At 38.4% G+C, this 254,059-nt stretch overlaps 1 protein-coding gene and 1 pseudogene across 14 annotated transcripts; one reads left to right on the plus strand and one right to left on the minus strand.

Moving 5' to 3' along the window:
- Window positions 1-90,626: 90,626 nt before the first annotated feature.
- HFM1 (helicase for meiosis 1) lies at window positions 90,627-216,907 on the minus strand. Of its 14 annotated transcripts, none has more exons than XR_013520563.1 (39): window positions 216,837-216,891; window positions 213,102-213,199; window positions 207,832-207,944; window positions 206,558-206,867; window positions 201,755-202,014; window positions 201,376-201,429; window positions 197,358-197,428; window positions 196,333-196,465; window positions 195,316-195,467; window positions 194,657-194,734; window positions 194,284-194,442; window positions 191,805-192,005; window positions 191,637-191,725; window positions 169,107-169,150; window positions 168,902-169,003; window positions 168,047-168,192; window positions 167,733-167,827; window positions 166,947-167,080; window positions 163,633-163,680; window positions 159,642-159,722; window positions 132,781-132,872; window positions 131,187-131,293; window positions 131,047-131,094; window positions 127,473-127,570; window positions 127,258-127,389; window positions 124,908-124,993; window positions 124,619-124,702; window positions 124,332-124,489; window positions 122,255-122,358; window positions 121,644-121,790; window positions 106,860-106,940; window positions 106,521-106,636; window positions 104,990-105,069; window positions 103,966-104,069; window positions 97,769-97,879; window positions 96,080-96,170; window positions 92,613-92,707; window positions 92,346-92,497; window positions 90,627-91,186 (listed from the first exon to the last, which is right to left on the minus strand). XR_013520563.1 is itself a non-coding variant. In XM_017974927.5 (39 exons), the coding sequence occupies exons 2-39, from the start codon at window positions 213,170-213,172 to the stop codon at window positions 91,117-91,119; spliced, it is 4,293 nt and encodes a 1,430-aa protein (XP_017830416.4). In that variant the 5' UTR covers window positions 213,173-213,199; window positions 216,837-216,891; the 3' UTR covers window positions 90,627-91,116. The 14 variants fall into 14 exon arrangements, 12 of the variants coding, with proteins under 12 accessions (XP_017830416.4, XP_035108006.3, XP_008999922.4 ...); XM_017974927.5 differs by having other exon boundaries at window positions 92,605-92,707; window positions 201,376-201,417; XM_035252115.3 differs by having other exon boundaries at window positions 90,627-91,183; window positions 92,605-92,707.
- Window positions 216,908-224,923: 8,016 nt separating this feature from the next.
- LOC118143558 (U2 spliceosomal RNA) lies at window positions 224,924-225,072 on the plus strand (annotated as a pseudogene).
- The last annotated feature ends 28,987 nt before the right edge of the window (window positions 225,073-254,059 follow it).

Below are 254,059 nucleotides of genomic sequence, written 5' to 3' on the forward strand. Positions count from 1 at the left end.
GGCCTTGGCGCGCCTCAGAAACCTTAGCAGCAGACACTCCACTGGGAACTGGACTGGAGAAAACTGCCAGGTACCACATGGCAGCTGAATGGGCTAAAACAGAAGAATATTGAAATAGTGACAGAGCGGGCTCTTACAAGAGACTGGAGGTTCTCCCAACATGCATCGTGGAGTGAAGGCTGAGACCGGCAGATGAGATGATGGAACAGCGCCACATCACATTGGGCCTTGTCAGCTCCAGGCCACAAAGGCACATATGCTGGGGATGTGGGGAGCAGCCCCACCGCTGCCTCACGGGTAAGAGGCTCCTGGACGAGGTAGAAAGAGGCCAGGGAAAGCTGGCCTGGCTACAGGGTGAACTCCCTGAGGTGGGCTGCCAGTCCACAATGCTATGTCTAGAGAGACCTGGAAAATTCAAGCCTGGTTCAAGGGAGCACCGTCATGCAGAGTGGAACATGGCTGTGGACATCCCACAGGGAAGCGGGCAGCCAGGTCAGTCCCAATGCGGGGTTAGGGTTGGGGTTGTGTCGGAGCAACACAGGGAAAGATCCCTGGAGGAGGGGGCCCGCTGGAGCTGGGCAGGTATCAGGCCTGATAATGTCAGGGCCAGGAACAGAAGCCAAAGTCCAGGAAACATCTAAGTCACACTTCAGCAGGCTGAAGCGGGGCTGTAGTGGAGGGAGGTTTTGTGCGGAGAGGTGATGGTGGGCGCTGGCACGAAGCCCAGTCCCAGATGGGGCAATGGCGATAAGGCTTGTTTGGGCGCCACCTGCTGGCAGATCGAGGCTACTACTACTCTTGTCCTGGGCAGGTCCACCCCAAATGGAGGCCAGGAGGGAATTTGTAACAGCATTCATGATGGGATTTTTACTATTACAGTTTTGGTTGAGGCATGAATACAATAGATGCTAAATTCCAAAGGGGCTACTGTGCAGAAATTTCAAAGTAGTATGAAGACCTGAAACATTAGGAAAAGGCAAAGAGGATTTGCAAAGAGAATTTTTAAAGTGAGAAGCTGTTAAATCCCATCTCCCCAAGGGTTGGTGGGCGGGGATCTGCGGCTGCGCCTTGCATGAAGTCTGGAGGAAGGCTCTAAGGAGATACTTGGAGAGCTTGATAAGTGTTTCCTGAATAAAAAGGCACTGGACTAAGATTAGACTTCTGCTTAGAAAATCTGACAGGCAAGAAATGGGCTGGCCGGCTGCCCCAGAAACGGAAGTAAAGGGTAGGTGGCTGCTGCTTCAGGCAGAGTTAGCAGAGACAAATCATGTGCATGCGTGTTTCCAGATATGCTTGTGCAGAGAGAGAGAGAGAGACAGAGAGAGAGAGGATGCTTTTTTTGTGGTTCTCGTTGTTATTACTTTTCAAGGAAATGTCAGGTATTGATGAATATAACCAAGTGTAATAAATAAATGCCACAAGATAGGAAATATTATATTTCCAAAAGTGACTGTCCCTATTTTACTATTTTTTAAAAATAAAACTACCAATCAAACTTCAAACAGCTCAACAATATACATTAGCAGAGGATGATTTTTCCCTTATTGTATTTCCCACGCTGACCTTTAAGGCCTTTTCCAGCATAAGTGCTCTCCATCTACTTTCTAGGACACATTCTGCTTTGCAGCCAGCAGGTGGCAGCGCACCACTGCTTTAGGGGGAGACCAGACAAGTGGATTTGGGAGGCAAGTCCCGCAGAGCAGAGAGCGCTGAAAAATGGTTTTTAATTAAAACAATTTTTAAGTTTTCTAAAACAGTGTCAGGAAAACCTTGTTTTTTTTCCCACCTGTTTAGAGCTGGTCCTTTCCAACCACTGTGCTCTAGATGATTCATTAGGTCCCCTGCGCTCTGAGCTTTTGCAAGCAAGAAAGGTTTAGAAAACAAAAGGGATGTATTGGTTCCTGTGACTGAAAGTTCAGAGGTTTGTTCTGTGGGAAGGGAGACCCCATTTTGATTCAGTCTCACTCCATCATTAGGGCCTCTGCTTTTTTTTTTTTTTTTTTTTTCTGACGGTTTCTGCTTTCCATGGACCAACTTTGTCCTAGACCTGTCTTCCCTCATGATGGCAAATAGCTGCAACAGTTCCTGGCCTCACATCTGCACATTTCACCCTCCAGAGCCCTCAGGAAGATGTGGCCCTGAGTCTCAGTGGCCTGAATGGAACCACTTGACCATTCTTTTTTTTTTTTTTTTTTTTTTTTTGACATAGATTTTTGTTCTTGTCACCAGGCTGGAGTGCAATGGCACAATCTCGGCTCATTGCAACCTCTGCCTCCCGGGTTCAAGAGATTCTCCTGCCTCAGCCTCCTGAGTAGCTGGGATTACAGGCACACACTACTATGCCCAGCTAATTTTTGTATTTTTAGTAGAGATGGGGTTTTGCCATGTTGGCCAGGCCGGTCTTGAACTCCTGACCTCAGGTGCTCCACCAACCTCGGCCTCCCAAAGTGCTGGGATTACAGGCGAGAGCCACCACGCCTGGCCACTTCACCATTCTTAAAGCAAATACTTTGACCAGAGGGGTAGAGTTGTGCTCATTCACTTGAGCCTAAGCCTCATGCCCCATGGGTGCAGTAAAGTGTCCCCCGTGAGTACATGAGCTGTGCTGGGGTGAGGGAATACCCGGATGATTAAGGATAGTTACCACAGGGTGCTGGGTAGATATCTGGTGGCACGTGTGGAATGTCATTGTGAGTCTGTTGCCCTCGGTCTCTAGGAGGCCCTGTTGTTCACTAAGGAAGTGGTGAAACCAAGCCGCACTGAGGGAAGCTGGCTGAACGTCTTCCAGGTCCGCCCACCCCAATCCATCCTCTAGTAGCCAGCCCCCAGGTGACTGCACATTTGCACAGTTCCTCTGCTGAAAACCCTACTTGTGGCTCCCATGATCAAGCTGAAGTCCTGTTCCATTCAGGAACACGAGCCCTGCAAACTGGCTCCTGGTCTCTCTGGCCTTGTCAGCCTCCCCTGTCTCTGGCACCTTAGCCTCCAGCCACACTGATCCTCTCGTTCATTCTCTCCACTCTCACCTGGAGGGTCTTTACATTTTTCCCTCCTAGCGTTACTTCTCTTCCTCCTTTCAAACTTAGCTCGAGTGTCACCAACTCCTGGAGTGCACCTTCCACGCATGACCCGAGGCTGGCTTGGTGCCCTTGCCCTCGGCTTCCCCAGAACCCTGTGAATACGCAAAGCGTGCCGCTAACCACAATGTGTTGAGATGACGTTTGCCGTGCACCTCCCTCTACTAAACTGTGAGGTTCTTAGTGGCACAGGACTGTGATAGGTTGGTAGGTGCTCAGGGAGTGTCATGGCACTGTGGACCACGTCCTCAGTCCTCCCTCCGCAGCACAGGGCTCCATTGTCTGAATTTGGCTCTGGGAGGCAGGTAATGGATTTTGCCTCTCAAGAACAGAGCTCCCTCAGTCAACTGTCTTTGCCCCCGGACCTCACAATCCATTGTCCTGAGTGATGTTGTAGGGTCCTTCCCAGTCTTAAAGTGTATGATGCTTCACTGGCAGTAGCATTGGAGAAGCTGAAGAAGAGAGCAGGTCCCGCTGATCTAAGGCAGTGCATCCCTAACAGCCTTCCTCTAGAGGAAGTCAAATCGGCCCGTCAGGGAATGGCCCCAGTTTTTGGATCTACTGGGTTCCTAGTGAATCATATAAATACCCATGGTGTGTAACCTCTCCCGTCAAAGGACAACATTTTCATTCTTCGGAGATTTCTAATTTTGTTTTCTCCAGGCTTCCTGGTTGACCTGTTGGAGTGGAAAGGACCCAGCGTTCCGTGTGTGTGTGTGTGTGTGTGTGTGTATACACATATATAGAGTATGTGTGTGCACGTGTGTGTGTGCACTTGTATGTGTGTGCCGTGTATTTTTTTTAAGAGACAGGGTTTCACTCTGTTGCCCAGGCTGCTCACAAACTCCTGGCCTCAAGTGATCCTCCCACCTCAGCCTCGTGAGCAGCTGGGATGACAGGCACACACCCCCAAACCCAGCAGACCCAGTATTCTTTGAGTGAGCAGAGAGGTCAATGGACTTGGACCATTTGGAATGGCATGACCATGATTGATAAAGAGAGCTCACAGTTTCTGAGTGCTCACTTTGTTCGGGCACCAATATCATCCCCATTTTACAAACAAGGAAACTCAGATACAGAAAATTTAAGTATCTTACCTGAGGCCATGAAGCTAGTCAGTGACAGGGACAGGATTCAAATGCAGGCCTTCTGGTTTCCACACCCTCAACCACTGACCTTTACTGCCAGTTTTATCCAGGCTGTGGAGGAAGGATGAGGGAGAGAGGCTAGTTTGGAAAGGGGCATCCAACCTCATGGGAGTCATTCTCCATCACCACTGCAACCATTAGCCTCTGAGACCAAACCTGGTTCACTTCTATCCTGGTTCAGTCTTTAATCATAAGTACAATTATGGTATGTAAAATGCTTGCTATTAATGTATCACATTATAGATCTCAGAACACGTCCCAAGCCTTACTTCATTAGAGACTGACGGTGGCTCTGTGACATAGTTGTATTAGCCTCATTTTACAGGAGGAGAGGCCAAGGCGAGGCTAAGTGACCACCCAAGGCCCCGAACAGATAGACAGAGAGCTAGAAATTGCTCCTATGTCACCTGTTTATGGACCCAGGGCCAACATCACACAATCTCCTCCTTTGTAGGTAAGGGCCACTGGATTTCAGGAGTCTCCAGGGAAATGGTTCTAGGGTGCCTCATCCTTACTCTTCCATTTCCCCCCATCCCAGACAACACTCAGATAGTTGCTTCCCCAGTTCTCAGCCTGCTCCGAGGGCAAGGCAGGTCTGAGGATGGAGACAGCTGCCCTCAGGACTGGGGAAGCTTTGTACAGCTATCCAACCCCAGCCCGTGCCCACTCCCATTCTCTCAAACAGACCCTTACCCTTTTGCCTGGAAATGTTTAAAGCTTGATAGTTTATGCCTCCAAAGTCAGTAGCTGGCCTTGACTGGTGGCCAAGACTTCTCCCCATCATCTGCACAGGGCAGAGCTTGCTGCTTTCAAGGGCCGTGGCTCCCTGCACCCTTCAGAGCCCTTCTTGGGTCTGTGGACTTTCAGTGACATTAAAGCCTGAAGCACTGTCCAAAGCCAGATCCAGACATCACCACCTTTTCCAGGGTCCAAAAGGACTCCTTAGAGATGGCATTGGGGTGAAAAGAAGCATGAGGGTCCTGCCTCCAATCTTCCTTTTATAGATCAGACATTGATACTCAGTCATTCAAAGTGCTAAGGGAAGCCCACTCAGAAAAAAAGAAAAAAATCCCTATTTACTTTACCAGAATCCCTGAGGCCCCAGCAAATATTTCCTCTAAGTAAACCCAATAAGTATCACTTTTACACAGACTTGGCTGTAGAAGGAAGTTCAGCGGAGTGGGGCCATTTAGAAAGGCATTATTATGTCTAGGAAGGACAGCTCACATTTTTTGAGAACTTACTTTGTTAGCTAAGATGTATTGAGCTCTTACTAGTGCAAGCTATCATTTTAGCTTTTAGTTTATATAATAGATACATAAACCATTCAATATACCATCCTGTGAGTGAGGCAGCACTATCATTCCCATTTTATAGCCCAAAAGAAAGTAAAGAAAGGGTAAATATCTTGCCTAAGGTTTTGAAGGTAGAAGGTAGTGTGAATAAGAGAAGCCGGTAGCTAACATCAATCCCTGTTCCATCCCCAGGCATCCCAAGCAGGTGGGCACATTCACCCACCTCAAGTGCCTGCTGTGTGCCTGGTAAGTGCCGAATTCAGGTCATGCAAAGACAATAAGGCCTAGGCTGGACATCGCCACCCCTTCCGGGGTCCATTGAAGACTCCTTAGAGATGGCACAGGGGAGGAAGGAAGCGTGATGACCCTGCTTCCAGGCTTCCTTTTAAGGAGCAGACACTGATATTTAGTCATTCAAAGGGCTAAAGGAGGCACCCTCTGTAAGTTCAATGCCCAATAGTGAAGACAGATATGTAAGTTACAGTGCAGTGAAACAAATGCTGAGAGAGAGGCAGGAGGGAAGTGTGTGGGAACAGAATGGGGAGACAGATATGTAAGTTACAGTGCAGTGAAACAACTGCTGAGAGAGGCAGGAGGGAAGTGTGTGGGAACAGAATGGGGAGACAGATATGTAAGTTACAGTGCAGTGAAACAAGTGCTGAGAGAGGCAGGAGGGAAGTGTGTGGGAACAGAATGGGGAGACAGATATGTAAGTTACAGTGCAGTGAAACAAGTGCTGAGAGAGGCAGGAGGGAAGTGTGTGGGAACAGAATGGGGAGACAGATATGTAAGTTACAGTGCAGTGAAACAAGTGCTGAGAGAGAGAAGTAGGAGGGAAGTGTGTGGGAACAGAATGGGGAGACTGATATGTAAGTTACAGTGCAGTGAAACAAGTGCTGAGAGAGAGGCAGGAGGGAAGTGTGTGGGAACAGAATGGGGAGACAGATATGTAAGTTACAGTGCAACGAAACAAGTGCTGAGAGAGAGAAGTAGGAGGGAAGTGTGTGGGAACAGAATGGGGAGACAGATATGTAAGTTACAGTGCAATGAAACAAGTGCTGAGAGAGGTAGGAGGGAAGTGTGTGGGAACAGAATGGGGAGACAGATATGTAAGTTACAGTGCAGTGAAACAAGTGCTGAGAGAGAGGCAGGAGGGAAGTGTGTGGGAACAGAATGGGGAGACAGATATGTAAGTTACAGTGCAGTGAAACAAGTGCTGAGAGAGAGAAGTAGGAGGGAAGTGTGTGGGAACAGAATGGGGAGACTGATATGTAAGTTACAGTGCAGTGAAACAAGTGCTGAGAGAGAGGCAGGAGGGAAGTGTGTGGGAACAGAATGGGGAGACAGATATGTAAGTTACAGTGCAACGAAACAAGTGCTGAGAGAGAGAAGTAGGAGGGAAGTGTGTGGGAACAGAATGGGGAGACAGATATGTAAGTTACAGTGCAATGAAACAAGTGCTGAGAGAGGTAGGAGGGAAGTGTGTGGGAACAGAATGGGGAGACAGATATGTAAGTTACAGTGCAGTGAAACAAGTGCTGAGAGAGAGGCAGGAGGGAAGTGTGTGGGAACAGAATGGGGAGACAGATATGTAAGTTACAGTGCAGTGAAACAAGTGCTGAGAGAGAGAAGTAGGAGGGAAGTGTGTGGGAACAGAATGGGGAGACAGATATGTAAGTTACAGTGCAGTGAAACAAGTGCTGAGAGAGAGAAGTAGGAGGGAAGTGTGTGGGAACAGAATGGGGAGACAGATATGTAAGTTACAGTGCAGTGAAACAAGTGCTGAGAGAGAGGCAGGAGGGAAGTGTGTGGGAACAGAATGGGGAGACAGATATGTAAGTTACAGTGCAATGAAACAAGTGCTGAGAGAGGCAGGAGGGAAGTGTGTGGGAACAGAATGGGGAGACAGATATGTAAGTTACAGTGCAGTGAAACAAGTGCTGAGAGAGGCAGGAGGGAAGTGTGTGGGAACAGAATGGGGAGACAGATATGTAAGTTACAGTGCAATGAAACAAGTGCTGAGAGAGGCAGGAGGGAAGTGTGTGGGAACAGAATGGGGAGTTCACAGACCAAGAAGGTATTTCAGAGTGAGGAGTTGCTTGTACCAAAGTTCAGTGCCCCCTCAGAAAAAGGATGTCCTTCCTGGGGAACCGCTCAGTGATGCATAGACTTGCTGGGCCCCCATAGGCAGGGAGGGCGGCACATTTGCCAGATAGCTGGATCACCCCGACTCCCAGTCACTGGCCAAATATCCAGTCGACCCTTTCTGTGGAGATTCAAGATTGAGTGATGGGAAGAATGGGAAATTGCCAGGGATCTTGTTGACAGCGTAAGCCCAGCTTTCTGGGCTCTCTTAAAATGCATGCCGTGGCTTCTGATATTTTCCATATGTCACAGAATTTACGAGTCTGGTCTCACAGAGCAGCCAGAAAGCTCAGAGGCAATTGATGATGTATGTGGACCTTCTGGCTCCTCTGAGAAAGGATTCAGCTCTGTCTCTCAAAGTGATTTCATCCTAAATCTTAGGCTGGAACAAATAGGAAATGCAAATCTGTCTTCCTTGTTTAAGGATTTTGTATTCTTTGATAGTTTCAAAACAATCATGCAGAGAAAATAGAACATATCTTAACAAATATATCATGTTGGAAAGTGTAGATGCTTTGACAAATTAGAAAGCCAACCAAATCAGATACTTCCTTATCAACTTTTGCTTCCAGCTGGCAAGCATTTAAAATAATATTCCAAGGAGGTTTAACATTCATGATTACATTGTTTGATTATTGCACTTTCTAGATAATGGTTTTTCAAAATTGTATCTTGCAGCTAAAAATTAAATAGCGACTTCTGGGTAGGCATGACATTCTTTAATAAAATGAGACCCAATATAATATTCTCAGAGGCTGAGCAGTAATATAGAAGAGATTTACTGTAGTCCAAATGAGTGAGATCACTGATCCTATAGGATTCATATTATTTTCTCAAGCTAAACTCCAGAGAATGCTGGGAATGGAGCCACAGGCTCCATTCACGTCTAGCAGGATCCTAGATGGGCTTTCCTTTCCTACATGGATATCTAAAGAATTCTTGGGGTCTTTTGGCTGTGTACTAGAAAAATGCCTTTTAGGAGAAAGCTATGGACAAAGTTGTTTATTTGTGTCCGCTGTTGAAATGTGTCTCTCACACTTAGGGAGGTGAAACTATTCTGCATGATACTTAGTGGGGGATACATGTCATTATACATTTGTCCAAGCCGGGACAGTATCCAAATGAGCCTAATGTAAAGTATGGACTTTGAGAGATTGTGATGTGTCAATGTTGGTTCATCAATTGTAACAAATGAACCATTCTGGTGAGGGATGTTGATAATGGCGGCGGGGTGGGGGAGGGGTGGCTTACTACACATGTGGGGTGGGGCAGGGGGTGTATGGGAACCCTCTGTACTTTCTGCTCAGTTTTGCTATGAACCTAAAACTGCTCAAGCCTTCCCTGCCAATGCAGGCAGCCATGGCCCCGCCGGCACTGCATTCTCAGATCAATCGCTCCTTCCTGCTCTACCGCAGTTTCTGCAAACTCTTACCCCTTGATTTTGCTTCCTGCTTCTCTCTTTGGATCAGGATGAAGGATGTTGTTCTTCCTTCCTCAAACCCATGTTTGTGGAGATTCCAATATGTGGCAGCACTGGCTTACATTTGGATTCAAGCTTTGATCTGGCTGCTTTTCAAGGACCTTGGCTTAGACCCAGCCTTAAAACAGTTCACTTTGAGTAGGTCCCAGGTGAGTTTGGGCACAGTAGTAGGTCTGATGGGCTTTTCCATCTGGAATATTTATTCAATAAGAAAATCATTTACAAATGTGCTAGAAAGTGTGAGGCTGGCTAGATTCCCAGAGTGAAACCGCCCTGGGTGGTGCATGCATCCTGTGTTCATGCATCAGAACACAGAGGACAGGGGCACCTGGGGATGGACTCCATGGAGTGTTGGCAGCTGCTGACTCGCTGGGCTTGCCTACCTCCCTCAGTCAGGCGAGGCTGGGCTAAGTGTGGCAAGAAACAACTGCACAATCTTAGTGGCTTAACACAATAAAAGCTATTCTTCATTCACACGAGGTCCAATGTGAATGTCACAGCCTGGGCAACTTTAAGTGATGAGTTTGGGGGTCCAGCTCCTGACATGGCGTATGGCTCTGACTTCTCAGAGTCCTTTGCTGCAGGAACAGAGCTGGCAAAGAGAGGGACCACAAAAGAGCTTGCAGGTCATTCTAGGGGCCAAGACTTGAAATGGCATACACTCTCTGCCCATATCGAATAGAACCCCAGTCATATCACCCCTCCTAACTGCAAGGAGGCTGAGAACAGAGGACCCTGTGGTCTCAGTGAACACCAGCAGTCTCTGCTACACATAGTAGGGAGCCACTTCTTCTGGGGACGACTGTAAAGCTCAAAGATCAATTCTCATACTTTCAGGAGATTTTCTCTTCCACTTACCAGATGTTTTGTTTTCTATGTCCATCATCATGAAATCAGAGCCCCTTTAGCACAGGTGTTCTGAATGATCCACCTCCTGCCCAGAGCCACAGGACAGCCCTGTACAGTAGGATAGGAGCACACTGGGGACAGCCTCTTCATTTCTCAAGAAACGGATACTAATAACGCAAGAAATGCAACAACATATGCTGCAAGAATTCTGTAAAGGGAACTAACTTGTAAGAAAGTCAAAACCACCCTATTATTCTGGGGACCCACACACAAACCCAGAGAATATGGCGTAACCTGAGTTGTGGGTTAATATTAAGTTTTCTGATCACTGTTTATAGTTCTTTGTCACTAAAGATCTGTTGTACTAAGTCATTTTAGAAAAAGTTATAATAGCTGGGTGCGGTGGCTCACGCCTGTAATCCCAACACTTTGGGAGCCCAAGACTGGATGATCTCTTGAGCCCAAGAGTTCAAGACCAGCCTGGGCAACATGATGAAACCCTATTTCCACAAAAACTACAAAAATTAGCAGGGCATAGTGGCACATACCTGTAGTCCCAGCTACTCGGAAGGCTTAAAGTGGGAAGATTGCCTGAGCTGGGGAGGTGGAAGCTGCAGTGAGCTGTGGTCATGGCACGTCTCCCAGCCTTAGTGGCAGAGTGAGACTCTGTCTCAAAAAAAAGAGAGAGAGAGAAAGTTATAATAATAAACTCTGTTAAGCTTAAGGGAAAATACAGATATTCCCCTTTGTTACTTTGGGTCATTACATTTTCATTCAAAAGAATTTTCTCACTATGAATCTCAAAGCAGAGATTACAAAGAGGAAGTGTATGTGTATGTGTTTTCACACTTGTGCATTCGCTGTATACTGGTAACTGGCAAGTCCAACTCCTTCTATAGTTTGAAGTATGCTATGATGACGGTGCCCTTATTTGTGTACTTGGGGCTTTAGTAAGGTACTCCCTCACCTCGCCCTGCGTCCCTGAGAACCAGAAATAAGACGCCCTTTGAGAGCCAAACAACAAGACCAACATCAGAAAGAAGCTGAGTTTCTTGATGAAGGCAAAATGGCTCCAGGGCCTCTAAAACCCCACTAGCAATCCAGGGAAGAGGAAACATAGGTAAAGGAAGAATGTGTCTGTTAGAAGAAAGCTAGTCAGCTTTGGTGGCCTAAAGGGACGAGAGGGTTCAGGGCATGTGCTAGTGGCATAAGCAAAGGGTCTCGAGTGACAGTGCAAAGGAATTGTGACTGGATCCCAGAGGCTGTGGGAAACCAGGGAAGAGAATCCCACCCTACAGAGGTCCCTACTTAATTACTGATTCTTAATTATAAATGGTTATCATATATGCTCAAATATAAGATGAAGATCTTGTTTTTAAGTATCCCTTGGTAAAGAGGAAGTAGCCTTACTTTTAAAACTTCAAAAACGTTTTCACAAGAATGCTCTCTTGATTACTTTATTGTGAATCGCAAAGTGCCATTTGGGGAAGATTCACTTAAAGAAGGTTAAAGGAGATCTAACTCAACAAACTGAGTCACTCCCTCCCATTGGCAAAAGTATCTTTAATGTGACTATGAATGTGGAGGGGTAAGGCCATTTGAGTTCTAGTCTTCTAGTCCCGGTTAGTTCGATTGCCAAATGGAAGCACTAAACGGTAAGAGTTTTATTTCACTAATGTTCAAGTCATCTATGCACTCCCCCAGGAGTCTTCCGATCATGACTTGCGGTGTGCCTCAGGAAAAGAATGTGCTGGTCCTGTAGACTTTGGAGAATGTCAGCCCCTTTGACACTTACTTCTCATTGCTAGTTAGTGTGCTGGCATAGCGCTTTTATCCTTCAATCTCACTGCTTGGCCGGTGGTTCTCTCTCAGAAAAATGGATCTATTCTTGGTATGTTGTGTAAGTTCTGAATCTGCAAGGCTGAAGACCAACCTAGCTCACGGACAATTCACAAGACAGTGAAGTCCCCAGGTCAAGGCTTCCCAGCAGATGGACTGCTGATCTTGTTCTTTAAGAAAACTTTTCGACTGTTGGATGCGTGAAAAGAGAGCAAATTTTTTCTATTGTCATTTAATCGGAAATTTTCCATCTGAAATGGCAAGATTCCAGTTCTCGTCTCTGCACAGCTTCAGGTTGCTTCTTTTTTTGTGCCCTGAAAATGAATTTTGCAAGTAATACTCACAAGGTCTATGTATTTTGGGGGTGACAAATGTGTCAGTTCTCACTAGCCATTCCCAGACATCACAGAACACTCAACATGACGTGTGTATAAGAGCTAAGCTGATGCCAACGCTGCTCTCCAGATCTGAAGACAAAGTCCAAAGGCAATAAGATTGACAAATGATGCTTTCTCATTTTGACTTAAATGCCCCTTGCCAAGCTCCTTAGTGAGTCCATTTCTTGGCAGGCACTTCTTTTCTTTTCTTTTTTTGAGACAGAGTTTCCCTCTGTTACCCAGGCTAGAGTACAGTGGCACGACCTAGGCTCATCGCAACCTCAGCCGCCCGGGTTCAAGCAGTTCTCCTGCCTCAACCTCCCGAGTAGCTGGGACTACAGGTACCTGCCACCATGCCTGGCTAATTTTTGTATTTTTAGTAGAGATGGGGTTTCACCATATTGGTTAGGCTGGTCTTGAACTCTTGATCTTATGATCTGCCTGCCTCGGCCTCCCAGAGTGCTGAGATTACAGGTGTGAGCCACTCACTGCGCCTGGCCCCGAAAGGCACTTCTTAATCTTTAAGGGATGCTTAAGTTAGCACCCAGTTTTTTTGTTGTTGTTTGACAACTATACTCTAGAAATGTTAGTTTGGCTTTCTCTAAGGGAGGCTTGTTTAGAACATGGGTTTTAAATAAAAACTGAAAACATCAGGAGCCACTGACTACAAGAGCTTGGGAAATGGGAAAGCTTCCCTGGAAGTCTTCTAAGACCAGAAAGCAGAGTTCTGCATTTGTAATAGAATGAACTAGGTGGATAGTTCTGGTGGACTGCTTCTAATGCCCTGGAACATGTTCACGTGGTAGCCTGTCCCCTCTTTCATAACTTTTCACCATGGTTGTAGTCAATTATGTAATTATTGGGTTAATGTCTAAATTCCTGCTACTTTTAGGTTTCAAGAAGGTGGTCTTTTTCCCCCTCTGAAAACTCAGAACCTAATGCAGTGTCTTGCACACGGGAGATGTTTAGTAAATATTAGATGAACATATAATATGCCATCCAAGGGCCTAAGTTTTTTATCTTGGGGCCACTAATGCCTTTGAAACAGCAAGGAAGGAAGGAAAGAAGGAAGGAAGGGAGGGAGGGGTCATCTTCATCCCATGGACTCAATATAGTTGAACTTGAGGTTTCCTGATTAATATCATCAAAAGGCAAATCCCCTTCTGTTAGCAAAGGATATGAAAAATAAACAGAATGCCATCTAATTTAATTTGAGCAGCAAAGAAAGTGACTAACGAGGCATTTCTGTATTTGGGTAGGAGGAGAATACTCTAAGTGCTACCTGAAAATGGCTTTAGTTACTTTGGTGACTGTTATAGTCTTGTGAGAATAATCTCCTCTTAATAAGGACAATTACTTAGATTTATTACTCCTCCGTGGTCTTGTTAAAGATCTAAGAGGAATCCTATTTAAATGAAAAGGACAATAGGAGCTGTTTAACAGAGAGCAAGGTTTAATTAAAACTTCAGCATAGGATTGGTACCTCTCTGGCTATGAAGAAAAACTAGGTCAAAAAAGAAAAAGAGGAGTAAATAAACAATGGCACCTACTTCACCTGCTTTTCCTGAGGTGGGGAGAAGCCCATTTTGAATGAAAAGTCTCTAGGGGGAATGTGTTTTCAGGTTACACAAAACATCCCTTTTGTGAGGGTGGCCTTTTGGAACCAAATCCTCCTTCCTTATTCATTGAAAAATCTTTGAGACGAGATAATGAGCTCCCTTACCTGCTGGGAGTCCAATCCAATAGGGAGAATTGGGATGACTGATGGGAATCAGTGGAACAGTATGCAATGGTACTTAAAGAGCGCTTCATAATGTTCCTAGCAAGAAATAGGAACCCAGAATGCTCCCAAGGAAATGCGTTGCTCCGGAGAGTCCCAACCCACAAGTAGAAGTGCAGGATTCTTTCTGTTTGAGGAATCATAACAAGAGCTGTTTAGAAGTCCCAAAAGCTCTGGCCCTGGAGAACTGTCATTAAAAAGAATTAACATTCTATGAACCCCCAACACAAAAACACAGAATGAAAGCAAGCAAGTGGGATCATGCATGGGATGGATGGCTGCTAAGTGAAGGGTGTGCGCTGTGGTGAGAGGCTGGTGTTTCTAAGTTGGAGTGGCGCATGTAAATACAGCTGTCCATTTGTAACATTTTTCTTTTCTAAATAAATAACCAACAACAGCGATACGGATGCTTTTTGGGTGACAATGGCACATGGGAACTCATGGTATCTAACCTAAGCCAGAAATATTTCCGCATTAAATGATATTATTGGAAACAATGCAGGATCAAGCACGGGGTGGGATGCAGTGGGGGGCTCTTGCTTGGCTTGTGGGGTATGTTCTGATTTTATGTCACCCTAGTGGTCAACAAATGTCATACCAAGAACAGATGAGCACTAAATGAATCTCTTCTTGTGATGATTATAACAAGACTGTAAAATGGAAAACAGTAAATATAACTCATCCTTATTAAGACTCACTGGTATTTGTTTCCAGCTAGAGCTCCTAACAAGAGAGTAAACAATACTTGGTCTCCTGTGATTGCTAATTAAAATGCAATAAATTATGGAATCAATTTAAATTCTGAATCAGCTCTACAGAGGGTTCAATAAACCTCCTAAATTTTATTTTCCCCATGGGGTTCCTTTTCCTTGAGGTAGGGAGATGCATGTGCATGGCCTCTCTTTTGTTTGATTTTTAATTGCTGTGGCAGCTTCTTTCAGGGCAAGATGGCCAATTATGGGACAAATCCCAAGATCCTGGCAAACATTTTCCCGGCTCCCGGTTACCCTGGACAAGACCAGGACAAGACTTGGAGTTGCTGCCCAAAGTTGTTCACGGTAGTGGCCTTGGCATCACACTTAGAACAACCAGATAGCCTGGGGTTCCCACAGCCTTGTTGAGAACAATGGGGACCGGTATTCCCTTCCACGTGCTTCGTGTGTGAAGGCAGTGTTTGTCAGTGAGGCCCGTAGGAGGCTGCTGACATGCATGTGTGTATTTGGAGGCTATTTTAGGTCTAGTAGGCCCTACGAGAAAAAAAAATTCTAAGAAATACTCCCTGAGAAAAGCAAAGTTACTCTGGCCAAAGTTACTGTGGCATGGGCTCTCTCAAATTGTCAAAGAGGGGACAGGAACAACTTGCTATAACTCATAGTAATAAGTGGGGTGGGGTTGCCTGAATGGGAGAAGGCTTTCTAAGGAGAAGGCTTTGCCAGCTGCCCCTGACTTGCATCAGCTGGGGGCAGGTAAAGTCTGGGGAGGGGTGTGCGTGTTCTAGCCAGAATATAGGCTGGGCTTGCCCTCTGAGCCAAGCCTGAGACACAGTCCCAGGTAATACTATGACTTACGTCAGAGCTGACGCACAACCCAAGACTGTGTAGAAATGCGTAGTCCCTTGCGCCTCCTTCAGGTGTCAGCAGTTTCACCTTTTGCTACCTGGGAAGCAATGCTTGACAAAGTAGAAATACATGCTGCCCTCCCAGCCATTCCCCAACGTTCCCAACCTCAGTCCATTGGAATGTGTGAAGAGTTCTTAGTCTCAATCTTGGTGATGCCCATCTAGTCAATATTTGATAAACTCTTGGTTATTTGTGAGTATCTTAGTCCATTGGTGCTGCTATAACAAAATATCATCGACTGCGTAACTTATAAACAATAGAAATTTATTCTCAGGGCTCTGGAGGCTCAAGGTGCCGGCAGGATTGGTGTCTGCTGAGAGCTTCTCTTTACTTCCAAGGTAGTCCCTCATTGCTGCATCTTGCAGAGGGAGGAACACTGTCTTCTCACTTGGCAAAAGGGGCAGAACGGCTTCCTTCAACTGTGAGCCCTTCTATAAGGTCACTAATCTCACTTATGAGGGGAGAGCCCTCATGACTTAATCACCTCCCAAAAGTCACATTTCCTAATACGGTTGCCTTGAGGATTAAGTTTTAACATGAATTTTGGTGGGGACCTCATCATTCAAACCATAACAGCAAGGCAAAAGACATTTCACTTTATAGATGGGCCCTCTGGTTGCTTTAAAAGTCGTCATGATGTAGGGGACTAAACAGGAGTATTAGAATAAGAAAGAGTTGCTTTCAAACCTCTGCTTTATCTCTTATTAATGGCATATTTTTTAAAAACATACTTTGCCTTATATATCAAATAAGCTTAATAATGCCTACCCAACTGGGGCTATTAAAGAGCTTGAGCAAGTTATTGTGTATAAAATGCCTAGAACATCCAGCAGACATGCCCAGTAAATATCTAGTAAAAAGCATTTAAAATGTGGTTTTGTCTATTCTATTTATTTTATTTATTCTATTTATTTTCATGTTCATTTATCATTTTATGATTTCCCCCATGCCTACTGCCTCAGACTGTTTCCTTAAAAGAACAACATGACAAGATATATATATGTATGTATACACCTATACATATATTTATACATATATATATTTTTTAATTATACTATAAGTTCCGGGATATATCTGCAGAACGTGAAGGTTTGTTACATAGGTATACATGTGCCTTGGTGGTTTGCTGCACCCATCAACACGTTATTTCTCCTAGTGCTATCCCTCCAGTACCCCCCCACCCCCCCAACAGGCCCTGGTGTGTGATGCTCCCCTCCCTGTGTCCATGTGTTCTCATTGTTCAACTCCCACTTATGAGTGAGAATGTGTGGTGTTTGATTTTCTGTTCCTGTGTTAGTTTGCTGAGAATGATGGTTTCCAGCTTCATCCATGTTCCTGCAAAGGACATGAAAGCATCCTTTTTTATGGCTGCATAGTATTCCATGGTGTATATGTGCCACATTTTCTTTATCCAGTCTATCATTGATGGGCATTTGGGTTGGTTCCAAGTCTTTGCTGTTGTGAACAGTGCTGTAATAAACATGCCTGTGCATGTGTCTTTATAGTAGAATGATTTATAATCCTTAGGGTATATACCCAGTAATGCAATTGCTGGCTCAAATGGAATTTCTGGTTCTAGATCCTTGAGGAATCACTACACTGTCTTCCACAATGGTTGAATTAATTTATACTCTCACCAACAGTGTAAAAGCCTTCCTATTTTTCCACATCCTCTCCAGCATCTGTTGTCTCCTGACTTTTTAATGATCACCATTCTAACTGGTGTGAGATGGTATCTCAATGTGGTTTTGATTTGCATTTCTCTAATGACCAGTGATGATAAGCTTTTTTTTGTATGTTTGTTGGCCTCATGTATGTCTTCTTCTGAGAAGTGTCTATCCATATCCTTTGCCCACTTTTTGAGAGAGTTGTATTTTTTCCTTGTAAATTTGCTTAAGTTTCTTGTAGATTCTGGATATTAAACCACATCAGATGGATAGATAGCAAATTTTTCTCCCATTCTGTAGGTTGCCTTTTCACTCTGATGATAGTTTCTTTTGCTGTACAGAAGCTCTTTAGTTTAATTTGATCCCATTTGTCAATTTTGGCTTTTGTTGTCATTGCTTTTGGTGTTTTAGTCATGAAGTCTTTGCCCATGCCTATGTCCTGAGTGGTTTTGCCTGGGTTTTCTTATGGGGTTTTTATGGTTTTAGATATTACACTTAAGTCTTTAATCTACCTTGAGTTAATTTTTATAAAAGGTGTAAGGAAGGGGTCCAGTTTCAGCTTTCTACATATGGCTAGCCAGTTTTCCCAACACTATTTATGAAATGGTGAATCCTTTCCCCATTGCTTGCTTTTGTCAGGTTTGTCAAAGATCAGATGGTTATTGATGTGTGGTGTTATTTCCGACACCTCTGTTCTCTTCCATTGGTCTATATATCTGGTTTGCTTCCAGTACCATAATGTTTTGGTTACTGTAGCCTTGTAGCATAGTTTGAAGTCAGGTAGTGTGATGCCCCCAGGTTTGTTCTTTTTGCTTAGGATTGTCTTGGCTATATGGGCTCTTTTTTTGGTTCCATATGAAATTTAAAGTAGTTTTTTCTAATTCTGTGAAGAAAGTCAATGGTAGCTTGATGGGGATAACATTGAATCTATAAATTACTTTTGGGAGTATGGCCATTTTCACAATATTAATTCTATGTATAAGCATGGAATGTTTTTCCATTTGTTTGTATCCTCTCTTATTTTCTTGAGCAGTGGTTTGTAGTTCTCCTTGAAGAGGTCCTTCACTTCCCTTGTAAGGTGCATTTATTCTCTTGTTAGCAACTGTGAATGGGAATTCGCTCATGATTTTGCTCTCTGTTTGCCTGTTATTGGTGTATAGAAATGCTTGTGATTTTTGCACATTGATTTTGTATCCTGAGACTTTGCTGAAGTTGCTTGTCGACTTAAAGAGATTTTGGGCTGAGATGATGGGGTTTTCTACATATACAATCATGTCATCTGCAAACAGAGATAATTTGACTTCCTCTCTTCCTGTTTGAATATCCTTTATTTCTTTCTCTTGCCTGATTGCCCTGGCCAGAACTTCCAATAGTATGTTAAATAAGAGTGGTGAAAGAGGACATCCTTGTCTTGTGCTGGTTTTCAAAGGGAGTGCTTCCAGCTTTTGCCCATTCAGTTTGATATGGGCTATGGGTTTGTGATAATTAGCTCTTACTATTTTGAGATATGTTTCATCAATACCTAGTTTATTGAGAGTTTTTAGCATGAAGGGGTGCTGAATTTTATCAAAGGCCTTTTCTGAATCTATTGAGATAATCATGTGGTTTTTGTCATTGGTTCTGCTTATGTGATAGGTTATGTTTATTGATTATGTTGAACCAGCCTTGCATTCTAGGGATGAAGCTGACTGGATCATGGTGGATAAGTTTTTTGATGTGCTGCTGGATTTGGTTTGCCAGTATTTTATTGAGGACTTTTGCATCAATGTTCATCAGAGATATTGGCCTGAAATTTTCTTTTATTGTTGTGTCTCTGCCAGGTTTTGGTATCAGGATGATGCTGACCTCATAAAATGAGTTAGGGAGGAGTCCCTCTTTTTCCATTGTTTAGAATAGTTTCAGAAGGAATGGCACCAGCTCCTCTTTGTACCTCTGGTGGAATTCAGTTGTGAATCCATCTGGTTCTGGGCTTTTTGGTTGGTAGGCTATTAATTACTGCCTCAATTTTAGAATTTGTTATTGGTCTATTCAGGGATTCAACTTCTTCCTGGTTTGGTCTTGGGAAGATGTATGTGTCTAGGAATTTATCTATTTCTTCTAGATTTTCTAGTTTATTTGCATAGAGGTGTTTATAGTATTCTCTGATGGTAATTTTTATTTCTGTGGGATCAGTGGTGATATTGCCTTTATCATGTTTTATTGTGTGTATTTGATTCTTCCCTCTTTTCTTCTTTATTAGTCTGGCTAGCAGTCTATCTATTTTGTTAATCCTTTTAAAAAACTAGCTTCTGGATTCACTGATTTTTTTGAAGGGTCTTTTTGTGTCTCTATCTCCTCCAGTTCTGCTCTGATCTTAGTTATTTCTTGTCTTCTGCTAGCTTTTGAATTTGTTTGCTCTTGCTTTTCTATTTCTTTTCATTGTGATGTTAGGGTGTCAATTTTAGATGTTTCCTGCTTTCTCCTGTGGGCATTGAGTGCCATAAATTTCCCTCTAAACACTGCTTTAGCTGTGTCCAAGAGATTATGCTATATTTTGTCTTTGTTCTCATTGGTTTCAAAGAACTTATTTATTTCTGTCTTAATTTTGTTATTTACCCAGTAGTCATTCAGGAGCAGGCTGTTCAGTTTCCATGTAGTTGTGCAGTTTTGAGTGAGTTTCTTAATTTTGAGTTCTAATTTGATTGCACTATGATCTGAAAGACTGTTATGATTTCCATTCTTTCACATTTGCTGAGGAGCATTTTAATTCCAATTATGTTGTCAATTTTAGAATCAGTGTGATGTGGTGCTAAGAAGAATGTATATTCTGTTGATTTGCAGTGGAGAGTTCTATAGATGTCTAGTAGGTCCAGTTGGTCTGGAGCTGAGTTTAAGTTCTGAATATCCTTGTTAATTTTCTGCCTCATTGATCTGTCTAATATTTACAGTGAGGTGTTAAAGTCTCCTACTATTATTGTGTGGGCGTCTAAGTCTCTTTTTAGGTTTCTAAGAATTTGCTTTATGAATCTGGGTGCTCCTGTATTGTGTGCATATATACTTAGGATAGTTAGCTCTTCTTGTTGCATTGATCCCTTTACCATTATGTAATGCCCTTTTTTGTCTTTTTAGATCTTTGTTGGTTTAAAGTCTGTTTTATCAGAGACTAGGATTGCAACCCCTGCCTTTGTTTCTTTCCATTTGCTTGGTATATATTCCTCCATCCCTTTATTTTGAGCTTATATGTGTCTTTGCATGAGATGGGTCTCCTAAATATAGCACACCGATGGGTCTTAACTCTTTATCCAGTTATCACTGTGTCTTTTAATTGGGACATTTAGCCCAGTTACATTTAAGGTTAATATTTTTATGTGTGAATTTGATCCTGTCATTATGATGCTAGCTGGATATTTTGCCTGTTAGCTGATGCAGGTTCTTCATAGTGCTGACGATCTTTACCTTTTGGTAAGTTTTTGCAGTGGCTGATACTGGTTTTGCCTTCCCATGTTTAGTGCTTGCTTCAGGAGATCTCCTAAGGCAGGCCTGGTGGTGACAAAATCTCTCAGCTTGTTTGTGTAGTATTTTATTTCTCCTTCCCTTATGAAGCTTAATTCGGCTGGATATAAAATTCTGGGTTGAAAATTCTTTTTTTTAAGAATGTTTAATATTGCCCCCCACTCTCTTTTGGCTTGTAGGATTTCTGCAGAGCAATCTCCTGTTAGTCTGATAGGATTCCCTTTGTGGGTAATCTGATCTTTCTCTCTGGTTTCCCTTAACATTTTTTCCTTCATTTCAACCTTGATGAATCTGATGATATTATGTGTCTTGGGGCTTCTCTTCTCGAGGAGTATCTTTGTGGTGTTCTTTGCATTTCCTGAATTTGAACGTTGGCCTGTCTTGCTAGGTTGAGAAAGTTCTCCTGGATAATATCCTGAAGAGTGTTTTCCTACGTGGTTCCATTCTCCCCATCACTTTCAGGTACACCAATCAAACAGATTTGGTCATTCCACATAGTCCCATATTTCTTGGAGGCTTTGTTCATTCCTTTTCATTATTTTTTCTCTAATCTTGTCTTCGTGCTTTATTTCATTAAGTTGATCTTCAATCTCATATTTTTTCTTCAGTTTGGTCAATTCAACTATTCATACTTGGGTATACTTCATGAAGTTCTCATGCTGTGTTTTTCAGCTCTGTCAGGTCATTTTTATTCTTCTCTAAACTGGTTATTCTAGTCAGCAGTTCCTGTGACCATTTTTCAAGGTTCTTAGCTTCCTTGTATTGGGTTAGAACATGTTCTTTTAGCTTGGAGGAGTTTGTTATTACCCACCTTCTGAAGCCTACTCTGTCAATTCATGAAACTCATTCTCCATTTGGTTTTGTTCCCTTGTTGATGAGGAGTTATGATCCTTTGGAGGAGAAGAGGTGTTCTGGTTTTTAGAATTTTCAGCATTTTTGTGCTGGTTTTTCCTAGTCTTTATGGATTTATCTACCTTTGGTTTTTGATGTTGGTGACCTTCGGATGAGGTTATTGTGTGGACGTCCTTTTTGTTGATGTTGATGCTATTAGTTTCTGTTGGTTAGTTTTCCTTCTAAAAGTCAGGCCCCTCTGCTGCAGGTCTGCTGGAGTTTGCTGGAGGTCCCCGTTTGCCTGGGTATCAACAGCAGAGGCTGCAGAACAGCAAAGATTGCTGCCTGTTCTTCCTCTGGAAGCTTCATCCCAGAGGGGGACCTGCCAGATGCCAGCTGGAGCTCTCCTGTATGAGATGTCTGTCGACCTCTTCTGGGAGCTGTCTCCCAGTCAGGAGGCACAGGCATCAGGGACCCACTTGAGGAGTCAGTCTGTCTTTTAGCAGAGTTTGAGTGCTGTGCTGGGAGATCCATTGCTCTCTTCAGAGCTGGCAGGCAGGTAAGTTTAAATCTGCTGAAGCTGCAGCGATAGCTGCCCCTTCCCCCAGGTGCTCTGTCCCAGGGAGATTGGAGTTTTATGTATAAGTTACTGACTGAGGCTGCTGTCTTTCTTTCAGGGAGGCTCTATCCAGAGAGGAGGAGTCTAGAGAGGCAGTCTGAGTGTAGGGCTTTGCCGAGCTCTGGCAGGCTCCACCCAGTTTGAACTTCCTGGAGGTTTTATTTACACTGTGAGGGGAAAACTGCCTACTCAAGCCTCAGTAATGGTGGACACCCCTCCCCGCACCAAGCTCAAGCATTTAGGGTACACTTCAGGCTGCTGGCAGCGAGAATTTCAAGCCAGTGGATCTTTGCCTTTAGTATTGCTTGAAGACAGATGGGGTTCCTGGAGATCCAGTGCCTAGCTGGTGGTCCAGAAGTGGGGTCCAGAAAATGTGGGCCAAAGGGTAGAAGCCCCAGGCTGGAGAAAGTCTGTGGGTGTACACTGTGCCCAGATAGGAGAAGGCCCTCAGAAAAATACTGTTGGAAATAAATGCTTCAAAGGGCTAGAGGAGCACAAGGGAATCCTTTCATCACAAAAGGCTATCAATCTTATAGTTTTTTTTTAATAAGGTGCCCAGGTGTGGTGGCTCACACCTGCAATCCCAGCACTTTGGGAGGCCAAAGTGGGTGGATTGCTTGAGGCTAGGAATTTGAGGCCCACCTGGCAACGTGGCAAAAACCCATTTCTATAAAAAAAAATTAAAAAATTAGCTGGGTGTGGTGGTGTGTACCTGTAGTCCCGGTTACTCTGAAGATTGAAGTGAAAGGATCCCTTGAGCCCAGGAGGCCGACAGTGCAGTGAGCTGTGATCACATCACTGCACTCCAGCCTGGGTGACAGGAGACCCCGTGTCTAAATAAATAAATATTATAAATAAAGAAATAAAAAGGAAAAAAAAGGTTGGGGGAGAGCCCAGAAGGAAGAAGACAGTTGACTTTTATTTTAAAAATTAAAAGCAAGGAATGCAAAATATTGGCTTTAAAAAGTCTGGTTTCATTTATGGCTGGTTAAGGAAGTGCCTGTGAGGAAAAGGAAACAGACGTAATGGCGTTGGGAACATGTGACAGCTTGTGAAGGATGAGCTCAGTTTGGGCACACACTGGGCAATCCCTTGTGTCCCAAACACATCTTTACTTTCAGGACCTCGAAGAAGGCGAGTGCAGCGCCTACATGAAGCAGAGGGATCTTTGCAGGGGTGATGTTTCAGAGCAGTGCAAAGGAAAGAAGACCCTGGCTCAGGACCGAAGCCTGCGAGCCTGCAGTCAACCAGTCAGAAGGAAAGTGCCCTGCGTGGAGGCTGAGATGGAATGGAGAAAACCAGTGTAGCCCAAGGCCAAGGCTGGATAGGTAACTCTGCAAGGGCGACCTCTGAGGTCCAGTGGGAGCGCTCCTGCCCCAGGCCCACCCTTACCCCATGCTCCTGCACATTCACCCCCTCTTCACCTCCATGGTCTTGGGACTTAGAGGTCCAGCCTCCTTATGCCTTTATCCCTCTTTACTTCCGTCTCCATGACAGGCCCCAAACTCAGAGACCACTCCTCATCCTCTGTCCTCTTATGCACACATGTTCTATTCAGTGTCTCACATTTTCCAGCCCCATATTCTCTTCTCCCCTGCTTCTCTTGAAACATCTATGCTCTCTTGAATTCACTGCCAGTCATCAGCAAAATCCTCATCTCCACCACTTCTTCCCTGAATGTTCCCTTTCCCTTGCTGAAACTTGCTCTGCTGAGGACAAGCAATGGCTTGTTCAGTGGCTCAGTATGGTAGTGGCTCTCCCCACCCTCCACCCCCACCTCTAATAATCCTTTTCTGCTTTTGCTATCCTTCAAGCTCCTTATCTTCTCCTTTCCCAGCCTAAAGTCCATGGTCAGTCATAATGACTTCCAAATCTACATCTCAAGCTTGGAATTCTCTCCTGAGCTAGAACCAGGTATCCAGTTGCCTACTTGACATCTCCACCTGGACGTCTGACAGGCTCCTCAAACTTCAGCATGTCCAAAGTCAAGCTCACGATCTTCCCCATCTGCACTTATTGCAGTCTCCCTGGTTTACTAATTGCTCAGGTCAAGACACTTGATGTCATCTTTAGGTCTTTTATATCTCACAATCTATCAACACATCCCACTGGCCCTACCTTAAAATATATCCTGGATTTTACCACATCTCCCACTCCACTGTCACACTTTGGTCCACGCTACCAAAATCTCTTGCCTGGATCCCATAGTAGCCTCCTGCTCCTTCATGCTATTGCCACAGCAGCCAGCCACCTGTTAAACTAAGACATGCCACGTTGCCTCTCTGCTTAAAACCCACCCATGACTTCCCGCATCACTCAGAGGAGAAGCCGGGTTCTTCCTCTTCCTGCAAGGACCTACCTGGTCTGCTTTCCAGCTCCACCCCGCTCTGGGCTCAGCTCCCGCTCTTTCCCCCTGCACTCTGCTGCAGCCACACTGTCCCCCTACTCTTGCTTGTGAGATCAAGAGTGGACCTCCACCCCTGGTTTTTGGGCTTGCTTTTCCTACTGCTGGGACCCTTTCTTCAGTCCTTCCTGTCTTAAACCTTCTGAAAGACACCTGGCCTGGCTGGACCATGCAAACCCCACCCCAGACTCCTTCTCTTCTCCTCTGCTCTGTTGTTTCTCTTTCTTACTGCCCCACATGCTGTATCTTGGCTACATCTCATCCTAGTTATTGTTTCTCCTCACACTATAAGAAGGCAGGGATTTTAAGCGATTCCGTTTACTGCTGAGTCCCCATTGCCCTGAATAGGGCCTGGCAGACAGTTGTTGAATAAATGAATGAATACCTGAGGCTCTGGGAGGGTCGTTGGTGAAAGTGCAGAAGAGGAAAGTGGAAGAGTCATGTAAATGTGACAGGACCAGCCTTCAGGGGAGTGGGGACACAGAGGAGAGCCGGGAAACCCTGCTGCTTGAGACCAGGACCAACCTTCTGGTTGTCATTGTATCCCCAGCATCTGGCACACAGCTGGGCCCCAGCAGCCACTTGGAAATATCTATTCAATAGACGAACATATTTTCTTCAGATTGGAGATACCTGAACAAGGATGAAGGCAAAATTAGTGTTGTTGATTCCATAACCCTCCTATAACCTGAGGTTACGCAGAAGTTTCTCACCTGGGTGTCCCCTTTATATGTCATCTTATTATTTACTATTTACTCCTGTATAAACTTAATTCATGTCCGCTGGGCACAGTAGTTCATGCTTGTAATCCCAGTGCTTTGGAAGGCGGAGGTAGAAGGATCACTTGAGGCCAGGAGTTCAAGACCAACCTGGGCAATATAGTGAGACCCCCATCTCTACAAAAAATTTAAAAATGAGTCGCCAATGGGGGCACATGACTGTAGTTTAGCTACTCAGGAGGCTGAGGCTGGAGGGTTGCTTGAGCCCAGGAGTTTGAGGCTTCAGGGAGTTCCAGCTTACCCACCCCCAAATCTCAGTAAATCCCTGAGGCCTCAGTTCTCTGAGTGACCTCTCTCACTAAGTTCTCAGGCCTGCTAACTCTGTGCCTGACATGCGCTGAAATGGTCTTGGGGCTGCTTTCATCCTGTGGAGACCACTGTACCCTGTCAGTACAGAGCACAGCAGGCTCATCCTGAAGTTGGGGATTTCATCACAGAACAAGATGTCAACACATTTATGTGGAAAATTCATTATTCCTCTTCCTAAAAGTCCCTTGGCCACCCCTCCTCTATCCCCCAGGATTTCGAACTGCCCACTTCTCTCCTCAGGCCATGCATAGACAGGCCTGGCCCACAGCTATAGCTCTCCACTTTGGGTCTGGTGAGAAGTTCCCTGGGATGCCTTTATTTACCTGCAGTGTCGTTAAGGTAAAGACATTGAATGAAAGGAATTGAAATCTACTGCATATACTGTATGGTGAAATCTGTTCAATCTTTCACATGATGGAAAAACAATTCAAAAACTTAATTGTGCTTATATACAAAGACACAGAAAGGCACTGAGAAGATGCTGGATGGCACTGCTTTAAATCCCAGGGCGCTGGACCATTGTGGCAATGGTCTGTCCATGTCTTTAGGGGTGAGGTGCTGGCAAGCTTAGCCCTCTAACACCCAGCAAAGGATATGCAAGTACATAACAATAAAATGAGCCTTTGCAAAGCTCCAGGGCTTTTTCTTAGAACCTATTTACTTTTAGTTGTACTTTACAGAAGCTGAGGAGCTGATGTCTCAGACCCCAGAAGTCTCTGTGCCTGATTCTATGCTAACATCACTTTGTCTCACAATCCTGTGGGTTGGTGTAGGTATTTCTTCTCCACTTTATACATGAGAAAACTGACAACACTTTTTGTATTTTTATTTACTTATTTTTTGAGACAGAATATTCCTCTGTCACCCAGCTGGAGTGCAGTGGCGCAGTCTCGGCTCACTGCAACCTCTGCCGCCCAGGTTCAAGCAATTTTCTTGCCTCAGCCTCCTGAGTAGCTGGGATTACAGGCACATGCCACCACGCCCAGCTAATTTTTGTATTTTCAGTGGAGATGGGGTTTCATAATGTTGGCCAGGCCGGTCTTGAACTCCTGACCTCAGGTGATCTGCCTGCCTTGGCCTCTCAGAGTGCTGGGATTACAGACATGAGCCACCACGCCAGTTATATTTTTATCTTTTAGAGACAGGGTCTCACTCTGTCACACAGGCTGGAGTGCAATAGCATGATCATAGTTCATTGTAACCTTGAACTCCTAGGCTCAAGCCATCCTCCTGCCTCAGCCTCCTGAGTAGCTGGAATTACAGGCATGCACCACCTCGACTGGCTCATTAAAACATTTTTTTTGTAGAGACAGGGTCTCGCTATGTTGCCCAGGCTGGTATTGAACTCCTGGCCTCAAATTATCCTCCTCCATCTGCCTTCCAAAGTATTGGGATTATAGGCGTGAGCCACCATACCCAGTAGGTATTAATTAAATTCATGCAGGCATTAGTGGTGGAGCTGAAATTCACTCCAGATGTGTCAAAGTCCCAAACTCCTGCTCTAGCCTGTTATACTCCACCTCCCTCTGATGAGACAAGGTAAGTAGGATTTACAGATAAACACACGGGAAGCAGGGGAAGATGCAAAGGCAAAGAAGGGGCCTGAACGCCACCATCAAAGACTCTTAGGCACCTCAGTAGCCCTGGAAGCCTAGGCGGTAACTGGTGACAATAATTCATTTTTACAAAGAAAAAGTTATATTTACTTAACATCAAAAGATAGGGAAGTATGCAATTGTTTTAGAAAAGCTAAAATGTAACATGGTTACACTGAATGCAGTAAAAGAAAAATATAGTTATTTGGAAAATTCACTTTTATGGAAAACAACTCATTAACTGATGGTGTTAGATAAATGAGGTATTATTGCAATACACTTTTACTGAAGTGCATGGTAAGTTTTTTTGAAGATTATGTTTAGTGTTAAATTCTGGACAGCTGAATCATGTATCCATTCACGTATTTCACCCCATGAACCCAAGAGAGGATGGAGGCAGCTCAAAGCACTTCTTCTGCAGTCTGAGCAGTCAGCATCCTCCCAGGAGTGCACTTTACACTGGAAAGTTTATCCAGGGCCAAGTAAATGTAAGCAACATGTTATCTACTATTATTGCATTAATAAACATCTTCAACAAACTTACCAATCTTCTTGAAAAAGGATCTAATTCTTTTTCCCTGGTAATAAAGGAATAACTTATGGAAAATATTGCTCTGTAATACACAGAATGATGCAGTGATAAGCAATATTCAAACTGGTGATTAATTAGTATTTGGTCTCCTGCTATTTCAAACACATTTATTAGTTCTTCCCCTGCAAAGTGGGCTGCGGTGTTCCATATGAAACACGAGAAGTCAGCAGCATTCCAGTTCCAAAGTAGGAAGAAACATTAATTATTCCTTTGAATTCTATTGTGTAAAGTGTGTTTTTTTTTCTTCCCTTCCCCAAACACAGCAGGAGAATTATTTCCTAATAAAACTTGTTACTAGGGCAGACAGTGTTAATGGAACATAATTTTTAATATGCAGTGTCCTGGAATCTGACAGATATTGGCAGAGTGGGTGCCCCTGTTTTAAAAAGCTGAACGTGGCTGACAGTAGTATCACTGCTTCCTTACGCCTGTTGTAGTCTGTGCAAGGTTAGACAAATACATTCCCACCAGCACAAAACAGCAACCTTCCAAAATGTATGTCAGTGGTGTATTTACAGCCAAATCCAGAAGGAGCTGGTACTTCTTATGCTGCTCCCATTAATGAGACAAATGTCAGCATCCATAAGCTATATTTTTGTTCCTGCTTATCAAATCTTTCAAAAAATTGATAACTAGTCTTTATAGATTGTGAAAGTCAGATATAACTCTGAATGTATGACTCTACTGGACCCCTTGGGGTAAACTTATCACCTGGAAACCATTTTACACGGACGATTTGACTTTCATGTGGAGTGTCATAATGCACCCTAGATGGAAATCTGAAATAAAATATCTGGACTACAACCTTCCTCTTGGTGGAATTTATGATTCCCTCAGTACAATAATTTTGAAAATTGTATCCCTTAAGCTACAAGGCTTGATATATTATTAACTGCTTGAATTGAAGAAGCTTTCCAATAGGCTTATGTGCTGTCTAGAGGCACGAATTAATTTCTATGGAACCACAAGCTTATCTCAAACTGTTTTTCAGCAACCTAAACTGCCAGCTTCATCTTCTTTCTAGGACAGAACGGAGTGTCCATTTCATCTCTGGCAGCTCTGGGATGTGCGGCTTTTAGCCAAGCTCTTCCCAGGGATGATGGCTATTGATCCACTAGAGAATTGCTTGTGTGCAGTCAGTCACACCCGAGAGAGAACGGCATCCACTTGGGGCACTCATCTTTCTATTTCTCCCGGCTTTTCTGGTTTTAATTCTACTTTGGCCAAACTGAACTGTTGTACAGAGAACGCTGGTAGGAGGGAGTCTGGAGGGCATTGTTTTCATGAAGTTAGAGGAGAGCTTTAATAAAAAAAAATCTTTAAGAAGCTTGTGCTGCCAGAGGGAAACTGTGTTCAACTATCTTCTACTGCTTTTCACAACCTCTCTTCCCTTATCACAGATCTGATGCCTTGAAAGTCAGCAATAATCAGGCATAAAGAACCATTAAATTACCCAAAGGCAGAAAGGGTTGGAAATCTTTTAGCAGGGCCCACTCTTAGAGTCTTTCCTGCCTGCCCCTGTTGCAAAGTTGAGTTGGGAGTACATTAATTCGGGAATATATTTAGTTTTGTGTTTCACAGTCACATCCTAATACAGGGACAGCTTCCAGAAACACTGCCTCCTGCATCCAGGGACACAAAAGTACACGAGAGCACATTATAGAAAACAATGTGCCCAAGGTCCCAGGTGCTAGGAAAATGTGGCACTATTTAGGATTAGGCATAAAGTAAAAACATCCAACATTCCCACAGATTTTACAGCTCACACATAAAAGAAATAAAGGTTTTACCAAATCTTACATTTCTAAAACTTACATGAAATTACATATAGCAAGTTGTGGAGGTGAAATAATTTTTTCTAAACTCCCAACACTAAAAACCAAGTTTTTGTCCACTGTATTGAAGAGACAGTCAGTTGTAAGGAGAAAAATGTTATAGAGGCATGTCAGCCAGTTAATGATTTCTGTGAGATTTATAATTTGTTGTAATTTTTCTTTTTTTTTAAATTTACAACTTGTTGTTTTTCTCATTCTAAATAAATGTTTAATTTGGTACTCAATATTGTGTCAGTAATTTTCTATTCTTTTTCTTAAAGAGAGCTCTCCAAATTTTATAAGCTTCAGGCCTTGCAATACCTGGATCTACTCCTGAGTGGTCTAAATCACCCTTCTCATATCCTGGACAATGTAATCATTTTCTGCATGTATAATTTGATCAATTATTAAGACTGATCTTTTTACAATTTATAGTTTTGAAATCGTTGCTAACCCTAAATCACCACAGGTATTGCCATAAGTCATTTTAAGAGAACATATAGAACACCTCAGCAAACTGACATTCAGATCCTTTTCCAAGTTAGCATTACAGAGTTCTCTAATGGCTTTGAAGCTTTCTATAAATGTTTCTCTAAAAAACATGTTTATGGTGACTTTCTAAATTTTCCTTTTTCCCTGCTAGCTATGTAATGATTTATCAGCCATCTTTAATATCTTTTTAAGAGTGTGTGTATACTAAGGACTTTATTCATCCAGTAAATGTTAATACATAGTTTAAAAAATGTTGAAAATTAATGACCTCTGACTTAATTAATAAATAATTCAGTGATAAAGGTTGAATTGATATGAGTAGAATCTATTACTTAACGGAACATAAGATGCTGATTTTCAAAGTGAAGATCTAAAGTTATCATGCAAATAATCATCATTTATGGGGAAACTTTCTTTCTAAGGGAATTGTGGACTGACTGGCAAGGTTAAGGTAGTGTTCCATAATATATTACCATGCCTTCCCAGCAGCTAAAAAGAAAGAAAGAAAGAAAAATATCCTTTGGCCAGGCATGGTGGTTCATGTCTATAATCCCAGCACTTTGGGACCCCAAGCAAGGCAGGTCGCTTGAGTTGAGGGATTCAAGACCAGCCTGGGTAGCATGATGAAACCCTGTCTCTACAAAAAAATTGCAAAACTTAGTGGGGCATGTTGGTGCATGCCAGTGGTTGCAGCTACTTGGGAGGCTGAGGTGGGAGGATCACTCGAGCCCAGAAGGAGTTTGAGGCTGCAGTGAGCCACAATCGTGTCACTCCACTCCAGCCTGGGTGACAGAGTGAGACCCTGTCTCAAAAAAAAAAATCTATGTTGCCGGTTGGGAAGAAGCCAATAAGCACCTGATCTGATGCAGGACCAGAATCCGAGGCAGATTACTTCCTCCAATCAGCAGAGAGGATTGGTGCTTGAAATCAGTGTGGGGATTCCAGAAGCTGTTTTGTGCCAGTGGTGAACCTCAGCACAGGCCATGGGGCAAGGAAACAATGGTGGGTCCGTAGCAAACTTGTGGACATTTCTGGGCTATAATAATTTGCCCCCTAATCTTTGAGCCAGCTTTTGGAGAACTTCTTAGAATATGGAAACTGAAACTTCCTTCGTCCTCCAAAAAAAAAGTTGACCCTGCCATAGAGGGAGCGAAATGAGAGAAAGCTCTGTGGTCTCTTCTCCAGGAGACACCTGAGCACGCATCCCTCCTTGTTAACTGTGAAGGAGACCAAGTTTGTAGTTGGTAACTTTGCTTGTCCCAGAGCCCATGTATTTGTAGATCATTTAGCTTATTGACCTGAATGTTCTCATCTTTAGGGGAAAAAGAGTAGTTTAATTAATTCACAATAAAAATCCTCCATTTCATAGAATACTGATATAACCCAGACAGAATCGAATGTGTGATGTGATGCCGTCATCAGCGTGCAGCAGCCTTAAAAATTACAATATCTGACCTTAATATGTGGGAATCTATCAGGATTCCATTGTCGACATGTATATTTTTCAATATTCTTCTCTGAGCTGAAATCATGTCATTTATATGCAAATGACCACATCTTCAGCAGCTGCTGCTTCTCCGTTGAAGCCCAGGGACTTATTTGCACTTAATAAAGCCTCATAAATAGGTTTTTCCTCTAAATGGGTGGGGGAGCAGGAAACCCATCACAGCCTTTTACAGTTACAAGCTTCTTTTTGTTTTGAAAGCGAGAGCGGCCACCTCTAACAGGATGGTTCTCAGTTGTTGGAGAAATGCAGTTCCTCATCCAGCCGCTCTCCCCTTTCCCTCCTTAGAAAAAGATGCCCTTTTCCTCAATTGTGCCTTCTTTCCCATTGCAGTTTTAAGTATAGTACAGTCTCTGGTCTGGGTTGGAGTTTAATCCAGACTTCATTACAAGGAGAGGTGTCCTCTAAGTACAGTCTCTTGGCAGGTGGTAAGAGCAGGTGTTCAGCTGGGAAAGACACCCCAGCTCCCTTCAGGCTGCCCTGTCTGGGAAGGAGGAGGGGTAACTCCTGGGCAGGCGGAGAAGAATTTTTCCTTTTATGAGTTATAAGATTCTCTTTTAAAACACTCTATATAGGGAAGGGACAATGTATGGGGATTATTTGTACACTCTGATTGCCCAATCAAACAACCATAAGAGAGCATTGAGAACTCACCTTAAGTCCTGTGATAATCACATAGTACTTTTCCTTCTGCTCCATCCCCACCATCACCCCACCCCCATTTTCCTCGCTGGTCGTTCTTTTTCAAGAGAGCTGGATGGAAAAGGAAAAGATTGTATGTACTTGGTGCGCACATATCATGAATTCTACCCATTTTCTGTTAATGCTCTTATAAAAATCACCCATGCTTCTACCATGGGGTCAATAGAAAATTCAATTTACTATTTAAGACATGTTTTTAAAAAGCAGAAAAATATTACAGGATAATTGTCTCCTGCTGTTAGATGCAAGACAAACCTGAGGCACTTATGAAAAATAAATAATGATGGGAAGCAGGATCGTTTATTTTTAAAGCACTGGCTCACTGGCTGCTGATTTGGTAATAATGACCTCTTATCCTTGTCAGAGCAATAGACTGTTTCTGGAGCTTCATTTCTGGTGTGTGAGCAACTGGCATAGTAGAGATGATTACACTGCCTGATAAATGTACATAATCAGTGAAGACACTGGTTGACAATACTATCATTAAATTGTCACCAGCTTGGTAAAGAGACAAACATCTCTGCCATGCCAACCTATCAGAGATGTTCATAACTGCAAAAACCTCCAAGCACAATATTAATCTAGAAAACTGAAAACACACACATACTCATGTCCGCCTCAGAATTCAGACAGTGGAAGCAAAGTGCTGCAATGGGTGATTTGGAGAAGAATGAAATCTGGCCCTATAGGTCAGGAATCTTGGGGTCTAGTCTCATTTCTCTGAGCCTCAGTTTCCTTAATTTTAAAAATCATTTCTGTACCCTAAGTTATTTATATGCCTATATATATATATATATATATATACACACACACACACTTCATACATACATGTACAGTGATACCTAAGGAGTTTTTAAATTTATAGATGTGTATATAAATTACACAGCTTCTTAGTTTTGTATATATACTTAGAAAACATCTTAGATACATCACTCAGTCTTCCTTTCTTTTGTTTTGGAGACAGGGTTTTACTCTGTCATTCACACTGGATTGCAGTGGTGTGATCATAGCTTACTGCAGCCTCCAGCTCGTGGGCTTAAAGGAGCGTCCTGTGTCAGCCTCCCAAACTGCTGGGATTATAGGCATGAGCCACCATACCTGACTCAATCAGTCTTAATCTAGAGGGTAAGAATCACTGGAAAGCTTTAAAAGCATGCAGGTACTCCACCCTCACCCCCAGAGATTTTAATTTACTTGTTCTTAATCAGGCACAGGTGTCAGTATTCTTAAGGGTCCCCAGGTGATTCTGTTGCTTGTAGTATGATGAGCTCTGCTAAACTTTATCCATCTATTGCTATTTAAAATCTGTTACTTGCTTGCTTATCAAACTGTGGTTTGGGGTCATCATTATCATCGTCATCTGAGAGATTAGAAATTCAGAATATCTGGCTTAAACCCAGACCTGCCAAATTAGTATCTGCATTTTATTTATTTATTTATTTTGAGACAGAGTCTCACTCTGTCTCCCAGGCTGCAATGCGAGCTCGGCTCACTGCAACCTCTGCCTCCCAGGTTCAAGTGATTCTCCTGGCTCAACCTCCCAAGTAGCTGAGAGTACAGGCGTGCACCACCACGCCTGGCTAATTTTTCTATTTTTAGTAGAGGTGGGGTTTCACTACATTGGCCAGGCTGGTCTCAAATTCCTGACCCCAGGTGAACCACCCACCTTGGCCTCCCAACGTGATAGGATTATGGCATGACCCACTGCATCAGGCCAGAATTTGCACTTTTAAAGAGATCTCCAGGTAATGAATCTGAGCATTAAAATTTGAGAAGGGCTTATCAGTAGAGACAGGAAAAAATTGGTCAGCAGATAGTACTCCTTTTCAAATATCTGCACAGTAGTCAGTAATGTGAACCAGTCTCCGTTTGAAACAGTCAAGGAAGAGAAAGTGAATCTCAGCCCTCATGTGAATGGATGGCAGCTCAAGTCAACTCAGTTCTGTTTCACAGGGAACGGCAGCTAAGCTTGGTAGCTGTCGCCTTTCCTGTGGTACCATTGCTGGCAGTACTGTGGTCAGTCCCTGCCCAATCCATATCCAACATCAGCCTCCAAATTGGGCACAGGTGGGTCCACCCGCCCACTCCCCACCGTGCCGCAGGACAGTGAGAGTGTGCATTACGGCTGGGATGCTTACAACAGTCAGCCCTGTCACCGCACCAGCTATAATCAGCAACATGGAAAATTCCACTTCTGAACTTTAGGCCTCTCTTTAAAACATTTCCCCATCTTCATTGCAGTGGGACTCTGCTGAACCACCTCTTAGATCCTTGGGCCATGTTTTAGTTGTAGGACAAAGAACACACAGGATCTAATGAATGACTGATTCTAGGATCTCAATGTTGATCTAGTCCAGGCTTCCATCTGCAGAGTGAAATCCCCCGCCAAAAAGTCCTGTCAGGTGGTGGTTTTCTCTGTGCTTGAACATTTCTAGGGATGAAAGCAATGACTTATACTGAATGACAGAGAGAAAAAAACACCCTTTTATCTGAGGAATGTGAGACCCTTTAAATGATCAGGCCCAGAGAGGCATTTAAAATGTAACACCCAAGGCCAGGCGCAGTGGCTCACACCTGTAATCTTAGCACTTTGGGAGGATGAGGCGGGTGGATCACAAGGTCAGGAGATCAAGACAATCCTGGCCAACGTGGTGAAACCCTGTCTCTACTACAAATACAAAAAAAATTAGCTGAGTGTGGCAGCACACGCCTGTCATCCCAGCTACTCGGGAGGCTGAGGCAGGAGAATTGCTTGAACCTGGAAGGTGGAGGCTGCAGTGAGCTGAGATTGCACCACTGTACTCCTGCCTGGGCAACAGAGTGAGACTCTGTCTAAAAAATAAATAAATTAAATGTAACATTAGTCACACCTCACTCATCCTTGAGCTAAATAATTACCTCTTGAAGCCCCTTGCTATGTGAGCTCTAGACTAGCTGATGCCAAGTAACCATAAAATGCCATCCACCCTGTGTTAGTCAATATATGTTGCTATCAAGGAATATCTGAGACTGGGTAATTGATAAAGAAAAGCAGTTTCTTTTGATTAAAGGTTGTGCAGACTGTAGAGAAAGCATGGTGCCAGCATCTGCTCCTGGTGAGGCCTCAGGAAGCTTCCAATCATGATGAAGGTAAAGGGGGAGCAGGCATGTCTCATAGCAAGAGAGGGAGCAAGTAGGAAGGGAGGTGCCACTCTTTTCAAACAACCAGATCTCATATGAACTCAGAGCAAGAACTCATACATTACCATGAAGAGGACACCAAGCCATTCATGCAGGATTTGCCCCCATGATGCAAACACCTCCCATCGGACCCCACCTCCAACTCTGGGGATCAGATTTCAACATGAAATTGGAGAACACAAACATTCAAACTATATCATATCCTGTAGTTTAATAATATATAACCAGTAACTACCAATGTTATTTCTGTAAACTAATGAGAATTCCTGATGAACAATTTTTGTAATCACCCTCTCTCCTGATTTGTCCTTTTTTCTTTTAAAATCTTGAGCCTCTCTTTTGTTCTCTGGAACACTCCCCAAGGCAACTTGGAGTATGTCCTTAGCTGTAGTACTCAATCTTTGTTCTTGAATAAACACTCTTTAAACAACCTTCTAATTATCTGTACACTCAGCTGAAAAAAAGCCAGCCAAAGAATAAAGCAAAATAACTGGGAGATCTATTCTTTTTTATTTTTTAGATGGGGTCTTATTCTGTCATCCAGGCTGGAGTGCAGTGGTGCAATCTCAGCTCACTGCAGCCTCTACCTCCCAGGCTCAAGAGATTCTCCTGTCTCAGCTTCCTGAGTAGCTGGAGACTACAAACATGCACCACCATGCCCAGCTAATTTTGTTTGTTTTTGAGATGGAGTCTCGCTCTGTTGCCCAGGCTGGAGTGCAGTGGCATGATCTCAGCTCACTGCAACCCCCACCTCCCCAGTTCAAGTGATTCTCCTGTCTCAGCCTCCTGAATAGCCAGGATGACAGGCATCTGTCACCATGCCTGGCTAATTTTTTGTATTTTTAGTAGATACAGGTTTTTACCATGTTATCTGGGCTGGTTTCAAACTCCTAACCTCAGGTGATCCACCCACCTCACCTAAAATGCTAGGATTACAGGCATGAGCCACCACACCTGGCCAACTTTTGTATTTTTTGTAGAGACAGGGTTTCCCCATGCTGCCCAAGCCAGTCTTGATTTCCTAAGCTTAAGCACACTACCTGCCTTGGCCTCCCAAAGTTGTAGGTTTACAGGTGTGAGCCACCACACCTGGCCAGGGAGATATGTTTCAACATACTTAGAAGCTTCTAAGAAAGGTTTTAATAAAATCACTTATTCACAAGAGGAAAACAAGATTGTCTAAAACAATTTCTTTTTTTTTTCACCAAAGGCACTAGACTGGATATAACAATTTCTAAATTGAAAAATACTGACAACGTTGATTTTCAATTAGGTTTCCTACAAAGAACACGTTTTCCTCGTTTCCCTCAGCCCCCATCCATCTGATAGGCGGATACTTTTTATAATTATATAATACCCACATTTCTTCCTCTTAAAAGAGGGGTAATCACTCTGTGGTTTACCCTCCATGTGCACATTGAAAAATGTGCATTCTATTTCTCCTATTAATTTCCTTTTGTGAGTTGAGTTTTCAGTGAAACTTCAGAGGGTGAAGAGGAAGTTTTCCCTTAGCCCATACAGTTTTGGTGCTGTGAAAAGGGTACCTGACAAGCCAGAAAAGAGGTAAGAACTTTTAACCGGCCTTGTAGTCTCTCTGTCTATGAAATCTGATTTGAGGCAAGAAAATAGGATCTGATCCCAGCACTTTGGGAGGATGAGGCAGGTGGATCACGAGGTCAAGAGATCGAGACCATCCTGGTCAACATGGTGAAACCCCGTCTCTACTGAAAATACAAAAAAAAAATTAGCTGGGCATGGTGGCACGTGCCTGTAATCCCAGCTACTCAGGAGGCTGAGGCAGGAGAATTGCCCGAACCTAGGAGGCGGAGGTTGCGGTGAGCTGAGATCATGCCATTGTACTCCAGCCTGGGTAACAAGAGTGAAACTCCGTCTCAAAAAAAAAAAAAAAAAAAAAAAGAAAAAGAAAAAGAAAAGAAAATAGGATCTGGAGGAAGGTGTTAGAAGCAAATTTTCAGTGCTGAAAAAGAAATAGCACTTGAACATAAATTTTCTCAGCAAGGCAATTTTACTTCCATTGAAGGGTACATCTCATTGATGAAGCAATGGCAAGAGCACACCTGAACAGGGGAGGGGAAGAGAAGCAGATAGCCCCTACTGTTGTGTCATTCCCCTATTGGCTAGGGTTGGACCACACAGTCTAAGATAATTCTGATTGGCTGTTTTAAAGAGAGCAAGGGTAGGAGCCAGAGTGGCAGAGTAAGCAATTTTGGAGGAAAAGACAGTTATAGAACAGGTAACTAAAGGTGACTCAGGTCAGAGCAGGTGACCAGGAGTGACTCAGGATGGAGAAAGTGACCAGGATGAGTCAGGATTCTAAATATGTGAGTGCAAGTGGGATGTGTGGTTTTGGCAAGAGAAATAGGTGCAGGTAACCAGGGGAACAGATGTGAACTACTGATTACAGCTGGCCAGGAGGTTGTTTACTGAAACTAGGGGAGAGGGAACAAAGAGAACCAGGAAGTTAAACTTTAAAATGGAGAACAAAGAATAAGAGAGGTGAACATACTGACATACTGATTCTTTAAAGAGAAACTTGGAACTCACTGTATTTAACACAGGGAACATCAGACTGATTCACACTTCAGCTATGACAGGAAATATCTTCTCCATAGGCCAAGTAAATGACCTTGAAACTTTATTTCATCCTCTTCATTTACATAGGGTATACTCCCAGTAACCAGTGGAATCCTCTAGTTGGTATTTAAACTCCCAAATATTCTGTAATAGGGCCTTTGAGCCCTTGTGCTCAGGCCTGCTCCCACATTGTGGAGAATACTTTCATTTTAAATAAATCCCTTCATTCCTTCCTTGCTTTGTTTATGTGTTTTATCCAATTCTTTGTTCATGACGCCAAGAACCTGGACACCCTCCACTGTTAACATATTTTGCTGATCCAGCCCAGAGGAAGAGGTAAAAAAGTTGTGGATCTATTCTTCTCCTTTCTCCTTTTTCTTTCTGCTCTGTAGAGGGAAATCTCTTTCTTTCCAACCCAAGATGCTTTGTGGGCAGCACCTGAACATGGAAGCAACTGCAGGTCACTGGCCATGGCAAGTGAGACTAAGGGGTTTCCATGTGGAGAAGCCTGACCGCCACGGCTGGTTTGCTTAAGGACCCTGGGTCTTTTTCATATTTTTCCTCTTTCTTTTTCAGTCTTTGAGTGGCTGTTTTCTAGTACCTCTTTGGAAATTTAGGGCAATTGGCTGGGGTCACTTCTTAGTATTGCCCAAAGGCATAGGAATGAATAAGAATAATCGCCCTGACCTGAACGGGAAAGGACTTTTTAAAAAATATTTTCTGCGGATGGTCCTTGATTCCATGTGCAGCACAGCTTGGAGCAAACTCGTACATGTTTCAGGTGACTTAAATCTTGTATTATGCTAAATACTTCCCTTCTTCTATTCAACTGGCTAAGGGCAAAGGAAACCCACCCAGCCCCCAGTTCCTAACATTAAAGTTCATGGAACAGGAGGCATGGGAAAGCATGACCTTATCCAATTATAAGAATGTCAAAAGTTGAGGAGTACACCCAGGTACCAAAGGAAAGCTCGTAGTAGGCTCTGGGGGGCTGCATGCAAAGTGGCGCTGGTGCCCACCTAAGTAAGCCCAAAGGTGTCTGGAACTCTAAGACTGGACTCCACAGAATGCCATGGGGGATCCTTTAGACCTCAGACTCTCCAAAGAGGACGCTCTTGGTAGAGGTTCTGAGATCTAGTGTTAAGCTCTTCTTAGAATTTTCTCTCAAAGTTGCAATGCTGCTTGGCTCCAAAATTGTTTAGGATCTGAAGTATACTATTTAATGGGAAAGTGGGATGGTGTTGCATGTATCCAGGCTTTTGTGCTGCTGTTCCAAGAAGGGGGCCTGGTTAACATGTGACACCCTTCTGTGGTACATTTGACCCCCATGCTCCTTGCAGTCTGGGAAGGTTTAGCCCTAAAAATCAAACTGCCATGGAGACTGATTTACCCAAAATTTTGGTTCATAGCCTTCCTTGACTTATCTGTTGGGGCAAAGTGAAACTGGCAAGCTTGTATTGTTATCTCATGGCTAAGGTTCCAAGCTATTGGATCTTCGTTTATGTGTGTGTATACATGTCTAGATATGTTTATTTGTATGTGCACTTACTATTATATGTTGTGTCTACCAAATTGGCTTGTAAGTAAAAGAGCGTTCATAAATTAAGTAAATAAGCCTAAGCAATTTTCAAGTTCACGTGACTTAAGTATAACTTTACTAAACAAGCTAGCTTTAAAATTATTGGTGGAATAAAATTAAAAAGGCCTTCAGAATTGTCAGCATACATTTTGTCTGAATTTTATGTTTGTCTTTGCTACATATTTTTAAATGTCAGTGTTAATTCAAGCGGGGAGCTGCTGAGGGTGAGCCTTCCTCCCATTCTCTTCAGAGTCTCACTGAGGTAAATGTGTATCTGAGTGCTTCCTTTGGAAAGTGTAATCAGAAACTCGAAAGAATGCAACAGTTTGTCTCCCACCTGTGATCTGAAAGCCTTCAAGCCCCCTCCTGGCCTAGAGTTGTCCTGCCTTTCTGGGCCAAACCAGTATTTGTTTTACATGTGTTGATTTTTTTTGATGTCTCAGGTCTCCCTTGTTAAAAGTATAAATTAAGTACAAAGTATAGGATAATCGTTTTAGTTAAACTTTTAGTGTAAATTAAAATAAAATTATTTTCTTTTTTTTTTTTTTTTGAGTCGGAGTCTCGCTCTTGTTACCCAGGCTGGAGTGCAATGGCGCGATCGCGGCTCACCGCAACCTCGCCTCCTGGGTTCAGGCAATTCTCCTGCCTCAGCCTCCTGAGTAGCTGGGATTACAGGCACGCGCCACCATGCCCAGCTAATTTTTTTTTTTTTTGTATTTTCAGTAGAGTTTCAGGTTTCACCATGTTGACCAGGATGGTCTCCATCTCTTGACTTCGTGATCCACCCGCCTCGGCCTCCCAAAGTGCTGGGATTACAGGCTTGAGCCACCGCGCCCGGCCCAATAAAATTATTTTCAATGCTCATTTGATATCTGGGTCATTTCCTGTTACAAAAGAGTTGTAATGTGGAGGAATATTTCTAAAATTGTGGAACTGTTCTTACCTATAAATATCCATATCTAATAGTTCAGGATTTCTTGAGTTTTAGGGTTTCACTAAAATTTCAGTTTACTAAGGATAAAATTCTAGTTAACATGTAATTCTGTATAAAAATGTGCCAGAAAGGGTTACGTTATTAGTGGAAAAATAATAATTTTGTCTAATTCAGAAGTTACCTAAAAGTTAGTTCAAATGACAGATTTGAAAAGGTTATTTATGAAACAATGTAGTAAGGAATTAAGTAGGGAAGAAAGGAGTGGAAAAAGTTTAAATAATAAAATATTCTTTAAAACCTGATAAAGAATTGGAAACATTTGGCTAATTAACATTTCATAATTAAAGCTCTTAGTCTTGATTAAAGTAAGAAGTATTGCAAAAATGCATTGGCAGCTTGGCAATTCTTTTTTAATATAGTTAAGCATGAAGCTGGATTTAGTGTGAAGACAAATTTCACATACATGCTTGCATTGCTTCACACTCTGTTTACTGTTTTGCGTGGATAGTGCTAAAGTACTTATTGGTCATATGGCTAAAGTGAATTTCTTTATTACACAGAATGTATAGTGATATTGGCGAACTTAAGGATACTGAATTGCATACTAGAAGTAAAATATTCAATATGTGGGGTTTTGGGGGCCCTAGGTAACACTGTAGCCTCCAGGGTAAGTTGAGGATGAAAGTTTAGGGTTGGTTTTTGTTTATTTATTTTTGCTTCTAGTATTCGTTTGTTTGCTGTTTATTCTCCTCTGGCTTTGCTTCTGTATCCATATAAATAAACATGCTAGTGGAAAGCTGTTGTTTGGTTCTGTGAATAGTTATTTTGTTTCCTATGCATTTCTAGCAAGTTGTCATTCATTACTTCTGTCTAGATTCCTCGGCTACTTTTGTCAGGCTGCAGAAATTAATGGAGCACACCAGCTTGTTATCCTTAAGCTAACTTTTCAGATTTTAGGCTTCCTGATACTTTAAGTATGTTGAGTATACCCTTACAAATAGAATTTCAGTCATATTTCTCTCTCTGCCTAGTTTCTCCAAAATTTATAAACTATCTGTGAATATTATTAATTCATGGCAATGTGTTTGTTTGCATACAGTCAAAACAGGGTCACCAGGGCCACTCAGGGAGAGAGAACCAGAAACCTGGCAAACTGGCAAGAGGGAAACAATATCTTACCAGTCAGTCTCTGACTGCTTTTGCTCTGTGCAAACTGGTTAATCTCCTCTGTGAAGTTTTAAGTTAATTGGTTTAATAATAATAATAACAAATATTTTGTCAGAAAAGTAGAAAGTGTAATGCTTTTTAGTTCATATGACTTTGCCAATCTTTGGGAAATAAAGACAGTTTTAAAGATTCTTGGTAAAATACAATTGCCTTCCAAATGTAAACATGTGTTCTAAATTATGTTCAAACATTAGGTTTGCTAAATGCTTTAAGGTCATAAACTGCTTCTTCAGCTTTTGGAAATGGTTCAACTCGACTGCTTTCTGGCTATTTAAGACACCTGGGAACATGCATGTGGAGTTGGCCATGCTCTACCTATGCTGGAAACAGTCAAACCTTATCAGAACATAACTTACTAGGTTTTACGTTAGAGTTAAAATTTCCAGGAGTCACCATTGGAACATGCAATTAAGACTATTAGAAACAGTTTTACATGCAAGGTGTGTAAGAACAGTAGAGTGTGTGTGTGTGTGTGTGTGTTCTTTGTCTGTTTGTGTGTTTCAGAGATGGGGTCTCACTCGGTCATCCAGGCTGGAGTGCAGTGGTGCAATCTTGGCTCACTGCAACTTCTGCCTCCTAGGTTCAAGCAATTCTTCTACCTCTGCCTACCGAGTAGCTGGGACCACAGGCACACACCACCATGCCCAGCCAATTTCTTTGTATTGTAGTAGAGGTGGGCTGGTCTCAAACCTCAGAGCTCAATCTGCTCGCCTCGGCCTCCCAAAGTGCTAGGATTACAGGCGTGAGCCACCGTGCCTGGCCATGTGTGTGTTTTTTAAGGTTATAAAAAGTTTTTGCTTCTTTAAAATTTCTGTCATGAGTTTGGTAAAATAAATAATTAATGGTAATCTGGAATTCCAAAATCAAACTTCAGTTTCAAAATTGTCTTTCCTAATGCCTGGCTTTCTGGATGGATCAGAGGGCCCCTGAAAACATCCAGAAAAGAAGGAAACAGGATTATTTGATGTGTTTAGGTACATGGGATTTTTCTTTAGGTTATATTTTTGTGGATAATACTAATACATATTCCAAAATTGTATGGGATTTCTAGAATTCTAATATCTAAGTATATGCTACCAATCACAATTATAGTTATTATGTTAAGTTACTGTAAACCACCAACTTTCCTTGTATAAAGCTACTAACCAGAATAAAACAAAAAATTAATTGAATATCAAGAAATATTTTCATGTTAAACCAGCTAATACTTAAATTGTTTGAAATAGTTTATAACTAATGCTTGATCCCATATTCCTGGGAAAACAAAGCTTCAGGTACACTTGGTCACCTGGTGGGCCATTTAAACATTTTATAAAGGGATTTCATTCAATTGTTATTTTCAGTGCATGTTTCCTGGTTGTATAAAAGCTCTCCCATGCAAGAGGGCTGATGTTATAACAGTAGATTATTATGCTACAGCATATTTTTCACCAGGTAAAAGCTAGCTTTTTATGGTTTGAATCTTCTGGAAACATCAGAGAAAGGCTGTTCCTGCCATCCACACTACTACAACACTTTGGGACTTTGGGTTCATGGTCTCTCAACTGAGAAGCGTCCCTCCACACTTTCAAAACTGTGCACCCACTGGAACCCTTGAAGTAAAGTTAACCAGGAAATTTCTCCCAAGAAGAAGATGCCATCCTTGATGAGAACAGCTTTTCCCAAGTTCCCGACTTCTACTGTCAGGAAACTCTTATCTTTGAATGTTTTTTCTCTCTCATGTCTCTATGAACAGTAGAAGTGGAAAAGGGGTCTGTTATGTACACTAATGGCGTGTACTTTTATTTGTGAAGGAGTTTGCAGCAAGCCTTATACATGGATTACCTTATACTTTGACAGATAAAGGATGAAGGTCCAATGTAGGTAAGAAGCTTTAATGGTACATATGTTACCTCAGAATCTGTCAAAAACAAAACATTGGTTCTCTCCTCTTGACCCACACCATGGGTAAGAGCATTGCCGGGAGGCCTTCACTCTTCTAAAAGGGCATCATTTGTTAAGTCCTTTTTCCATGGTTTAAAGTAAAAGAAGCAATGATTAGAAATGTATCCTGCACAATATACTCTACAGCAAATTCTACTAAAAAGGCTACAGTTACACAACAGACTTTAAATTGTCTTGTGAAAGTCATGCTAAATAACAGAATTAGCTAAACAGAAGAGTACCTACGTAGCTGCTGGCACTTGAGGCCTATTCAGAAGTACATCTAATGAAGAGTATAGAAATTTAGTGATAAGGGATTGACAAAGAAATTACTTGGTTAACTGAGTAAACTTTAGCTCATTCTTTGATCTATTTGATTTTAGGAGGTTGGTTTATGGGGACCTTAGGGAGGAGCATACTTCAAACTCGGTATTATCCTCCCAATAGTCATAATAATAGTCTCCCTGGTGCACTGTATTCTCTCAAAGGTTTGAAATGCTTGCATGCAGCCATCTCTAGAATGTCATACGGTCTCTCTTCAACTGAAATAACAGGAGCTGAAAGAAATGTGCAACTGTGAGGAAACCTATAAATGATGTGCTGAGACCAGAAACTCAAAATGATGGTAACTGAGAGTGGCATTAAGGCCCTAAGTTTTGATCACACTCTTACCTAAGTGAGAACCTGACCAAAAAGGGGGAATTTTTTTAAATAAAATTATGGGAGGCCATTGTTTTGGGCTAAGCTCATGCACTAGGCAAACCCAAACCCAACAAACAAACCCAAACCAAAATGGAGTTGCTCACGCTAAAGCTTTAAGGAAACACATAGATTCTAGAACCAGGTTTTGGTTTTTTTCTCCCGCAAATCTCTATAACAAACATTTCTGACAGTATAGGTATCCACTCCCTGAAGTTGCCATTAAATTTTTTAAATCAAATTCATTCCCTGTCACCTAGAGACCATCAAGCTTCAGAGGATCATGCAACAAAGGTTCCATTCAGTTCCAGATGAAGACACCACCCCTGGCCATCAAGGAGCTACCCTACCTCCACCAGACTGAGCCGGGCAAGAGTTCTGTGATCCCACATAGGTAGGGACTACGCCCCAAGCCAGCATGAAGCAGTTACAGAAAAAAAAAAGACAGTTGGTCCCTCTGCCTCCCTTAAAGATTTATGGGGCTCATATCTCTCAGGGGGAATTTGAGGCAGGAAAATAGGGTCTGGAGGCAAAGAACATAAGGCCGATTCCTACTTCAGCTATGACAGAAAATATTCTCTCCATAGGACATAGGTCAAGTGAATGACTTTGTAACTTTACTTCATCCCTCCATTTACATAGGGCATACCCCAAGTAACCAATGGAATCCTCTAGGGTGTATTTAAACTCCCAAAAACTCTGTAATGAGGACTTCGAGCCCCCAAGCTCAGGCCCGCTCTCACACTGTGGAGCATACTTTCATGTTCAATAAATTATTTCATTTTTTTCCTTAGTTTGTTTGTGCTTTTTGTCCAATTCTTTGTTCAAGACACCGAGAACCTGGGCACCCTCCACCGTTAACAGACTGAGTGGATGTTACCATCCAAAATCTTTGTTTGCCTCTGTTTCCTCTGCAAAATGTTGATTAATGAGAGAAAAGGATTTGTGTGACTAGTCTCGGGTATAAGGACTCTGGTATAATTTTTGCTATAATAATTGGATTTTCTTACTATTGGAATAAGTACACCACTGGAAATACTAATCATTGGTAGTTAAAAGATGGATCCTTTAAATTAGAATAACTCCTAAATTTAAAAAAAAAACCTCTCATTCTAAGCAATTGCCTACTTGTACTTTTAGAAGATCAGAAAAAAAATTTTTTTTTTGAGACGGAGTTTCGCTCTTGTTACCCAGGCTGGAGTGCAATGGCGCGATCTCTGCTCACCGCAATCTCCGCCTCCTGGGTTCAGGCAATTCTCCTGCCTAAGCCTCCCGAGCAGCTGGGATTACAGGCGCGCACCACCACGCCCAGCTAATTTTTTGTAATTCTAGTAGAGACGGGGTTTCACCATGTTGACCAAGATGGTCTCGATCTGTTGACCTCGTGATCCACCCGCCTCGGCCTCCCAAAGTGCTGGGATTATAGGCTTGAGCCACCGCGCCCGGCCAAAAAAATTTTTTAAGACAAATAATAGTATCATGGTTAGCCTTAGAAATTCTCTCATTGGCTGGGCATGGTGGCTCACGCCTGTGATCCCAGCACTTTGGGAGGCTGAGGCAGGCGGATCACGAGGTCAAGAGATCGAGACCATCCTGGGCAACATGGTGAAACCCCATCTCTACTAAAAATATAAAAATTATCTGGGTGTGAGTGAGACTCTCTCTCAAAAAAAAAAGAAAAAAGAAATTCTCTCGGCAAGATTAAAGAGCCAGAATCTGACCTAAAACAAAGCTCAAGTTCTTCCTAAGTTCAAACAGCCTACTTTAGAGCTGCTGTGGGCCTCAATGAAGGCTGCTCCGCCATGTAGTCTGGTAGTTAAAATTCTGTGCTTTCACTGCCACGGCCTGGTTCAATTCCCAGACAGGGAACCAGTTCCCATGGTTTGATATTTGTGTGACTTTTGACGTTTTGGAGCACCCATTTGTTGTCGATCCTTTCCCCTTCTATGAACAACTTTTGATTTCCTGTCTTCTTCCATCTCTAGGGGCAAACAGCTTTTGGTCCTTGTGTATAAATAACCAGCTAAGAAGCTGAGACCTTGAAAAACATGGCCCGATCAACGCGCGTTGTTTTCCTGTTGTGGCTAGCAAAACCATCTTTTCTTTGAACCATTTTTAGGGTGGTTCTGGATCTTGTAAGGACTGCTTTGCACCTCACTGGAGATGCCCCATGTGTCCTTGGTGAAGGTATGATGGTTAAAGTTTATTGGTTTAGTGAGTCACTTGGAGGGTAGCTTCGGTTAAAAAAAAGTTCAAAAACCTGGGATTTCAGCTGTTTTTCCTGGCTAAAATCTGACATAAGGTATTTAAAAGAATTTTTTAAAAGGTGTTCTATGGTCCGAGGTCAGCTTAGTTAAAAGCTAATATTCAAGCTCTTCCTTCCTATTTGCTGTCTTCAGTGTTACACGAAGAACTCTAGGCCAGGTGTGGTGGCTCACGTCTGTGATCCCACACTTTGGGAGGTCAAGGCAAGTGGATCACTTGAGGTCAGGAGTTCAAGACCAGCCTGACAAACATATTGAAACCTTGTCTCTACTAAAAACAAAAAATTAGCTGGGCCTGGTGGTGCATGCCTGTAATCCCTGCTACTTGGGAGGCTGAGACAGGAGAATCGCTTGAACCTGAGAGGTGGAGATTTCAGTAAGCCGAGATCTCGTCATTGCACTCCAGCCTGGGCAACAGGAGCAAAACTCCATCTCAAAAAAAAAAAGAACTCTAGAGGGAACTTCTAATGACTCAGACCCCTTAAGTGACACAGAAAGAGTCACCACTCTTCTGCTTTTTAAGGCCTTAGTCTGAAGAGTCACAGACACGTTCCTCTCAGGTCTAAAGCTCTACTGTCTTTTATATCAATTACCCGATCTCTTTGGCTTTTAGAGGTACCAGAGATTATTGGTGAACCATGAGACAATCTGGTTTTGTATGTAGGATGACTGGTGGATCACTGGTGAGAGCTGCATTCTCGGCAGGGGGGCGGGGTGGCTGACAGTTGTTGTGAAATCGCCTTTGCAAAAATCATAACTGAGAAAATAATTTTGTCATGAAAGAGATCACACCTAACCAACCCCATCTTCCTTCTAACCTCTAAACTGTCTTTGTTCATTCCTGGATGTAGGCTGAACTAGCCTTGGGAAGGAATTTAGTTTATAGTTTAAATTCTGAAACAAAATGGGTAATAGCCCTTTCCCCCAAAAAAACCCTTCTTGCCTGGGAACCAGTCTGCCTTGGTAGGACTAACAAAATATCTACAAAATTAGACATCACGGTGTAGGGGCCATGCAGCCTCTGGCTGTAAGAGTCTGAACCTCCCCAAATTGCTCCTGGGAATAACATCACTGTTGTAAAATCTAAGATCAGTGCTTGAAATATTTTGCAGGCCCTGTATTCCGATGCAGCAGATGACACCACCCAGACTGATTATCTGGCTCAGACAGTTTTGGGATCCCACTCAGGAAGGGAAGTCAACAAGAACTCACTTCCACCCCTTGTAATCTCATCTTCAACCCACCCAATCAGCACTCCCTACTTACTGAGCCTATACACACCAAATTATCCTTAAAAACTCTGATCCCCAAATGGTCCAGAGGACTGATTTGAGTAATAATAAAACTCCATTCACCCCACACATCCAGCTCTGTGTCAATTACTCTTTCACCATAGCAATTTTCCTGCCTTGATAAGCCCATTGTGTCTAAGCAGCTGGGAAGGTGAACCATTCGGTGATTACAGTTGCAATGAATGGTAGTTACTACAAGGAAATACTCGTTTCCTTGTGTGTTTATCATTTTTTTATTTAGTCTTTTTTTACATTTTAATTTAATTTAATTTTAAATTCCAGAGTACATGTGCAGGATGTGCAGGTTTGTTCCAAAGTAACAAACCAGTATGTGTGCCATACTGGTTAAGTAACCGCTCAAGGGGTTCAGCTTGCAGTGCTGCCTAGACAGAACCAATTTATCAAGACAGGGTAATTGCAATAGAGAAAGAGTAATTAATGCAGAGCTGGCTGTGCAGGAAACCAGAGTATTTTTTTGGTTTGTTTTTGTTTTTGTTTGAGACAGGGTCTCACTCTGTTGCCAGGCTGGAGTACAGTGGCACAATCTCGGCTCACTGAAACCTCTGCTTCCTAGATTCAGGTGATTCTCCTTCCTCAGCCTCCTGAGCATCTGGGATTACAGGCACCTGCCACTGTGCCCAGCTAATTTTTGTATTTTTAGTAGAGATAAGATTTCACCATTTTGGCCAGGCTGATCTCAAACTCCTGACCTCAGATCATCTGCCCACCTTGACCTCCCAAAGTGCTGGGATTACAAAAGTGAGCCACTGTGCCTTGCCCCAGTTTTATTATTAATCAAATCAGTCTTCTTGAGTATTCAGGGATCAGAGTTTCTGGTGGGTAGGGGGTAAGGAAGTGGAAAGTGCTGATTGGTCAGGTTGGAGATGGAATCATAAGGGGTCCAAGTGAGTTTTTCATGCTGTTTTCTGTTCCTGGGTGAGTTGGCAGATCTGGTTGAGCCAGATTACGGGTCTGTGTGCTATCAGCTGATCCATCAGTAAAGGGTCTGCAAAATATCTGAAGCACTGGTCTTAGATTTTACAATACTGATGTTATCTCCAGGAGCAATTTGGGGAGGTTCAGACATTTGAAGCCAGAGGCTGCATGACCCCTAAAGCGTAATTTTGTTTCAGAGTCAAACCACGAGCTAATTTCCTTCCCAAAGTTATTTTGGCCTATGCTGAAGAATGAACAAGAACAGCTTAAAGGTTAGAAGCAAGATGGAGTCAGTTAGGTCTGATTTCTTTCACTGTCATAATTTCCTCAGTTATAATTTTGCAAAGGCAGTTTTAGTTTGCTCCACCTATCAACCAATCACCTAGATATTAAGCCCCACATGCATTAGCTATCCTGATGGTCTCTCTCCCCTCACCCGCTCCCAACAGGCCCCAGGGTGTCCATGTGCTCTCATTGTTCAGCTCTCACTTATCATCGAGAACATGTGGTGTTTGGTTTTCTGTTCCTGTGTTAGTTTGCTGAGGATAATGGCTTCTGGCTCCATCCATGTCCCTGGAAAGGACATTATCTTGTTCCTTTTTATGGCTGCATAGTGTTTTGTGATGTATATGTACCACATTACCACATTTTCTTTATCCAGTCTATCATTGATAGGCTTCTGGGTTGATTACATGTCTTTGCTATTGTGAATAGTGCTGCAATGAACATACATGTGCATATATCTTTATAATAGTATGATTTATATTCCTTTGGGTATATACCTAGTAATTGGGTTGCTGGATCAAATGGTATTTCTGCCTCTAGGTCTTTGAGGAATCACCACACCCTCTACCACAATGATTGAACTAATTTACATTACCACCAACAGTATAAAAATATTCCTATTTCTCCACAACTTCCCTAGCATCTGTTGTTTCTTGACTTTTTAATAACCACCATTCTGACTGGCATCAGATGATACCTCATTGTGGTTTTGATTTGTATTTCTCTAATGATCAGTGATGCTGAGCTTTTTTCATATTTGTTGGCCACATGTACGTCTTCTTTTGAGAAGTGTCTGTTCATGTTCTTTGCTTACTTTTTAATGGGGTTGTTTGTTTTTTTCTTGTAAATTTGGTTAAGCTCCTTGTAGATTCTGGATATTAGATCTTTGTAAGATGGATAGCTTGCAAAAATTTCCTCCCATTCTCTAGGTGGTCTGTTCACCCTGATGATAGTATCTTTTGCTGTGCAGGGCTCTTTAGTTTAATTCCATTTCATTTGCCAATTTTTGCTTTTGTTATAATTGCTTTTGATGTTTTCATCATGAAATCTTTGCCAGTGTCTATGTCCTTAAATGTCCTAAATGTTCTAGATGTAGATGGCCATACTGCCCAAAATAACATATAGATTCAATGATTTTTTTTTTTTGAGATGGAGTTTTGCTCTTGCTTCCCAGGCTGCAGTGCAATGGCGCAATCTTGGCTCACTGCAATCTCCACCTTATGGGTTCAAGCAAGTCTCCTGCCTCAGCCTCCAGAGTAGCTGGGATTAGAGGCATGCACCACCACACCCAGCTAATTTTGTATTTTTACTAGAGATGAGGTTTCGCCATGTTGGTCAGGCTGGTCTTGAACTCCTGACCTCAGGTGATCTGCCCACCTTGGGCTCCCAAAGTGCTAGGATTACAGGCATGAGCCACTGCACCCAGCCTTATAGATTCAATGCTATTCCCATTAAACTATCATTGATATTCTTCATAGATTTAGAAAAAAACTACTTTAATATTCATATGGGACCAAAAAAGAGCTCATATAGCCAAGACAATTCTAGCAAAAAGAACAAAGCTGGAGGTATAATGTTGCCTGACTTCAAACTATACTATGAGGATACAGTAACCAAAACAGCATGGTACTGGTTGCTTGTACAAAACAGACACATGGACCAATGGAACAGAATAGAGATATCAGAAATAAGACCACACCTCTACAACCACCTGATCTTCAACAAATCTGACAAAAACAAGCAATGGGGAAAGGATTCCCTATTTAATATACGGTGTTCAGAAAACTGGTTAGCCATATGCAGAAAATCAAAACCAGACCCCTTCCTTACACCTTATATAAAAATTAACTTGGGGGGAGGACTCAAGATGGCGCTGTGAGAACAACCCAGGATTGGAGCTCTCGTTGAATCCGCAAATGGTGAGTCGGAGCTGCATTTCCAGACTGATCTTTGTTGCCCACAGAACGGGGAAACTCCCAAGTATAAAAAACACACGGGACGCCAGGTAGACCTACTGCCTGGAGAAGCCGGCAGCCGGGGTGGAGGCGGCCGGCCCTACCCAACAATCCCCACAGGGCGCGCTTGTCCGGGTGCCCTGTTGAACCGGCAACCTGAGACTTGAGAGGGCTGGACTTGAGACTGAACGAGACTTGGACAGTGGTCCAGCCCAGGGGATTGCAGGGACAGATCGTTTGGGACACCCAGTGGGACGAACAAAACCGCGATTTCAAACTATCCCGAGCAGACGGTCCAAGACGCTCTGTGGGGGAGGGGCGTCCACCACTACTGAGGCAACCCGCCCCAACTGAGATACACGCCCACTGCTGACGCAGCCAGCCATTGCCGAGGCAACCCGTCCCTACTGAGATACACGCCCACTGCTGACGCAGCCTGCCGTTGCCGAGGCAACACGCTACAATGAAGAGGCTCCACTGCAGGGCGTGGCGGAGACCACAGCAGAGCCTGCAGGAACAGGGCGAATCACACAACAGCAGGGCGGAGCCTCGGCAGCCAAACAGTGGCTAGTCTGCCTTCTAGCTAGGCAGGACACCTCATCGGACATCGAAAAATAAAGCCCGAACCCCCCAACACAGAGCATTTGAGAAAAAAAGGGTTTTTTTAATGAGCTCTGTTGCAGCAGAATCAAACATAGCAGCCTAACAGCCCTGAATGAACAACAGAGCTCACAGCTCAGCAATTGAGCTCCAAAAAAGTACAGACTGTCTCCTCAAGCAGCTCCCTGACCCCTCTATATCCAAAAGACTGACATTTGGCAGGCATCATCCTGGGACAAAGATAGCAGAAAAAGAAACGGGTAGCATCCCTCACTGTGCCACAGCTGCTAGAGGTGCACCCCAGACAAGCAGGGCCTGGAGTGGACCTCAGCAGTCATACAGCGAAGGGGCTAGGCTGGTAGAAGGAAAACCAAGTAACAGAAATACCTCATCATCAACAATCTGGGTGTCCACTCAGAGACCCAATCGAAAAGTCAGCAACTACGCAGACGACAAGCGGATAAACCCACAAAGATGGGAAGAAACCAGCGAAAAAAGGAGGAAAACACCCGAAACCAGAACACTTCGCCTCCTAGAAAGGACCAAAACTCCTCACCAGCAAGGGAGCAAAGCTGGACGGAGAATGACTGTGACAAAATGACGGAATTAGACTTCAGAAGGTGGATAATGAGAAACTTTTGTGAGCTAAAAGAACATGTATTAAATCAATGCAAAGAAACTAAGGAACTTAAAAAAAGATATGAGGAAATGATAACAAGAATGGATAACTTAGAGAGGAATATGAATGAATTAAAGGAGCTGAAAAACACAATACGAGAACTTTGCAAAGCATGCACAAGTTTCAATAGCCGAATTGACCAAGCAGAAGAAAGAATATCTGAAGTCAAAGACCAATTCAATGAAATAAAACGAGAAACCAAGATTAGAAAAAAAAGCGCAAAAAGGAATGAACAAAGTCTCCAAGAAATGTGGGACTATGTCAAAAGACCTAATCTACGTTTGATAGGTGTACCAGAAGGAGACGAAGAGAATGAATCCAAGCTGGAAAATACTCTTCAGGACATCATCCAGGAAAACTTCCCCCACCTAGCAAGACAGGCCAACACTCAAATGCAGGAAATACAGAGAACACCACAAAGATATTCTGCAAGAAGAGCAACCCCAAGGCACATAATCATCAGATTCAACAAGGCTGAAATAAAGGAGAAAATATTAAGGGCAGCCAGAGAGAAAGGTTGAGTTACCCACAAAGGGAAGCCCATCAGACTCACAGCAGATCTCTCGGCAGAAACACTACAAGCCAGAAGAGAGTGGGGGCCAATATTCAACATTCTTAAAGAAAAGAACTTTCAACCCAGAATTTCATATCCAGCCAAACTGAGCTTCAGAAGTGAAGGAAAAATAAAATCCTTTGTGAACAAGCAAGTACTCAGAGATTTTGTCACCACCAGGCCTGCTTTACAAGAGCTCCTAAAAGAGGCACTACACATAGAAAGGAACAACCAGTACCGGCCATTCAAGAATCACACTAAAAGTTAAAGAGCATCAACATAATGAAGATTCTACAACAACTAACAGGCAAAACAGCCACTTAGCATCAAAATGGCAGTATCAAATTCACACATAACAATACTAACCCTAAATGTAAATGGACTAAATGCACCAATCAAAAGACACAGACTGGCAAATTGGATAAAAATCCAAAACCCATCAGTGTGCTGTATCCAGGAAACCCATCTCACATGCAAGGATACACAAAGGCTCAAAATAAAGGGATGGAGGAAGATTTACCAAGCAAATGGAGAGCAAAAAAAAGCAGGAGTTGCAATTCTCATCTCTGATAAAATAGACTTTAAAGCAACAAAGATCAAAAGAGACAAAGAAGGCCATTATATACTGGTAAAAGGATCAATAAAACAAGAAGAGCTAACAATCCTAAACATATATGGACCCAATGCAGGAGCACCCAGATACATAAGGCAAGTTCTTAATGACTTACAAAGAGACTTAGACTCCCACACAATAATAGTGGGAGACTTTAACACTCCACTGTCAATATTAGACAGATCAACCAGACAGAAAATCAACAAGGATATCCAGGGCTTGAACTCAGACCTGGAGCAAGCAAACCTGATAGATATTTACAGAACTCTACACCCCAAATCCACAGAATATACATTCTTCAAAGCACCACATCACACCTACTCAAAAATTGACCACATAATTGGAAGTAAAGCACTGCTCAACAAATGCAAAACAACTGAAATCATAACAAACAGCCTCTCAGACCATAGTGCAATCAAGTTAGAACTCAGAATACAGAAACCGACCCAGAACCACACAGCTTCATGGAAGCTGAACAACTGGCTCTTGAATGTTGACTGGGTAAACAATGAAATGAAGGCAGAAATAAAGAAGTTCTTCGAAACCAATGAGAATGAAGACACAACATGCCAGAACCTCTGGGACACATTTAAAGCAGTCTCTAGAGGAAAGTATATAGCAATAAGTGCCCATATGAGGAGAATGGAGAGATCCAAAATTGACACCCTGTTGTCAAAATTGAAAGAGCTAGAGGAGCAAGATCAAAAAAACTCAAAACCCAGCAGAAGACAAGAAATAACTAAGATCAGAGCTGAACTGAAGGAGATTGAGACACGAAAAACCCTTCAAAAAATCAATAAATCCAAGAGCTGGTTTTTTGAAAAGATCAACAAAATAGACAGACCACTAGCCAGATTGATTAAAAATAAAAGAGAGAACAACCAAATAGATGCAATAAAAAATGATAAAGGGGAAATCGCCACAGATTCCACAGAAATTCAAACCATCATCAGAGAATATTACAAACAACTCTATGCACATAAACTAGTAAACCTGGAAGAAATGGATAAATTCCTGGACTCCTGTGTCCTCCCAAGCCTAAACCAGGAGGAAGCTGAAACTATGAATAGACCAATAACAAGGTCAGAAGTCGAGGCAGCAATTAAGAGCCTACCACACAAAAAAAGCCCAGGTCCAGACGGGTTCACAGCTGAATTCTACCAGACACACAAAGAGGAGCTGGTACCATTCCTTCTAAAACTATTTCAAACAATCCAAAAAGAGGGAATCCTTCCCAAATCATTTTACGAGACCAACATCATCCTGATACCAAAACCTGGCAGAGACTCAACAAGAAAAGAAAACTTCAGGCCAATATCCATGATAAACATAGATGCAAAAATCTTCAATAAAATATTGGCAAGCCGAATGCAACAGCAAATCAAAAAACTTATTCACCATGATCAAGTAGGATTCATCCCGGGGATGCAAGGCTGGTTCAACATACGCAAGTCTATAAACGTAATTCACCGCATAAACAGAACCAAAAACAAAAACCACATGATTATCTCAATTGACGCAGAGAAGGCATTTGACAAAATTCAACAGCCCTTTATGCTAAAAACCCTCAATAAACTCGGTATCGATGGAACGTATCTCAAAGTAATAAAAGCTATTTATGACAAACCAACAGCCAATATCATACTGAATGGGCAAAAACTGGAAGCATTCCCTTTGAAATCTGGCACTAGACAAGGATGCCCTCTCTCACCACTCCTATTCAATATAGTACTGGAAGTTCTAGCCAGAGCAATCAGGCAAGAAAAAGAAATAAAGGGTATGCAAATAGGAAAGGTGGAAGCCAAATTGTCTCTATTTGCAGACGACATGATAGTATACCTAGAAGACCCCATCACCTCAGACCAAAAACTCCTGAAACTGATAAGCAACTTCAGCAAAGTCTCAGGATATAAAATCAATGTGCAAAAATCACAAGCATTCGTCTACACCAATAACAGACTTAAAGAAAGCCAAATCAAGAACGAACTGCCATTCACAATTGCTACAAAAAGAATAAAATACCTAGGAATACAACTCACAAGGAACGTAAGGGACCTCTTCAAGGAGAACTACAAACCACTGCTCAACGAAATCAGAGAGGACACAAACAGATGGAGAAACATTCCACGTTCATGGTTAGGAAGAATTAATATTGTGAAAATGGCTATACTGCCCAAAGTAATTTACAGAATCAACGCTATCCCCATCAAGCTACCATTGACTTTCTTCACAGAACTGGAAAAAACCACCATGAACTTCATATGGAACCAAAAGAGAGCCCGCATAGCCAAGTCAATTCTAAGCAAAAAGAACACAGCGGGGGGCATCACACTACCGGATTTCAAACTATACTACAAGGCTACAGTAATCAAAACAGCATGGTACTGGTACCAAAACAGAGATATAGACCAATGGAACAAAACAGAGGCACCGGAGGCAACACAACATATCTACAACTATACAATCTTTGATAAACCTGACAAAAACAAGCAAGGGAAAGGATTCCCTGTTTAACAAATGGTGTTGGGAAAACTGGCTAGCCATGTGCAGAAAGCAGAAACTGGACCCCTTCCTGACACCTTACACTAAAATTAACTCCAGATGGATTAAAGACTTAAACATAAGACCTGGCACCATAAAAACCCTAGAAGGAAATCTAGGCAAAACTATCCAGGACATAGGAGTAGGCAAGGACTTTATGAACAAAACACCAAAAGCATTGGCAACAAAAGCAAAAATAGACAAATGGGACCTAATGAAACTCCACAGCTTCTGCACGGCAAAAGAAACAGTCACTAGAGTGGATCGGCAACCAACAGAATGGGAAAAAATTTTTGCAGTTTACCCATCTGACAAAGGGCTGATATCCAGAATTTACAAAGAACTCAAACAGATTTACAGGAAAAAAATAAACAAGCCCATTCAAAATTGGGCAAAGGATATGAACAGACACTTTACGAGAGAAGACATATATGAGGCCAACAATCATATGAAAAAATGCTTATTGTCACTGGTCATCAGAGAGATGCAAATCAAAACCACATTGAGATACCATCTCACGCCAGTTAGAATGGCGATCATTAAAAAATCTGGAGACAACAGATGCTGGAGAGGATGTGGAGAAAAAGGAACACTTTTACACTGTTGGTGGGAATGTAAATTAGTTCAACCATTGTGGAAGACAGTGTGGCGATTCCTCAAGGCCTTAGAAATAGAAATTCCATTTGACCCAGCAATCCCATTACTGGGTACATATCCAAAAGACTATAAATCGTTCTACTATAAGGACACATGTACACAAATGTTCATTGCAGCACTGTTTACAATAGCAAAGACCTGGAATCAACCAAAATACCCATTGATAATAGACTGGATTGGAAAAATGTGGCACATATACACCATGGAATATTATGCAGCAATCAGAAATGATGAGTTTGTGTCATTTGTAGGGACATGGATGAATCTGGAGTACGTTATCCTCAGCAAACTGACACAAGAACAGAAAATGAAACACTGCATATTCTTACTCATAGGTGGGTGATGAAAAATGAGAACACATGGACACAGAAAGGGGAGTACTAAACACTGGGGTCTATTGGGGGGAAAAGGGGAGGGCCAGTGGGAGGGGGAGGTGGGGAGGGATAGCCTGGGGAGAAATGCCAAATGTGGGTGAAGGGGAGAAGGAAAGAAAAGCACACTGCCATGTGTGTTCCTACGCAACTGTCTTACATGCTCTGCTCATGTACCCCAAAACCTAAAATCCAATAAAAAATAAAAAAGAAAAAAAAAGAAAAAAAGTGGAAAAAAAAATTTAGTAGCTATAAATATATAAATAATATTTTAATAAATTTTCCACAACTACCTCTATTTTAATGGCAGTGATTTAAGAGTTACAAATAGTAACCAGAACTCTTATCACTCATATCTGCATTCTACCATAGTATCTACCCTAAACAACATATAATGAGAAAGAATACCATCTATCTGGAAGTGTATAACTAGTAAATACTAGTTAAGAACCATAGTTTTTCTCTATTTTGAGAATAGTTGAGTTTGATCTCTCTTAGACCAATGTCAATTAGTTTTATAACCAATTTTATTGCCAGAGAGATGGCTCCATCTTCTTGAATATTTGAAGTGAAAAATGACCACCATTGAAACAAACAGATTATGTAAATGTATTCATATCCTGCAAAAGAATTTTTTTCTAAATTCCTCTTATAGCTTTCAAAAAAATGAAAGTGTAAGCGATACTATATGCTAAAGGAACCCTTTTTGCCTCCTACTATGTCATATGGTAAAAATATGACTAATTGTATTAATAAGCAACATCTGTTTAAATAAACTTTATACCTGAAGCAACATTGTTATATTAAACTGCATATACTAAGAGAATCTGAGATGTCACTAACTTTAAAGAGGGCTCTAACTTAGCTGAACTTCAACTGTCCATTTATATATACAAATACAAGAAGTAATAACATAATTATATTAGTAAATTTAGTTACCAGTTTTTGAAAAATACTTATTAGATAATTGACCTTTACTGAAGACATCTTAATTAAAATTAATTTAAATTTTACCACTAAAAATAAATGACTTATTTGCTGTAATGATTTTCACTTACAGATAATATATATTCCCTTATTTCAATGCCCATTTTGTACCTATTTAAACATAAAGGTATTTGTTCAGGCCAGGCACGGTGACTCCCGCGCGTAATTCCAGCACTTATGGGAGGCCGAGGCGGGTGGATCACGTGGTCAAGAGATCAAGACCATCCTGGCCAACATGGTGAAACCCCTTCTCTACTAAAAATACAAAAATTAGCTAGGCATGGTGGCGCATGCCTGTAGTCCCAGCTACTCTGGAGGCTGAGGCAGGAGAATTGCCTGAACCTGGGAGGCAGAGGTTGCAGTGAGCTGAAATGGCTCCATTGCACTCCAGCCTGGTGCCACTCTGTCTCAAAAAAAAAAAAAGGTATTAGTTGCCCTCTGAAAGGAAATAGATCATAATGACCACAGGGTCTGCATTTGTAGAGAGCATCGACTGTCAAATATCTAGGCTCTCATCAGCAGATTTGCATGCACATCCAGAGACAGTGATGTTTGTTCCGAGATCTGCTTATACCAGTTACGCTTTTGATAATAATTATGTAAATTTTAAAATTAGCACATAATCCATGAATTATGAGAACAAAAAGAGAGCTGTTTCTAATAAAACTGAATGTATTGGAAAGAAGACATTTAAAAAATGTTTATTTGGTGTGGATGAGACCATTCTGAAAGTTTGGAGAAAAAAATATGAAAAACAAAAAACACTCTTCCAAGTTCAGGTTATTTGAAATCATTTAGCTGGTTATTTATCTTTAAAAAAAATGGAGATTGGAAATCATAGAATTTAGTTGCATAATAGAGAATCCTAAGTCACTACAAAAAGATGATGGAGATCTAAAATCTGCTTAATCTAAATAATGGTTGTGGCTATGCATCCCAGAATTGTAATAACTTTCTATATATAAAATTAAAATAAAATGTTTAAGGTGTAAAAAAAAAAAAATTAATTCAAGACATATTAAAGACTTAAATGTAAAACTCAAAACTATGAAAATCCCTGGAGCCTGGGCATGGTGGCTCATGCCTGTAATCCCAGCACTTTGGGAGGCTGAGGTAGGTGGATCATTTGAGGACAGGAGTTCAAGACCAGCCTGACCAACATGGTGAAACCCCATCTCTACTAAAAACACAAAAAAATGAGCCAAGCATGGTGGTACATGCCTATAGTCCCAGCTACTCAGTAGGCTGAGGCAGGAGAATTGCCTGAACCCAGGAGGCAGAGGTTGTAGCAAGCCGAGATCACACCACTGCACTCCAGCCTAGGCAACAGAGCAAGACTCTATCTCAAAAAAAAAAAAAAAAGATCCTTGTGCATTTAAATAAAAGTGAAGGTATGCACACTTGGAGTCATGAGAGTGCTCACCACCAAGGGATAAAACTCTTATGGGGGATGGGCTGTTCACAGAGGGGGCTGGTTGACAGTGGGTTACCTACCAGCCAAGAGAATGTCTTTGTAGCAAGGTACACTGGGGAAGCCTGTGTGACCTGGTGTCATGGTGTTTCTTTACTTCTTTTTGGGGGAGCCAGGATTCAGTACAAAAGTAAGATCCTTGATTTTTAAAGATTTAGATGTGTTGTCCTCCAGTTGTGTCTGCTTTTTACATATTTAAATATTAGGCCCTGGAAGCTGCAAATTTCTTCTTTGCCCTATTCATTAAAGGGCTCCACCTGAAATAGTAATATGTTTTTTTCAGAGTCAAACTTTTTTTTTTTGAGCTATTTATAGCTTATAGCAATTTGGGCAAAGTATACTCTTTTTTTTGTTGAAACAAGGTCTCGCTCTGCCACCAGGCTAGAGTGCAGTGGCACAATCAGCCCACTGCAACCTCCACCTCCTAGGTGCAAGTGATTCTCATGTCTCACCCTCCATAGTAGCTGGGATTACATGTGTGTGTCACCACACCCAGCTAATTTTTGTATTTTTAGTAGAGATGAGGTTTCACCATGTTGACCAGGCTAATCTCAAACTCCTGGCTTCAAATAATCCACCTGCCTCAGCCTACCAAAGTGCTGGGATTATGGACGTGAGCCACCATGCCCAGCCAAGCATATTTTTGTGAACAAAAATGGTGCCTTTCTCTCTACCTGATTCCTTCAGAATTCAGAAACTGTTTGTGAGTATTCTTATTTTATAGCAATAAAGGAATTTATATAAGTTCAATAAAAATCTGTTTTCTTTTACAACAGGACATAATTGGAGACACTGGTAATTTTCCCATGGCTTTGAGTGGAATGGCATCTTTTCAGATATGACCAGACTGCTTTGAGGAATTAACTTGACTTTACAGAACTAGCCTGGTACCTTGTCTACGTGGTTCTCTTACAAGGTTCCTGACCTTGAGGTAAGTAAAAAATATTGCTTTCAGATAGGGCCAGGAACCTCCAGATATTTGGGGACCTCAAAAAAAGAGGAATTCACCCAATTCATACAGGTATTAAAGGCACAGTCTGATGCTGAGCTTTTGGCTTGGCTTTATAACTTCAAGAAGCTTTTAAAAGTCTAATCTGCAATTCCTTATGATCAAGTTCCAGCAAAACCAACTTAAAAAGGAGCCTTGTTAACAGCCTGTAAAGACAGAAAAAGTAAATAAAAAATAAAAAAGGAAGCCTATATAGCCAATCACTATTCTTGTTATATTTTATGAAAATAATCAGGCCAAATATAATACTAAAGTTTATTTAGTATTGGTCTTAGGTAAATTGGTCCTACAAAAGATTTATCTATCTTTGGTAGAAATGGGAAACTGGAGAGGGAAATTAAGTTTCAGAGAAAACTACAGCACATGTGTTATTAGAGTCTAGCTGTGGCCATTGTTTTTGAGTTTTATTATTTTCCTACTATTTGGACTAAATCCTGAATTATTTCATGGCTAAAATAAGTTTCAAAAGAAGAACCTGGATTTAATTTCTTCATGATGCTTTTAATTGGCTTTCTAAAGGAACAGGTTTGGGTGTTTTTGTTTTCGTTTTTCCATTCTGGCATACCAATTCTCTTTTGTTATAATCCTTATGTGTTACTTCTGAGAAAACTAAAATCAAGGTATTTATGTTTCAACAGGCAACAGCAGCTACATAAATCAATGGCTTGACTGAGTTCTCACTTCCGCCACTCTGTGATGCCATCCCAAATCAGTTTTGGGACACTCTTTAAAAAAATCCTCACTGAGATCACCTCTCTTTCCCCCTTTGACATGGGACAGGACTATCTGGAAATGAGCCTTCCCAGTGACAAGGGACACTTTGACAGTCAGATTTTGATCATAAGTGCTTTCAAGAAGAAAGATTTTCATCAAAAGGGGGGAATAAAAAAGAAAAAACCCTTTTATCTGAGGAATGTGAGTCCCTTTAAATTATCAGGCCCAGAAAGACATTTAAAATGTAACACCAGGAGGGAGGACTCAAGATGGCGCAGTGAGAACAACCCAGGATTGAAGCTCTCGGTGAATGCGCGGAGAGGGTGAGTCAGGGCCACATTTCCACACGGATCTTTGTTGCCCACAGAATGGAGAAATTCCCAGGTATAAAAGAGACGCAGGATGCCAGGCAGAGGTTTTGGCTGGTGCAGCCGGCAGCCGGTGCGGCCGGTGGCCGGCACTGTAGCGCAGTGGTGCTCCACAGCACTCCACACAAAGTGCACTGGTCCGGGTGCCCTGTTGAACTGGCAATCTGAGACTTGAGAGGGCTGAACTTGAGACTGAATGGGACTTGGACAGTGAGCCAGCCCAGGAGATTCCAGGAAAACAGTGTTTGGGGTAGCACAGAGGGACAAACAAAATGGAGATTCCAAACGCTCCCGGTGGAGAGGTTCCCTTAGGGCACAGCTGAACCCAGTACGGTGCAGCTCCATGGGGGAGGGTTGTCTGCCATTACCGAGGCAATCCGCCCCTACTGAGGTACACGCCCATTGCTGACGCAGCCTGCTGTTGCTGAGGCAACCTGCTACAACAGAGAGACTCCGCCGCAGGGCGTAGCCCGTGGCAGCAGGGTGGAGACCGCAGCAGAAGGGCAGAGCCTGCAGCAACAGGGCGAACCTCACACCAGCAAGGCGGAGCCTCAGCAGGCAAATAGTGACTAGACTGCCTTCTAGCTGGGCAGGACAGTGCGGCGGACACTCACAAGGAAAGCCCCAACCCCCCCAGACAGAGCATCTGAGAAAAAAAGGGTTTTTTTTTATGAGTTCTGTTGCAGCAGAATTAAATGTAGCAGCCTAACAGCCCTGAATGAACAACAGAGCTCACAGCTCAGCAATTGAGCTCCTATAAAGTACAGACTGTCTCCTCAAGCAGCTCCCTGACCCCTCTATATCCAGAAGACTGACATTTGGCAGGCATCATTCTGGGACAAAGATAGCAGAAAAAGAAACTGGTAGCATCCCTCACTGTTCCGCAGCTGCTATAGGTGCACCCCAGACAAGCAGGGCCTGGAGTGGACTTCAGCAGTCGTACAGTGGAGGGGCTAGACTGGTAGAAGGAAAACCAAGTAACACAAATACTTCATCATCAACAATCTGGGAGTCCACTGAGAGACCCAATTGAAAAGTCCGCAACTACACAGATGACAGGTGGATAAATCCACAAAGATGGGAAGAAACCAGCGCAAAAAGGAGGAAAACACCCGAAACCAGTACACCTCACCTCCTAGAAAGGACCAAAACTCCTCACCAGCAAGGGAACAAAGCTGGACGGAGAATGACTGTGACAAAATGACGGAATTAGACTTCAGAAGGTGGATAAAGAGAAACTTTTGTGAGCTAAAAGAACATGTTTTAAATCAATGCAAAGAAACTAAGAACCTAGAAAAAAGATTTGAAAAAAGATTTGAGGAAATGATAACAATAATGGATACCTTAGAGAGGAATATGAATGAATTAAAGGAGCTGAAAAACACAATACGAGAACTTTGCAAAACATGCATAAGTTTCAACAGCCGAACTGACCAAGCAGAAGAAAGAATATCAGAAGTCAAAGATCAATTCAATGAAATAAAACGAGAAACCAAGATCAGAGAAAAGAGCGCAGAAAGGAATGAACAAAGTCTCCAAGAAATGTGGGACTATGTGAAGAGACCAAACTTACATTTGATAGGTGTACCAGAATGTGACGAAGAGAATGAATCCAAGCTGGAAAATACTCTTCAGGACATTATCCAGGAAAATTTCCCCCACCTAGCAAGACAGGCCAACACTCAAATGCAGGAAATGCAGAGAACACCACAAAGATATTCTGCAAGAAGAGCAACCCCAAGGCACATAATCGTCAGATTCAACAGGGTTGAAATAAAGGAGAAAATACTAAGGGCAGCCAAAGAGAAAGGTCAGGTCACCCACAAAGGGTAGCCCATCAGACTCACAGCAGATCTCTCGACAGAAACACTACAAGCCAGAAGAGAGTGGGGGCCAATATTCAACATCCTTAAAGAAAAGAACTTTCAACCCAGAATTTCATATCCAGCCAAACTGAGCTTCAGAAGTGAAGGAAAAATAAAATCCTTTGTGAACAAGCAAGTACTCAGAGATTTTGTCACCACCAGGCCTGCTTTACAAGAGCTCCTGAAAGAGGCACTACACATAGAAAGGAACAACCAGTACCGGCCATTCCAAAACCACACTAAATGCTAAAGAGCGTCAACATAATGAAGAATCTACAACAACTAACGGGCAAAACAGCCAGCTAGCATCAAAGTGGCAGTATCAAATTCACACATAACAATATTAACCCTAAACGTAAATGGACTAAATGCACCAATCAAAAGACACAGACTGGCAAATTGGATAAAAATCCAAAACCCATCAGTGTGCTGTATCCAGGAAACCCATCTCACATGCAAGGATACACAAAGGCTCAAAATAAAGGGATGGAGGAAGATTTACCAAGCAAATGGAGAGCAAAAAAAAGCAGGAGTTGCAGTTCTCATCTCTGATAAAATAGACTTTAAAGCAACAAAGATCAAAAGAGACAAAGAAGGCCATTACATACTGGTAAAAGGATCGATACAACAAGAAGAGCTAACGATCCTAAACATATATGGACCCAATACAGGAGCACCCAGATACATAAGGCAAGTTCTTAATGACTTACAAAGAGACTTAGACTCCCACACAATAATAGTGGGAGACTTTAACACTCCACTGTCAATATTAGACAGATCAACCAGACAGAAAATCAACAAGGATATCCAGGGCTTGAACTCAGACCTGGAGCAAGCAAACCTGATAGACATTTACAGAACTCTCCACCCCAAATCCACAGAATATACATTCTTCTCAGCACCACATCACACCTACTCAAAAATTGACCACATAATTGGAGGTAAAGCACTCCTCAGCAAATGCAAAACAACTGAAATCATAACAAACAGCCTCTCAGACCATAGTGCAATCAAGTTAGAACTCAGAATTCAGAAACCAACCCAGAACCACACAGCTTCATGGAAACTGAACAACTGGCTCTTGAATGTTGACTGGATAAACAATGAAATGAAGGCAGAAATAAAGAAGTTCTTTGAAACCAATGAGAACGAAGACACAACATGCGAGAACCTCTGGGACACATTTAAAGCAGTCTCTAGAGGAAAGTATATAGCAATAAGTGCCCATATGAGGAGAATGGAGAGATCCAAAATTGACACCCTATCATCAAAATAGAAAGAGCTAGAGGAGAAAGATCAAAAAAACTCAAAACCCAGCAGAAGACAAGAAATAAGATCAGAGCTGAACTGAAGGAGCTAGAGACACGAAAAACCCTTCAAAAAATCAATAAATCCAAGAGCTGGTTTTTTTGAAAAGATCAACAAAATAGACAGACCACTAGCCAGACTGATTAAAAAGAAAACAGAGAACAACCAAATAGATGCAATAAAAAATGACAAAGGGGAAATCACAACAGATTCCACGGAAATTCAAACCATCATCAGAGAATATTACAAACAACTCTATGCACATAAACTAGTAAACCTGGAAGAAATGGATAAATTCCTGGACTCCTGTGTCCTCCCAAGCCTAAACCAGGAGGAAGCAGAAACTATGAATAGACCAATAACAAGGTCAGAAGTCGAGGCAGCAATTAAGAGCCTACCATACAAAAAAAGCCCAGGTCCAGATGGGTTCAGAGCCGAATTCTAACAGACACACAAAGAGGAGCTGGTACCATTCCTTCTGAAACTATTCCAAATAATCCAAAAAGAGGGAATCCTTCCCAAATCATTTTATGAGACCAATATCATCCTGATACCAAAACCCGGCAGAGACCCAACAAGAAAAGAAAACTTCAGGACAATATCCATGATGAACATAGACGCAAAAATCTTCAATAAAATATTGCAACCGATTGCAACAGCAAATCAAAAAACTTATCTATCATGATCAAGTAGGATTCATCCCGGGGATGCAAGGCTGGTTCAACATACGCAAGTCTATAAACGTAATTCACCACATAAACAGAACCAAAAACAAAAACCACATGATTATCTCAATTGACGCAGAGAAGGCATTTGACAAAATTCAACAGCCCTTTATGCTAAAAACGCTCAATAAACTCGGTATCGATGGAACGTATCTCAAAGTAATAAAAGCTATTTATGACAAACCAACAGCCAATATCATACTGAATGGGCAAAAACTGGAAGCATTCCCTTTGAAATCTGGCACTAGACAAGGATGCCCTCTTTCACCACTCCTATTCAATATAGTTCTGGAAGTTCTAGCCAGAGCAATCAGGCAAGAAAAAGAAATAAAGGGTATTCAAATAGGAAAGGTGGAAGCCAAATTGTCTCTATTTGCAGACGACATAATAGTATACCTAGAAGACCTCATCGCCTCAGCCCAAAAACTCCTGAAACTGATAAGCAACTTCAGCAAAGTCTCAGCATATAAAATCAATGTGCAAAAATCACAAGCATTCGTCTACACCAATAACAGACTTAAAGAAAGCCAAATCAAGAACGAACTGCCATTCACAATTGTTACAAAAAGAATAAAATACCTAGGAATACAACTCACAAGGAACGTAAGGGACCTCTTCAAGGAAAACTACAAACCACTGCTCAATGAAATCAGAGAGGACACAAACAGATGGAGAAACATTCCATGTTTATGGTTAGGAAGAATTAATATCGTGAAAATGGCTATACTGCCCAAAGTAATTTACAGAATCAATGCTATCCCCATCAAGCTACCATTGACTTTCTTCACAGAACTGGAAAAAACCACCATGAACTTCATATGGAACCAAAAGAGAGCGCGCATAGCCAAGTCAATTCTAAGCAAAAAGAACACAGCGGGGGGCATCACACTACCAGATTTCAAACTATACTACAAGGCCACAGTAATCAAAACAGCATGGTACTGGTACCAAAACAGAGACATAGACCAATGGAACAGAACAGAGGCATCGGAGGCAACACAACATATCTACAACTATACAATCTTTGATAAACTTGACAAAAACAAGCAAGGGGGAAAGGATTCCCTGTTTAACAAATGGTGTTGGGAAAACTGGCTAGCCATGTGCAGAAAGCAGAAACTGGACCCCTTCCTGACACCTTACACTAAAATTAACTCCAGATGGATTAAAGACTTAAACATAAGACCTGGCACCATAAAAACCCTAGAAGGAAATCTAGGCAAAACCATCCAGGACATAGGAGTGGGTAAGGACTTCATGACCAAAACACCAAAAGCATTGGCAACAAAAGCAAAAATAGACAAATGGGACCTAATGAAACTCCACAGCTTCTGCACGGCAAAAGAAACAGTCACTAGAGTGGATCGGCAACCAACAGAATGGGAAAAAATTTTTGCAGTTTACCCATCTGACAAAGGGCTGATATCCAGAATTTACAAAGAACTCAAACAGATTTACATAAAAAAAAAGCCCATTCAAAATTGGGCAAAGGATATGAACAGACACTTTACAAAAGAAGACATATATGAGGCCAACAATCATGAAAAAATGCTCATCATCACTGGTCATCAGAGAGATGCAAATCAAAACTACATTGAGATACCATCTCACGCCAGTTAGAATGGCGATCATTAAAAAATCTGGAGACAACAGATGCTGGAGAGGATGTGGAGAAAAAGGAACACTTTTACACTGTTGGTGGGAATGTAAATTAGTTCAACCATTGTGGAAGACAGTGTGGCGATTCCTCAAGGCCTTAGAAATAGAAATTCCATTTGACCCAGCAATCCCATTACTGGGTATATATCCAAAGGACTATAAATTGTTCTACTATAAGGACACATGCACATGAATGTTCATTGCAGCACTGTTTACAATAGCAAAGACCTGGAATCAACCCAAATGCCCATTAATGATAGACTGAATTGGGAAAATGTGGCACATATACACCATGGAATATTATGCAGCAATCAGAAACGATGAGTTTGTGTCGTTTGTAGGGATATGGATGAATCTGGAGAACATCATTCTCAGCAAACTGACACAAGAACAGAAAATGAAATACCGCATATTCTCACTCATAGGCGGGTGATGAAAAATGAGAACACATGGACACAGGGAGGGGAGTACTAAACACTGGGGTCTATTGGGGGGAAAAGGGGAGGGCCAGCGGGAGGGGGAGCTGGGGAGGGATAGCCTGGGGAGAAATGCCAAATGTGGGTGAAGGGGAGAAAGGAAGCAAAACACTGCCATGTGTGTACCTATGCAACTGTCTTGCATGTTCTGCACATGTACCCCCAACCTAAAATGCAATAAAAAATTAAAAAAATAAAATGTAACACCAGTCATGTCTCACTCCCCCTTGAGCGAAATAACTACCTCTTGAAGCCACTTGTTATGTGGGCCATAGACCATCTTGATGCCAAATAGCCACAAAATTCCATTTAGCAATGTATAGTCAATCGCCACCCAGTGTTACTTTTTTAACCAATGAGAATTACTGACAAATAACTTCGGTAATCAACCCTTCTCCTGATTTGTTCTTTTTTTTCTTTAAAACCTTGAGCCACTCTTTTGTTCTCCAGAGCAAGTCCCAAGGCAACCTGAAAGTGTGTCCTAGGATGTAGCCCTCAACCTTTGTGCTTGAATAAATTCTCTTTAAACTATATTCTGACTTCTAAAAAAATTATTATTTTAGGTTGAACTTCAAGGTCTTGCTCTTGAATAAAACCTTTAAATAATACAAAGCTTCTAAGACATGTAATGTACCCCATCCTCTGCTTGATATTGAACTAAAGTAAAAGACTAGACTAGTTTTGTAAACAAACTTCTTAGTGTTAGACTTGGTCTGTTGTTTCAGCCATTTCAAAATATTCTGAATTTGAATTTTGTAACTCAACATCATTTCATTGATCAGCATCCTGCAGATGTCAGCATTGCAGTCATTAGTGAAACTGCTGAAAAATTTAGGGCTGAGGGATCACCCTCTAAGTTATTCCTCCTAATATATATTTTTTTTATTTGGAATATTTCTTAACTAGCACCATTTCGGTTTTTCAGCAAGTTAAAAATCCTCCTCTCTGTCACAAGCAGCCCACAGTTGTTTCATAAGACTCTTTGAAAAGAGATTCTTGGTCATGCTGAAATCCTAATACTCTGTACATAAAATTCTTTTGATTTCCAGTAAGTAGCCCTTTAAAAAAAGGAAAATGCACTTAGGTTTGCATGGTTTATTCTAACTGAACTCATACTATTCCTAGGATCCTACTTACTTTATAAATTAGAAAAACTATTTTTAAAATTATTAGTTCTAGTCGTATTGACTGTTCATATTTATTCTTTTTGCAGAATTTCTTAAAGATTACTGATGTCATTTCAATTAGTCAGTGAAAATACCAAATGATAAAATGAATAACTATCATGTGTTTATTATGTCCCAAATACTATGTTAAAGTGCTTTACACTGAATTATCACCCTAGCTCTGTGAGGTAGTTACTACTGAAATTTATTGCTGTCAAACCGTTTGCCAGGAGAGCACGGTAGATACTACATCTGACTCCACCAAAACTTGTTTTCTCAATCAATATGATATTACCATCCCTTGGGATACAGTGATTTAGATGTGGAATCTTAAACAAGTTGAGCCTCCAATTCCTTATTATTTCTATCCTTTTCACTCAACTCTGATGGGCCATTTCTTTGCCCAGGGGGGAAAAGGTAGTAAAACAGGAGTAGAGAAGTTCTACTTCTTCATTGTTGTATGTTAACCTACCATCATTTTTAAGCTGTGGCCTTTTTCTTCCCAGAAAAAACTCTTTCTGATCTGAATTTAATGTTTAGCTTTTCTTTTTTTTTAAGGAGATGGTCTCATTCTGTTGCCCAAGTTGGATGCAGTGGCTCAACTGTAGCTTACTGCAGCTTTGACCTCCTAGGCTAAGTAATCCTCCTCCCACCTCAGCCTCTCAAGTAGCTGGGACTATAGACACACACCACCATGCCTGACCAATTTTTAATTTTTTTTTTTTTTTGTAGAGACATGGTCTGCTATATTGCCCAGGCTGATTCCAAACTCCATGCCCAGCCATTCTTTAGCATGTTTATCTTGTTCAAAGCATTAGTCTTCATTCCCAGTGTTCTTGCTGAGTTACTCCAACACCTTGGGGGTGTCATCCTGTCTACCTTTCATCCATGCTCATCAGAAAGCTTGTTATTTATCCTAATTGGTCTCATTGAATTCCTTTAGCTTTTCTTCCTCAGTGGAACGACTGCAATGATTGGAATCAAAATGTGCAAAATATTTATTTTCATTGTCTACCTTACTTCTAATGAAGTCACCATTGTGGCATCAGTTAGCAAGCTTTTCCACTGGGCCAATAAGAACTAGTGCACTTCAGAGAAAGCCAAGCTTGACCTGCATTGTCTAGCCATTCTCTACTACCTGCATTTGGGAATAGGACTTTGCTTGATGAGAACGTGTTTCCTCTAGTAAACTCTTCTTGCATTCTCAGGAATTTTCCTGGGTAGGCAGCACACTCATAAAATCAAGAAAATGAGCCCACCATGACTGCATCACATAGATGCAGTTGTTTCCAAGTTGTTAGGTTCTGATGTGGAGAAGAGAAAGGACATAGAATAGAGGTAACAACACAGGTGTACAGTGAATCCACCATATGTAAGGTGGAAATAGTGCCATTTCTTAAGTTTTAATTTCCTCAAATGAAAAAAGGGATAAGTATGGGACAATGAGATAATGCATATGTTCATTACTGTGATTCAAGTGCTCCTTAGCACAGTAGATGTCAATATTATCATTATTCAACTCCTTGGCCCCATGTGAAATTTTGATCAGCTGCCCAACTGCATATCCACAGCTTGTGACTTCTGGTGAAGACACTTACCCACCTTCTAAAGGTTTTGTGAACTTTCTCCTCATCCTCCAAGTGGTTCACTCTTGTTTACTTTTGAGCAAAAAACAGAAGCCAAATGATTAAAAGGCACTGTTTATAGTTGTAAATATGTTTTGACACACTGTCTTCGAGTTTTAAAACCTGCAAGAGAGGAATTAACTCATGAAAGGACTGGTTTCTTCCCACACTTACGAACCTTCACTAGCACTCAATTTCTCAAAAAGCATGAAAATACATAGGAACAAAGAAGTGAAGTGAGTTTATGCTGAAAATAAAAAAGCAAAGCCAGATCTTCTGCTGTAGGGTCTCCCTGATTTGTGGTCATAGTCCTGTCTTGGATTATCACACAGTTTGGGAAAGTCAGTTCAACCCAACTAAAATGATATGAAGGTAGCTCTGTGTCACAAATCCAAAAACATAGTATTAGTTTCTGTTACTGCTTTAACAAATTAATTACCACAATTCTTAGCAGCTTTAAATAACACACATTTATACCTTACAATGCAAATTTATGTTTTGGTGGCCAGAAGTCCAAAAAATCAGTGTCCCTGAGTGAAAAATGAAGGCTGGTGCTCGATTTCAAAATCCCAGGACTGCATTCTTTCTGTAACTTAGGGCCCTTCTTCCATTTTCCAGGCCAGCGATGTAGCATCTTCAAATCTAGCTCCCTCTTGCATTCTCTCTCTGACCTCTGCTCCATCGTCACATCTCCTTCTCTGACTCTGACTCTCCTGCCTCCCTCCTTGGGATTACATTGATGACCCTTGGGATTACACTGAACCCATTCAGATAATCCAGGATAGTCTCATCTCAAGATCCTTAATTTCCCATGTGCACAGTCCCTTCTGCCATTGTCAGGTAACATATTTATGGAATTTCTGGGATTAGAATGTGTGGACATCTTCAGGATCCATTATTTTGTCTACCATAGGTGTGGATTATATGTTCTTTCCATAGTCATAGGACCCAGATATTATCAGACCCAGTTTATATTTTGCAGTCAAGACTCCTAATGGGACAAGTTGGCATTCAGAGAAGCTGAAGTTAATCAAATAAAAAGCAGGAATCAGCATGCACTTTATCACATCACCAAAAGAATCAAAACAGTATGATAGTAAATTTGACTTCTTATCATGTTGAATTCTTCTCTCAGTGGTATGTTATCAGAAAGAGGCAGTATTGTTATAATGTAATTTATATAGTGCCTTCCCCTGAGTGATGAGCAGAATATTCCTTAGTATCCTCAGAGAATTTAGTCTCTATCTCTTTTTATCCCCGCTCAGGCACTCCAGCAATATAATATCCAGCAATATAATATCTGTGTGCAAGAAATAAACCAGAGTCACTAAATTTAAGGAGGTTCATTTAAAGAAATTCCTCTTGGAGTTTTTTTTTAAAATATCATTTGAAAATGCTCTTCTTTGGGTATGATAGAGCTGCTGACCCACATTAGATTAATTAGGTCAATTAGCCTTTACATAGTAATTACCACTCAGATAGCTTTGAATAATATTCTTTTAATGCACATGTGCCTTGAAAAGAGATTTTCAACTTAAATTCCTGCCACATAGTAGCATTAAGAAAATATGCACCTAGCAATTATTTCTGCAATGTGGCTTTGGGTATAGCAATGATATTGGGTAGATAAAGCTTAAGGACTTTGCCGTGATTAGTTGATTATTCACATTTGCACTTTGTTAAAAGCTACATGGGTGTTTTCCATTTGGAGAGGCTGTTGGTAACCCAGAGTGCCAGGCATCATTGAGAGTAACTCCCTTTCTTCCTCTAACCTGTCACTATCAATTCCCACATTTTAGATTCATACTGGTCCCAGTACCTAACCATGGACTCCTACCAGCTACTAGGACTATTTGAAGTTTTTCGCCATGTGGTTCTCTCCAACAACATCCCTATATTTTATCTTAATAATGGCAATAGCTACCACTTACTGATATTTGCTAGGTTCTAGGCATTTCTCATTCATCACTCCTGTTACTAGGAGTAACAATAGAACAATAATTGTAACAATAGTAACAATTAACAATGTTAATTATTATTCCTAATAGTTAACTTACTAACAAATATTTGTTGAGATACTTTCTCTAAATACTAGAGAGAGACAAGTGAGTATCCTTATCTTCATGAAATAGTTCAAGAAAGTGAGACTTAGGGGAATTAAGTGGCTAGCCCAAGGTCCTGCAGTGCATGGGTATAGGCAAAGCTCAGAGTCTGCCAGGCTCAACAGCGTGGCTCAGCCCACCCCAGCAAGCCACTCCAGCTGTGGCACTGGAACTGCTGTCTGATTTGGTTGCTATATTTGAAAACCCATTCAACTATTTAGGGCATAGGGTTATCATTGATGTCAAAACCATCAAGGAAAATTAGGATTTTTTTTTTTTTAGAAATGAGGCTGAGAAGTAGAAAACACAATTTCTCAGAGCACAGGTCCAGGTCCCACTATTAGAAATGAAAGACTTTAATTTTTTTTTTTTTTTTGAGATAGGGTCTTACTCTGTTGCCCAGGTTGGAGTGCAGTGGTGCAATCTTGGCTCACTGCAACCTGCACTTCCTAGGTTTAAGCGATTCTCCTGCCTCAGCCTCCAGAGTAGCTGGGATTACAGTAGGCGTGCCGCTGGGATTACAGGCGTGCCACCACACTAAATTTTTTGTATTTTAGTAGAGATGGGGTTTCACCATGTTGGTCAGGCTGGTCTCAAACTCCTGACCTCAAGTGATCTATCTACCCACCTCAGTCTCCCAAAGTGTTTGGATTACAGGCGTGAGCCACCACACCCAGCAAAAGGCTTTAATTTATTTTTAACTTCAGGATTCTGATGCACATACAAAACTTAGCACAAGAAAGTTGATGTACTACTGAAGTGAATACATATAAATGAGAGGCAGTTCTAGGTGTATCCCTTCTGCTTTCTCTCAGTCCCTGATGCTTAGATCAGACAAAGACAATGCTAAATTGTAAGTTGTGCACTGACATTAGAGTGTTTCATAGTCTTTCATCTCACGTAACACTGAACAGAAAAAACTGTGAGTAAATTTGGGCTATGGCTGAGAGCTGGACATTTGGATGGTCTGGAATATGGAGATAATTTTGTTTTTGTTTTTTTCAAGGTTTAAAGCTTCATATTGGGAATATAAAAGTGGTACATTTCTGGAGAGCAATTTGATAACATGTTTCAGTATTTTTTTCTTGACAGTGTTTCTCTGTGTCACATAGGCTGGAGTGCAGTGGAGGAATCATGGCTCACCACAGCCTCAATCTCCCGGACTCAAGTGATTGTCCCACCTCAGCCTCCCAAGCACCTAGGGTACAGGGATGCACCACCAAGCCCTGCCAATTTTGGCATTTTTTGTAGAGACGGAGTTGCACCACGTTGCCCAGGCTGGTCTTGAACGCCTAGGCTCAAGCGATCTGCCTGCCTCAGCCTCCCAAAGTGCGGGGATTACAGGTGTGAGCCACTGGGCCCAGCTTGTTTCACTAATTTAAATGCGAATTTCTAACAAAAAGCAAATAGACAAAGCTGTAGGTATAAGAATGCTTGGTTATAATATTGGTTATAAAAAGCAAATAGATAAAGCTGTAGGTACAAGAATGCTTGGTTATAACTTTGGTTATAACCAAAAACTGCAAATAATCTAAATATATATCAAAAAGGTGGTCATTAAATAAGTTATGCACATCCATGAATGTACTACATCAATAATTATATATAAATACATTTATATTGTATTATTGTTAAAAATAAAGATTGTAAAACAGATTATAATTCTACTTTAAAATGTGCTGGTGTTATCTGGATGGCCATATGTCAAAATATGTTAACTGTGATCATCACCAAGTATTGGGATTGAGGATGATTTTAACTTCTTTGCACATTTCTTTATTATCTGAAATTTCTTTTTTTATTCTCTTTTATCTCCATTTCCCATGTAGATCACCCAATACCTCCTCCCCCATCACACACACATTCTTGTAATGTATTTTATATAAATCTTTTAGTTTGTATGTATTTCTACAAAGCATATTTTTGTATTTTGTGTATTTAGACTTACTTAGATAGTATGATATCCTGTTCCTTACATTTTTACATAATACTATAATTTTTAGATCTATGTTGCTATGTATATACCTAGTCTACTGCATACAACTGCTAAACTGTTTTATAATATAGGTATTATGAACTCTAAACGTGCTACCATCACAATTAGATAAAAATAAAATAAAGCTATTTTTATTGTGGGGAAAAAGAAAGAAAACTACGCTTCTTCAAGCCTAAAAGCATACATAAAGTTGCAAATTATTGCACACAATTTTGTCAATAGAATTATCCAAATGAAGAAATATTCATTACACTGGAGATTCTGTTTTACCAAGCATCTCTACATTTAAAAAGTATTTGGATACATAGAACTCTTTTCCATAAATACAGAAAATTCAGAGATGAGAGAATATTCATTTCTATGTAGACTCTAAAACGCTTGACTTAATTTAGAAGGCAAAAATTTTAAAAGACAAAGTTATTTTGAAAGCTAAAAGAAGTGAAAGAAATTATTACAGTGTGTTCTCACTATATATTAAAAATGAAATTAAAATCATTTAAAATAAAAGAAATATGATATTATAATACAAACAGAAATTAAGGAAAACCCCAAAAGGATAGGAAACAGTTGATGGACAGCACAGGAATATGAAAAGACAGAGGAAAGCAATAAAGCCTATTGGGAAAAACTGAAATTTATATATTGAAAGTTCATAATTTTTAACATAAAAATTTAATAATAACTGCTAATCCCTTACCTTTCTTTAAACTTTAATTTAAGGATAAAAATAGAACTTCAAGAGTAACTTTATTCAGTCATATTTTTTATAACAAAGATATCAAATACTCTCAGTAAAGATTTGTGTTTAACTTTCAAACTTTTCTTCAAAACAATATATTCCTAGGCGAGAGGTATGAAAGAAAATTGCATATGACTATATACTATAAGGGGAAATGGCAAGATGAGAGTCATATTTCAAAACAGATGTTACTGAAGTATTGCAAGTCAAGTAAATGTCAGAAAACCTTTCTTTTCTTTCTTATTTAGGCTAGTTTTTACTAGTTGAGAAAGTTTCTAACACAGCATTAGAAGACAAAACCAAATTACTCTTACTAAGAGTATTTTGTTGAAAACCAGGCCTCCTTTTTCTACCACTTTCCTGAATATTGGGTTTCAGAATGAAGTAATTGACCTAGGAAAAATAAACAAATAGTTTTCAGGGACCCAGAGCCAGGTCAGAAAAACAAATTAAAGTACAGAAGCTTAAGTGTGAAAACAACACATAAAATAGTGATTTGGGAAGTGGAAAGAATTGAGGGGAAAGGCCCAGCACAACGACCAGATTATCTAGGGAAACGGTCACAGCAGTCTTGATTTCTCTGGAAACTCGAGTTAAACAGAAGCTAAGACTATATAGGATGTGTCTTGAGTAAGAGGCCTCTTGAATTTACTTTAGACTTTCTAACACTAAAACACTAACGATTAGGAAAATCATGGATTTTTATGAGTTGATGTAACTTTAAAGATGCAGTCAGCATTTCATTCATTTTTAGGCATAATGGCATAATAGTTATGCTAAAGATTCTTGAATCTCACAAAGTTCAAACTTTGTAAACTTTGGCAATTTATTTAGCTTCCTCACCTCACAGGATTATTAATAGGATTAAACAAAATAGGCCTTCTAAATGGCTTAGGACAAGTTCTGGCACATAAGACGTATTTAGTAAACGTTAGCTAGTGCTGGTAGAATTACCATTTGAGCATCTATCTGTCTGGGACCGAGATCTGAATTTATATACCAATTAAAATTGTTATACTGTAATGTTTTTGATAGATCATATTGAATCTAAAGAAGACTTTATTTACTAATATTAAGACATGAAACTTGCACAGATCTATCACTATTGACAATAGAAGGTAGAATCTTAGTCCACAAACTCAGGTATACAAGAAATGTTGTTTCAAGTTCTGTTTCAAGCCCCCATTACAATAGATGCTGGAAAAGTAATCTCAGTCAACTCAAGTTTCCCTCTCCCAAACCCAGTTACATTGGGATTACATATATGTTCTGGGGGCTATCATCCGTTGTTAGTTGTTAACACCTGACCATCCTACTATGTGCTGAGACATATGTTCTGGTTGCCAGTCCACAAAGCTGACAGTTGTGTCCTCCTTGTATTGGACACTAGTTTCTGTAACTTTCGGGAGAGTGATAAAATTAATGAGACACTAAAAGTCCCTACTCCATCCCTCTATTGCCCTCTGGCTTATGGGAAATGATCTGCTGCTCCTCCAACCATTACACTGGGCCACAAAGGTAGGCTGTGAGGTTATTTGAGTCCCCCTTTGTAAGTCTAATATACCATACTGCCATCTTTACTATATTGTTCCTGGGCTAGCATAGGGTGAACTCTAGTATAGGGTGAACATAGGTGAACTCCAGATTAAATAGGAAAAAAATGATGTTCCTTCTGTTCTTGAATTCCCCAAAATTATGCAGAGGGCGATGTTCTATTACCCCTTAAACTTATACCCCACCCTCCTTCAGAATGAATTCAAGAGAAAGCCAGGCACAGGTCCTTTTTTAAGTACCCAGCATCCAGGCTCTTTTCTTTTCCTCTGACTTCTCTCCTCTCCCATAGGTATAGAGAATCTTCAATCTTGGGGACAGGAAAAACTGGCTTTCACCTGTCAGCTGTTTTTCTAATTTTTTTGTCTCAAGGCTGGATCTTGGCTTTTAAAATTAAAAAAAAATCAAAGATTTGAAAACTCTTCCAAAAGGAATGTCTAGTTCATAGTCTAGCTGCCTCAATGAGTAAAGTCATAGGCAAACAAACAAACAAACAAACAAACATACTGATATCTCAAAATACATCAAAATAGGGAGGGATATCCATTTTTTCCTTTTTATCTAAAACAACATTTTAAATACATATAAGTAAAATACTTTGGTTTTCAAAAAGTCTTCCAATTAAAATATTTTCTTTTAGTTAAAAACATGAATTTCTTCATATATTATTGAAAAGTGCTGGATTTTATAATTTCCTTTCAGCCCAAATTGCAAATATCAACTATACCTTTTAAATGTGTGCAGATGGTTTTAACCTCAGCTTGCCAGGGAGGATTTCTCAGTGTTTTCAGTTCCTATCCTTGCCTCTTTATCTCCTTCTACCATCTCTGGTTGATCTGTTCCTCAGTAACTTCTTGTTATTCTCCAAATTTACTCCATCCTCTTTTTATAATCTACAATCCAAAAGAATGTGTACCTTTCCTTTATATAAAATTTGATAATGTCTGCATGTTTTCTCCTTAAGAAGTTCAGACACAATAAATCTTCTGAGGAGTCTAGAGGAAACAATGTTTTCAAATGTTGCTTGAAAACAGCAACATTTGGTAATATAATTTGATGGTGGTAATATTAATTTTTAAAGCTCTTGATAATTTCAAAGACCCATATATTTGTATGGCATTTTGATCACTGTTACCTAGGTCATCAATGAGCCCCTGTGAAATACAATATGGTCATATTCATCTTTCTAGGACTTCTTCATGATAGAATGGGTAATAGAGAGCAGCTCTTCAATCACCATTAAGTAAAAGAACAATAAGATAGTTGGCTGTTTTCAAACAGTAATGCATATTAAGACCATTCTGCTTTGCCACATACCATACACTATATGTCCACTATATAACAAAAGTATAAGTATAGCAACAATTATGGGTAAAAATATGTTTAGAATTGAATTATTATAAGTTCACAGCAGAAAAGAGCTCCTTAACACATTTAAGGAAGAAGACAGTGAAGTACATTTTATATTTCTGAAAAAAAGATAAGTTTTTAAAAAGATAGCATGGAGGTATAACCCTCAACATTAGGAATTGAAGTAGGAAAAGCAATAAACCAACCTAGGTTCCAGTTCTGGTTCTACAAGTTACTTGCTGAGAAACTACGGGCAAGGCATTTAATATTCTGGGGGGCTATGTTTTCCCTTTTATAAGTTGAAATTTTGAAATAGAATCTCTAAGGTTCTTTCATTGTACCATTCAATTATTTCCCTTGTTTAAAAATAGTCAGGTAACAGAAAGAACAAAATTAAAGAAATTTTTAAAAATGCAGAGTAAATCAGTCATGTAAAAAATTGTGGTAAAACCATTTTAACTTTAAAACTATTTTTCTAGTTTCTAAACGGTAAAAAAAAGTTTCCAAACTGATGATAAATATAGAAACTTAAAAAAAAAAGACTATTATGTATATAATTTCTAAAGAATTGAAGCCATCTACTGTCATAAGGAGGTACCTCAGGCAAAATGCTGTTGGCTTAATTTTAATTCCTTTTTAAAGTACAAATTTTATAGTTACAACACATAATTTACAAGTGCAGGTTTATGCATATTTTTCTAAATCTTTCAGAATAGAATATTATCAGCATTTTTTGTTTGTTTCCATTTTGTTTTGCTAAAGCGTGTAGGAATTTTTAAGGCATATGTTAGTTTATGAAAAGGTTTTCAAATTGAAACAAAGATTATCTTTTGAATTATCTGCTTTTATTATGTTAATTAAAACAAAACTTTATAGAGCGTCTAAGTGCCTCTCAAGCTACATAAAAGAAAAATACCCAATTGATGCATGGGAATTATAAAGATAATTTACACAGTTGGTGAAGGAAACACCCTACACTGAAAGGCAATTAAACAAGAGCTATATACTTTATATTTAAAATAGGAAATATATGTGCAGAAAACCAAGTAATTATCATTACTCATATTTGTCTCCTGGAATGAATTCTCTTAAAATTCTGATAGTGCCTCCTTTCCTTTTCCTTTCCTTTCCTTTCCTTTCCAACTTAAACAAGTGCTTCTTACACTTTGGTATGTACATCATCACCTGGGGATCTTGTTAAAATGCAGATTCTTACTCAGAAACCCTGGGGTGTGGCCTGAGATGCTAAGCTTCTAACCAGCTCCCAGGGGTTTCCCATGTTACTAGTCTTCAGATTGAGTGGCAAGGCCCTTAACTATGGGCAGCCAGGAGTTGAAATGACAAAAGATAAGAAGTGCCAGGGTTTTCCTTTCAGTTTTGTTCTACTACTTACTCAAAACCCCAACTGCAATTCTTAGCTTACTTACTTAGCTTAATTCTTAGCTTAATTTCCATGCTTTCACTTTCTCCTTACTGGTGCCTACTCTATTCCCACAAAAGAAAAGTTCTTAAATACACACCCCTGTTACTATCTAGCATGCCATAGGTAATATTATCCATGCGACCCATAGGCCAAGGGTCCTCAAAGATTGGTTCCCTACTGTGCTTGATGAGAATGGTTTCTAGAAATAGGATCATGGTAAAGAGACTCTGAATGAAATGACTCTACTAATGGGTAAATTGTGCCAAAACTGAGGACAGCGAATAATTCTGCAATCATTTCAATTTGGCTTTAGAATGTATTATAATAGAATTTGCAGGAGGTTTATTTACTAATTACATTTTTTAAGGTAAATAAAATATATTTGTATGCTCTGACCATACACCAACTAACAGTGCTAGTGAGGAGGAGCTAAGGAGAGGGGAGTCTGCTTGAAAGCATGAGGAAGTGTATGTAGGAGAGTAGTCTGGGATAGATTGTTTTTATGCATAATACATCTGTGGAAAGTCAAGATTTCATCTGTCAAGCTCTTATGCAACTCAATGCAACTGAAATAATACAAATGGACATTGTATTATTTTCCCCCTTCTCAATGGATTAAAGTGCTATTAAGGATGTTTTGGGGGTACAAACATCTACCATGTATTGAACACATACTATGTATCTACATCTAAACTAAGAAATCTCTAGGCAGTGGCTTAGTAAGTTCTATGTATCTATGTGGTAGGTGCCATTATCCCAATAAGAAAATATAGCCTATTGAGGAACTTTTTAATTGGGAAGTCTTTTGAAAAAACTTAACCCAACAGAGAGGTTTATGAAAAGCTCCATTGTATGGTTTATCCTATATTAATAAATAAATCCAATATATGTAAAACAACATATGAATAGGAAAACTTAGGGTTATTATTCATTTCATGAAAAGAATAGCCAGTGATTGGACTTAAGTGGTTAATATATGTAACAGGGTTTTTTTTTTTTTGAGTTACATATATTTAATGTACACATAATTTTCCATGTAAACACTTGCAAAAAGTTTAGCATGTCTACAATAACACTGTTGATTTTCTTTTCATTTTGATTATTTAGGAGATTGTCTTAGTCTGTTTTCTGCTGCTATATTATAATATCTGTGGCTGAGTAATTTATAAAGGAAAGAGGTTTATTGTAGCTCATGATTCTGGAGGCTGGGTGGTCCAAGATAAGGTAACCACATCTGGCTGGCTTCTGGTAAGGGCCTCATGCTTCATCATAAAATGCCAAAGAAGCAGAAGGGGAAGCAGGCAAGTGCAAGGAGACCAAACATGAGAGGCAGCCTCACTTTATATAACCACCTGGCCTCGCAGTAACTAACTAGTCCTACAGAGTTAGAACTCACTCCTTTGAGAATGGCATTAATTCCTCTTAACAACCTAATCACCTAACTTTTCCATGCTTTTACTTCCTGCTCAACACCACCACATTGGGGACCAAACTTCAACATGAGTTTTGGGGGTAAGAAACCACAACATTCTGCCCCTCACTCCCCAAACTTGTGTCCTTGTTACCATGTAAAATACAATCATCCCATCCCCCAAATCCCCAAAATCTTGTCTTGTACCAACTTAAAAGCCCAAAGCCCAATGTCTCATCTGGGAAACTGTGAAATCAAAACAAGTTATCTACTTCCAAGATATAATGGTGGGACAGGCATAGGGTATACATTGCTATTCCAAAAGGGTGAAACAGGCAAGAAGGGAGTAACAGGCCCAAAACAAGTTCAAAACGCAGCAGGGTAGACATTAAGTTTTAAAGTTGGAGAATAATCTCCCTAAATTCCATGCACACTAGGGTTGGAGGTAGAGCCCCCAAGACATCAGACAGCGCTGCCCCTATGGCTTTGCTGGTGCAGCCCACATGGCTGCTCTCATGGGTTAGAGTCTGGTGCCTAGAGGCAGGCATTACCCTCTGCTAGTGACTACAATTCTGGGGTCTCAAGTGGCCCAGCCCCTGTGGCTCTACTAAGCATTACCCTAGTAAGAGAATTCAGCAGTGGTTGCACCCTGTGACAAATCACTACCTGGGCTCCCAGGCTTTTCAATCATCCTCAGATAAAGTGGACGAAGCCACACCTCCATAGTCCTTACATTCTGCACATGGAACTGCCAAGGCTTACAGCTTGCATCTTCTGCACTTTGAGCATGAGCCACATCTGGGCCTGTTTGAATCATGATGTGGTGCTGCCAAGGTTTACAGCTTGTACCGTTTGGAGCAACAGATTGAGCTGTACCTGAGGTCAGTTAAGTCACAGCTGGCTGAGGACTGCTGTTCCAGAATGCAGAGAGCAGAGAGACCCTAGGGCTCAAATAGCAAGCCCTTGCTGCCCTCAATATCCTAACATTCTCAGACAGTGAGCGGAGGAGCAGCCTCAAAGATTTCTGAAATGCCTTCAGGGTCTTTCTTCCATTGTCCTGATGATTAGTACCAGGTTCCCTTCTAGCCACATTAATCTCTTTAGCAAATAGTCTTTGGGTGTTGCTGTGATGTATTCTATAATTTATTATTACTTTATTATGTATCTTGACTTCTCTACCAGTATGTAAACTAAGCTCCACAAGAAAAGAGTTTTCATCCTTTACAGTACCAAGTACAGTATTTTTCACTTAGCATATCACAATAAGTCATGCTGAATTAAATTGCTATTTCTTTAGTGTCAACATCTACTTATGTAAAATGAGCAGACTGTAGTGCACCAATTTTTCATTTTAATGGTGTTTAAGAACCTTTAAAGGTTGTAGCATGACTGATTCAGATGCACAAACACACCAATTTTAAAGAGGACAAAAATAAAGAGACCTATTGCCCTTATTTTTCAACACAGGGGCAAAGACTTAGTTTTGTTCTAAGATTTTTTTTTTTTTTTTTGAGATGGAGTCTTGCTCTGTCACCCAGGCTGGAGTACGGTGGCATGTTCTTGGCTCACTGCAACCTCTGCCTCCTGGGTCAAGCAATTCTCCTGCCTCAGCCTCCAGAATAGCTGGGATTACAGGCACACACCACCACATCCAGCTAATTTTTGTATTTTTAATAGAGACGGGGTTTCATCATGTTGGTCAGGCTGATCTTGAACTCCTGACCTTGTAATCTGCCCGCCTCGGCCTCCCAAAGTGCTGGGATTACAGGCATGAGCCACCGTGCCTGGCCTAGTTCTAAGCTTTTTATCTAAGTTTAATTCATATGATGCCTCATAAATGTTTGCCAATAATAACAATAACAATTTCATGTGGAAGTCTCTCCTCTTTACTTCTCTTATCCCAAGGTTTTTATGCTTAAAGAAAAAAATACTGATATGGGGTTGTCCAAGATGACTGAATAGAAGCAGCTAGTGTATGCCACTCTCATGAAGAGAAATGGAATGGGCGAATAAATACAGCACCTTCAACAGAAACATCCAAGTACATGCATTGGAACTCATCAAGGAAACAATGTGATGCATGGAAAATGGAGAAAAGCAAGGCAGGATGACTGCCCACCGAGGAGTGACATGGAGCCAGGAGAGCCTCTCTGGCCCAGGGAAGTGGTGAGTGAGTGACCCCTGGTACCCACACTTCGCCCACGAATCTTTGCAACCCTCAGGTCAGGAGATCCTCTCATGGATCCACTCCACCAGAGCTTGAGGGATACACCTTAGTTTACAGCACACCACAGGCACCATATGGAACAAAAACCTGCCTCTCTCCTTGATGAGCCCCCAATCCCCTGCTCCTCAACAAGCAGCACCCCAAATTCATGCCAGCAGTGCAGCTATCCCACCCCACTGGCTGAACACTCTAGTCACAGTAGCTCTACATTTCTTGGAGGCAGAGCCCCCAAGGGCAACCCAAAGCCACTCTGCCATTGTCTCTGCGGTGGTACTACCCCTGCTACTCTCAGACTAATGAAGACCCTAAGTGACTTATCCACACCTCCAACAAGCTACAGTCAATTGAAGGAGAAGAGGCCAGTCTGTCTCCTATGGGTCCCACCCACATCCTCTGCTAATCACCAGGTAGGAAACCCTTGACTTGGGCCCATAGCACAGAATCCCCCAACCCAAAACCATCCTGGGCTGACTGCACTCAGCAGTTGCTGACCTGCATCTCTCTGGGGGTGGAGCCCACAGGAAACAAGCAAAAGATCCTTGGTCACAACCACTATGAAGGTCCTTTCCTCTGTTACTTCCAAGTTGAGGAGGAATCATAAACCCTGAGATCACCTCAGAGCTGTGGTGGGCAGCCTGGCAGAGGGCCAAGTCACAATCTATAGCCAGTATTCAAGTGGGAGAGGAACCCACACTTTCAGAGCATTGAGGAGGAGCACAGCTGTAGCTGTGGAAATATAAGGGAGCCACATAACCGAGTAAGAGACTACCTACCAACTGACCAGTACCCCTAAGCACCACCTGCTGGATTACACCCCAAAGCTTCAACACCAAAAATACTTTGCTAACATACCCACTGGGAAACCAAGACAAGAAGTCAGCTACAAATATAAAGACCCTGCACAAAGCCTTGGTCCTGTGAAAACATCTGGAAAACTCAATCTACACCACAATTAATAAAACACCCACACACAAAGTTGAGAAAGAAGCAACGCAAGCATTCTAGCATCTCAAACTCAGAGTATCTATGTCCTTCAAATGACCATACTAGTTCTCCAACAAGGATTCTTAAGCAGGGTGAGTTGGCTGAAATGAAAGAAGCAGAATTCAGAATATGGATAGGAATGAAGATCACTGAGATTCAGGAGAATGGCAAAACCCAATCCAAGGAAACTAAGAATCACTATAAAAGGATACAGGAGCTGACAGATGAAATAGCTCCTATAAAAAAAGAACCTAACATCTGATAGAACTGAAGAACATCACACAAGAATTTCACAATGCAATAACAAGTAATAACAGCAGAAAAGACCAAGCTGAAGAAAGAATCTCAGAACTTGAAGACTGGCTTTCCAAAATAAGACAGTCACACAAGGCCAGGCATGGTGGCTCATGCCTGTAATCCCAGCACTTTAGGAGGACGAGGTGGGTGGATCACCTGAGGTCGGGAGTTTGAGACCAGCCTAACCAACGTGGAGAAACCCTGTCTCTACTAAAAATACAAAATTAGCTGGATGTGGTGGCATACATCTGTAATCCCCGCTACTTGGGAGGCTGAGGCAGGGGAATCTCTTGAACCTGGGAGGCAGAGGTTGCAGTAAGCCAAGATCGCACCATTGCACTCCAGCCTGGGCAACAAGAGTGAAACTCCATCTCGAAAACAAAACAAAAAGTCAGACAAAAATAAAGAAAAAGTATGAAAAGGAATGAACAAGACTGCCAAGAAATATGAGACTATGAAAAGAGGCCAAATCTACAAATCACTGGCATCTCTCAAAGGGACAGGGAGAAAGAAATGACTGGAAAATATATTTCAGGATATCATCCATGAAAATTCCCCAACCTTGCTAGAGAAGCCAACAGTCAAATATAGATAATACAGAGAATCCCTGCAAGATTCTGCACAAGAAAATAATCCCCAAGACACATAATCATCAGACTTCCCAAGGTCAAAATGAAACAAAGAATGTCAAAGGCAGCTAGAGAGAAAGGGCAAACCACCTAAAAGGGAAAACCATCAGACTAACAGCAGACCACTCAGCTGAAACCCTACAAGCCAGAAGAGATTGGGGGCCTATATTCAACATTCTTTGTTTTTATTTTTGAGATTGAGTGTCACGCTTGTTGCCCAGGCTGGCATGGAATGGCTTGATCTTGGCTCACTGCAGACTCTGCCTCCCAGGTTCAAGAGCTGGGATTACAGGCATGTGCCTCCCAGCCTCCCAAGTAGCTGGGATTACAGACATGTGCCACCACGCCTGGCTAATTTTGCATTTTTAGTAGAGACAGGGTTTCTCTATGTTGGTCAGGCTGGTCTCGAATTCTCGACCTCAGATGATCTGCCCACCTTAGCCTCCCAAAACGCTGGGATTACAGGCATGAGCCACTGTGCCTGGCCCCTCGACGTTCTTATAGAAAAAAATCTTCAACTAAGAAGTTCATATCCAGCCAAACTAAGCTTCCTAAGCAAAGGTGAAGTAAAAATCCTTTTCAAATAAGCAAACGCTGAAGGAGTTCATTACCAACAGACCTACCTTACAAGAGATCTTGAAAGAAGCACTAAATATGGAAAGGAAAAACCATTACCAGCCAATACAAAAACACGCCTAAGTACACAGACTATTGTGACATTATAAAGCAACCACACAAACAAGCTGGCATAATAACCAGCTAACAATAAAATTACAGGATTGAATTCACAGGTATCAACACTAACGTTTAGTGCAAATAGGCTAGATGCCCCCATTTAAAGGCAAAGAGTCTGGGAATAGTGGCTCATGCCTGTAATCCCAACATTTTGAGAGGCTGAGGTGGCAGATCACTAAAGCCAGAAGTTTGAGACCAGCTTGGTCAACATAGTGAAGCCCTATCTCTACTAAAAATACGAACAATTAGCTGGGCATGGTGGCACATGTCTGTAATCCTAGCTACTTGAGAGCCTGAGGCATAAGAATCACTTACAACTGGGAGGTGGGGGTTGCAGTAAGCTAAGATTGTGCCACTGTACTCCAGCCTGAGCAACAGAGTGAGAATATGTCTCGAACTAACAAACAAACAAAGGCAGAGTGGCAAGCTAGATAAAAAAACAAGACCTACTGGTATGCTGTCTTGAAGAGACCCATCTCTCACACAGTGACACCCATAGGTTCAAAATAAAGGGATGGAGGAAAATCACCATGCTAATGGAAATAAGAAAAAAGCAGAGGTTATAACCCTAATTTCAGACAAAACATACTTTAAATCAACAAAGATTTAAAAAGACAAAGAAGGGTGTTACATAATGGTAAAGGGTTCAATCCAACAAGAAGACCTAACTATTCTAAATATATATGCACCCAACACAGGAGCACCCATATTCAAAAAGCATGTTCTTAGAGACCTACAAACAGATTTAGACTCCCACACAGTAACAGTGGGAAACTTCAACACTCCACTGACAGTATTAGACAGATCAGCAAGGCAGAAAATTAACAAAGATCTTCAGGACCTGAACTCAACATTGGACCAAATAGATCTAATAAACCTCTACAGAACTTTCCACCCCAAAACAACAGACTGTACATTCTTTTTATTGCCACATGGCACATACTTTAAAATTGACCACACAATTGGATATAAAACGATCCTCAGCAAATGCAAAAGAACTGAAATCATACGAAACACACTCTTGGAATACAGTGCAATAAAAATAGAAGCCAAGACTAAAATAATCACTCAAAACTATGCAATTACATGGGAATTAAATCACCTGCTCCTGAATAATTCAGAAGGCAGAAGTTAAGAAGTTCTTTGAAACTAATAAGAACAAAGATACCCAATAAAGGGAGAAGTTAAGAAGTTCTTTGAAACTAATGAGAACAAAGATAAAAATAGAAGAATCTCTGGGACACAGTTAAAGCTATGTTAAGAGGGAAATATATAGCACTAAATGACTACATTAATAAGTTAGATCTCAAATTAACAACCTAACATCATAACTGAAAAAAATTAGAGAAGCAAGAGCAAACTAAAAACCATTCAAAAGATCAATGAACCTAGGAGTTGGTTATTTAAAAAATTAATAAGATAGTCTGCTAGCTAGACTAATAAAGAAAAAAGAAAGACAATTCACATAAACACAATCAGAAATTACAAAGGAGATGTTACCACTGACTCGACAGAAATAAAAATAACCATCAGAAACTACTATGAACACCTCTAAGTACACAAACTAGAAAACCTTGAAGAGATGGATAAATCCCTGGACACATATACCCTCTCAAGACGGAACCAGGAAGAAATTGATTCCCTGAAAAGATCAGTAATGAGCTCTAAACTTGAATCAGTAATAAAAAGCCCACAACTAAAAAAATCCCAGGACCACACAGATTCACAGCCAAATTCTACCAGATGTACAAAGAGGAGCAGGTACCATTCCTACTGAAACTATTCCAAAAAATTGAGAAAGAGGGACTCCTCCTCAACTCATTCTATGAAGCCAGTATCATCCTGATTCCAAAACCTGGAAGAGACAACAAAAAAGGAAACTTCAGGCCAATATCCTTGATGAACATCGATACAAAAATCCTCAACAAAATACTTGCAAACCAAATCCAGCAGCACATCAAAAAGTTGGTACACCATGATCAAGTAGGCTTCATTCCTGGATGCAAGGCTGGTTCAACATACACAAATCAATAAATGTGATTCATCACATAAGCAGAATAAGGACAAAAACCACAATATTTTTCTCAACAGATCAAGAAAACACTTTTGATAAAATTCAATATTCATTCATGTTAAAAAAAAACTCTCAACAAACTAGGTACTGAAAGAATATACCTTAAAATATTAAGAGCCATCTATATAACAAACCCAATTTCCTTTGAAAACCAGCACAAGATAAGGATGCCTTCTCTCTCCACTCCTATTCAACATAGTATTGGAAGTCCCGGCCAGAGCAATCAGGCAAGAGAAAGAAATAAAGGGCATTCAAATAAGAAGAGAGAAAGTCTAACTATCCCTGTTTGCAGATTACTTGATCCTCTATTTAGAAAACTCCAGTCTTGGCCCAAAAGCCCCTTCAGCTGATAAACAACTTCAGCAAAGTTTCAGGATACAAAATCAATCTACAACAATAACTAGTATTTCTACACACCAATAACAGCCAAGTCAAGGGCCAAATCAGGAACATAATCCCATTCACGGTTGCTACAAAAAGAATAAAATACCTAGGAATACAGCTAACCAAGTAGGTAAAAGATATCTACAAAGAGAATTACAAAACACTGTTCAAAGAAATCAGAAATGACACAAACAAATGGAAAAACATTTCATCCTCAGGGATAAGAATAATCAACATCATTAAAATGGCCATACCACCCAAAGCAATTTATACATTCAATACTACTCCTAACAAAGTATGAATGACATTCTTCATAGAACTAGAAAAAACTATTTGAAAATTCATATAGAACCAAAAAAGAGCCCAAATAGCCAAGACAATCCTAAACAAAAAGAACAAAGCTGGAAGTATCACATTACCCAACTAAACTGTACTTAGGGCAACAAAAACTAAAACAGCATGGTGTGGGTACAAAAACAGACACACAGACCAATGGAACAGAATCAGGAGCCCAGAAATAAGGCTGCACATCTACAACTGTCTGATCTTTCACAAAGCTGTCAAAAACAAACAATGAGGAAAGGACTCCCTCCCTAGTCAATAAATGGTGCTGGGATAACTGGCAAGCTGTATGCAGAAGACTGAAACTGGCCCTTTCTTACACCATATACAAAAATCAATTCAAGATGGATTAAAGACTTAAATGTAAATTGTGAAAATATAAAAACCCTGGAATACAACGTAGGCAATTTGGGACACAGGAATGGGCAAAGGTTTCATGACAAGGATGCCAAAAGCAATGTCAACAAAAGGAAAATCTGACAAATGGGATCTAATTAAACTTAAAAACTTCTGCACAGCAAAAGAAATTATCAACAGACTGAAAAACAACCTACAGAATGGGAAAAAATTGTACACTACGCATCTGACAAAGGTTCAATATCCAGCATCTTAAGGAACTTGGATTTACAAGAAAAAAAAAACCATTAAAACGTGGGCAAAGGACATGAACAAACATGTTTCAAAAGGATACATACATGAGGCCAATAAGCGTATGAAACAAAAGCTCAGTATCACTGATCATTAGAGAAATGCAAATCAAAACCACAGTGAGATACCATCTCACACCAGTAAGAATGGCTGTTATTAAAAAGTTAAAAAATAATAGATGCTGGCAAGGTTGCAGAGAAAAGGGAACATATACACTGTTAGTGGGAGTGTAAATTAGTTCAACTATTGTGGAAAGCAGTGTGGTGATTCCTCAAAGAGCTAAAAACAGAACCACCATTTGACTCAGCAATCTCATCACAGAATTATACAGCCAAAGGAATCAAAATTATTCTACCATAAAGATACATGCACACTTATGGTCATCACAGCACTATTCACAATAACAAAGACATGGAATCCACCTAAATGCCTATCAACGGTAGACTGGATAAAGAAAATATTTTACATATACACCATGCTTTACATATGTGGCCATAAAAAAGAACAAGATCATGTCTTTTGCGGGAACATGGATGGAGTTGGAAGCCTTAGCAAATTAACAAAAGAACAGAAAACCAAATATTCTATGTTCTCACTTATAATAGTAGCTAAATTATGAGAATTCATGGACACAAAGAAGTAAACAACACACACTGGGGCCTACCTAAGGGTGGACGGTGAAAGGAGGAAGAAGATGAGGAAAAATAACTATTGGGTACTAGGCCTAGTACCTGGGTCATGAAATAATCGATAAAACAAATCCCCATGATATGAATTTATCTATATAACAAACCTGCACAGATAACCCTAAACCTAAAATAAAAGTTTTTAAAAAAAGGAAAAAATATTTTCTAAAAGTTCTTAAGCAGCTTTAACTTCTCATGGTTCCTATAAATAAATTTGATAATAAACATTGCTTAGGGTACCTATATAATACTTATCAATAATGAATTTGAAATATAATTCATTGGAAAAATATAAAATATCTGTTTACTACAGTAAAAGTTTATATAACAGAATTTTAGAATTCACAACACTGAAAAACAAGCTAAATGAAAACAACAATCTATACTGATTAATATTTCATTTATTATTGCTCAAAGTTAGATAAGAGTAGGTTCAAATAGCCATTGGATTCTTAAAAATCTTTAGTAAAATGAAATACATGAGAATAATATTAATAATTAATCCATACAATAAGCAGATTCATTAAATTAGCATTATTTTGCTTTCATAGAATATTTTTCTTCTTAAGAAAACATAAAAATAAAATTTTACATTGGTTCTTGTCAAAATCTAATTAACAACCAAATAATTATTTCAAAGTACAATTTAATTATGGGCTTACTGAAACAAAGCCACTGTAAAAGAGCTTTCTGAGAAGTTACAATATAATGGGAAAATAAATTAGTCCATATATTTTGTTGCAAAAAGTGAACAAAGCTAATCGAATTCAGGAGAAAAAAATCTGAACAATTAAGAACTACTTTTTCAAAATAAAAAGTGTGATTAGGTGTCTTTATTCTTTCTCTTACTAATATAAAAAGTATTTGTTTGTTTTAGAAAATACCATCAAATATTCCCAGTAAAGACTTCATTTCATCAGTTTCACCATCAGGATGATACCTACTGGGAGAGAGAAGCAAAAGTAAAAATAACTATTTTTGTAAAACAATTTATTTTAAAATAAACAATAAATAATGTAATACTAAATACAGAAAAATAAACTTGAAGATTGCTGTGAAGTTAATGTATCAAACTTCAGTATGCATAACTTTGTAGGAAGTCTGTTGGAGAAAATCAGACTTTATAAACTGCAAATGGTAGGAACTGTAAAGGTATTTCTTTAAACATATTGAAAAGTTATGTCATTTAATAAAACTGTGAATAGCTTGGTCCAAGGGAAGTGGTGTTTACAACTAATGATCATAACCAGTTACAGATTTCTTTGTATCTTCTGCACACCCACTGCTTCACTTGACTAGTCTTAATCAAATAAAAACAAAACAGTGTGAACAGGTCCCAAATGTTTTGACACTTCAAGGAGAGAGAAACTGCAATAGAGTTTCCTTTTCTAAAATGGCCAGCAGTAGGGGAACCGATGAGATTTAATCTGACATTTTCATTGAACCTGTTGATTGTGAAATAACTGGTTGGCTAAAATACAACTTCAACTTTTGAAAAATTAGCTTATTTCTTTTTCTTTTCTTTTTTTTTTTTTTAATTGAGACGGAGTTTCGCCCTTGTTACCCAGGCTGGAGTGCAATGGCGTGATCTCGGCTCACCGCAACCTGCCTCAGCCTTGAGTAGCTGAGATTACAGGCATGCACCACCATGCCCAGCTAATTTTTAGTATTTTTAGTAGAGGTGGGGTTTCACCATGTTGACCAGGATGGTCTCGATCTCTTGACCTCATGATCCACCCGCCTCAGCCTCCCAAAGTGCTGGGATAACAGGCATGAGCCACCGCGCCCGGCCTGGAGTTTTCAAGTGGCTTTACACTTTACAAAATTAACATTCTGTATTCAAATCAATAAAAATAAGTTTATCAACTCAATATAATGTTTGAATAAACAGCATCAAACATATGGGGTTTCAAAATGATGTTTGATGTTTGAAACATCTTTAGGAGCTTAGCTCACTAAGGCTTGAAAATTTTCATGTTTTTAAATAAATAAAATGTTTAGGCTCAGATCTTTAAAATGAACCAAGGATAAGGGAATGTTGAATTTCTTTGTGAAAAAAATTTTATTGATATAATCTTAAAGTGTCTTTAAAAGGTTCTTACTTGAAATCAACTTCCTTTTTACATTCACTATTTCTAATAAAAAAATCCACTTTTTTATAATTTGAAGAATTTGGTTTTTTTTCAGAGCAAGTAAAGCATAGCCTCTCAATCTCTGGTGATAGATTTTGTTGTTTTCTTTCTTGAAAATGTACCTATATATGAGATAAGAAATAACAATCACTGAACGTTTAAGCATTTGGGCAAAATTTTTAAAAATAACAAAGAAGTGTTTCTTCTTACAATAACTGCATTTCCGTACCTTCGTACCTTGTTGAGGTAATTTTGTCATGGAGGATGCACTGAACTTGGGCATAGCAGAATTTGATAAAGAAATATCTGACATCTCATGTGATGAAACAAAACTAAAAATTAAAATTAATTATTTGTAAAATATGACAGACAAGGAAAACAAACCATTTTAATTTGGATCATAATGATTTTGGGAAATATGCAAAGTTTATACCACATTTATCATAAAATGTAATGCACTGTTTCTAATACTCATGAACTTGATATATTTCCTTTCCTTTAGACCAAACCATAATTTATATATCCCAAATTAGGAAAAAATACTATTTTTAAGGGACTATAGAAATAATTATTCAACAATTTTCTTTAAAATTGAGTCTTAAGCTTAATTGTCCATTACATCGAGCCCTATAAATCTTTTTGAAATTCTACTTGCTTAACTTTTAATCTCTTTTCTTTATTCTGGTCGCACTGTAGATAGACATCTCTAGTTATCTTCTTATATATAACTGTATTCAAGAATTCACTCTGAACTTTTTGTATTAACTCATTCACTAAAACACATTTATTATTCACTACGATTGCCAGATATTGTACTAGAAGCTGGGTATAAAGTGATAAATACAACCTCAGGGAGTTACCATCAAGCAGACAATGAATACAAACAAATATAACCCTGAAATTATAAAAAGAAAATGAACTGGGCAATATCATAAGAAATAACAGTGTGGAGGCATACACCTATTTTTAAAACATGATCATCAATGCATCTCTGGTGAGGTAACCATTTAAGCTGGTATCTGAAGGCTAAAATATGACAGTCACGTAAGGAGCAATGAGCAATGTGGGTGGGGACAGGGAAGAACCACATATACTGATAGGATTAAATCATTCTGTCTCCGACTAATAAACATGGCAAGGAATTAAAATAGTAAAAAGTGTATAAAAGAAAAAGGCCAGGCACAGTGGCTCACATCTGTGATCCCAGCATTTTGGGAGGCTGAGATGGGAGGACAGCTTGAGTCCAGGAGTTTGAGACCAGCTTAGTCAACATAGCAAGACCCCCCCACCTCTAGAAAAAAAAATACATTTTTAAATTAGTGAGGAATGGTGGCATGTATGTACCTGTAGTCCCAGCTACTTGGGAGGCTGATGTGGAAGGATCTCTTGAGCGTGGTTGAGGCTGCAGTGAGCCATGATTATGCTCCTGTACTCTAGCTTAAATAAATAAAAAAGCAAATCTCCTTTCCACCCCAAATCCTCAGGTCTCACAGGCCTTTTTCCCAGCAGCAACTTCTACACCAGGTTCTCAGTGGGTTCTTGTTAGAGTCCATTTTTAAACCCACAAATCTGCTGGTCACTTCTAAACTCTTACAGAATTATTTGTTGCTTTTTAAAGGTGTGGTGCATAAAATTGTTCATGTGCCTTGTTATCTTCCTCCTTATGATTTATCAACTTTTTGCTTCTCCACACCTATAGCTTTGTCTCACTTGGATGCTTATATCCATTTATTCTATGTGACTCAGAGTTATAACCAATGAAATGAAGTGATAAAAATACATATTTTAAGCAAATATTTTTAAAAGCTATTCAATGATTTGAGAAATCCTAACATGGAACAAGGGTGAATAAGCTCCTGGTCACTGGAACTGTCTTGGTAGAGGTGGCATGATTACTTGCCGAGGATGTTGAATGGTGATTCAAGGATCCAGCGAGTGGGAGGCTAAACAATACTTAAGCCCCGCTTAGCTCTGGAATTCTATGAGAACTGAGTCTATGATGCTGATGCTATGATCGGTAATGGCTAAATAGCAAAAATTCCATGAGATACCACAAATTTAGTAGTTTTTTAAAACACAGAAATAAATAATCCTTAAGTAGAAAATCAGACCCTGAAAAAAATGTTAGTATTTCTTCAGTTTTGGACATTTTGACTTTGGCCAAAATTTCTCTACCTTGACTTCTAATCAAGTCCAATATTTCCCAATGCATTTTGTATGTTTTGTAAAGATACTTCAAATTGAACATTTATCAAATTATGTTTTCCATTCAAAATCTCTTATGTTTCCTGTATCTGCAAATAACATCTACCTAGGTGCCATTTATTCTTCCCTCTTCCTCAACTGTCATATCCTACCAATTGCCACACTGAATCTGCTCTATTTCTGAAATGTTTTTAAAATCCAACCCTGGGCCAGGTGCGGTGGCTAACGTCTGTAATCCCTGCACTTTGGGAGGCTGAGGCAGGCAGATCATGAGGAGTTCGAGACCAGCATGGCCAACATGGTGAAACTCCGTCTCTACTACAAATACAAAATTAGCCCAAGTGTGGTGGTAAACGCCTGTAATCCCAGCTACTTGGGAGGCTGAGGCAGGAGAATCGCTTGAAACTGTTAGGCAGAGGTTGTAGTGAGCCAAAATCGGTCACTGCACTACAGACTGGGCAACAAGAGCAAAACTCTGTCTCAAAAAAAAAAAGATCAAATCCTACCTCTCTGTTCCCATCATCTCTGCCCTAGTTTAGGCCTCATTATAGTCTGTCTTTCATTGGTCCCCATGCCTCTGGCAGTCCCACTCCCTACAATTCACTCTGCAAACTACTACTAGAATGATTTTTTTAAATCAAATTGTTTTTCCTGTGCTTCAATATTTTGGATGGCTCCTCAATGCCTACCATACACGTAAAAACTAGAGGGTCTTAGGATACACTGACCTATAGATATTATTATTGCTATTTGGAGGGGAGTGCCATAGAGTATATCACATTTTTTAAATTAGTTGTCAAAATTTAAAAATCATAAGATACCACATAAAATTTCAGATTCCTAGCTTTTCTTGAAAAATCAGCACATTTTATAACACAACTCACATTGCCTGCAGAGCAACAACTATTTGGAGCTGAGCATTGGCTGCTCCCTTTGGATGAGACACTCCACAGTTGGCCTTGGCCCACCAAATCTTGAAGGCATTTGGGTTTGTGACTCCTGACTGTCTGAGTACAGGGCAGGTGTCGAAGCACAGCACTCAAAGCCCTTACAACAAGACCTCAGCAATCTCAGTCTTTATCCTGTGGCCACATGTCCACACTTTACTGATCTTTGAGCACAGGATGCCTTTTCAAGCCTTATCCCTTCACAGAAGCTTCCTTAAACCTGGAATGCCTATCCATCTCTGTTCTAGTTGTAAAACTCCTATTCAGTTTTCAAGTCTCATTAAAAATGAAGGTTCCTGGGCTCTGGTCCCAGAGACAAAAATTCAGTAGGTCTAATGTGGGGCTCAAGAATGTACATTTTTAATATGCACCCCAAAGTGATTTTGATGCAGGTGGTTTGACAACAGCACTTTGAGAAACACACCTCTAAGATTAAGAGGATTTAGGTTGGCTAATACCTTTTAGCATCTCTAATAACTTGATCCCATCTCCAATTATGTGTCAAGAGGATATAAAGTTGTAAGTGTTACAAACCAAAGTTCTAAAACTTGCCTGTTTGCCATTTCTCTTTGGAATCTGTCCTTTGACTCTTGAAGGGGTAGCTTACTTCCCCTGGTACTTGAACTCAAAGTGTTTCCAAATCCTATGTGAAGAGATAACATTTTGAAACAAAATGCCCAGTAACAGCTGAATGAAGCTTTTCACAAGTTCTACAAGGGCTCTCCCCAACAGATATGATCTGGTTAAGGAAGGAATGAATAATTCTCAACAACAAAATTTAATTTGCATAGAAAATTAGGGGCAGAAAGCTAAGGGAGTAAAGCTATAAAACACACAGTTTGGCTTATTATTAACTATATTAAAAGGTCCTCAAGCCACCTGTGCTGTTGCAAAATAAATATTTGGTCTTTGACTCCTGTTTCTAACTCCACTGGCTTGGAGGACACCCAGCTGGTATTCACTGCAGAACTGATAGCTTGCTTGGTGTGTGGGAAAAAACCCACAAACCTTTGGTCACAGATGTCTTCTGGGGTGATTATGGTGTGAGAGCGAGGAAAAATGATTTGTTTTTCCACTCACCCTTATTATTTATATACTTACATTTCAGTTCACATAAATGATGAAGTTAAAGTTCACTATTTTCAATGCTCATAATCATTTAAAGTGCTCTATACATGGGTGAAAATGGCGTTTATTGAAACTGATTGTCCCAGTGACAAGACTATGCCCTCATAGTACTAGACTACCTCAAAGGATCAGTACACATTACCTATTAACTTGCAGTACCCGATGACATTTAAGCTTGAGGTAGGGAACAGTAGTTGTCCACTGATATACAAAACTGTGCCTAATGACTCCACCTCTTGGAGATTGTCCTGGCCTATTCTGTGAAGGTTGTCAAATCTTGTTCTTTTCAGAAGCAGTATTAGTTCTCTAGGTAACTGTACGGGCCTCAACACAGTAACATTTCAACTTCTAAATGCTTCCCTTTGAAATACTTTTTTAAAAACATGAGGTGGGGTATAGTAAGAGGTAACTATAATTGTGGGAATACCAGTCTGCAGTGAGAAGGCTGAGGGACTAATATCTGTCTGTCAGCCCTAATGGGAGACAGTATCTCCATTGCTATCTTGTCATATACTTGACAAATTTTCAATTTTCTGTTTTGTAAAATAGAGTAAATTTGCCTTCCACTTAAAGAGCTAATATGTCTCATTATTTTGGCATTGTATATGATTTAAATAGAATTTCTAATACAGGAGAAACTAATCATTTCTTTCTTATTTACCTATTTATTTAGGTATAGCTGGAAAGTCCATATTTTAACTAGAAACGAAAGTTATTTTCTTTGCAAGCAGATGAATCGTTTTAAAAATGAATTTTTTGTCCTTTGCAAATATTAGACCATTTGTGATCTTACAATGGAGAATAAAATAGTCTGTTTCATGAGAGAAAATTGAATAAACAATTTGAATTTAAATTTTACAAGATAGGAGAAACAGAATAGAAAATGCTCATTGCTACATTATCATCATGGAATAACCTTGATTTTTGTCCTTAGGGGGGCAAATGTTCTTTGCACAAGTGTCGCGTTTTCAGTTTTACTAAAAATTATAATCTCAACAAACCAAATTTAACTAACCAAGCACACACAAAAAAGGCAAAGAAACTTCATTCCAGGAGCGGAAAAATATTCCAAGAATTTTTAATGAAATGATTCCATGCTAAGTACGATTTTACCTGATATTTTTGTCTTCTCAGTATCAGTCGAAAAGCTAGTCACTTTTAAGTTTTCATCATCAAAATCATCCCAAACTTCATTTCCCAATTCAAAGTTCACATTCAACACTTCTGAAAATGGAAAATTGCTTTTATCTGCATCTGTCAAATCTTGGTTTCCAGATATATTAAGATTTCTGTTGAAGAACACTGTTTAAGGTACTTTCTCATTTGAAGTTGTAGAATAGTTTTATCTGGAAAAATCTGTTATGTGTATGTATAAAAGACTATAGGTACTTTTTAAACCACAAGCATCATAGTCTATTGATATATCAAACACATTTTTCAACTACTAAACAGAATTCTTGAGTAGTAGTTTTCAAAAGCATTGAGTCAAGCATTGTTGAATATGGTATTCAGCCAATTCTGTTAACTGTGTTGCATGTGCTGACAGCTGCACTAAACTTAATTTTCAAAAAAAAATTTTAGGCAATTAATTTTTCCTCTTATTTCTGATATTAGAATAACTCTACTTCAAGATTGGATTATAATAGTTTCCGAAATGGTCTTCCTCCTCCAGATCTTCTCCCTACAGTTAATTTTCAATATTGCTATAAAATGTATTTGTCCAAAATAAAGAATATTTATTATTCTCCTGCTAAAAAATCCTCAGTGTTATTGACTGTTTACAGCCTGGATTTAGAGCCGAACTACCTACGTGAAAATTCCACCTCTCTCATTTATTGGTTGTATGGTTGTAGACAAGTAATTCAAACTTCCTGATTCTGCAAAATAAGACAACAACAGTATCTACCTCAAAAGATTGTTACGGGGAGCTAAATGCCTTTAGTTGTACAGTTTTACATAGTATTGTGTTAATAAATACTAAATAACTATCTCTACAAAAAGCATATGCATATTAATACATATGTTTATTATAAACTTTACTGATGTAAAGGCTATACAGCACATAATTTACAAATAACAATGCATATATGGTATGCTCAAATGTAAATTCCACATATCTAATTGAGTCTCATTGAATATTTTCATTAAGTTTTGCCACTCTTCTATCCGTTGTCAACCTGTGGTTGCAAGTAATGAATGTAGCTCTCATGTGAATGTTGTTTGACAGTTTTGTTGACTCTAGCAAGTAAAATGAAAGTATTAATAAATGACAAAGACATCTCTTGGGATCTTACTCATTCATCACCGACTTGAGTAACTTCTTTCCTGAATTAGATAGTAATTTTCAAATACTAGAAGAACATTCTCTCAATTTTTTGTGTTATTCACAATGTAATGGCTACAGTAACAACACACAGTTGTTACTATCAGCAGAAGGATACAGAGGAAATAACAAATATGAGAGATGTGCAGGAGGCAAAATAATTAAGATTTGGTTATTATTTACATGTGGGGTGAGCTATTTAGGAGGATGCTTTTTCTGCCTTTAGCAGCTTAACAAAGAAAAGAGTTCATTCACTGAGCTAAGGAAAAAAGAGAAGGTGCAGAGTGAGGTACAAAGAAGACAGAGTTTAGATGCTGACATGTCTGATATGTTAACTTTTAGGTGGATATGTCCAGGAAGGAGATTATATAGATGGATTTGGAGTTAGGAAGAAAGATCTACATGGGTGATACAGATTTAGAAATTATCAAGACACAGTAATTAAAGACATGGATTTGGGTGATATTGTCTAGGAAAAGTTTTTGAAGTGAGAATAAAAAAGAAAGAAAAAAGAATCATTTTGCAACATCAACAGGAAGAAAAGCCCATGCGGTCTAAGAAGTAACAGGAAACCAGTATAATGGTTTAATTGAAACCAAAGGAGAGATTTCCAAAAGAAAGGAAAGACCAGAAGTATCAAATATTACAGAGGTCAAAGAGTAACAGTTGAAAACAATTCACTGAATTCAGAACTTAGAAAGTCACTAAACGGCCTGAACAAAAGCAGTTCAAAGGAGTGATGCAGAGAAAACCCACATTTTAATAAATAAAGAGTAACTAGAGTTTAATGAAGTGAGCATATTGAGTGTCAATTGCTCTTCTTTAAAAAAATAATTTAAGTTCTGGGGTACATGTGCAGATCTTGCAGGATTGTTACATAGGTATATATGTGCCATGGTGGTTTGCTGCCTCCATCCCATCACCTACATTAGGTATTTCTTCTAATGTTATCCCTCCCTGAGCCCCCCACCCCACAACAGACCCCAGTGTGTGATGTTCCTCTCCCTGTGTCCAATGGTTCTCATTGTTCAAACCCACTTATGAGTGAGAACATGCAGGGTTTGGTTTTCTGTTCTTATGTCAGTTTGCTGAGAATAATGATTTCCAGATTCATACATGCCCCTGCAAAGTACATGAACTCAGCCTTTTTTATGACTGCATTGTATCCCATGGTGTATATGTGCCACATTTTCATTATCCAGTATATTTCTGATGGGCATTTGGGTTGGTTCCAAGTCTTTGCTATTGTTAACAATGCCACAATTAACATATGTGTGCATGTGTCTTTATAATAGATCGATTTATAATCCTTGGGGTATATACCCAGTAATGGGATTGCTGAGTCAAATGGTATTTCTATTTCTAGATCCTTGAGGAATTGCCACACTGTCTTCCACAATGGTTGAACTAATTTACACTCCTACCAACAATATAAAAGCGTTCCTATTTCTCCACATCCTCGCCAGCATCTGTTTGTTGTCTCCTGATTTTTTAATGATTGCCATTCTAACTGTTGTAAGATGATATCTCAACGTGGTTTTGATTTGCATTTCTCTAATAATGAGTGATGATGAGCATTTTTTCATATGTTTGTTAGCCACATAAATATCTTCTTTTGAAAAGTGTCTGTTCATATCTTTCGTCCACTTTTTGATGGGGTTTTTTTTTCTTGTATATTTTTTTAGTTCTTCATAGATTTTTTTTTTCTTGAGATGGAGTCTTGCTCTATTGCCCAGGCTGGAGTACAGTGGCATGATCTGAGCTCACTGCAAACTTCATCCCCAGGTTCAAGCGATCCTCCCACCTCAGCCTCCTGAGTAGCTGAGACTACAGGCATGCACCTCTACGCCTGGCTTTTTTGTATTTTTAGTAGAGATGACGTTTCACTAAGTCATCCAGGATGGTCTCGATTTCCTGACCTCATGATCTGCCTGCCTCAGCCTCCCAAAGTGCTGGGATTACAGGCATGAGCCATCATGCTTGGCCTTTTTTTTTTTGAGATGGAGTCTCGCTCTGTTGTCAGGCTGGAGTGCAGTGGCACAATCTCAGCTCATTGAAACCTCCACCTCCCTGGTTCAAGCAATTCTCCTGCCTCAGTCTCTTAAGTAGATGGGACTACAGGCCGGTGCTACTATGCCCGGCTAATTTTTGTATTTTTAGTAGAGACAGAGTTTCTCTATGTTGGCCATGATGGTGCTCTTTCAATTAATTATTATTTTGATAAGAAAGCAAGAGATAGAGGGTACAGGGACTCGAGAATTACGGTTTTTGTCTGCCTGGTATGCTTTCCCTTCTTTTAGTGGGAGTACCCTCCCTTTCCTTTGGGGAAACTCTTTCTACAATTCCATGTGGTCCTTGTAAAGGCTTCACAGTACTGTGCCTTCCCTGGGGCCACAGTTACATAATGACCCAATACTCAGGTTACAGAGATTGATCAAGGGTTAAACACATGACTCAAATGAGGCCAGTTTGAATGAGCTCTAGTCTGCCAAAACTAACAGGGAAGACTACCTTTTTCCACTGAGGCTGCTAAACTGGTAAGATATAAGTTAGGGGCTATTAACTTATGCCGTGTGAGAAATCCTATTTAAAAAGTAAAGCCAATTAGCAACAGGCATAGCTAAAAGATTGAGAGAAAGCCAGAAGCATGAGTTCCTTGATTTAGTCAGAATTAAGCCAGATACTTTTCAGTTTACATGAGACAATTTTTTCCCTTTCTTGTGCTTAAGTCATTTTGAGTAGAATTTTATCATTTATAATAAAAAAAAAGTCATGACCAGCCAGATGAGGACATGATGTTGAAGAAGGAAGAGTCTTCAGCATATTGTTATGCTAAAGGGAAAGACATAGTGGTGGGGAAAGAATGAAAATACAGAAAAAAGGAGATGGATAATGATCATTGTCCCAGGGAAAACAGGATTGGATAGAATTAAGATTACAGGAGGAGAGATAAGCCTTGAACTGAAGAAAAGATAATTTTTCTTTTAAGACAAATAGATGGTTAGATGGATGCAGAGACAGGGAAATATATAATTAAGCGGTAGGGTGAAAAGCTGAAATCAAGTTCATATACTACTGGTTCAATTTTCAATTCTCCACTGATAACTAAAAGTCAATTTCATTTTATAGAAATGGCATTGGGCTGGGAATCAAAAGATATGGAATCTATTTCTGGCCTTGCCATTAATTAGATACACAATTTTGGGGCAAGTCATTTAATCTCTTGGAGTCTTGGCTTCTTTCACTGTAAAATGAGAAATTGCATGAAGGTCGCTTCTAATTTAAATCTTATGATTCAACATGCTTTCTCATATAATTTTTTTTAACATTTTTTCTTCTTCCCTTCTTGAAACTGAAATACAGAAGATAAAACTGCCATGCTTTTTTAAAAAAATTTGAATACATTTAAAGTATGTTTTGCTACCAAAGACTAATATGTGAAAAATACAACAAATATACCTAATTACTAACAGTACCAGAAACTATAACAGCTTTATGTACATTATCTCATTTAATCCTAAAATATAACCAGATGAGAAATTTACACAAAGTGGTTAAAGACTATGAAAGGTTACACTAAAAGTCAGAGCTAGGACTTGGACAGATTGTTTCCAGATCCTGTGAACTTAACTACTATACTATACAGCTCTTTAAAAAAAAAAAAAAAAAAGTGGCCCACTCAATAAAATAGGGATACAATTATTATTGGGAGTTAAAGTATCTAGATGAGGCTTTAATATCATAATATAAATTAGATTTGGAATAGTGAGTGGGAAAGAAAAGTAGGAAAATCATATAAATATAACACAAAAGTAAGCAGAAGGAAAGATAAACTCCTGTGTGCAAAAGGACAGGTAATAGTGCAGTAGTATAAGGAAGAAATAAGTTAGAGGGCTGCATATTGAACAGAGATAAACATAAGAGGTGTGACAATTTTATACTTCCTATCTACTTTGCAATGATATTCAGGCTTTGAATAAGTTGGATAAATGCTCTGATTCTCCAGATAAGATTAGGGAACTTTTCTTGATCTCATATTGAATGTAATGGCTGCCATAGTATCATAAGAGGTAGTGAATACTCCAGCCCTTGCCTCCGTAAAATCTTAAATTATGACTAGAGGAAAAAAAAGTGACAGCATGAAGAAAAGAATGTCAACAGAAGCCAATGCTGAACACATGAAATGATTTTCAGAAATCCCCAAGCTTACCATTTCCACATACAGCCACTTGATGAAATAACTCAATGGCCAGGATTGTCTCATATGTTTTAACAGACTGACTGTTAATAGCATGATCCAGAGAAATTATGCTATATTAACGGCAGGAACCAGAGTAATGATGAACCAGACACAGTGTTGAATTTCTCTCATTAATTTAATAACAGACACAGATAAAATGCATTATCTCATTAATGACAGACAAAAAGCAAATCTAGATTACACACTAGCTACATCCCATAACCTAAGTTATATTCTCATACTAACATAGAAGTTTTAAGAATCATAGGTTTAAGAACTGGAGAGATACTAAAGGTCACCCAGTTCAGTACCTTCATTTTAAAGGTAAGACTAAAGCCCAAAGAGATTAAATAACTTGCCCAAGGTCACACTGATATTTTGTAAAACTGGACTAGTTTTATAAACATAAAACTATTTTAAATAATTTTAAATATATATTAATGTAATCATTCAGCATTTAATACTCTTTATACCCAAGAATCCCTTATTTGCTAAGATTTTCCTCATAGTATCTTTACATTAAAATAGTCAACATTATGTAGGAAAGAGATTTTTTTTTTAAATATGACAAACATAGTAAGACCATCGGAATAACAGACCCAAGAATCTGAAAATAGTTCCGTAATCTAAGAGAAAAATATTGCCAAGTTAATAATTATAATAATTTCAGATGTTGGTGTTTCAATAACATTATTTGTCAATTCAAATAATTTACTCTTTCTCAAGTAAGTATCAATGGTAACTTACCTTTGTCTTGATATTCAGATGGTTCGTGTCTAAATTTTCCACAGATTTCATGCTGATCCCACTGCTCCATTATAGGCAATTCAGATATGTTTAAATATTCTGACCTTTCCATAGATAAAACCATAAAAATGTTAAAGAAAATACAAAAATTGATCTAAGCCTGAAAACTATTTATTCATATAAACAAAAATAATGATTTATCTTTTTAATGCTTCTATAATAAATTGTACCCAGCCTAGGTAGCAAATAAATAGGTGTTTAATGGAAGTGAACAATACTTAGTCATCTTTACACGCCCTTAGTTAGATAACAAAAGCCAGGATCTCTAGAAGTAGTGCTGGAATCTATTCTGATGAGTCAGTTCCTGTTCTGTACTAGTTGTTAAATATATTGAATGTCATTACTGCATATAGAATGCCTTTATCTGAAAGGGAAATTACATATATGATTGTCCCATAGGCATCACGATACAGGAATATAACACTGAGTTATCACCTAAGGCCTTCTGCTTGCTAACTAGGAATATGAACTTCAGTTTTTCCATCTATACAATGGGATAAAAAATTTTATGGTTCATCTTATGGGCCATGTTGTTAAGTCAGAAAAGATAATGTGCAAATGTGTAATGTTCAAGTTATAAATCTGAGATATTAATAATATGGACTGAGCCTCTAAATGGAAATTCAGACTTTGTACACCAACATGATTTCCATTTTTAAAGTATACTCTTGTCACTTAATTTATATTCCCTATAAAGAGAAAACCTAAGGGAATGACATAGGATAGGAAGTTTCCTAGGAAAGAGAGGATTTAATGAATGTTATTCCCTAACTATGGAGTTCTAAATAAATTTAGGGTAGCAAAGAAAATGAAACCATTATGATGTTATTGCTTCATTATGGAATTAAATGATAACTGTGATTTGATGGTAGCCAGTGACTATCTTTCCTTGAATAAGTAGTTACCTGCAGGAACAGAGTTTATGATAAATATTTTACCTTAGATATTAACATTATATTTGTACCTTGATATAGTAGGAAGGGAAGGTTTTGGAGTAAAACCAAACTCTTTAAGGTCCACTCTTTGAGATTTATTCATCTGCATCTATTAATGAAACAAAAGTAAGTTCAACTCTCAGTTTCACATCAAGAAGTTTTAACACATGAGCCAAACAACAAAATTCCTGCTGGTACATAAAGTCCCCAAATCAATGAACTAGGAGAAACTCAGGCTAGTTCCTAACTCGAATATTTCACTCAGGCCCTTCTTAAATGTCGGCATTCTTCATGGTTCTTTACTAGATCTCTTCTTACACTACACCTTCTCAATCAAAGATCTAATTTATTCCTGTGGCTTCAATTATCATCTACGTGTGAACGACTCTCGAATCTCTATTTCTAGCTTAGCTCTCTCTCCTGATTTTTAAACAGTTATATCCAACTGGTCTGTAGGACATCTTTATCTAGACATCTTGCAGGCCCTCTAAATTCAATGTTTCCCAAATTGAACTTACCCTGTTCCAGCAAACTTGCTTTTCCTTCAGAATACCTACCAGAATGAGGCTAAGCTTTTCTTCCAGTTGCTAATACCAGAAAGCTGGGCATCATTTTTAACTCCTTCTATTTTGTCTTTTATAACCAATGAAGTAGCAAGGAAGTGACTCTACCTCTGAAAAATATTTTAACCCAGTCACTTCTCTCCATTGCTATTGCCACTACCCTAAACTAAGCCATTACTTTGCCGAGATTATTGTAAAAACCACCTAATGAGTCCCTTTGTTCCTATTCTGTCATCTTCTAATCCCTTTACTACATTGCAGCCAGACCGACCTTTCTAAAATACAATTTTGATCATGTCGCTAGTTAAAACTTTTCATTGGCTTCCCAGTACTTTCATGATAAAGTCTAATTCCTTAAAATAGCAAAAAGGTCTGCATGATCTAGCTCCTACTTACCTCATCTCTCTCTACTCCTTTACTTGTAATTGAATTCTAGACACACTGTATTACTGAGAAAGAGTTTCTTTAAAGATCTCCCTCGCTCTCTTTCTTTATTACCTCTGGCCCTTTGTATAATCTCTATGCCTGGAATATTTAGCTATCCCTTCCTACTATCATTCTGGTGCCTGACCATCCATCCTTGGTTTATCCTTCAGGTCTCAATCACATCTATTAGGAATCCTTCCATCAAATGTGGATTGAGTACATTTTCTATCTAAACTTAAGTGTGTTATACTTCTGTCACAGAATCAGTCATCACACTATATTTAAAAAGCATGTTTACTTATTTGTATCTCTCACTCAACTACAAATTCTATGACTGGGAATAAGACTGTCATTCATCACTGCATCTTAGCACTTTGGCAGACTCTTGATGCTCAATGAAGATAGAAGGAAAGAAGAAAGATTTAGAAGAAAAAAGGAAAGAAGAAAAAAAGTCAAGCCCACAAGTAATTCTAAAGTACACTGTGGATACCTACCTAATTGATACACAGAACAAAGAATATTTATATACATTTAATTACAGAACAAAGGGAAAAATGCTATTAAAACTAACCTTCAGACGTTTAACTGGAGGAACGGATGAAACAGCATTCCTGTTTCTTAAATCAGATAAATACGAAGAAATTGTTGACTCTTTAATTTCTGACTTCCGTGAAACTCCAATTTTACCTATGAAAAGAAACTTCAGATCTTATTCATATAAAGTCAAATTTCTTTAAAATTTCAAATCTAGTATTTACTTTTTTCATGTTGCCCACAAAAGAAAGAAAATTATTTGAGTTATAAGTTGCATAATATAAAAATCATACACAGATAATAAGGATGTCATTACTATCCACCAAAGACCTTTTAATTTTGAACACTTGAAATAAACTTGTTTTAAGGAACTCACAGCAGTCATGTCCACATGTATGTTTATTTTTACAGGGATGATTGCATTCTCGGTTCCCAGGTTTTTTGCTGGCAGTCATTCCTAAATTAATATAAGAAAAACAAACCTCTTTGTCATTACATTTATTATTTTTAATTTAATATAATTTTTATCCAGTTTCCTTCATTTCAGATAATACAAAATATTGATTTTTACACTTCTTCAAATGTTTTGTAATCCATGTAATTTTTTTTTTCAAATAAAGAGATGGGGTTTTGCTACGTTGTCTAAGCCTGGAGTGCCGTGGCTATTCACAGGCACAATAATTAGTACTGCAGTCTCAATCTTTTGGGTTCAAGAGATCCTCCTGTTTCAGCCTCCTATGTAGCTAGGACTATAGGCACTTACCACCATGCCTGGTAATTTTTAAAATATATTGTCAATAAGTTACTCCCTGCCTCACTATTAGTCCGAACTTGAAACATCTAGCCACCTACAAGCTTCTCTCAACCTCCATATATATATATATACATAAAACTTAATACTCTCAACCTCCCTGGTATATATTTTATATGTGTGTGTGTGTGTGTGTGTGTGTGTGTCTGTGTCTGTGTCTGTGTATAAAATAGGGCCAAATATGGCCACATATCAGTAACTTTTATACTAAATGAGGTAAGAGTGAGGGTGAAGTTTAAAACCTCTTTTGCTGCTTTGTACTTAAGCTTGAAAATCCTGGAAAGAAGCAAACATCGGCTGGGTGCAGTGGCTTACACCTGTAATCCCAGCACTTTGGGAGGCCAAGGTGGGTGGATCACAAGATCAGGAGATCAAGACCATTCTGGACAACATGGTGAAACCCCATCTCTTTAATAAAAAAATTACACACACACACACACACACACACACACACACACACACACAAAGAAGGAAACCAACGTTGACCTTGACTCTTCTGTGGATCTAGCACCCTGCCACATGCTAAAAAAAAAAAAAAAAGCAGCAGCAAACATCATGACATTTTGATGATACTGCTGACAGAAGTTAGTAAACAGCATATAATACATATTTAATAAATATTAGAATTAAATGCTTTAGGGATCTAGGGAATTTGCTATATGAATTCACAGAAAAGAGAGATTGCTTCCATCTTGACTTCTCTAAGTTAGAATTAATATCTCCAAACATATAATTTATTCCTCATTTATTGTATTTTACATCAGCTTTTTCTTGATTTTAGCTTTCAATAGTAGCATGGGGAAGGAGAGAGATGTCTGAACTGGTCCTTGAAGGACAGACGGAAATATGAACATGAGAATGAGACCAAGGGAAGATATTCCAGGTAGAGGGCATAATACCCAAAGGCAGCAAATCACAGATTGTAGGAGCTGAAATCAGCTTATTTTTGCTTGAGCATAGATTTTAAGTGAACCAGAAATGTTGGAGGTAGTAGAGAGCTTGAAAACCTTTAAGACATTTCTTGGTCCTTTACTCCTCATTTTTGCTCCCATTGTTCAATCGAGCTTTTCCAAATCATGGCACATCTAGACAATGACAATATACATATAGCAGCCTGGGGTGAATGGGTGAGGCTGCTCAACATATGAGGCAACGGCTGGTCCTTAGGGCTGAGCAGATTAATGTATTGGATACTGATAAAGTAAAAAGAAAACACCTGGAGGCTGGAAGCTGACAGCTAAACCACAGCATTCCCAAGTGAACAAACAATTTTGAGAATATAAATACCCAGATAAGGCCACTCTGTAACCACAGTAGAAGACAGAGATAAGACTACCATGTTAATTATTTCTGAAACTAGAGAAAACAACCCTCAGGAACCATAAAAAATAATGAAACATCCCCCTCTTCTGGCTAGCATAGATGACTACCATTTTTTAAATCCTCTCACTTTCGAAATAAAAGGTACCAAAATACCCAATATCTCACTTCTTGATAGCATCAAATCTAGAACTGACTTCTGCTTTCCCTAAACCTTTCCTAAGAGTCACCCAGCACACGCTGAAAGCCTGTAATAAGATTCTGAAATCCTGTAAGAAGAAAATTCTCCCGGCTCCCTGAGATGACCCACAGTTCTGTTATTATGGTGCTCTCCTTTGCTGCAGTACATTAAATAAACCTAAAATTCCTCAAATACAAGTGTGTTCCTATTCCTCACTGACTGAAAGGCTTTGACATTAAACTTCGTAAGGTGTGTCATGACTTACTGCTTCAGGTGTTTTGTCCCAAGTCATGATCCTGTTACCTCTCACTTAAACCAGAACTGGTTTCTTTGAATCCAGTCCTCCATGCTACAATTTATTCTACACATTGTTGCTTATTTAATACTGTAAAAGTGCAATGTTGATCATATCAACTTGCCCACTTAGAAACGTGAGTTATTTCCTACTACCAACAAAAATCAATTCCGTCTTCAAGGTCCTGCACTATCCAATACCAGCTTCCCTTCCTGGAACCCATATTAACCCTGCATCCATCTAAACACATTCAATTGCCATTCTTCAAATAGTCCCATGCCTTCCTATAACTGTAGTTTTGATACTATCTTTTGTCTTAGAAGACCTTCACTTCCTTGCCCACCAGATGCCTACCAACCTTCAAGTCTAACTCAAATGGCACCTCTGGGTTGGAGGTCTATGGTCATCACCTGATCTGATTTCCCTCTCCTTTGGGCCCCTGTGGCATGTTCTTTGTGCCTCTTGCTTATTGTATGCTCCCTTATATTTAATGTATTTACAGGAAAAACATAGTGGTGAAACAGAGGAACACTAAAGTAGAGTTAAAAAAAATGAGCTCTAACATAGACTCTTATTTGGGAAAAAAGATTAAAAATAATATCTGTATATCTCACAGAGATGAAAAGATAGAATGCAATTAAGTAGATAAAAACATTTGAAAATTAAGTGATAAACAAATATGTTAGTGTATACTATTACATCAATTCAAGATTATACAAATAATTTTAAAACTAAAGTTGTTCTGGATGCTGTGAAGGAGAGGTATGCCATGCTATGTGATAACAGGAGAACTGTTCTGGTCAGGAATGTTGGGCTGAGTAGTGAAGAAACAGGGGAAGTTAACAAGGAAAAGAAGGAGAAAGTGGGGTTCAGGCAGAGGGAATAGCATATGCTAAAGCTCTATGACAAGAAAAAGCATGGCACACTGGAGAAACTGAAAGGTCAGTATGACTGATGCTAGCAAATAAGAGAAAGTACATAAGATGAGACCATAGCGGTAGCAAAGGCAGCCTATGTTTGTAGGAGAACAGTTCCATCATGGCATCACAGCAATTGCATGTCTCCACATAGGCCATGTAGGTAAGATTCAACTGTTGGCAGAATGTCCTGTGGTCATCCTTAAACTGGCAAGATAGGCAGTCTTATGAGGAGCTATCAAAAGGCCATTTCACATTTTCTCTATACCTTGCAGAAAACCCCCTATCTTGCAGAAGACTTGCCATGAGGCAGTTTCTCATCTGCCTACCTGATTCTAATGAGGCATGGAACTTTCCACTTTGCCCCTTTCAGATAAAACTGCTTAGCTGCAGCCTAGAGTTCACTTCTCAAGAAGAAAGCAATCCACCATTCATGTCATCAGTCATCTGACCCCTCTAGTTTGGTATCATCCTGTGGAATTGAGGATGTAAGCAGCTAATACCATGCTGTTCTTGCTTTGCCATCTGTGTAAATAATAAACTGTCTAAATCCATTAGGTGTCCTTACCAGCCAAATCTACAGAAGTGAGACAAGACTACATAGCAGCTACCACTACGTTGCTGCTTAGGGACTGGCTGATCATGTGACAACATAGAACCTTTTAGGGGATGCTAGTGATTTAGATTCTAAGAGCTGTGGAAGCCACTAAAGTGTTTTAACCAAACAGGGGGCATAAACAGATTTGTATTTTGAAAAACATCACTATATGGAGTATAATCTGGAGAATGGACTTGAGTTAAGACACAAAGGATGCAAGAAACCAGTTAAAAGGATGCCAAGGAGTCTAAACAAGAAATGATTGTAATTCTAGAGTGGTGGTGTAGTAGAGTTACAGAGAATAGACTGATTTGAGAGATAGAAGGTAAAAATATTTTTCATGCAGAATCAAGTGGAGTGGTTTTCTTTCTTGAGCAGCACATTGCCTCCCCTGAAGTTCTGCAGCCTTCCTTTTAGTATAGCAATATCCACCTTAAGTTTATCTAAGTTCACTCAACAGTTCAAGGGTAAAAGCAAATACATAGAATACCTCACCCATTTATTCTCCCCTCATAGATGCCGCTTTCCTTGAATCCTCTATCTGCCTCCTAATGCAATCTAGACCTGTCCTATAACTGTCATCTTTGAACTTCCTTTCCTTAAGTTCCTGGGCTGAATCTACTAAAAATGGATTCTTGGGCTTTTTCTTTCTTGGTTAACACCTTGTTTTACTGGTGCTCAATTTCAAGCAACTGCCTACGAAAGGATGTGTGAGAGTAAAATTATCTGAATCTTTCTTTGAATGTATTAAGGTATCTTTATGTTACTTTCATACTTAGCAGTTTGGCCAGGCATAGAACATAAGATTGAAAATCATTTTTCCCTTGGAATATTAATTTTTATTATTATAGTTTTGGAGACAGGGTCTCGTTCTGTCACTCAGGTTGGAGTGCAGGTGTGAGATCATAGCTTACCACAGCCTTGAATTCTTGGGCTCAAGCAATCCTGCTGCCTCAGCCTCCCTAGTAGTAGCTGGGATTACAGGCACAAACCACTGCACCTGGCTTCCCCTGGAATTTTAAGTCAATTGACTTTTAGCATCCAACATTGCTCACAAAAAAGACTATTCCAATTTTTAATTTTTTGTTCCTTGTAAGCATTTACAATTTTCTCTTTCTTTACCCACAATGTTCTGAAATATTGCAATTATGCTTTATTTATAGACCTTTCATTCATCCTAACTAGCACTAAGTAAGCCTTTTTAATGCAAAGATTTCTGTCTCACTTCAGTTCTAAAAAGTTTTCTCAAGTTATTTTTTCTGATTTGTTTGTTCTTTCTTTCCTGAACACTTATAAGTTAGATATTAGGCTCTTAAATTGCTTCCTTTTTCTCTTATATTTCCTGTCTCCTTGACTTTTTGCTTTCATTGAGAAAGTACTGATTTTATCTTTAGGCCCTCCAGTTTTCTTTCCAAACATAATTTTTACTTCTCTGTGCTTGCTCTGGTTCCTTTTTTAATAAAATGGCATCCTATTGAGTTCTATGGTTGCAATTTAATATTTAATTTCTTTGAGGTTACTAAAGTTGTATATTAAGTTTTATGACATTCCTGAATTATCCTATTGCTCTTTCATCCATTTTCTATTTACTTACTTTAGACTTTCACACATTATACATTTTCCTCAGTGTCTAGTCACTCTTGGTTGTCTGCCTATAATGTTCCTATTATATCTTAATTTCACATATGAGAAAATTAATTCTGGGAGAGGTTAAGTAAGATGCTCAAGATTATGCTGTTAATAAGTAGCAAATTTGAGATTCTAATTCAATGTAGTCTAATTCCAGAGCCTGATCTCTCAACAATTCTCTCTCTACTTGTACCAGTTGCTTTAGCTCTCCCAAAGGATTCGTTTATAAGCTATTTAGAAAAGGCACCTATTGTTTTGAGGTGGGAGGTCTAGGAGGAAAAGCTTTGCAAACTGTTTTGCAATGAGGAATAGAGTTGCCTTTGTTTCTTCAATACAAGAACTTCTAAAAAGATGCATATCTAAACACTGCCACAAGGTGGTGCACAATGACTATGCACATTTGCTCTCAGTTACAAGAACTAGGATCTGGGAATCTAATTGGAGATACTCTGAGGGCTCCCCAAAATTTCAAGGCAAAGTTGGCAAATCTTGTCAGGAATGAGGACTGTATGAAAGTTTTGCTTGTTTGTTTGAAAATACTAGCATATACATACTACCTGAAAAAATCTTTTTGCTGTATTTTTGTTATGAATGGTACTTAGAAAATAAGTGCTCCCTCTACCCTCCCACCCTCTCTACCTCCTGAGAATTGTCTGAATTTGTCTTATTAGCAAATATAACCTTATAAATATTGATAATTAGAAAGATAAGGTTCTTGGGAAAAAAATTAATCTAAGCTGTACTCTTTTCTTTCGAGAAACGGTCTGGCTCTATCACTCAGGCAGGAGTACAACAGTGGCCTCACTGAAACTTCGGCCTCCCAGGCTCGAGCTATCCTCCCATCTTAGCCTCCTCAGTAGCTGGGACTACAGGCATGCACCACCACACCCAGCTAATTTTTGTATTTTTTGTAGAGACAGAGTTTTTTGTTTTTTTGAGACACAGTCTCGCTTTGTCGCCAGGCGCCAGGCTGGAGTGCACTGGTGCGAGCTTGGCTCACTGCAAACTCCGCCTCCTGGGTTCAAGCAATTCTCCTGCCTCAGCCTCCCCAGTAGCTGGGACTACAAGAGCGGGCCACCACGCCCAGCTAATTTTTGTACTTTTAGTAGATGGGGTTTCACCATGTTGGCCAGGATGGCCTTGATATCTTGACCTCATGATCCTGCCGGCCTCAGCCTCCCAAAGTGCTGGAATTACAGGCATGAGCCACTCTGCCTGGCCATTTTTTGTTATTTTTTGTAGAGACCAGCCATGTTGCCCAGGCTGGTCTCGAACCTGTAAGCTCAAACAATCTACCCGCCTCGGCCTCCAAAGTGCTAAGACAACAGATGTGAGTCACCGCACCGGGCCTAGCTGTACTCTTAGGTATACTCTAAGATAGCATATTCCACATCCCATCACTGAGATGCAAATATTTTCATAGTTTTGCCACATATTATATTAACTTATATGTTATCAAGTCCCCAGTTCCAAGTATTTACAGTAAATTTATTAATAATATCAAATATAAATGTATTGAAAGAAAATACTTAAAATTACTTAAGCAGGGTTATTAACAGCTTGGTGGTGGGGCAAGCAAAGATCACTTCTTTTTAAAAAAAAATTCCAGGCAATAAATAGAAAATAGCAAGAATCTCTCATATGCTTAGTGTAACTTTCTAATTATAAATTTAAATAATTTGGTCTCTGCAGAAACTAGTGGAGTATTTTTTTAATATTACTTTGACTTTTGCAGTTCTCCATTTACGTGAATCATAGCATATGCAACTCATGGTTTTACTTTTTTTTAAACGATGAGAGAATCTCCTTTTCATTTTTCTGCCAAATACTTTACTATCATTTTGTTACTTATTTATGAAGAAAAGGTATACACTGAACTGGAGTCCTTGATTTTGCAACTTAATGCACATATACACCAAAGAATATAAAGAAAAGTAGACTGCTTTTTGACTAATATTTAAATGTACACACAATATGCCTAAGGATTGGCTTTATCCTTGTATTCATTCAGATACATTAATTATTTTTTTTTTTTGAGTAAGAGTTTTGCCCTCTTTGCCCAGGCTGGAGTGCAGTGGCACAATCTCCACTCACTGCAACCTTCACCTCCCAGGTTCAAGCGATTCTCCTGCTTCAGCCTCCCGAATAGCTGGTATTACAGGTGCCTGCCACCATGCCTGGCTAATTTTTGTATTTTTAGTAGAGATGGGGTTTCACCACGTTGGCCAGGCTGGTCTCAAACTCCTGACCACTGGTGATCCACCTGCCTTGGCCTCCCAAAGTGCTGGGATAACAAGCATCAGCCACTGCACCCAGTCCCAAGTACCTTAAATTTTCATACTTAGAATGATACTGCAAATGAAAATAAATTAATGTCAAATTGATTTTCTTCAAATTAAGCAAAGCCTATAATTCTTATTTAGAATATATTTAAAGGAAAAGAAAGTTGAATGCCTAATCTTCATATACTAAGAGCGGGCCTACCAATTTTTGTTTTTACAACTTAAAAATATGTTTCACATTGCCATATCTTAAAAATAACAAAAGCGTTCTTCCTCAAATTTTACAAGAATTTTATCTCCTGGAATTATATGTGAGAAATTGCAGCTAAAAGAATGTTTTTGGATGGGTGCAGTGGCTCACGCCTGTAATCCCAGCACTTTGGGAGGCTGAGGCGGGCAGATCACAAGGTCAGAAGATCAAGACAATCCTAGCTAACATGGTGAAACCCTTTCTCTACTAAAATACAAAAAATTAGCCAGGAATGGTGGCAGGTGCCTGGAGTCACAGCTACTCAGGAGGCTGAGGTAGGAGAATCACTTGAACCCAGGAGGCAGAGGTTGCGTGAGCCTAGATTGTGCCATTGCACTTCACCCTGGAGAGAAAGCAAAACTCCGTCTCCAAAAAAAAAAAAAAAAATGTTTTCAAAAAGTTTGATACGGTTTGGCTGTGTCCTCACAAATCTCTTGATTTGCAGCTCCCATAATCCCCAGGTGTTGTGGAAGGGACCTCGTAGAAGATAACTGAATCATGGGGACATGTTCAGTTTCCCCCATACCATTCAGTAGTGAATCTAAGTCTAACAAGATCTAATCATTTTACAAGGGGTTTCCCCTTTTGCCTGGCTCTCATTCTCTCTTGTCTGCTACCATGTAAGACGTGCCTTTATAGCCTTCTGTCATGATTGTGAGGCCTCCCCAGCCACGTGGAACTGTGAGTCCATCAAACCTCATTTTCTTTATAAATTACCCAGTCTCAGGTATGTCTTTATCAGCAACACGAAGACAGACTAATACAAGATGTAGAAAGCATGAAAAGAATTTTCAATTATTTTATGTTCCCTAAGGTGCATATTTTTCTTTTTATATATACTCCTATAATTTGATGATATACAATGTTGACACATTTGTTTAACTTGAAAGCACATTTGGAAATAGCCATTTTGCAATTATAGTCTCAGAACTAAATATCAGTTTATATCATTTAATAACACCATCTAACAAAGGATTAGAACTGAAATTTGAATTGTTTTAAAAAGGCCCAAATTTAGTGTCGCAACCTTAGTAGGATAATCTATTGTACCTTCATTGTGTAAGTTACTGAGAAATAGTGTATGTATGTTATATTTAAAGATATAATTGTATATCTTTACTTGGGGATATATAAATTTGCATACAAAAATTGAATTGTACAATTGGGATGTGCATAAGTTCCTGAGATTTGGGATGACTACCTACAGTAGCCCCTTTCATCCGTGATTTTGCTTTCCACAGTTTCAGTTACCCAAGGTCAACTCTGGTCCAAAAATAATACATGAAAATTTTCAGAAATAAATAATTCATAAGTTTCAAATTGCACACCATTCTGAGTAGCATGATGGAATCTCATGCTATTCCACTTCATTCTGCCCTGGATGTGACTCATCCCTTTGTCCAGCATATTCAGGCTGTATATGCTACTCATTCCTTAGTCACTTGGTAGCTGTCTCAATTATTAAATCAACGGTCATGGTATCACAGTACTTGTGTTCAAGTAACCCTTATTTTACTTAATAATGGCCCCAAAGCACAAGAGTAGTGATGCTGGCCATTTGGATATGCCAAAGAGAAGCTGTAAAGTGTTTCCTTTAAGTGAAAAGATGAAAGTTCTCAACTTAATAGGGAAATAATATATACAGGGTTCAGTACTACCTGCAACAGAGAAATATTAACACCCCTAGATACCATCTTTGTGTCCTATCCCAGTCAACTTTGTCAAGAGTAACCTTTATCTTGACTTTTAACGGCACAGATTAGTATATTAGTTTGCTAGGGCTGCTATAACAAAATACCACACACTGAGTGGCTTAAAACAACAGAAATGTATTCTCTCACAGTTCTGAAGACTAAATGTCTGAAATAAAGTTGTTTGCAGAGCCATATTCCCTCTTCACCTCATATATTGTATTTTCAATTTAGAAAGCCCGCTTAAATCTCTGTATAGATTTTAATTTTCTGGTAAAACTTTCCATCTTTTCATGCATTTATCTATTTTTTCTATATTTTCTTGAAAATATTGATCATAATTATTTTACACTTTTTTTTTTTTAAAAGAGATGTGGTCTTGCTATGTAGCCCAGGCTGGAGTGCAGTGGCTAATTCACAGACATGATCCCAGTGCCCTACAGCCTCAAACTCCTGGGCTCAAGAAATCCTCCTGCCTTAGTCTCCTGAATATCTAGGACTACAAGTATGTGTCACCATGTCTAGCATGTTTTTTTACACAGTTGATTATCAGTCATATGGTCTTGTCTCTTTGCAGGCCTCATAATTTATCCTATGACAGACATTGTGTCTGTGGTTTCCAGACTGTATTTCACCAGAAGAGGTTTCCCTTTTCCTCTGTCAGGCAAACATGCTGAGTGGCAGATCATGTAAACCCCTTTATAGGGGATGGCCTACCTAGCCTTTTTATTAAGAACTGCTGGGTCCTTGAGTCTTCAGCTCTGCCTGGAATGATTTTCCCCTCACTAGAATTTTAGTTCCTTTACTCCTTATTGCTTCCATAAATCTCTGATGCCCTAAAAATTGTAATTTTTATAAGGTATGAAGGTTTTCATAGTTGTAGCTATGGAAGTACTGGCCTACCACAAAACTATATCCTACACAGAAATGGAAGCTCTTCTGTGTTCTTCAAAAAGGAAGAAGATAGATGCTCATGCGCTCACAGAATAGTTCTAAATGTGCTCTTCCTGCTACTACTCACTGCAGTTACTATTTATCATAATTGCCAGCACTCTTCAGAGAGCATGACTAATCACACTGCAGCTCTCACATTCCTCAGTATCTGTTAATTGCTCCCCTTATGGGTCAAGAGTGAAAATAGGACCAACTGAATAAGAGCTGCAAGGTAGACTGCCTATGCTGCAAGTGTTTACATATTTAGTGCTTGTTTTGTAGATTTAATTACAGAGCTATGTAAATATTTTACATTATTCTAAAACAAAATTAATTTTTGAAAGCTATTCCTAAAAATATAAAATAAAACAAATGAAAGTATATATATTCAGAGTGGCATGGCCACATACAGAGGATCTATTCCAAGTGATTTTAAACACATTAATTTGACTACTGAGATATAATCTAAGGTAGTAAGATACAGTCTAAGAACAAAAATATATGCAAAATAATTCTCAAATGTTAATGATCATATTAAGAGTGATAATCTGGTGTTGTTATTCTCAGACTGTTTGTTGTGTGTAATGTATATAAAGGATAGAAAATTAGTGATATTCTATCATTTTTGGAGCCATCAAGAACCAAGTTTCCCAGCATGATAGAAGGCCTATATAGATAATTGAGTTTAAGGATAAATTCTGTATCTCTGAATTTGATTTGTACATGTAAGTATAAATTCATGATGCATTATATCTTTTAAAACAAAAAAGTTACATAATACTTAACTCTATGCATGAAAAAAATCTAAGACATCATGATCACCCAGTGGCAATAAGCTCCTCTAGGACACAGATTTTGATCTCTAGAAACTACTATCATTAAAAAAAAAAGGCTTCTTGGACAAAGAGTTTATTTATGTATGGGTCTGAAGCTAGACATATATGAGATGAGCCTAGAACAGCATATTACTCTGCATAGCAAAGAAGCTGTCAAAACTACTAGAAACAGCCAAAAGGATCAGGAGTTAATCTGGTATATCTAGATAGATGGCATGAAGATGATAATATATCTACAATATATATGAGATAATTTGAACACTGACTTAATATTGGATGATATTAAATAGATTTTCTCTATAAAAGTAATGTAGTTCAACAAAATCTTTACCATTTAGATAGATATATAATGAAACATTTACAGATGAAATACCATGATATCTAAAATTTGCTTCAAAATATGGATGGAAAAATACTAAAGAGAGGTATAGAAGAAACAGTAGTAGCCATGAGTTGATCACTGTTTAAAGTGGACAATGAATAACTGAACATAAACTACTTTTGTATATATTTGAAAAATTCCCATAATAAAAAATAGTAATTCATTTTCACTCTGATTTGCCTCAACAAATCTGTTGATTCTTGTACATCACTTGCTCTCCCCTGACAATGGCTGTAACAATGGCATTAAGTATGGAAAAGGAAAAACGTATACTGACATGATTTGCCTGTGTCCCCAACAAAATCTCAACTTGAGTTATATCTCCCAGAATTCCCACATGTTGTGGGAGGGATCCAGGGGGAGGTAATTAAATCATGGAGGTCAGTCTTTCCCATGCTATTCTCATGATAGTGAATATGTCTCATGAGATCTGATGGGTTTATCAGGGGTTTCTGCTTTTGCTTCTTCCTCATTTTTTTCTTGCCACCAACATGTAAGAAGTGTCTTTCAATTCCCACCATGATTCTGAGGCCTCCCCAGCCATGTGGAACTCTAAGTCCAATTAAACCTCTTTTTCTTCCCAGTCTAGGGTATGTCTTTATCAGCAATGTGAAAACAGATTAATACAGTAAATTGGTACCAGCAGAGTGGAGTGTTGCTGAAAAGATACCCAAAATGTGGAAGTGACTTTGAAACTGGGTAACAGGCAGAGGTTGGAACAGTTTGCAGAACTCAGAAGAAGACAGGAAAATGTAGGAAAGTTTATAACTTCCTAGAGACTTGTTGAATGGTTTTGCCCAAAATGCTGATAATGATATGGATCATGTGTCCAGGTTGAGGTGGTCACAGATGAAGATTAGGAACTTTTTGGGAACTGAAGCAAAGGTGAATTTTGTTATGTTTTAGCAAAGAGATTGGTGGCATTTTGCCCCTACCCAAGAGATATGTGGAACTTTGAACTTGATGATTTTGGGTATCTGGTGGAAAAATTTCTAAGCAGCAAAGCATTCAAGATGTGACTTGGGTACTGTTAAAGGCATTCTGTTTTAAAAGGGGAACAGAGCATAAAAGTTCAGCACTTTGGAAGGCTGAGACAGGTGGATCACCTGAGGTCAGGAGTTCAAGACCAGCCTGACCAATATGGTGAAACTCCATCTCTACTAAAAATATAAAAATTAGCCAAGTATGGTGGCAGCCTCCTGTAATCCCTGCTACTCATGAGGCTGAGGCAGGATAACTGCTTGAACCAGTGAGGCAGAGGTTGCAGTGAGCCAAGATCGTGCTACTGCACTCCAGCCTGGGTGACAGAGTGAGACTCTGTCTCAAAAAAAAAAAGAAAATTTGCAGCCTATGTATAGAAAAGAAAAACCAATTTTCTAGGGAGAAATTCAAGCTGGCTGCAGAAATTTGTGTAAGTAGCAAGGAATCTAATGTTAATCCTGAAGACCATAGGGAAAATGTTTCCAGGCCATTTCAGAGATCTTCACAGCAGCCCCTTTCATCACAGGCCTGGAGCCCCAGGAGGAAAACGTGGTTTCATGGGCTGGGCCAAGGGTTCCCATGCTGTGTGCAGCCTAGGGATTTGGTGTCCTGTGTCCCAGCTGCTCCAGCTGTGGCTGAAAGCAGTTCAATGTGCAGCTCAGGCTATGGCTTCAAAGGTTGGAAGCCCCAAGCCTTGGCAGCTTCCACAAGGTATTGAGCCTGCAGGTACACAGAAGTCAAGAATTGAGATTTGTGAACCTCTGCCTGGATTTCAGAAGATGTATGGAAATGCCTGGATGCCCAGGCAAAAGTTTGCTACAGGAGTGGGGCCCTCATGGAGAACCTCTGATAAGGCAGTGCAGAAGGGAAATGTGGGGTTGGATCCCCCACATAGAGTCCTTAATGGGGTGCTACCTAGTGGAGCTGTGAGAAGAGGTCCATCATCCTCCAGACCCCAGGAAGGTAGATCCACTGACGGCTTGCACTGTGTATCTGGAAAAGCTGCAGATGCTCAACACCAACCCGTGAAAGCAGCCAGTAGGGAGGCTGTACCCTGCAAAGCCACAGGGATGGATCTGCCCGAGACTATGGAAACCCACCTTTTGCATTAGCATGACCTGAATGTGAGACCTGGAGTCAAAGGAGATCATTTTGGAGCTTTAAAATTTGACTGCCCCACTGGATTTGAGACATGCATGGGGCCTGTAACCCCTTTGTTTTGGCTAATTTTCCCCATTTGGAACGACTGTATTTACCCAACACCTGTACCCCCATTATATCAAAGAAGTAACTAGCTTGTTTTTGATTTTACAGGCTCATAAGCAGAAGAGACTTGCCTTGTCTCAGATGAGATTTTGAACTGTGGACTTTTGGGTTAATGCTGAAATGAGTTAAGACTTTGGGGGACTGTTGGACAGACATCATTCGTTTTGAAATGTGAGGACATGAGATTTGGAGGGGCCATGGGTGGAATGATATGGTTTTGCTGTGTCCCCACCAAAATCTCAACTTGAGTTGTATCTCCCAGATTTCATATGTATTGTGGGAGAGACCTAGGGAAGGTAATTAATCATGGAGGCCGATCTTTCCCGTGCTATTCTCATGATGAATAAGTCTCATGAGATCTGATGGATTTATAAGGATTTTCTGCTTTTGCTTCTTCATCATTTTTCTCTTGCCATCATAATGTAAGAAGTGCCTTTCACCTCCTGCCATGGTTCTGAGGCCTCCCCAGCCATGTGGAACCATAAGTCCAATTAAACCTCTTTTTCTTCCCAGTCTCAGGTATGTTTTTATCAGCAGTGTGAAAATGGACTTATACATATACCAAAAAATGAATCAAAAAATACGTCCCCCAACTATCACCCTAATTTGACAAATACTAACTATAAGAGAGAATTTCTACTATATCTTATCAATGCAATTACTATGAAGCTTAAATATCTTATTCCAGAGTGTCTTCAAACTGAGTGTTGCAGTACTATAATACTGAATACTCCTCCCTAGCCATACCTTTGCTTTAATATAAAATAGGGATTAATAGAGCTATTTACCTTTATTAGGTCCTGCGATGGTAGATCCATTTGAATGCTTAGAATGGGAAATCTGTGTTTCAGATTTTCTTCTCATAGTCATTTGATTTCCAAACCTCTTGGATTCTAAGTAAAAGACTGTAAATTTCTGCTGAATATCAAGCCCAACTGGAAAATGAAAAAAAGTATACAAATGCTTATTTAAGTCACATAAATCCACATGGGAACATTTATTTCTTTTTATCTCTCTTATATATTTATAGCTTCTAGAGCTAAGAGGTCCAGAAAGTTAAAATATTTTTGAAAGGTTAAAAAAATATGACAACTAAAAAATTACATATTTATTGTTACAAAAATAAAACTCAGTCTTCTAACAATAATTGCAATTTAACTATCTAGGAAAATAAAATATCTATAAATGAAAAGATAAACTTTTACAAATGTCATCCTGGTCCATGATATCTTTTATATATGTAAATACATGAAACTTCCTTTAAAGTTTATTCACATTATCTAAATATATTTTTGCATAATACCATTTATACTGCTTTTCTGTACCAACATAAAGGATGCAATTTTTAAATGCAATTATATTATTTACATTCATGTCTTCATTACTTCAATTAACTTACCAAATTCAGAACTTATTAGATTTATGCTAAGATCTTCAGACTTAAGAGCTCTCTTCACAGCAATCTTCTTAGCCCAATTTCCAGCTTTTAGCAAAATAGAATCCCTGAAAATAGTACAGTTTAAGTAGTAATCCAAACACTGAATGAAATATATATTAATCTTCAAGGGTTAATTGTTCTTAAGAAAAATATTTTCTAGTAGTAAACTGAAATAATTTACTGAAAATTGCTTTCCTCAACCTTTCATGAGGGAGAATAAATTATCAATGGAAATCTCTTGACCATAATTTTTTAAAATTAGTTTTCTTTTTTTTGAGACAGGGTCTCACTCTGTTGCCTGAGCTGGAGTACAGTGGTTCAATCATAGCTCACTGCAGCCTCAAACTCCTAGGCTCAGGCAGTCCTCCTGCCTCAGTTTCCTGAGTAGCTGGGACCACAGGCACATTGGACCATGCTCAGATTATTTATTTATTTATTTTTGTAGAAATAGGGTCTCACTTTGTTGTCCAGGTTGGTCTGTAACTCCAGGCTTTAAGTGATCTTCCTGCCTCGGCATCTTAACGCTCTGAGATTACAGGTTTGATCTACCACATCTAGTCCATAATTTTCTTAATTACAGCTGTTTCCAAGTTGCATTTACTCATTTCAGTCCCAATAAGAATATATACTTGCTATCAATAATGCACGATCTTGCCTCTAAATCACTACCATTTAAAACTGGCTATATGTAAGTTATGTGTATTATGAGAACAACTTCAATTGTATTTTTAAATTGATACAAAATATAGTCTGTATCTAATAACATCATAAACAAACCAGCAACCAATTATATGACTGAACTCATTTTAGTCTCATGTAGTCAAAGATTTATTAGTCACAGAGAAAAAAGATTTGTACAATAGCATATTTTCTAGAAGTGTGTCATGGTTAGCGGCAGGAGAGCAGTTACCAGTGAAAGGGTTATGCTGGTCACTGCAGTCCCTTCAGAAACCTTGCATGTGATTTTTGGGAAAGAATCTTCTAGTATATACTGGCAGCAATTAGGAGAATCTCATTTCAGAACCACTGCCATCCCTGAACTTACAAGTACAGTAAGATGGTCAGGAGTCTAGGCTCTGGAGTCAAACTGCTTGGGTTAAAACCTAGACTTTGCTATTAACTAGCTATATGACCATGATTAAGGTTTGATTAATCATAAATCAAACTCATTAAACTCTTTTTGTCTCAATTTCCTCCTCTACAAAATATGGATAGCACCTGTCTCATACAAATATTAAATAATTCAATATTTGGACCCTACTAAGTGTTAAAAAATTAGCTATAGTTATAACCTACTAAGTGTTGAAAAAAATAGCTATAGCTATAACTGATATCCTTAGAGACTGCTTATGACATTCTGGGAGAAAAGAATAGTGTTTGGGAAAATGCTGAAGTAAAAATTATAGAATGGCATGCTATAGAACTAGATATAAGGGAGGGTACCTCCTCTACACATTTGCTCTGATTGCTTGGATCCTACAACAGAGCTGTAGTAATTTGTTAGATTAATTTGAAAGTAGAAGATATATTTTGAGGTCAATAGGAGAAAGACTGCATTCAAACAGTAGTAGGATCAAGAATGACTGGAGAAAAGCAGTGAAATAAGAAAGACCTCCTAGAGGTCATCTACCCACTTGTTTCAGACCATGGTGATAAGACCTTTTTTTAATTTTTTTTTTTTTTTAAATAAAAAGATGGGGTTTTACCATGACAGCCAGGCTGGTCTTGAACTCCTGACCTCAGGTGATCCACCCACCTCGGCCTCCCAAAGTGCTAGGATTACAGGCGTGAGCCACCGCGCCCGGCCAATAGATTTTATACTTTGTTCATCTGAATACTAAATGTCACAGTTTAAACCAACAGACCCAATGTTAATATATTCTTTAAAAGAAAAATAGAGAAACTATCCCATTATTGTGTCAGGAAAATGTAATTTAGTAGATCCCATAATGATCTTGTTACTTTTTTTTCCAGTGGAATTTTTCTTTTACAGTATATGCTTAGAAATAAAATCAAACATCAGAAATTTCACACTTACATAATCTTGTGCAGATAAACGACTTGATTATCTGCATCACCTATGATTAAGGTAACATAGTGAGAATCCGATGCTGTTCTTTTAGTTTGTAGGTGTTCAAAGTTTCTTAATGTAACAGTCACTAATATTTCTGCCGTGGTATCACTATATCTTGAAATCTTCAAAAAAGGACAAGCATAAAAAGTGTTTTAAAAAAATCTTACTTCTCATACTCAGCTGAAGCCTATTTATGGGTAGCTTTATTCCTGAAAAGACAATAAAATATCTAAGAAACAAAAAATATTTACCTGTTCCACTTTAAGTTCATATTTTGGTAGATACATCACAGTTTCTTTTATCTGGGTTCCAAATGGGGGATGTCTATTTAAAATCTAAAAACATTTACATCATTATATTCTTACCACAACACTTGAAATTCTAGTAAAATATTTTTTAGAATAAATAGCTTTAATAATGCTTATCACCCAAAACCTTGGTACGTTAAAATACTTATGATTATGAGAAGGAAAATAACTTTTAATAGAAATAAAAGTAGGCCTCAGAATTCAGGAATTAGGAATCAGTGAATATAAATACCAATTCAAGTTCCCTTGCATCAGTCTCTTCTAATTTTTTAAAGGAAGTCAGACCAGCATTTACGATTGCATTTGACAATGTTATACCTGTGGAAAATCAATCAAACAACAACTTAAAAATAATCAACTTTAAATATATATTTAAATATTTAAAAACTAAATTAGTTTTAAAAAAGTTTAAGATCCAGTCAAATAACTAAGTTAAAGTTTTTGTAAAAAGTTTTTAATTGAATTATTTGGGCTGCGACATTATTCAATTACTGATATTTATTCAGACTGAAATAAAATATGCATTTGCTTTATAAAAGAAAGAGAAACTCTGGTCCACATGATGACTCACCCTTTAGTTTTACTATATGTCATCCATGGGGCAAGCACCAAGAGATAAGTACTTTTGTACTCATGCTTGAAAGAAAGGCAACATTATTCAAGGCTCACGCTTAAATGAAGCAAGGGAACACTGCTTCATGAAGCTATGGCTCTCTGAGCATTTCTGTCTTAGAAATACAGTTCTATGTTTCTGTACCTAAACCAGACTATTTTACTCTACTGCCTTAAACTTCCAATGCTTTTCCACTGCATTTAGAATGAAGTGGTAATTTCCTTACTGGGGCCAAATTTTCTTACCTATATGACTTGACTACAGTCTATCTCTCTAATCTAATTTCCTCTCACTCTCCTGTTGCTGACTACTCTCCAGCCACTCTGGCTTTTATTTTGTTCCTTAAATACATCAAGTTCATTTTCATCTTTGGATCTTTCCTATTTCCTTGTACTTTCAGAAGGCAGAATTTAAAATTCTTATATGCTTATGAATGTATTTATCCAAATCCCAAAATAAAAGACACGGTGAGCAGTATAAAATTCCAAAATATTGTCTAAGGCACATATATTACTGGTGAAGATACGACACGATTTCCTTACTCATATATTTACTTGTTCTTGGGATTTTCTCTTAGTTCTTCTTAAGACACAGTTTCTAGTATTCATAATTCCTAATGTTCATTTCCATTTCCCCTCAAAACGTTTGTCTTTTAACTTTTTAGTTTATAGCCACCATTAACATCAATTTGTATGCATTACTTTTTTTTCAAGATGCTCAGTAACAACTTGGATTTGACTTTTTGTTTGGATTCTCTCACTTTTCTAATATATGATATTTTTCTGGGCAATATTGTTTTTTTTTTGTTCAGCTGTAATGAGTATGTGTGAAAACAGGTTAGTTCAACAATCTGGAAGGGACAGAATGGAATGAATGCCCATATTGATGATACTCTAGAAAGCCAGAAAGACTGGCTTTTTCAGGTATAATGAAACTTATTAGTAATCACTTAGCCTAATTTTAAAATTTTCTAAATGCTGTATGGAACCACTTTTCCAATTGAGAACTTTTGCCTTTATGGGATGGATGTGGTATTTGGTTGCCAGAACTTCTGTAAGAAGGTAAGCCTTTCCATCAGGAATCTCTCCCCTTAACTTTCACCAGCCAACCCCCCTTCACCTCAGCTCCCATGACTTCCTAGTTAGCCCTCTGTCACCTCACTGATTTCAAATTTCACGGATAAAAAAAGTAAGGCCTCATAAAACAGTTGGTAATCTTTGTTCAAATAAGTAACAAGACAATCCCTAAAAATCCATTATTTAATTTGTCGATACCCCCAAGATGTAGACAAAATTGCAAAACTAACAAGGCTATCAGACATGAGATGGCAACTCTCTTTTTAGAATTCTAGCTATCTAAGAAGGAATAGGGTCACAAGGTCACAGGTATCAAACAGGAAAATCCTTTGTAAATGGTACTCCCTACAGTCTCAGAGCACACCCTACACAAGGTCCCTACAGACAAAATAATCAGGCACAATCTTTTGTGTACCATGAAAATCGGTATTAATACTCTACTGTTATTGAAAACCAAAAAAAATTTTAAGACATAAAGAAGTGACATAATTTTCTGTAATTAATTAGGAATGGTTGGGATTGCTAATTCTGTACCTTGTAATTGAGATCAAAACAAAATATTAGTCATAAAAATGGAAGAGAGGGCATCACATAGTTACCTAATTACTAAAACAAAATTTCACTCATGGTATGAGAAAAAATTTCAGATAAGAGCATTAATTTTTATTAGGTTTCTCATGTACTCATGTATCATTCAGTTGATTTCAAATGGAATCCTTTAAGGAGAAGCAAATGAAAATCAGATTTCTGAAAGTAGAGTACAGCACTTATTTAAGCCTACAAATACATATCTTCTTTAAAGGTCTGTAATCATCACAGAATAATTTTACTAACAGTGAATACAAAATAAATGGCAAACACTGACAAACTGCCTGCCTGTATTCAATACTTACCAATTTTTTCCAGTTGTTTGGATACATGCTGAGAGTTTTCCCAAAGTTTACACCTAAAACATTTAGCTAAAATCAAACTATTCAATAGTACAGCAAACTTCTTTTCTTGAGCGGCTACAAAATCTGACAACCCTAAAAAAAAATTTCCAATATTAAATCTAGTGTACCAGTTTATTGGGAAAAAATATTTAAAATCCACTAATTCTGTAACATACATCTTGTAATTCGGGAGCCTTGTCTGAAAATCTTTGCAGTATCTTGTGTCAAAGCAAAATCTTGTATGGGAATACATCCTAGTTGAGCCTGAATAAGACTTGGAGAAAGAAAAAAATATGTTACTCCTTTGTAAGAGTTATCTATCTCACAGTATTTGGTATCACTCACTGAAGTATTCCTTCTTAAAACATTTCTCTGCCTTTATTTCTGCAAGACTACATGATTCTCTATCTTGCATAATTATTATTGCAGGTCAACAATAAAAGTTCATTCCTGTTTTCCCAACTCCTCAAAGTTGTCTTTATTTATTATTTATTGCTCTTTATTCAATCTGTCTCAAAAATCTCATTTCATCTCAAACTTTCATTATAATCTCTAGATTGACAAATTACAGGAGACCTTCGCTTAGACTGTTACTTTAATCTCAACACATCTCAAATTGTTTTCATATTCTCCTCCAAGACAGTTCTGTCTTTTAGCTCTACTATTTCTTTTCAAGGAATTATAGAAAAATAATACCATTTGTTTTATCAACAAATTCTTATTAAATATTATTAAATGCCAAACATAGTATTATGTGCCGATAATTCTGTTCAGTGTATGAAGGTCAGTAGCATATTAGCTGGTTATTCAAAACCAGCAGCTGCTTGGCTCCTAAATTTGAGATGATAGTTGTTATGAGGTGGAAAAAGACATTAGTGCCTATGTGCCTACTACATCCCCGGTTCTCTGCTACCTGTTTTGCCCATAAACTTACCTAATCAGACATTGATATGCAAATCACTGATGGTTCTAACTAAAATTATTATACATATTGTTATCTCCTGAGGGAATCTCTTTTTAAAAAACAAATTTCTTACTAAACTGCTCAACAGAAGGAGGTCTCTTGATAAAACCAAAACAGTCAGCTACACAAAGAAAAAGGACAGAATAGTTATATTTCACGATTTAGATTAGCAGAAGATATGTGAAAATTGAAAGAAGTAATCAACTCACTTCCTAGAATGGATCCATACAGCTGAAATTTAAACTATTAACTTTTTTTGGCTATGGTATATGGTTCTGAAAATTATTTTATATCATCTATTAAGAAATAGTTATAAAGATACACAATTATTAACAAAGAAGGAACTGATGGAAAAATGTGAATGGGGTGCTTTCAAATGCTGGGTAAATAAAACTTGTTAAGCTACCTAGGGATACATAATGTGGAGTACAAAATTGCTGGAGTAAAAATAAGACTTTTGAAGAAATATTTATTTATATTAAAAAGCAATTATTTCTAATAAATAAATAAGAGACTTTTCAACATCACACTTCCCTGTCAGAAATCTTATTTCAAGAAGCAGTAATAAAACAGGGATAGGAGAAAGGACAGAGATTTATGCTAGTAGGTACAGAACCATGGAAGGACTCTTGGTTTCTCTGCACCAGATAAGGCAAGAAGTGATGTCCTGTAATCTTATCCCTGAGCTTGTCCTCAGTAGAAACAGAAGTTCCACAGCCTCAGGTGAGGTGGCACTTCTACCACCTCAACTAACAGGGGCAGAGTTACATGGTAGTTATGACTAACCCAGGGTTAGTATAAGAATTAAATGAGGTAAGGTATTGATTCAGTCAGAATTAGATTAAACCATGACCAGACCATATCAGTCTATACACAAACAGTTTATTCTCAAGTGTAAAAGAAAGCCAGAGTTGGGAAGTCCAGGGCTCATACCCTGTCAGTTCACTGAAAAATACCAGTTAAAAAAACAGAGCTAGTGCTGAAGAGGGAAGACCTAGGAATTAAAACTAGGAAGAATTTTAAAATAGCCTTAAATTAAAAGGGCAGAACCAGGTATGGTGGATCACACCTGTAATCCCAGCACTTTGGAGGCCAAGGCAGGTGGATCACTTTTGAGGTCAGTTCGGGACCAGCCTGGCCAACATGGTGAAATCCCGTCACTATGAAAATTACAAAAATTAGCCAGGTGTGATGGCATGTGCCTGTAATGCCAGCTACAGAAGCTGAGGCAGGAGTATCACTTGAGCCTGGGAGGCAGAGGTTGCAATGAGCCAAGATCATGCCATTGCACTTGAGCCTGGGCCACAGTGTAATACTCTGTCTCAAAAAAAAAAAAAAAAAAAAAAAAAATTAAAAGGGCAGAAACTTGAAGGATAAAATCCTAAAACTAAGAGGATTAACATCTACTTGGAGAAGAACAGATGTGAAGTTCAGCAAAGTAACAGGGATATATGACAAAGCCAAGAAAAAGGTAACTATTAGCCATCGTTGCCTACAAATATAGTATAAATGTTTGATTAAGGCCTTTCCATCCCATATATACACACTCTCTCTTTTCTTGCTTAAGTAAGATGTACAAAAGCAGGAATTGATAATGGGAATCTAAATTATGATATGTATAAAAACAATTATAAAGTATAATAATTAACTTTAAAATCTGACAGCTTCAATCAACATAATATATTACCCAATTTAAGGCAAAGTTAATGGAAGCACTGAAATTGCAAATAAAGTGTTCCCAAGAAAATGAGTGTGGAAAAATACTTGATTTAATTTGACTCAACAATTTATGCAACACGGTATACTCAGGGAAAAATGAGAAAATTAAGAGTTTTAGATAGCAACATAACCTTGGCGAAGTCATAACTTATCTGTGGATCACTTACGTCATTTGTAAAAGGAGAGGACTGGGATATATGATCTCTAAGGTTATATGAATTTATAGAAATAAATATTTGAATATAGAAATACAGCTAAGAAAATAAACATTAACTTCTGTGGTACAAGCTATAAATCTGCCTGATGAGATGTAAAAAACAATGAGAAGATTGCTTTATAGACTTAAAGGTATTTGGAAGATCAAATTTAATGAGATGTCAGGAAGAATCCTAAAGAAAGGATGGCCTCCTCTAGTTATGGAGGAAAAGAAATTATTTGGCTAATTGGTTTTATTGAGCCACATTTAAAAAACCATTTCACCTTAAATTACATAACACTAAGACCTGCATACTCAGAAAACCAAGCAGTTAGCATGGCAGAAGACAGTATCATTGTATTTTTAATTGCAAACTGCTAAGACACAAGTTATGGTGTAGCCTTAATTACTCTTTCAATTACTAATCTCTATATAAACTCCCTATTTATGGCAGAATAGTCATCCACTGTCACATATACACGCCTTTACTCATAATGTTGCTTTTACCCTGTCTCTCCCAGAATGCCACTACCATTCAATAGACATTTATTACACAGGTTTTCATATAGTCCATTATTTTTATATATATTGTTCTCATTCAAGCTAACTTGAAAAATCCTGACAATCAGAAACAGAAGCAGCATGTCTTCCTTCAACCGTCCACCCTGCCTCAACAGAATCTACTCTGAACAAATGTTTAAGAAAAAGTATTCACAAATCATCAATTTTAAAGTCTGAGAGTTCTAAGAAATTAATTTCACTTCTAAATTCTGACTCCTTTTTATGTATATTTTTCTGTATTAAGAAAAACAAATATAAAATGTTTTAAAACCAAAAAAATAGAACATTCATAAGTATGAATCATCTTTACCAATTTACTTTCATTTCTCTTGTTTTAATTCTTCCTTCCATTGGAAATCTATAAATAAAACCACATGGCAAGACAAGTATTATTTACTTTAATTAAATAAAACCTCTTAAAATTATTTAAAACATACGTAATTTCTGTACCTGATAGTTATCCGATTTGGATCTTTGTTCAAAGTATTCAGTGTTTTCTTTTCATTTATTCTTAACTGTATATCTAGAAATTCCTTGCAGCCAGCTATCATTGTAACCTATAACATTTGAGAAGTTGTCCATTTAATGAAGTCTATTTTTTGTTTCTTTCCTCTCATCTTCTTTCTCAAAATTTATTTATTTTTCATACTGCTTTAAACCATCACAGTTTTATCAATTAACATAACAAGATTTAAAAACCTGCTTTATACATTTTGCTTCTTTAAGGATTCATTCATTCACTAAGAAATGCTTACAAACTCCTATTATATACCAGACATTGCATTAGACACCAGGACTATACAAATAAGATTTTAAAAATTAACAAGATACAATTTAAAATATCTAGCCCGGTGCCTACCATATAGTAATAAATAAGTCCTTAATAAACATTGCTTTTGTTGTTATTACTACTACTACTACTACTACTACTACTACTACTCTATTGTTCTATAGTTTGCAAATCATTATCTCGATTGAGGATAGTTTAGTCATAGAAAGAATGTTTTAGATATTAGGAAATTTGGATTCTAGAGCCTACTTCTGCCAAGAAACAAAAAAAGGAGTCTCTGTGCTTTCATTTTCCACATATCTAAAATGGAACTAACACTTGTTTTAATTTTCTTACACACTTGCTAAACTCAAGATCAGATGAGTTAATGTTAATAGTGGGTGTTTTCTACTCTTGATTTCTCCTTAGTTAAGAATGTTTACCTAAAAATACAAACCTTCTATTTTTCATCAATTGTTGTTTATGTGACTCCTCAATCATAACTGGAATCCTAGTGTGCAATTTTTACTATAATCTTACCACAGCAATCAAATTCGATGTTTTAAATAAAAATGAATGGCTTAAATTTGAGAGTAAGTATTTTCTTTTATAAATATTGTTTCATATTCATGTTCTAAGTAAAGGAAGAAAGGACCAATGCAGTTACCATGCACCAATGAGATGCCTACAGTTCTGTTCATTGCTGCAGCTGCAAAGTTGCCCCACTGTTGATATTTTAGCATGACCTGTTATTATTCCCATTTTCTCTACAACCAGTATTTGATCTGGGTCATCACCAATACTGTTCTATTCCCATTGTTCTCACTATTCTGACGCAAAGATTTAAGGAGAGGTTGCAAGTACATGCAACACATGCTGCAACTCACTGTTCTTCACTCATGGCAGACTTTCCTAATATATCACACCACATCATCTTGGAATCTTTCTTACATGTTATTACATTCTATAGCCACTCCCAAGGTAATTAGCATTATCACCTAAGTTGTAAAGTAGTTGCCATACCTACTTTGGTTTTGTACATAAATTTTCTTAGCTCTGATAAGAGTTAAAATAGAAAATATAATATATTCTAAGAAGGACTATTCCATATCTCATGATCAGAAGTATACCAGAGGAAACATATGCATTCTTAGAAATGCTTTCCTTTCTGCTCATTAATTCTTAAATTATATGAGATATACAAATTAGTTGTTTCTCAAATATTATTATATACTACATCATTATGTATTTATTTTCTAGTGAAAATTAATTTACCAGATCTGATAAGGTTTCTTTTCCACTGATTGTATAAAATTTCTTCACTGTCTCAAATGTAATATAATACCAAGCCATCAATCTTCCTGCTTCTGTAAGAAAAGATGGAAAAATGAACAGTCCCCTCACTGACTGAAACAACTTGTATTTTTATGTTTAACAAACATTTCCTGAAGAAAGAAGAAGCAAGATGGTGGAACAGAAGCCTAGATCATTGGTCTCTGCTGCAGGAACACCAAATTTTAACAAGAATCTGCACACAGAAAAGCACTGTCACAAGAATAAAAAATCAGGTACCATCTTGGCCATGGCTGGGCAGAGAAACAAGGAGGTTCTTGGTGTCTCCAAGTCCAGGGCTAGGCTCGTAGACAGCATTTCTGGACCTGCCCTGGGCCAGAGGGGCACCTATTACCCTGAAGGATGAGTCCCAGGCCTGAGAGCATTCACTATACACTGACAGAAGAGCCCTTGGACTTTAAGTGAGTATCAGTGATGACCTGGCCCAACCCCCAAGGATAAGTGAAGGTGGTGGTCACAGGCAGAGACTCTTCTGCCTTTGGAAAGGAGAGGAAAGAGTGAAAAGGAATGTGTATTTTGGTTTGAATGCCAGCTTAGCCACAGTAGAACAGAATATCAGGTAAATTGCTAAGGTTTTTGACTCCAATCCCTGGTTCCCAGACAGCATCTCTGGACATACCCAGGACCTGGGGGAACTCACCATCCTGAAGGGAAAGGCCTTGGGCAAGGCCCAGTGCTGTGCTGGCTTCAGGTCTGACCCAGCACAATCCCAGTGGTGGTGGCCACAAGAGTGCTTGCATCAGCACAGCCCCAATTCCAGGTGGCTCAGCACAGAGAGACAGAGATAGAATCTGTATTTCGGGGAGAAAGTAAGGGGAAAGAACAAGAGTCTTTGCCTGGTAGTCCAGAGAATTCTTCTTTATCTTATCCATGACCACCAAGGTGGTATGTCTATGAATCTGCAAAAACCACAGCATAATTGGGCTTTTGGCCAAAGTCCCTTTGAATACCTGGAAAGTTTTCTCAAAAAGGGCAGACAAAAACAAGCCCAGACTGTGAAGACTAGAATAAATACCTAACTTCTGAATGCCCAGACACCAAAGAACACCTCCAGCAAAACATGACCTCACCAAATGAACTAAACAAGGCACTAGGAACCAATCCTAGAAAAAGAAAGATATATAACCTTTCAGAAAGAGAATTCAAGCTGTTTTGAAGAAACTCAAATAAATTCAAGATAACACAGAGAAGGAATTCAGAATTCTATCAGAAAAATAAAAAGAGATTGAAATAATTAAAGAATTAAGCAGAAATTCTAAAGTTGAAAAAGGCAATGACATGCTGAAGAATGCATCAGAGTCTCTTAGCAGCACTGATCAAGCAGAAGAAAGAAGAAGTGAACTTGAAGACAGGCTATTTGAAAATACACCGTCAGAGGAGACAAAAGAAAAAAATAATTTTAAAAAACAATGAAGCACATCTGTGAGATCTAGAAAATAGCCTCAAAAGGGCAAATCTAAGAGTTATTGGCCTTAAAATAGAGGTACAGAAAGAGATGGGGATAGAAAGTTTATTCAAAGGCATACTATCAGAGAACATCCCAAACACAGAAAAAGATATTAACATTCAAGTTAAAGAAGGTTATAGAATACAAAACAGAATTAACCGAAAGAAGGCTACCTCATGGTATTTAATAATCAAACTCCCAAAGGTCAAGGATAAAGAAAGGATCCTAAAAGCAGAAAGTGAAAAGAAACAAATAACATACAGTGTAGCTCCAATGTGTCTGGCAGCAGACTTTTCAGTTGAAACCTTTACAGGTCATGAGAGAGTGGCATGAAATATTTGAAGTGCTAAAGAAAAAAACCCTTTTACTTGAGAATAGTATGTCTGGTGAAAATATCCTTTAACGATGAAGGAGAAATAAAGACATTCCTAGATAAAAAAAAAAAAAAAGCTAAGGGATTTCATCAACACCATACTTGTCCTCTAAGTAATGCTAACGGGAGATCCTCAATCAGAAAGAAAAGGATATTAATGAACAAGAAGAAAATCATTCGAAGGTACAAAACTCACTGGTTATAGTAAGCACACAGAAAAGCACAGAATATTATAACACTGTAATTGTGGTATGTAAACTTCTCTTGACTTAAATAGACTAAATGAGGAAGCAATCAAAAATAATAGCTACAACAGCTTTTCAGGATATAGAATATAAAATGTAAAGGGAAATAAAAAAAAGGTAAAAAGCATGGGGATGAAGTTAAAGTGTAGAGTGTTTATCAGTTTTCTTTTTGCATTTTGTTTGCTTGTTTAGGCAATCGTGTTAGGTTATCATCAGTGTGAAATAATGGGTTATAAGATAGTATTTACAAATCCCATGGTAACCTCAAATTGAAAAACATACAACAGATACACAAAAAACAAAAAGCAAGGAATTCAAGCATGCCACCAGAGAAAATCACCTGCACTAAAAGGAAGACTTGAAAGACAGAAAGAAGGAAGAGAAGAATGTAAAACAACCAGAAAACAAATAACAAAATGGCAGGAGTAAATTCCTACTTATCAATAATAACATTGAATGTAAACGAACTAAACTCTCTAATAAAAATACATAGAGTGAGGCTGGGCACAGTGGGTCATGCCTAAAATACCAGCAATTTGAAAGGCCAAAGCGGGAGGACTGCCTGAGCTCAGCATTTTGAGACAAGCCTGAGCAACATGGCAAAACTCCATCCCTACTAAAAATACAAAAAAATTAGCCAGGAATGGTGGCGCACACCTGTGGTCCCAGCTGCTTGGTGGGGGCTGAGATAGGAGGGTCACTTGAGCCTGGAAAGTGGAGGTTATAGTGAGGAGCACCCAGATATATAAAGTAAATATTAGAGCTAAAGAGGAAGATAGGCCCTAATATGAGCTGGAGACTTCAACAGCCCACTTTCAGCACTGGACAGATCATCCAGACAGAAAACCAACAATGAAACATTGAATTTAATCTGCACTATAGACCAAATGGAGCTAATAGATAGTTACAAAATATTTCATCCAACAGCTGCAGAATATACATCTTTCTCATGGATCATTCAAGGAAAGACCATATGTTAGGTCACAAAACAGGTCTTAAAACACTTTTAAAAATTGAAATAATATCAAACATCTTCTCTGATCACAGTGGAAACTAGAAATAAATAGCAAAAAGAAATTTGGAAACTATATAAATACATGGAAATTAAACAACATGCTCCTGAACAACAAGTGGGCCAATGAAGAAATTAAGATGAAAATTGAAAAACTTCTTGAAACAAATGATATTGGAAATACAACAAACAAAACTGATGGGACAAAAGTAGCATGAAGAGAAAAGTTTATAGTTACAAGCGACTACATCAAAAAAGAAGAAAAATGTCAAATAGAAAACCTAATGATGCATCCTAACTAAAAAAGCAAACACTAAACAAACACAAATTAGTAGAAAAAAAATAAATCAACATCAGAGCAGAAATAAAATTGAATGAAGAAAACAATACAAAAGATCAATAGAAAAAAAAGTTGGTTTTTTGAAAAGTTTAACAAAACTGACAAACCTTTAGCTAGACTGAGAAGAAAAGGAGATATAATAAATAAAATCAGAGATGAAAAAGGAGACATTACAACCGATACCATAGAAATTCAAAGGATGATTAGTGGCTACTAGGAGCAACTATATGCCAATAAGTTGGAAAATCTCAAAGAAATGAACAAATTTTTAGACACATGCAACCTACTAAGATTGAACCATGAAGAAACCCAAAACCTGAACAGAAAAATAACAAGTAATAAGATAGAAGCCCTGATAAAGTCTCCCAGTAAAGAGAAGCCTGGAACTCAATGGCTTCACTGCTGAATTCTACCAAACATTTAAAGAAAAACTAACACAAATCCTAAACTGTTTCAAAAAACAGAGAATGATGAAACACTTCCAAACTTACTCTATGAGGACAGTATTAACCTGATGCCAAAACCAGAAAAAGACATAACAAAAAAGGGAAACTACAGGCCAATATCTTTGATGAGTATTAATGCAAAAACCCTCAACAAAATACTAGCAAACCAAATTCAACAACACACTAAAAATATTATTCAATATGACCAAAATGGGTTTATCCCAGGGATGTAAGGATAGTTCATTGTATGCAAATCAATCAACATGATACAGCATATTAAGACAATGAAGAACAAAAATCATATGAGGATTTCAACTGATGCCGAAAGCTTCTGATAAAATTCAACATTCAGTCAAAATAAACACCATCAAAAAACTGGGTATAGAAGGAATAAAGCCATATATGACAACCCACAGCTGGTATCATACTGAATGGGGACAAATTGAAAGCCTTTCCTCTCAGATATGAAATATGACAAGGACATCCACTTTCACCACTATTATTCACCATAGTATTGGAAGTCCTAGCTAGAGCAATCAGCTAGGAGAAATAAATAAAGGACATTCAAATTGGAAAGGAAGACGTTAAATCATCCTTGCTTGCAGATGATATAATCTCATATTTGGAAAAACATACAGACTCCACAAGTAAACTGTCAGAAATAATAAACAAATTCAGTAATGTTGGATACACAATCAGCATACAAAATTGAGTAGCATTACTATATGCTAACAGTGAAAAATCTGAAAAAGAAATAAAAAAGAATCCCATTTATTATAGCCACAACTAAAATTAAATATCTAGGAATTAAAGAATAAAGTGAAAGATCTCTGTAATTAAAACTATAAAACACTGTAAAAGGAATTGAGGACACCAAAAAATGAAAAAATAGTCCATGAAAAAAAAAATCTGAAAAAGAAGTGGACTTCTGCCAAGCTGGCTGAATAGAAAAAAATGAGGTACCTGGTTCATTTCAAAGGGACTGGTTGGACAGTGGGCATAGCCCAAAGAGGGCAAACTGAGGAGGGAAGGCTGCTGCTCCACCCAGGAAGTGCATCTGACTGGAAGATCCGGGAATTTCCCCCTCCGGCACCTCGAACCAGTTACTGCGCTTCTCCCAAAGCCTCTGAAACTCACAGACCAGGAGATCTTCGCCAGGCTGAAAGGTACCCGAGAGTTACCTGCAAAGAGTTGAATAGCAGCCCCAGCTGGTGCTGCGGATTATCGGCACACATCTAGGTGGAAGGACGCACTGGCTGGCCAGGAGAGCCTGCGGGACTGAGCTAACAGCCCTCTAGAGAGAAGGGGTGCTACAAAGTAGGGAGACAGGCGATAGGCTAGGTGGGTCCCTCCCTGCACAAAGCCCAGCAGGGTGAAGCCCTCTTGCTTGAGGGTTTTGCAGCCAGCACTTCAGTTCAAGCTGGACCCGAAAGGATCAAGCTCAGTGAGGGGAAGGGCATCCACCATTACAGAGGCAGGCCTAATCTCCCTGTGTAAACAAAAGACACAGGATGCCTACTCAGCAGCCAGACTGAGTTGGTGGCAGCCCAGCAGCAACTCTACAGGCAGACAAGAAACAGACTGCATGATCAAGCGGCTCCATGAAATCAAAGCTAGATAAATCCATGAAGATGGGAAGAAAGCAGCACAAAAAGGATGAAAGCATCAAAGACCAGAATGACTCTCCTCTTCCAAGAAATCGCAACTCCTCACCAGCAAGAAAACAAAACAGATGGAGAATGAGTTTCATGAACTGACAGAAGCAGGCTTCAAAAGGTGGGTAATAACAAACTTCTCTGAACTAAAGGAACATGTACTAACCCAATGCAAAGAAACTAAAAACCTTGAAAAAAGGTTAGATGAAATGCTATCTAGAATAAACGGCTTAGAGAAGAACACAAATGACTTGATGGAGCTGAAAAACACAGCACAAGAACTTCATGAGGCATTCAGAAGTTTCAATAGCAAATCAATCAAGCAGAAGAAAAGATATCAGAGACTGAAGATCAACTCAGTGAAATAATACAAGGCAAGACTAGAGAAAAAAACAGTAAAAAGAAATGAACAAAGCCGCCAAGAAATATAGGATTATGTGAAAAGACCTAATCTACACTTGATTGGTATATCTGAATGTGACAGGGAGAATGAATCTATGCTGTAAAACACTCTCCAGGATATTATCCAGGAAAACTTCCCCAATTTAGCAAGGCAGGCCAACATTAAAATCCCAGAAATATAGAGACCACCACAAAGATACTCCTCAAGAAGAGCAATCCCAAGGCACATAACCATCAGATTCACCAGGTGAAATGCTAAGAGCAGCCAGAGAGAAAGGTGAGGTCACCCACACAGGGAAGCCCATCAGACTCACAGTGGATCTCTTTGCAGAAACTCTACAAGCCAGAAGAGAGTGGGAGCCAATATTCAACATCCTTAAAAAAAGAACTTGCAACCCAGAATCTTATATCCAGCCAAACTAAGCTTCATAAGTGAAGGAGAAATAAAATCCTTTACAGACAAGCAACTACTGACTTTGTCACCACCAGAACTGCCTTACAAGAGCTTCTAAAGGAAGAACCAAACATGAAAAGAATAACCAGTACCAGCCACTACAAAAATGTACCAAATGGTAAAGACCAATGATGCAATGAAACTGCATCAACTAACAGGCAAAACCACCAACCAGTAACAAAATAAAGGAATGGAAGAAGATTTACCAAGCAAATGAAGAGCAAAAAAAAAAAACAGGGGTTGCAATCCTAGTCTCTAATAAAATGAACTTCAAAATTACAAAGGTCAAAAGAGACAAAGACAGATATTACATAATGGTAAAAGGATCAATATAGCAAGAAGAGCTAACTATCCTAAATATATAGGCATGCAATACAGGAGCACCCAGATACATAAAGCAAGTTCTTTTTTTTTTTTTTTGGAGGAAGGGATGAAGGCAGGAAGGGAGGGAAGGAGGAAGGGAGGAAGGCAGGAAGGGAGGGAAGGAGGAAGGGGGAGGGAGGGAGGGAGAAAGGGAGAGAAGGGAAGGGAGGAAATCAAGCAAGCAATGAGAGAGACATTGCCGACCTGGATCTAGAGGTTTACAAGTTGATTTCTTTTTTTTTGAGAGAAGGAAAGAAAAAAAAATGAGTAAAGGAGAGGAAGAAAGAGGAAGAGAAAGAGGGAGGGTGAATGGAAATATTGCTTTATTCTGAAAAAAAATGGGTATTAATAATGGCCAATGTTTCATTTAAACCTATGAGTAGGTGTGATGTGGTATTGACAAGAATGTATATTTTGTGTATTTGAAGTGGAGAGCTCTTTAAATATTTATTAAGTTTACTTGTTCTGGATCTGAGTTCGAGTCCTTGATATCCTTATTAATTTTCTGTCTTACTGAATCTAAGTCTCTATGTATCTGGGTGTTAAGATTGTTAGCTCTTGTTGTTGCATTGATCCTTTTACCACTATATCTTTGTTGCTTTAAAATCTATTTTATCTGATATAGAAATTGCAACTCCTGCTTCTTGTTTATTTATTTATTTATGTATTTTTGCTCTCCATTTGGTTGGCAAATCTTTCTCCATCCCTTTGTTTTGAGTCTTTGTGTATCCTTGCATATGAAATAGGTCTGCATGTAACTTGCCATTGGGTTTTGGCTGTGTCTTTTGATTGGGGGATTTAGTCGATTTAAATTTAGGGTTACTGCCATTTGATGTTAACTGGCTGTTTTATCCATTCGTTGATGTAAATTCTTCTTTATGTTGGTGCTCTTTACTTTTTGATATATTTTTAGAAAGGCTAATACTGGTTGTTTCTTTCTGTGTGTAATGCTTCTTTCAGAAGCTCTTGTAAAGCAGGCCTGGTGGTAATAAAATCTCTGAGTACTTGCTTGTTCATAAAAGTTTTTATTTTTCCTTCAGTTGTGAAGCTTAGTTTGGCTGAATATGAAATTCTGGTCTGAAGGTTCTGTTCTTTGAGGATGTTGAATATTGGCCCCCCACTCTCTTCTGGCTTGTAGGGTTTCTGCTGAGAGATCTGCTGTAAGTCTGATAGACTTGCCTTTGTGGGTAACCTGACCTTTCTGGCTGCCCTTAGGATTTTCTCCTTTGTTTCAACCCTGGAGAAGCTAACGATTATGTGCCTTGGAGTTGCTCTTCTTGAGGAATATCTTTGTGGTGTTCTCTGTATTACCTGGGGTTGAATATTGACCTGCTTTGCTAGTTTAGGAAATTTTTCCTGAATAATATCCTGAAGGGTATTTTCCAGCTTGGATTCATTCTCTCCGTCGCATTCAGGTACACCTATCAAACATAAATTTGGTCTTTTCACATAGTCCCACATTTCTTGGAGACTTTGCTCATTCCTTTTTATCCTTTTTTCTTTAATCTTATCTTCTCGTTTGATTTCATTAAGTTGGACTTCGACCTCTGATATCCTTTCTTCTGCTTGAACAATTTGAGTGTTTAAACCTGTGCATACTTCTCGGAGTTCCTGTATTGTATTCTTCAGTTCCATTAATTCACTTATATTCCTCTTTAAGTTGCCTATTCTCAATAGGATTTTGTCAAACCTTTTTTCAAAGTTCTCAGTTTCTTTATGTTGGGCTACAACATGTTCTTTTAACTCACCGAAGTTTCTTATTATCCATTCCCTGAAGCGTGATTCTGTTATTGGGATGCGCTCGTTCTCCATCAAGCCTTGTTCCATTGTTGATGTGGAACTGTGATCATCTTGAGAGGGAGAGGCGTTCTGATTTTGAGTATTCTCAGCCTTTTTACGCTGGTTTCTTCCCATCATTGTAAATTTATCCTCCTGTCGTCTTTGAAATTACCAACTTTCAGATTAGGTTTCTTGAGTGGACGTCCAAGTTGTTAGTTCCCAGGGCCAGAACAGCATCGTTAAGATTGATGGTGCTTTTCTGCCCAGGATTCTTCTGTCTGGCTTCCTTCTTGTGTCCGAAATAGGCGACTTTGCCTTCCCGGGGCTCCAAACCTCGGTCAGAAGGGAAATCAGTCTCGTTTACTCTGCACCAAGAGCTGCCGCGCCGAGGTGCCGTCACAACTGTTGCGCTGGCCTCTGGAGTCGTGCTGGGGACCCGTGTGGGTCCTCCAAACCTCGGTCAGAAGGGGAGCCAGCCCTGTTTGCTCTGCTCCGAGAGCTGCCGTGCCGAGGTGCCAGCGCAACCGCTGCACTGGCCACCAAGAGTCGCGCTGGTGACCCGTGTGGTTCCTCCACTGGGGATCTTCTGCTCCGTGAGCGATCAGAATTTGTCTGAAAGTATGGCGTCCTCTAGTTCTCTGTGCACTTTCACTGAGAGCTGCAATCCCGAGATGTTAGTGGTTGGCCATCTTGGATCCTTCTCCAAAAGCAAGTTCTTAATGACCTACAAAGAGACTTAGACTCCCACACTATAATAGTGGGAGACTTTTAACACTCCACTGTCAATATTAGATAGATCAATGAGACAGAAGATCAATAAGGATATCCAGGGCTTGAAAGCAGATCTGGACCAAGGGGACCTAACAGACATCTACAGAACTCTCCACCCCAAATCCACAGAATATATATTCTTCTCAGCACCAAATCGCACTTACTCATCAGCAAATGCAAACAAATGGAAATCATATCAAATAGTCTCTCAGATCACAGCACAATCTAATTAGAACTCAGGATTAAGAAACTCACCCAAAACCACACAACTACATGGAAACTGAACAACCGCTCCTGAATGAAAAATAGATAAACAATGAAATGAAGGCTGAAATAAAGATGTTCTTCAAAACCAATGAGAATGAAGATACAATATACCAGAATCTCTGGGACACATTTAAAGTAGTGTCTAGAGGGAAATTTATAGCAATAAATGCCCACATGAGAAGCGAGGAAAGATCTAAAATCAACCCCCTATCATCAAAATTGAAAGAGTTAGAGGAGCAAGATCAAAAGCATTCAAAAGTGAGCAGAAGACAAGAAATAACTAAGATCAGAACAAAACTGAGGAGATAAAGACACAAAAAAACCCTTCAAAAAATCAATAAAACCAAGAGCTGGTTTTTTGAAAAAATCAACAAAATAGACAGTCCACTAGCCAGATTAATAAAAAAGAAAAGAGAGAAGACTTGAATAGATGCAATAAAAAATGACAAAGGGGTTATCACCACTGAAGCCACAGAAATACGAACCACCATCAGAGATTACTACAAACAACTCTACACACATAAACCAGCAAATCCAGAAGAAATGGATAAATTCCTGGATATTTACACTCTCCCAAGACTAAACGAGTTGAATCCCTGAATAGACCAATAACAAGATCTGAAGTTGAGGCAGCAATTAATAGCCTATCAATCAAAAAAAGTCCAGATCCAGGCAGGTTTACAGCCCAATTCTACCAGACGTACAAAGAGGAGCTGGTACCATTCCTTCTGAAATAATTCCAAACAATACAAAAAGAGGAAATCCTCCCTAACTCATTTTATGAGACCAACATCATCCTGCTAACAAATTCTGGTAGAGACACAACTGAAAAAGAAAACTTCAGGCCAATATCCATGATGACTATCGATACAAAAAATCTTCAATAAAATACTGGCACATCAAAATGCTTATCCGTCATGATCAAGTAGGCTTCATCCCGGGGATGCAAGGTTGGTTTAACATATGCAAATCTATAAACATAATCCATCATATAAACAGAGCCAAAGAATAAACCAACATGATCATTTAAATAGATGCAGAGAAGGCTTTTGACAAAATTAAACAGCCCTTTATGCTAAAAACTCTCAATAAACTAGGTACTGATGGAATGTATCTCAACATAATAAAAGCTATTTATGACAAACTCACAGCCAATATCATACTGAATGGGCAAAAACCAGAAGCATTCTCTTTGAAAACTGGCACTAGAAAAGGATGACCTATCTCACCCATTCCTATTCAATATAGTACTGGAAGTTCTAGCCAGAGCAATTAGGCAAGAAAAATAAATAAAGATTATTCAATTAGGAAAAGAGGAAGTCAAATTGTCTCTATTTGCAGACAACATGATTGCATATTTACAAGACCCCATCATGTCAGCCCAAAATCTTCTTAAGCTGATAAGCAACTTCAGCAAAGTCTCCAGATACAAAATCAATGTGCAGAAATCACAACCATTCCTATACACCAATAACAGACAAACAGAGAGCCAAATTATGAGTGAACTCTCATTCATAATTGCTACAAAGAGAATAAAATTCCTAGGAATACAACTAATAAAGGATGTGAAGGACCTCTTCAAAGAGAACTACAAAGAGAACTCAAGGAAATAAGAGAGGACAAAAACAGATGGAGAAACATTCCATGCTCATGGTTAGGAAGAAACAATATTGTGAAAATGGCCGTACTGCCCAAAGTAATTTACAGATTCAATGGTATCCCCATCAAGTTACCATTGACCTTCTTCACAGAACTGGAAAAAACCACTTTAAACTTCATATGGAACCAAAAGAGAGCCCGCATAGCCAAGGCAATCCTAAGCAAAAAGAACAAAGCTGGAGGCATCACGCTACTTGACTTCAAACTATATTACAAGGCTACTGTAATCAAAACAGCATGGTACTTGTACCAAAACAGAGATACAGACCAACAGAACAGAACAGAGGTCCTGGAAGCAATGCCACACATTTAAAACCATTTGATCTTTGAAAAAACTGACAAAAACAAGCAATAAGGAAAGCATCCCCAGTTCAATTAATGGTGTTGGGAGAACTAGCTAGCCGTGTGCAGAAAGCTGAAACTGGACCCCTTTCTTACACCTTACACTAAAATTAACTCCCAGTGCATTAAAAATTTAAACATAAGACCTAACACCATAAAAACTCTAGAAAAAAACCTAGGTAATACCATTCAGGACATGGGCATAGGCAAGGACTTCATGACTAAAACACCAAAAGCAACGGCAACAAAAGCCAAAATAGACAAATGGGGTCTAATTAAACTTAAGAGTTTCTGCACAGTAAAAGAAACAATCATTAGAGTTAACCAGCAACCAACAGAATAGGAAAAAATTTTTGCAATCTACCCATCTGACAAAGGGCTACTATCCAGAATCTACAAAGAACTAAAGCAGATTTACAAGAAAAAAATCACACAACCCCATCAAGAAGTGGGCAAAGGATATAAATAGACACTTTTCTAAAGAAGACATTTATGCGGCCAACAAACATATAAAAAAATGCTCAACATTACTGGTCATTAGAGAAATGCAAATCTAAACCATGTTGAGATACCATCTCATGCCAGTTAGAATGGTGATCATTAAAAATTCTGGAGACAACAGATGCTGGCAAGGAGGTGGAGAAAAAGGAACACTCTTACACTGCTGGTGGGAGTGTAGATTAGTTCAACCATTGTGGAAGACAGGGTGGTGATTCCTCAAGGATTTAGAAACAGAAATTCCATTTGACCCAGCAATCCCACTACTGGGTATATACCCAAAGGATTATAAATCGTTCTACTGTACAGACACATGCACATGTATGTTCACTGCAGCACTGTTTACAGTAGCAAAGACCTGGAACCAATCCAAATGCCCATCAATGATAGACTGAACAAGGAAAATGTGGCACATATACAGCATGGAATACTATGCAGCCATAAAAAACAATGAGTTGGTGTCCTTTGTAGGGACATGGATGAATGCAGAAACCATCATTCTCAGCAAACTGACACAAAAACAGAAAACCAAACACCGCATATTCTTACTCATAGGCGGGTGTTGAACAATGAGAACATGTGGGCATAGGGAGGGGAACATCACACACTAGAGTAGGTTGGGGGATGGGGGCTAGAGGAGGAATAGGAGGGGTGGGGAAGCTGGGGAGGGAAAACACTGGGAGAAATGCCTGATATAGGCGATGGGGGCCCAGAGACTGCAAACCACCATGGCATGTGTGTACCTATGCAACAACCTGCATGATGTGCACATGTGTCCCAGAGCTTAAAGTACAATCAAACAAACAAAACAAAAAAGATTTGCAAGTAAAGACAGGAAATAAAGAAACAATTTGTTATTAATATAGCTACTGAATGATCAATATTTTCACAGGAAATTCAGGATATTTCAAAGAAAGCAACAAAATAGAGTGGTGGGGAGCATGGACCCTTGAGAATATACCTTGCAGACCTCCTACTGCAAGAAGTGTCAGTGACTGATGGACCCAGCTGCTGTACTCTGAATAATCATCATGCTTACACAGAAATTATACTTTCATGAGATGCTCCCAACCAACAACTGAGCATTGCAGGGATGCTAAGGTAGATCTATGAGATTTCCTATAAACTTTTCCAAATGTTCTTAGGATTGCACTGCAGACTAAAACCCCTCTCCCTCCCTCCTTGTGTTTCTCCCCTCCTCCTTCCAGGCTAAGATCCTGCAAGGGCTTTCTCCTGCACCCTTCTCTCGCACCCTTCTTGGAGGCTAAAATCCCTCCTGCCTGCCCCTCCTCCCTCCCTTCTTACAAGTTAAGATCCCTCCCTCCCCTCTTGCCTGCAGGCTAAGATATATCTCTCTCCCTCCCCCACTTCCTTCCAGAGTTACTCGATTCAATTATAAGTTGTCTAAAAACATCCCTCCCACCTTCCCATCCTTCCTTCCTTCTGTACTTTCTCCCTCCCTGCCCCACTATGTTCCCTCCCTCCCTCCCTCCACATTCCTTCTTACCCTCCTCTCCTTTCTCTTCTTCCCTCCATCCCTTCCTTTCCTACTTCCCTCCATCTCTTCTTTTTTCCCTCTATCCCTATCCTTCAAAGAGGTAAAATCTGCATCCCAGTTTAATGACTCTTCCAACCTTTTGCAGTTATCACCTATCTTCAGAAGGTTAATCTTTCTTAAATTCGCATTAGACATTAAACAACAGAGGCCAGCAAGGTTGCGAATTATAAAGAATACTTCTACACTACGGTGGGAGTGTAAATAAGTTCAACCATTGTGGAAGACAGTGTGGCGATTCCTCAAAGACCTAGAAATACCATTTGACCCAGCAATCCCATTACTGGGTATATACCCAAATGAATATAAATCATTCTTTTATAAAGATACATGCATACATATGTTAACTGCAGCACTATTCCCAATATCAAAGACATGGAATCAACCTAAATGCCCATCAGTGATAGACTGGATAAAGAAAATGTGGTACATATATATATATATGGAGTACTATGCAGCCATGAAAAGGAATGAGATCATGTCCTTTGCAGGAACATGGATGGAGCTGGAAGTTCCTATCCTCAGCAAACTAACCCAGGAACAGAAAATCAAGCACTGCATGTTCTCACAAATGGGAGCTGAACAATGAGAACGTGTAGACACACTGAGGGGAACAACACACCCTGGGACCTGTTGGGAGGGCGAGGGGAAGAAGAACATCAGGAATAATAGTTAATGGAGACTGGGCTTGATAACTAGGTGATGGGATGATCTTTGCAGCAAACCACCGTGATACATGTTTACCTGAACATCCTGCACATGTACCAGAACTTAACATAAAAGTTGAGGGCAAAAAAAATGGCCTTTTGAGCCCTTTTCTCAGTACACATTACCTGGCAAAACAGGCAAAAACCTCAATTCAAACATACAGATGAAAATACCTAGATACTTGAGTATTATAATTACAACCTAAAAAGCAAAAACTATATGAAGCAGAATTATAGAAACACACAAACTAAAAACAGATATACAAAAAATAAACTCAAAGAGAAAAAAGAAAGTATTAGCAATATGAAGAAACAAAAAGTCATAAAAATAAATTAATTAGAAATACTATGTAAGAACATTACCTTAGTAACAAGCTAACAAATTAAAAACCCAGAACCATGTAGCATCTTCCACAATTTGGCGGGGACTTTGTGTGCCCACCAAGCTCAGAGACCCATCTCCAGTGTTGTACCCCCTTTTTTCTGGGAGGCCTCAGGTGACTTGGCTGCAGCCTCTGTCATTCTGTGACCTGCAGATACTAGAAGATCCACAGGGAGAACTCTGGAGCACCAGAAAAGCCAAGAAATTAGATGTACAAATAAGAAATCATGTGAGCACACAGCAAGATAGTGACTATGTGCAAAGGAAGATAATTTTCAACAGAATCTGACCCTGTCAGCACACTTAACTCAGACTTCCATCTTCCAAGAACTGAGAAAGAAGGAGGGGAACCAAGATGGCTGACTAGACACAGCCAGAAAGAGCATCTTCCACCAAAAGACCAGACCATCAGGAAGACCCGCACAGATCTTCAGAAGGAAGGCATTGAGGGTGGTTGGAGGGAGGACAAAGACTCTGGGTAGAACCTGGGAACACTGCACTGGGCTGCCAAGCACCGTGACTCATTCCCAGCCCCCAGTGGCTCCTTGGGAAGGGGTGCGTTAAATAGGTGAGGAGTCGCCCATTCTTGCCATTGACCTCTGGATCTTAGCTGCAGAAGACCTCATGACCCCCACAGATATTTAAGTTGGCAAAGAGAACTGCCTGGAAAAGTGGCAGGAAAAGGACTCCACCCTGCATGGAGCCCAAAGAGTTTGGCACAGGAATGGCTACAGTGGAGTAGAGTCGGAACACCAATCTCCCCAAGACCTGCCATGTTCCTCTAAGTGGCTTTGGCCTTCATTGACTGTTGGACCTGGACAGAGCAGGGGAGTCTTGCCCATGTGATGGGGCCAGTTTTATCTGAGTGCCAGCCTCTTCTGAGGTTCCTCCATGGCCAAGCTCACTTGCAGTGTGGCCTCAGATGCCCAACTGGGGCACTTCCTAGTGGCCACCAATACAGCTCCTTGGCCAGCAGATGCCACCTTACCATTAGACGGACGCTGCCAATGTGCACCCACCAATAGCCTTCTCACACTGCTTTGCCAGCGCACACCTGTCTGCACTGCAGCTTCCCCCAACACTCTGCTGGCATGTATTCAACTATGGCTTTCCCACACTGCTTTGCCTAGCATGCACATGGTGCATGGCCTTGGCAAAAGAGCTCCACCCCCATCCCCGCCAGTGAACCACTGGTATATGTGAACCCTACTATGCTGCTGTCTTGCCACTGCCAATACACTGCAAACATGGACCCTGCTGTGCCACCACCACTGGTGCACATGCCCAGATCTCAACATGCTACTACTCAGCCACTGTTGGCATGTACACATGAATGCAAATTCTTCTGCCACTGCCTCATTGAAGTATGGTTGCCAGTGAACTAGGAACACCTCAAACCCTCCAGTGCAGCAGGTGCTAAACCTCAAGAGGCCAGCAACCAAAGCCATGAGTGTGGTCCCAGTCCCCCACAGTTAGAGCATGTAGCCCAGGAGCACTGAGCTGAGTCTGAGCCCTCTGAAATCATCCAGAAACAAAGCCAGTCAACTAAACCCAACTTGTACCACAATAAACCTCAATGGTATCAAGGAATATAAAAGAAAAAGCCCTATTTGAAGGACAGCAACTTCAAATATTAAAGGAACCCAGACAGAGGAAAAACAATTCATCTGTCTGGGCTGATGTTCTTGCTAGTAACCAAGAACTCTGGCAACTCAAAATACCAGAGTGTTGTCTTACTTCCAAACAACCACACAGCTCCCCAGCAATCGTTCTTAACCAGGCTGAAATGACAGACCTAGAATTCAGAACCTGGATGGCAATGAAGATCATCAAGGTGCAGCAGAAAGTTGAAACCCAATCCAAGAAATCTAAGGAATCCAGTAAAATGATCAAAAGGTGAAAGACAAAATACCCATTTTAAGAAAAAACGAAACTGATCTGATAGAGCTGAAAAACTCACTACGAGAATTTAATAATATAATTGGAAGTATTAACAGCAGAATAAACCAAGCTGAGGAAAGAATCTCAGAGCTCAAAACCTAGGTCTTCAAATCTACTCAGTCAGATAAACATACAGAAAAAAATAATAAAAGAGAATGACCAAAACCTCCAAGAAATATAGGATTATGTAAAAAAAAAAAACAAAAAAAAACAAATTTAAAACTCACTGGTAACCCTGAAAGAAAGGGAGAGAGAGAGAGAGAGAGAGAGAGAGAGAGGGAGCAAGAAACTTGGAAAACATAATTAAGGATACTGTCCAAAAAAATTTCTCCAACCTTGCTAGAGGGGTCAACATTTGAATTCAGAAAATTCAGAGAGCCCCAGTGAGATACTATATAGAATAGCCACCCCCCAAGACACAGTTATCAGGTTCTCCAATGTCAACTGGAAAGAAAAAATATTAAGGGCAGCTAGACAGAGGGGCAGGTTACCTACAAAGGGAAACACATAAAGCTAAAAGCAAATCTTTCAGCAAAAATCCTACATTCCAGAGGAGTTTGGAGGCCTGTATTAGGCAGTTTATTTTTTTTTCTTTTTTCCTTTTCTTTCTTTTTTTTTTGAGACAAGGTCTTGCTCTGTCACCCAGGATGGATGGCAGTGGTACAATCTTGGCTCACTGCAACCTTCTCCTCCCAGGCTCAAGTGATCCTGCCACTTCATTATCCTAAGTAGCTGGGACTACAAGCACATGCTGTCAAGCTCACCTAATTCTAAAAAACTTTTTTGCAGGGGCAACGTGTCACTATATTGCTCAGATTGGTCTCAAACTCCTGGGCTCAAGTAATCCTCGTGCCTTGGCCTCCCAAAGTGCTAGGATTACAGGCATAAGCAACCATGCCCAGCCTTCACATTCTTAAAGAAAAGAGAGTGCAACCAAAAATTTCATATCCAGCCAAACTAAGCTTCATCAATGAAGGAGAAACAAAATCCCTTTCAGATAAGCTAGCACCAGACCTGCCTTATGAGAGGTCCTTAAGATAATCCTAAACATAGAAATGAAAGACCATTACTGGCCACCACAGAGACACACTTAAGTATCTAGACCATTAACGCTAAAAAGCAACTACATAATATGTCTACATAACAACACAATGACAAATCTACACATATCAATATTAACCTTGAAGGTAAACAGACTATAATACCCCACTTAAAAGGTGCAGAGTGACAAGTTGGATAAAGAAGCAAAGCCCAACTGTATGTTGTTTTCAAGAGATCCATCTCATATGCAGTGACACCCACAGACTTAGAGTAAAGGGATGGAGAAAAATCTACCAAGCAAATGGGGCAAAAAACCCCAAAAGTTGCTATTCTAATTTCAGACAAGACAGACTTTATACCAAAAGGACAAAGGACCCTGATAATGATGAAAAGTTCAATACAAAAAGAAGATTAAACTATCCTAAATATATATGCCTAATACTAGAGCATCCAGATTCATAAAACAAGTTTGTAGACACCTACAAAGAGACTTAGATACCCACAGAATAATACTGAGAGGCTTCAACACCCCACTGACAGTGGCATCACACTACCCCACTTCAAAAATAAACTCAAGATGGATTAAAGACTTGAATGCAAAGCCTAAAATGATTTTTTTAAAAAACCCGAGAAAAAAAACCTAGGAAATATGATTCCGGACATAGGTCTTGGCAAAGACTTCATGACAAAGACTCCAAAAGCAACTTCAACAAAAATTGTTGAGTGAAATTTAATTAAACTAAAGAGTTCTTAACAGCAGAAGAAACTATCAACAGAGTAAACAGACAACCCACAGAATGGGAAAAACTATTTGCAAACTATGCATATGACAAAGGTCGAATGTCCAGATTCTATAACAAACTTAATAAGCAAAATACAGGGAGGAAGATCCAAGATGGCCCTTTAGGAGCAGCTTAGAATTGCAGCTCCCAGTGAAAGTGCAGGGGGTGAGTGGACACTGCATTTCCAGATGAATTTTTATTGCCCACAGACCCAGGCAGAGGAGCCCCACAGGTTGCCGGCACGGCTGTTTCGGCCGGCGCGGCTATTTTGCCGGAGTCCCAGTGCGGCTGTTCTCTGTACAAAATACACTGGTCTGCTTGCCCTTTAAGCTGGCAATTGGAGCTCCGAGACGGAAGATTCGCCCATTCATCTGATTAAACAGGGAGCCAGGCCAGGAGATTCCCGGGCAGCGCCATTGTTTCAGCCGGCGCAGTGGGTCGCCGCACGGGAAATCACACAGATCCCGGTGCCCTTTCAGCAGGTGACTGGAACACCTGGGAGAGAGTCAACTGTTCAACTTAAAAAAAAGGGTCTGAGGCAGGGAGCCAGGTGATCAGGCTCGGCGGGTCCCGTGGGTCCCACCCCGACAAAAAAAACAACAACCAGCAATTGGAAATGCTCGGGATGGGAGAGTTTCACAGCAAGCACAGCTGAACCTGGGATGGCCTAGCTCTGTGGGGTAGGGGCATCCGCCATTAACGAGGCAATCCACCCCTATGGAGGTAGTCCGCCATTGCTGAGGCAACACACCATAACAGAGAGTCCACCATTACAGAGGCAGGCCACCACAGCCAAGACAGTTCTAACCACACTCATATAAATAGGACTGCAGGGAAGTTCACACGGCAGCAGGGTGGAGCCCACAGCAGCTCAGAAAAGCCACCGCAGGCAGACATTGACTAGGCTGCCTCCTTGCTGGGCAGGGTAGCCCTGAAAAAAAAAGGCAGCAGCACAACGAATACTCATAAATAAAGCCCTAATGCCCCAGGACAGAGCACCTGGGGAAAAAAAGGGGGATTTATGAGTTCTGCTGCAGCAGACTTAAATGTACCTGCCTAGCAGCTCTGAATGAACAACGGAGCTCACAGCTCAGCACTTGAGCTCCTATAAAGAACAGACTGTCTCCTCAAGCAGCTCCCTGACCCCCATATATCCAAAGAGTCACCTCACAAAGGACTGATCAGACTGACATTTGGTGGGCATCATTCTGGGACAAAGATAGCAGAAGAAGAAACTGGCAGCAACCCTTACTGTTCTGCAGCTGCTGCAGGTGATCCCTAGGCAAGCAGGGCCTGGAGTGGACCTCAGCAATCCTACCGCAGAGGCACCAGACTGTTAGAAGGAAAACTGAGAAAACAGAAATAAATTCATCATCAACAATCTGGATGTCCACTCAGAGACCCAATCTGAAAATCAGCAACCACATAGACGACGGGTGGATAAATCTACAAAGATGGGAAGAAACCAGTGCAAAAAGGAGGAAAACACCTGAAACCAGAAAACCTCGCCTCCTACAAGGGATCAAAACTCCTCACTAGCAAGGGAACAAAGTTGATGCAGAATGAGTGTGATGAAATGACAGAATCAGACTTCAGAAGGTGGGTAATAAGAAACTTCCATGAGCTAAAATAACATGTTCTAACTCAATGCAAAGAAACTAACTAAGAACCTTGAAATAAGATTTGATGAAATGATAACAAGAATGGACAACTTAGAAAGAAATATGAGTGAATTGATGGAGCTGAAACATACAACACGAGAACTTTGCGAAGCATGCACAAGTTTCAAGAGCTGAATTGACCAAAAAGAAGAAAGGATATCAGAGGTCAAAGATCAACTCAATGAAATAAAATGAGAAGCCAAGATCAGAGAAAAAAGCGCAAAAAGGAATGAACGAAGTCTCCAAGAAATGTGGGACTATGTGAAGAAACCTAATCTACGTTTGATAGGTGTACATGAATGTGATGAAGTTAATGAATCCAAGCTGGAAAATACTCTTCAGGATATTATCCAGCAAAACTTCCCCAACCTAGCAAGACAGGCCAATATTCAAGTCCAGAAAATACAAAGAACACCACAAAGATATTCCGCAAGAAGAGCAACCCCAAGGCACATAATCATCAGATTCACCAGGGTTGAAATGAAGGAGAAAATCCTAAGCGGAGACAGAAAGAAAGGTCGGGTTACCCACAAAGGAAAGCCCATCAGACTCACAGCAGATCTCTCAGCAGAAACTCTACAAGCCAGAAGAGAGTGGGGGCCAATATTCAACAACCTTAAAGAAAAGAACTTTCAACCCAGAATTTCATATCCAGCCAAACTAAGCTTCCTAAGTGAAGGAAAAATAAAATCCTTCAAGAACAAGCAAGTACTCAGAGATTTTTGTCACCACCAGGCCTGCTTTACAAGAGATCCTGAAAGAGGCACTACACATATAAGGGAACAACCAGTACCAGCCATTCCAAAAACATATCAAATGCTAAAGAGCATCGACAAAATGAAGAATCTGCGCCAACTAACGGGCAAAACAGCCAGGTAGCATCAAAATGGCAGTATCAAATTCACACATAACAATATTAACCCTAAATGTAAATGGGCTAAATGCACCAATCAAAAGACACAGACTGAAAAATTGGATAAAAAACCAAAACCCATCGGTGTGCTGTATCCAGGAAACCCATCTCACATGCAAGGATACACAAAGGTTCAAAATAAAGGGATGGAGGAAGATTTACCAAGCAAATGGACAGCAAAAAAAAGTAGGAGTTACAATTCTCATCTCTGATAAAATAGATTTCAAAGCAACAGAGATCAAAAGAGACAAAGAAGGTCATTACATAATGGTAAAAGGATCAATACAACAAGAAGAGCTAATGATCCTAAACATATATGGACCCAATATAGGAGCACCCAGATACATAAGGCAAGTTATGTATCTTACAACTTACAAAGAGACTTAGACTCCCACACAGTAATAGTGGGAGACTTTAACACTCTACTGTCAATATTAGACAGATCAACCAGACAGAAAATTAACAAGGATATCCAGGACTTGAACTCAGACCTGGAACAAGCAAACCTGACTCTCCACCCATATCCACAGAATATACATTCTTCTCAGCACCACATCACACCTACTCTAAAATTGACCACATAATTGAAAGTAAAGCACTCCTCAGCAAATGCAAAACAACTGACATAATAACAAACAGTCTCTCAGACCATAGTGCAATCAAGCTAGAACTAAGAATTCAGAAACTAACTCAGAACTGCACGGCTTCATGGAAACTGAACAACTGGCTCTTGAATGTTGACTGGATAAACAATGAAATGAAGGCAGAAATAAAGAAGTTCTTCAAAACCAACAAGAACGAAGACACAACATGCCAGAATCTCTGGGACACATTTAAAGCAGTCTCTAGAGGAAAATATATAGCAATAAGTGCCCATATGAGGAGAATGGAGAGATCCAAAATTGACACCCTATCATCAAAATTGAAAGAGCTAGAGGAGCAAGATCAAAAAAACTCAAAACCGAGCAGAAGACAGAAATAATTAAGATCAGAGCTGAACTGAAGGAGCTAGAGACACGAAAAACCCTTCAAAAAATCAATAAATCCAAGAGCTGATTTTTTTGAAAAGATCAACAAAATAGACAGACCACTAGCCAGATTGATAAAAAAGAAAACAAATAATAACCAAATAGATGCAATAAAAAAACAATAAAGGGGAAATCACCACAGATACCACAGAAATTCAAACTATCATCAGAGAATATTACAAACAACTCTATGCACATAAACTAGTAAACCTGGAAGAAATGGATAAATTCCTGGACACTTGTGTCCTCCCAAACCTAAACCAGCAGGAAGCCGAAAGTATGAATAGACCAATAACAAGGTCTGAAGTCAAGGCAGCAAGTAAGAGCCTACCACACAAAAAAAGCCCAGGTCCAGATGGGTTCACACCCGAATTCTACCAGACACACAAAGAGGAACTGTTACCATTCTTTCTGAAACTATTCGAAATAATCCAAAAAGAGGGAATCCTTCCCTAATCATTTTACGAGACCAACATCATCCTGATACTGAAACCTGGCAGAAACTCAACAAGAAAAGAAAACTTCAGGACAATATCCATGATGAACATAGACACAAAAATCTTCAATAAAATACTGGCAAGCCGATTGCAACAGCACATCAAAAAGCTTATCCACCATGATCAAGTAGGATTCATCCCGGGGATGCAAGCCTGGTTCAACATACGCAAGTCTATAAATGTAATTCACCACATAAACAGAACCAAAAACAAAAGCCACATGATTATCTCAATTGATGCAGAGAAGGCATCTGACAAAATTCGACAGCGCTTTATGCTAAAAACCCTCAATAAACTTGGTATTGATGGAATGTATCTCAACATAATAAAAGCTATTTATGACAAACCAACAGCCAATATCATACTGAATGGGCAAAAACTGGAAGCATTCCCTTTGAAATCTGGCTCTAGACAAGGATGCCCTCTCTCACCACTCCTATTCAATATAGTACTGGAAGTTCTAGCCAGAGCAATCAGGCAAGAAAAAGAAATAAAGGGTATGAAAATAGGAAAGGAGGAAGCCTAATTGTCTCTATTTGCAGGCGACAGGATAGTATATCTAGAAGACCCCATCGTCTCAGCCCAAAATCTTCTGACACTGATAAGCAACTTCAGCAAAGTCTCAGGATACAAAGTCAATGTGCAAAAATCACAAGCATTCCTATATACCAATAACAGACTTAAAGAGAGCCAAATCAGGAACAATCTGCCATTTACAATTACTACAAAGATAATGAAATACCTAGGAATACAACTCACAAGGAACGTAAGGGACCTCTTCAAGGAAAACTACAAACCACTACTCAACGAAGTCAGAGAGGACACAAACAGATAGAGAAACATTCCATGTTCATGGTTAGGAAGAATCAATATCGTGAAAATGACCATACTGCCCAAAGTAATTTAAGATTCAACACTATCCCCATCAAGCTACCAATGACCTTCTTCACAGAACTGGAAAAAACCACCTTAAACTGCATATGGAACCAAAAGAGAGCCCACATAGCCAAGACAATTCTAAGCAAAAAAAAAAAACACAAGGGAAGCATCACACTACCAGATTTCAAACTATACTACAAGGCTACAGTAATCAAAACAGCATGGTACTGGTACCAAAACAGAGATATAGACCAATGGAACAGAACGGAGGCATCGGAGGCAACACAACATATCTACAAACATACAATCTTGGATAAACCTGACAAAAACAAGCAATGTGGAAAGGACTCCCTATTTAATAAATGGTGTTGGGAAAACTGACTAGCCATGTGCAGAAAGCAGAAACTGGACCCCTTCCTGACACCTTACACTAAAATTAACTCCAGATGGATTACAGACTTAAACATAAGATCCGACACCATAAAAACCCTAGAAGAAAATCTAGGCAAAACCATTCAGGACATAGGAGTAGGCAAGGACTTCATGACCAAAACACCAAAAGCATTGGCAGCAAAAGCCAAAATAGACAAATGGGACCTAATGAAACTCCACAGCTTCTGCAAGGCAAAAGAAACAGTCATTAGAGTGAATCAGCAACCAACGGAATGGGAAAAAATTTCTGCAGTTTACCCATCTGACAAAAGGCTGATATCCAGAATTTACAAAGAACCCAAACAAATTTACAAGAAGAAAACAAATAAGCCCATTCAAAAGTGGGCAAAGGATATGAACAGACACTTTACAAAAGAAGACATACATGAGGCCAACAAACATATGAAAAAATGCTCATCATCACTGGTCATTAGAAAAATGCAAATCAGAACTACATTGAGATACCATCTCATGCCAGTTAGAATGGTGATTATTAAAAAATCTGGAGACAACAGATGCTGGAGAGGATATGGAGAAATAGGAAAACTTTTACACTGCTGGTGGGAGTACAAATTAGTTCAACCATTGTGGAAGACAGTGTGGCGATTCCTCAAGGACCTAGAAATAGAAATTCCATTTGACCCAGCAATCCCATTACTGGGTATATACCCAAAGGACTATAAATCGTTCTACTATAAGGACACATGCACACAAATGTTCACTGCAGCACTGTTTACAATAGGAAAGACCTGGAATCAATCCAAATGCCCATCGATGATTGACTGGACAGGGAAAATGTGGCACATACACACCATGGAATATTATGCAGCAATCAAAATCGATGAGTTCGTGTCCTTTGTAGGGACATGGATGAACCTGGAGAACATCATTCTCAGCAAACTGACACAAGAACAGAAAATGAAATACGGCATGTTCTCACTCACAGGTAGGTGTTGAGCAATGAGAACACATGGACACAGGGAGGGGAGCACAGAGGCGGGCGGGGAGTTGGGGTGAGAGAGCATGGGGAGAAATGCCAGATATAGGTGAAGGGGAGGAAGGCAGCAAATCACATTGCCACATGTGTACCTATGCAACTATCTTGCATGTTCTTCACATGTACCCCAAAACCTAAAATGCAGTTAAAAAAAAAATAAGCAAAATACAAACAACCCTACTTTTAAAATGGGCAAAGGACAGACATTACTAAAAGGAGACATACGCATGGCCAACAAGCATATGGAAAAAAAAGGTTAATATTATTAATCTCTAGTGAAATGCAAATCAAAACTATAAGGATATATCATCTCACACTAGTCAGAATGGCCGTTACTATTAAAAAATCAAAAAATAATAGATGTTGGTAAGGCTATGGAGAAAAGGGAATGCTTACATAGTACTGGTATTAATGTAAATTAGTACAGCCATTGTGGAAAGCATTTTGAAGATTTTTGTCAAAGAACTTTAAACAGAACTACCATTCAACTCAGCAATCCCATTACTCGGTATGTTTAAAGACAGAAAGAATGGTATCAGTGGATTCAAGAAATACCATAAGAAGTGATCGTGGGAATAAGATTCTTGATGAGATCCAAAGTATATAAAAACAGATGAAGAAGCCTTAGTGATTCTTATTCCCCCTCTAGTGAAGTGCCCTAGAACACACAGAAGACAATTTTCACAAATAAAATTAGGCTTATCAGAGTAAGGACCAAGGAGGAAGGGGAAAAAATATTATTAATGTAGGGCTGAGAGTGAGGGCAGCAAATTGTTTTAAAACTTAACCTTATATTCATATAAATTTTAACATGTTACAAAATCATATATTTCTAAAGCATGGTTGCAAATAAGTAAAAAATGCATTAAAAATGAACAGTACATGCCAAATGTTAACAGATAGATTCTGAATTCAAAGACAAATTCCTATTACCCAACTTTCAAACAATAAATTACCTTTACTTAAAAAGATTAATTGGAATAATAAAGTCATATTCTCCAAAAACTTCTAATCATGAATGCTAAAAACCACAAAACATCCTTTCCCTCTTCTATTATACTCTAAACAGAACTTAGAGACAGAGTGACAGGGTTCAGGACATGCTACCCCAACATGTGGCATCTTGGCATACTGAATATTTTAAGCTGTAGGAATCTGAGAAACAACATGTACAAGCAGAATTTTTCTGGCCTTCCCCTGAAGCAAGTCATAAGACCCTCATGTGAGAGGTGCCCTTCCTATACCTAAAGAATGGAGCATCTTTATCTCCACAGACACAGAGAGGAATTTGAACAGGCTTTGCTAAATTTCCCCAAATGTATTATGCATAGTTTATATCCCCTTTGTCCTATTATATTTCTCCATCACACCTGGCATAAAAATATTCAGGTTTAACCATTTATCTGGCTCTTCATTTCCTTATAAAGGCTCCCATGTCACATAAAACATATTAAATAAATTTGTATGCTTTTCTCTTGTTAATATCTTTTGTTATAGGAGTCCTAATAAATGAACATAAGATAAGTAGAAGGAAAGATATTCTTCCTAACCTTACAGAAGCCTAACCACCAGATTATCAATGGTTGAATATGTAAGAATATAAAAAAGCATATAAAAGCATACCAATAAAAGTATATCTATAATAGTTATAACAGGTTTAAAGCCACCCAAAGATTCAAGCATTTCATTCCTCTGCCAAAAGTCACAAGAATCAGTGAAGGCAATTCTGTGCGCCTTTATACTTTTACAAATAGGACTTGCTTAAATTTATTACGCCTTATGGCTAATAACGATGATACACTGTTGAGAACTGAGATCATGATTTAGTTTTATCATTTAAATTTTAGTAAAACAAATTATTAATTTAGTTTTAAGTAAACAGTTGCTAAGTTTACTAACAATGATAGGAAATTACCAGTTGGTTTGAAATTAACACCTTCATCCATCTTTATTAAGTCCAGGGATGATAAATCATTCAGATTCTTCAAACACAATTCTGTTTAATTATAGAAAACACATTTTAATTTTAGTAAAATAGGGAAGTAGGGCAAAATAACTTGTTAAATATGCTAAAGTTGTGTAATTACCATGTAATTGTTCTAGAAGAACCATAGTCCCTACTTAAATAAACCATAGTCCCTAATTTAAATTAAAAAACTAATATGCTAAAAACATTTTCTAATAGTAACAAGAATACATGTAATAAAAATAACATTCAGTAAGTAGAAATAACACTTAAAACTTGGAATATTTAAATACACACATGTATTAATTTAATTCTCAAAACATCACAATGAGGTAGACACTGATATTTTCATATACAGGTTAGAAAACTAAAGAATAGAGGCTAAGTAATTTGCTGCAGGTCTAAGTAACCACTTTGTTATCTGTCTTCCATTAAGGCAGTGGTTTTCTTTTTCTTTTGTCTTTAAACTTCGATCAAAGACATATTAATATGTGCACAAAGTATAAAAAGTCAAATAGTTCTGCAAAGATTATTCCAAAAATCACCAGTTCTTCCCCCCTCCTCCCTGTTTGCCACTTTCTTGAAGCAACAACTTCAAACTGTTTTAAATGATGCTTTTAGGTGTTCACTTTTGTTTCTCTGACAGGAAGCAATGCTAGTTCACGCTTACTATTGATGGGGACCAGAGCAATTGTAGCAATCTGCTGCTTACAGTTCTTTCCCTGCCTCATGCTATAGTCCAGGAGATGTAAGACAGTTCAGAGCAGACAGTGGAAATACTGTAATAGTTCAATCCTAAGTCAAGCAGCCACTCACAAAAACGCCCTTAGAGTTCTTTGGAAAATGCTTTAGTGTAGACAACACTGTTCAGACAGCTTGATAGTGTTAAGTGTTTGATTAAGTAAAGATTTTGAAGTCTTTTCTAATTTTCTTAATCATCCACTATTAAATCAGTTCATTACCCATGACTCGGTAAGTCAATGAAAAATACTTACTTTATTATATGCTGAGAATGATTCTAAGTTCTATGTTTACAGCAGTTAACAAGATAAAGTTCTTTTTTAGAACTTATATTTTACAGAAGAAAGCAATCAACATACAAATAAATAATAAAGTTTCACATATACTATAAAGAAACATAAGGCTGAGAAAGAACCTATATAGAATGATTGTGTAGAGTTTTAAAATCTTTTAACTAAAGCTTCTTTCTTTCTTTTTTATTTTGACAGAGTCTCACTCTGTTACCCAGGCTAAAATACAGTGGCATGATCACAGCTCACTGTAGCCTCAACCTCCCAGGCCCAAGCAATCTTCCCACCTCAGTCTCCTGAGTAGCTGGAACTACAGGCATGTACCACCACACTCAGTTAATTAAAAAAAAAAAAAAAAAAAAAACTGTTTGTAAAGGTGGGATCTCCCTATGTTGTCCAGGCTGGTCTCAAACTCCTGAGCTCAAGGGATCTACCCAGCTTGGCCTCCCAAAGGGATTATAGGCATGAACCACTATGCCTAACCTATATGTATTTCTCATAAATGCAATATATTTTCTAATATAGAGTAAGGCTATACTCACCCTAATTGTCAAAATAAACATATTACCTTTTCTAAAAACAAAGAAAACAACAATAACAACATTATAGAATAATTCTGTTTTCCTCTCAGTGAAGGTGGATGTAAATAAGATACTATGGGAAGACCCCTTTAAAAAGTTAATATTTGAACAGAGACCTGAGTAAAACAAAGGTGTACACCACGTAAAATATGCAAGGAGTGTTCCAAAAATAAGGAACAAAGTGCGCAAAGGACCTGATGTGGAAACAAGCTTGGTGTATTTAAGGCATAGCAAGAGGCCAATTTTGTGACAGAAAAAATGGGAGACTGAGAGGACCTCAGAAACAAGGTGGTCACTTTAACCTCTCCCTGCCTTTCTGTGTGAAGCATGGTCATAAAGGAAATCTCCGACCTACCTTGTCTAAAAGTCTAGGACCCTAGTTCCAGGATATGGAATGGTCCTGTCTCATACCCAGAAAGAAAGAATGCTACACAGAGAGGCCAATAAGAATCTGAACAAATAGGCCTTGATAAGTTCCTCCCAATTTACTAACATTAGATAATACCCTTTTTGTCCAATCATGTTTCCTGACAACCACCCATTTTTTTTCATCAAACTTGCCATAGAAATACAGTTTTCCCTGGGTCTTTAGGTCTTAATTTCCGTAGGATCCCATGTCATATACAACTTTGATTATATAAATTTCTTACACTTTTCTTTTGTTATCTGTCTTGTTATAAGAGTGTCAGCTATGAACCTTGCAATGAATGAGAAAAAGATGTTACTTTTTTTCTCTCCTACAATACCAAAACCTTAATATTCAGTTATATTTAGCTATTCTTATTTAAAAGGCAAAACTCTACTAACCCTAATGACTGAAGATAAGGCAAATATGAACTGTGATTCTGCTAATTTAATAAAAGATAAAACATTAAAGTTATTCAAATATAGCAATATATCTCTTGAAATGTCTAATTGCTTGAGTGTATTTGATCACTATTTTCAAAATATATTTCATTTTAAAAATTCCATTACAAAATTAATCAATACCTTTAAAATAACACAACTATTTTATAACCTATATTTCAACATGAATACAGCAGCATTATGAATATATGCTATTAGTTATGACATGGTTTTTTGTTTTTGAGACAGAGTCTTCCTCTGTCGCCCAGGCTGGAGTGCAGTGGCATCTTGGCTCACTGCGAACTCCGCCTCCCAGGTTCAATCAGTTCTCCTGCCTCAGCCTCCCGAGTAGCTGGGACTACAGATGCATGCTGCCATGCCCAACTAATTTTTGTATTTTTAGTAGAGACAAGGTTTCACCATGTTGGTAAGGCTGGTCCTGAACTCCTGACCTTGTGATCCACCCACCTCAGCCTCCAAAAGTGCTAGAATTATAGGTGTGAGCCACTGCGCCTGGCCATGACCATGTTTTAACAACATATTTATTCTTTAAGCAAGACAATTTTACTACTTCATTTTTACCTCCACATTTTTATTTGCCACATATGTATATCCAAGTAGAGAATAAATTTAAATTGGCTAAATATTTTTAGTGGATCTAACATTTTTTCTTTTACTAAAAAGAGAGTCTCAGCACAATGAAAAGGTAGTAATTTCTAATCCAAATAAATGCCTAACAATATTTTGATATTTTTAAAAACAAGTTAAAAACACCAGCTGATTAACTGAATAACAAAGCTGACATTAAGTAGGAATATATCTTTGGCACAGGTTGGAATACGAAGCCCATAATCAATTTAGGCTTATATGTTTCAATTAAGTAGAAAAGAAAAAATACATGCTGGGCATGGTTGCTCACACCTATAATCTCAGTGCTTTGGGAGGCAGACATGGGAGGATCACTTGAGACCAGGCTGGGAAACACAGTGAGACCTGCTTTCTACAAAAAATACAAAATTAGCCAGTTATGGTGGTTCATGCCTATAATCCCAGCTACTCAGGAGGCTGTGGCAGGAGGATCATTTGAGCTCAGGAGTTCAAGGTTACAATGAGCTATGATCATGTCACTACATTCCATCTTGGGTGAAAGAGTAAGATTGTCTCTTTAAAAAAAAAAAAAAAAGAAAAAAAATACAGATTGTGTATCTGTAGGCACATTTTCATGTTAGAAATAAAAACCAAATAAACTAAGTTAACATTTTATACAAAAATATATTCTGATAGAATAAATTCATTAATTCATCAAAAATGTACATGTCAAGCTTTATTTACGTGTAAAAAAGAAATAGTTCTCATTATTTTTCTGCATACAAGTTTTCTTCTTAAAAAATGATTTACAAAATCATATTCTTACTTTCACAATAACTGAACTTTTTCACTAAAATATATACGACCCAATTTTTAGAAAGAAATGCAACTAACCTTGTAATTTTGCTTCAATTCCATCTTTATTCAATCCAGATGCAAAACCTGCATATCATGAAAATTTACAAAGAGTAAAATAGAATGAATTTAATTCATCTTTACAGGCTCAGTTTATACCCCTGTTAACTAGAGAAGAATAGTCTAATTAAATCTTACATTAAAAAAAAATCTCAGCTTAGTGAGTTCAAACAAGGCTTAAATATCCATAGAAATAGCAAACAGGAATATCATATTTTAACAACAATGGTATGGAATAAATTCCCAAATGTTTTACATATAGCAAATATCTGCCAAGTGATTAACATGTTCTAATGAACTTTCATTATAACATGAATGTTCCAATGAAAATATGTTTGGTAATACAATCATTTTGTGTTACTCACTAAAGTTGAAACTAAATATACCCTTTAACACAATAATTTCACTCCTAGGTACATATCCACAGATATATATATACATGTGTATCCAAAAACATATATAACAATGTTCACAGCAAGATTATTTAAAATTAATAATTTCCTTTAGTCAAAAGATTTAAATAAATCTAATGAAATATTTCCCATTTATATGACATTAAAGAATAGATAAAGCTAGCCTATGGTATAATTCAGAACAGCATTTACTTCTGGGGGCAAATACTGACAGAGAAGGAGCATAAGGGAACATCTAGAAAATGTTCTATATCTTAATCTGGGCTGTTGTTACATGTGTGTATAGACACATATACTTAATTTCCTTGACCTGTATACCTCATATTTGTGCAGTTTACTATAAGTGATCTCTCAATACAAAAAAGTAACTACAGAAGATAAAGTAACTATGAAAAGGAAGAAATGAAAATTAAAACAGGAAAAGATATCAATATTCATATACAATATTGATAAAAATACACAAGTATACACCCTGAAGGAAAGGCTGGAGAAACTATGCATTTTTGAACACTGCTGGTAGGTATATAAACTACTAAAGTAGCAATTTAGCAACAGGTATCAAATTTATAAACGCATATATCCTTTGACACAGGAATTTCACTTCTAGAGATTTATCATACAGATAGATTTATACATGTAAAAAATGCAGGGATTTTTTGCTGCATTGTTTGTAATAGCAAACAATTAGGAAAACTATAAATGTCCATCAACTGAGGATAATTTAAATGGGTGATACATAAGTAAGTGGAATATTATTTAGCTATTAAAAAAAGCTTCCAGCCAGGCATGGTGGCTCACAAATCCCAGCACTTTGGAGGGTAAGCTGGGAGGATCATTTGAACCCAGGAGTTCCAGACCAGCCTGGGTAGCATAGGGAGACCCTGACTCTACATTTTTTTTTTCAAAAGTTAGCCAAGTGTGCTGGCATGTGCCTGCAGTACCAGCTATTCAGGAAGCTGCAGTGAGAAGATCACTTGAGCCCAGAAGGTTGAAGCTGCAGTAAGCTGTGATCACACCGTTGTACTTCAGCCTGGGCAACAGAACAACATCCTGTATCAAAAAAGCTTACAAGACATACTAAGAAAAAATGAATATGCAGAAGACTAAAATAATGGAGGTTTAAAAAAACATGCCCACAAGGCCAGGTGCGGTAGCTCATGTCTGTAATCCTAGCACTTTGGGAGGCCGAGGCAGGTGGATCACTTGAGATCAGGAGTTCGAGACCAGCCTGATCAACATGGCAAAGCCCCATATCTGCTAAAAATACAAAAAATTAGCCAGGCATGGTGACACATGCCTGTATGCCCAGCTACTCAGAAGGGTAAGGCAGAGAACTGCTTGAACCTGCGAGGCAGATGTCGCAGTGAGCCGAGATTGTGCCACTGCACTCCAGCCTGGGCTACAAAGCGAGACTGTCTCAAAAAATAATTTTTTGCCACAAATTATTTGATACTCTGCCCTCTAAGAGATGAACTTAACCCCTCTCGCTTTCATATGACCAGGACTCAGTTGAGTTGCTTCTAAAAAACAGAATAAAGCAGAAGTAATGATGTGTGACTTCAGAGACAAAGTTACAAGAAGGTACTGCTGCTTCTGATTTAGTCTGTCTCTGTCCCTGTCTCTCTGTCGCTCCCTCTCTCTTTCTCGGGTCATTCATCCTGAGGAAGGTCAGCTGCTATGCTATGAGGAAAGACCCACCTGGCAAAAGACTGAGTCCTGCCAACAGGCCTCTAACCTATAGCTCTGCGAGTGAGACAACTTAGAAGTGAAACTTCAAGCCCCAGGAAAGGCTTCAGACTACTGCAGCCCTAGCTGACATCTTGTTGCAATCTGAAGAGAGCCTCTGACCCAGAGCCACTTAAGACACTCCCAGATTCCTCACTCACATAAACTGTGTGAGATAATAAATTCCGTTTTTTTTTCTAGATTACTTGTTTTGGGGTAATTTGTTACAAAGCAATAGAAAACTAATGCAGTATGCCACCAGTTGTGTTTAAAAGGTGGGAAAATAAAATTACATTTTCTTATTTACTTTTATATGCAAAAAAAAATTATACAAAAAAGGGTATACTAATGATTACAGAACTAGGGGAGGGAAAGAGATGTGAGAATTGAACAACTGTGTGGGTGGGAATACGCATGGAAGACTTTTAGCTGTATATATTCCTTTACTTCATGATTTCTGAGCCAAGCAAATGTATTACCTAGTTGAAATATAAATTTTTAAGTGATATATTTATGCAGATATTCTTTTAATATAGGCTTATATTAATTACTCTTTAAGATCTGAAAGTTTTGAATCTCATGCATTAGAATGATACTGTAATGCGTTAGGCTTTAATCTGGTACTCAACAACCCCAGGTATAGGTTATTTTATAACCTATACCATATGAAAAAACCTTCTGGTAGCCACATAACCAGATGTGGGTTAGCTTTAGAAGCAAGATGAAAATTGCAGCAGCAAACATAGTACTATATACTTTCATGTTTTACAAATTAAAAACTAAACAGTCATAAACTCAGAATAAGTGAGTAGTTGAACACCAAATACAGACAAAATTCAAAACTTTTTGTAACTTTAACTTATTTTCAATGATTTATTCATTTTTTTCTGTTATTTTTATCAGAGCTGAATTTTTTTCTACTAGATTTATTTTTAATGGTGCTGATGTCAAACCTTATTGAAACACTAGAAGTAAAACAGATAAAAATTTCTCAGTTTGCCTACTATTGTCTCTAAATGTAGTTGAGACTGTTGTTACCTTTTATTTTTATTTTCTATTAGTTTCTGTAATCTACCTATTCTATAACTTCTTAACATAAATACAGGCCTAGCTGGCTTGAAAAAATTACCACTTTTCCAAGTCAAAGTAACAAACCATAATGAGACGGATTTTTCAAGGCTCTGATATAAAGCAAAGTTGATCGTATCCATTCCAAAGCAATATTCACATCCGTGATAGTATGCAGTACTATTTCTGCATTTAAATGCTCAATAAGATGTCTGTGCAAACTAATGAAAAAAAAACTTTGCATTACAGATATGCATTTCAATGCCATAACTTTTACTTTTCAAAGTTAGTAATATATAATATACCCATTGCTACTTTACTAATTCATGAAATATAACTTAATTTCCAAAAACATAAAAGAAAACCTTAAAAAGTCAGTTCAACTTTTAAAAAGCCTTCAGATATATCTGTCTACTCTACGGCTATAGAAGACAGACTACTGCTTTAACAAAACTTGAAGCATAAGTTATATCCTATTTTCTCCATAAGAGAATACATTAAATACCTTACTAATAGGTCCTGGATTGCCTCTATTATTAAATTAAAATAAGATGTAAAAATGATATTTCTACTCTATTAAAAATTAGTAATTATATTTATGTAATTTCATATATGTTGTAATATAATAATAATTACTAAGGCTTTATTACAAATTAGGGTTATAAACAAGAATACATGCTTGCCAAGAAATACCACTGAATAAAAGTACTACCTTTTAAAAAAATATATAAACTTTCTAGTTAAATTGTTGAAAACTTTCCAGAAGATGGCCTTAAAAAAAATCTCCAAACCAAATTTTCTTTTGATATTTTAAAAGGAAATAAAATAAGCTATATTAGCATCAGTATCTTTTTGGAACATTTTCTGTGTTACCTGCTTTCTACAGTGTCTCTACAAGCTAACATCTGAATGTACTTGTCTCTTGTACTTAATCGAGTCATGATAACTGCAGTGGCTGTAGTGTCAAACTGGGGAAAAAATAAACAGAGAAATTTAGTGAAGAATAGCATATCTTGGTACCAGTCCTCTGCAATAACTCAAGACTTTCATTTTATATTAAATAGGCTCTCACTAATGATTACTTTTAAGCCTGATATAATTATGACATGCTAATCAAAAAATAATAAAAATGGCTTTTTGTTTTTATCATGTTTTTAAGTATAAAAAGCAAAGTTATTGTCACTTACTTGAGGTCGACCAGCTCTACCAATCATCTGTAGAATATCTGTTTCACTGTACTCTTGAAACAGTCCTCCAGCATAATGCATTGTAGATTTTATAACTACTAGGTGAGCAGGCAAATTTACTCCCATAGCTAAAGTACTGGTAGTAACTGCATCAGATTAAGACATAGTAATTTCAATCCATGTAACTTTATTGCTTTAGGAAGACTTTTTTTTAATAAAAGACATTCTTATAAATGTAATAAAAACTCATATATAAGGGCTGGGCATGGTGGCTCACACCTGTAATCCCTGCACTTTGGGAGGCTGAGGCGGGTGGATCATGAGGGCAAGAGATCGAGACCACCCTGGTCAACGTGGTGAAACCCCGTCCCTACTAAAAATACAAAAAATTAACTGGGCATGGTGGTGCGTGCCTGTAATCCCAGCTACTCAGGAGGCTGAGGCAGGAGAATTGCCTGAACCCAGGAGGCAGAGGTTACGGTGAGCCGAGATCACGCCATTGCACTCCAGCCTCGGTAACAAGAGCGAAACTCAGTCTCAAAAAAAAAAAACCTCATATATAAGAAATTTAGAAAAGAAAAAAGAACATTACAAGCTAAAATAGTAACACACCTTAAATCCAAAAACCTATTAAATTATTATTTTTCAAATTATACTATGTTCAATAATACGATAAACAACTAAATACTGCCAGAGAATATACCGTAGCATCTACATGTATAGGTAACCACTTAATTTTAGATTATCAGAAGAAAAGCAGAAACAAGCAGTATACTTGAGCTTTTTCTTTTTTTCCTCTGAGAAATAATTTTCCAAAATATTTTATAGTATCCACAAAAAATATGTTTTACTTACAAAGAACTGGTAAATCTCCAACACTAAAAGCTCCCTCAACCACTTTTCTATCTGACAGCTCCATACCAGCATGATGATAAGCAGCACCATCTTTTAAGACATCTGTAACAGAAATGTATCACCTGTTACTATTAATATTTTATCAATAATTGTCACTTTTTATCTATATGTGAAAATGCTATTCAAAAATTATCTCTGAACCTACCTCTCAGTTTTGAATCTCTTACGGAATATGCATACCTCTGTAACCTATTTAAAAATACCATAAAATTACTGAGTTACTCCTAGTAACATTAGAGAACTCTGAAATGTTTTTATTAACTATTTTAAAACTTAAGAGATATAAAAATATTTTCTCAATATCAATATCTGAAAACTATCTTTAAGAAGTAGAAAATATCTAAGTTTCACATTCAAAAGTCCCTAAACTTATCAGCTGTAATGTTAAAGCTCACTTTTAAACCAAGAATTTGGTAAACTCACTTTCCACAAGAAAAAAACATAATTGGTGATTTGAGTTAGATATGTCTACTCTCACAATTTCCCTTAAAAATTCCGTAGAAAGTAACAATTTCAAAAACGACTATATCACTAGTAAGTAAGCCAAAAAAACAAAACAAAACAAAAAAACATGGTAATAAACAATAGTTGTTTGCAGTGCTAGTAGACATGGCATTTAAGAAAACTAGGTTGGGAGGAAGCAAGATGATCAACTAGAGATGCCTAATGCTCATCCTCCCCTACAAAAAAGGAGCAAAATAATGAATAAACAACTAACTACATTTTGACCAGACTAACTAAAGGAAAGTGCCTCTCTATAAATTTGAAAGAGATTATTACTCTACTAGTTGTGGAAACATCAATACAGAGACACAGGAACCATGGGAAAAAAATGCACATACACACAGGAAACATAACACCCCCAAAGGAACACAATAATTCTCCAGTAACTGATTCCAAAAAAGCCAGAAATTTGTAAATTGCCTAAAAAGGAATTCAAAGTAATGATCCTAAGGAAACTCAGTGAGATAAAAGAGAATACAGATATACTGCCCAATAAAATCAGGAAAACAATTCATTATCTGCAAAGGAAAGTCATTCAAAAAGAACCAACCAGAAATCTTGGAGCTAAAGAATTAAATTAATGAAATAAAAAACAGAGAGCTTAAACAGCAAACCAGAACAAGCAGAAGAAAGAATCTGTGAAATAAAGTTAGGTTTCTGAAATAGCCTAGTCAGAGGGAAAAAAAAGAAAAGAATAAAAAAGAATGAAGAAAGCCTACAGGACTTATGGAACACCACTAAACAAACAAGTATTCATATTATGGGGGTTCCAGAAGGAGAATAAGAAGGAAAGGGCATAGAAAGTTTATTTAATAAAATAATTGCTGAAAACTTCCCAAGTCTTGGGGAGATATATGGACATCCAGTTCCATGAATCTCAAAATCCCCAAACATGTTCAAACCCAAAAAGGTCCTCATTGAGGCACATTATAATCAAAATATCAAAAGTCAAAGACAAAAGAGAATTTTAAAAGCAGTAAGAGAAAAGTGTCAAGTGATTTATAGGGGAATCTCCATTAGACTATCAGTGGATTTCTCAGCAGACACCTTGCAGGCCAGGAGAGAATGAGATGATATATTTGAAGTCCTAAAAGAAGACAATATTGCCAGTCAACAAGACCATATAAAGCAAAGCTGTTCATCAGAAATGAGGAGAAATAAAGTCTCTGCCATATAAATAAAAGCTGAGAAGATTTACCAATAGACCTGCCTGGTAAGAAATGATTAAAGCAGTTATTCTACTAGAGACAAAAGAATAATAATTAGTATCATGAAAACATATGAAAGCATAAAACACACTGGTAGATGTAAATACATAGTCAAATTAAGAATGTGCAACTACCGTAATGGTGGTGTGTAAGTCTTTCAAATTTCTAGTATGAAGGTGAAAAGCCAAAATGGTCAAAAATAGAGTTACAATGAATTGTTAAGGAATACTGAATATAAAAAGATGTAAACTGTGTCAACAAACATAAATTATAGGGAAAGGGCAAAAATCTAGAGTATTTGTATGTGACTGAGGTTCAGTTGTTATCAGGTTAAAATAGTCTATTATAACTATGAGATATTTTATGTAAACCTTGTGGTAACTGCAAAGCAAAAAGCTACAGGAGATACAAATGAGAAAGGAAAGGAATCAAAGCTCAGCACTACAGAAAAATGACAAATCACAAACTTATACAACAAAAGTAAGAAAGGAACAACAGAACTACTAAACTGGAAAACAATTAAAATGGCAGCAGTAAGTCCTTATCTATCAATAATAACCCTGAAGATAAATGAATCAAATTCTCCAGTCAAGACATAGAGTGTCTAAATTGATAGAAAAGAAACAAAAACAAGATCTAACTATATGCTGCCTACCAAAGATCCATCCATCTTAGCTATAAGGACACAGGCTGAAAACGAAGGGGTAGAAGAAAACATTCTATGTAAATAGTAACCAAAAGAGACCAGGGTGGCTATTCTTACATAAGATAAAATAGACTTCAAGTCAAAAACTGTTAAAAGAGGCAAAGAAGGTCATAATTTAATGATAAAGGGGTCACTTCATCAAGAGCACATAGGAATTGTAAATATATAACCACCCAACACTGAAGCACCAAAATATGTAAAACATCATTAAAGGACACGAAGAGAAGAGAGAGAGAAAGAGAGAGAGAGAGAAGGGGGGGAAGAGAGAGAGAGAAGGGGGGAAAGAGAACAATACAATAATAGTAGGGGTCTTCAATATCCCACTTTCAATAATGATAGATAAACCATACAGAAAGTTAACAAAGAAATACTGAACTTGAACTGTACTTTTAGTCAAATCGACCTAACAGATAAATATAGAACTTTGAATTCAACAACGGCAGAATGTATATGCTTCTCTAGTTCATATGAAACATTCTACTGGACAAATCATACATTAAGCCAAAAAACTAAACCTAACTATTTTTAATTAGTCTAAATTCAAGATGATTGAAATCCTATGTAGTATCATTTCTGACCACAATATGAAACTAGAAATCAGTAACAGGAAACATCTTGAAAACAATCAGAAATCCATAGAAATTAAACAACATGCTCCTTAACAATCAATGGGTCAAAGAAACTAAAAGGAAAATTTTAAAATATCTTGACTAGGATGGCGCTGTAGGACCAACTCAAGATTGCAGCTCCCAGTGAAACTGCAGATGGTAAGTGGATGCTGCATTTCCAGATGGATCTTTATTGCCCACAGACCAGGAGATTCCCAGGTGTAGGAGCCCAACAGGCTGCCGGTGCGGCTATTTGGGCCGGCGCGGCTGCTTGGGCCAGGGCCACAGTGCAGCAGCACTCCATATAAAATACACTGGTTTGGTTGCCCTATTAAACCAGCAATTGGAGATTTTGGAAGGCAGATTAGCACATTCATCTGATTAAACGGGACTTAAACAGAAAGCCAGGCCAGGAGATTCCCGGGCAGCAACATGGTTCCAGCGGCGCAGTGGGTCCCTGCATGGGAAATCATACAGATCCTGGCGCCCTTTCAGCAGGCGACTGGAACACCTGGGAGAGAGTCACTGTTCAACTTAAAAAAAAAAAAAGGTTCTAAGGCAGGAGCCAGGTGATCAGGCTCGGTGGGACCCACCCCCACAGAAACAAACAAAACAGACATTGGAAACGCTCGGGGTTGAGAGTTTCATGGCAAGCACAGCTGAACCCAGGATGGTGCAGCTCAGAGGGAGAGGGGCATCTGCCATTACTGAGGCACTCAACCCCTACGGAGATACACTGTCATTGCTGACACAGCCTGCCGTTGCCGAGGCAACCCGCCATAACAGAGAAAGTCCGCCACTACAGAGGCAGGCCATCATCACCATGGCAGCTCTAACCACACCCATATAAACAGGACTATAGGGAATTACACATGGCAAGAGAGCGGAGCCCATGGCAGCAGGGCAGAGGCCACAGCAGCTCAGCATAGCCACTACAGGCAGCAGTGATTAGACTGCCTCCTTGCTGGACAGAACAGTGCAACAATACTCATAAATAAAGCCCTAACTCCCCAGGACAGAGCACCTGAGGAAAAAAAAAGGGGCTTTATGAATTCTGCTGCAGCAGACTTAAATGTACCTGCCTAGAAGCCCTGAATGAACAACAGAGCTCACAGCTCAGCACTTGAGCTCCTATAAAGTACAGACTGTCTCCTCAAGTATAAAGTACAGACAGTCTCCTCAAGCAGCTCCCTGACCCCCGTATATCCAAAGAGTCCCCTCACAAAGGACTGATCAGACTGACATTTGGTGGGCATCATACAGGAACAAAGATAGCAGAAGAAGAAACTGGTAGCAACCCTCATGGTTCTGCAGCTGCTACAGGTGTACCCCAGGAAAGCAGGGCCTGAAGTGGACCTCAGTAGTCCTATAGCAGCAGGGCCAGACTGTTAGAAGGAAAACTAAGAAACAGAAATACTTCATCAACAATCTGGACATCCACTCAGAGACCCAATCGGAAAATCAGTAACTACTCAGACGACAGGTAGATAAATCCACAAAGATGGAAAGAAACCAGCGCAAAAAGGAGGAAAACACCCAAAATCAGAACAACTCACCTCCTACAAGGGACCACAACTCCTCACCAGCAAGGGAACAAAGCTGGACAGAGAATGAGTGTGATGAAATGACAGAATCAGACTTCAGAAGGTGGGTAATGAGAAACTTCTGTGAGCTAAAAGAACATGTTCTAACTCAGTGCAAAAAAAACTAAGAACCTTGATAAAAGATTTGAGGAAATAATAACAAGAATGGACAACTTAGAGAGGAATATGAGTGAACTGAAGGAGCTGAAAAACACAACACGAGAACTTTGCGAAGCATGCACAAGTTTCAACAGCCGAATTGACCAAGCAAAAGAAAGGATATCAGAAGGCGAAGATCAACTCAATGAAATAAAACGAGAAGCCAAGATTAGAGAAAAAAGCGCAAAAAGGAATGAAAAAAGTCTCCAAGAAATGTGGGACTATGTTAAGAGACCTAATCTACGTTTGATAGGCGTACCTGAATGTGATGAAGAGAATGAATCCAAGCTGGAAAATACTCTTCAGGATATTATCCAGGAAGATTTCCCCAACCTAGCAAGGCAGGCCAATATTTAAGTCCAGGAAATACAGAGAACACCACAAAGATATTCCGCAAGAAGAGCAATCCCAAGGCACATAATTGTCAGATTCACCAGGGTTGAAATGAAGGAGAAAATGCTAAGGGGAGACAGAGAAAAAGGTCAGGTCACCCACAAAGGGAAGCCCATCAGACTCACAGCAGATATCTCAGCAGAAACCCTGCAACCCAGAAGAGAGTGGGGGCCAATATTCAACATCCTTATAGAAAAGAACTTTCAACCCAGAATTTCATATCCAGCCAAACTGAGCTTCAAAAGTGAAGGAAAAATAAAATCTTTCAAGAACAAGCAAGTACTCAGAGATTTTGTCACCACCAGGCCTGCTTTACAAGAGCTCCTGAAAGAGGCACTACACATAGAAAGGAACAACCAGTACCAGCCATTCCAAAAACATATCAAATGCTAAAGAGCATCGACAAAATGAAGAATCTGCGCCAACTAACGGGCAAAACAGCCAGGTAGCATCAAAATGGCAGTATCAAATTCACACATAACAATATTAACCCTAAATGTAAATGGGCTAAATGCACCAATCAAAACACACAGACTGAAAAACTGGATAAAAAACCAAAACCCATCGGTGTGCTGTATCCAGGAAACCCATCTCACATCCAAGGATACACAAGGGCTCAAAATAAAGGGATGGAGGAAGATTTACCCAGCAAATGGAGAGCAAGAAAAAGCAGGAGTTGCAATTCTCATCTCTGATAAAATAGACTTTAAAGCAACAAAGATCAAAAGAAACAAAGAAGGAAATTACATAATGGTAAAAGGATCAATACAACAAGAAGAGCTAACGATCCTAAATATATATGGACCCAATACAGGAGCACCCAGATAAATAAGGCAAGTTCTTAACAACTTACAAAGAGACTTAGACTCCCACACAATAATAGTGGGAGACTTTAACACTCCACTGTCAATATTAGACAGATCAACCAGACAGAAAATTAACAAGGATATCCAGGACTTGAACTCAGACTTGGAACAAGCAAACCTGATAGACATTTACAGAACTCTCCCCACCCCATATCCACAGAATATACATTCTTCTCAGCACCACATCACAACTACTCTAAAATTGACCACATAATTAAAAGTAAATCAGTCCTCAGCAAATGCAAAAGAACGGAAATCATAACAAACAGTCTCTCAGACCACAGTGCAATCAAGTTAGAACTCAGAATTCAGAAACTTACTCAGAACCGCACAGCTTCATGGAAACTGAACAACTGGCTCTTGAATGTTGACTGGATAAACAATGAAATGAAGGCAGAAATAAAGAAGTTCTTCAAAACCAACGAGAACGAAGACACAACATACCAGAATCTCTGGGACACATTTAAAGCAGTCTCTAGAGGAATATATATAGTTATAAGTGTCCACATGAGAAGAGTGGAGAGATCCAAACTTGACACCCTAACGTCAAAATTGAAAGAGCTGAAGGAGCAAGATCAAAAAAACTCAAAACCGAGCAGAAGACAAGAAATAACTAAGATCAGAGCAGAACTGAAGGAGATAGAGACATGAAAAACCCCTTAAAACATCAATAAATCCAAGAGCTGGTTTTTTTGAAAAGATCAACAAAATAGACAGACCACTAGCCAGATTGATTAAAAAGTAAAGAGAGAATAACCAAACAGATGCAATAAAAAACAATAAAAAGGAAATCACGTCAGATTCCACAGAAATTCAAACCATCATCAGATAATATTACTCTATGCACATAAACTAGTAAACCTGGAAGAAATGCATAAATTCCTGGACACCTGTGTCCTCCCAAGCCTAAACCAGCAGGAAGCCAAAAGTATGAATAGACCAATAATGAGGTCTGAAGGCAAGGTAGCAATTAAGAGCCTACCACCCAAAAAAAGCCCAGGTCCAGATGGGTTCACACCCGAATTCTACCAGACACACAAAGAGGAACTGCTACCATTCCTTCTGAAACTATTCCAAATAATCCAAAAAGAGGGAATCCTTCCCAGATCATTTTATGAGACCAACATCATCCTGATACCAAAACCTGGCAGAGACTCAACAAGAAAAGAAAACTTCAGGCCAATATCCATGATGAACATAGAGACGAAAAAATCTTCAATAAAATACTGGCAAGCCGATTGCAACAGCACATCAAAAAGCTTATCCACCATGATCAAGTAGGATTCATCCCGGGGATGCAAGCCTGGTTCAACATACGCAAGTCTATAAACGTAATTCACCACATAAACAGAACCAAAAACAAAAACCACATGATTATCTCAATTGACACAGAGGTCTTTGACAAAATTCAACAGCCCTTTATGCTAAAAACCTTCAATAAACTCGGTATTGATGGAACGTATCTCAAACAATAAAAGCTATTTATGACAAACCAACAGCCAATATCATACTGAATGGGCAAAAACTGGAAGCATTCCCTTTGAAATCTGGCTCTAGACAAGGATGCCCTCTCTCACCACTCCTATTCAATATAGTACTGGAAGTTCTAGCCAGAGCAATCAGGCAAGAAAAAGAAATAAAGGGTATACAAATAGGAAAGGAGGAAGCTTAATCGTCTCTATTTGCAGACGATGTGATAGTATATCTAGAAGGCCCCATCATCTCAGCCCAAAATCTCCTGAAACTGATAAGCAACTTCAGCAAAGTCTCAGGATATAAAATCAATGTGCAAAAATGACAAGCATTCCTATACACCAATAACAGACTTAAAGAGAGCCAAATCAAGAACAATCTGCCATTCACAATTGCTACAAAAAGAATAAAATACCTAGGAATACAACTCACAAGGAATGTAAGGGACCTCTTCAAGGAGAACTACAAACCACTGCTCAATGAAATAAAAGAAGACACAAACAGATTGAGAAACATTGTATGTTCATGGATAGGAAGAATCAATATCGTGAAAATGGCCATACTGCGCAAAATAATTTAAGACTCAACGCTATCCCCATCAAGCTACCATTGACTTTCTTCACAGAACTGGAAAAAACCACCTTAAACTTCATATGGAACCAAAAGAGAGCCCACATAGCCAAGTCAATTCTAAGCAAAAAGAACACAGCAGGAGGCATCACACTACTGGACTTCAAACTATACTACAAGGCTACAGTAATCAAAACAGCATAGTACTGGTACCAAAACAGAGATATAGACCAATGGAACAAAACAGAGGCATCGGAGGCAACACAACATATCTACAAACATACAATCTTTGATAAACCTGACAAAAACAAGCAATGGGGAAAGGATTCCCTGTTTAATAAATGGTGTTGGGAAAACTGGCTAGCCATGTTCAGAAAGCAGAAACTGGACCCCTTCCTGACACCTTACACTAAAATTAACTCCAGATGGATTACAGACTTAAACGTTAAGACCTGGCACCATAAAAACCCTAGAAGAAAATCTAGGCAAAACCATTCAGGACATAGGAGTAGGCAAGGACTTCATGACCAAAACACAAAAAGCATTGGCAGCAAAAGCCAAAATAGACAAATGGAACCTAATCAAACTCCACAGCTTCCGCATGGCAAAAGAAACAGTCACTAGAGTGAATTGGCAAACAACAGAATGGGAAAACATTTTACCCATCTGACAAAGGGCTGATATCCAGAATTTACAAAGAACTCAAACAGATTTACAAGAAGAAAACAAACAAGCCCATTCAAAAATGGGCAAAGAATATGAACAGACACTTTGCAAAAGAAGACATACATCAGGCTAACAAACATATGAAAAAATGCTCATCATCACTGGTCATCAGAAAAATGCAAATCAAAACTACATTGAGATAACATCTCATGCCAGTTAGAAAGGTGATCATTAAAAAATTTGGAGACAACAGATGCTGGAAAGGATGTGGAGAAATAGGAACACTTTTACACTGCTGGTGGGAGTGTAAATTAGTTCAACCATTGTGGAAGACAGTGTGGCGATTCCTCAAAGACCTAGAAATAGAAATTCCATTTGACCCAGCAATCCCATTACTGGGTATATATCCGAAGGACTATAAATAGTTCTACTAAAAGGACACATGCACACAAATGTTCATTGCAGCACAGTTTACAATACCAAAGACCTGGAACCAACCCAAATGTCCATCAATGATAGACTGGACTGGAAAAATGTGGCACATATACACCACGGAATATTATGCAGCAATCAAAAATGATGCGTTCGTGTCATTTGTAGGGACATGGATGAATCTGGAGAACATCATTCTCAGCAAACTGACACAAGAACAGAAAATGAAATACCGCATATTCTCGCTCATAGGTCGGTGATGAACAATGAGAACACACGGACACAGGGAGGGTAGCACTACACACTGGGGTCTATTGGGGGGAATAGGGGAGGGACAGCAGGGAGTGGGGCTGGGGAGGGATAGCACGGGGAGAAATGCCAGATGTGGTTGAAAGGGAGGAAGACAGCAAATCACACTGCCACGTGTGTACCTATGCAACTATCTTGCATGTTCTGCACATGTACCCCAAAACCTAAAATGCAATAAAAAAATTAAATAAAATAAAAATATCTTGAGACAAGTAACAATTTAAAGACAACATGCCATAACCTATGAGATGCAACAAAAGTGACTACAAGAGAATTTTTTTTTTGAGATGGAGTTTCACTGTTGTTGCCCAGGCTGGAGTGCAGTGATGTGATCTCAGCTCACTGAATTCTCGTGCCTCACTGATTCTCCTGCCTCAGCCTCCCTAGTAGCTGAGATTACAGGTATACACCACCATGCCCAGCTAATTTTGTGTCTTTAGTAGAGGTGGGGTTTCCCCATGTTGGTCAGGCTGGTCTTGAACTCGAGAAGAATTTTTTGAAGCAGCAAGTATCTGCACTGAAAAAGAAGATCCTAAATAAACAGCCTAACATTATACCTAAAGGAGCTAGCAAAAGAACAAACTAAATGCAAAGTTAGCAGAAGAAAGGAAATAGTAAAGATCAGAACAGAAATAAATCAGAGAGAGAGAAAAACAATAAAAAAAAACATATAAATTGATTGATAAACCTGACTTGGTTCTTTAAAAAAATAAACCCCTCACTAGACTAAGAAAAAAAAAAGACACAGACACAAATAAATAAAATAAAAAATGAAACTGGGGAAATTAGAACAGATGCCTCAGGAATTTAAAAGATCGTAAGGGAGTATTATGAACAATTATATATTAATACCAACAAATTGAATAACCTGTAGGAAATGGATAAACTCCTAGGAAAATAAAACCTGCTACTTGAATCAGGAAGAAATACAAAGCTTAAACAGACCAATAACACATAATGAGACTGAAGTAGTAATGAAAATCTTCCAACAAGGAAAAGCCCAGAACCAGATGGCATCACAATTGAATTCTACCAAACATTCAAAGAAGAATTACTACCAATACTTCATAAACTACTTCAAAAAAATAGAGCTAGAGGGAATAATTCCAAACATATTTTTTGAGGCTATAATCACTTTGATAGGCCACATAAAGACATTGCAAGATAACTATAGGCCTGTATCTCTGATGAACATTTATACAAAAATTCTCAAAAAAATATAAGCAAACGTAATTCAACAACACATCAAAAAAGATTATACATCACGGCCAAGTGGATTTATTCCTGGCAAGCAAGGCTGGTTTAATACATGCAAATCAACCACTGTGAAATATCACTTTATAAATGAAAGATAAAAACCACAAGATCATCTCAATTGGTGCAGAAAAAGCATTTGACAAGTTCAACATCCTTTCTTGATAAAATCTTTTAACATGCAGGCATATAAGAAAAACTTCTCAACTAACGTAACAAAGGCCATTTATGAAAAACCCACAGCCAACATCATAGTCAATGGGGAACAACTGAAGCCAGCTTTTCCACTAAAATACAGCACAAGGCAAGGATGCCCACTTTCACCACTTCTACTCAATGTGCTAGTAAGACCAATCAGATAAGGAAAAAAAAAAGGAATTCAAATTCGAAAGGAAGAATAAAATTATCATTATTTGCAGATAACATTATCTTACGTGTAAAAAAACTCAAAGACTCATTAAAAAAACTGTTAGAACTAATAATTCAGTAAAGTTGAAGTATTCAAAATCAACATACAGAGATTAGTAGCATTTTTAAATACAAATAATCTAGCTGATAAAGAAATCTAGAAAACAATCCCATTTATAATAGCATCAAAAAATAAAATGCTTGGGAATAAGTTTAATTAAGGAGGTAAAGTACACTGAAAGCTATAAAATAATGGTGACAGAAACTGAAGATAAAAATAAATAGAAAGATATCCTGTGCTCATGGATTGAAAGAATTAATATTGTTAAAATGCCCATACTACTCAAAGCAGTAGAGATTCAATAAAATCTCTATCAAAATTCCAATGGCATCCTTCACAGAAATAGAAAAAAAAAATCATAAAATTTGTATGGACTTACAACAAACCCTGAATAGCAACAGCAAAACTGAGAAGGAAAAGAAAGTTGGAGGTACACTTTCTGATTTAAAATTACACTACAGGCTGGGCATGGTGGCTTACACCTGTAATCTTAGCACTTTGGGATGCTGAGGCAGGCAGATTATGAAGTCTGGAGATCAAGACCATCCTGGCTAACATGGTAAAACCCTGTCTCTACTAAAAATACAAAAAATTAGCCAAACATGGTGACACACGCCTGTATTCCCAGTTACTCAGGAGGCTGAGACAGGAGAATCACTTGATCCTGGGAGGCAGAGGTTGCAGTGAGCTGAGATTGTGCCACTGCACACAGCCTGGGTGATAGCACAAGACTCCATCTCAAAAAAAAAAAAAAAGTAATTATACTACAAAGCTGGACTAACCAAAACAATATAGCACTTGCATAATAACAGAAACATAGACAAATGGAACCGAACAGAGAGCCCAGAAATAAGTCCAAACAATTAGTTTTCCATCAGAGCACCAAGAAAAATGGGAAAACATTAGTTTCTTCCATAAATGAGGTTGGAAAAATAATTTCCATTTGCAAAAGAATAAAACTCTACCCTTACCTTATACCATACACAAAAATCAACTCAAAAATTGACAAAGGGTCTAAATGTAAGACCTGAAATCACAAAACTCCTAGAAGAGAACATAGGGGCAAAGCACCTTGATATTGGCCTTGGCAATGAAATTTTGGGATATTATACCAAAAGCAAAAATAAATAAATGGGAATACATCAAAGTAAAAAGCTTCTGGAGAGCAAAGGAAGCAATCATCAAAATAAAAAGACAATCTATGGACTAGAAAAAAAACTTTGGAAACCACATATCTGATAAGGGGTTAATATCCAAAATTTACAAAGAACTCTTACAAATTAATAGCATTAAAAAGCCAATTTAAAAGTCAACAAATGATCTGAAAGAATATTTCTCCAAAGAAAACATAAAAATTGATAGCCTATTAAAAGTAGCTGCAGCCTACAACACTCACAGAGAGGAATGAAAAGGGGTGAGCGAATTCAGCATCTTTAACTAAAATATCCCAATCCTCACATCGGGACTCACTAGGCAAACACAACTCACGGATATTGAAGAAAAGTGTTGGGGGTAGGGGTCATTATGGCCCACCCGGGGGTGGCATGGAGCCAAAGGAACCACCCTCAGCCAAGGGAACCAATGAGTGATGGTGCAACCCCACTGGAGAAACCACCCTTCTCCCAATCTTTGCAGCCCATGGATAAGGAGATCCCCTAGTGTGCCCATGCCACCAGGGTCTTGGGTCTGATACACAGAGCTATGTGGAGTCTTGAGAGAGTAGACACTCAGGCACACACAGAGATCCAGGAGTTTTACATACTCTGGCCCCAGGATCCCTAGTAAGACAAGAAATCCATTGGTACATATCTCTAGGAAGGGGGCTGAATCCAGGAAGCCAAGAAACATCATTCTGTGGGCACCAATTCCATGGCACCTTGGAAGTTAAGATCTACTGGCTTAGAATCCCAGCCAGCCAATGGCAGTGGGCTGTAGTCCACCAGAGATGGGCCTGAGTTCCCGTGGGCAGGAGTAGCCACCATCTCTTTGCTTCGGTTGATTCAGCTGCTCCAGCCTGCCAGCTTTGGAGAAGACAGGTAGTCCAGACAAGGAAGGGTCCCCCACAATGCAGCACACCTGCTCTACCAAAAAGCAGTCAGACTGCTTCTTTGGGCAGGTCCCTGATCCCATTCCACTGACTAGGTGAGACATCCCAACTGGAGTTTCCAGCTACCTCCTACAGGTACAGATGGACTGGCAACAGGTCAGTATTCCCCTGTCATGGAGCTTCTAGAGGAAGTAGCTGGTTGTCATCTTGACTGTTCCACAATCTTCACTGGTAATACTACCAGGGAAGGGAGAAACTGAGGCAACTAGGGTTTGGAGCAGACCTCCAGCAAACTGCAGCAGTCCTACAGGCCTGTTAAAAGCAAAACAAACAAACAGAAAACAAGAACATCAACAAAAAAGACCCCCCAAAAAACCTCATTCAAAGGTCAGCAACCTCAAAGATCAAAGGCTGAAAACTCCAAAAGTCATAGTGTCTCTTCTCCTAATGACTGAACACCTCTTCAGCAAGGGCACAGAACTAGGCTGAGACTGAGACGGCTGAATAGGCAGAAGTAGGCTATAGAAGGTAGGTAATAACAAACTTCATGAGCTAAAGGAGCATGTTACAACCCAATGCAAAAATGGTAAGAATCATGATAAAACAATACAGGAGCTGATAGCCAGAACAGCCAGTTTACAGAGAAACATAACTGATCTGATGGAGCTGAGAAACACATGAGAACTTCACAATGCAATAACAAGTATCAATAACAGAATAGACCAAGTAAAGGAAAGAATCTCTGGGCTAGAAGATTATCTTTCTGAAAAAGAATGAGCAAAACCTCCAAGAAATATGGGATTAAGTAAAGAGATCAAACTTACAACTGATTGGTATCTGAAAGAAATGGAGAGAATGAAACCACATTGGAAAACATACTTCAAGAGAACTTCCAGGAGAACTTCCCCAATCTAGCAAGACAGATGAACATGCAAATTCAGGAAATCCAGAGAACCCACGTAATATACTCCACAAAAAGATAAACCCTAAGAGACATAATTGTCAGATTCTCCAATGTTAAAATGAAAGAAAAATGTTAAGGGTAGCCAGAGAAAGTCCGGTCACCTACAAAGGGAAACTCGTCAGACTAACAGCAAACCTCTCAGCAGAAAACCTACAAAGCCAGCAGAGATTGGGGGCCAATATTCAACATTCTTAAAGAAAAGAATTTCCAACCCAGAATTTCATATCTGGCCAAACTAAGCTTCAAAAGTAAAGGAGAAATAAGGTTCTTTTCAGAGAAGCAAATGCTGAGGGAATTTGTCACCAACAGGCCTGCCTTGCAAGAGTTCCTGAAGGAAGCACTAAATAGGGAAAGAAAAGTGATTACCAGCCACTACAAAAACACATTGAAGTACACAGACCAGTGATACTGTGAAGCAACCACATGAACAAATCAAAATAACCAGCTAGTATCATGATGACAGGATCAAAGTCACACATAACAATACTAATTGTAACTCAAATTGTAAATGGGCTAAATGTCCCAATTAAAAGGCACAGGATGGCAAGCTAATAAAGAGCCAAGAACCACCGGTATTCTGTCTTCAAGAGATCCATCTCACATGCAAAGACACGCACAGACTCAAAATAAAGGGATGAAGGAAAACTTACCAAGCAAATGGAAAACAGAAAAAAGCAGGGGTTGCAATCCTAGTTTACGACAAAATAGACTTTAAACCAACAAAGATCAAAAAAGACAAAGAAGGGCGTTACATAATGGTAAAAGGTTCAATTCAACAAGAAGAGCTAAATATCCTAAATATATATACACCAAATGCAGGGGCACCCAGATTCATAAAGCAAGTTATTAGTGATCTACAAAGAGACTCAGACTCCAACACAATAATAATGGAGACTTTAACAGCCTACTGACTCTATTAGACAGATCACTGAGATAGAAAATTAAAAAAGATATTCAGGACTTGAACTCAGCTCTGGATCAAGTGGACCTGATAGATAGCTACAGAACTCTCTACTGAAACTCAACAGAATATACATTATTCTCATAGGTACATGGCACCTATCCTAAAACTGATCACATAATTGGAAGTAAAACATTTCCCAGTAAATGCAAAAGAACAGAAATCATAACAAACAGTCTCTGAGACTACAGTGCAATCAAATTAGAAGTCAAGATTAAGAAACATACTCAATGTAATCCCAGCACTTTGGAAGTCCGAGGCGGGTGGATCACGAGGTCAAGAGATGAAGACCATCCTGGTCAACACGGTGAAACCCCATCTCTACTAAAAATACAAAAAATCAGCTGGACATGATGGCGCATGACTGTAATCCCAGCTACTCAGGAGGCTGAGGCAGGAGAATTGCCTGAACCCAGGAGGCGGAGGTTGCATTGAGCCAAGATCGTGCCATTGCACCCCAGCCTGGGTAACAAGAGCGAAACTCCGTCTCAAAAAAAAAGAAATATACTCAAAACTACACAACTACATGAAAACTGAACAACCTGCTCCTGAATGACTCTTGGGTAAATAATGAAATTAAGGCAGATATCAAGAAGTTCTTTGAAGCTAATAAAAACAAAGAGACAATGTACCAGGATCTCTGAAACACAGTTAAAGCAGCATTAAGAGAGAAATTTACAGCACTAAGTGCCCCCATCAAAAAGCCAGGAAGATCTCAAGTTAACAACCTAACATCTCAACTAAAAGAACTAGAGAACCAAGAGCAAAGAAACCCCAAAGCTAGCAGAAGACAAGAAAAAACAAAGATCAGAGCTGAACTGAAGGAGATAGAGGCATGAAAAACCCTTCAAAAAAAATCACTGAATCCAGGAGTTAGTTTTTTGAAAAAATTAATACACTAGATAAACCATTAGCTAGACTAATGAAGAAGAAAGGAGAGAAGGATCAAATAAACACAATCAGAAATGATACAAGGGTTATCACCACTGACCCCACAGAAATAAAAATGACCATCAGAGAATACTATAAAGACCTCTACCCACATAAACTAAAAAATCTAGAATAAATGAATAAAATCTTGGACACATATACCCTCCCAAGACTGAACCAGGAAAAAACTGAATTCCTGAATAGACCAATAAAGAGTTCTGTAATTGCGGCAGTAATAACTAGCTTACCAATTTAAAAAAGCCCAGTACCAGACAAATCCGCAGCTGAATTTTACCAGAGTTACAAAGAAGAGTTGGCACCATTTCTACTCAAACTATTCCAAAAAATTGAAGAAGGGACTCCTCCCTAACTCATTTATGAGGCCAGTATCATCCTGATACCAAAACCTGGAAGAGATACAAAAAAAGAAAACTTCAGGTCAATATCCTTGATGAACATTGATGTAGAAAGCCTCAAAAAATACTGGCAAACTGAATCCAGTGGCACATCAAAAAGCTTACCCACCATGGTCAAGTTGGCTTCATCCCCAGGATGTTAGGTTGGTTCAACACCCACAAATCATAAATGTGATTCATCACATAAACAGAATTAAAGACATTATTATCTCAATAGATGCAGAAAAGACCTTTGATAAAATTCAACACTCCTTCATGTTAAAAATTCTCAACAAACCGGGTATTGAAGGAACATACCTCAAAATAGTAAGAGCCATATATGACAAATCCATAGCCAATATCATATTAAATGGGCAAAAACTGGAATCATTCCCCTTGAAAACTGGCACAAGACAAGGATGCCTTCCTACACCACTCCTATTCAACACAGTATTGGAAGTTCTGGCAAGGGCAATCAGGCAAGAGAAAGAAATAAATGTATTTAGACAAGAAGAGAGGAAGTCAAATTATCTTTGTTTGCAGATGACATGATCCTATATTTAGAAAATCTCATCATCTCAGCCCAAAAGCTTCTTAAGCTATTAAGCAAGTTCTAAGCAAAGTCTCAGGATACAAAATTAATGTATAAAAATCTCTAACATTCCTATACAACAGGCAAGCAGAGAGACAAACAGTAAATGAACTCGCCTTCACAATTGCTACAAAAAGAATAAAATACCTAGGATACAGCTAATGAGGGAAGTAAAGAACCTTTTCAAGGGGAACTACAAACCACTGCTCAAAGAACTCAAAGAGGATGCAAACAAATAGAGAAACATTCCATGCTCATGGATAGGAAGAATCAATATTGTGAAAATGGCCATACTATCCAAAGTAATTTATAGATTCAATGCTATTCCCACTAAACTACCTCCACAGAATAAGAAAAAAAAACTATTTTAACATTAATATGGAACCAAAAAAGAGCCCAAATAGCCAAGAAGATCCTAAGCAAAAAAAAAAAAAAAAAAAAAAAGCTGGAGGTATCACACTACCCAACTTTAAGCTACCCTGCAAGGCTACAGTAACCAAAACAGCATGAGACTGGTATTAGAACAGACACATAGACCAAAGGAACAGAATAGAGAACTCAGAAATAAGACCACACACCTACAAACATAGATCTTCAACAAATCTGACTAAAGCAAGCAATGGGGAAAGGACACCCTATTTAATAAATGGTGCTAGGAGAGCTGAGTAGCCATATGCAGAAAATTGAAACTGGACCCCTTCCTTACATCCTACATAAAAATTAACTCAAGATAGATTCCAGACTTAAATGTAAAACCCAAAACTATAAACACCCTAGAAGAAAATCTAGGCAATGTCATTCAGGACACAGGCATGGGCAATTATTTAATGATGAAAATATCAAAAGCAATTGCAACAAAAGCAAAAATTGACAAATAGCATCTAACTAAAATAAAGAGCTTCTGAACAGCAAAAGAAATGATCATTAGAGTAAACAGATCACCTACAGGAGAAAATTTCTCTAATCTATCCATTTGATAAAGGTCTAATAACCAGAGTCTAAAAGGAACTTAAATTTACAAGAAAAAAACAACCCCATTAAAAAGTGGGCAATGGACATGAACAGACACTTCTCAAAAGATGACATACATGCAGCCAACAAACATTATGAAAAAAAGTTCAACATTACTGATCATTAGAGAAATGTAAATCAAAACCACAATGAGAAAACCACTATCTAGTGCCAGTCAGAATGACAATTATTAAAAAGTCAAAAAACAACATAGAATAAAACAGTAGTTATCGGAGGCAGGAAGAGTGGGAACAGGAGAATAAATGGGGAGATATAGGTTAAAAGATACACAGAATAGCAGATATATAGTGTGAACAAGTCTAGAGATCTAATGTACAACATGAAGATTGCAGTTAATAAAATTATTTTGAATTAGGAATTCTTGTCAAATACGTAGATTTTAGCTGCTCTTGTAAAAAAAAAGTATGCAAGACGAGAGATATTAATTTGCATCACTATAGTAACCATTTTACTAGCTATATGTATCATATAACATCATGTTGTAAATCTCAAATAAGCCATATAAAATTTAGTTTTTAAAAAAGCAAACTAGGTTAAGTTAAAAGAGAAGAGGAAATTAAGAAGGTGTATTGATAATTTGAAAATGAATTCTGGGTTTGTTAAAAGATTTTGGAAGTTGGTAGGCTTGGTTCTTAAGTACATATCTAGTGTTTTTCTATTTCCTTGTTACAGACATGACACTAGGAGGAATTATTTTTATAACACTCATGACTTTAAGGATTCACAATGAAATGAAGATAAGGCAAGAGGAAAGGACACATTACTATTAAGTACAAACTCTGCTACCCACTGCTAGGTATCTTAGAAATGTTGCCTTATTTAATTATCACAGAAACATGGTGAGATGATTGATTCCCATATATACAATCTTGATTAAGAAATTGAAGCTGAGAGAAGTTAAGTAATATGCCCAATCATAAACAGCTAGTAAAAGTAGCAGCACTGTAATTCAAATCTGAGTCTTTAACTCTAGTATTTTCCTGAAAAAAAAAAAATCAAACAAATAAAAAAGGAGATAAAGAAAAATTAAGGGGCAAAGACTGAAGAAAGAAGAGAGTTAAAGGAGACAGAAACTTTCCATTAGTAACTAGTAAGAGTGGGAAATGAGAAAAGGTATTCAGATATATGTTTACAAGAAAAGTGATTATCTGAAACAAAATTAGCTAATTTGTGTGCAACTAAAGGGAGAGGATGAAACGTAAATTAGCTTTAAGGGAACTTATAGTCTATTTCAATTCCTTGCTCTAAAGATAAGTTCAGCTCAAAAATGTTAATTATTATATATTCACCTTAGGATGCCAGATATTGTATTTGAATGATGCCACCACTGCACAAAGAATTGCATAAGTCTTTCAAAACTGCCTTCAGAGTTAAGTTTCTGAGCAAGAAAACCTCATTACTTGATCCCCATCTTGTTTCTGACAAAAAGTGATATAATCTAACTTGATCATCTTGTTTATTTACCCAACAAGTAGAAGGCTTCAGACTGTTTATAGCTACTTACAGTCTCTCTACCCTATACCCATACTTTTTTTAAAAACCTAATTTCCCTTTATTCTATTACTAATTTTATAATGACCTGGTCAATGTTTTTGAAACCCCATCTTTGTTATAAAAATTTAGAAAATTAATAAGAATGCTATAAAACTACATGCAGTTGGTATGAAAACTATTCATCATTATTTGATGGTATTCTGATCTTATTAGCAATAATTTCACTTTCTCCCTTTCTATCTTCCTCTCAGACTTAACTACCTTTTGGCTGTAAGCTCTTTGTCTGTTTTTCTCACTCTGTCTGGCTCTCTACTGTTTCTTATTGCTTAATCTTGCTTTGTTGATGTGTATAATAAAAGAGCTACTCTGCATGCTTCACACCCTAGAGATTCTTTTTTCACCTGGTAGTAACTAAGATCAAGTTAAATCCTTTAAATGGAAGGAAAAGTATGAAAATAGTATCTAGAGGGTAAATATGTGGCTATGTTTGTAATTCTTTAATATTATAGTCTATCTTTTTAGTGAATTTTAAAAAATCAAAGAATGTAAAGAAGACTAAAGTGGTTCCTCTAGGCTTGCTATATGTCTTTGATTGACAAGCAACCACAGGTGGTAGCAATGGAACAGGTTGGTAATTAGAAAGCTGATCTGGGCTGGGCGAGGTGGCTCACGCCTGTAATCCCAGCACTTTGGGAGGCCGAGGTGGGTGGATCACGAGGTCAAAGATCGAGACCATCCTGGTCAACATGGTGAAACCCCATCTCTACTAAAGATACAGAAAAAGTTAGCTGGGCATGCTGGCGCGTGCCTGTAATCCCAGCTACTCAGGAGGCTGAGGCAGGAGAATTGCCTGAACCCAGGAGGCGGAGGTTGCGGTGAGCCGAGATCGCGCCATTGCACTCCAGCCTGGGTAACAAGAGCGAAACTACGTCTCAAAAAAAAAAAAAAAAAAAAAAGAAAGCTGATCTGACCCAAAGCAGAGAGAAGTATATTCCCCCACCATACAAAACTGGGCAGAAAAATAAGTATTGGCTCATATCCACATCTCCAATTTTAGTCTGAGGTCTATCACTAAACATATTTACCGATTTCCAGAAGTTATTAACAATAGTAAGTTTTCAATAGGTAGTAATCATGTGCTAGCATTTGCTGAGACCTTCTGCTATAATTTGGATGCTGTCCACCATGCTAAATTGTAATCCCCAGGGTTGGAGGTGAGGCCGGGTAGGAGGTGACTGGATCATGGGGGCAGATCCCTCATGGCTGGTGCTGTCCTCACAACAGTGGTGAGTTCTTGGGAAATGTAGTTGCTTAAAAGTGTATAGCAACCCCCACCCCCTGCTCCTGCTCTCACCATGTGATACACCAACTAATCTTTTGCCTTCTGCCATGACTGTAAGCAGCCCAACGCCTCACCAGAAGCTGAACTGATGCTGGTGCCATGTTCCCCGTACAGCCTGCAGAACTGTGAGCCAATTAAACCTCTCTTCTTTGTAAATTACCCAGCCTCAGAAATGTCTTTATATCAATGCAAGAATGACCTAACACACCTGCTAAGATTGAGTGGTAAGCAGGATGAACATAAGTCCCCCTTTCCTCAAGAAGTTGATAATCTAATGACTGTAACAGATACTAAAATAACTATTAAACAAAAAGATATTATAATTATAGCAAGTGTTATGAAATAAAGTACAGGTTGCTTATAAAAGTAAATACAGGGAAACTGATGACTATGGAAAACTGATATTAAAGTTTAGACATGAAGAATGAATAGGAGTTAAGTAAAAACCATTCCAGGAAAAGAAAGCATGATGCAAGCCAGCTTTGTACAGAGTGGCAATCTGATGTATTCACAGAACACAGAGGCCAATACAGCTTGACTGTGGTGAGTAAAGGGGGAGAATGGTCATAAGTCTGGTGAACTAACTAGGCATCACCTTATATGGGCCATTACGGGCTACACTAAGGATTTAGCATTTAATACCAAGGACAATAAAAACCAATAAAGGTTTTAGGCAGGACACTGACATTTAGATTTGTAATCTTACACAATCTATGCTATGTAAACAATAAAGTGAAATAAGAGAGTGTGTGTGTAGTCAACAGAGAAAAGGATACAACCTAGGCAAGAGATTAATAGTGACTTGAAGTAGGGAAGTGGCAGTGTTGATGGAGATAAAATGACATATTTGAGATATATTTACAAGAATAAATAGGACTTTGTAATTGATTGCCTATGGGGTATAAGGTGAAGAAGATATCAGTGACAGTCTTCTGCTATGAGTAACTAGGGAGATGATGTATAATTAACATGGGGAACACTGCAGAAGGAGCTGCTCTGAGAGCAAAAACCAAGTTCTATTTTGTACATACTGAGTTTGAGATGACTGTTAATAGACATACAATTGGATTCAGTTACACAGATGGACTTACAGGCCTGGAGCTCAGTAGGGAGCTGAAGGCATAAATGGGAATTCATAGACATGCATAAATATTATTTGAACTTCATGTGAGTAGTTACAAACACCTAAGAGTGTGGAATTAGAAAGAATGAACCTCAGATATACTCATTTAAATGTCAACATTTAAGAGTTAGATAAAAGAGGTGAAAGGGGGACAGAGAATGAGCAGCCTGGAAAGTAGGAAGAAAATCAGTAGAGATAATCACGGAAGCACAGAGTTCAGAGTGATTAAGTAAGGTAGAAGTGGCCAAGTATGTTAGAGTCCTTAAAGATTAATTCACAAGATCAGCTTTATTGAAAGACTACAAAAGAGGTTGGATTGAAATTAGGTTAAAAAAAACAGCAGTATGGATCTTGATCATTCAAGAAATCTGACTATCAGATTATCAGTATGGATAATCTTTATCATTCAAGAAATCTGGGTCACACCTGCACTGATTCATTATTTCACTTAATCCTCAAAATTACCATTATCCTTATTTTATAGATGAGGACACTGAGATTTACCCCAAGGTTAAGGGATGAACCTAGTTTTCTCATCTCATCTAGATGAGCCCTAAAAGTTCATCTACTTCCATGAAAAAATGAAAAAATATACCTCTGTTTCTGTTCCACAGTCATAATAAATTTAGCATCTTTCACAAGAACAGAGGCAGCCTGTTGCACACCCTTCCTTGTTGCACAAAACTGAAAATGAATTCATAACTTTTGTATTAATCATGTTAAAAACTGAATATACTAAAAAATAAGCATCAACAATCCATACCACAAGTGTGGGTTTCTGATCAGAGTACATTTGTATAACACTGGCAATTTTGTAGTCGAGGGTTAAATCAAACTTAAACTCATTTTGGTTACTACTGCAGGGAAATCCAAGGACCACTTTCTGAAGTTTCACAGGTCTATGGCTCTCATCCATTTTCAGACATACAGCTGGTCTTTCACCATCTGAAAGCCATTCTGCAATCTTTAAAACACAAAAACATGTGCATTAAAATTTTCTTCTAGTAAAGTTCTATTGCTAAAAACAACCCAATTGCAGATCACTTTAAGGTCAAGCTATAAAAGTATTTAATCAAGTAGACTTTTTCAATATTACATATTCCATTAATATTATTCTGTTGATATAGTGGCCAACACTACCAATAGCACTATTTCAAGATTATACCCACTTTTCACCATAGTAAACTTTCAATTAATTATTTTGTTTTATTTTCTTTCATAAGAATCCAAAGAAAAATTAAAATCAATTTTTTCATAGAGGCCAAATTTATCACTGTCATTTTAACTTATTCATTATTTCTGAAAACTATGTCTCAAAATGGCTGACATTTCTTTGGTGTTGTCCTAAATATTAGATGAATAATATCAAAGTAATGGTTGGCTTACGCTGACAAGGGTTGACAAGTTATTAAGCAAACAACAAACACTTGAGAGACAGCAGTGTCAAAAGCACACTTCATACTCAATGCTAGAGTCACTAGTTTCTGGAACTGTGGTAAGCAATCCTTATCTTTACATAGCCCAGTTAATAATCAGGCTCCATGCCCTGCTATGAAAGTGACTACTGCTTTGACAGGAAGAAGATAGATAAATGAGTTACATATTGCAAAGGAAGAAAATATTAATGCACATCCTCAGCATTTGGAATTGTTGCAGATACAGCTACAAATCGCATTAAAATAACAGTGCTGGTATTTTTTAAAGTCTGAGAAACAGACTTACTGTTTTCTCAAGGTTATCATGAGTAGGGAAATCACACAAGAATTTATAGTCAGAGGGGAACAGGCCAAGGATAAAGACCTTAATTTAGAGAAAAACTGAGGAAGAAGATCTGACAAAAGAGACAGAAAAACAGCATTCACAGAAGTACTGTTTACCACAAAGGGGAAAAGTTTCAAGAATTAGAGAGTACTAGTACATAATAATCGCTTACAAATAAGTAAGAAAAATTTGGTATCTCAATGTGAAAAAAGGAAAAATGACATAATCTGGCAAACAGCAAAAAAAGAACGTAAAGCAGTTGATAAATATATTTAAAATATTTACTTGAGTAAAAATCAAAGTAAAAAATTTTTAATGAGATACTACACTAAACAATAAATCCTATATTTAAAAATAATAATAGCAATAATAATTTCATTATTATACTATCCAGTGTTAGGATACAGGAAAATAGCTTCTGGTAGAAGTGTAAATTAATATAACATTTATTGAAGGAAGTGTTTCCTTGGAGTTTTATATATCCTTTGATTCAGTTATTTCATTCTAGAAGTTCATCCTAAGGAAATAATCATGGATGTTTCAGATATATTACTTTCACTCTGTTTACAATAGCAAAATTGGGAATAACTTAATCTTCCATTATTAAAGTGTTTGATAAATTACAATAAAACCACAAAAATAGATATTGAAAAATATTTAATGATATGAAAATGTTTATAGGTAAAATGCAGGTTAAAAAAAAGAGTATGTACTTTATGCTTCCTACATGTGGAAGGACAAATACTAGGATTTAGTTTTGTTGTTTTAATATAAATTTTTCTATATAATTTTTCTGTATCATTCTTGACAAATAGAGCAAAACAAGTTATCATTTTAAGAACAAGAAAATGATTAACTGTGCCAAATTAAAGACAAAGACAAAATATTCCATTGGAATAGACAATATAGTGGCTACTTGTGAAAACAATTTCTAAGAAGTAGAAGGGGAAAAGCAATATTATACTAGGCTGAGAAGTGAGGAGGAGTGAGAAAGTAGAGTCAGACTATTATTTTTCAGGAAGTTTATTTAAAAATTGAAGAAAAAATTAAGTCGTATATTCATTCACTTTTGCATCTATTATTAGTGCTTACCACAATGCCAAGCACACAGAATTGAAGAGCAAGTGGTAATCATCTAAGCAATTATTTTTATTTTACACCACATTTCGCTATATAACTAGATTCAGCTAGTTACAACAACCATCACATATCATTAGTGAAGTTATTATGAGGCACATGAAACTAAGACTTTCAGATACTAGCAAACAAAAAATTTCCACAAAAAAATGTTTTATTAAACCTGATTAACCAAATTTTATAGCCTTCGATACTGTCATATTTATGAGATCTAGCCACATTTTTCTACACCATACTTTCCTATTAAAGGAAAGGACAAAAAAATTCACTTTTTTCTAAGATCAAAATGACTAAATATTTCACAAGTCATAAAAAACGAGAGCTCAGCTAAAATTGTAACTCACATCCTCAGCATTTGGAATTGTTGCAGATACAGCTACAAATCGCATTGGAATAACAGTGCTGGTATTTCTTAAAGTCTGAGAAACAGACTGTACAGTTTTCATTCTGCTGACTACAACTTCAAGAGTTGGACCACGATTTTCATCTTTTACAATATGTACCTAAGCAGGAAATCAAGAAAAAATCATTAGCTATACAATTAAAAATATGTTTAATCAATTAAAATATTCAATTATATTAACATTCTTGTTTGAGAAAATGAGCATTTTTCACTTGAAGGGATAAAACAAACATACAGTTTGGTTGAAATGTTTTTTTTCTATCTATTCTAATTATCTTTTTATGTTTATCTCTGAAAGTGAATGCATTCATTACCTCATCAATGAGAAACAGTCGAACCAGCTGAACCAAAGAGTTGTCTCTCCATTTCCTAGTCATGCTATCCCATTTTTCCTAGAGAAAAAAAAAAAGCATACAAGTAGTTTAATGTGATAAGGAATTATAATAAATATTATTTAGGACAACAATAAAATTTTTAACATGATGTATTACAAATAATGAGCAATTTTGGTTGATCCCTTAAGAGTATCCTGAAAAATATTTATATATTTAAAAATATTTAATGAATTTTTACAGTCTTACAGGTGTTTTAAAAACTGGGCCCTCAACTGTTTTTACACTGAACCACAAAATATTCTAAGTTCAAGTGTTATTACTTATTTTTAAATTCTACCTCTATAATACATACTACTTGGGTTAAAAAAAAAAAAAAAGCAACAAATATGATTACAAAGCATCCACAATAGCAAACTGCCTATTCTTTGTCAATTTTTCCTATTTGGTCATTTGTCTTTTACTTACTGATTTGTAGGTACTTTTTCTGTACCTTGAATTGTAGTATTTTTTTAATATTTGTTTGTTTATATTACAAATATATGCTTCTAGTTTGTATTTTTTAAACTTTCTGTCTTGGTAAAGAAAAATAGGTATTTTCTAACAAACTAACAAAATCATAAAGTATAAATAATACCTACTGGAGTTGTCATAATAATATGGGCATGCTGAATTTCAAATAGGTCATCCATTACTGTATCTCCAGTAAGTTCTTTACAATTCAATCCTATTGGTCCAAATTTTTCTTTCCAGTCATCAAAACGCTGACTACACAAGGCTTTTATTGGTGCCACTGTAACAATAGAAAATATTCACTTTGAACATCAGTTCAATTTTTAAATTATTTCACAAACTTTGGTCAATAAAGTTAGAATAGAAAATGTACATCTACATACTCCTAATATTGATAAATTAAAAATTAATAATATAGACATATTACTTAAAGAAGGGTTGTCCAGTCTTTTGGCTTCCCTGTGACACACTGGAAGAAGAACTGTCTTGAACCACACATAAAATATGCTAACACTAACGATGAATGATAAGCTTAAAAAAGAAAAAAATCTCATCATGTTTTCAAAAGTTTACAGATTTGTGTTGGGCCACATTCAAAGCCATCCTGGGCTGCATGTGGCCTGCAGACCACAAGTTAGACAAACTTGATTTAGAAATATCAAGGTAATAACCAAAAAGAACTAAGAATAGAAATAGAAATGATTTCTCAGGCAAGTATAACTTAAAGTGGGGAAAGGTAGGGCAGAAGATTATTGCTTTTCATTATAAGGCCTTTAGTGATATTTGATTTTTAAGCCATATGTATATATTAATTTTAAAAAGTTTAAAAATACACACCTCAAAAAGGAGAGTAAAGTTCCTATGCAAATTCCTAGAATTACAAAACATTTTATTTTATTTGTTCATTTTGCCGGTCCTTTCAAAAATAAGCATGTAAAAGTCAAATTCTCAATTCAAATTTCAGTTTTTATTTATAATTCTGGAAAGTGTGTTTTAAATGTAATGACAAATAAGACCAGACTTTACTAGAAATGTATAGAAAACCAAATAATTTCTATGGCCAGAAACTGAATTTCTTTCTTTATTTTGCTTCAGTGGTTTTTCGTTATTATAATTAATCATCACTCTTTATAGTAAATACTTACTGTAAACAATTTTAACATTCGACCATGGCAATGGTACTTCCATTAACAATCTTGTTATAGCTAGTTCAAACACTACGGTTTTTCCAGAACCAGTTGGAGCACAAATCACAAAATTTCTATCTGTGTAAAGAAGCTAAAAAATAAAAATCAATCAATCATGTAATATACAGAATTTTTCACATACATTCTCAATTTATTAAAAAATATGCCTTAATAAGAATCTAAGGACTAACAATTCAGACACTTTTCCTCTAAATTTATAAAACCTGTAACTTTGCTCCAGAACCTCCACTCTCAAAAAATAACACTATTAATATTTTATCATGCTGTTTTATTTGTCAATGCTGGATCTAGGAGAAAATCATTCCTGACCAGGTGTAATGGCTTACATCTGTAATCCCAGCACTTTGGGAAGCCAAGGAAGGCAGATATCTTAAGGTCAGGAATTCAAGACCAGCCTGGCCAACATAGCAAAACCCTGTCTCCACTACAAATACAAAACTTAGCCAGGCGTGGTGGCTCATGTCTGTAATCCCAGTTACTTGGGTAGCTGAGGCGAGAATTGCTTGAACCTGGGAAGTAGAAGTTGCAGTGAGCTGAGATTGCAATTTTAATATTCAACCATGGCAATGGTACTTTCATTAACAATCTTGTTATAACTAGTTCAAACACTACAGTTTTTCTAGAAGCAGTTGGAGCACAAATCACAAAATTCCTATCTGTATGAAGAAGCTAAAAAATAAAAATTAATCAGTCATGTAATATATAAAATTTTTCACATACATTCTCAATTTGTTAAAAAATATGCCTTAATAAAAACTGCATTCAAATACAAACAAATCCACCTCTGAAAATCACATGTATTCATTTACCAAATGTTTTCTGAGCTCCTATAATGTGCTAGACACTGAGTGTGGCAGTGCAGACATAAAGATCTAATAAATCCTGGGATCTAGTAGATCCCAATCTAGTGATCATAATCTAGTGAAAGGTAAAATAATAAATAAGTAAAATAAAATACTTACATCATCAAAGGCTTTGGACTGTATATAGTTGAAATATGGAAATTCTTTGAAAATACTTCTAAATTTTGCCGCTTGCAGTAACGTTAAGGAGTCAAATATTTCAGAATTTTAAAAATTGGTTCCTTTTAATTTTAAAATTCAGTTACATTAATATTGATTCCGACAATATTTAATGATGAGGTTTTAATATTTGCTATTTGGTATCTTAAGAAAGCAATTATATCAGAAATTACTCTAATGTCCAGTCACATTCCATAGTCTAAAAAGAACTTGTAGAGTTCGTATAGGGAAATAAAAGACTATATAAGGGTTATACCTGAGTGCTAAATATGATGGAAGAAATGCAAGTACATAATGGCAAGTAAATCAGAGCTACACTTGTAGTTTATCTTTTCCAAAGCAGTACTTTTTCTTATTTACCTGAGGAAGTCACTTGATTTTTATCTCTTCTTAGTGTGTTTCTGGTTACCTAATACTAAATCTCTTTGTTTTTGATAATTTAGTGGTGGGTTTAATTTTAATTATCAACATACTGGTTTGATAGGAAGAACTTAAATCATCCTTCCCCCGTAAGAAAGTTCAAAAATATTAACAGATATGAAGAATAAACTGTCCCCTCTCCAAGGTGAGAATCTATTGACAGATTGGGAGATATTTGTATTTATATGGTATTCTTCTTACAATATATCAACTAGATTTATTGAACACTATATACAAAACATATTACTAGATTTAGAAAGCTGTGGAAAGCTGTAAATAAAGAAGAAAATGAGTTCCTACAATTGAGACTGTTATAATCTATTAGAAGATTTAAGATGGTTAATAATATATCTGAGAACACAAGTGCACACTTATTTAAGTAACTGGATTTTTACAAAGATATACAAGAACTGATGGATTGCTGTAGTGATCCTGTTAAAACTTAGATCATATTACTTCTCTGATCAAATTCCCACCTTTCTCTCAAAGTATATGGCTATAAGACCTTACATGATCTTGTCTCTCCACTGTCACTCCCTCCCCCTAATATTGCCTGCCTTTATCTCTCTGACTTCATGACCTACTACTCTTTCCCCCTGACTCATCTCCTCTGGCTATACTGAACTCTGCTGTTCTTCAAAACTATCAGCCATGGTCCTGCCATGAGGCCTTCTCTCTGCCTAGATTGTTCTTCCCGCTGTGTTACCTTGGCTCTTTTCCTTCCATTAAGCGCTTAAATCTGACCTTCTCAAGAAGGTCTACCTTGAGTACTGTTTAATTCTATACTCTGATCCCTGAATCCCAGCAGCCCCAATTTAACCCCCTTACCCTGCTCTACTTTTTCCTTTTCCCACAATAGTCACCACTTTCTAAAATACTATCTGACTTATTTATATGCTATTACAGTTGTTGAGATCAAGCTTCTTCCACACCCTCATCCCAAGAATGTCATCTCCTCAAAAACAAGGATTCGTTGTCTGTTTTCCTAAGTGACATATCCCAAATACCTAGAACAGGGCCTGACACATAGTAAGTACTCAGTTAATATAGGTTTGCAATTATAACATCAAGCAACGAATTTATAAATCCTCATTTTACTTTCTGTTGTGCAGTGTCATATCTGTGCCAAAACAAAAATGTAATTTTGCATTTGAAAATCTATCAGCTTTGGAAGGAATCTCATTTTCCTTCAAAATATGTCTCTTTCTATCAAATATTTATTTGTAACAAGCCCACAAGTGGGCCATCATGCTGGGTTTTCTCTCAGTAGACAGTTTCATATCAATTTATATTCACAAAAATGAATCTTTGATTCAGAGTAGATATAGAATCAGTGTTACAGCTCATAAGAAAACTCAACTGCTAACACCATTTATCATAACTATCAACACTTGAAATCAACTTTTTTCCTTTCATTCAACAAACTCTCAGCAGTGTCACTGAAATTATATATTATAATGGGAAAAACGTATGCAGAACTGAAGATGACAAGACTACTGACAAAACTTCTACTGCCCTGAGGATTCAAATGTATTAAAAAGAATAAGAAAAAAAGGTGTGTCCAAGTAATCTACAAACTCTCAAATTATCACAAATAGCATTCAATCTTCCACCTTAAATACATACTTGGAAACAATAAGGTATAGCACAATGGGTTTTACAGCAAATGACCATTTTGGACAATAAATCAGTGGACACAAGTGTAGGCAGTAGTCATAACTAATAAAGACCCCTAAACAACAGAACCACTTCAGCTGTGCTAAGTGTAAAGATTCTCAAAATTCTTCAAAAGGCAGTGTCATTATAGAAAGGCTTTCCAATAAAGGATAAGAAGCCATCATACAGATGAACATCTTTAATAGCTTACTGCTTATATATTTCCTATGTTTCCATCCTATTTTGATCACCAGAGAAGAGAAAGTGTGGCAGCACTGAGACACCATGCTCAATAAAGTGCTAAACAATGGCTATGTTTATAGTTACTGTATCAACATGTACAACTCTCTTATTGATCACTCTCCCCCATTTTAACTCAAATCAGCTATCTGCATTGGAGGCAACTTTTCATGAGAAGTCAGGCAAATATTTTCTAACCATACTTCAGAATTATCTGATGATCCCCAGAGTACCCAGGATTAGAGTTATTGTTGCCTAGATTTCTCTAGCACAGCCACCCAATATCTGGAATTCATTTTTTATTTTGTCAACTAGATCATAACTTTTGTGAATGCTAGGGCACTTCCAAGCATTGAGCCATGAATTATATTTTCCTAGAGCATAGCTGTAAAGATGATATTTGACCTGCTCAAAAATATTACACGGTTTCTCCTCATTACAGAGATCTTAAGTATTCTTTTTTAAAAGACGGGGTTTCATCATGTTGGTCAAGCTGGTCTTGAACTCCCGATACCTCAGGTGATCCGCCCGCCGTGGCCTCCAAAGTGCTTGGATTACAGGCATGAGCCACCACGCCCGGCCAAAAGTATTTTTACTACAAGAAAGAAGTAACTGTAAGCTGACAGATACATTAATTAGCTTGAATGTGGTAATTATTTTTGCAATGTTTATAAAAAAACATGTTGTATTCCTTAAATATATATGATTTTTGTTTGTCAATTACACCTCAACAAAGCCGGGGAAAAAATTAAAATAAAAGCAAAAAACCTTTGACCTTGGTATTCATGACATTAAATGACATGATCCTAAGATACCTATCTAATATTATTTCTTATTACTTCTTTAATCATATCTTTCAATTCAGCCAAACTGGAAAGCTTATTCCTTCCAAACATATTTAATAATTTTTTACCTTTACCCTTGCTATGGCTATACTTTTGCCAGAACAATTTCCTTACTTTACCTGCCTTACTTTATCTTCCTTTTGCTGTATTTGGAAATAGATAAATAAGCCATGATCCTTGCCTTCAAAGAGTTCATAGAGCATGTGAACATAGTCACTAAACTGCTGGTGAATTAAAACAGAATAAGTACACTGTTATAGGCATACACAGAGTATTAAAGAAGCAAAGACAATGCGACCTCCAGAACATGCAAACATACTCAAAATAATTACACTGGAAATGTCCAGATATGAAAATTGGATTATATGTATAAACTCCAAATTAGATTTTCAAAAATATTAGATTTATAGAAATGTTCCTAATCCACATAATGTCCCATTCTCATCCATTTCCCCTGGCCAGTTCAACCCAATTTGGCTGCTCTGTCTCAAAGAATGAGAAATTATCTGTACCTATTTGTAAGTAAATATGCTCAGAGTTCTGCCAATAATACAAATCTGACTTCCATACTTAACCCATCATAAACTGATAACAAACAGTTCACAAATTGGCACCAGTCTGCAACCACACTTTGATTAGCACTATCACACACATGTACCTCTTACACAACCAAAAAGATCAACTTTTCCATTCTTTTTCTCTATCAACCAAAACAAACAGGAACACAATTAAACAAAATGTTTAAAATTATTATTTCATAAATACAAAGCAGCTATTGTAAATAATTTAAAGGATACGAATTTCTGTGACGGCCTTCAATGAACCATTTTCTGTTACCTCTGAAAAAAATCCTACATATTTATATAAATATCAAAAATAAATTTTATGGTCAGAGGCTAGGACTTGCAATGAATATTTTTAACCTTTTCATAAAAACTGCTTCAATAAAACTAATACAACTTTTTCATTGAGAGTAAAGTTAAAAATATTTTTAGCACACAGTATAAAATATTTTAATACACAGCACAGCTTAGAAAGTAACTCAACATAATAAAAAAAATGCAGAAATTGCAGAGAGAAAACCTAGTCAAATTTACTATATTTTTATATTTTCCCCATGCTAAGAAATGCACATTAGTCTGTACTCATAAATGAACTGAAAAAGCAAGAAATTACCTTGAATATCATGAGGCTGGAAAGCAACTGAAAAAGATGGTGCTTTGAACATGTCTTCTCCATTTTCAGAAGCAGAAAAAGCATTATTTGCTGTAAACACATTTGCAGAATATTGATATTTCTGCTTATTGTTGCTACAGTTCCTTGATTTCACTTTGTTCATTTCTGTTTGTACAATTTTCACTGAGCCAATGTCAGAGTCCAATTCACTGTCATTACAATAAGCATTCTCATGTATACTGTCAGATATTTTAAATAATCTGTGGGGGGGAAAAAAAGACCCACATATTTTCTCATTTGTAACACTTGCTTGAAATATGAAAAACTAGCATAATATTGGCCCCTTTAAAAACACTCATAGATTATGGTTTACTCAAACAAACAAGCTAAATCATTCTCCTAAAATATAACTTGATAAGTTTACCAGTGGTAAGTACATCTTTTCATTTTCCTAAAACTCGGATAAGTCCATTTGTGATAGCCTCCAAAACAGCCCCAATGATCTTTGCCTGATCCTCACCCTTTTATAGTTTTGTACAAATTGAATCACTGAATCAGGACTGGCTTGTGTAACTAACAGAGTACTGCAGAAGTGCAAGTGTTTGATTTACAAGGCTAGGTAATAAAAGACATCGTCCCTTTCCCATGGTCTCTTAGATCTTTCACTCTGTGGAGAGCTAGTCACCACATAAAGAGAACACTCAAGCAATCCTATGGAGAGGCCTAGGAGGAGAGGTACTGAGGTCTCCTGTCAACAACCAGCACTGATTTGTCAGTTAAGGACAGCAAGCCACCTTAAAGACAGACCTGATAGCCCCAGTCAAGCTTTCAGATGACTGCAGCATGATTAACATTTTGATTGTGGTCTTCTTGTGAGAGGCTCCCAATATCTTTATGCATTCTCACAAGAGACCCTAAGCCAAAGTTGTTCCTAAATTCCTAGCCTGGAGAAACTGTGAGAGACAATAATGTTTATTGTTGTTTTAAGACACTAAGTTTTGGGATAATTTTATTACACAACAACAGATAACTAATATTCCATTTAAAGTCAGTAAAGTGTTTTAGAGAGAGAGAAAAAGCCACTACACAGTCACAGTAAATAGTAAAATTTATGACACCTAATAGTAGTTAAATTTAACTAAAGTGATTCAAGTTACTGAATTATATTAACATAATAAATGTATAGGAATAAATTAACAGACTCGTTATGAATTAAAAGTTGTCAGCAACTGTAATTACCACAGAAGCTACCAGATAAGAAACAGTTTTCCTAGCCAATCAAATCAGCACTGTGTACCCCCTAAAAAAGGAAAAGATATAAACTAAGTATAGTAGCAAATCAAATCATCCCAAAGAACTACTTCTTTGCAAAGTTCTATAAACAAGAAAACACTATCTTTATGACTATACTGTATTATATTTGACTGATCAAAAGACAACCTATCAAAGTAACTTGTTCACACAATCCTTAAAGGATGAAGTAACCATTAAGGTTCCTAATACAAGACTCACATCTTATAGAATAAGTAATGGAGATGACTTATCCATTCAGGGTTTGAAGATCAAGTTTAATTAGCAATGGCCAGTGATTTCATCAATCATGTCTATGAAATGCAACCTCCACTAAAACGCCTTAACAACAGGGTTCTGAGAGCTTCTGGAATGGTGAACACATCAAGGTGCTGACAGAGCGGCATGCTCGGAGAAGTTATGGAAGCTCTGTACCCCTCTCTTATATTTTGCCCTATGTATCTCTTTCATTTGGAGTGGTACCCTTTACAATAAGCTGGTAAACGTAAGTAAAGTGTTTCCCTTAGGCCTCTGAGTCATACTAGCAAATTATTAAACCTAAGATGGGGTCATGGGAATCCTCAAATTTGTAGTTGGCCAAACAGAAATGTGGGTAGTCTGGGAATCCCATTTTCAGCTGGCATTCATAGTAGGATCAGTCTTACAGAACTGAGCCTCTAAGCCGTGGTGTCTGACACTAATTCCAGGAGTTAAGTGTCAAACTGATTTAAATTGTTAGACACCAAGTTGCTGTCAGAGAATTGGTCAGTGTCAGTCAACACCCAGTCTTTACACTTATGGTCAACTGACTTCCAATGATGGTGCCATGACATTCAGTAGGGAAAGAACAGTCTTTTCAACAAATGAGGCTGGAACTGAATATCTACATGCAAAAAGAAAGAGGATGGGTTCTTACTTCACACAAATATTAAAATATTAACATAATAGATCACAAACCTAAGCATAAGAGCTAAAAACTCTGAAACCCTTAGAAGAAAACTTAAATCTTCATGACTGTGGATTAGGCGATAGTTTCTTAGATATGATACCAAAAACAAAAACAACCAAAGTGATGCCAAATAAGTATTATACAAAAGCAAAAGCATAAGCATAAAAGAAAAATTAGATAAACTGGACTCTATCAAAATTTACAACTTTTGTGCTTCAAAGAACACCATCAAAAAAGTGAAAACCCACAGACAGATGGAAATATTTGCAAATCATACAGATGATAAGGGATTTTTATTGTGAATAAAGAACCCTTAAAACTCAACAATTAAAAGACAAATAGCCCAGTTAAAATATGGACAAAGGATCTGAATAAGACATTACTCCCAAGAAGATATACAAATGGCGATAATGACATGAAAAGATTCTTAACACTATTGCTATGGACTGGATATTTATGTCCCTCCCTCCAAATTCATGTGTTGAGGTCCTAATCCCCAATGTTATGGTATTTGGAGGTGGGGCCTTTGGAAGGCAGTTGGGTTTAGATGAGGTCATGAGGGTAGCTCCCCACGATGCGATTATAAAAAAGAAGATGAAACATGAGATCTCTCTCTGTTTATACACATACCAAAGAAAAACCATGTGAGAACATAACTAAGCAGAGGGTCCTCATCAAGAACCCAACCATGCTGGCACTCTGATTCTGACTTCCAGCCTCCAGAACCATGAGAAACAAATGTTTGTTATTTACACCACCCAATCTATGGTATTTCATTAGAGCAGCCCAAACTCAAGACAATTAGTTATTACAAAAATGCACATCAACACCACAATAAGATATCTTTTCACATACCCAGTAGGATGGTTATAATAAAAAAGACAGACAATAACAAGTGATGGCCAGAATGTGGAGAAACTGGAACCCTCATATATTGCTGATGGGATAGTAAAGTGATGCAGCCACTTTGGAAAATGACTTGGCAGTTCCTCAGAAAAGTTAAATATAAAGTTACCATATGACCCAGCAATTCTATTTCTGGGCTTATATCCAAAGAATTAAAAACACACATTCACACAAAAATTGGCATGCATTTTCATAGCACTATTATTCACAATAGCTAAAAAGTGAAAATAACCCAAACGTCCATCAACTGATAAGTGAATAAACAAAATGTGATATATCCATACAATGGACTATTATTTGGCCATTAAAAAATGAAATACTGATACATAACACAGCATGTAAGAACCTTGAAAATGTTATATTAAGTGAAAGAAGCCAGCCACAAATGGCCATATTTTGTATAATTTCACTTATATGAAATGTTTAGAATAGGTAAATCCAGAGAGACAGAAAGTAGATTAGTGGTTGCCAGGTGCTATGGAAAGGGAGCAATGAAGAGTAACTAACTGTTAATTAGTAAGAAATTTATTTTGCAGGAGATGAAAATGTTTTAAAATTAGTTAATAGTGATGGTTGCAAAACTATGTATTATAAAAACCAAGGTGGGTAAATACATTAAGACTGAAAAAAAATAAACAATGAATTCTACGCTTCAAAAAGGTGAATTTTATGGTATGGAATTATAACTTAATAAAGCTGTTATTAAAAACACTACAGAGATCAACCTCAGCTGGACCCTTTACAGTGTCCATCAATCCTATCGTTATTCTAATTAGACTGCTTTACCATTCTCCATAATTTATTCCACTCTTTTCATTCCTGCTCAATACTCTTTTTCCCTCATACTCCACAGATAACCACATCTACTATATCATAGAGAAAACAAAAACTATCAACTAAACTTCTGAATGTTGAATCCATATACCCAATTGTCTATTTGGACTCTCTATAAATATCTAAAATCAGTATGTCCAGATCTTTACTCATCACCATCCCCCAAACCTCTTCTTACTTTTAGTTCTCTATATCATAAAAGGGTACTACCAACCTTCATAATTCTGGCTCAAACCATAAACCTAGGAGTCAGATCTCATATCCAATAATCACTTAAGTCCTGTGGGATTGTATCTTCCAAATAATTCTAGATTGTCTCCATTCCTGATTCCATAGTCCTAGGTCAGGCTACCATTTTCTTCCATCTGAACTAATGAGATAAGCTTCCAAGTGGACCTTTACAATTTATTTTAACTTCCTTCTATTATAATTCATCCTCCATTCTGGTGCCAATAATTAACTCTTAAATAAAAGAAAATCTAATTTCACTCCTCCATTTAAAACCCAAGGCATTAGGAAAATGGCTCTCAAACTTTTGTGTGCATTAATATTCACCTAGAAAATCTGTTAAAAATAAAGATTCCTGTGTCCCACCTGGACTGTTGTGGTATCATCTGTAGTAGATAAAATAGTTAAATATTATAATTATGGTTATTTTTACATGTAGGACTTGGACTATAACAGCAGGAATAGAGAAAGTCGGGAATTATTTGGGAGATAGAATTTTCTATTTTTCTCATTCACATTCTATTACATTTAATACTTTTAGATGTACAAATATTCAACTTTATTCACATAATATTTAATTTAATTAAAATAATTACCTTTTCCGGAATACTGATGTGCTCTCTCCTTTATCTTCTGCAAACTTAACTAATTTTGTATTATCAGGAACACTCTTCTCCGGTGCTATCTCAGTGTCAATGTGATTTTTACATTTCTGAGAACCATATGTCAGCTTTCCAGCAACATGTAATAAGTCATTGTTACCTACCCCTTCTAAATTTAGACCAACCTGTTCATATTTATTAGAAGAAAAGGCAAATTTGAATTTTTGTGTTGGTGAAACATAATTTATGTCTTCATTAGTTATCTTTAAATTTGATGTTAACATTTTTGGCCTCTTTTCCTGACCTACAAAAAAGGAATGTATTAATTATTATAAGCTCTCCATTAAATAAAATTTTCAAAATGATAATGAAAATCTTTAAAATTCCAAGTTAAATATGAAAGCCAAAAGCAAAGCGCTAATACAATAGTAACATAACAAGTATATGTATATAAAACATGTATGCAAATTATGAAGCTTAAAAATAAAATATATATGCATGAACCTATGACCCAATTTAAAAATTAAAATGTTATTAATATCACATTATATCACATACATTGTTTGGGTGTGCTTGTTTTTGAGCTTTTTAAAAATGGTATCAGACTGTATTTAATCTTCTGCATCTCTCTTTTTTCACTATTTCTGGGATCTGATTATCAGGAGATCTTACCTTTAGTAAATGGCAGGGCAAAAACTGAATAGCAGTGATAGTGAGTTTTGATAGTAAAAGAAAAAATATTCATAGAACAAAAATCAAAATATATGTGTATTATACTATATTGTGTGCAGTTACGTGTGCATATGTATGTGCATTATATAGAGAGAAGGAAAATGTTTTAAATTTTAAGATTTGCTGGGCACTATTTTGTTTTTGGAGGTATGTATGTATGTATGTATGTATGTATGTATTTGGAGATGGGGGAGGGGTCTGTTTATTTATTTATTTATTTAGAGATGGGGTCCTCCTATGTTGCCCAGGCTGGAGTGCAGTGACTATTCACAGCCTCCCAAGTAGCTAGGACTACAGGCAAATGCCACTGTATCCAGCTTGGTGAGCACTCTTTTTAATAAAAGAAGGATCTGACTTTCATTTTATTTCATTAAAATAAAGAAATTTTAATTGATACATAATGAGTATACACATTTTGGGGGTATATGTGATATTCTGATACATGCATACACAATATGTAATGATCAAATCACAGTTTTTAAAAAACATTGCCATTAACTGTATGGGTTTGGCTTTATACAAATGTGATAATTTACCTAATAGTCTATGACTTTCTAATTCTTCCTCTAACTCCTGAGTATCTGGAATTTCTGAAATCAATGGAGCAGGAGGGAGAAACCAATCCAATGACTTTTCATTGTCTAGATGGCTACATAAAATATAAAAATGTGAGTATATATGTTAATAAAGAAATAACATGAGAAGCTATGTAACTACTAAACACTACTCAATTATAGACTCTTAAACATCCTATAAATTAACTTTCTGTCAGGACTTTATCTCTATAAAGCAGTGTTCTAGCTCTCACCCTCATGTATCATAGGATTAATGATACTGCTGTGTGAGATATGCTACCTAAATAAGAGCAATAACTCTATCTCCTTTTCTCCAATTCAAATGCCAGTAACAGGAATCTTAAATTGCTCCAATATAAAACTAAAGTCATAAATCATCCTCAAATTTTAGCATTTTAACTATAACAAGTAACAAATTACTTGACATACCTCACAACTAATCATGGGTCATCAACCTGTAAATGACACCGTTACTGGTATTCCAGAGCTGGGATTCCCCAACCCCTGGGCCACAGACCGGTACTGATCCACACAGCCTGTTAGGAACCCAGCTGCACAGCAGAGGTGAGCAGCGGGTGAATGAGCCTTACTGCCTGAGCTCCGACTCCTGTCAGATCAGCAACGGCATTAGATTCTCACAGGAGTGCAAGCCCTATTGTGAACTGCACAAGAGAGGCTTCTAAGTTACATGCTCCTTATGAGAACCTAACTCATGCCTGATGAGCTGAGGTGGAACAGTTTCATCCCAAAACCGTCCGTGAAACAACTGTCCATGAAACCCGTCCCTGGTGCCAAAAAGGTTGGGGACCGTTGCTCTAGAGTATAGTTTTGCTATAACATTATTACAAACTAATGTCCTAACATAAATATTTCTAATGCAGAACCATCTACAAACTACAGAAAATCCAAGAAATCTTTTAAAATTGACAATCTCTTTATAACCTACAGTAATTGATATTTTTGCCACCCTGTTGGCATCATTAACTACCCCTCCCTATCTTTCAACTGTGATCCTGTTAACTGATACTGCCTTAATGGTTCCTTTCCCATCAAAGTTGAATTGTTCTTCATTAGGACAAAAAGATAAGTGTTAGGTGACAGGAAATAAAGTCGGGAAGAACATGATATATTCTGTCTACAAGTCCCAAAGATTTTATGATCTAGTCATTTAGGACGTTAAGCTCTCTAAAGTGAGAGATTCAGTCTTTTACTTTTCTGTCTCTCAGAGCACCTAGCACATAGCTACTCCAGCCATACTTTCCAAGCAAAAAATCTACAACACATTATCTGACAATGTCTAACAGACTGTTTAATAACAGGCCAGATCTTTTAAAATTTAGGACAATGTCAGAGGGTCCCCAAGATCACCCCCAGTTCAATAATTCTCTAAAATGACTCATAAGACTCAGAATATAGTCCTACTCATGGCTACCAGGATGAAGCCCAAGGAAAACCAGGTATAAGCATTCAAGAGTCTTCTCCCAGCAGATTCACATGGGAGGCACTTAATTGTCCCAGTAAGCTTAGGACAATACCAGTGAAATGTTGAAAGAAGTGAAGCTCTTCAGGGACCCAATGCCTAGGGCTTTTATTGGGGGCTAACATTATCACAAGCATCCCGTTTGGGACACACTTAAATTCCAGAATCTCAGAAAAAAAGCAGGTGTTCAACATAAACCATATTATTTGTATAAACAGTTTACACTTAGTAAGCCACTGTTGTCAGTTAATGGAGGGGATCTTCCTGAAATCTAAGTTCTCAGACTCTAGCCAAAGCCAACCTTGCAAGCAGACCTTTTCATGAACAGCAGTTTAAGCCTGCTATGTTAACTCTGTCTTGCCCAAGGACTATTTCAGAAAATCCAAGAAAGAGGATAATAGCTCTACTATTCTGCTTCTTAATAAAATCAAATCTTCCTTATAATTTCCCAATTGTTTTTCCCGAGGTGACATCATCATCCCAGTCACCCAGAATCCAAACCATAGTATCTTTTTTACTAACTATATCTAGATACATATTAGGTCTTATTGTATATTCCTTATAACGTTTCTTAATCATTTCTTTTGTTTCCACTGTCATTATCATAACCAAGGTTCTTGTTAATTTGTCTTAACTGCCCTCACTGATTCCAGGCTTTCTATCTAATATATTTTACAAGTTCTTACCACATTCATTTGGAATTGTTCTCATTACATTAATCCATTCAAAATCCTTCAGTGGCTTTCAAAGACTGCCAAACTTCCTAGTGGCCTTAGACCACCTTACAGTTTAAACTCTCCTACACATACCTTATAGTCCAAACTAAACTGAACTCCTTGTTGTATAACAAATAGATAATGCATTCTGTATTTTTTTTTTTTTCCTGAGACAAGAGTCTCACCCTGCCGCCCAGGTTGGAGTGCAGTGACAAGATCTCGGCTCACTGCAACCCCTACCTCCTGTGTTCAAGTGATTCTTGTGCCTCAGCCTCCCCAGTAGCTGGAATTACAGGCATATAACATCATGCCTGGGTAATGTTTGTATCTAGTAGAGATGGGGTTTTGCCATGTTGGCCTGGCTAGTCTCAAACTCCTGGGCTCAAGTGATCCACCCACCTTGACCTCCCAAAGTGCTGGGAGCCATCACACCTGGTCACTCCTCACCTTCGTTCAAACGTATTTACTCAGGTTGCCCCTAAGCCCTGCCCCACTCCAATATCCACCTACAGAAGTTCCACTATTTTATTCATTCATTAATCCATTCAGTAATTATATCCTGAGTACTCTGTGCCAGGTACTGTTCTAGGCACTAGAGTTTATGCTCAAAGGCTGGGTGAAATCCTACCTTTTCCAAGAAATCTCCCTAGGTTCCCAAAGATTTTCTCCCTCCCTTCTTCTTATAGAGGGAACCTATAATATGTATTATGTCTGCCTTGAGTTGTGTGAATGTATAGATAGATAATAGACATAAACAGACAGATAAGTAGATTATGAATGTATAGATAGATAATAGATATAAACAGATAAGTAGATAGATATGACAGATAGGTAATTGATACTCCCTCCAGATTGTAAACACCTAAGAGTTTCGTTTTTATGTGCATTTACATCAGCAGTACTTAGCAGAGTCCTTTACATAGTTACATGTACTATTCAAAAATATTTGTTGATTTAATTCCATGGCTTTTAAAGCATAGTTAATTATGTCCAAAATCCTGATTCCTGCATTTAATGCACATCACAATCTACCCTCAACTTAGAATTTCTAATTTTATGTCCCAATGTTTCTCCTTCATGAACTGTCTACTGCAGGAAACTTTACTACACATCCTCCCTTAAAAGTAACATGGAGCTGGGCGCTGTGGCTCACGCCTGTAATTCCAACTCTTAGGGAGGCAGAGGCAGGAGGATAGCTTGAGCCCAGGAGTTCGAGACCTGCCTGGGCAATACAGTGTGACCACATTCTCCATAAAAAGGAAAAACAAAAAAACAAACAAAAAAAAAGATAAAAGTACCATGGATTTACCACTGTACTGAGAGGTAAAAAGAAAAACAAAAGAATCATGGATTGTTCTATCTCCATTCTTTTTCTCTTGTTCTAACACTCTGCCTTCAAATGCCTACTCCTTCTCTTCCTATAGGAATTATCAAATTCCTCAAAGCCTCCTGAAGTCTCCCCCTACTACTGAAAAGCCTGACCTGATTGTGTAGTCCAAGACAACCTTCCTTCTAAGTCTGAAATTTCATTGCATGAACATATGCCTGTCATTTGCTTTGCACATATTTTTGACTGTATTTTGAGAAGGACAACCATATGTTACAAAATGTGCATTGGCCAGTCCTGATTAACACATGTTGCCCCAGTTGGATATACTCTTTCACTCTCAAAAGTATCCCGGTATAGATGATTATTTACATGGTCACAGTACTTATTAATGCCTTTCCATTTGTGTGTTTAATCGTCTCAACCAGATTTTAAGTATTTTGCAAATAAAAGTCTGTTTAATCCTCTTTTATAACCATTTCAGCTTTCAATATTTGAATGAGCAAGAAAAGAATGAGGCAATAAATATACCTCATTAAAATAGGATAATACAATACACTAAAAATACACAGAAAATTCAAAATTGAACAATGCACATTTTGAAAATCCATAAAAGTATTTAATATAATACCTATTCTCTAGTCTTGTTTTCTCTGGTCTCACATCTTTATTCCCACACCTACTTCCTGCCAGCACTTAATGTGCCTATCATACTCTGCCTTTGGCATACTGTCCATTCTGTTTCCAAAAGGTGACATCATTTGTCCTTGGCTATTCTTTGAGCATTATTTCCCATTTTTAGCTTGGCCAAAAATAATCTGAACAAACCAGAAACGCAAATAAATGCAAACCAAATAGACAAGAATCTATTCTCTTTTTTTTGGAGATAGGAATTTCACTCTCTGTTGCCCAGGCTGGAGTGCCCAGGTTTGGCTCACTGCAACCTCCGCCTCCTGGGTTTAAGTGATTCTCATCCCTTGGTCTCCCAAGCAGCTGGGATTAGAGGCATGCGCCACCAGGCCTGGCTAATTTTTTTTGTACTTTTAGTAGAGACAGGGTTTTACCATATTGGCTAGGGCGGTCTTGAACTCCCGACTTCAGGTAATCCACCTGCCTCAGCCTCCTGAAGTGCTGGGATTACAGGCGTGTGCCACTGCACCCGGCTCAAATCTATTCTATTTTTAAAATTATAACATTCAGCCGGGCACGATGGCTCACACCTGTAATCCTAGCACTTTGGGAGGCTGAAGTGGGTGGATCACGAAGTCAGGGGTTCGAGACCAGCGTGACCAACATGGTGAAACCCCATCTCTACTTAAAAAAAAAAAAATACAAAATTAGCCAGGCATGGTGGTGCACACCTGTAATCCCAACTACTTGGAGGCTGAGGCAGGTGAACTGCTTGAACCCAGGAGGCAGAGGTTGTGGTGAGCCAACAGCGTGCCACTGCACTCCAGTCTGGGTGACAGAGCAACACTCTGTTTCAAAAAAAAAAAAAAAAATTATAACATTTAAGATGTTAAATTTCAGTTACTCCCCTATGCTGCTGCTAAGAGTACTCCATGTTTACCTTATACATAATCGAAATATCATTCTGTTGATTCCTCATTTTTATTTGTATATTTACCAGAGAGAAAATTAAAATTCCCCCAAATTCAAAAAACCCTAAAGTAATATACTATGTTAACAATCGTTAAGGAAGACTTACTTTTCAACTTCATCTGGTTTTTCCAAAAACAAATTATCCAAAGACAACAAGCAATCATTTGATTTCAGCATTGTTGAAAACTGAACTTTGTCATAAATCTACAAAACAGACAGAAAAAGTAGTTTATATTTTATTTATAAAAATGTAGAAAAATATTTTTGCATATATCAACGATAATCACTAATTTTCCACAGACTCCTGTAAAATATAACTATCCTTCCAGCTTCATCGTCTGCAACTTCTTCCAAAGCACCTCAATATTTAATACATTATTCTCTGTTTTCCACTCATTCATGGATTCGCACTTGCTCCCTTCTCTTCGTAGTATACCCACGCTTAAAATGTGTTTTTTTCCATTCTCCAACTGGCAAATTCCTATCCATCCTCAAGGTATAGGTCAAATGTCACTTCTTCAAAGGCTTTTCTGAATTTGTCCTCTTCCTCAAGGCAGAATTAATCAGTCTTCCTGGGCTCTAAATAATTTGTTCATACCATTATTTTTGAGCTAGGACACCATATTTTATTGTGACTGTGTGCGCCTCTAACAACATACTATGTACATATCCAGGGATTTGTTTCAAAATAAAGAGGAGAGATTAAGGAGTATTGAAGCAATATTGAAAACAAGTTTATTACAGCTAAGGCTATGTAATAGGTACATAGAATTCATTATAATATGGTTTTAAAAATATGTTTGAACTTTTTCAAAATAGAAAAATTACAAGTTTAACATATGTATGTATATTTACATTCATACTATATAATACATATACCACATACGTTTACATTCTTTTTTAAAAGATAATTTTTGGACTCAGAGATATTATCTAAACATAAAGGATAAAAGCATTCAGCATTGGCAACTTTGGAACATAACAAAAATCTAAGGATGAACAACGACTGAAACGTGGTAGAAAACTAGTTCTCTAGAAACATATATTGCTCCCTTCACGTTAGAATTATTGTTTCCCTGCATATCCCAATTTTTTCTAAACTCTTAAACATGATAGAACATTCTATATGACAAAACATAAAATCAGATGAACAAACTGTAAAACAAATCACATTTGTTTCTTCTGTTATAGTTAATACACTGTAAATTTGTCCTCAAGATAGAAACTACAATAAAAGAAATTGTATTAATGCCATCTAGTGGAGAAATATGCATTATCAAGTCAGATTATGTCTCTCCAATTTTGAATCCTCCTTGATGTGGGGATGAGATACAAGTAGCAGTGATGTGGGGAAGGGAGAATGTTTCCACATACATGGCTTGACAAATGCTACTGGTAAGAGAACTAAACCTGTATATGTACTTTAGAGCTGTTCTTATTGATACAGAATATTGTGGGGTTTTTTGCTGCTTTCGTTATTGGGTTCTTCCCCCTCCCATCTGTTTAATATAATTTTCCTCTTCATTTTTCTCTATCTCTTAATCAGTTACCAACAAAAACAAATAGTAAAAATGAAACAAATTAGTGTGGTTCTATAAAGGTCTAAAACGATTTGACTATATGAAAAATAGAAGCCTAGGATAATAGGGAAGTAGTCATTCAGAAACATGCAAAGTCTTTAACAACTTTAAGTAAACAATTTCAGAACTTGAAAACAATTATCTGAAAAAATATAAATGAAAATGTTAATCATGTTTTTATATTGCCCAAAAAGTAACAAATAAAACGTTCCCTTTCTAGTTTTAGGAAAACTATGTTCAAACAAAACAAACTTTTTCTAAAATAAAATTCACGAGACCACTTTTGTACAGCTTTGCTACCTTAGAATTTAAGTCAAAAATCTTAAGGCTAACATTTATATACCTGAATTCTTTCTTTCCAAAGGAGCTACAAATAGACAATAAAACTACAAATTTAAAACATTTGGGAAGAAAAGTGTTGCATAAACTAACAAAAACCTCCTATACAAACAGCAAATATTTTCAAAAGAATCTTTGATTTAATTTCTAGTTCTAGCATACAAGAATATAACTTGTTTTAGTTCAGAATCAAAACATCAGGTAAATATTTTAGTTCTGATACACTGCTATGGGAAAAAAAACCACCCCTTATCTAAAACTGTGCATCCTCTCATCCTGCATTATTTTTCTTCATAGCATGAATTGATAACTAACACTATAGTATATGCTTAGTTGTTTATCATGTTTCTCCCTTTAGAGCAAGCAGGGACTTTTTGCTCAATAATGTGTTTCAACAACCCAGAACAGTGCCTGGCTGCGTGCCAGCAAATGGTCCATAATAATTTATTGTGGAATAAATGCATAAACAATAACCAGTTTATAAAAATGTTAAATAAAAATACTTTTCTGTTAACTTAGAAACTTAAAATTTGATCCCCAATCTTCAACATTCAGTTTAAAAGTGTGAAAATTTTTTCTAGTTCAGGATTTACGTAAATAAAATCATGAAGGTTCTAAAAGATGATGGATTTAGCACTTTCATTATGTAAATACATCTTTAAAAAAAAAAACAGGTCCTAAAAGGGACCTTGCTACAGTTCAGTATGAATTTGTGATGTGAGCGAATGCTATTTAAGTTAGATTCAGCTTTTCTAAGTTCCTATTATTTATTATTAAAGTTTTAATTTCAGCATGTGGCACAAAATTAGACTGCCAAACACAATAAACAATATCATTCCAAGTAGTTTTATTTTTTATTTTTATTTTTATTTTTTTTAAAGATGGGGTTTCACCATGATGGCCAGGGTGGTCATGAAATCCTGACCTCAGGTGATCCACCCACCTCGACCTCCCAAAGTGCTAGGATTACAGGCGTGAGCCACCGCGCCCGGCCCTCCAAGTAGTTTTAAGTGTCTGCTCTACTACAGTCACTGTTAAAATACTTATTTTTAACACTAAATAATTTGCGGTGCCGATCTGCACCTTCTCTAGTTATATTAATGACCATTCACCATTTTGTCTTCTATAATCTTTACTTACTGTATAAAATTTCACGTCTATTATTTATTTCTTACAATTTTTACACAGAAATATATTCCTAATTTTAAAAGTACAGAAACTCAAGATGATTTGCTAGAAATTTTTGTGAGTGAAGGAAGAATTCGGGACCAACATTTACGAGAATAACCGACAGTCACAAATAACTGTTGAGAATTTGACTAAGGAAAAATCAACGGGAACAAATGACTCCGAGGCTTGGCCAGGGAAAGGACCACACAATTGTCAGGGCCCCAGATCTCACCCCCTCTCCCCATGTTCCAACTGGGCCGGAAGGGTCAGGCTGAGGACCGAAAACAGCTTTGTGGAGTCCCCAGAGAATATCCTAAATCCAAGGCAGAGGCCTTAGGGCCCCGAGAGTGGCGCAAGCTCGGGGCGCTGGGGCGCCTCACTTCAATCCCGGGTTCCCGGTTCCTCCCACCGCTGTGAAAGCCGGCAGACGCGCACGCGGCAGAACACAGACACAAGAACCAAACACCAATCAACCGACTCTAGGGGCGGGCCGGACGCCTAGCAGGTCACACCCTGGCGGGAGCCGGTCCGGCCTGCGGTCGAGCGAAACTCAGGCCTCGCCCTTTCTGACTGAAACGCAGCTGAGGCTCCCGGCGCGGGCCTGCATGCAGCCTCGGGTCGGCTGGTGACCAACAACTCACTACGCCCGTCCGTCTACTGCCTGCCCGGCAGACAGCTCCAGAGCTCGACCGCTGCTCGGGTGGCTGGGCTGGGTCCCCACCTCCCCACGGGTGTCTGACCCCGGTCCCTACCTAACCCGCAGGCGTGCGAGCCCGTCTTCACTTCCCCGCCGGTAGCTCCGAGGCCAGTCGAGCGCCGATTCATCAGCCACTCGGAGGACCCCCAGCCTGGCTAAGCCGAGCTCCAAGCAATGGATCGCTCGAGCCCCCTACCTCTCCCTTCCTGCCTCTCGTTTTTTCTCCAAAAGTTCATAACTGGTTTTGACTATATCTCTCACAGGTTACTGTGTCTATTCTTATTAAATACAGCTCCCAATCTGGGTTCTACGGGTCTACTAAGCGGTACCCTTTCCCTAAGCTAGCCTGCTTCTCTACCCCCACAACCACGACTCCACAAACATACCCCAGCCTGCCTTTCTCATGAAAGTTAGCCAGGCCTCAGGTCTGCGACTGCCAGTCTCTACTTACCTATAAAGTGTTCTACCTGTATTATTTATGAAATATCCCAATGGTACTCATGAGGTAGGTATTACTGAGAAACTTGATTCAGAAATAAAGTTAAATTTCAGAAATAAGCGCTCTAAAACACGATGATATTTAAATATGTTTAGCCAACATGAATTTATAAAAAAACAGGGCAGTAATGTGTTCTTAAGCTGTAAACATGAACAAACTATAAGTTAATCCATTAAAGTGTCTTTAGAATTGTCCTCTGAAGATTGACAGGGACTGTTTTGTAGATGATAAAATAGCAACGAATCAATGATGCTTTTCTTGCAGACATTTATCCTTCCTTTGGAAACCCATACCTGTGACATCTAGGGCCAACCTACTGTTGTTTGACTGCCCTATTCCTGTTCTCTTGTTTCCTTGCACCTCTACTGTTAATTAGCTATATGACCTTGGAAAAGACCCAATCTCTAAGTCTTAATTCTTCATCCTCAGTGATACTAATAAGCTCTTAACTCCTAGATATTGCTGCAAGGGTTAAATAAAGTCATATTTGCAATAGTCCTACCACACAGTAAATGCTCATGAATATTAATTTCTTTCACCTTCACTAAAATGTAAAATTATTCCATTAATTGGATAGGCCAGTTATTTGGATAGTGGTAAAATACCAAGTCTTTGTCTCTTGGAGAAAATAACATTTTGACTGCATACACAATTCTTAATAGAAAGGTTGAATTATCATTCCTCTCAAAAATACTGGAGAGGAAAGTTACTTTCCATAGACTGCATAGAGGAAATTATCCTAACAAAACAGTGCATTTGTTATAGTGAACCCTCCAATGTGTTGAAATTTGTATGTTGAATTCTAACCCCTAATGTGATGGTATTTGGAGGTGGGACCTTTGTGAGGTAATTAACTTATAAGGGTAGAGCCTTCATGAACAGGATTAGTGCCCTTGTAAGAGGCTAGAAAACTAGCTTGCTCTTTTTCTACCATGTAAGGACACGGGAGGACGGTATTTGCAAGCCAGGAAGCAGGCCCTCACCAAATACCGGATCTGCCTGCACTGTGATCTTGGACTTCTCAGGCATCAGAATTGTAAGGAATGTTTGTTGGTTAAGCCACCCAGCCTGTGGTAATTTGTTAGAGCAGCTTGAACTAAGACTGGGTTTGAGTGATAGAATTGCAGAAGTCAGCAACAGGCAGGTACAGGGGGAGTCTTACTGTCAAAGCACACAGCAGCAAATGGCCATATGTTCATAAACAAAATCATTCATTCATTCACTCACTCATTAATTAAAGAATATGTGGGGAATCTATAGAGCCTTACCTTTCTCTTAAAATCATGTCATAAAAATGTCAAAGCTTCAATTTTTAAAAGGAAACCTCAGTACAGTGATAAAGTTACTAAAAATCCTATGTTAGGGTGATAGGTTGCCATGGTTTTTAGTAATGTTGCCACATTTCTCAAGAAAACATTATAATCCTAAAAATTTAATTGTACAACCAGTGCAAAACGTTATAAGCAGTCCTCCAAGTTGAGTAACATAACTAACATTTGAAATAATAGTCTTCTGGATCAACTTCTGGCATGACTGCATAAAGAGCTCTGCTAACTCACTTCTCAGTGAAACTGATGAAAATTAAAGAAAAACAACTTAGACTCTCTGGAGATGATCCTCAGGGCAAACAGCAAGAGAATAAACATCTCTTCAAGAAAGCTATATAAATATTTGGTAAGAAAGGCAAGAGTCTGTGGTATTTTATCCAAGATTCCCCAGTCCCAGCTTAGGGAGACAGGCTCCATTCTAGACAGCTGCAGCCAAGAATACAGAGCTCTCGCTGCACCCAGCTCCCACTAGAGGTAGGCTTGCTTGCTTGCTTGCTTTGTAGTAAAACATGCATAATATTTATAATTTTAATCATACGTAAGCATATAACTCAGAAGCATTAAATACACTCACAATGTTGTATAGCCATCACTCTTATCCATACTCAAACTTTTTCATTATTCCCAATAAGAAATTTGTGCCCATTAAACAGAAACTCCTTCTTTTCCCCTTTCCCTAATTCCTGGTAACCTCTATTCTACTTTCTATTTCTATGAGTTTTCCTAACTTAAGTGCTCCATATAAGTTCATACAATATTTGTTCTGTTTCTGAATTATTCACTTAGCATAATGTTTTCAGGGTTCATCTATGTTGTAGCATGGATCAGAATTTTACTCCTTTTTAAGACCTCAATAATATTTCATTTTATGTATATACCACAGTTTGTTTATCCATTAGTAATCCTGTCTGATGGGCATTTGAGTTGTTTCCATGTTTTCACCTTTTGGCTATTGTGAATAATGCTGCCATGAACATTGGTGTGTAAATATCTCTGTTCAAGTCCCTGCTTTCAATTCCTTTGGACAGTACCTAGGAGTGGAATTGCTGGGACATATGGTAGTGTTATTACAGCCAATGCCATGAGTTCTAGCTGATATATCCAACATAACCAAAATTTTCTTTACTTCTTTACACTCTGATTAGTCAATTGGAATTGATATTTAAAAAATTAATCTCAGCCAGGGCAACACAGTGAGACTTCATCCCTACCAAAAATTTAAAAACTAACTAGGTATGGTGGTGTGTGCCTGTAGTCCTAGCTGCTTGGCAGGCTGAGGCAGCAGAAGACTTGAACCAAGGAATTCCAGTCTGCAATGAGCTGTGATCCCACCACTGCACTCCAACCTGGGCAATAGAGCAAGACCATGTATCTAAAAGAGCAAGAAAGAAAAAGAAAAATTAGTGTTGATGGCTCTAGAGAAGCAAGAACCAAGAAATGTTGAGATTTCAAGACTATTATTCTGCAGGTGACAGCCAGAAATATTTTTTATTGTCAGATTTGGACAAGAAACAGTAAAGAGATCATTTGGCAAAAATCTGAAAATTACAAAATTAATGTCTGAAAAAACAAAAGAAAAGAAAAAAGGAAATTAAAGTAGTTTGAAATGATGGGATTCTTGGGAGGAAAGAAAAGTTTAGGGAGTTAGGCCCAATTCAGTAGATATTTAAATAGCAAAAGGAAGACCAAATTAAGCAAAAACCAAAAGAATATTTTTTTTCTTTTTTTTTTTTTTTTTGAGGCAGAGTCTTGCTCTCTTTCCCAGGCTGGAGGGCAATGGTGTGATTATGGCTCACTGCAACCTCAACCTCCTGGGCTCAAGCAATCCTCCTGCCTTAATCTCCCAAGTAGCTGAGATCACAGGTACATACCACCACATTATACCTTGCTAATTTTTAAAAAAATTATTTTTATTTTTTGTAGAGATGAGGTCTTGGCATGTTAACCTAGGCTGGTCTCAAAGTGGTTGCCTCAAGCAATCTGCCCAACTTGGCCTCCCAAAGTGCTGAGATTACATGTGTGAGCCACCACGCCAGGCCAGGATAATTTTTCTTTAGGAAAGATTTAGTAAATATCTATGTAACCAAGAACAGAATAGACTTAAATTGATGAGAAAGCAATTCCCTGAGTTACAGCTGGCTAAGGAGAGTATTTAATGGTGTTGTATAAAATTCTATACTTGTATTTCAGGAAATCTGTTTTTCTTTTCTCTTCAGGCAGAAACTGACTCTTCATACCAAAATGAATTTAAAATATCTTCTGTTCTCCAAAGTCAAGAATGTTGATCCTAATAGAACTGCCAGCCAGAGCTTTCCAATTAGACCTAGAACCAATGCACCACACAACCACAGACAACTAAGGTATATTACAAAGAACATAACTTTTCCATAGAAATCAGTTGAGAAAGACAGCATCCAATGGCTGTTTGTTGTACTTGACTGTATAAGTAGATTCCAAAATGTGTTAACACAAACTCTGAAGTAGGAAGCAAACATCCCAGGACTGAAACTTGAGGACAAAGAGAAATATTCTACACTAGCATAGAATTATTTCCGAAGTAAAAATTAATGCCAGTTTCTTCAGGAGGACTATGTGGGGACTCATAACCGGTGTATGGGTGTTCTATGGTTAGTTGTATTTAGGTTTGTGAGGCAACTATACATACTTCACATTGAGTATACTAGGTTTAGTTATTCTTAGCAAATTCTTTTGCCATTATTATAAAGTCCCTGTATAAATAAGGATTAACATATTCCTTCAGGTGGTTGGTCTGAAGTAGACTTTAACTGACCATTATAATTAAGATTCTGGCATCCAGAATTTTATATCAGATTGTCTTAATGAAACATGCAACACATTATATCTTCAAAAAGATTATTTAAATAAACTCTTTAGACTCCACTGACAGATATATTTAAAAGATATTTAAATTTCAAGAATCAGAGTAGAAAACATACTTTAAAAAAAGCATTTTTTGTAATCAAGAGACAACAGATGCTGGAGAGGGTGTGGAGAAATAGGAATGCTTTTACACTGTTGGTGGGAGTATAAATTAATTCAACCATTGTGGAAGTCAGTGTGGTGATTCCTCAAGGATCTAGAAATAGAAACACCATTTGACCCAGCAATCCCATTACTGGGTATACACCCAAAGGATTATAAATCCTATGTGTTCTACCATAAAGACACATGCACATGTATGTTTATTGAGGCACTGTTCACAATAACAAAGATGTGGAACCAACCCAAATACCCATCAATGATAAACTGGATAAAGAAGATGTGGCACATATAGACCATGGAATACTATGCAGCCATAAAAAAGGATGAGATCATGTCCTTTGCAAGGACATGGATGAAACTGGAAACCATCATTCTCAGCAAACTGACACAGGAACAGAAAATCAAACACTGCATGTTCTCACTCATAAGTGGTTTTTGAACAATGAAAACACAGACACAGGGAGGGGAACATCACACACAGGGGCCTGGGGGCTGGGGGACTGGGGGAGGAATAGCAGGGGATGGGAGGATTGGGGAGGGATAGCATTAGAAGAAATACCTAATGTAGATGACGGGGCAATGGATGCAGCAAACCACCACTATGGCATGTGTATACTTATGTAACAAACCTGCATGATCTGCACATATACCCAGAATTTTAAGTATAATAAATAAATTTTAAATAAGTAAATAAGCATTTTTGTTATGTTTTGTTTTGTTTTTATCTCAGGACAAAAAGTAATTGGCAGAATCTGGCAGCAATATGATCAAAGATTAGTTAATATTATACATATGTTGTCCGGAAATAAGATAGTTTCTACAGGTGATATAATTTTGTAATCAAGAGATATTGCAATGGTACAAATAACCAGTTAAGATACTGGACAAATTGAGGTATAGACAGAATAAGAAATAAGAAACACTATGTAGAAGCAGAAATAATGCATTTGTCTAGAATCCCTTCCCGGAAATGGGAAGAGGGAAGAGATGCTATCACAACTGGCAGATGATTATTCATTTGTGATATATGTTGAGTTAGGATGCACTCAAGCACATATCTCATGTTTACATCAAAGCATTGAGAAACCACAGTACATAAAATAGCATGTATTTTAGCATTTTGGGTAATCCTTGGAACAAAGTTGGGAGTGCTATATACATGTCTACCCAGAATCTGAAGCCACCACAAGGGGAAATAGACACATCAGTTTTTATACAACAGCTGCCACCACCAATAATCACTAGAGAAGGAAAAGGGGCTAAATTTGAACATGTTCTCTAGAACTTCTGGCTGCTCATGGCTTCCACCAGTCCTGAGAATATGAAATAGCTTTCTGGAGGGAGAGAGGGATGTTGAAGTACAAAAGGAATAGAGTAGCTCTTCAGTAGGGAATGAGTGGTGAGGTTAGGACCCGCTCAGCCCAGTCCCCAAGCACCCTAAGGGAGACACATTCGAATCCAGGGAGCAGCAGATGGAGCAAGAAGCAGCAAGAGAAGCTGCAGGGATCAGGCTATGGAGGAGAGGCAGCTTAAGCAATACGCACAGACCATTCCCTGGACCTGGCCCCAGTAAGTCTTCCAGAGTTGAGAATCCTGCCTTGGGCAAGATCTGCTAGCTTCAGAACAACGTGTTACTGGGGTAGAAACAGTGAAGCAGGCAGCAGAACTGTCACCATGACTTCAGGGGCAGCTCCAGAACTAAGAGCTATGAAATCAGCCAAGAATGTAAGCCTGGTTTATGAAAGTGTATGCTAGTATGATGATTAATTGAACTGATTGCTAAAGCCATAAGAGTTTGTCAAGCGCCTTTCCCTAGTTGTCAGCTGAGAAACCAGAGGGACTATTAAGTAGGGAGTGTCAGAGAATCTAGGATTCCAACAACTGGGGGCATGGTCTCAGAGTAATAATCTTTCATGGTCTTTGGTAGGAAATGAGTTACCTGCATTGTTATCTTGCTTTGTCTAACTCAGATTAGTGGCTTATGAATCATCAGTGTCACAACAAAATTTAGTAGCACTCTACAGTTTAAAATCATTTACTCATTTAATGGATGGGGAAAATTTCTGAGAATTCATAAAAATGGTGTGTGTGCATGTCTAAATGAGTGGCTGAGGGTAGGTGCCTTGTATGCATGTGTTATAGGGAGAGAAGGGTAATGGCATGAAACCAAGCAGATGGAGAACAGATTAGAAAAATATATTAGATGTATTAGAACATTGTCCTTCCACTGGTAAGTAGAGTAGTGTGGGTTACAGCAAGTCCCAGTGAAAGCATTCTGCCCAGGAACACAACTTAAAAGGTGAAGGCTGAGGATTTAAGAAAAGACATGGAGACTGAGTGGGAATTAAAACCCTATAAGCCCAGAAAACAACAAGTAAGATAAGAGCGTGATTAATATAAGAGTCAAATGAGTTAATGTATGCTGGACATCTTTCAGATACCTGTGAAGTAAAACAGCTAACCAATTGTAAAATGTCACTGAACGTTCGGAACTTTATTCACCTATTTTGTTTCTTAATTAACAGAAAATATAAAATTTGCTACCCTAGAAAAAAAAACACAGCATTAGCTCGAAAAAGAAGTCCTGCCAAATCCCGCAACCTGTGCTCAGACTGTCTATTTCATCCACACATTAGGAACGAGCAAGTAGCTCACTCAAGTAGTAGGAAGTTTCTTTTTCCAGCAAGATGCTTTGTATCACAAGTCATTTGGGGGATGTTTTGACAAAATAAGTTATTTTGTAGGCTATAAGATATAATACTGGAAAGTTTAAACATTTTTTTCTGGATAAAAGTATCATTCACATGATTTAGCTGATATTTTCCCCAAATTGGAGGAAATAGTCTCCTAGACATGAATATTTGATATCTAATATGGTGATTTTTCCTGAACTTCCCTATGTGTGATCTCCCGCTCTTTCTACAAACCACACTATTTCCTTTGAATAGCAGTTAACACTGATTTTTATTGTTACTTAAATGTTACAATTAGAAGATGTATATATTTGAAATATCTAGCTTTGAACAAATTCTCATTTTATTTGTAACATCTACGGCTATCCAGAGTGAACTTAAGGCATAAAGATTTTTTTCTTTCAACTTAACTTCCAAATGGCATCTTTCCCAACATACTTATATATAGAAGTCATATCAAAAATATATATAGCAAAGCATCCTCTAAACAGCACTAAATTTTTAAATATTTTATTTTCCCCAACCTAACAGCTGTGCTACTGTATGTTTTGAATTTTTTGAATTTATGGAGATTTTGTAGCAGATCACAAACCTGTATGGTCTGATTGCACATGACTGGATCACTTCTCAGCCTTTGGCTAAGATCAAGTGCAGTATTTGTTCTTATCAGTTTAAAGCACGTGACTGGAAAATCTCCGACATCAGAAATTAGGGGCTATTGATACATATACAAATAGAAAAATGGATACAACTTAAGTACAAACCTAAATGATTCTTTTCAAATCATACCAAAAAATTTTTTTAAATTTTCTATTAATACCCCAACGTCTAAACCAAAAAATATTTCTAAGCCTCAGTAACTTGTAACCAGAATGTCTCAGTTGATTTATATTTCCTAATTTACAAAGTTTCTCAGAAGTTTCTTACCTATACTTTCATTTCTGGATACTAAAAATCTTAGGTAAATAAATAATTCCAACTCCCTCATTATACTGGGAAATATACAGTTATTGCTTTGCTTAAGATAAAAAAAAAAATAGACATTGGCAGAGCCAGCAAACTCAAATTTCTGTATACCTGGTCTCTTGCTCTTTCCACAAACCATACTCTTTTCATTGGACAAGACTCAGCAGATAACACTTGGAGTTTTGCATTCAGTTTATAAGGAATATTGACAACAAAGTGTTTTCAAAGGTGGGAAAATAAGAAAGTTAAAGAGCCTAGGACTTAAACAATATGTTTAAGCTGGCGGATTGAGGAAGGATAGTATATAATATAGAGAAGAAAAGACTAAAAGAAAATCATTGACTCTTCAAATATTTGAGGAACTCTTGTAGTGAAATAAATACTCTTTGCTTTTATATGTGTGGTTTGAAGGCTAAACCAGGACCACTGAATTAGGGTTGTTACTGAGTGAGAAATAGATTTCAGCCATGAAGAATTATACAAAAAGGTTTTCCTGTTTTTTCCTTATAGAATGCATTAATGAATAATTTAGGTACAATAAACTGCATCTATTTAAAAGATACAATTTACAATTTAATGGTTACAATAGTTGTATATATCTGTGAAATCACCTTAACAAAAAAAACACAGAACATTTCTAGCCCACCCACCAAATTCTTCATTTCCTTTACAGTCAATTGCTCCACCTGCCCTTGGCTGCAGGCAAACACTGATCTGCTTTTTATCACTATATAGTAGTTGTATTTTATATAAACAGAATCATACATCACGTATTCTTTTGTGTCTGGTTTCTTTTACTTAGTCTAATGATTTTCAGATCCATCCCTATTGTTTTATAATGAGTAATTCATTCCTTTTGCTGAATATTGTTCAATATAGTTTAGTATTATTGGGGAATAGTATTCCATATATGAATATACACTTTTTAATACATTCACTGGCTGATATCCTTTTGGGTTGTTTTCAGCTTGGAGTTACAGTGAATAACATTGCTATGAACATTTGTGTAAAAGTTTTGTGGTCATATGTTTCCATTTATTTTGTGTATATACCTAGGAGTAGAATAACTAGATTATACAATAGGTGTATGCTTACCTTTTTAAGAAAGTTCCATATTCTTTTTCAAAGTAGTTCTATGATTTTACATTCCTTCCAGCTGTATTTGAGTTCCAGTTAATCTTCTGCTTTGCCAACACTTGCTTTTGTCAGCCTTTTTCATTTTATCCTTTCTAATGATTGTAATGGTATCTAATGACTAATAAAGTTGAGCATCTTTTCACGTACTCAATATCTTTTATGAAATGTTATTGAGGTGTCTTCTTATTGTTGAGTTGAGGTCCTTATCTATTCTAAATACCAGTCAATCCTTTGTCAAATACATGACAGAGAGTATTTTCTCCCATACTGTGGCTTGCCTTTTCATTTTCTTAATGGTGTCTTTCAAAGAGAAAATATTTCATGTTGATGAAGTCTAATTAATAATTTTTTTCTTTCATGATTCATGCTTTTTGTGTCCCATCTAAGAAATGTTTGCCTATGTCAAGTAGGAGAAGATTTTCACTTATTTTATTTTCTGGTAGTTTTGTAGTTTTAGCTTATCTTTAGGTCTGTCATACATTTCAGTTAATTTTCCATATTATGTGAGGTAAGAGTAGATGTTCGTTTTTCCTTTTTGTTCCCAGATAAATATCCAGTTTTTCCAGCAGTTTGTTGATTTCATTTTCTCATTGAATTGCTTTGGCACCTTCGTTGAAAAATCAATCAGCCCTACATGTGTGGTTCTATTTCTGGACTCTAATTCCATTAATGTAAATATCTATATTTTTATCTTATTTTTATTTTTATATTTAAAGTGTATGTTCATATTTAGAGTATTTCCTTGTAGTCAGCAGGTGGTCAGGTCTGCTTTTAAATCTATTCTGATAATCTTTGTTTCTTAACTGGAGTGTTTAGTCAATTTATATTTAATGTAATTATTGATATGGTTGGGTTCAGTCTACTATTTTATTAATTTTCTATTTGTCATCTCAGTTTTTGTTTCTTCATTCTCCCTTTCCTGCCATCTTTCAAATTATTAAATATTTCTTATATTTTTATTTGAATCTACCCCTTAGCTTTTTTGTTGTTGTTGTTGTTGTTTGTTTGAGACAGAGTCTCACTCTGTCGCCAGTCTGGAATGCAGTGGCATGATCTCAGCTCACGGCAACTGCCACCTCCCAGGTTCAAGTGATTCTCCTGCCTTGCCTCCTGAGTAGCTGCGACTACAGGCGCCAGCCACCACACCCAGATAATTTTTGTTTTTTTTTTGTTTTGTTTTGTTTTGAGACGGAGTTTCACTCTTGTTACCCAGGCTGGAGTGCAATGGCGCGCTCTCGGCTCACCACAACCTCCGCCTCCTGGGTTCAGGCAATTCTCCTGCCTCAGCCTCCTGAGTAGCTGGGATTACAGGCACGTGCCACTGTGCCCAGCTAACTTTTTGTATTTTTAGTAGAGACGGGGTTTCACCATGTTGACCAGGATGGTCTCGATCTCTTGACCTCATGATTCACCCGCCTCGGCCTCCCAAAGTGCTGGGATTACAGGCATGAGCCACCGCGCCCGGCCAATTTTTGTATTTTTAGTAGAGATGAGGTTTCACTATTTTGGCCAGCATGGTCTCAATCTCTTGACATGGTGATCTGCCCATCTTGGCCTCCCAAAGTTCTGGGATTACAGGCATGAGCCACCTCGCCTAGGCTGGAGTGCAGTGGAGTGATCTTGGCTCATTGCAACCTCCGCCTCCTGGGTTCAAGCAATTCTCTGCCTCAGCCTCTCGAGTAGCAGGGATTCCAGGTGCCCACCACCATGCCCGGCTAATTTTTTATTTTTAGTGTAGATGGGGTTTCACCGTGTTGACCAGGCTGGTCTTGAACTCCTGACCTTGTGAACCATCTGCCTCGGCCTCCCAAAATGCTAGGATTACAGGTGTGAGCCACCAGGACCAACCTCTCTTAGCTTTTTAATCATAGCTTTTCACAGTTTTTTGAAGTAGTTGCTTTAGGTATTGCAATATATATATCCTTAAATTTTCACAGTCTGCTTAGAGTTAATATAGTACTTTTTGTAGCAATCTAGGTCCATTCACCCTCATTCCCGACATAATTTATGTTATAGTTCTCTACATTACTTCTACATAATATTTTAAAACCTTCAAGGCAATGTTTTAATTTTTGCTTTTCAAAATTATATGTATTTTAAAGAAATTAATGGAAAAAATAGTTTTCCACAGTTACCCACATATTTAGCATTTCTCATTTTTCTCATTTCTTCCTCCATACCAGAAGCAATAAATTAGTATGTACAATATTTATGTCAATAAACTGCATCTATTTAAAGGATACAATTTAATGAGTTATGATAGTTGTATGTATCAGTGAAATCACTACCTTAATAAAAAATATAGAACAGTATTTATTTTAAGTCTTATATATTACTAAAATATTGGGCCCAGGCAGGTGATTTCCTTGAATACACCAAGACTTGTATAAAACTTTCTTTCTAGCCTTATCCAAAACCAGAAAATAAGATTGTCTTTCAGTATGTTACTCTAGGCACTCTAAATCACAAAAGTCTCATACTCTGTAACGAACAAGCCTACACTTTCAGTGTGTTAGTACGAACTTTCAAAATATTTTTAGAATTATTGCTTTATAGACTTACTGCAAAAAGGAACTTCTGCCTTCATTTCTTTAGTAACTACATCACTCCCAACTTTCAAAGTGTTTGTTTATTTATCATTAATAATTTGACTCAGGAAAGGAGGGAGCAGAAAATCTTAAAGATATAGACTTAGAAATCTTAGTTGTTTAAAGATAAGTCAAAATTCGGGATAAAAATTCTCTGCAACTGTAATGTACAATGGTAGTTTCAAAAATCATACTTTTCAGAATTTGAGAATATTTTACAATAAATTGTATATATAACTGTAGTATGAACAAAGTTCAACTATATATTGCTTTGATAATAGGTGTAATTTAAGTTATTCTGTTTAGATTTCTCTATTCGTCCTGAATAGATACTGCCAGATATCCACCAAAATCCATTTTTCTCATCTTTGATGTGAATGAAGTTATAACTGAGCTTATCTCACTAGGAACAGCATTTGTGACTCCAACTTGCAGTTAGGTAGAATAACCCACTGAGTACCTGACAATAAAATGTGATGAAAGTGAAGTGTGTCACTTCTGATTCAGACGTTCAGATATATTTGCTTTCCCACCAGTGAGAACTCACAATGACCCAGTTTTAACCATGCAGATGACATCAGTGCCTCAAGGATGATGGATGGAACATGGGTCCTTAAATTATCACCATCAGAAGGGCTGTCTGCCAGTCTGGGACAATCACAGCAGACTATTGCATGGGTAGAAGAAACCTTTACTTCTGATACAGTTTCGCTGTGTCCTCACCCAAAATCTCATCTTGACTTATAATCCCCAAAATCCCCACTTGTCAATGACGGGACTAGGTGGAGATAATTGGATAATAGAGGAAGCTTCCCCCGTGCTGTTGTTGTGATAGTGAGTGTGTCTCAAAAGACCCGATGGTTTTATAAGTGTCTGACATTTCCCCTGCTTGCACTCACTCCATCCTACCATACTGTGAAGAAGGTACCTGCTTCTCCCTTGCCTTCTGCCACAATTGTAAGTTTCCTGAATCCCCCCCAGTCATGTGGAACTGAGTCAATTAAATCTCTTTTCTTTATAAATGACCCAGTCTTGGGTTCCAAATGTGTCGGAGATATCTGGAGCCTCACTAAATACGTTTGTTCTTCCTGTGCACAGAGTTTACTATATTGCCTTCCCAGACCCACTGTCTTTTACAGGATCAAGAGACAAATTCTTACTGTATGATTATAGGGATATGTCATCCTGGGGCCAGGGCAGTTAACAGATAATATGTCTTTTCCACCTTCTTTATATTTGCTCCTTGGCTGTCAGATAGAGAGGATCCAGGAGAAGCTCAAGATCCTAGAAGAAAGCAGAGCCATGAGACAAAGAGCCTGAGTCCCTGAACTGTCAAGTAGAAGGCCGCCTGTCAAACATCTCATTAGACTGTGTTAAATACAAGAAATAAACTTTTGTTATTTTAAGCCATTGAGATTTTGGAGCAGGGAGGTAAAGGGGAGGGGAGAACATTGTTACCACATTGTAGCTTTGCCTGCCTTAATACACCATGTAATTTTTCTTCAGTTATACCTGAATATACTCTAATTTTGATGATAGAATAAAAGTAATTGAATGAAACTAATTAAATCACACAAAAAGATAAATTTTAAATATTTTTTTCTGAAACATTTAACTCTAATAATTCCTGCTACTAATTTTTCTTAATAAGTTGCTATTTAGGTTATAGCCAACAATGCCTTCTCACTAAGGAGAGAGATTTAGAGGTTTGGATAGTCTTAATTCTTAAGCAAATGCTTTAACTCAGTTATAACACACCTACATACAGAAAAGTACAAAAACCCTAAGTATATAGCTTTTTGATTTTTTACAAAGTGAACACTCTTGTATTCCCATCCCATCCCATAATAAAGAAATAAAATACTCTCCTTCCAAATTCAACTTCCATAAATTAGTATTGCCTCTACTTGAACTTTATATAAATTGAATCATACAATATGTACTCTTCTGCTACTGATTTCCTTTGCTCAATATTATGTTCATGCTTAAGAATGTTTCACGTAGTAGATTTGTTGACTTTCATTGCTGTTTAGTATTCCATTTTAAGAATGAACCACATTTGTTTAAGCATTCTTCTGTTGATGGATATTTTGGTTGTTTCTGTTTGGGAGCTATTACAAATAATGTTGCTGTGAACATTCATATACATATCCCTTCATGCACTTATGCATGTATCTCTATTTGGTTTATAACTAGAAGCAGAATATCTGGGTCATACAATATGTACATGTTCGGTTTTAGCAGATATGCCCAAGCTATTTTTCAAAGTGGTTGTACCAGTTTATGCTTTTGCTAATTGCTCCACACCTAGCTAATTCCTCCTTTTTTTTTTTTTTTTTTTTTTTTTTGTTGAGACAGTCTTGCTCTGATACCCAGGCTAGAGTGCAGTGGCAAAACCTCGGCTTTCTGCCACCCACGTTCAAGCAATTCTCCTGCCTTAGCCTCCAGAGTAGCTGGTACTACAGGTACACACCACCAAGCCCAGTTAATTTTTGTATTTTTGGTAGAGGTGGGGTTTCACTATGTTGCTCAGGATGGTCTCAACTCCTGAGCTCAGGTAATCCACCTGCCACAGCCTCCCAAAGTGCTGGTATTACAGATGTGAGTCACCACACCCAGCCTTACCTGGTTCTTGGTAGTGTTAACTTTTTAAATGTCAACCATTCTGACAGGTGTGAGGTAGTATCCCATTGTGGTTTTAATTTGTATTCCCCCGCCTTTTCGTTTTCTTTCTTTTTTTTTTCTTTTTGAGATGGAGCCTTCTCTGTCACCCAGGCTGGGGGTTACAGGCAGGCACCAGCACACTAAGGTAATTTTTTGTATTTTTAGTAGAGAAGAGGTTTCATCATTTTGGACAGGAGGGTCTTGAACTCCTGACCTCAAGTGATCCGCCTGCCTCAGCCTCTCAAAGTGCTGGGATCACAGGCATGAGACATTGTGCCTGGCCTAATTTGTATTTCTTTTATTGCCAAGAAACCTGGGCCCCTTTTCACATTTTTGGGGGGAATAGACAAAATGCCTGTCCAATTTTTATCTCCTCTTAATAAGGCCCTTTGATAAATGGAAGTTCTTAATTTTAGCAATGCTCAATTTATCAATATTTTCCTTTTTGATTAGTGCCTAGTTTAAGAAATCTTGGCCTACCCCAGGTCATAAAGTTATATGTTATCTCCTAGAAGTGTTATTGCTTTATTTGCACAAGTACTGATTTGTGTATTAATTTTCCATAGGAATATTCAATTAATCTGGCACTATTTATTGAAAAGACCATCTTTTCTTTCACAAAACTGCAGTGGCACCTTTGTCATATGGTGATTTGTTTTTGAGCTATATAGTGTTCCATCAATCTATTTTTCTACACTTATGCCAATACCACACTGTCTAAAATATCACTTTAAAATAAGTTTTGGTATTTAGTAACAGAAGTTTTCTAACCTTATTATTTTTATTTTTTGTAGGAAGGGAGGAAGGCAGAAAGGGAGGAAAGGAGGAAGGGAGGGAGGGAGGAAGGAAAGGAGGGAGGGAGAAGAAGGGAAGGAAGGAAATCAGGCAATGAGAGAGACATTGCCAACCTGGATCTAGAGGTCTACAAGTTGATTTCTTTTTTTCTTTTTTTGAGAGAAGAAAAGAAAAAAAAGGAGTGAAGGAGAGGAAGAAAGAGGAAGAAAAAGAGGGAGAGAGAACGGAAATGTTCCTTTATTCTAAAAAAAAACGGGTATTAATAATGGCCAATCAATATTTCATTTAAACATATGAGTAGGTGTGGTGTGGTATTGACAAGAATGTATATTTTGTGTATTTAAAGTGGAGAGCTCTATAAATATTTATTAAGTTTACTTGTTCCAGATCTGAGTTTGAGTCCTTGATATCCTTATTAATTTTCTGTCTCATTGAGTCTAAGTCTCTATGTATCTGGGTATTAGGATCGTTAGATTATTGTTACATTGATCCTTTTACCACTGTATCTTTGTTGCTTTAAAATCTATTTGATCAGATATGAGAATTGCATCTCCTGCTTTTTAGTTATTTATGCTCTCCATTTGGTTGGAGAGCATGGTAAATCTTTCTCCATCCCTTTGTTTTGAGTCTTTGTGCATCCTTGCATGTGAAATGGGTCTGGATGTAGCATACTGTTGGGTTTTGGCTGTGTCTTTTGATTGGGGGATTTAGTCGATTTAAATTTAGGATTACTGCCATTTGATGTTAACTGGCTGTTTTATCCATTTGTTGATGTAAATTCTTCTTTATGTTGATGCTCTTTACTTTTTGGTATATTTTTAGAAAGGCTAATACTGGTGGTTTCTTTCTGTGTGTAATGCTTCTTTCAGAAGCTCTTGTAAAGCAGGCCTGGTGGTAATAAAATCTCTGAGTACTTGCTTGTTCATAAAAGATTTTATTTTTCCTTCAGTTGTGAAGCTTAGTTTGGCTGGATATGAAATTCTGGGCTGAAAGTTCTGTTCTTTAAGGATGTTGAATATTGGCCCCCACTCTCTTCTGGCTTGTAGAGTTTCTGCTGAGAGATCTGCTCTAAGTCTGATAGGCTTCCCTTTGTGGGTAACCTGACCTTTCTCTCTGGCTGCCCTTAGCATTTTCTCCTTCGTTTCAACCCTGGTGAATCTAAGGATTATGTGCCTTGGGGTTGCTCTTCTTGAGGAATATCTTTGTGGTGTTCTCTGTATTACCTGGGGTTGGATATTGTCCTGCTTTGCTAGGTTAGGAAAATTTTCCTGAATAATATTCTGAAGAATATTTTCCAGCTTGGATTCATTCTCTCCATCACATTCAGGTACACCTGTCAAATGTAAGTTTGGTCTTTTCACATAGTCCCACATTTCTTGGAGACTTTGCTCATTCCTTTTTATCCTTTTATCTCTAATCTTGTCTTCTCATTTTATTTCATTAAGTTGGACTTCAACCTCTGATATCCTTTCTTCTGCTTGAACAATTCGAGTGTTTAAACCTGTGCATACTTCTCGGAGTTCCTGTATTGTATTCTTCAGTTCCATTAATTCACTTATATTCCTCTCTAAGTTGTCTATTCTCATGAGGATTTCGTCAAACCTTTTTTCAAAGTTCTTAGTTTCTTTACATTGGGCTACAACATGTTCTTTTAACTCACAGAAGTTTCTTATTATTCACCTTCTGAAGCCTGATTCTGTCAATGGAATGCATTCGTTCTCCATCAAGCCTTGTTCCCTTGTTGATGAGGAACTGCGATCCTCTTTAGAGGGAGAGGCATTCTGATGTTGAGTATTCTCAGCCTTTTTATGCTGGTTTCTCCCCATCAGTGTAAATTTATCCACCTGTCATCTTTGTAATTACCAACTTTCAAATTAGGTCTCCGAGTGGACATCCAAGTTGTTAATTCCCAGGGCTGAAATATGAGCAACCCACTGCGTCGGCCAAAACAGTGGCGTTAAGACTGATGGTGCTTTTCTGCCCAGGAATCTCCAGTCTGGCTTCCTTCTTGAGTCCGTAATAGGCTACTCTGCCTTCCCGGAGCTCCAAACCTTGGTCAGAAGGGGAACCAGTCCCGTTTACTCTGCACCAAGAGCTGCTGTGTCGAGGTGCTGGCAAAACTGCTGTGCCAGCCACAAGAGTCATGCTGGTGACCCGTGCGGCTCCTCCACTGGGAATCTTCTGCTCCGTGAGCGACCAAAATTTGTCTGAAAGTGTGGCGTCCTCTCGTTCTCTGTGCTTTCACTGGGAGCTGCAGTCCTGAGATGTTAGCTATCAGCCATCTTGGATCGTTCTAACCTTATTCTTTAAGACTTCCTTTTTATATGAGTTTCCATATAAATTTTAGAATTGGTTTGTCAAATTCCACAAAAAGTCCCGCTGGGATTTTTATTGGCATTGCATTGAATCAATAGATTGATTTAGGGAGAACTGAAATCTTACAATATTGCTATTATCAGCTGATTTCCTGTTTATTAATTTTTAAAAAGTTTTTCTTGTTTTATAAATTGGAATATAAAGCTCAATGTTTACTCATTTATTCCAGAACTGAAGAATACTTCGCACGTTGTGGGTGCTCAGTAAATATTTTTTAAAGCAGCAAATTAATATTCTACTGGGGTACCTATTTTGTCTTCCTCACCCCCTTTTCTTGACAAATCCAACTAATTTTTCAGATCCGAAATCATACGCTGTTTCCTCAGGGGATGATTCTTGCCTGATCTTCCAAACAGAGTCAGGCTCCCCTGTTGTCTGTCCCTGTTTTGACATCCTCCATTCTTACATTCATACTGTTACGTGTTAAAACATTATACAGTAACTATATAATTATTCAATATTGATCTTCGATCTATAGTCTAAGCTCCCTGAGAATGAAGACTAAGTTTGCCTTAATTTCTTACTCACTTCTACACTCCTAGTATCTAGCCTGTTACTGTGCACAAGGCAGGTGTCAACAATTATTAAATTATTTTCTAAGAGATGCCTAGACCCCCTCTGCTATTTCTTAAAAATATGTTATTACATTGCCAACATTTTGCTACCCTAACATCAAAAACCTTTCTAGATGTTTTCTGCTGCTTTTATGCTCTGGATTATTTAATAGATATTTTCTATCAGATTTTCTAGGGTGGGAAAGAGGGTTCTTCAAGTCCTCCCACCCCCATCCCAGACTGACTGAATCAGCAGACTCGGTTCTAAGCTGAAGTCCTGAATTGAAGAAGGAGAAGCTACATTGCTAACAGGCTCTGCAAGTAACTCCTGCACTAACGAGTTTGGCACTCACTCTATTGAGTTGCATTCATGACATTGCTGCTTTATCTCTGCACTCCATAATTTTTGTGACACTACTCTGGGCCCAGTTTCTCTCATCATTCTGGCCCATACTGTGTTCTGCTTTTGCTCTCAAGGCTGCATTTTTTTCTTTGGCCATCTGCCCTTTAAGGACAGCTGAAAGGCCACCCCAGCTGCCTAGTTAAGGAGCTCATTAATCTCATCTTTATCTTCCTGTTCATGCTGACCACCCCAGCTTTATGGGCCACACATTGTACAGCTCTCTGATCCAACTTCAGAAACAGCGCAAAGGAAATGGCCCAAGATTTGAAATAAAGAAACCAGAATGCATCCGCATGCAATTGTTTGCTATCTGTGTGAACTTGAAAATGTTACTTAACTTCTCTTCACCTCAGGTATAATGATATCGGTCCTTCTTACCTTGGAGACATGAGGATCAAAGGACATAATGTATTATGCCAGAACCTTATAAACTATAAGTGGATATATACATATTAATTACAAATAATAACCTCAGCCATCTTACTGTTTGTATGATGGGGGGAACAGTTTACATTCTGTCATCTTTAATAACAAAGGATATTCTTCCTAGCACTGTCTAGTTCCTTCTTTGTTAAAAAATTTATTTATTATACTTCAGGTTCTGGGATATATGTGCAGAACATGCAGGTTTGTTACATAGATATACGTGTGCCATGGTGGTTTGCTGCACCCAACAACCTGTCATCTAGGTTTTAAGCACCGCAAGCATTAGGTATTTGTCCTAATGCTCTGGACAAATACCCCATTGCTCCCCACCCCCTGAAAGGTCCTGGTGTGTGATGTTCTCCTCCCTGTGTCCATGTGTTCTCATTGTTCAACTCCCACTTATGAGTGAGAACATGAGGTGCTTGGTTTTCTGTTCTTGCATTAGTTTGCTGAGAATGATGGTTTCCAGCTTCATCCATGTTCCTGCAAAAGACATGAACTCATTCTTTTTTATGGCTACATAGTATCCTATGGTGTATATGTTCCACATTTTCTTTATCCACTCTAACACTGATGAGTATTTGGGTGAGTTCCAAGTCTTTGCTATTGTGAGTAGTATAAACATACATGTGCATGTGCTTTATTAGTAGAATGATTCATAATCCTTTGGGTATATACCCAGTAATGGGATTGCTGAGTCAAATTGTACTTCTGGTTCTAGATTCTTGAGGAATCACTACATTGTCTTCTACAATGGTTGAACTAATTTATACTCCCACCAACAGTGTATAACTATTCCTATTTCTCTACATCCTCTCCAGGATCTGTTGTTTCTTGACTTTTTAATGATCACCATTCTAACTGGTGTGAGATGGTATCTCATTGTGGTTATGATTTGCATTTCTCTAATTACCAGTGATGATGAGCTTTTTTTAATGTTTGTTGTCCACATAAATGTCTTCTTTTGACAAGTGTCTGTTCATATCCTTCGCCCACTTGTTGATGGGATTGTTTGTTTCTTGTAAATTTGTTTAAGTTCCTTGTAGATTCTGGATATTAGACCTTTGTCAGATGAATAGATTGCAAAAGTTTTATCCTTTTCTGTAGGTAGCCTGTTCACTCTGATGATAATTTCTTTTGCTGTGTAGAAGCTTTTTAGTTTAATCAGATCTCATTTGTCAATTTTGGTTTTTGTTGCTATTGCTTTTGGTGTTTTAGACATGAAGTCTTTGCCCATGTTTATATTCTGAATGGTATTGCCTAGATTTTTTCTAAGGTTTTTTATGGTTTTAGGTTTTATGTTTAAGTCTTTAATCCATCTTGAGTTAATTTTTATATAAGGTGTAGGGAATGGGTCCAGTCTCAGTTTTCTGCATATGGCTAGCCAGTTTTCCAAGCACCATTTATTAAATAGAAAATCCTATTTTGGATTTTCTACTGCAAGTTTTTGTCAGGTTTGTTGAAGATCGGATAGTTGTAAATGTATGGTGTTATTTCTGAGGCCTCTGTTTTATTCTATTGGTCTAGAACCATGCTGTTTTGGTCACTATAGCCTTATAGTATAGTTTGAAGTCAGGAATGCCTCCAGCTTTATTCTTTTTGCTTAGGATTGTTTTGACTGGCTATACAGGCTCTTTTATAAGTTTAAAGTAATTTTTTCTGGTTCTGTGAAGAAAGTCAATGGTAGCTTGATGGGGATAGCACTGAATCTATAAATTACTTTGGGCAGTCTGGCCATTTTCATGATATTGAGTCTTCCTGTCCATGAGCATGGAATGGTTTTCTATTTGTTTCTTTCCTCTCTTATTTTCTTGAGCAGTGGTTTATAGTTCTCCTTGAAGAGATCCTTCACATCCCTTGTAAATTGTACTCCTAGGTATTTTATTTTATTTATTTATTATTATTATTATTGTTTTAGATTGAGTGTCTGTTTACTCTGTCACCCAGGCTGAAGTGCAGTGGCACCATCTTGTCTCACCACACCTCCATATCCCGGGTTCAAGCGATTCTCCTGCCTCAGCCTCCCGAGTAGCTGGGAATATAGGCATGCACCACCATGCCTGGCTAATTTTTGTATTTTTTAGTAGAAACCGGGTTTCCCTATATTGGACAGGCTGGTCTTGAACTCCTGAACTCGTGAGGCCCGCCTCAGCCTCCCGAAGTTCTGGGATTACAAGCGTGGGCCACGGCGCCCAGCTGGTATTTTATTTTCTTTGTAGCAATTGTGAATGGGAGATCACTCATGATTTGGCTCTTTGTTTGTCTATTATTGGTGTATAGTAATGCTTGTGATTTTTACACATTAATTTTGTATCCTGAGACTTTGCTGAAGTTGCTTATCAGCTTAAGGAGATTTGGGGCTGAGACAACGGGGTTTTCTAAATATACAATCATGATATATGCAAACAGAGGCAATTTGACTTTTTCTCTTCCTATTTGAATACCCTTTATTTCTTTCTCTTGCTTGACTGCCCTGGCCAGAACTTCCAATACTATGTTGACTAGGAGTGGTGAGAGGAGGCATCCTTGTCTTCTGCTGGTTTTCAAAGGGAATGCTTTCAGCTTATGCTCATTTGGTATGATATTGGCTATGGGTTTTTCATACATGGTTCTTATTATTTTGAGATATGTCCCATCAATACCTAGCTTACTGAGTGTTTTTAGCATGAAAGGGTGTTGAATTTTGTTGAAGACCTTTTCTACATCTATTGAGATAATCATGTGGTTTTTGTCATTGGTTCTGTTTATGTGATGGATTACATTTATTGATTTGCCTATGTTGAAATAGCCTTGCATCTCAGGGATGAAACCGACTTGATTGTGGTGGATAAGTTTTTTGATGTGCTGCTGGATTCAGTTTGCCAGTATTTTACTGAGGATTTTTACATCGATGTTCATCAGGGATATTGGCCTGAAATTTTCTTTTTTTGCTGTATCTCTGCCAGGTTTTAGAATCAGGATGATGCTGGCATTATAAAATAAGTTAAGGAGGAGTCCCTCTTTTTCTATTGTTTGGAACAATTTCAGAAGGAATAGTATTGGCTCCTCTTTGTACCTCTGGTAGAATTTGTCTGTGAATCTGTCTGGTTCTGGGCCTTTTTTTTGGTTGGTAGGCTATTAATTACTGCCTCAATTTCAGAACTCATTATTGATCTATTCAGGGACTCAACTTCTTTCTGATTTAGTCTTGGGAGGGTGTCTGTGTCCAGGAATTCATCCATTTCTTCTAGATTTTCTGGTTTATTTGCATAGAGGTGTTTATAGTATTCTCTGACGGTAGTTTGTATTTCTGTGGGATCAGTGGTGATATCCCATTTATCAATTTTTATTGTGTCTATTTGATTCTTCTCTCTTTTCTTCTTTATTAGTCTGGCCAGTAGTCTATCTATTTTGTTAATCTTTTCAAAAAACCAGCTGCTGGATTCATAGATTTTTTTTTTTTTGAAGGGTTTTTCTTGTCTCTATCTTCTTCGGTTCTGCTCTGATCTTAGTTATTTCTCGTTTTCTGCCAGCTTTGGAATTGTTTGCTCTTGTTCTCTAGTTCTTTTAATTGCGGGGTTAGGACACAATTAAAGGATTTTAGATCTTTCCATCTTTCAGATGTGGGCATTTAGTGCTATAAATTTCCCTCTTAACAGTGCTTTATTTGTGTCCCAGAGATTCTGGAACGTTGTGTCGTGATTCTCATTACTATCAAACAACTTATTTATTTCTGCTTTAATTTTATTATTTACCCAGTAGTCATTGAAGAGCAGGTTGTTTAGTTTCCACATAGTTGTGTGATTTTGAGTGACTTTCTTAATCCTTAGTTCTAATTTGATTGCACTGTGGTCTGAGAGACTGTTATGATTTCCATTCTTTTGCATTTGCTGAGGTGTTTTACCTCCAATTTTGTGGTCGATTTTAGAATAAGTGCTATGTGGTGCTGAGAAGAATCTATATTCTGTTGACTTGGGGTGGAGAGTTCTGTAGATATCTCTTACATTCACTTGGTTGGAGCTGAGTTCAAGTTCTGAATATCCTTGTTACTTTTCTGTCTTGTTGATCTGTCTAATACTGGCAGTGGGGTGTTAAAGTCTCCCACTATTATTGTGTGGAAGTCTAAGTCTCTTTGTGGGTCTCCAGAAACTTGCTTTATGAATCTGTATGTGTATATATATATGTGTATATATGTATGTGTATATACGAATCTGTATGTGTATATATATATATGTATTTGTGTGTGTGTGTATATATATATACACACACACACAAATACATATATATATACACAAAGCAAAAAAAAAGAGCTAACATATATATAAGTATATATATAACATATATATATTTACATATATACACGTATATATATGTTAGATCTTTTTTTTTTTTAATGGAGTCTCACTCTGTCACCACACTGGAGTACAGTAGCATGATCTCAGCGACCTCTGCCTCCCAGGTTCAAGTGATTCTCCTACCTTAGCCTCCCCAGTAGCTGGGACTACAGGCACACGCCACCACGCCCAGCTAGTTTTTGTATTTTTAGTAGAGGTGGGGTTTCACCATGTGAGCCAGGATGATCTCCATCTCCTGACCTCAAGATCCTCCCACCTTGGCCTCCCAAAGTGCTGGTATTACAGGTGTGAGCCACTGCACCCAGACAGTTGGCTCTTCTTATTCCATCAATCCCTTTACCATTATGTAATGCCCTTCTTTGTCTTTTTGGACTTTTGTTGATTTAAAGTTTGTTTTATCAGAGACTAGGATTGCAACCCTGCTTCTTTTTGCTTTTTATTTTCTTGGTAAATATTCCTCCCTCTCTTTATTTTAAGCCTATATGTGTCTTTGCACATGAAATGGGTCTCCTGAGTACAGCACACCAATGGGTCTTGACTATCCAATTTGCCACTCTGTGTCTTTTAATTGGGGTATTTATCCCATTTACATTTAAAGTTAATATTGTTATGTGTGAATTTGATCCTGTCATCATGATGTAGCTGGTTATTTTGCATATTAGTTGATGCCATTTCTTCACAGTGTTCTTGGTCTTTATATTTTGGTATATTTTTGCAGTGGCTGGTACCAGTTTTTTCCTTCCCTATTTAGTGCTTCCTTCAGGAGCTCTTGTAAGGCAGGACTGGTGGTGAGAAAATCCCTCAGCATTTTCTTGTCTATAAAGGATTTTATTTCTCCTTTTCTTTTTTTTCTTTTTTTTTTTTTTTTTGAGATGGAGCTTCACTCTTGTTACCCAGGCTGGCTGGATATGAAATTCTGGGTTGAAAATTCTTTTCTTTAAGAATGTTGAATGTTGGCCCCCACTCTCTTCTGGCCTGTAGGGTTTCTGCAGAGAGATCCAATGTTAGTCTGATGGGCTTCCCTTTGTAGGTAACGTGATCTCTCTCTCTGGTTGCCCTTAACATTTGTTCCTTCATTTCAGCCTTGGAGAACCTGATGATTATGTGTCTTGGGGTTGCTCTTTTCAAGGAATATCTTAGTGGTGTTCTCTGTATTTCCTGAATTTGAATGTTGGCCTGTCTTGCTAGGTTGGAGAAGTTCTCCTGAATAATATTTTGAAGTGTGTTTTCCAACTTGGTTCCATTCTCCCTATCACTTTCAATCATAGGTTTGGTCTTTTCACATAGTCCCATAGTTCTTGGAGGCTTTGTTCATTCCTTTTCATTCTTTCTTCTCTAATCTTGTCTTCACACTTTATTTCATCAAGTTGATTTCCAATCTCTGATATCCTTTCTTCCACTTGATAGATTCAGCTATTGATATTTGTGTATGCTTCATGAAGTTCTTGTGCTGTATATTTCTATCATATTCTCTAAACTGGTTATTCCAGTTAGCAGTTTCTGTAACCTTTTATCAAGGTTCTTAGCTTCCTTGCATTGGGTTAGAACATGCATCTGTAGCTCAGAGGAGTTTGTTATTATTCACCTCCTGAAGCCTTCTTCTGTCAATTTGTTAAACTCATTCTCTGTCTAATTTTGTGCCCTTGCTGGAGAGGAAGTGTGATCATTTGGAGAAGAGGCATTATGTTTTTTGGAATTTTCAGCATTTTTGCACTGGTTTTTCTTCATCTTCATGGATTTATCTATCTTTGATCTTTGATGCTGATGGCCTTTTGATGAGGTTTCTGAGTGAGTGTCCTCTTTGTTGATGTTGATGTTATGGCTTTCTGTTTGTTATTTTTCCTTCTAATAGGCCTGTCCTGCAGGTCTGCTGGAGTTTGCTGGAGGTTCACTCCAGACTCCATTTGCCTGGGTATCACCAGGAGAGTCTGCAGAACAGCAAAGATTGCTTCCTGCTCTTCCTCTGGAATCTTTGTCCCAGAAGGACACCCACCTGATGCCAGCCAGAGCACTCCTGTAAGAGGTGTCTGTCAACCCCTGCTTGGATGTGTGAACCAGTCAGGAGAAACGGGAGTCAGGGACCCACTTGAGGAGTCAGTCTGTCCCTTAGCAGAGCTTGAATGCTATGTTAGGAAATCTGCTGCTCTCTTCAGAGTCAGCAGGCAGGGATGTTTAAGTCTGCTGAAGCTGCACCCACAGCCACCCTTTCCCCCAGGTGCTCTGTCCCAGGTAGATGGGAGTTTTATCTATAAGCCCCTCATGGGGGCTGCTGCCTTTCTTTCAGAGATGCCTTGCCCAGAGAGGAGGAATCTAGAGAAGTAGTCTGGCCACAGCCGCTTTGCCATATTGCAGTGAGTTCCGCCCAGTTCAAACTTCCTGATGGCTTCCTTAACACTATGAGAGGAAAACTGCCTACTCAAGCCTCAGTAATGCAGATGCCCCTTTCAACACCAAGCTCAATCATCCCAGGTAAATTTTAGGATGCTGTGCTGGCAGCGAGAATTTGAAGCCAGTGATTAGCTTGCTACACTCCGTGGGAGTGGGACCTACTAAGCGAGACCACTTGGCTCCCTGGCTTCAGCCCCCTTTCTAGGAGAGTGAAAGTTCTCTCTCTCTGGGGTTCCAGGCACCACTAGGGTATGAAAAAAATACTCCTGCAGCTACCTCAGTGTCTGCCCAAACATCCTCCTAATTTTGTGCTTGAAACCCATGGCCCTGGTAATGTAGGCACACTGGGGAATCTCCTGTTCTGCAAGTTGCAAAACTGTGGGAAAAGCATAAAATCTGGGCCTAATAGCACAGTCCTTTACAGCTTCTTTTGGCTGGGAGAAGGAGGCTCCCCAGCTCCTCGCACTTCTCATGTGAGGTGATACCCCACCCTGCTTCTGCTCACCCTCCATGGGCTGTACCCACTGTCTAACCAGTCCCAATGAGATGAACCAGGTACCTCAGTTGGAAATGCAGAAATTACCCACCTTCTGCATTGGTATCTCTGGGAGCTGCAGACCGGAGCAGTTCCTATTTGGCCATCTTGCCAGATCTGTCTTGTACCTTCTAAGAAACAAACCAGCCAGGCGTGGTGGTTCATACCTGTAATCCCAGTACTTTGGGAGGCTGAAGCCAGCAGATCAACTGTGGTCGGGATTTTGAGACCAGCGAGGCCAACGTGGTGAAACACTGTCTCTACTAAAAATACAAAACTAGCTGGGTGTGGTGGCGCATGCCTGTCATCCCAGCTACTTGGGAGGCTGAGGCAGGGGAATCACCCGAGTCCAGGAGATGGAGATTGTAGTGAGCTGAGATTATACCGCTGCACTCCAGCCTGTGCAACAACAGAGCAAAACTCCATCTCAAAAAAAAAAAGAAGAAGTAAACCAACTGACTAATTATTATCTCCTCTGAATTCAAAATATCCTATAGTATCTCTGACCATACAATAAGATATCTTAATACATTTTTAGCCTTTCTATTTTTCAGTATTCATCTGTGTGGGTTACACAAACTTGTCTTGATAAAAGTAATACTTTTCAAGCATTGGAAGTAGAAAGTCTCAAATTGTTCTTTTGAAAAGCTGAAATATTGGTCTACTATGTGACTCATAATTCCCACCTCTCTAATGAACTTTAATTATCCAACCCCTGCAATCTATCACCCACTGTTGTTGATTCTATTCACTAAGTCTCAATTCCTTTCCCTCTCCTCTATTGCCGTTGTCTTATTCAAATCTTCCTCATCCTTAATGGCTTCCATTGTAATTCACTCCTAACTTGTTTAACTGCCTTCATTTGCTGTCTTCCAACTGTTCCTTCATACCGCTGTTGGAATCAACAAGCTATGGCTTGTGGGTGAAAGCCAGGCCATAAAGGTTTTTTGGAACATAGTCACACTCATTCATTTGTGTATTGTCTATGGTTGCTTTGGTGCTACTGTACTGAGTAGTTTCAACTCAGTAACTACATGGCCTGTGAAGTGGGTTGAGTGATGACCACCAAAAAGATATGCTCACCTCCAAGTCCTGGGACCTCAGAATGTTAACTTATTTGGAAAAAAGTCTTTTCAGATGTAATTAATTAGAATCTTGACATGAGATCATCCTGGATAACCCAGATAATCCCTTAATTTAATGATAAATGTCTTTCAAATAAACATAGAAGACACATAGAGTAGAAGGTAACAAGCCAAGGAATTCTTGGAAGACACAAGGAATCTAGTCCTTTCTTAGAGCGTCTGGAGGCAGTTATTAAGGAAGCTATTGCAATGGTTCCAGTTAGAGATGATACTGGATTGGAGTGAGCAGGGGCCGTGCAGATGGAATTAGAGATAGTAGCCATATGCCAGAGATATTTCTGAGATAGAAACAAGAGGACTTAATAAATGTTGATGTGGAGGATGAGAGACAGTGAAATTAATTACCACTCTCTCAGTATAGATCTGTCTACCCCAGCCACAGTAAACACCTGTTACCATCATACTTGCCATGAGAGCTAGAGTCCAAAGCTTTTAGACTTACTGAACTGTCTGGTTAAATGCCCTTTTCTCCCCCATTTACCTGATTGGCAAATAATTTCACTTCAATATTCTGTTCTCTTCAATATTCCTTACCTGCTCTGGGAAGCTCCAACAATGCCTTGGTATTCCAACCTTCACTCTACCTCCCAGAATTAGAGAGGCTTTTCTTCCTCTGTGTTTCCACAGTGGCCTGTGCATAAATCTATACTAGCTTGTAGCACTCATATTGTTGTACTGTTACCATTTGTTTACATATCTATTTTTTGAAGGCATGTGTCATATTCATAATATAATTTCTGGCATAAAGAAAAGTAAATAAATGTTTAATTGATCGATTCTTTACTATAATTCATAGAAACAGAAAAAATAACATTACTTATAAGTTACATATAAGAAAGCCATTATTAAAATAGTCACTAGCAAATCTGAAATATGGCTGGGCATGGTGGTTCACACCTGTAATCCCAGCACTTTGGGAGGCTGAGGAGGATTACCTGAGGTCAGTTCAAGACCAGCCTGGCCAACATGGTGAAACCCCATCTCTATTAAAAATACAAAAATTAGCCAGGTGTGGTGGTGCATGCCTGCAATCCCAGCTACTTGGCAGGAGAACTGCTCAAACCTGGGAGATGGAGGTTGCAGTGAGCTAAGACTGTGGCACTGCACTCTGGCCTGGGCAACAAGAGCAAAACTCTGTCTTTTTAAAAAAAAAAATCTGAAATATAACTAATGTCATCTACAGGGTACATATAACTTCTAATCTTTTGCAAGCACATTTCTCTTTAACACTTATGATCTTAACAAATTTCCTTTATCCTAAAATATATTTTATAGACTATTGAGAGATGTCTAAAGTACAGCCATATTATTTGTAGTTTCAACCTTCATCTTTTAAGAGACAAAGTCTCGCTATGTTGCCCAGGCTGACCCCAAATTCCTGGGCTCAAGAGAGGCTCCCACCTCAGCCTCCTGAGTAGCTTAGAGTGCAGTGGTGAGATCTCAGCTCACTGCAAGCTCCACCTCCCCAGTTTAAGTGATCCTTCCACCTCAGCCTTCTGAGTAGCTGAAATTACAGGTGAGTGCCACCATGCCTGGCTAATTATTTTGTATTTTTAGCAGAGATGGGTTTCACCATGTTAGCCAGGCTGGTCTCAAACTCCTGACCTCAAGTGATCCACCTGCCTCTGCCTCCCAAAATGCTGGAATTACAGACATAAGCCACCATGCCTGGCCTCAATTCCTTTTAGAATACTTTCATTTCAACAAAATTAGATTAGGGTCATGTAGCATATTTGATTAGATTGATAGCAAGTTGTATTAATTGAATCAATGTGATTATGAGAGTGTTTTCTCCTTATAAATACTTGCCTTGTATTTATTTTTGTATTACAGACATGTTCACAAGTTGGTCATATTTTTACAAGTAATAGACACTATTTTTTAAGATCAAGAGCAATTTTCAATAAGTATACCTTGTTCAACTTTTATAGGTTTCTTTCAAGAATGTTCTCAGGAAGGAAGAAGAAAAGATGTTTCTTTTCTAATGCAGCATTGGGTAAAATACTTTGCAGGCCTATAGCTGAGGCTATTTTTTCAAAGCTTTTAGGACATCACAGTCTTAAAAATGCTAGCTAATTCTCTGCAAGGGAGTGCCGTAGAAGACTTAACTCCACAGTGGGTGTCAGAAAATTATTGCATATTCCCACATCACAAAAACTCAGAGTTGGTCACTGAACTTAGGTAAACTATAAATATTTTGCTATTTAATCCTTTTGTGTATAGGACACTTTTTTTTACGTTACTTGTTAGCTTGCATCAATCTATACCAACTTTAACATTTAAATTTTTAGAAGACAGAATCTGATTCTACTAAACATACTCCACGTACATTTTGGATACTGATATATGTGTATATGAACATTTTCACAGTAATATGACGGCTTTTGAATGTTTCTCCTGAGATAACACTTTTCCCCCCAACATCATCAAATATAAATAAGATAGTTAGATGGGCCATATTCAATTGAAGGCTCTCTTTTGAAGAATCTTTTACTATTAAAGAATTCTGACCTCTAACTCTGCTTTATTTTTAAGAATAAAATTCAACCACTCTGAGCTAGCACTGATGTTTTGGGCTTTTTTCTCTGAGGATCATTTTGAAGATGAAACTGAGCACTGAATATGAACACTGTTAATTCTGGCCAGACCCAAAGCCACAGTGTATATTAAGATATAAGGCTTGTTGCTGGTAACAAAGCTGAGAATACAATGCCTTTCTAAAAATGTGTTTATTAATCCCTGGTGATAATTGCTTCTTTATTTTTTTAGTTTTTGTTTTATTTATTTTTGGATTTTTTTTTTTTAGATGGAGTTTCACTTTTGTTCCCGAGGCTGGAGTGTAGTGGCATGATCTTGGCTCACTGCAACCTCCGCCTCTTGAGTTCAAGCAATTCTCCTGCCTCAGCCTCTCAAGTAGCTGGGCCTACAGGCATCTGCCACCATGCTCGGCTTATTTTTTTTTTTTTTTGTATTTTCTTTTTTTAGTAGAAACGAGGTTTCAGCATGTTGGCAAGGCTGGTTTCGAACTCCTGACCTCAAGTGATCCGCCTGCCTTGGCCTCCCAAAGTGTTAGGATTACAGGTGTGAGCCACTGTGCCTGGCTGATAATTACTTCTTTAATATGAGAAGTATGCATGCCTTCTTCATAATATTTATAATTATAACATAATTATAATTGCCTTCTTTATAAGTTTTATAATTATAATTTTTAACGTTAAAAAAATAAAGATAGAGTCTCACTCTGTCACCAAGGGTGGAGTGCAATGTCACAATTATAGCTTGCTGCAGCCTCAAACTCCTGTGCTCAGGTGGTCCTCCTGCCTTGGCCTCGTGAGTAGCTGGGACTACAGGCAGATGCTACCATGCCTGGCTAATTTTTAAAAAAATTTTTATAGAGAAAAGGTCTGGCTTTGTTGCCCAGGCTGTTCCAAACTCCTGGCTTTAAGAATCCTCCTGCCTCAGCCTCTCTGAAAATGCTGGGATTAGAGGCATGAGCTTCCACACCTGGTCTATAACCCAAAATTGATAGGAAATTTTATTATCAAATATTTGATGTGTCAGGAGAAAAAGAACATAACTTTTAATGTATTTATAAAGATATGTCTTTAGTACCAGTATGTGCTAAATTATCTCTTTCTACATATGATATGAAGAACATGAGAAAACCGTTATTTTCTGGAGAAGATATTGAAGCATCAGATTTTATCAATATTATTAAAAATTAGTTTTTATTTCCATGCGTATGGAACCATGACAATACTGGGGGCAGGGGAAGGGGATAGCAAAATCAAAAAACCTGTGCCTTATGTAATTCTTTATTCAGTCCTTCTAAGGGGTTCCAGATTAAATAAAACTAGTTTAATTTTTTCCCTGCTTTAAAAAGTTGCCCTGTAATACATTCTCACTGTTATCAGATGTAATAAGGTAGCCATTGGAAAGAGCCAACATGAAGGTCATATCACACTTTTTAATACTTTTTATTTTAATGATATTCTATAAACTTGATAATTAAATGAAATGAATCAGTATAACAAGGTTAAAAAAATCTCAGAGTAAAGCAAAAAACAAGTTTAAAAATGCCTTCCTAAGATATACATATCAATAGTAAGCACTATTCTGGTTTACAATATTATCTAGAGATTTTAATACACTGACTCAACTCTTTCTTACTTGTAATTAAACTTGCCTCATCTCAAGTTATCTTTTTTAGAAAAATCTAAATCTTCGCCCCTTCCTCTTCTTCTTGTACCACTTTGCTTCTACCTTATATCCAACATTTGCCATGTTTTCTCTGGAACTCCTTGTCTAATATCAACCCAGCACATTATTGACCTAAAACCTGAATTTCATTCTTACTTAGAGAGGCTGGCTTAATGCAATCCTTCCTTTTGTCTTTCCCTTACAAAATATGCAGCATATATAGTCAGCAGTCATGTAACAACAGGGATATGTTCTGAGAAATGTTTTGTTAGGTGATGTCATTGTGCAAACATCAGCGTGTACTTACACAAACCTAGAATACATAGTCTGCTATGTACTGAGGCTATAGTCTATTTTCTTGGGGCTATAAACCTGTGTAGCATATTACTGTATTGAATCCGTGGGCAATTGTAACACAATGATAATTACTTGTGTATCTAACATATCTAAATATAGAGAAGGTGCAGTAAAAATATGATACTACAATCTCATGGGACCACAGTTGTACATGTGGTCTATCACTATAGGAACCTTGAAAGGAACTGACTGAAAGGAACCTTGTTATGTATCACATGACTACATAAACTTCATTATTTAAGATTTAAAATTTTCCCTTTTTTTTTTTTAATTACATTTTACATTTTGGGGTACATGTGCAGAACATGCAAGATAGTTGCATTGGTACACACATGGCAGTGTGTTTTGCTGCCTTCCTCCCCTTCACCCACCTTTGGCATTTCTCCCCAGGCTATCCCTCCCCAGCTGCCCCCTCCGCTGTCCCTCCCCTATTCCCCCCATAAACCCCAGGGTGTAGTACTCCCTTCCCTGTGTCCATGTGTCCTCATTTTTCATCACCCGCCTATGAGTGAGAATATGCAGTATTTCATTTTCTGTTCTTGTGTCAGTTTGCTGAGAATAATGTTCTCTAGATTCATCCATGTCCCTACAAATGACACAAACTCATCATTTCTGATTGCTGCATAATATTCCATGGTATATATGTGCCACATTTTCCCAGACCAGTCTATCATCAATGGGCATTTGGGTTGGTTCCAGGTCTTTGCTATTGTAAACAGTGCTGCAATGAACATTCATGTGCATGTGTCCTTATAGTAGAACAATTTATAGTCCTTTGGATATATACCTAGTAATGGGATTGCTGGATCAAATGGAATTTCTATTTCTAAGGCCTTGAGGAATCGCCACACTGTCTTCCACAATGGTTGAACTAATTTACACTCCCACCAGCAGTGTAAAAGTGTTCCTATTTCTCCACATCCTTTCCAGCATCTGTTGTCTCCAGATTTTTTAATAATCGCCATTCTAACGGGCGTGAGATGGTATCTCAATGTGGTTTTGATTTGCATCTGTCTAATGACCAGTGATGATGAGCATTTTTTCATATGTTTGTTGGCCTCATGTATGTCTTCTTTTGCAAAGTGTCTGTTCATATCCTTTGCCCATTTTGAATGGGCTTGTTTGTTTTTTTCCTGTAAATCTGTTTGAGTTCTTTGTAAATTCTGGATATCAGCCCTTTGTCAGATGGGTAAACTGCAAAAATTTTTTCCCATTCTGTTGGTTGCCGATTCACTCTAGTAACTGTTTCTTTTGCCGTGCAGAAGCTGTGGAGTTTGATTAGGTCCCATTTGTCTATTTTTGCTTTTGTTGCCAATGCTTTTGGTGTTTTGGTCATGAAGTCCTTGCCTACTCCTATGTCCTGAATGGTTTTGCCTAGATTTTCTTCTAGGGTTTTTATGGTGCCAGATCTTATGTTTAAGTCTTTAAGCCATCTGGAGTTAATTTTAGTGTAAGGTGTCAGGAAGGGGTCCAGTTTCTGCTTTCTGCACATGGCTAGCCAGTTTTCCCAACACCATTTATTAAACAGGGAATCCTTTCCCCATTGCTTGTTTTTGTCAGGTTTATCAAAGATTGTATGGTTTTAGATATGTTGTGTTGCCTCTGATGCCTCTGTTCTGTTCCATTGGTCTAGATCTCTGTTTTGGTACCAGTACCATGCTGTTTTGATTACTGTAGCCTTGTAGTATAGTTTGAAGTCTGGTAGTGTGATGCCTCCCGCTGTGTTCTTTTTGCTTAGAATTGACTTGGCTATGTGGGCTCTCTTTTGGTTCGATATGAAGTTCATGGTGGTTTTTTCCAGTTCTGTGAAGAAAGTCAGTGTTAGCTTGATGGGTATAGCATTGATTCTGTAAATTACTTTGGGCAGTATAGCCATTTTCATGATATTGATTCTTCCTAACCATAAACATGGAATGTTTCTCCATCTGTTTGTGTCCTCTTTTATTTCGTTGAGCAGTGGTTTGTAGTTTTCCTTGAAGAGGTCCCCTACGTTTCTTGTAAGTTGTATTCCTAGGTATTTTATTCTTTTTGTAGCAATTGTGAATGGCAGATTGTTCTTGATTTGGCTCTCTTTAAGTCTGTTATTGGTGTATAGGAATGCTTGTCATTTTTGCACATTGATTTTATATCCTGAGACTTTGCTGAAGTTGCTTATCAGTTTCAGGAGTTTTTGGGCTGAGACAATGGGGTCTTCTAGGTATACTATCATGTCGTCTGCAAATAGAAACAAATTGGCTTCCACCTTTCCTATTTGAATACACTTTATTTCTTTTTCTTGCCTGATTGCTCTGGCTAGAACTTCCAGTACTATATTGAATAGGAGTGGTGAAAGAGGGCATCCTTGTCTAGTGCCAGATTTCAAAGGGAATGCTTCCAGTTTTTGCCCATTCAGTATGATATTGGCTGTTGGTTTGTCATCAACAGCTTTTATTACTTTGAGATACATTCCGTCAATACCGAGTTTATTGGGGGTTTTTAGCATAAAGGGCTGCTGAATTTTGTCAAATGCCTTCTCTGTGTCAATTGAGATAATCATGTGGTTTTTGTTTTTGGTTCTGTTTATGTGGTGAATTACGTTTATAGACTTGCGTATGTTGAACCAGGCTTGCATCCCTGGGATGAATCCTACTTGATCATGGTGGATAAGTTTTTTGATGTGCTGTTGCAATTGGCTTGCCAGTATTTTATTGAAGATTTTTGCATCTATGTTCATCATGGATATTGGCCTGAAGTTTTCTTTTCTTGTTGAGTCTCTGCTGGGTTTCAGTATCAGGATGATGTTGGTCTTATAAAATGATTTGGGAAGGATTCCTTCTTTTTGGATTATTTGGAATAGTTTCAAAGGAATGGTACCAGCTCCTCTTTGTGTGTCTGGTAGAATTCGGCTGTGAAGCCATCTGGACCTGGGCTTTTTTGTGTGTGGTAGGCTCTTAATTGCTGCCTCAACTTCAGACTTTGTTATTGGTCTATTCGTAGTTTTGGCTTCCTCCTGGTTTAGGCTTGGGAGGACACAGGTGTCCAGGAATTTATCCATTTCTTCCCAGTTTACTAGTTTATGTGTATAGAGTTGTTTGTAATATTCTCTGATGATTGTTTGAATTTCTGTGGAATCTGTGGTGATTTCTCCTTTATCGTTTTTTATTGCATCTATTTGGTTGTTCTCTCTTTCTTTTTTATCAGTCTGGCTAGTGGTCTGTCTATTTTGTTGATCTTTTAAAAAAAACCAGCTCTTGGATTTATTGATGTTTTAAAGGGTTTTTTGTGTCTCTATCTCCTTCAGTTCTGCTCTGATCTTAGTTATTTCTTGTATTCCTCTAGGTTTTGAGGTTTTTTTTTTTTATCTTGCTCCTCTAGCTCTTTCAATTTTGATGATAGGATGTCAATTTTGGATCTCTCCACTCTTCTCATATGGGCACTTATTGCTATATATTTTCCTCTGGAGACTGCTTTAAATGTGTCCCAGAAATTCTGGTATGTTGTGTCTTCATTCTCGTTGGTTTCGAAGAACTTCTTTATTTCTGCCTTCATTTCATTGTTTATCCAGTCAACATTCAAGAGCCAGTTGTTCAGTTTCCATGAAGCCACGTGGTTCTGAGTTAGTTTCTGAATTCTGGGTTCTAGCTTGATTGCACTATGGTCTGAGAGACTGTTTGTTATTATGTCAGTTGTTTTGCATTTGCTGAGGAGTGCTTTACTTCCAATTACATGGTCAATTTTAGAGTAGGTGTGATGTGGTGCTGAGAAGAATGTATATTCTGTGGATATGGGGTGGAGAGTTCTGTAGATGTCTATCAGGTTTGCTTGTTCCAGGTCTGAGTTCAAGTCCTGGATATCCTTGTTAATTTTCTGTCTGGTTGATCTGTCTAATATTGACAGTGGAGTGTTAAAGTCTCCCACTATTACTGTGTGGGAGTCTAAGTCTCTTTGTAAGTCATTAAGAACTTGCTCTATGTATTTGAGTGCTCCTGTATTGGGTCCAAATATGTATAGGATTGTTAGCTCTTCTTGTTGTATCGATCCTTTTACCATTATGTAATGACCTTCTTTGTCTCTTTTGATCTCTGTTGCTTTAAAATCTATTTTATCAGAGATGAGAATCGCAACTCCTGCTTTTTTTTGCTGTCCATTTGCTTGGGAAATTTTCCTCCCTTTATTTTGAGCCCTTGTGTATCCTTGCATGTGAGATGGGTTTCCTGGATACAGCACACCTATGGGTTTTGGTTTTTTATCCAATTTTTCAGTCTGTGTCTTTTGATTGGTGCATTTAGCCCATTTACATTTAGGGTTAATATTGTTATGTGTGAATTTGATACTGCCATTTTGATGCTACCTGGCTGTTTTGCCCATTAGTTGATGCAGATTCTTCATTTTGTTGATGGTCTTTAGCATTTGGTATGTTTTTGGAGTGGCTGGTACTGGTTGTTCTTTTCTATGTGTAGTGCCTCTTTCAGGAGCTCTTGTAAAGCAGGCCTGGTGGTGACAAAATCTCTGAGTACTTGCATGTTTGTAAAGAATTTTATTTTTCCTTCACTTATGAAGCTTAGTTTGGCTGGATATGAAATTCTGGGTTGAAAGTTCTTTTCTTTAAGGATGTTGAATATTGGCCCCCACTCTCTTCTGGCTTGTAGAGTTTCTGCGAGAGATCTGCTGTGAGTCTGATGGGCTTCCCTTTGTGGGTGACCCGACCTTTCTCTCTGGCTCCTGTTAAGATTTTCTCCTTCATTTCAACCCTGGTGAATCTGACGATTATGTGCCTTGGGGTTGCTCTTCTTGCAGAATATCTTTGAGGTGTTCTCTGTATTTCCTGGACTTGAATATTTGCCTGCCTTGCTAGGTTGGGGAAATTTTCCTGGATAATATCCTGAAGAGTATTTTCCAGCTTGGTTT

The sequence above is a fragment of the Callithrix jacchus genome, chromosome 7 (assembly GCF_049354715.1).
Source record: "Callithrix jacchus isolate 240 chromosome 7, calJac240_pri, whole genome shotgun sequence".
NCBI classification, from domain to species: Eukaryota; Metazoa; Chordata; class Mammalia; order Primates; family Cebidae; genus Callithrix; species Callithrix jacchus.

Bases quoted from the DNA above. Each gene is read 5' to 3' on its own strand.
- HFM1 (XM_009001674.5), bottom strand. From the start codon at position 213,172: ATGCTGAAATCAAATGATTGCTTGTTGTCTTTGGATAATTTGTTTTTG. The intron at 106,637-106,859 runs GTGAGTTCCTTA...TTCTTTTCATAG, and splicing joins TACATGTGGACATGACTGCT to GTAAAATTGGAGTTTCACGG. The intron at 104,070-104,989 runs GTACAAATATAA...ATCTATGGAAAG, and splicing joins TCCCTTCCTACTATATCAAG to GTCAGAATATTTAAACATAT.